The 283,159-nt window shown below is 50.8% G+C and overlaps 6 protein-coding genes and 2 long non-coding RNA genes across 18 annotated transcripts; 4 read left to right on the top strand and 4 right to left on the bottom strand.

Annotated features, from left to right (window-relative positions):
- Nucleotides 1-6,696: 6,696 nt before the first annotated feature.
- LOC115499798 lies at nt 6,697-9,554 on the top strand. Its single transcript, XR_003964298.1, has 2 exons — nt 6,697-6,928; nt 9,153-9,554. It is a non-coding gene; the product is annotated as an uncharacterized LOC115499798 (long non-coding RNA).
- Nucleotides 9,555-10,891: 1,337 nt separating this feature from the next.
- On the bottom strand, nt 10,892-13,456 carry LOC115499797. The gene is made up of 3 exons (XR_003964296.1): nt 13,131-13,456; nt 12,639-12,742; nt 10,892-11,601 (listed from the first exon to the last, which is right to left on the bottom strand). It is a non-coding gene; the product is annotated as an uncharacterized LOC115499797 (long non-coding RNA).
- Nucleotides 13,457-63,074: 49,618 nt separating this feature from the next.
- On the bottom strand, nt 63,075-185,429 carry RGS3 (regulator of G protein signaling 3). 9 transcript variants are annotated; one of them, XM_030293554.1, is made up of 23 exons: nt 185,308-185,403; nt 170,977-171,027; nt 168,817-168,875; nt 167,684-167,781; nt 166,614-166,682; nt 158,469-158,529; nt 157,196-157,286; nt 156,502-156,557; nt 149,071-149,152; nt 148,123-148,228; nt 147,035-147,386; nt 146,126-146,165; nt 140,626-140,822; nt 137,558-137,641; nt 132,094-132,205; nt 125,338-125,381; nt 118,822-118,944; nt 77,424-78,362; nt 69,884-69,948; nt 66,047-66,148; nt 65,593-65,654; nt 64,817-64,983; nt 63,075-64,016 (listed from the first exon to the last, which is right to left on the bottom strand). In XM_030293554.1, exons 1-23 carry the CDS (start codon nt 185,384-185,386, stop codon nt 63,831-63,833), a joined length of 3,225 nt encoding a protein of 1,074 aa, XP_030149414.1. In that variant the 5' UTR covers nt 185,387-185,403; the 3' UTR covers nt 63,075-63,830. The 9 variants fall into 9 exon arrangements, with proteins under 9 accessions (XP_030149414.1, XP_030149415.1, XP_030149422.1 ...); XM_030293556.1 differs by lacking the exons at nt 63,075-64,016; nt 64,817-64,983; nt 65,593-65,654; ... (1 more) ...; nt 69,884-69,948; nt 77,424-78,362 and adding an exon at nt 111,461-114,131 and having other exon boundaries at nt 185,308-185,429; XM_030293555.2 differs by lacking the exons at nt 156,502-156,557; nt 157,196-157,286; nt 158,469-158,529; ... (3 more) ...; nt 170,977-171,027; nt 185,308-185,403 and adding an exon at nt 153,687-153,806.
- Nucleotides 185,430-206,256: 20,827 nt separating this feature from the next.
- Nucleotides 206,257-223,475, bottom strand: CD4H9orf43 (chromosome D4 C9orf43 homolog; the record flags this gene model as incomplete). Its single annotated transcript, XM_032595522.1, has 11 exons — nt 206,257-206,728; nt 206,938-206,995; nt 207,893-207,972; nt 210,351-210,438; nt 210,641-210,717; nt 210,980-211,070; nt 213,666-213,816; nt 217,865-217,965; nt 218,846-218,903; nt 223,014-223,164; nt 223,265-223,475. Coding segments are annotated over 11 exons (1,251 nt in total), but the record flags the coding sequence as incomplete, so codon positions are not given.
- Nucleotides 223,476-227,746: 4,271 nt separating this feature from the next.
- POLE3 (DNA polymerase epsilon 3, accessory subunit) lies at nt 227,747-232,784 on the top strand. The gene is made up of 4 exons (XM_030293576.2): nt 227,747-227,929; nt 228,036-228,121; nt 228,485-228,603; nt 228,869-232,784. Exons 1-4 carry the CDS (start codon nt 227,864-227,866, stop codon nt 229,039-229,041), a joined length of 444 nt encoding a protein of 147 aa, XP_030149436.1. The 5' UTR covers nt 227,747-227,863; the 3' UTR covers nt 229,042-232,784.
- Nucleotides 232,785-234,570: 1,786 nt separating this feature from the next.
- On the top strand, nt 234,571-246,903 carry ALAD (aminolevulinate dehydratase). Its single transcript, XM_030293569.1, has 12 exons — nt 234,571-234,659; nt 240,226-240,421; nt 241,360-241,410; nt 241,883-241,979; nt 242,320-242,455; nt 242,559-242,642; nt 242,743-242,831; nt 243,358-243,413; nt 243,501-243,588; nt 243,677-243,763; nt 244,374-244,503; nt 245,156-246,903. Exons 2-12 carry the CDS (start codon nt 240,309-240,311, stop codon nt 245,215-245,217), a joined length of 993 nt encoding a protein of 330 aa, XP_030149429.1. The 5' UTR covers nt 234,571-234,659; nt 240,226-240,308; the 3' UTR covers nt 245,218-246,903.
- A 7,640-nt stretch (nt 246,904-254,543) lies between these two features.
- HDHD3 (haloacid dehalogenase like hydrolase domain containing 3) lies at nt 254,544-257,682 on the top strand. 3 transcript variants are annotated; one of them, XM_030293572.2, is made up of 2 exons: nt 254,544-254,806; nt 256,346-257,682. In XM_030293572.2, exon 2 carries the CDS (start codon nt 256,497-256,499, stop codon nt 257,244-257,246), a length of 750 nt encoding a protein of 249 aa, XP_030149432.1. In that variant the 5' UTR covers nt 254,544-254,806; nt 256,346-256,496; the 3' UTR covers nt 257,247-257,682. The 3 variants fall into 3 exon arrangements, with proteins under 3 accessions (XP_030149432.1, XP_030149430.1, XP_030149431.1); XM_030293570.1 differs by lacking the exon at nt 254,544-254,806 and adding an exon at nt 254,813-255,007 and having other exon boundaries at nt 256,346-257,568; XM_030293571.1 differs by lacking the exon at nt 254,544-254,806 and adding an exon at nt 254,813-255,007 and having other exon boundaries at nt 255,258-257,568.
- A 1,207-nt stretch (nt 257,683-258,889) lies between these two features.
- On the bottom strand, nt 258,890-278,943 carry BSPRY (B-box and SPRY domain containing). Its single transcript, XM_030292837.1, has 6 exons — nt 278,767-278,943; nt 274,591-274,689; nt 268,351-268,581; nt 267,200-267,225; nt 261,493-261,617; nt 258,890-260,251 (listed from the first exon to the last, which is right to left on the bottom strand). Exons 1-6 carry the CDS (start codon nt 278,941-278,943, stop codon nt 259,725-259,727), a joined length of 1,185 nt encoding a protein of 394 aa, XP_030148697.1. The 3' UTR covers nt 258,890-259,724.
- Nucleotides 278,944-283,159: the final 4,216 nt, after the last annotated feature.

Genomic DNA, 283,159 nt, shown 5'->3' with positions numbered 1-283,159 from the left:
TTTGCATATTCTGCATAACTTTGCATAAAACACTGACAAGTCTCCCAGCCTGTAAGATAAAACTAATTAGAGCAGCATCTTGCCCTGGTATCCAGACTTCACATCTAGGGGAAGAAGAGGGGGCATCTTTGTCCTCCTAAAAGCTCACTCAAGCATAGCTGCGGTGGCTGGTGTAGGATCCCGGAATGAGAAGCTGGGTTCAAATCCTAACTCTGCTCCTTTTACTCTCTGGGCAACCTTGGGCAAATCATCTCACCCTCCGAAATTTGGTAACCAGCGGCCACCAGTCCTAAACACACGAAGGAGTGGGCAGTCATATGCGTGTGTCCAACATGCCTGCCACAATGTCCAACACATACTCAACACTTAGCAGATATTCAAGCATGTGGGTCTGATCCGATGCCACAAAATTTTCCACTAATGTTCATTGCCAAAAAAAATGTTGATGGGGGGGGCCTGGGTGGCTCAGACGGTTAAACGTCTGACTCTTGGTTTTGGCTCAGGTCATGATCTCACGGTTCGTAAGCTCGAGCCCCAAGTTGGGCTCTGTGCTGTCAGTGCAATGGAGCCTGCTTGGGATTCTCTCTCTCCTTCTCTCTCTCCCTCCCCAATCACTTGTGCGTGCATGCTTTCTCTCTCTCTCTCTCTCTCTCTCTCTCTCTCTCTCTCTCTCTCAAAATAAATAAACCAAAAACAAAAAAAAAAAAGTTGGTCTCACTTCTGAACTGATTCCTTTATCCCTCCCAGAGCACAAAAACATATCCCTAGAACAGAAGGGAAATCCCAGATCCCCGGAAAATGATCCTCCACTCGACAAGGTCATGGCATCAGAACCTTTGTACTAAAAGTCAAATCTAACCTGGTGAGAAAACTGAAGTCCAGAACAGGGAAGTGAAATTCAGGGGCTGGAACCCAGGTTTGCTGGAGTTCCCACAACTGCCCCACGTGCACCTGCATATGGGACATTTTTTCCTCGTCTGACTGTCCTCAGGATTCCAGGCCCGGAGGGATAAACCTGGCTGGAGTTTCCAAAGATCAATGCTGCTTCCGATACTCTCTCCCTGCGGCAAGCTCACGACATATTTTTTCACAAGTAATAATTAGCGACAGAAATATCTGACCTACTTACAACTCCACAAATACACACATTTGGCGGCTTCCACATCAGCTCCGAGGCCGTCAGAGGGAGCCTGTTTGGGAATAGCTTTTTTTAACCTGGTTAAATGACAATTCTGCAGCGGGCAGTTGGGGATGCTAATTTCTGCCCACCTTCACTTGCGAGGCCGGCACTGCCCCCTGCACCCCACCTCCTTCCTGTTGAGGTAGCATTCAGACCTTAGAGCTGGTGATTATTTTTACATTCTGTTCCCACGAGCAAAGGAGGATTGAGTTTCTGTCTTTGGAAAGACAGATTATGCATAAATCTTTTCAGAATTCTAAAGCAATTTAGGCAACGTGGTTTTTTTTTTTTTTTAATGCTAAACAAAAAAAGATAGTTTAGTAAATGTCCAGTGATACGATGTTTATTCTGCCCTTGCATTCTCTAAACACAGACTTGGAGGCTTTGGGCTAAACCTTCTACCTGTTACCATTGTTCGCATTGAGCTCGACCAGGAGAAGTCACCTCTTTTTCCTTTGCCCTCAAATGCTTTCCTGGATTTTGAAATGTTCTTAATATAATTGAACGACATGGGATGTGTAGTCCTGGGACAGAGGGCCCTTCTGACCGCCCTTCCCAGAAGTCCAGCCCCCTCCCCCCACCGCAGCGGTCGGGATTGGGCCTCCAGGGGACATTTGTATAGTGCAGCCTTCCAGTGGAAGCTTGGCTCGGGTGTTGGGAGGGGGTGCGGACCCCTTGGTTCAGTCTCGCCAACACTGATCGAGTCCCTCCTACTGGACTCTGGAGACGGCGAATAAGACCTACTCCTCACAGTTCAGTATAAAAAGGGGCACCAGAGCGTCTGCAACGAAATCGGATTCAGGAGGCGTGGAGGGAACGAACGGATGCAAGAATACAACATGGGGCTGGAGCGGGGACCTCATCCAGCAGGGACATCAGACATGGGTTCCTGGAACAGAGGCACCTTAGTCTCCTCCAGGCAGGGAGGGGGTGAGAAGGGCAAGGCCATTGAGCCCAAGGGAGCAGTTTGTGTGAAGGTACGGAGGTCTGTGGAGAGCGAGGCACACTCTGGAAGACACATTAAGTCCAAGGGCACTGAGGCTTGACCAAGGGCATCAAGTCCTGGGGAACTAAGGCTGGAGGGGAGGCAGTGACAGGATCGGAGAGAACTTTGCGAAGCATATTAACCCTAACTTGAGGGTTAAGTGGGGAGTGGATAAATTGTTTTGAGAAGGGAGTCACATGATCCAGCGTGGGGTTTTAAAAGAACACTTCAGGGGCGCCTGGGTGGCGCAGTCGGTTAAGCGTCCGACATCAGCCAGGTCACGATCTCGCGGTCCGTGAGTTCGAGCCCCGCGTCAGGCTCTGGGCTGATGGCTCAGAGCCTGGAGCCTGTTTCCGATTCTGTGTCTCCCTCTCTCTCTGCCCCTCCCCCGTTCATGCTCTGTCTCTCTCTGTCCCAAAAATAAATAAACGTTGAAAAAATAAAAATTAAAAAAAAAAAAAAAAAAGAACACTTCATACGTTCCCAGTGTGAAGAGCCATCTAGATGAGAAAAAATGACGCTTCACATTTCCCCCCCACTCTGTCCCCTGCCCCAGGGAAATAAAAGTTGAAGAAGAGGAGAATGTCAGCAGGGAGGCTCTCCTGAGATATCGAGTCCTGTGTGGGAGAGAGTGCCCATGGCAGTGCCCTCGGGGGGACAGTTCTGCCATCCTACATCACTCAGAGTCACAGCCACGGACAAGCAGACGATGGAGGTGACAGGCAAGCCACAAAGAAACTACATGAAAATTTGCTAGAAATGGGAAACTGGACTGCCATCAGCTTGCCCTCCTGCGGAAGGACCGCAGGTGCAGATCTCCAGCCCAGCAAAGAGAGAGGAAATCTGTCGTCCAGCCTCACTCAAGGATGTGGAAGGAGGGAAAAAACAACGCAGAAATATACTACATGAGAAATGGGTCCATGTCCAGGAGGTGAGCAAACCTTCAGAAATGACCCACCAAAGGTCACTTCAGGCATCCTCACAGAGCCCAAGAAGGCAGGGAGCCCCGAAAAGCGACACGCAAGGATGGCAGGACCCAGGCCACCCTGGGGGCAGTAAACAGCAGCACTGACGCCACAGATAATCGAACTGGAGGTTTGGAGGAAGAACGCAGAAGAACAGACAAACAAATAAAAGTCACGATTGATAATATGATCGCTTCAGAAGAATGGGGAAGAAGGGACAGCCATGAATGATAAAACGATGCTCGTGAACGAGAACCCACTGATGAAACGCACTCTGTAGTTAAGAGGCAGCACAAAGCACACAAAACAACTGTGTGTGCAGATCAAAAGTACCCAGGGCGGGGGCGCCCGGGGGGGCTCGGTCGGTTGAGCATCTGACTCTTGATTTTGGCTCAGGTCATGATCTCACAGGTTGTGAGATCGAGCCCCGCGTCGGGCTCTGTGCTGACAGCTCGGAGCCTGGATCTTGCCTCGGATTCGGTGCGCGTGTGTGTCTCTCTCTGCCCCTTCCCCACTCGCACTCTGTCTCTCTCTCTCTCTCTCTCAAACATAAGTAAACATAAAAAATAGAATGAAATAAAATAAAAAGAAGTATTCAGGTGGAAAAGGCAGCTACATATGGGGGGCCGGGGGTAGGGAGACAGGGAACGAACAGATTTGTCTATGCAATTGTAAGTGCCAGAAAGATAGGATGTTTATACAGATGGTGCTCCACTGCAGACTTAACCCTGCTTTTGAGATCTGTTCCGGGGTGCTGGCAGTACATCTACACAGTAGCGGCCATTTGCCAAATGGCATCCATGACGGACGTCCTCCAGGCTACCGATTCACTTACTGTCCTCTGGGCTCTACCGATCTGCTGGCAGATACCCCGGGGTGCTTCCTATTTCCCATTTATCCCAAAGGGTGCTGCTCTGGACCCGAGTTTCCCCAGGTTGTAAGACGAGGAGTTGGGTTTGCTGGTTCCAGATTGTTCTCCAGAAGAGCCACACTATTTGTGTTCGTATCGACAGCTAGCTCCCCCACCAAAACCCTGGTGGTGCAGCGCACAATGGCTGTTTCCCACATTCACTCCTACGCTTAATACCATCCAACTTGCTACTTTGCTCATCTGCTAGGTGGTGGTGTTTTAATGTGCACTTCTCTTTTTTTTTTTAATGTTTTAAATGTTTATTTACTTTTGAGAGAGAGACAGAGGGAGAGACAGAGCGCGAGCAGGGGAGGGGCAGAGAGAGAGGGAGACACAGAATCCCAAGCAGGCTCCAGGCTCTGAGCCGTCAGCCCAGAGACCAATGGGGACCTCGAACTCATGAACCGTGAGATCATGACCTGAGCCGAGGTCGGAGGCTTAACCCACTGAGCTCCCCAGGCGCCCCTTAATGCGCACTTCTTGAATGTCACTTGAGCCTGAACACTTCTCATTACACTTATTTGCAAGCGATCCAGTTTCTCTATGGGGGAGTTGCCTGGTCATCTCTTTGGGTAAAGAGACGCAGCAACGTTTACAGCTGGCCGGGGCGTCTGCCGTTTCCTTCATGACCCCCTCTTGTGGAAAGGCCAGCACTCAACAGGAGGGACACACTCGGATCTCAAGGGGCCAGGCAACATGACCGTGGGAGACAGGAACACCCACGGTATGGTGGGCCTTTGGCTCAAAGCAGATAGTTCCAAATGCAGTAGTTCCAAAGTACGTTTCCCAAAGTCAAGGTGATTCAGTCTTCAATTACATCGAGTGTAGACAGACACCATGAGGAGCCCATACTCCACCCCGGCCATGTGTATACCGACAGCAAAATTGATTATGGGCACCTTTTTTGATTGCTTGTACTTTTGAAATAGTCTATACTAAATCTACATCACTTTTGTAACTTTTAAGAATTAAACGGGAGCGCCTGGGTGGCTCAGTTGGTTAAGCATCTGACTTCAGCTCAGGTCATGATCTCACGGCTCGTGAGTTCAAGCCCCGCGTCAGGCTCTGTCCTGACAGCTCGGAGCCTGGAGCCTGCTTCGGATTCTGTGTCTCCCTCTCTCTCTGCCCCACCCCTGCTCACACTCTGTCTCTCTCTTTCTCTCAAAAATAAACATTAAAAAATTAAAAAAAAAAAAAGAATTTAAAAGAATTAAACTAATTAGGGGTGCCTGACTAGCTCAGTGTGTAGAACATGCAACTTCTGATCTTGGGATTATAAACTCGAGCCCCATGTTGGGTGTAGAGATGACTTAAAATAGAATCTTAAAAAAAAAAAAAAAGAATTAAACCAATTAAAAGATCTTATTCAAGGTACAGATTATAGGGTCCTGCCTTCTTGTCCACTTGTTGTAGGGAGATTCACAAGCATCCCCTCCTCCGAGGGGGCCTTCTTGGCCATGCCACCTAATGCCGTGTCCTTATCCCTCTCTGTCCCCTCGCCCTGCTTCGTTTTTCTTCACACCCTCGTCACTACCGGCACGATTCTACACAGTTCTGTGAAGCTGCTTACTCTCCGCCTCCCGGTCTACAGCAGGGGCCCCTCAAAGGCAGCATTTCCGTCTGTTACCAATCGCGGCTCTACCTCAGCGCCTTGGTACCGTAACTGGCACACATGTTCAAATAACATCTTGAAAATTAATTCCCGGGGCGCCTGGGTGGCTCAGTCAGTTAAGTGTCCGACTTCCACTCAGGTCACCATCTCACGGTTGGTGAGTTCGAGCCCCGCCTCCAGCTCTGTGCTGACAGCTCAGAGCCTGGACCCTGCTTCGGATTCTGTCTCCCTCTCTCTCTGCCCCTCCCCCAGTGCTCTGTCTCTATCTCTGTCTCTCTCTGTCTCTCTCCCTCTCAAACATAAAATAAACATAACAAAATTTTTTTAATAAAAAATAAAAATTAATTCCTGCTTAGATATCAGAGAAGATGCTCGGCTCCTTGCCAGGTTTTTTAAAAGCCTAAATGCTTTTCTTTATAAAGCACTGAGAGAAAAATCCAGAACTCCAAGAGGTAGACACCAGTTGAAAGGGTTTTTTCACAAAGTGCCTTCTATAGTCCACTCAAAACAGTATCAAATCATCTGTCTTCCCAGGTTTTCAGTCCCCCCACTACTGAGGTTTCGCTCCTGCTTTTAAAAGTTTCAGCTGCGGAGCAGGCCCCTCCCCACATAGGGAAACGGGGGCTCAACCCTGGCCCAGCCCCCCACTTCCTGGGGAATAAGGGAACCTGCCTCTTCTTACATGGCGGTGACAACACACCCCCTCAACCTTCTTGCCTTTTGGGGGCATTTGGAAAGGAGGACTCCCTCTGTCTCCTAATAAAAATAGTAACAAGCAAGCTAATAGAGCTAGATTAAAAGATTGTGGGAAAATCTCATGCTTTTGTTCTCTCTCATGTTAAAACTTTGATCTCTTGGAATGGGCAGGGCCCGAGTCCCCCCGGGCGACAGTTTATCAAGCCATCTTTTCCGCCTGCTGCCTCCCTCCCCTCCCCTCCTTTCCCCTCCCTTTCCCTTCTCTCCTCTCCCCTCCTCTTCCCCTCCCCTCCTTTCCCCCCTCCCTTTTTCTCCCTTCCCCTCCTCCCCTCCTTTTCCCTCCCCCCCCTTCTAGTCCCCAGGCTCTCCGTCCTGTTTCGTCCTCCCTTCCTTCCTCCTCACTCCTCCACAAATTGAACACCTGTCTGTGCCAGAGGCCACATGAAGTCCCTAGATGCTGCGCTGAGCACGATAAAGTCGGCTCCGAAGGACTCACACAGAACACCCCCCCACCCCGTGTTGGCGGGGGCGGGGGGGGGGGTGCTCCCAGCAAAGGAAAGAGCACTGTGAAGGTCTGGAGGTGAGAGGGGACGGAAAGGATTAGGGGGTAGTCGAGAGAGTGGGACTCTTACCTGGTTCCAGGCCCCGATAATCACCCACAGTATTTGGCCCACTCCGGGGGGTGGGCAAGGCTCCAGGGGGCCCAAGAGTTTCCCGGAACTGGAACCAGAGAAAGATCTCAGGCTCCTACCTGCCATCTGGGAAGTGGCCACAAGGTGGCAGCAGAGGACCAGTGGGGGTCCTGCGTTCAGGCCCGCGGTCAGCAGAGGCAAGGGCCCTGGTGATCAAGTCGCGTTGCACCTGTGCCCGGCCCTGGGGCAATGCAGCCCCGGCTCCAGCAGGAAGAGGCGGTCTGAGTCAGGGTGTGAGAAGGGCGTGTGTGCACGCACACACGCATATATGTATGGACGTCTGTATGTACATCGTGTATGTGTGCACATGGGTATATGTATTGTATGCACACGTGTATGCATCTATACACATGCATGTATATATGTGCATGGGTGCGTGTGGGGGTGTCTATATGAGTTCGTGCGTATATGTAGGCGTGTGTGTGTCTATGTGTGCACATACACGCGTACCCACACAGGATCACGCACGTGTGCGTATGTTTTAGCAAGGAACTCTGCTCAGTTTAGCAAGAATCCCCCTACCCTTGATATCTACTAAGTTCTTGGCCTGCCTTTAGCAAGGATCCTGTGAGGCCAGTTTAGCAGGCACTTCCCTACCCTTTCTCCTCTTCGTCATTTCATCCTCTGAACCCCTCCCCCTGCTCCTTGCTGTAAATCCCCTGCTGTCTTTGCTGTATTCAGAGTTCAACTCAGTCTCTCTCCCCTATTAACAATAGTCTTAAATAAACCCTGTACTATTTTAGCAAGTGTCCGAAAAACTGTTCTTTAACACAGCAAGAGCAGAGTGCAGAGTGGAATGAGTGAGGGGATACTGGAGGAAGGGAAGTGGCAGGTGGAGGGGGGCAGACTACGTGATTCCAAAACTCGCCTTTAGCTTCGGCCTCCCGAGTCTCCCTCTCTGTCCCCTGGCTGTCCCTGCCTCTCTCACCTGGATTCCTGCAACAGCACCCATCTCAGCTCCCTCTTTCAGGTCTCACAGCCCCCCCCCCCACCCCCCACCGCTCCACTCTGCAGCCAGAGGCTCTGCCAAAGCCCTGACCTGACCATGTCCTTCCCCTGAAAGGCCCCCAGGCAGCCCAGCTCCTCAGCCTGGCTGGCCAGCCCTGAACCTCGGAATCCTTTACTTTTCCGCCCTCCAGTAGCAGCCCAGCCCGTTTCCTCTGCTTCTGCCCCTCCCACAGAATTGTGCATCTGAATCCCACTCATTTCTCTAAACCCAGCCCACCCCTCACCTCCTCTTAGAAGCCCTCCCTGACTGTCTGCACCCCGAGCCCCTCACCTCCCAGCTTAGCAGGGCTGGTTCCCTCCCATGGGTGGACCCCTCAGGTTCCCTGAGGGCAGGAGCCATGGGAAGTGCCCTCTCCTCCTCAGTCTCGCCAAGCTGTGGGACGGGATGCTACTCCGCCATCTTGGATGGTTTGGAGACAGACTGGGTTGGGATGGTTTGGGACTGAACAGGATGGATGGGCTCTTCTGATCCTTCTTGGCTAGGGAGGGAGAGGACGTGGCCCTGGATTTGTGGCCACCATCACTGAAACCTTGGATGTCAAAACCCCTAGGGTTCGTGTGGCACGGTGAGAGGAAGACAGGTTCTGGAGCCAAACCACCTGGGGTCAAGTCCTGGCTCCACCCTTTTGCAGCTAAGTGACCTTGGGCAAGTTAGCCAGCCTCTTGATGTTCTGTTTCCCCATCTGCAAAGTGGGATAACAATAGGTTGTTGTCAGGATAAAACAAGCGAACACACATGAAAGGAACACTGAGTTGAGCACCTGGCACGGAGCTGGGGCTCATATAGCTCTTCGCTGTGATCTTGACAACTGGACTCAAATCTAGCGGCATCTGTGTGACCTTGGACAAATCATTTACCATCCGGGCCATCTACATCCTGGCCACACACACATACACGTTCTGTGTGTCCATGCATTCACTGTCTTCCTCCTCCTGGCAGACCCAAACGACCCCTCCACTGGGGCAGAAAGTTCGCTAGTGAAGCACCAGCTCCGAGCAAAGTGCTTGGCAAATAATAGGGACTCGATAAATATTTTCCAAATAGATGAACAGAGGTGGGCTTTCTTCACTGAAAAAACGGCAATAATAACCGCTGTCTCACAGGGCTGCTGTCGGCAACGAACAAGACAACACGGAAAGCACCTACACGGTTTCCTCCTTGGAGCAGGAGAGCCCGGGACTGTTATCTTCGAAGTGGACACCAGGGGGCAGCATAGGACCAAGTCACGCAGGCCACACCTGTGTCTTGCCGAGGGGAGCGGGAAGAGGGACTTCTGGGAGAAGGTGGGGGGTGGGGCTGGGCGCCTTTCAACTCCACCCTCCAAGCCCAGGCTGTCAGGGGGCCCTTCCCAGGTCTGTTCACACGCATCACTCATTCCTTCACAGAAAGGTGGACAGATTGTTGCTTTCACGTTGCTCACAGCCTAGAGAAGAGACAGTCTCTGAACAAGCAGTAATTAATGCAATGACTTTAAGTAATTAAAGCAAATAGATGTGTTCTCTGAAGGCGACCTGCAGGATGCTTTGAACACAATGACGCTGTGTTTCGGGCCGAGATGTGATGGTGAATCAAGAGGTAAGTAGGTGAAGAGGGAAGATGGTGAGCGCTGCTTTTAGGCAGGGATAACCTGTGCAAAGGCCCTGAGGCAGGAAAAAGCAGAACTCTTTAAGCTTTGGCCCCGAGAAAGGAAGAGAGTCCCTGAAGTCGCACAGTGAGAAGCAGAGCCAGGGCTGGAGCCCAGGTTTTCTGACCTCCAGTCCAAGACTCCTGGTTTCATTTCCAGCAAGCATCGTCTCTGATGTAGCAGCAGTAGCAGCTGTACTGGAAGCAAAGGAATTTTGGCCCCGATGCTGTTTGACCCAACTTCCCAAGTATCTGAGCTGATAAGAGATTTTTAATTCTGATGTCTAGACTAAGACAACGACCAAACGTCCTGCAGCAGATTGGCTGATAAGAGCCTCTATTTGGGGCAAGGGGAGGCCCTCTCTGGGATCACGTGTCAGGGGCCCTCGGCCAGGGCAAGGGGACTACTGGAGGCTGGCAGAGCTGAGCTCAGAGGCTCCTGGCAGGGTGAGGGCATCAGCTGGGAGTCAGAGACGTTTGGGAGGTGACCGTTAAGACTGGCCTTCCTCTAGACGAGCATTCCAGGGAGCCTCGGCCCAGGACAGGGCAGCCCTGCGGTATAGATAAGGTTGTACTGGAAACAAAACAGTCTCTAAATCCAAGAGGCTTAAAGCCACAAACATGTACATCTCACTCATACAGAGTCCCCCCCACCTGCCCCGGGGGGCAAACAGGACCTCCTCTTGGCTCAGCGGGGCCCCTGCGTGTCAGCCTGGGAAGAGAGCTAGGGAAGCAGAACATCTGTCCTTAAATGCCTCCACCTGGTGGCCACAGCAAGGCACGTGGCAATGCCCAGCCCTGAAGCGGGGGTTCCGGGCGACTGTCCCACGTGCCGGAAGAGGAGACCGAGGACGAACAGTGCCGATGTCCGGCTGCCAGCAGTGAGATGGACAGTCAGAGACGCCGGGGAAGCCACAGTCGGGGCCAGCCCTCGCTCCAGCGAGCATTCCCGAAGGCTGGGGCTGGGGCCAGACAACCTGCCGTGGGCAGTCATGTCATTTATCAAGCGCTGACTGTCAGCCCAGTGCTCCAGGAGCGTTATATTTAATCCCCACGACAACACTGTAGGTAGGTACTAATATTCTCTCCCGTGTTGCAAATGAGGAAACGGACGCACAGAAGGATTTTTTTTTTTTTTAAGCAACTTGGCCAAGTATGTAGATACCAGAGTGAAACATCACACGCGGGCATCTAACCTTCAAAAAGAAGGATTCGAAAAGAGAGGCAGGGGGTATTTTATAGGAAACCGTTTCCATAATAAGTGAGACGCTGCAGAGAAGATGGGTGGAGAGGATATTTAAGACACGTATCTGTCACAGGAGAGAAGTCTTAAGTCTTGTCTGTAGTTCTCTCCAAGAGATTTCAGTCAGGATTTATGGCTTTTCGGTGCCTGTTTTGTTCTTTTCCAACGATTCCCGCGTTCTTATCTGGAGACGTGTCTAAACCCATTGAATGGTTGAGATGACCGACTGTGAACATCTCGCCACGGCCTCTCCACCTCTGTGTGTGTGCGTGGCCGGCTGGCTCTGGATGTCCCCCTCCCTCTCCCTCTCCACACACACACACACACACGCACACTCACTTCACTTTTGCCAACCATCCAAAAGGAAGGCGGGCATTCATGATAGCCCGTCCCCGAACACCGCAGGGTGTGTGTCCCCAGAGCAGGACATTCCCCTCCACAATCCCACACCAGCTCCACATCGGAGATAACCAGCATTAACTGGGCAACATCACCTAACACGAACAACACGAACACCTAACACCTAACATCACGTTTCCCTGGTGGCCTCCCAAACGTTCTTTGTGGCTTCTATTTTTTCCCAGTCCAGGATCCAATCAAACATGGCGTATGGCATCGGGCTGTGATGTCTCCCCTACTTTGTTCCTCATGGTCCTAGATCCTTTGGAGAACCCAGGCCAGATGTCCTGCGGAAGGTGCCACGAGATTCCCGTGTTAGCCTCAGGCCAAACATCTCTGGCAAGGGTGGTATCTCACCATGGCCAAGGTCCAGCCTGATGGCCCGTGAGGGTGGGGACTGCCAGGTCTCCCAGCACCAAAGCACACTCCCCTCTGTAGTTAACAAGTAATCTTTGGGGGGGGACACTTCAAGATACTGAGGGTATCCTGCCACCCGATGCCTCTTACCCTGTGGTTCTAGCACGCATTGATGATTCTTGCGTCACTGATCACACTGGAGGCTACAGTACGTTAGCCTCTTTTTACAGTCTTGTAACAAATCTTCTAATTGTTCAGACAGACAGAGAAGACCTGGCTTCTTTGGCTTGCAGCACCGCCTAAGCCTGCCCTCAGGCTCAGTGCTTTTCAGGTCACACCGCAGGCAGGTGCAAGGAGGGTGGGCAGGCACCAGCCCTGGCTCAGTCACTGAATGGCTGTGGGGCCCAAGGGTGGCCTTGAACCAGCAGCACTGACTCGCCCAGGGAAAGTACTGGAAATGCAGGTTTGCGGTCGGAACCTACATCCAGCAAGGTCCCAGGGGATCTGTGTGCCTGGGACTGTCTGAGGAATGACCTGGGGAACACCCCGAGCTTCTCTGAGCCCCAGCCTTCCCAGGTGAGACCAGGGTCAGACAGACTCATTGCTGAGGTCTGGCTTTTTCCGAAAAGCGGATTCTGATACCTGCCTGCACCAGAAGGTGATGATGGTGATGACAGCAACTATCATTTCTAAGGAAGGGAAATGAGCTCGGACATTTAGCCAAGACCTCTCAATGGCACGTCGGTAATGAACAAGAAGAGTGGCGTTGACAAAGGAGGGCCCTGGAGGGGTGTGTGTTAATCAGAAATTTGATTTTGTTGGGTTGACTGTGCGGTCCCGGGGCCACACAAACTTTCTGCCTGAAGGTCCCCCTCCTAAAGAAAGAAAATGGGACAGGCACCAGCGGGGGGGGATGGCAGTGGGGGCGGGGAGGGAGCAGGGCAGAGCCAGGCGGGGCAAAGCCTACCATTGTCTTGAAGGGTCTTCAGCCTCAGGTTTTAGCTTCCGTCTGTACACCACGTCCTCCTTCTGCTTCATGACGTATCCATAGTTGCTTCGATATGTTAAAAACTGTTTTGACTTGCCAACAGAAGGGAATAAGCTTCCTGCCCTATCGGCCCCATGTCCCTTGTCCCATGGCGCAGCCCCAGGACCCAGTGGTCTGTGAAGTTGGTGAAGCAGGCGTCCTAAGGTCACGGGTACACCTGCCTGAGGACCCGCCCACAGCCTCCGAAGGGGCTCAGATTTGTCCAGAGTCACACCTGGAGATGATTTCTCTCTGCACAATCCTCACCTGTGCCGAGTACTTGCATGTGCAAAGGTCTCACCTCCAACCACCCTTCCCATCAGGTTTTATACCAGCCCCATGGGCCCTGCTGGTCAGGGGTTATGAATGTCCCCCATTCTACAGATGAGAAAACGAAGGCCAGGAGAAGCAAAACAACTCATCCCAGATTACCTAGCAAGTTACTGGCAGATTCAGCGTTGCACAGACTCAGGTGTTCTCATTTCCAGACCAACGAGTCTTCTGCTGGCCCGTCCTACCAGTCTCGTCCCTTCCCCCGCGAGGTCCTGCCAAAGGGCTCCCAGGTTCCTCTCGTGCTGCCAGGGGCAGAGAGAGGCCGGCTCCCTCCTGCCTGCTGCAGGGCGGCCCCAGCCTCGGGGGAGGGGGCTCTCCAGCGGTGGGAGCCCGGTAAGGGGGCTGCTGGAGACTCGTCAGCTCTCGGAGCAAGGCAGCGGCAGACGGGCCCCTTTCCGGGAGAGGCCTTGACAAGGAGTCAGGTGGAGGGTGCTTTCTCACAACCCTAGCTAACCTGCCCCAGGAAGCGGTGAGCTTCCTGTCCGGAAGCGGTCCAAGCAGAGGCCAGCTGACCTCACTCTCCAACAGGGGTGCTGATGAGGGTAGAAGGCCAAGCACCGTGTTGAACCTCTGAAGCCGCTTTTATTAGGAAGGTGGAGCAATCCTCAGTGCTTTGACCCTTCCCGTCATTTTCAGCTCCCCCATGAGGGCTGGTGGAGGACCTCAGAGCTGAAGGCCATCCCTACTGTCCCCGTGTGATCTGGCAGGGAGAGCAGTGGTCTCCTGGAGAGCAGATGACCACAGAGCTAGAAATCAAGAAACCTCCATCCAGTCCCACAGCTTTGTGGATGCTGTGTGTCATTGAGCAAGTCACTTCACCTCTCTGAGCTGTCAGTTCCCTTCCAGAGAGTGGTTAATACTGCTCCTGCTATCTCAGAGGGTTGGCTTTGGAAGCTCTCAAGAAATGGACAAGGGACCAGATTTTCAAAATATACCCTCTGCTGTCTAGAAGACCTTAGTATACCATTACCCGATTTTTCAGATGAAAAAACTAAGGCCCAGAGAAAAGAAGCAGCTTGCCAAGGTCACACAGCATGTCAGAGACAGACTCAGGACTTGAACCCAGGGTTCCCGGTCACAGTGCAGAGCTGGTTAAGGAGTCCCTGTGGCCTTGGAGCAGGAGTTAACCTGACTAAACAGGGGGACACTGGCTATCTTCCCCCTTCCTAGAATGGCAGGTGTCTCTTCTGGAAAACCTCATGGCTCTGAGGCCCACGTTCAGGCCAGACAAGAAAGATGTTCATGAGTACCTTGCCAGAGGAAGGTCGGGGACCCTGATCATCGCCCTAATTTGTATCATGTGTCATAGTCCACAAGGTGTGGGGTGACCTTGGGCAAGTCCCTGCCATGGGCCCAGGCTCCCCCTCCGTAAGGTCAATCTCTAATTGGCCTTTGGCTCAGCACCGGCTCTGGTATAGACAACAAAAATGAAGATTTGATTTCTTTCTTTAACCAGACAGATGAAAATATTTGGCTCTGAGGCTGCTTTGTCCTGTGTGCAGCCCCCCTCGGCTCTAAAAACTGATCATCCTCCCAGCTCCGGAGCTCCGAGGGCTCCCCGGGCACCAGGCCAGACGTGGCCCCGGGCACATCTGCTTCCACTCAGCGTCCTCAGCCGGCTGCTCTGCCAGGGACTTGGCCCACAGCCTCGCCGGGTCTCAGGGGCCTGGAGAGACGGCTGGGTCCCAATTATGGGAGAGACAAAGGCCCCTGACAGGGCAGCGCTGGTAACGCTCACGCGGCTCTCCCCTCCCTGCGCCTCGGCTCAGACCCAGGCAGCCAGCCGGGGCAGTCGCTGAGTGACAGGGGGCGGCTCGTCGGGACCAGGGGATGTTAAGAGAAGCCTTGAGTGGTTTGCTCAGGCACTGACCCTGCGGGGCCAAGGGGCAGGGAAGGAGGACGGGACCCAGAGGTCTGGTCCAGGCCCCGGTGCCGGCGGGAGGACGGAGGGGCAGCCCGGGCCTGGTGGTGGGTGAGGGCATTGGCTTTAGTGTTCCACAGACCTGAGTTCAGATCTCCACTCAGACCGCAGGCACACCCCTCACCCGCTCCGGCTCCTGGTCTGTGAGCTGAGATGATACTGTTACCAAGTCATTCGGCCATTGTGAGAATAAGTCAAGTTACACAGAGTGTCTTACACACGGTGCACGTCAATTGTAGCGGCTGTTGTTATTGCTTGTACTATTATTGACGTTGATGCTGGAGAGAAAGAAGAGAGTCCCAGTTTGGTTTTTTTTTTTTAATTTTTTTTTTCAATGTTTATTTATTTCTGGGACAGAGAGAGACAGAGCATGAACGGGGGAGGGGCAGAGAGAGAGGGAGACACAGAATCGGAAACAGGCTCCAGGCTCCGAGCCATCAGCCCCGAGTCTGACGCGGGGCTCGAACTCACGGACCGCGAGATCGTGACCTGGCTGAAGTCGGACGCTTAACCGACTGCGCCACCCAGGCGCCCCCCAGTTTGGTTTTTTTAAATGTTTGTTTAATTACTTTCAGAGAGAGTGAGTGTGGGGGGAGGGGCAGAGAGAAAGGGAGAGAGAATTCGAAGCAGGCTCCACACCGTCAGTGCAGAACCCGACGCGGGGCTCGAACTCTGGAACCGTGAGATCATGACCTGAGCCCAAGTGGGATGCTCAACCAACTGAGCCACCCAGGCGCCCCCACGAAGTCCCAGCTTAACACCTCGCTCCGAATACATGGCCTCAAATGGTGAGCTGGGCGGGCTCACATTCTCACAAGACAGAGGGGTGGAGCAGGAGGTCCCATGGGGACACGGTGGCTAGAACCAGACCTGGGAGCCAGAGGCCTGCCTGTTCCGCTGATGCCCCACCAAGCGGCCTCAGCCCCCTTCGACCCCACAGGGATTCAGGACCCTCAGGCTCTGACCTTCCAGTTCTGAAACTGCAGCGGTCCTCCCCTGCAGGGTGGCCTTAAATCTATTTTAAGAGTGAAGGACAGTGGAATGAGGCCTGCACGTCCCCTGGGGCAGAATGGCCTGACCCTCTGTGCAGGGCAGTGTGACTTCCAGTGGGGGTGTGGCCACCAGGACCGCAAGCTTTCAGCCTGTCGTGTGAACCTCATTCCTAATGACAAGGGCAGCCTTGGGGATCCGGCTGAGTGTGGGAGCTGCTTTCTGTGAGACTCCCCCCCTTTGTGGGGTGTGGCAGTTCAGGGAAGGGGACTGACCCCCAGAGGCACAGCCTCGTTCTCTTTTTTCCAAGAACGCAGCCCTGATGGGTCATTAGTTGGTGCACAAATATTTCTTGAGCAGTTACTATGTGCCAAGCCCTGGGCTGAGCCTGGACACAAAGCCTGGTAGTCCCTTCCTCCCACCAAGCCATAGGAACACACACACACACACACACACACACACACACACACACAAGAGGATTACAGGTTGTGCTGGGGAGCTGTGAAGGAAGCGGACCAGGGCTGTCCTTGAAAAGAATGGGGGGAGGACCGTTGCCCCCAGGATGGTCAGGGGAGGGTATCCAAGGAGGATACAAAGGTACTAGGCAAAAAGAAGGGGCAGGGATGAACGTGCCCCCATTTTCTCCTTTCCCTGTGCCCATACTTTTCCCTGAGGCCTTGAAGCTCTTCTCACTGCAGAGACAGAGTCGATTTCCTCACCCCTGAATCCCGGCTTGGCCATGGAACTTGCCATTAGGAGTCTTGACCAGAGCAGAGGCTTGCAAACTTGTGTGCAGTAGTCTACCTTCCCTTGGGTTTCTGCCTTCACCCCCAGCAAGCCTGCTGGAGAGGTGGGAGAGACACACGGAGGACAGCCAAGAGGTCTCCGCCATCCCAGCCAAAGCCAGCCAGAGCCACCTGCAGACCCACAGCTCACCAGAGCCCCTGCTCACCCAAGATGCATGAGTGGGTCCCACCAAGACTGCCCGAGCCCCGCCCAGGCCAGCAGAACCACTTGGCAGACCCGCTGACTCCTAAGAAATCATGAATGGTTGTTGTTTTAAGACACTGGGTTTGGGCGTGGTTTGTTACCCAGCGATAGTTAACTGATACAGGGGAGAGCATTTCCAAAGGCTCAGAGAGACAAGAGAGAGCTTTGGGGGTTGAGAGATACAGAAAAGGTCAGCATGGCTGGAATGCAGTGAGAAGCCAGGAGGGAGAGAGAAAATGAGATCCTGGAGGTGGACAGCATCAGGTAGGGCTTTGAAGGCTGTGGTAGATGCTTGTGTGTGTTTCTAAGCAGAGTGGGAGCCAGTGGAAAGTTTTAAGAACATTTGGGAGCAAGTGCAAGGCAGTATGGTAAATACTGATGCATTTTCTATAAAATCTCCCTTTGGCCATCCTGGGGAAATGAATTGGAAGGAGCATTCATGGAAGTAGAGGGGCCATTTACATACACGTTTGTCAAAACATACATCTAAATGGATACATTCTATTGCCATGCAAGCTATATCTCAATAGTTTGCTTTTTTTTTTTTCAACGTTTATTTATTTTTGGGACAGAGAGAGACAGAGCATGAACGGGGGAGGGGCAGAGAGAGAGGGAGACACAGAATCGGAAACAGGCTCCAGGCTCTGAGCCATCAGCCCAGAGCCTGACGCTGGGCTCAAACCCACGGACCACGAGATCTTGACCTGGCTGAAGTCGGACGCTTAACCGACTGCGCCACCCAGGCGCCCCTCAATAGTTTGCTTTTTAAAAGCATTCCTTAAACAAAACATTTGCGAAAGGTAAGTAGAATGGAAGAAGCAGCAGCATTCGGTAATCACAACTACAGCGTTCACCGAGGACCTACAATGTGCCAAGGTCCTGTGGGAAGCACGTCGAGGATAAGGCAGACAGACCATGCTTTCGAGGAGCTTGCAAAATTATTGTGACTAGGGGGGTTGGTGTCATAGAGGTTACGTTGAATCGTGTCATATACAGAGGTTGGTTCTCCAGTCAACGTGTAAAAACACTGGGCATTGTTAAAATCATGCCTGAAAATGTTTTACAGAGGTACCATGTTGGAGAACAGCATTCTAGAATATTTCTCGGTACATCCAACATAGCCAGCTTCCCTCCAGCGTGGATTTGACTGCAGTTTCATTGATTGAGTGCAAGATGTGATAACGGGTTTGCTGGGGTTTTGTTGCACACACATTTTCATTTTTTTATGTGTATTTTTATTTATTTTGACAGAGACAAAGAGCAAACAGGAGAGGGACAGAGAGAGAGAGGGAGACAGAATCCCAAGCAGGCTCTGCATTATCAGCACAGAGTCTGACGCGGGGCTCGAACTCATGAACCGTGAGATCATGACCTGAGCCGAAATCAAGAGTCAGATGCTTAGCCGACTGAGCCACCCAGATGCCCCGCTGCACACACGTTTTTAAGCACTAGACTCACCCCCAGCCTGGAAAGATGCTCAAGCAGCGGCTTTATGGGAACTCATACCTTCAGGGAGACCTGAGGGTGGGGGTGGGGTGGGGGCAGACACATAAACATCTATAATCCAGTGCTATAAAGGATAGATGCAGAAGTTCAGGTGTGTGTGTGTGTGTGTGTGTGTGTGTGTGTGTGTCAGCAGAACTTGAAAGGTTCTTTCTAAAATGCATATGGAAATTCAAAGGAACAAAACACTCTTGCAGAAGAGTAACAAAATGGAAGCCTTGCTCTACGAGCTGTCAAGTCTTAGTATAAAGCTACACACAGTAAAGTACAGCTGCAGGAAGGTGTGATATTGGTACAAGAATGGTCCAATGGAGCAGAATCTAGAAACAGACCCAGGCACAGGTGGACACCTGATTTATGACAAAGGGGAGGTAGTCAGGAAAGGACATTGGTTAGGAAAGGACCTAAGGCCTTAAGAAAGGTCCTTTCCTAAGGACCAGGAAAGGACAAAGGATATTCATGTGGAAGAAAAAAATGAACTTTGACCTGAACCTGGCTGGCTCAGTCAGAAGAGCATGCAACTCTTGATCTCAGGGGTCGTGAGTCTGAGCCCCATGTTGGGTGTAGAGATTACTTAAATAAGTAAAACATTAAAAAAATTTTTTTGACATTTATTTATTTTTGAGAGAGAGAGAGAGTGTGTGTGTATGAGAGCCGAGAAGGGGCACAGAGAGAGGGAGACACAGAATCTGAAGCAGGCTCCAGGCTCTGAGCTGTCAGCACAGAGCCTGATGTGGAACTCGAACCCACGAACCGTGAGATCATGACCTGAGCCAAAGTCTGGCACTCAACCGACTGAGCCACCCAGGCGCCCTTGTAAAACACTTTTTTAAAGCATAAACATAAAAGTCTGATACATTTTATTACATTAAAAATTTAAATGCCTGGCCACCAAGGCATGCAATTAAGGGAGTGAAAAGACAAAACTCAGGATGGGAGAGGACGTTCACAACACATATCTGACAAAGAACCCATGTCCAGAATAAATGCCTATCATCAATAAGAAAAAGAAACGACAAAATCTTGGAAGGACGCTTCCCAAAAAAGGGAACTCCAAATGGCTAATAACAATATGAAATGATGCTCAAACTTACTGGTCATGAGGGAAGTGCAAGTTAAGATCGTGAGATGCAATAATGTGCCCACCAGATGGGCAAACATTTTTAAATCTGGCAATACCAAGTGTTGGCAAGGATGTGGAGAAATGGATTCACAGCTAAGGGAGTGTGAATTGCTACAAATACTTTTTTTTGTTTTGCTTTAAAGTTTATTTATTACTGAGAGACAGAGCATGAGCAGGGGAGGGGCAGAGAGAGGAGGAGATACAGAATCCGAAGCAGACTCCAGGCTCTGAGCCATCAGCACAGAGCCCGACGCGGGGCTCAAACTCACAAACCACAAGATCATGACCTGAGCTGAAGTCAGATGCTCAACCGACTGAGCCACCCAGGAGCCCCACTACAAACACTTTAGAGCATAGTTTAGCATTATTTAATGAAACTGATGCAGTGTGTATCCTAAGACCCAACATTTCTACTCCTAGGGATAGACCCTGAAATCTGAGGGCACATGTCCTTCAAGAGACAAAAGAGAAAGTTTATAGCAGCACAGTTAAACTCTACCAGCGGCAGAATGAACGCTACATAAATGATGTCACACAGAACACTCTATCTACAGCAAAGAAAGTGGATGAACTACAATTACACACCCCACATGCATGAGCCTCATAAACATAATATTGAGCCAAAGAAGCCAAAAACATATTTAAAAATATGTGCAGTATCATTCTGTGCGCATAAATCTCCAAAAATGGGCAACATTAAACTCTGTGGTTTAGGAATGCCTATGTAAATAGCAAAACTATAAAATAAAGCAAGAAAACCATCAAAAAGCAAGATCATAGCTAACTGCCGTGGGGAGGGAAAGGCACACTGGGGGTTCTAGTTGCTGATTACGCTCTTTATCTTGACCTGGGCCACAGTTAAGTGGTAGTTAAGTTAGTTTGCTCGAAAATTCTTTGTTAAACTATACACAGACTTTATGAGCTTTTCTATGTGTGTAAAATATTCCAGAATAAATGTTCACAAAGTCAGAGCAAGAAAGAAAGCAATGAGATGTGCAGATGAGAGAAACCTGAGAAAATCAGGGAGGCTTCATGGAAGAGGGTGTCCATTCAGCAGATGCAGACTGAGACCCTGAGATTTCAAAAGTAGTCAAACACACAGGCTCTCTGCCCTTGTAGAATTTACATTCCAGGGAGGGAGGCAGATAGGAATCAAACAAACAAATGCTTAAATTACACGCCAAGGTCGGGCACCTGAGTGGCTCAGTCAGTTAACCGTTGGACTTCGGCTCAGGTCACGATCTCGCAGTTTGTGAGTTCGAGCCCCGCATCAGGCTCTGTGCTGACAGCCAGAGCCTGGAAACTGCTTCAGCTTCTGTGTCTCCCTCTCTCTCTCTCTCTGCCCCTCTCTTGCTCACGCTCTGTCTCTCTCTCTCTCAAAAATAAATAAACATTAAAAAAAAATTACACACCAAGGTAATGACCTCGAGGGAGAAGCCCAGGGGCCCTTACTCTGTGTGAGGTGCCATCTGAGCTGAGATCTGAAGGGTGAGTATGGGTTGCTCAGGGATGACGGGTGAGAGAATTTGGAGGCGAGCAGCACTAGTAAAGGTTCTCAAGAGGCAAAGTGACCCTGAAAAGCTCATGCGGCCATGTGCAGAGAACCAGTGAGGAAGCCGCAGGAGGTGAGTAGCCCGGAGAGGATATTTGACCTGGGCTTTGCAGGTCGGATAGGAGTTCATCAGGCAGAAATTGTAAAATCCTTGCAGGCTGGGATTCTATGTCTTGCTCACCTATGCCTAGTCCATAGTTGCTCCTGTGTTAAATACACGATCTCTCTCTCGGAAAGTCAAAAGTCGGAGAGGAGAGGAAGAATTTAGAGGTCATAAAACTGGAGCCACAGAGAAACGGGGTGCAGCAGGCTCAGGGCTGGAGGCGGGGGTTTCCTTAGCACCTCCGGCTCTATCTTCTCTGTCGGCAGCTTTATGGGGCCGGTGAAGTCATCAACAGCGGGAGGAGGGAGCTGGAAAGGGAAACTCCAAGAGAAAAGCCATCTGCTCCTGGAAGCAGCTGATGGCCCAGCTGCAGCAGCCTCCAAACCGCTTGCACAGCCTCTTCCACACCCCCACCCCAAACCCCAGGGTCTCATGAGAGTGACAACAGCAGGGCCCTGGGACACTGGAGCCAGACGCACTCAGAGCGAGCAGCCGCGGCTGCGGTGGCCTTGGGAATCTGGTCGTTAGCGGGCAGCTGAGGGAGCCATGCTGTCTCCCCTGTGTTTACTTGGCTTCATTGAGGGGCTGGAAATTTGATCTCCATGGGGACTGTGGCTGGTCAGCCCCTGCCCAGAGTCGCTGGCGGAGCCCTGGCCTCTCAGAGCAGCTCGGAAGAAGATGTCCTGTTATCTGGAGAAAGTGAGACCGGAAAGCAAGCAGAGACGGGACTGGCCCGATCACAGACTGAGTGAAAGCAGCCCCCGTTTGTGGGGTTCTCACGATGCACCAAGCACTGGGCTAAATGCTCTACGTGTTACATCCCTGCGAGGAAAGTATTCTGGTTTATTCGTTGGGGGAAATGGAGTCTCAGAGAGGGCAAGTAACCTGCCCAGGGCCACACAGAGTTGGGGCTGGGTTGGAGCCCAGATAGGCCCAATTTCGAAGCCAGCGCTCCCTACGCACCCCGCCCTTTTGCGTCCAAGAGGCATTCACTACACAAGTGCCACACCGAAAACCCAGGCACTCCAGCCAGGGGCTCCGAGAAGATCTCCATCTATTGCGAACTTCTTGTCTGTGACTGATCCTGGAGCCGGGGACATCTGTCCTCACCTAGCCTGACCACCTTCCCGCCTCTCGGTGCCCTCTCTGATCCCACCTTTCTCAAGCACCTGCACCCCTAACTAGGCTTCCTGCTGCCTCGAATGCCCCTGGAATGGGTCGGCAGGTACTGAGTTTCCAACACCGAGTTTCGGGCATCCAGCACGAGCATATGTGGCACACTGGGGAAAGCCAGGTCTGCCCCCGACAGCTGCGTGGCCCTGAACATGGGACGCATCCTCTCTGAGCCCACCCCCCTCCACAAAATGGGCGCATTCAGTTCTATTTTCTTCCTGTGTTCCCTGGTCTCTGTAAATATTACATCCTGGATTTGAACTTTGATTTTTTAATTTGTTTTTATTTTTTTACTTTTGACTGGTGTTCAGGCTCTTTCTTCCAGTCATGTGCTACAAGTTTCTGAGAAACAGACCACGGACCTATTGCCAAGACACCCAGCACAGTCCCAGGAATATGGTGGACACTAAGAACTCCGTCGTCGGTTGGAAAGATTGTCTTCCCTGTTCCCCTCCATTTTTGCTCCGTTTCTGTGGATGTCTGTCAGCCATGCTGAGCCTGTTTACAGCTTCAGGCTGAATCCCATATGGAGTAAGAGATTCTAGTTCCTGCTTTACCGGTCGATCTGAGTATCTAACCTGAATCCCTCTTGCTGTAATCCCAGTCCGTTTTCTCACATTCCGCCCCGAGGTGATGGGAACAGCTGTCCTTCTTCCTCGGAGAGGTCACTTCCCTAAGCAGGAAGAAAGCGCCCCCGACTCCCACCCCCAGCCCAAGAATATTCCGGGTACCTTTCCTACCGGAAATTTCTGCACCGAATTGCTTTCCTCTTCTTTGATGCAATAATGTCTTTTGGGGCTAGTCATTCACCCGCCAGGCCTTTTAGGGGAATACTCCTGTGCTTTCCCAGCTTGGGGAATTCCAAGGAATTCCAGTCAGGCATCCAGGACCCTGTCCACCTCATGGGAGCCTAGCCTGGGTCCCGTCCGATGGAAAGGAAAGAAGGGACAGGAGAATGAGTTGGTGGGCCAGCAGGTTCCTGACTCACTGTCTCCTGCTCCCAGGCCACTGGACCCACCTGTGGGGCTCTCACTGCCCCTGTCTCCTGAGGCCGGGTACCCTCTGGCCAGCCCCAGACGACAGAACTCAGGCTTGCCGCATAAAGAATGTCAGGGTCGCCAAGCCTCCAGCCCTCCCCGGACAACTTCCTTAGAATTTTGTGCCCATATCCTGTGTCGGCACCTGTGACCTTGAGTGCAGACTATTCCTTGTGGGGTGACCTCACCAGTAAGGCTGGGGGTCTTGGGGAGGAAACTAAAGCAGTGCTGATTCAGCGTGCACAGACGCACACACGCACACGTGCACACGCGCTCCCCCTCTGTGTGTGTTAAGGGTCACGGTGGCCGCTTGGGTCTACAGGCTTTCTTAGCACACCCTGGCCCTGAAACCTCATGACCCGGGCCTGGAAGCTCCCCGGTAAATTCCCACAACCCTTCCCAAGGCCTGAAACGAGCCACAGAATTGGATCCTAGAGCCAGGAACCCCCTGTGTTCCTGCCCGGGGCATCCGTCCCCCACCAGTGTGCCTAAGGATTAGGGACAGGGAACTCACTACCTGGCAAGGCACCTCGCCCCACTGTCAGACTCCCCTGGAGGCTGCCTGCAGGAGTGGCTAGAGCTGGGCCATGGAGTCAGAGAGACCTGAGTCCAAACCCGGACTCCAGAGCTTGCTGGCTGTGTGGCCTCAGGTGGAGTTGCTTTACCTCTCTGAGCCTGCGCTGCTCATCTGTACAGCAGGGAGCTAAGTACATGCCTTCTGGAACCTGTGTGAGGATGAAATGAGAGAACATATGGAAACCCATTTGGCAGCTGCAGTCTCCCTGTCCCTGAAGATACTGGGCCTAGTGACTGTCATCGTGATAACCACTGATACCTACCAAGAAATGTACGTCGTGCGCTGTGCTCAAGGCCTTAGGTGGCTTATGCAAGCCCATCTTCACAGCAGCCTCTAGGGGGAGCACTGACATTGCCCCCATTTTACAGATGAGAAGCCGACGCTCAGAGGGTGCAACTTGCCAAGGCCACGCAGGTAGAAAGGGCAGGGCTGGGATTCAGACCGGCCGACCCGAACTGACAGCCCGGCCGGTTAACCCCTGTTACGCGCGGCTCCTCAAGTCCGCGGGGGGTTAGCAATAAACGCAGTCCTCCCTGAGATCAGCATGACCGGATCGCCACGAGCCCCTCCCTCCCAGTCTGAAGCCCTTCCCGAGATTTCGACACGAGGGGGTTGTTTCTCGTGGTTTCTCTGCTTCTCATCTCTGAGCCTCTCAGAGTTAACTCAGCGTGGGTGATTCAGTAGCCCCGGGAGCACCGCCTCAGTTCCTTGGTGCGTCTGCTCAGAAGCAACACTCAGCTCCTTCCTCCATTACCGGGAAGAACCCATCCCCCACGGCATCGGTGGGTGTGCTCCAGATTTAGCTGAAGAAGGAATGTGGAAACATGTTTACGCTGCCCGACACAACTTTATACTGAACATTTGACATCCCTGCGTCAAAGCATCCTTTCCTCCCCAACACCACGCCTCCAGGAGTTTTTCCCTGCCCCTGCCTCCCAAGGACCCAGCTTTCCACCCCGCCCCCCCCCCCCCCCCACTGCAGGGTCTCCACCCTCCTCACCCTCAGCCCACCCCTCCTCACCTGCCCCCAACTCCAACTTCTGCCGCCTCCAGCCCTTAATCCCCAAACTTCCCGCAGTGACACCCACCAAGTGGCCTTCCGTTAACTAGACACCCCCTCTTACAGGGCGGTGGGGGCCTTTGAGGGGCTTCTTCATTCCCTGGCACCGTTGCCTGATGTTTGGTGAGCTCAGTGATGATAACGATGAGGGCCCAAGAAAATTCTTCCTCGGCTTCAGCAGCAGCACACTTTTATTCTTCCCATTACTGATCCTAAAACATCAAAAGGCTCGAACCTTGAAAATGACCTTATCCGGAATTTCGCAATGAGGCGTGACCGGCCCTCACTGTGTGGGACCGTCCTGTGCATTGCAGGACGTTTAGAATCCCTGGCTTTGCCCCACGGTCTGCCAACAGCACCCCACCTCCACCCCTGTGACAACCAAAGTGCTCAGCCCCCATTTCCCAAGCCCCCATCTCCCCTTCACAGCTGCACACGCACGCGCACACACGCGCACACACACATGCACACACAGGCGGTGGAGAACTGTTGCTGCCATTTCACATGACGAGTAGCAGAAAGGCCACCCCACGGTATGCCACTCGGGTCAATCAATTATTTTGAGCTGTAGGCACTTTGAAAAGCAGCAAATGAAGGAAGAGGCTTTCTCTGAACCCCCCTATCTGCCTCAAGAAACTCAACTGCCACAGCCTCTCCCTGAGGGGGTTGACTCTAGACTCAGGAGAGGACCCTAGAAAGTGGATCCCCCACCCTGACACGTCACACGTGTCACGTCACAAACTGTCACACCGCCCATCTATTCTAAGAGCCCATTCATCTTTCCCCAAAACCACTTCCCTCTCCCTTAGAGGCCTCCAGCCCCCTCCCCCCCTTTCCCTAGCAAGATACTATTTAAGGGGTGCTTGGGTGGCTCAGTCTTGTAGGTCATGATCTCACGGTTCGTGAGATCGAGCCCCGCGTCAGGCTCTGTGCTGACAGAGTGGAGCCTGCTTGGGATTCTCTCTCTTCTTCTCTCTCTGCCCCGCCCTCTCTCTCTTTCAAAATAAATAAATAAACACGCACACACACATGCACACACACACAAAGATACTATTTAAACCTGAATTCTTTTTTTTTAATTTTTTTTTTTTTACATTTATTTATTTTTGAGAGACAGAGAGAGACAGAGCATAAGCAGGGAAGGGGCAGAGAGAGAATGAGACACAGAATCCGAAGTAGGTTCCAGGCTCTGGGCTGTCAGCACAGAGCCTGACGTGGGGCTCGAACTCACAAACCATGAGATCGTGACGTGAGCTGAAGTTGGACGCTTAACCAACCGAGCCACCCAGGCACCCAAACCTGAATTCTAAGATGGGGTTACTCTTCCGGGAAATCTCTCACGTATCCATACGTGTTAATAAACTGCTGTTTGGTTTTCTCTTGCTCATCTGTCTTTTATCACAAGAGCTCAGAAGGGTAGATGGAAAATTGTTTGTCCTTCCTACATCCACGTGGGCTCAGGAGGCCATGATAGCCAGCTGGCTCTGCCTGAGATCACAGGGCAAGTGAGGCAGGGACGCCAGACTCCTGGCCACAGTGGAGGGCCCGGCCCAGCAGAAGTGCCCCCTCGCTATCCCTCATTTCATCCTGCTCCAGGTCTCTGCAAACCTAATTCCTTGGCCCTCCCTGGAAGGGCCTGGAGGGTGCCAGGCGGACACCAGCAGAAAAAAAACCCCAGCTTCTCATATTTTGAGGACTCACAGATTCTGCCTGGTTCCCAGTAAACCAGAAACATCGACGTCAAGTGAGGTTAGCGTGGAGCTGTGCCTGAGAAAGGCTGAGCCGGCCAGACCTCACCCTGGCGTGCCTCCGGAGGACGGCAATCCTTTTTCCAGAGCCTGGCCCCCTCCGGCCTGGCACCGGGTTTCCCGCTGTCAGCTGCCCAGAGATGGAGGGTGGGGGACACAAGGGGGGATTTCCAGAATCCAAAAGCCAAACGTGCCAGCAAGCCATGCTTTCCAGACATGAGGACCCACCAGGCCAAACATACAGCTCCGGGCCCTGCCAGAGACAGTGCCTGGGCGGTGGGGGAAGGGCGGGCCAAGAAGATTGCGCCCTCCTAACTGGGCACCTCTAGTCACACTCTGAATGAATCGTTCTGGTGACCCCGCAAGGTAACCCACCACATCCCCATTCCCCAGAGGGGGAGACAGAGACACCGGGGGGCAGACCTGGCCATCGCGGAAGCCCTCAGATCTGCCACTTACTAGCTGTGTGACCAAGGATAGGCACTGATGGCTCCGGGCCTTTGTTTCTCCTCCTGGATCATCAGGAGGGTCACCTGCCTCTGGGAGCGGCGTCGTGAGGCCAACCGAGGCACACGTTTGTGGCACTAGGCCAAGGGCCAGCTCACAGTGGCTGCCGAAAATAAAGCTCTTAGAACCAGCTCTTGGAGCAGGCGGCACCGATCATGTCCTCAAAACCCCAACTTGAGTTTTTGTGTCTCACTATCTTTTTATTTTTTTTTATTTTTTTATTTTTAAAAAAAATTTTTTTTTTCAACGTTTATTTATTTTTGGGACAGAGAGAGACAGAGCATGAACGGGGGAGGGGCAGAGAGAGAGGGAGACACAGAATCGGAAACAGGCTCCAGGCTCCGAGCCATCAGCCCAGAGCCCGACGCGGGGCTCGAACTCACGGACCGCGAGATCGTGACCTGGCTGAAGTCTGACGCTCAACCGACTGCGCCACCCAGGCGCCCTGTGTCTCACTATCTTTAAAACGCCGTCGGTGAGGCGACTCTGGGGAAGGGCAACTTTTCTGCTTGGCCCCAAGTAAGGACCGTCCTTCTGAGACCATCACGACATCGAGAGTGCCCAGACCCACGTGGAATTTTCTGGTCCAGAAATAGAGGCCGTGGTCAGCGTCTTCTCTCCTCATTGCCACATCCCATAGCCCAGGCTGCAGTTTCAACCCAGCCAGGGTTTGAGCAGCAAAGGAAGAGAGCAAGAAAAAGGAACGGGGAACTTTGTACCCGGCTGGCTGCTTCCGTGTGAGGCTCTCCGAGCCCACAGCTGCTTTTCTTCTGGGCACTTTCATGCGGGTTTCTGAGGCTCCCGCTTGGGCCAGGGTTCTCCCTCTTCCTTCCCACTCAGAGACCCCCACCCCATGAAGGCTCTGCCCCATGAACACTGCCCCGTGAAGACTCCTCCCCTTTCCAGAAGATTCTCTCCAGAAGGTTTTGGAAGGGCTGCAGGTCAGCTCTCCTGGCCCCACATAGGCTTCAGGAAACACCTTCTGGGAGGAGGGTCACTCATGCTTGTCCTTGCCCCCCATCCTCCCTGACAGAGGCTACTTGCACTTTCTACAGTCCCCAGTGACCCTCAACTTCAGGAAATGCATGCCACGCTCTCTTTAGGTGGTTCATTAAGGTGCAGAAGGTGGCAGTCCCCTCACACCCCTGCCCCCTCGCACCCCTCCCCCCCCTCATGCCTCAGTCCCCACAACAAAGCTTTTCTTCAAAGAAATTTCTCACGAATCTTCTCTCCATTTCCCTTTTCTCCGGTGTTTTGTATTCGAGGGCCAGGGCACTCTCTTGCCATTTTCTGGCAAATTCTATATTGAGTGGCCTAGCCCAGCCCACCTGAGCGGAAAGAGGCACGAGAGGAATGCCATTGGAGTGCCATCCCCTCCCACTCCGAGTGGCACTGGCCAGGGAAGGGGCGGGGCTGAAGAGAGCCTGGCACTGCGGGCAGGAGAGTATTTCTTTTTCTTAGGTAGCAGGTGGTAGGATTTTTAAATCCTATTTTAAACCAATAAAGGAATATCCACTCATTGCAGAAAATTCAAACAAGCTTAAAAACAAATAATGAAAACCACCTAAAAGTCCACCTGCAGAGACCAATGCTAGAAAAATGTCAAGTGCTGTGCTAAGCGCCCCGGAGGGAGGAGGGTGGAGGGCTGGGGCTTTAAGACCAGAGAGAAAGGAAGAGAGGGAGGGGTGAGGAGGGCAAGGGGGGGCGTCCTAATCAGGGGTGGGGTCAGACACAGTGGGTGGCGGTGAGGAGGTCCAGGGAGTCTGAACCCCAGACACACTTGACTCCCCCAACCCCTGCAAGGAAGCACCAAAAGGCCAGATTGAAAGGCCCACCACTCCTGTCAGTGTGGAGGTGCGGATGGAGAGAAGAACGAGCCCCAGGATGAATGAGAATTTCCCACTGGTCCAGTGGACCAGGGTCTGAGTCAGATCTAAAGTAATTTTTAAAATTGAGACAGACATGACATTTCTTAACATGTCTGAGTTTGTGGTTGCATATCTGTGCCTCCTACTCTCTGTCTCTGTCTCTGTCTCTGTCTCTGTCTCTAATAATTTTTAGAAATTATGGTCTGTATAGATTACAGTACATGCTGTAGCTAGATTATGTATCCAGTGTTATCCCTTTAATAATTCACAAGTGCTCTCTTCTATCATTGAAGACGCTTTTAATTACTTTCCTTAGATATAATTTACATAACGTAAAATTCACCATTTAAAATATGCAAATCAAGGGACACCTGACAGGCTCAGTCGGTAGAGCTTATGACTCTTAATCTAGGGGTTGTGGGTTTGAGCGCCACACTGCGGGTAGAGATTACTTTAAAAATTTCTTTTTCGGGCGCCTGGGTGGCGCAGTCGGTTAAGCGTCCGACTTCAGCCAGGTCACGATCTCGCGGTCCGTGAGTTCGAGCCCCGCGTCAGGCTCTGGGCTGATGGCTCGGAGCCTGGAGCCTGTTTCCGATGCTGTGTCTCCCTCTCTCTCTGCCCCTCCCCCGTTCATGCTCTGTCTCTCTCTGTCCCAAAAATAAATTAAAAAAAAAAACGAAAAAAAAATTTCTTTTTCAATTTTTTTAATGTTTCTTTATTTTTGAGAGAGAGAGAGAGAGAGAGCACAAGCAGGGGAGGGGCAGAAGAGAGGGAGACACAGAATCCGAAGCAGGCTCCAGGCTCCGAGCTGTCAGCACAGAGCCCGGTGTGGGGCTTGAACCCACGAATAGTGAGATCATGACCTGAGCCAAAGCCGGACGCTTAGCCGACTGAACCACCCAGGCGCCCCTTAAAAAAAAATTTTTTTTTCAAATAACAAAATGTACAAGTCAGTGGCTTTTGGCATTCTCATCAGGTGGTACAGCTATCACCACTATCTCATTCCAGAACCTTTCTATCATGCCCAAAAGAAACTGGTACCTGTTAGCAACCAGTCCCCATTCTTCCCTCTCCCTACATCCAGACAACCACTAATCTGCTTTCTATCTACGGATACGCCACTCTGGATAGGTCACATAAATGGAGTTGTGCCTGGTTTCTTCCTCTTAGCATGTTTTCGTTTTCAAGGCTCATCCACGTTGTAGCATGGAACAGCACGTCTCTTCTGTGGCTGAGTATGATCGTCCTGTGTTTATCCCTTCATTAGCTGATGGCCATTTGGGATGCTTCCCCCTTTGGGATATTATGAAGGATGCTGCTATGAACATTCACATACAAGTTTTTGTGTGGGCAAATGTTTTCATTTCTCTTGGATATATACCTAGGAGTTGAAGGGCTGGGTCATCTGGTAATTCTATGTTTAGCCTTTTGAGAAGCTGCCAGACTGCTTTCCACAGTGGCCACACCATTTTACGTTCCCATCAGTGATGTTTGAGAATTCCAATTTCTCCACATCCTCACCACCACTGCTTATTTTGCCTCACCCCCCTTTTTTGTTTTAATTATAGCCATTCTAGTGAGCGTGAAGAAGTATCTCATTATGGTTTTGATTTGTATTTCCTCTAATGACTAATGATGTTGGGTATGCGTATGCGTTTAAATAGTGATTTTAGTGACCATGGAAATTCCATGGTAGACTACTAAATGTATTTTTAATAGGCTATTATTGAATATTCCAGTTGTTTCATTTTCCTAATTCACTCACACATATAAGCCTTTGTATATTGTAATTATCTCTGATTCAACCTCATTCATTCATTCATTCATTCACTCATTCATTCAATAGCTGTTACTAAGCCAGGCCTATTCTAGGTGTTAGAGCATGGTGCTGTATCATTTGAGAGCCTGAGGGATATTATTTTTTTTAATGTTTATTTATTTTTGAGTGAGACAGAGACAGAGCACGAGACGGGGAGGGGCAGAGAGAGAGGGAGACACAGAATCCGAAGCAGGCTCCAGGCTCTGAGTTGTCGGCACAGAGCCCGACGCGGGGCTCGAACTCAGGAACCGTGAGATCGTGACCTGAGCTGAAGTCGGACGCTCAACCGACTGAACCACCCAGGTGCCCCAGCCTGAGAAGTATTATTAAGGAGAAGCACAAGGGTGCACACACGAGGAATGTGTCACTCAGAGGCCACACAGGGCCTGAGGAGGGGGGAGTTCGCCAGCGGTAGGGTGGAGGCAGAGAAGAACATTCTAGATAGAATGATAGAACATTCTAGATAGAAAAGGCTTCGCTTATTTCAGGAATGAACAAAAGACCCGAATGACTGGGTGGATGTGAGGAAAGAGGGGACTGGGGGTGAGGTGGAGCTTGGAAGTGGAGGGAGAATGGGCACTGATCTGCAGGATGGCTAAATCTGTAGACAATTGTTTTCTTTCCAATGTGTCATTTAAAATAACAAAGGAGAGGGGCCTCTGGCTGGCGCAGTTGATACAGCATGTAACTCTTGATCTTGGGGTTATAAGTTCAAGTCCCACGCTGGGTGTAGAGGTTATTTAAAGATAAAAGCTTCTTTTTAAAGTTTATTTATTTTGAGAGAGAGAGAGAAAAACAGCGAGAGTGAGAGAGAGGGCGAGCATGAGCGCAAGAGCAGGAGAGGGGCAGAGAGAGAGAGGGAGAGAGAGAATCCCAAGCAGGATCTGGGGGCTCGATCTCAGGGTCGTGAGGTCATGACCTGAGCTGAAATCAAGAGTTGGAGACTTAACCAACTGAGCCAGCCAGGCACCCCCAAAATAAAATATTTTTTAAAATAAGATGAAATAGCAAGGGAGAGGTGACAAGAAGGGGGTGGGGGGGGAGAGAAGCCTTCTGAAGATGGCACACTGAAACGCAGAGATTCTTGCCCTCTGTGTCCTGTACGAGCCAGGCTGAGTAACTACCAGCTGCCCAGACACTTCCGTCACCTGCCGTGTCCGCGCCCAATCCGAGCAGTTTACACATGGCCACCAAACACTACGCTGCATGACCCTCCCAGCCTGACCAGAGCCGCCTGGACTTAAGCGGGTGTTTGACCTTAGAGCAGCAAGCCAATCTTGGAGTTGGCTGGTGGCCTGAGAAGTGGCCCAGTAGATTTAATAGGAAAATAAACATTTGGTCTTTGTTCCTGGTTCCTGGCACTGAGGTCCTAATCCCTTGGAGTTTATTGTCCTTTGTATGCTAATGAGATGGCTTGCAGTGGGGCCCTGGATAGGTTCAGGATGGGGGCTGGCTGTTCCCACGGCCTCCAACCCCCTAGGAGGGGAGAGAGCCTGGAGATGGAATTCAATCACCAATGGCCAAGGATTAAATGTATCATGACTATATAATGAAATTTCTAGAACAACCCCTAAACAGAGTTTGGAGAGTTTCTGGGCTGGTGAATATGGAGCTGCTGGGAGAGTGGCTTGCCTGGAAAGGGCAAGAAACTCTGTGCCGTCCCACCCACCAACCGCCATATTTCATCCTATGCGTCTCTTTGCCCTGGTTGCTTCTGACTTGGATCCTCTCTAATGAACCAGTGATAAGAAGTAAAGCATGTTCCTGAGTTTTGTGAGTTGTCCCAGCAAATTATGGAACCTGAAGAGGGGTTGTGGGGACCCCTGAATTCCTAGCCAGTTGGTCATGAAGTACAGGTGGTCCCTGGGGCTTGTGACTGGCATCTGAAGTGAGGAGAGTCTTGTGAGACAGAGCCCTAAACCCGTGGGGTCTGCAATGACTCCGGGAGTTAGCATCACAACCGAAGTGTTGGATTCCCCACTGGTGTCAAAGGATCAGAGACCGTGTATAGGAGTTCCTTTAATCCATGGCCTGTCCTGGTTGGGGACTTCCAAGCCAACCAAGTCCTCTCTGTGGGGACACTGCATGTAAGTTGGGAGTGAGAGCCGAAGCTGAGAGATACAGGAAGGCAGGCAAAGCGAAGCCACAGGACTGTAGAAGGCATGAGCTCACAGGCGCCATGGGCAGGAGCACCCAGGGGGAAGGAGAGCCCACAGGGGCAGGTGGAGGACACGGCAGAGAAGGACCGAGAAGGCTTAAAGGACGGGCACTAGAGAAGAATACTGGAGAAGACAAAGTACCGGGATCCGAATGGCTCTCTAGTTCTCCAACGAGCTTGCCAGACCCGGAGGGCCCTGGCCCAGCTGCAGTGAGCCTGTTTTCCTCAGCTCCCTGTGCATCCTGCTTGCTGGAAGTCACCTGTCAGTATCTCTGCTCCTTACATGCGTCTCACGTTCCAGGCACATGGGCCTGGGCCTGGCGCAAGAATCCTCAACCCCATTTTTGCAGAAGGGGAACTTGGAAGTGGGGCAAAGTTCTGTGGAAAGGCACGGAAAAGCCTCAGCCTGAGGGATGGAGCAGCTACTGCTGAGAACAGGGGTGCTGCGGCGGAGGTGGGGGGGAGGGGGGAGGCGTGGGTGCCGCTCAGATCCAGGAACCAGAAAGCCCAGATCTGACTCCAAATCACTGTAGGACCTTGAGCAAATCCCACGCCCTCTCTGTACGGTTTCTCCGTTTCTGAGAGTAACTGATTTCTAAGCCCCATCCCAGTTGTGAATATTTGGTGAATCCAAGACATGAGAGGCAAAAATCATCTTAAAAAAATAAAAATCTGGAATCTTAAAAATCCAATAAGCCAACAAATACTGTCATCAATTGTTTAAGAAACACAGCATCAAAAAATTTAAGATGATCTCTACAATTTTATTTTTGTTTTTATTTTTTGAGAGAGAGAGAGAACGCAAACAGGGGAGAGGGGCAGAGGGAGAGAGACAGAATCCTAAGCAGGCTTTGTGCTGAGTGTGGATCCCACAACCGTGAGATCATGACCAAAGCCGAAATCAAGAGTCAGACGCCTCACCGACTGAGCCACCCAGGCACGATTTTAGTTTTAATTTTATTTTCAAAATCTGAAATGAAAAACTGCCTAAGATCAGGATATTTGAAATACTGGCTCCAAGTGCTGGTGGGAGGAGAGGGGCCATGTGTGCTGGTGAGTGTCCATTTTTATATCAAAAGGACATCTTCCACTCTGAGATCGAAAGAGCCCTCAGTTTAAATCCTTCAACATCTCAGAATGTCAGAAGGGTCCAAGATTCCAAAAGTGTTCCAGATGTTAACATTCCAAAGGTTAGAAAATTTCCAAGCTTTCAAGACTTCTAAAGATCCCCAAAGCTCTAACATTTCCAAGATTCTCAAAGTTCCAAAGGCCTCAACTCCCCAAATCCTAAAAGCCTCCCAACACCTACTTTGGGCCCACTTGGGATCTAGCTTGAGCACTCTGAAAGGAGTAGGTCAGTCATCTTTATCTCCTGCCCTTTCTCCAACCTGGGGCTGCGGCCTCCCGGCATGCCTATCCCTTAGGATGGGGTGAGGGGGCAGTGTTTCCTGAGTTCAGAGTGGTCTCCATGACTCCTGAGCAGAGTAAGTTGGATCTTGGTCCTTCTCCACGTCCTTGTGAGCCCTCACTGTTCGTCATGCCCCTCAAGGCCCTTCATCCTTCTCTAGGAAAGGACAGTTTTGACTGGGGCCCCGGGGTCCCAAAGTTCCACTTCCTCATTTATTCCAAAGTGTTCTGCCCTCAGATGCTCAAGCAGTAAGGAACCCAGGGAGGTAAGATTTTAGCAGGGCAGTGACAGGGCCCGGTCTGACTCCCTTTTGGGGGTCTAAGGTCCCAGCGTCCTGCTGACTACCTCTCACCCTGCCAGCTGTGGCCAGGTCACATCTCAAGGATGTCAGTCCTTGGCTCCTGCCTCGGGAGGAAGAATCTTGGAGGGTCTGGTCAGCAGCAAGCTGGTGGGCACCCCAAGATCGTTTGCCCATTTGGGCTTCTGGCTGTTTCTCCATCCGTCCACCCCAAGCCCATCCTCCACCTCAACTTCAGCACTGGCTCTACTGCTCCCTGAGCTGGACCCTCGTTTCTGTCCCTGATCCTCATGACATGACCACACCTCAGGTCTCAGGAAGAGAGGAAAAGCTGTTCAGGCCAGCCCCTCGCCCCAGTCAGGCCCCCTCCCCAAGACGCTGTCGCGTGGCAACAGCAGGTGAAGGGAAGAGACTCGGGAAGCAGACCAGATCCAGAGCCCAAATTCGGTTGATATACCCCCTGTCTGTGAACTCTGGAAACTTCCATTTCCTCCACATAAAGGGAGATTTCCAATCTCCCCAGCAAAGTTCTAGGGGAATTGGGCTCCTTGCTTGTTAAAGGACCCATCAGTACACTCCACCCCTCCCCCCTTCATGGCGCACAATCCCCCCAACCCTGAGTGAGTCTCCCCTGAAGCAGCAGCACAGGAGGGGCGGTGCTGAGGCGCAGGGGTGGAGAGCCAGAGGCTCGGTTTTAACACAAACACTAATTGTGGGTCCCTGGATGGCCCTCCCTGGCTCCATTCATGAAAGTGGTATTTTTAGCCCAGAACTGGCCGCCTGCGGTCCCAGTGGGGGTGGCCGGGCCATGTGTCATGTCTGAGTGATCATGGACTCACTCTGCCCAGGAAACCAGCCCACGGGACCAGCTCCTGGATCCCAAGGCTGCCGCCACATCTGGGAAGAGGTAGATGGTCAGCAGGACTGGAAGCTGAAAACTCACCCCCAAAGGGTACCGCAGGGCGTGGAGGATAGTGGCAGTAACTGACAACGCTGAGTATTTATTTACGAGTGTCAGGCGCTGTTCTGACTTCACATGTATTAACTGATTTAACCCTTACAAGGGGACAGATGATATTATTATTATTATTATTATTATTATTATCATCCCCATTTTATAGAGGAGGAAATCAAGGCTGGAGCCATTAATGTACCATGCTTGAGCCCACAAGGTAGTAGCAGGTGGGGCAGGGGGACCTGAAGCCAGGCAATCAACTCCAGAGTCTATGCTCTTACTGTGTGGTCACTTGGAATCCGGACCACGGGTGGATGGTCCCTCCTGCTTCAGGCTCCGGAGCCTGGCCCCACTCTCAGCCCACACAGTTTTCTGGGATCGCAGTGAACTTCTTTTGGAAGTGCAGACATGGCGGCCCAGAAAAAAGTTCAAGGTTACGGAGCCAGTTGGCTACAACTCTCAGGCCGGGACTCCTTTCTGAATGATGCCGTGGGACGTGTTCATCTTGTGACCGCCAAACTCCTCCACCTATCCCTGGCTCCAGAACACAGGACTTGTGCTCTTTAGAGCAGAGAGTCTGGGCTCTGGAATCAGACTGGAGCCCTGTTCCTGACTTGCTCTGTGACTTTGGGGCAAGTCACCTCACCTCTCTGAGCCTCAGTTTCGTCCCATCGAAGAGGAATGATTGGGATATCTGCATACGACTGTGTGGTGAGTATAAATTGCCTGGGGAGTCTATAAAGGTGCACTTCCTTATCTTGGGCTTTTCAAACCATTAACTAATCTTTCCTACGAGCAAGACACATTGTGTTCACCTTCCCAGGGCTACTTCTAGAAATAGAAGATGGTGGAATTGTAGACACCAGGACCAGCTCTCGGGGAGACATTTGGAGCAAATCATGCCGTGCTGGCATCTGCCTAGTCCTCAGATTCCCAGCTGATGCGAATGCGGCAGAAGAGAGAGGAATCATGGCCTGCCAGCCTCTCAGCCAATTACCCATGTGGGAAGCAGAACAAGCATGGCAGAGTTCAGGTTCAGCTCAGCCACATCCCCTCCGGGTGACCTTGGGTCAGTCTCTGCCCCTCCCAGGGTCTCAGTCTCCCAAATGTAGAGAGAGGCCAGGGCTCTCTTTCAGGGCTTTCACTGCCCGATTTTCTGTGAATTGACAAGGGCACCCCCTCCTTCAGGGGCCTGGGACACTTGTGTCTTCCCCCAGCCCCACCATCACCACCACACCCCGCGCCCAGCATCTCTGCTCAACGGGCTCCAGGGCCTAGCTTCCGGGCTCCCTCCAGGCTTGCCCATGACCCAGGAGGGCAGCTCCCCCGTGGCGGTCTCGGCCCTTGAGTCACACGGCCTGCAAGTTCCGCTCCCCATGGGTGACTTTTTCCAGTTCTGAGTCCCAGGTGCAAATTTCCAATCAGAAACTGGCCCAAGTGAGATCAGGAGGCCAATGAGTTGGGTCCTGTGTCATGGGCTAGGGGTGGAGCATTGTCTCCAAGAACAGGGTGTGGATGCGGAAGAAATGAAAGCATCTCTAACTCAGAAGCAAAACGAATCCACCTGGTATGTAAATTAGTTACGTGGAAAATTTTATCTGTACTAATTTCTCATGTATACAGAAAACTATCAGAAGCCCTTGGAACTCGGCATAAAATTAAAAAGAAAAAATGCTGCCCTCTACTCCCAGCTGCCAAAATAAAAGTAAAAAGTCTATGCCCTTAACTCATCAGAGAATCTTCTCATTTGTTGTGTACGAACTCTTAGGATGCAAGTAATTCTAACACGCTGGTTTTCCACTAGGGGGCGTCATCACGATAATGATAAGAAGTAACCGGACGGGCTGTGAGGCAGAAATATTGCAAAGTATAATAATACAAGCAATACAAAACTTTTAAAAGCAAACACAAGGATTTAGCATCTTGGGGGACATTTAGTGCCCAGGCACAGTGACCACACAGCTTAGGAGTCCCTAAAAGCGTCGTGCATACAATAGTTGAAGCTCACAATGATAGCCCTTAAGCATCCAGAATGAGTAAAATTATGCTCCCTGATCCCCATTCAAGATGGATAAATAGGTAACACACAGTGAAAGGCTTCCATTTAATATAAAAAGAAAGTTGGGGTTTTTTTTTTTTTAAGTTTTTTACAGAAGGAATAGGCCTCCTCTGGAAAATGCATTCTTGTGGAATAATGTAGTTATAAATGATGTATGACTATAAGAGGGTTTACAAGCCAGTCCAACAAAAATACTAAATGGCACAATTTTGAAACTGAACTCCATAACGAGCAGCTAGAGTTCCATCGTCGTAGGAATAAAGTGCCTTAATAGTGACTTCAGTTGGATTGAGGACTTCGGGGACCCTGCCAAGAGCTTAAAAGCAGATAATTTTCAGGAGCCATGCCCAGTCCCGACCCACCACATAATTTTACCCCTCCCCTCAGCTGAGACCCTCACACTTGGTTACGAGGGGGGAAAGGAGACCCTGCGGAATTCTAGTGTGTTCAGACTCGAGACCTGGAGGGAAAAGGTAGGGTTCTTAAGGCAGCAGGTTCCAAAAGTTTAGCACATTAAAATCACTTGAAAGCTCATTCAAAACGTCAGGACATCTGGGGGAGGAATCAGGAATACGCATTTTAACCACACTCCTTAAGTGATTCTGATGCATGTGGTCCGTGGACCACATGTTGAGAAACACTACTCCTCCCACTTTGCAGATGGGGACACTGAGGCCCAGAAAGGATTAGAGCAATGGCTCGAAGTCACACAGCAAGTCAGAGGCTGAGCTGGCCTCTGGTCTGTCCAGGGCTTCTTTCCGCCAAATTCCTCCTGCCCACGGGCTGCCTCCCGGGGCTGCTAACATTCCAAGGAACCTTGTAACAGGAAAGGAAATGTCAGCTGTGCCTGTTCCGATGTTCAGGCGCCCATCGTGACTCTGGGTTCGGCCAGACACAGCCCTCAGAGCTCGGGCAGCCAAGCTCCGTGAGCCTGGTTTTTCCAGATGGGACTGGGGATGGGATTACAAAACCCAGCATTTACTTTTATTTCCCCAAGAAAATAAATCGGCAGTTTTGCTCCAAGAAAAGTGGTCAGAGGAAGCAGTGTTCCTAGCCAGGAGGAGGCCCTGGACTCTTGCCGGCCCCTCGCAGGCCCCTCCGGGGCCGCCTCGACATACTGAAGGTGTCTGACATGGAGTCGGGTCCTCAGACAAAGCTCCTTGGGGCTTCGGATCCGAGAACCCACCCTCTTCCGCCTACCGCAGTGGCTAAAGGGTTCGGGAGGTGGAGGGATACTTTCTTCCTGGGGACAAAAGGAATTTTTTCCAGCCTCTCCTACTGCCCCCACCCCAAAGAAACCCTAAAAATGGAGGGCGATAGGATACGCCATTGGTGCCAGGCTCCACAGCTACGGCACTGGTTCTCTGGGAGGAAGATCTGCCTCTCTCCTGGGGGTGCGAGGGGACATTTGACAAGAGCTGGATACGGTATCTGGCTGTCATAACTTGGGGGAGGTGCTACTGTCATCTAAAGGGTAGAGGCCAGAGATGCTCCTACACGTTCCGCGTTGCATAGGACAGTCCCCACAACAAAGCCCCCCTGACTCAAAGTGTCAGTAGTGCTGAGGCTGGGAGACTCTGAACGATGGGCTATGGGTCCAGCATGTCAGGAGCTGGGGTGTGAGTCCAAGTCTAAATACTGTGTGAGCTGAGGCAAGGCCCTGCCCTCTCTGGGCCTCAGACTCCCATCTGCCCAAGGAAGAGATGGAGAGGCTTCTCTCTCTCGGGGCGCTTGTGGTTTGGTCATTCATGGCTCCGGAAGCCCTGCCTTCTGCACCTTACGTGTGTCTGTCAGAGTGTTTGGGGGGGGGGAGTGTCTACCCAGCTCTCCACGCCTCAGGGGTGGACAATCATCGCTCGTGAGCCCCTCCTCCGCGGCGCAATATTTGGAACTCCTGCTCCGCCAGGAACGGAAAAACCATTATCTGCAGATGACATCACTTTGCAAAAATGCAAGCGGGTGGTTGCTGTGCAGGATTCCAGGGAAGGGGCGGGAAGAAAGGGCTCGGAGCGCACCAATGCCAGACAGAGCCGGCGCCAGCACCTGTGTGCATCTCGGGACAGCCCAGGAGAAGTCACTCAACTTCCCTGTGCTACAGCCGTGAGGCACTAGACCTGGGGATTGCTAGCTCTCCCCAGGGGGAGAGCCCAAGACCCTGTGACTCTTCCAGGCCGAGTCTTGGACGGCCTCTGGGCTGCAGGTGCACAAAGGGAGGCCCTCCAGGGACAGGGAGTGCAGGGCTGGGGGCTGGAGGGAGAGGAAAGTGGCCTCCCTGCCCAACTGGGGCCACACAGAGGCCACTGATGCCGTCAAAGTACTCGAAAACAGACTCTCCTCCCAAAGGGCTGTTCCCGCGTCTCACGGACCAACCCGGGTTTTTTCTTAGCCTGGAGTGTGGAAGAGCATCCTGAACCAGTACAGTGCTGGCAAATGGCAGCCCAGGGGGCCTGCTTTAATGGACGCTTGAGAGCGACCCACAACCCAGCATCTTTGGGCCTGTGGGCCCTGGGGAGGTGAGGGCACAGTATGACCGCCTCTGGTGAGCAGGCCTGACTACACCGGAGGAGCCCTAGGGTGACGGTCGGGAGGCCAGGGGGCTAGTCCCCGCTGAGAGACGGGCCTCCATTTCTCCTTCTGAACAAGCAGAAGCTTGGTCCAGAGAGTCTGTGAGTCTCTCTCGGCTCTCGGATGTGGTGGCCCCAGGAGCAGATAAGAATAAGCCAAGGTTGGAGCCCCGCGTGCGGGCAAAAGTCAACAGGGTTGGATGCCTTCAGTGGGTGACAGTTCCTTCCCCTGCCCCCAGCACCATCAAGAACAGAATCACCATTCAACCTGGCTGAATGGTGCAAGAGGAAGGAGGGAGAAGGAGGCAGATCAGCCTGGCCAAGTTCAAGGGAGGGGCTGGCACGGTGCCTGAAGGAGCCCCTTCCCGTGATCCAAGAGCACTGCCCATGGCCAGGAGACAGTAGAGCCCACAGCTAGAATATTCAGGCTGGCATCTCCTAGACCAGTGTTCAAATCTTGGTCTGATGACCTCCAAGGTCATGCCAAACTTGACTCAGTTTCCTCAACTATAAATGGAGTTAGTGGGGTGTCTGGGTGGCTCGTTCAGTTAATCCTCCAACTCTTGATTTCAGCCCAGGTCATGATCTCCTGGTTCACGAGTTCAAGCCCCACGTTGTGTTCTATCTACACTGACGACAAAGAGCCTGGTTGGGATTCTGGGCCTCCCTCTCTCTCTGCTTCTCTCTCTCTCCCTCTCTCAAAATAAATAAATAAACATTTAAAAAGTAAAATAGGGGTGCCTGGGTGGCTCAGTTGGTTGTGTCTGAATTAAATCACAATCTCGTGGTTGTTGAGTTTGAGCCCCGCGTCGGGCTCTGTGCCGACAGCCTGCTTCGGATTCTGTGTCTCCCACTCTCTCTGCTCCTCCCCTGCTTGAACTCTGTCTCTCTCTCTCTCTCTCTCAAAAATAAACATTGGAAAATAATAATAAAATTAATTAATTTAAAATAAAATAAAATGGAGTTAGTGACTCCGCTTTCAGGGATAATTCTGTTTGCCCTGCCTCTCGATCCACCTTGCCCTGCCCTGCTCCCCAGGAGACTGACCTCACCCAGGCTGGAGGTCAGAGGGTACCAGGCAGAGAGAGAGGTCAGAGAGTTTCCACAAGCCCTCTGCTGGGGCACAGTTCTGTCGGTGGCACTGCCCCTGTCCTGGGGTCACCACTCCTGTCAGGCGGCCCCTATTCCATGCCTCCTGACCTCTTGCCCCTTCAGGCCCCCTGCGGTCACTATCTCTGGGTCATCATAATCCCCTACTGGGTCCTTAACCCCTCTCCACACTTCAGTAAAAAAATCCTTTCATTAATCTCCTAAGATGATCCAGAAACGCCCAGCAAGCGCGCAGAAGGATGTTCCACAACACTCCTCATTTGAGAAATGCAAGCCAAAACCAGTCAGAAGGCACCTCACACCCACTAGGGATGGCCATCACCCAACACCCCCCACCCCCAGACATAACAAGGGCTGGGAAGGATGTGGAGAAACTGGGAGGCTTGTGCCCTGGTGGGGGGAATACAAAATGGTGCCGCCGCTATGGAAAACAGTGTGGAAGTTCCTCGAAAAAAAAAGAACAGAATGGCCATATGATCCAGCAATCCCACTTCCGGGTCCATGTCCAAAAGCCTGTGGGCAGGGCATCAAAGCGACGCTGGTACACCCGTGTTCACGACAACGTTATTCACAATAGCGAGAAACGGAAGCAGCCTAAGCAGCCCCCAACGGGTGAAGGAATAAGCACCGAGTGCCAGACACGTACAATGGGACGCTCTTCAGTCTTCGGAAGGAAGGAAATTCCGACCCGCGCTTACAACGTGGCTGCGCCTTGAGGACCCTCTGCCGAGTGAAATTAGCCAGCCCCAAGAAGACAAACCCTGTCCGATTCCACTTCTGTGAGGTACTGAGAGTAGCAGGGTCCCAGAGTCAGAAAGTAGAAGGCTGGTGGCTGAGGGTGGGGGAGGCGGAGGAGAGCAGTAGTTGCTTCCTGGGTACCCAGTGTCGGCTTTGCAAGATAAGGAGTTCCGGAGACCCGTTGCACAATAACGTGAATAGACTTAACCCCATTAAGATGGTGGGGGGAGAAAAAGCCTCATCAGATTACAGAGTTTAAGTCAGTGCCGTTTACCGTACGTTAACAATACCCCCAGAGAGCTCTTTTTAAAAATCCCTTCATTAAACTTTTCACAAAAACCTGTAGTTCCCCAACTCGTCAGCACCCTAGAATCTTCTGGGCCCTTTTAAGAATTCCAAAGCCCAGGGGCGCGTGGGTGGCTCAGTCGGTTAAGAGTCTGACTCCAGATTTCAGCTCAGGTCACGATCTCACCGTTTGGTGGGTTCGAGCCCTGCTCGGACAGCCGGGAGCCTGCTTGGGATCTTCTCTCCCCTTCGGTCTCTGCCCCTCCCCTGCTCTCTCATAAATAAATAAACTTAAAAAAAATTCCAAAGCCCAGGCCAACACCCCAGATCAATTAAATCACCACCCCCGGGGGCAGGACACAAGCACCAGCATTGTGATGCTCCCAGTGATTCTAAAGTGCTCTCAAGAGTGACACCCTCTGAATCAGTCCTTTGATGGGGCCATGTGTTTCTTGTCAGGACTCCACACAATTAACTACTTGTTAGGGTTATTGCAAGGATTGGAAGCAAGAATGAATGCAATGCATTTAGCACAGCTACCTGGTACAACTGCCTGATAAAATGCACCAAAAACATCACTGGCTTTATTATTAGTGTATCGTTATCATTATTTCCTTGTTGGGTTTTTTTTTTTAAGTTTATTTTGAGAGCGCACGCAAGCAGGGGAGGCGCGGAGAGGGGCAGAGAGAATTCCGAGCAGATTCCGTGCCGACAGCATGGGGCCTGACACGGGGATGGAACCCACAGGCCCAAACCATCATGACCTGAGCCGAAATCAAGAATCACAAGCTCCACCGGCTGAGCCACCCGGAGCCCCATCATCGTCGTTTCTCTGATTGCCGTGGATCTCTGAGAAGCTCCAGAGGAGGTGAGAGGGGGGTCAGGACAAGATCTAAAGACAGGAAAGCAGTCTTGGCAGGTAGGAGAGGTCCAGGCTGAGGCACAGAGAAGCGGGGAATCCAGGGCGGCCCAGAGGTTTGGGGGCAAGACCGAGGACCCCAGGGTCCGGAAGACCGGACTTGCCACGATGCCAGGAGGCACCTGCCTCGAAGGGCTGTTGCTGCCAGGCAACTGGCACCACTCCGAAGCTCCAGAAAACACCGATGGGCACCCAGGGCCAATTCGAGAGTGGGTGCAGGAAAACGGCATGACCTGCTGCGCGTGCACACACACACACACACACACACACACACACACACACCATAAGGACTTTTAGCTCATCTGCCACTGTGGGACCCCTTCTAATTTTTTAGGAGTCCTCGACCACTCTTGGCAACCCCAGCAGACTCCAGGTAGCTATTGACCGTCACCTGCATTTACCTAAACGTGCCCTGGTGTCCACTCACCTTGCTGGGCTGGACATGGTGGAGGACGGGGGAGCAGGCCTTCAGGCACCAGGCCTCCCTCGGTGGCTGCGTGGACACTGGCGGATGTCGAAGGGCCATCGCACTGGGGTGGCCTGAAGAGGGGGCATCTCCCCTGGCCAGGGAAGAACTTTGGCTGAGGAGACTCTGGCCCAGGCTGGGTTTTCTCCCCAGGCCATCCAGCCATCCTACAAATATTTCCTGGACCCCTGCTGTGTGGCCAGGAGGGCCTGAGATCCAACGGTGGTGGGAGGGAGCAAGAGGTGGCCGGAAGGAGAGGCTCCCAGGGCACAGCGGCCCCAAGCGGACAGACAAGGCTCAGATCCCAGCTCTCGTCTGTATCCACCGAAAGTCTTGGGGAGAGTCAATTCACCTCGGCAAGATGTGATTTAGAGTCGCAATTCACCTCTCGGGCCTCCGTTTTGTCTTCTGTGGAAGGGTGACAAGCCCACCCTCACAGGGTTCCATGGCGGAATGAGACAGGATGACATGAGTATCCCTGTTAGGTCTCACTTGAAGTTCCTTCGCCAGGAGAGAGGAACAGGCCTCACCTGCTTCTCACCTGCTTCTCACCTGCAGAGAGGCTGAGACAAAGTCATGGCCAGAGGCCAGCCCCAGGGGACTCTCCAACCCACAAATCCATACCAGGAAGCCCTCCTCCAGAACCTGGGTGCCCACCCTGGTGTACTGGGTGGCAGAATGTCCCTTCCCCTTCTCTGGGGTCTTTTTTCTTCCCCACGTGTCATCAGGGCATCATGGCCCAGGACTGATCTTCCAGAGAAAGGGCAAGACCTCATGATCCCATTTTGCAAGTGGGAAAGTAGAGGCCTAGGAAGGACAGTGATCTATTCAAGGACACAGGGTCCACAGCAGGATCAGAGCTAGAAGCCAGATCTTTGGACTCCAAATTCCTAGCTCCTCTCCGTGCTCCAGACGGGCTTGTGCCATGGGGATGGATGGGTCAGGATGCCAGGAGGTCCCAGTAGAAGATGCACTTCCTCTTTAAGGGCCTCTCCTATAAAACCTTGGCTCCAACTAGACAAGTAGATTTCCTCTCCAATAGCCTCCAAAGCCCACTTCTAGACAAGTCCCTCCTCCGCTCAAGCACCTTCCATGGTTCCCTATCACACAGAACATCTCACCCAGCATCCAGGATCCCAATCTACCTCCCCAAGCTCATCTCCCTGTGTTCCCCCACCTTTGCCTCACGTTCTGGTCATCACACGGTAACCACTGTCCCCATCCCCAGGCCACTGCTGAAGCTGGTCCCTCCTCCTAGAACCCCCTTCCCTGTCCCCTTCCTTCAAAGCCATCCAAATGTCACCTTTTCCAGGAAGCCTTCCTGTTCCCCATGTCAGACATGGCCTCTCCCTCCTCCAGGTCACCAAGGGACTCCTTTAGCTTGGTTCTGGGTACCTTGAGTGCCCATCTGTGTCCCCCCAGGAGATGAGGGGTAGGTTGAGGGCAGAATCCAAGTCCTGTCATCCACCTCCTGTCATCTTGTCATCCTCGCACCAAGAATTAAAAGAAGAAGGGCCAAGTGACCCCTGGTGCCCTGAGCCCACACAGGGGACTATTCCGTACCCATTTGGGATACAATTCCAGGGCGGAGGTAGCTGGAGGCTGGGCCCAGCGCCCAGACACAGGCACTGACCCCTCCTCCAACGGCTGTTTTTGTTTGCCTTCTCCCTGGGCAAAAGCTGCGGGGGCCATTCTAAGCCACAGCTGGTTTTTATTGCATCAAGGCTCAAAAAAGGCTTGAGCATATTTTTAGAGACAAGGGGGTAAAGAATATTTTCTTCCCTGACCCAAGAGGAGGGCTTGCTCCAATTTTCCATCCGCTCTCCCTTCTGGGTGGAGCTGACCGGGAAGTTTCTCTGCAGGAGGATCCTCAGGACAGCGGTTCATGAGCTCATAGATATGGCAGGGCGAGGGCTGCCCGGCGCGATGCCCGCCTCCCTCCCCTGACACACACCCACAAACACAAATACACCCCCACGCGTGCACACAACGTCGGGCCTGTGATTGGAGAGAGGGGAGCCACGCATGGGACGAGGAGCAAGAGACTTGGAGCCCAAAGTCCCCCTGGAAGGGGGAGACTGAGTGGTGTTCGAACCAGGGGTCTCCACTTTTGCACCCCTGAGCTCTGGGGCGTGCAGCATTCCCACCGGGGGGCCTGGATCCATCCATACGACCTAGGCTCTGTCTGGGACCAGAATAAAGAATGTGTTTGATGTCTCTTCAAACGGCCGGTTTTCAGCGGCCTGAAGACACTGTCAGGTTGAATGAAATACCAAATCATTTTTGGGCATCACCGAACCCACAGAGCTTTTGTTGAAATGTATTTTTTCGATCGAAAGATGCTAAATGTACCAGAGTTCTGCGGGCAGGCGTGTGTGTATAAATCTGCGTGTGATGCGTCTGAATACGGCCTGGGTTGTGTGACATGCACGGTGGAGTATGTGCATATACAGTGTGTTTGTGTGTGTTTGTATATTTATGTGTATTGCATGTTTTTGTGGCACGGTGTGTGTTGTGGACGTGTGATGTGTCTGATGCGTGCTCTGAATAAGGTGCAGCGTGCATAATGTGTGTGTTATGTGTGTCTGATACATTTTGTGTGTATCGTGTGTATTTGATGTATGCGGTCTGTGGATGTTGTAATCAGGCCAGAAGCACATCTGGAAGAGGGACTATGTTGGGGAAAGGTTCCCTGCTCCTCCCTTGGCACACGATCCCAAGTGGCACCTTTTCGAGACATTTCCAGGGCAGTTTGTTGGGGGGAAGTCACAGAAGGTAGAGAAGGCAGTTGAAGGGAAAGAGGCCATTTGATGTATTTGTACACCATGAGACCCCGCCCTTAGTGTCAAAACCAGACTTTGCCTCTGGTGACACGCCGTCCTAAGCTCCCCAGCCCAAAGGGCCACAGGCAACAAATCCGAAGTTCAGAGAAGCGTGTGGCCCAGTGTTCCCCGGGGAGCAGGAGCCAAAGCCCAGCCCCCCTGCCCCTTCCAACAACAACACACGCCTTCAGCGCCAAAGAGTCAGCAAGCAAAGACACGGCAATCCCAGCAACGGTGCCCCGAGCCGGTGCCCAGGCGCCTGGGCTCTCTACAAACATGGCCTCACTTGTCTCTCGTACCCACCCGGCAAGGGAGCATCATTGCCCCATTTTATCAGAGGAGAAAACAGGCTCATAGGGGAGACAGAGGTGAAGGCAGGCCCCCGGCAGCCACAAGGAGAGGAGAAGTCTCTGGAGCCGTGTAGGGTTTAGCTCCACGAGGGACACTGGCTCCCCCCTTTCCTGTCTTCGGAGACACAGGCCCCACCCAAATGGGAGCCGGGAGAGGGGGCAGTGGCTGGAGCTGGACACAGCAGGGGTGTGGGCCTCCTCCCCACCCACCTCTCCATTCATCCTGTCTGTCCAGGAGACTCAGCCAGGCCAGGTTGCTAGAGGCTCATCCCTATTTCTTGAACCTGAGGCAGCCCAGCTGGGGTCAAGGGGAGCTTCCCGGGAGATGGGAGTTTTGGACAGCAAGTCCCGGATTTATGGCCTTTTCTAGCCCGGGGGCCTTGGACAAATCCTCCTGCCTCCCTGAGCCCTGGTTTCCCCGTGTGTAAAATGGGAATAACGAGAGCTGCCTCCTGGGATGGCCGGGGGACCACGTGCAGGTGTATGAGGTACTCGGTGCAGGCCAGGCACAGGGGGAGGCGCTTGATTGACGCCTGTCCCGTTCCCGTCCGTCCTCGGCTGCCCTGGTCAGCATGAGTTCCAGGCGGGGTTTGACCGGCTCAAAGGCCCCTCCCCTCCTGGTCCCAGCAGAAGCTGCAGGGGAGAAAGAAACAGCCGTTCTTGGAAAGCCACCATCAAGCCCTCCTCGGAATAGGCAGGCCATTCATCAAGATGCCAGCCAGCAGCCACACCAACTGCCGAGCCCGGGGCGGCCCTCCGTGACCTCTCGGCTGCCTCACGCCGAGCTCCCGGGTCCTGTTCACCGCTCCACGTCCACCCGCACACCAGTCACCGGGGGCGAGTCAAAGGCCATCAGGCATTTCCCTCCCTGAGGTCGTGTCACTTGACCCCCACCTGCTCAAAGCCTCTCCTGCCTCCCCGCATGAGTCAAGTCCTTACTTAGTCACTTCTGGACATTCCAGGCCCCCTTTGGTCTGGCCAGCATCCCCTCTGTTCGCTCCTGTGCCTTTTCACCTTGAACCCCTCCCACCAGCCAGTCCCTCGTGACCACCTGCTTTTATTACCTATGGGAAGAGCTTAGTTTGGGGCCCCGCATGGGGGAAACTGCCCGGCAAGATGTGATTTAGAGTCGCAGACACCAGGCTTATGTCCTCACAGGGTCCTTTGCCTGGAACGCCTTTGCCCTCCTCTGGCAATCTCTCATGCACACTCAAAGACCCACCTCTGGGGCACCTGGGTGGCCCAGTAGGTTAAGCATCCGACTTCCGCTCAGGTCATGATCTCGCGGTTCATGGGTTCAAGCCCCGCATCAAGCTCTCTGTTGTCGACACAGGGCCTGCTTTGGATCCTCTGTTCCCCCTCTCTCTGCCCTTCTCCTGCTCCTGCTCTCTCTCTCTCAAAAATAAACATTCAAAAAATAAATAAATAAAACGCTCCTTAGTCTTCACCTCCTACAGGAAGGCTTCCTTGATGTCCACCTCTCCAGACCAGCGTAGGTGCCTTCTTCCCAGGTAGAACTGGGTAGTGTCCCCATATCCTCCTGTTAGCGCTATGCTATGTGATGAGATTTAGCTCCAGCCTGGCATGTTCACCCCAAGTTCATGTGGATTTCAGCAGGGCTGATGTCCTCATCAGTCCTCCTTGCTTTCTGCCCTTATGGCTGCCCTCTGCCCTAGCGGCCCACTGGGCTCCCCTCTGGAAACACCCCACTGCCCACCTTATCCCAAAGGCCTCACAGTGCAGAGTTAATCCGGAGAGCAGAGCTTGCTCACGGTGCGGGGCAGGCAGGGAGCTACCCCAGGGCACCAACAAGCCGCCATCAGAGGCGGCACAACTCCTGGGGACTTGTCAATCATCCCTGACCCTGGAGGATCTCCTGCCAGCGGGGATGGGGGAGGAGTGAGAACACTGAGAGTGTTCTGGAAACTCCTCCCTCTCTGAGCCCCTCCCCCTTCTCCCGTTATGAGGGAGAGCTTTGTCTGGCTACCTCCTGGGAGACCCCCAGAGGAGCCCCACCTGAGACACATTCACTCTGCGCCATTATGCAAAGCAGCTGCTGTCAGCCATTTTATTTATTTTTTAAATTTATTTATTTTTGAGAGAGAGCACAAGTGTGTAGGCGGGGGGTGGGGGGAGAGAGAGAGAGAGAGAGAAAAGAGAGAGAGAATCCCAAGCAGGCTCCGAGCCATCGGTGCAGAGCTCAACTCGGGGTTTGATCCCACGAACCGTGAGATAGTGACTGGAGCCAAAATCAAGAGTTGGACGCTCGACTGACTGAACCACCCAGGCGCCCCTGTCCGTTATTTTCAAGAGCCATTGTTCTGGGCTGAATCGTGTCCCCACTCCCAAATTCATATACTGAAGTCTTAACCCCCAGGTTCCCAGAATGTGACTGCGTTTGAGATAGGGCCTTTGCAGAGGTACGTTCAAATGAAGTCATTAGGGTGGGTCCTAATCCAGTGGGATTGGTGTCCTTATATGAAGGGGAGATGTAGACAGACATCCACGGAGGATGATGCGGAGACACAAGGAGAAGGTGGCCATCTGCAAGGCAAGGCGAGAGGGCTCAAGAGAAACAACCCGCTAACACCTAAGCTAGGGCTTGCAGCTTCTGGAGCGGTGAGGAAGTCATTTCTGTTGTCTGGGCCAGCGGGTCTGTGGAAGCCAGCACGGCCGTTTCCACGCATCTCTCTCGTGGCCCCACCATCACCGATTTATGGGCCCGCCTCCCCTTTCGGACTGACTTTCCCGAAGGCGCTGGACAGAGCTGACTTCCCGTCCTTCGGAGCCGCAAACCCACCACACCCCGGAGAGGTTCGGAGAGCATTTCCTGTGAACGGCTTCCAGGATGAGCAGAACTTCGGTTCAGGCTCTTTAAATCCTCAAATGCTGGAAAGGAAGGAGGCCTGACCACGCGCCACCCCTCCCCCCGATCGGCCTCTGGTTCCACCCTCAACAACTCCTCGCCCCTGCGTTGTACAGATGAGTAAACTGAGGCCCAGAGAGAGCAAGCGATGTGCCCCAGGTGGTTCATGAAGTCAGAGCCATTAGGAAGGAGAGACCAAAGTCCACAAGTCCCAGTGAGGGCCTGAGAGGGACAGGCCGGGGTAGGAAAACTCCGCAGTGTCCCGCCCGCTGGAAGGAGAGAGAGAGGACCTGGGTCTGAGTCCCGACTGCTCCTCTTGCTTGCTGCGTGAGCAAGTAACTGACGTGTCTGAGCTGGGCCTCAGTTTCCACATCTGTACAATGAGGCTGATAGACGGGAGACAGCCCGTGTGGCGCTTAACACGGTGTCTGGCTTAAGAAGTGTTCGTGAGGCGGCTGCTGAGAACGGCCTTCTGGAGGGGCTCAGCTGGCCCAGCACCTGGCCTCACAGGAAGTCTGACAAAGAGTTCTCAATAGAATCTCTTCCTGCCTGTCGGTTGGTCAGCACGGGGGTGAGGGTGGCGGGGGGTGGGGGGGGCCACTTCTGTGCTTCTGTTCCCCGCCCTCCCCCGGCCTCCAAGCACAGCCCCCAGTCCCCAGCCCATACACTGTCACTTGCCCTCCACCGGCCTCGCAGGGCACAGGGCTGGATAAGGTTCAATGGCCCATTGTTCTCCCTCCAGGCCCAAAGCAGGCCGGGAACGAGCCGCTGAAAATAGTCCCACTGGAGTGTTGGGGTCCAGCTGCTTATCTCACTCCAGGGGGCAGGAGCTGCCCACTCTTCCTGGCCACTACTCTGGGCCAAGTCCAGCTTGGCCAGCTCCCAGGTCACCCTCAGGGGAGAGTCCAAACTCACACCCGCAAAATATTTAGTGGAAAATTCGAGGCTGGTTAGAATTCCCTGAGGGCCGACCCTTGGTGCAAACTTTCAGCCTCAGCCCGCGGCTGCTTGGGAGGAAAGGCCTGGAAGAACAGGCCGTGATGGGCAAAGCGAAGAGAAACAGGGAAAGGTGGTTCCGGGTGGTGGGAACAACAGAAGCGGAGAGATGAGGAAGAAGGCCGAACAGGAAGAGGAGAGGCTGTGGGAAATCCGGTTGGGAACGAGTCTCTGAGGGAAGCTCGGGCTCCCTTGAGCAGGGTCCAGAATGCCAGGCTTTCCTGACCTTCGAGGCCATGCCTCGCTGAGGTAGGGTCTGAGGTCACCCTCACTTCCAGGCTGCCTCCGACCTCTCCTCCCTAAGGTGTAGTCTGCAGCCCTCAGGGAGGAGCTGAGGGCTGAGGACGGAAAACCGCCTTTAGCGCACCCCTCCAGGCCTGAGAAGGGCTGCTCCCCAGAGACACATCAGGTGGAGCCCAGAGTCTCTGTCTGTGGGCTGTGATCACCACGGTCAGCCTACAGACACTCAGGCCTTCGACTGTCAGCTGTCAAACTCCTGTGCTGCACTGGACCCTGGGCTGGGTGCCGGGGACCCAGACAGCCACTCGGTTCCAGCCTTTGAGGGTGTCACAGTCCAGAAGAGAAAAAGACAAGTGGCACCCCCGGGGCTGAGTCACCTGAGCATGCTGCTGGGACAGCTCAGAGAAATGTCCTCCTCCTGAGTCGGGGCATCAGCAAAGTGTCCCTGGACACTCTGAGCTGAGTCTTGACAGTTGAGAAGGAGATGCCAGGTAAGGAGGTGGCAGGAAAGATGTGAGAACAACATGTGCAAAGGTCCCGGGGTGCAAGTGTGTGTCGGGGGGGAGGGGGGTGCAGGCATAAGGCAGAGATGGGTGTGGGGGTAACAAGGCTTCAAAGATCTTTGGGGACCAGATTTCATTCTTCTCTGAACTCCCCGTGGGCACAAACACAGTAGCCATCGACAGAAAGGCTGGCGAATGAAACAATCGGAAAAATGGGAATAAACCACACTGAGTAGATTAAATCCTGTTCGGGGAACTCATTTACAGAGTCTTGTCATTTGATCACTGATTATTCTGTAAGGAAGGTCTTGGGGTGCCTGGGTGGCTCAGTCAGTTAATTGTCTGACTTCAGCTCAGGTCGTGAGCTCATGGTTTGTGGGTTCGAGCCCCACACAGGGCTCTGTGCTGACAGCTCAGAGCCTGGAGCCTGCTTCGGATTCTGTGTCTCCCTCTCTCTGTGCCCCTCCCTAGCTTGCACTATGTCTCTCTCTCTCTCTCTCTCAAAAATAAATAAAACATTATTCTGTAAGGAAGGTCTTTTGTCATTTCTACACTGGGGATTTGATTTATACACTGTGCTTAAATCCAGTGTACCTATATGCACAGACAGCATCCAAAAGCCCCTGCTGGGAGGGTCCAGTCAGGCAGACGCGGGTTCCAGGAAGGCCCAGCATGCACTGGCCGGTGGGTGCTTACAGCCTGGAGTAAAGAGCTTAGTGGGGTGAAATATACCCGGAAGTGAGCTCCCAAGGACTCTGTGATTGCCCGGCTGGTCCCAGGTCTTCTCCCTTCCCAGTACCCACTGCCTCTGTCCTGTGAGTTTGCCTCTCCACCCGCTGGAGGTAGACCGTCCCTCCTGTTCTCTCCATGGGCCACAGCCATGGGACTTGTTTTGGCCAATGGGACAATAGCAGACAAGTTGCAAACAGTGGCTTAAAATACACTTGAATTTGAAAGAAAAACACCAGTTCTATACAAGCTGTCCTAGAAAACAGAGGAGAAGGGAGCACTCCCCAATTCATTTTGGGAAGCCAGTATTACCTTGACCCCCAAACCAGAGACAGCACGGAAAAGGAAAACAGACCAGTCGTTCTCATGGATGCAAGGCACAAATCCTTAACAAAATATTAGCAAACAATTCAGCTACATATTAAAACATTATACACCACTACCAAATGAAGTTTATCTCAGGGATGCAAAACTGGCTCTGTACTTGGAAATCAGCCAGTGTAATCTCCCATATTCACAGGTAGACAAGAAATGTCAGATGATCATACCAATTGAATCAAAAAAAATGTTTGTGGGGCGCCTGGGTGGCTCAGTCGGTTAAGCATCTGACTTCAGCTCAGGTCATGTTCTCACAGCTCGTGGGTTTGAACCCGCATCGGGCTCTATGCTGACAGCTCAGAGCCTGGAGCCTGCTTCGGATTCTATGTCTCCCTCTCTCTCTGACCCTCCCCTGCTCGCGCTCTGTCTCTCTCTGTCTCTGTCTCGAAAATAAATAAACATTAAAAAATTAAAACAAAAAACAAAAAGTTTTTGTGTTTGTTAGATGCAAAAAAATTGTTTTGTTTTAAATGTTTATTTATTTTGAAAGAGAGACAAAGTGTGAGCAGGGGAGGAGCAGAGAGAGAGGGAAAGAGAATCCCAAGCAGGCTCCAAGCTATCATCAGGCTTGATGTGGGCTCAAGCACATGAACCATGAGATCATGACCTGAGGAGAAATCAAGAGTCAGACACTTAACCAACTGAGCCATCCAAGCACCCCGATGCAAAAAAATTTTTAACAAAACTCAATACCTACTCATGAAAAAAATTTTCAGCAGATTAGGGATAAAGAGCAATTCATATATAAATAAGTAAATTTCCTCTGTGAATATATGTAAATATAAGTATTTATAAACATGCTACATGAATAAAATAGCCTAGCAAATAGCATTTACAAAATACTGACAGCTCATATCACACTTACTGATGAAAGACCGAAACCCAATAAGACAAGATAGGTAAATAAATGACATAGAGATCAGAAAGGAAAAAATAAAACTGTCCCTATTTGCAGATGACGTGATTGTTTATGCAGAAAAGCCCAAGGCATCTACCAAAGACCTCCCAGAACTATTGAATTCAGCAAGGTCACAAGCTACAAGGTCAACATACAAAAATCCACTGTATTCCAATGTGCTGCTACTTAAAAAAAATTTTTTTAAGCTTATTTTGAGGAGAGAGAGAGAGAAAATGCACGCATGAGCATGAGCAGGGGAAGAGCAGAGAGAGAGGAAAGAATCCCAAGCGGGCTCCTCGTGCTGTCAGCAAAAAGCCCAATGTGGGGCTCAAACACACGACCCATGAGATCGTTACCTGAGTAGAAATCAAGAGTCGGACGCTCAGTTGACTGAGCCACCCAGGCACCCGGAAACTGCAACTTACAAGATCATTTACAACCACTAAAAAAAAGAATAAAATACTTAGGTTTAAATCTCACCAGATGGGACTCGTGTGCTGAAAACTACTGTGTGCTGACGAATGAAATCAAAGCAGATCTAAATAAATGGAGAGACATAGGAGGCTCAGGAATTGCAATATTCAACACAGGAAAGATGCCAGTTCTCCACAAACTGAAATGCAGGTTTAACACAATTACTATCAAGATCCCAGGAAGACTTCTGGTAGATGAGGCAAGATTATCATAAAATGTGTATAGAAACACAAAGGAACTAGAATAGGCAAAGTAGTTTTGGAAAGAAAAAAAAAACAAACGGGGGAGATCACTCTACATATTTCAAGACTTATTATATAGCTACAGTAATCAGGACTGTAGGCCATTGGTGGAGGGACAGAAACATAGATCAGCGGAACTGAACACAGAATTGAAAAATAGATCCGGACAAAGGCTAGCCAACTGATTTCTGACAAAAGTGCAAAAGCAATTCCATGATAACATGTTACACCCACTCGGATGCCTAAAATAAAAAAAAAATTTTTTTTAAAGTCACTGTAACAAGCATTCCGAAAAATTGTGAAGAGGTCGGAGCGCTCACGAACTGCTGGTGGGAAGGTAAAACGGTGCGGCTTGAAACACGGGTCCTCAAAAGGTGAAGCGTAGAGTTGGTGACTCAGCAATTAGTTTACGACTCTGCCCAGGTCTAGACCCAAGAGGACGGAGAACATACGTCCGCACAAAAACTTGCACACGCATGTTCACAGCAACACATTCATAATGGCCAAAGAGCAGAAACAACTCATGTGCCCATCAACTGACGAATGGATAAATAAATAGAATGTGATCTGTTACACGGTACGTGGGATCAACACAACGGAATATGACCAAGCAGTAGAAAGAAAGGAAGAGCTGATCCGTGCTACAACGTGATGAACCTCGAAAACGTTATGCAAAGTGAAAGAAACCAGACAGAAAAGACCACATATCGTATGATTTCATTTACATGCAATGTCCAGAAGAGGCAAATTGTAGAGGCAGAACGTAGATTAGTGGTTGCTCAAAGCCAGGAAGGTGGGGCTATAGAGATGGGAGTGACGGCTAATAGGCATAGAGATTTTCTAGGGGGTGACGAAAATGTTCTAAAATTGATTGTGGTGATGGTTGTACAACTCTGTGAAAATACCAAAAACCATTGAGTTATACACTTTTAATAGGTAGATTATAGGATTTGTGGTTACGTCTCAATAAAGCTTTTAAAAAGCTTTTTTTTTTAATTTTTAAAAACAATTCAATAGAAGGATAGTCTTTTCAACAAATGGTGCTAAAGCAAATGGACATCCTTATGCTAAAACACCACAAAACAAACACCAAGCACCTCAATCTAACCTCACATCTTCTGCAGGAATTAACGGGGACTATAAAGTATAAAACTATAAAACATGTAGAAGAAAATGTAGGAGAAAATCTTCAGCCCCAGGGATCAATCGGTGAAAAGTTCTGAGACATAACACCCAAAGCAGGATCTAAAAGAAAAAAAAAAGTGATAACTTGATCGACATTAAAAAGCTATTGCTTAGCAAAAGGTGCATTAGCAGCATGAAAAGGCAAGCTGCAGACTGAGAGAAATTATTTGCAAATCACACACACGACGAAGGATTCATCCACAGAATATGTAAAGCACTCTCTAACTCAAAACAGCAAAAAAGCAAACACTAACTAGGAAATGAGCAAAAGGCGTGAAGAGACAGTGCACCAAAGAGGAAATACAGAGAATAAATACAGGAGAAGATGCCCGATACCTTCACGTTCACTAGTCATCAGGGAAACATACATGAAAATCGGATGAGATGGCACCGTATGCCTATTGGAACAGCTACAATAAAAAAACACTGAGGCAACATTTAAATGCTGGCAAAGAGTCTGAGACACTGGATCTCTCACAGTACAGCTACTCGGGAAGACTGTGTGGCAACTTCTTACAAACCTATACTTACTGCGTGACCCAGCAATTGCACTTCTGGACATTTACCCCAGGGAAATGAAAACTTGTGTCCAAAACCCTCGACATGACTGCTGGTAGCAGCTTTATATGGAAACTGGAAAGAACCAAAATGTCCACCAATAAGTGAATGGGTAAACCGGCTGTGGTACATCCACACCACAGAACACCACTCAGCAATAAACAGGATCGAACTATTGGCACACGCAGCCACTGGGATGGATCTCAAGGCCATTATGATGAGTGAAGAAAGACCATCTCAAAAGGTCACATAGTGCACGATTCCATTTATATGACATTCTCAAAACGACAAAATTATAGAGATGGCGAGCAGATTAGCGGTTGCCAAGGGTTAGGGATGGAAGGTGGGGGATGGGTGTGACTATAAAAGAGTATCCAGGGATATCTTTGTGGGGACGTAGTTCTGTGTTGCCACTTCCACAGTGGTTCCAGAATCTACACATGTGACAAAATAACATAGAACTATACACACACACACGTTGTACCGATGTCAGATTCTGGTTTCCAGATTGTACCATAACTATGTAAGAGGTAGCTACTGGGGGAAACCGGGTGAAGGGTACATGGGACATTTCTCGGCAGTTTCCTGGGGATATATAATTATTTCAAAGTTAAACATTGAAAAGAAAACCCAAGGCGCCTGGGTGGCTCAGTCGGTTGAGCGTCCGACTTCGGCTCAGGTCATGATCTCACGTTCGTGGGTTCAAGCCCCGCGTCTGGCTCTGTGCTGACAGCTCAGAACCTGGAGCCTGCTTTGGATTCTGTCTCTGTCTCTCTCTCTCTCTCAAAAATAAATACACATTAAAAAAAAAATAAAAAAAGAAAAGAAAACCCAAACCACTTTCATTTCAGTGAGCCCCTGGGTAGACGCTGAGCCTTCTGCACAGAGCAGATCTGAGCCCAGGAAGGGAGGGTGGCGCCTTCGAGGACCTGAACACAGGCTGGAACGGCTGCATGCATACAGCTCACGGCCTGCTTTCATTCTTCACAAGAACCCCATTAGTGGGAACTATTAGTATCCCCTCTTTATAGATGAGGACACAGTGGCTCAGAAAGGTTAAGTGACTTGCCCACAGTCCCACAGTAAGTGAGCATCTGAGCCTGGACTCGGAGAGAAGAGAGAACTGTATCTGTATACCCACTATGTGCTTTACATATACTGATTTCATTAACCTTCACACAATCCCAATCAAGTGCACAGCAGCCCCATCTGACAGATGAAGAAGCTGAAATCTTGTGCCTTACGCAAAGCACAGAATTCTCCGGTTCTGTTTGTTTTCCAAATAGTTTTTACATTTTAATGTTCAAACTAAATAAAACCATGATGATTGTTAATGTGATTTATAAATAAATAAGATTGAAATTAAAACTGCCAGAAATTGTTTTTGACATGATAGGTAATTTCACGAAATATTTAATATTGCAAACAAACCACTTTTCGTGATATGACCTGTTTTACAATAACTTCCTTATATATCCGTTACCCAAATCATGTAATTACGCAATTTTTGGTTCATCTAACTGAAAGCATTCTTCGAGCCCAGGTCTGTTGGCCTCTGAAGCCCATGTTCCTCATCACCATCCTCTGCTGCCTTGCGATGGGACGGATTCCGGGGATCGGGCCAGTTCTTTGCTGCAAGAGCACCTCAGAGGGAGAGGCCAACACGACCTAAGGTGTCAGAGGCAGATGGCTCCTTGACGGAACTTGGAACGTCCCCCGCCCATTTTTCAGATGGGGGAGGTCGCGGCCCAGTGAAGGAAGGGACTTACCATAAACTGGTCGCAGAGGTAGACCCTGGGTTGCTGGTTTCCTTCCCGCAATTCCGGGGACTGTGAGCTTTGCCTTTGCAAACTGAGCTCGGCCCCTGGACGGGGCTGCTCTGGCCTGGGCTTGGGGTGCGTGTGTGAGACAGAGGTGGGGTAGGTGTGGACTTTACCTCAAGGGAACAAACGTGCGAATAGCCGGCACAGGCTTCCTCCGCTCAGCCCGGCTAGAGGTCATGAGCGGCCGCGTCCCGAGCGGCATGAACCCGTAGGGACTCCAGGGCAGGTGGCAAATAGACCGCTCCATCCCAGTCAGTCCTTCTAGTTCCCCTCTAGGGCGGAAGTGGCTAGACTCTGTATGTAGTCCTGACAACCCTCCCCACACCCCCCACCATACGCAGACACACCTGGCCTGGATTCTAGCCCCTCGCATCGCACAAAGCGCCATCTGCCCCTTCAGAAGGTCCTCAGGCAGGAGGAAAGTTGGTTCTCCTCGTTTCCCGGAAGAAACCAACAGGAGAGAGGAGGGGCCTCATACAAGGTCACACACGGGTTTGGGACAGGCCAGCTGCCCGCCTATATGGGTGCTACTCAGGTTGCTCCTCAAACGGCAAGCAGGACTCTGCTGAGCCCACTGACCCTGGGGCCCAATCCCACCCTTTTGTGGTCCTGCCCTTGTCTTTGAGTCACTGGTGGCCTTGTCTTAAAAACTGCCCGTCGAGGGGCGCCTGGGTGGCGCAGTCGGTTAAGCGTCCGACTTCAGCCAGGTCACGATCTCGCGGTCCGTGAGTTCGAGCCCCGCGTCAGGCTCTGGGCTGATGGCTCAGAGCCTGGAGCCTGTTTCCGATTCTGTGTCTCCCTCTCTCTCTGCCCCTCCCCCGTTCATGCTCTGTCTCTCTCTGTCCCAAAAATAAATAAACGTTGAAAAAAAAATTTAAAAAAAAAAAAAACTGCCCGTCGAGCCGATGGGGGGGCGGCTTCCTCCCGCACAGCTGCTTCCTTAGCCTGACCTCACCTCTTGATGCTCAGTGGCAGCCCCGGGCCCCCCTCCATCTGCCTACGTGAGGCACCCCCTCTGCGGCTGGCCCCCTGCTGAGGGTTTACACGTATTCCTTATCTCACTGAGTCCCCCTGAGACCCATTAGGTGGGATTACTATTCCCATTTTATAGATGAGATGACGGAGGCTCGGAGAGGTAAGGCAATTTATCAAAAGCTCTACTGAAGACTGGGATTCAGCTCAGGACCAGACATCCCCACACATTTAAGCTCCTGTCCTTCCTTAGGAAAGCTCCACCCTCAAGACCAGGAGAACCTGTGCTGTCCACGAATTCCCTCTGACCGGCCGGAGGCGAGGCTGCCCGCCATGAGGGACTGGGGTTCCAGTCTCTGCTCAGCCACAACATACCTTTCCACTTTCCCTGAACATTAACTTTCTCATCTGTGAAAGGAAAACAACACTCTGAACTCCTCCAGGCCTGCTGTGAGGACTGATGGAGATAAGGCATAGAATGCCCTTGGTGTGTGCCCCTGTGTGGCCAGCAGCTACTTTTTTTTTTTTAATTTTTTTCGTGTTTATTTATTTTTGAGAGAGAAAGAGAGACAGAATGTGAACGGGGGAGGGGCAGAGAGAGAGGGAGACACAGAATCCGAAGCAGCCTCCAGGCTCCGAGCTGTCGGCACAGAGCCCGACTCCGGGTTCGAATTCACGAACAGTGAGATCATGACCTGACCCAAAGTCAGAGGCGTAACCAGCTGAGCCACCCAGGCGCCCCAGTAGCTACTACTTTTTATCTGCAACTGGCATTGCCCTCTCCCCCAACCCTAGCTACCCTCACTCTCATCTGTGCTGAGCAGGCCCGGACCAGCCCTGAAGCTCTTCCTCACCACCCCCTCCCCCCCCACACATCTTTTCCTCCAACCCAAGGAACGGGCACCCTGGCGGCAGGGGGCCCAGGGCACCCCCTTTCCTCCTGTCGGGCCCTGCCAGGGAGAGGATAGGCAGAGTCAGATGTTTCACAGATGGTGCCGATTATAAGCCAAAGAACAGCTCAGAGAGCACTTGTCTGAGGCCCAGGGTCTGTTGCCTGAGGGCACGAGAGCACTGAGGGAGAGGAGGGGAGCAGAGGGGTGACTTGCGGAGACTTTCTAGAGTAGGATATCAGTGAAGGGGACCTAGGGAGGGGACGGGAGGAACTAGAGGACCAAGGCAGAGACATGGGGGTGGGGAGCGCAGAGGAGTTTAGTGAGGGTGTGGGGAGCAGAGAAAAATGAAGCCGGAGAATCGGGGAGCGAGTAGGGGGCTCCCGGGGCGGACGACCCACGGGGGCTACTACTGACTGACCTGCCCCCATCACCCCACCCAGCCCCAGGATCCTGGCTTCACAGAGAAAGAACTTTAGAACCTCCAGGGGCTCCCAGGCCCTCCTGAGCTGCTCTGGGAGATAATGAGCTCCCTGTCACAGGGGAGATGCAAGCAGAGACCCAAGAAGGGACTCAAGCATGAGTCAGCCGTTTAGACCAGATGGTCTCGTCCCAGCTGGAGAGCCGGGGAGGCCACATCTGCCCCAAGCGAGGCCAAGAGGCCAAGAGGCCAAGAGCTGGAGGGACCGGGCCATAGGCAGGCCAATGCTGAGTGTCGTCCCACCGGCATCCAGTGGAGAGCCACTGCCCTACCGTGCCCTCTCCCCTTTCCACCCTTCAAACCCCATCTGCAGGCTGACCCCAAGTGCTCCCAGCCAGGCCGGCTGGGCAGTGGTGTGAGGACAGGCTGTTTCTGACACTCCCTGGAACCGGCTGGCTTTGTCCTCTAGCTAAATGTTCCTGGAAGGACAGAGATCTGGGGCCTGAGGCTAAAGGCTCCCTGTCCGCACCCGATCAGGGTAGAGTCCCGCCCTGGACAACTTTAGCATGAGCGTTGCCACCCCCCTGGGACCCTGAATAATGATGTCACTAACAGCAGCTTGTGTTGAAGGAACACATCCCCGTGCTTGTGGGCTAAACTTGCTGCAGGCATGACCTCCCTTAGTCACCGAAGCTCTGGGAAAGGTGCCAATACGCACAATTTAGAGATGAGAAAACTGAGGCGAAGAGAGGCTGCGTGATTTTTTCCAAGATTTACATCTAGTAGTAAGCAATGGAGCCAGGGCCTGGGCCTTTCGCCTCTATGCAGCACTGCGCCTCCCTCTGCCTCAGTCTTCCCATCTGTAGAATGGGAAGAGACCTGGACAAAATGACCTCACAGCCTTCATGTCCCACATTGAGCAGCCTGGGACTGCCAGACAGAAAGCAAGGGGCCTGATCCTTCCTCGCATGTTAAAAAAAAAAAAGTGGGGGACAGCCCACTATATCGTGAGGGGACTGAGGCCTCAGTGGAGAGGGCTGTGCCCAAGGTCTCCAGGGAGCCCAGTCAGGGCCCAGGGCAGGGGGATCCAGGCACCTTTCCAGTGGGCTATCCAGCTGCTCAGCAGAGTCAAAGCCGCTCTGGGCCAAAGGACCCAGTGTGAGTAATGGAACCAGGCAATGGGGCCTTCCGAAATGAGAATTCCATCTGCCTGACTTTGCTCTCCGGGACTTCGGTTTCCATGGCAACTCGGGGGTGGGAAGGTGGAGGGCTTGGCCCAAGGCTAAACCCCTGGAACCCGAAGAAAGGGGAAGGTGAGGCTCTTCAGGGGCACAGGGTCTTCTCCAAGTGGAGGGCACCAGAGAAGTCGAGCCAGGCTGAGACTCAAGTCCGGGGCTCCGTCGGCTGCCAGCTCTGCCCGCTGGCCATCGTGGGAGGAACAGGAGCGGTATTGTGGTCCCCTCTGGGCCTGTTTTCCCAGCTGTCAGACCCCCAATCTCAGACCCGGATGCCATCTGCGAGGTGCCCTTGCTCTAAGTTAGGGGCACATCTCTGCCCCTCGCCGTCCCATCTTAGCCTCGAGGTGGCTCCGTGGTGGGAAAGCTCTTCACTGATTACGAGGCCAAACAGGGCTCAGGCCAGGTCCAATGCCAGGCCCTGGTGCCTGAAGAAGACCCAGCTCCACTCCTGGAAGAGCTCACACTCCAGTACTGGAAAAGAAGGCTGTACAACGTGTGCTGAGCACCTACTGTATGCCTGGCCCCAGGTTAGGCCTCCAGGGAAAAACAGCGAGGGGAGGCAGGGAGGAGACAGCCCTGTGTCCTCTGTGTCTCCAACTTACGGCGGGCAGATGTGAACCCAGGACCCAGGGCAGGGAACGGATCCAGGGAGATGGGGCCCAGCCCCTCCTGCACCAATTCCGTCCGGCTTCATCAAAGCCAGCCCAGCTGGGCCAGTCCCCACTCCAGGCCATGTCCAGGCCCCTGCGCCCCAGACCCTGGCAGGTGGCATGTGGGGGCGGCTTTGGCATCAGCTTGGCCTGGGTTCCAGGCTCCCTTCTACCTCCCCCAGGCAAGCGGTCCAGGGCCTCCGGTGAAGTGCAGCTTTGGACGGGGCCTTTCCTAAATTTGCATCTCCCATTAGGCACAGAGTGGGAAGCCTTCCCCAGGGACACAGAGGGACTCTCTGTAATCCCTGTTCATCGTCACCTGCCCAGCTCTGTCTTCTGTCCTAAAGGCATGCATGGGCCTGCCCACGCCCGGCCTCATCCACCTCCACCAACAAGCCCTGTGCCACCTGAAAGTCCCACTAGGATCTCAGGGTAAGGGGCGGGGGGCAGAAAAATGAAGGGCTTTCACCAGTTGGTGGCCAGGCTAGGACTCCACTCTGTGGCGAGTAGAGGACAGCAATCCAGAGCACAGGTTTTATAGCCAGCTGGGCCCACGCAGAACCGTCTGCCACTTGCCAGCTGTGTGACCTTGGACAAGTCACCCCACCTGCCTGTGCTTCAGTCTCCTCATCTGTGAAATGGGCATAACCCTCACCTCCCAGGCTTGCGGAGAAGATGAGATGGTAAACAGGACAAGCACGGCTGAGTGTCCGGCCCAGGGAGGCACCTTGTCAGGGACGGGCAATCACCGGTGTATGGTGTATATGGCTCTGGGATGGGAGGCGGGTGATGGCGAGACAGAAGCCGTTCTGACCCTCCCAGCCCCAGTGACCCTGGGAAAGCCCAAACCCGGGAACACCCAGAAAGGGTCAAGAACGAGAAATAACACAGGCCTTTTATTTGCTCCAGAACTTGGCTGCTGTGTGGTCTGAGGGTGCCACGCCTTCCCAGAGCCCCTGAGGGACACCTCACGCAGCAGGTGCTGGATTTCTGTGCGAGGTCACACGGCAGCACCCACCCCTCCAGGCCTCATCAGTCCGGAAGACCCAGCTGCCACCACCGGTGCCCGAAACTGGAAAGTGGGGTCCACCCTCTCTGCAAGGTGGCTTTTCACAAGGCATTGGTTAAAATATTGCACTTGTAAATTAGGAACACTGATGAGGCAAAAATCTCCTATTACAGGACAACGTGCCAAGCATCCGACTACTGTTTAAATAAATAAAACTCAAGGTGAGGGTCTGAGCTGCAGCCCCAGTGGCCCCTAAGGAGAGCGCTGGAGCCCACAGCCAGGCCCCCTGCCCCATCAGCCAGTTCTTTAAGGAACTTGGTCAATGCTGAGTCTTTGCAGCACAGAGCAGCAGCTCCGGATCTGGCTCAGCCAGGGCCCCTGACCTGCCAGGGCCCTTGGGCCCCCTCGTACCGGGGCAGTGAGGACCCAACGGGGCCGGTCCTCCTTCTCCTCCAGTGGCCTGGGCCTCTCTCGGTCCAGGCCTCTCGTCTGAATGTCCGTCTGTCCGTCCGGAGACACAGCCTCCGGGGGCTTGCTTGCCCCCTCCGTCGCAGGGGGAGAGAGGCAGGTGGGAAGGGGGCCCAGCCCGCCTGATGTGAACACCGAGCTCTACTCTGGCAGCCCCTAAAGTGGGGGACTCATCTTCTTCTGGTTAATGAGGTCCAGGTAGAGGTCGGAGCGGAGGAAGCGCGGATACGAGTCCTTTTCCATGAGCCCGAAGATCCGCTTCTGCGCCAGATCGAAGCAGCCCCGGGTCACGCTCTGGAGGTTGTCCTTGGTGTGCTCCCGTGTGTAGGAGTCCAGGTTTACCTGCGGAGGCGGAGGGCAGTGCGCTCAGGTCTACCTGCAGGGGGGCGATCCTGGGGGCGGAGGGCCAGGAACGTGACCTACCCAGCCTCTCACCTCCGAGCCCCTCTGCTCCATGTCTTGAGGCTCAGAGTGGAGGCCCTCAGGTCAGCGATTCAAGTCGTGGCTCGGTCGCTCATTGTAGGGCTGGTAGTGTATAAGGCCTGCGGACACCCCCTCTAAGGTCCGACTGCCTGGTTCGAATCCCGGCAGTGCCACACCTAGGTGTGTGACCCTGAGCGAGTCATCTAAGTGCTCTGAGTCCCGTTGACTCGTCTGCAGGCTAGGAAGAACAGTCTGTCCCTCAAAGAGCATTGAAGACTAAGCAAGGTCATCCATGCTGAATAGATGCGGATTAAATCGATAGATCGTCCACTGTGACTCTGTACGCAGCGTCTAGCACTCAGTCAGCACTCCGTAGGTGTGGGTTACTCTGACTAGGTTCTCTGAGACTGTCTCCTCATTTTTAAAATGAAGAGAATATTAAACCCATTTTACAGGTTGTCGTCAGGTTAAATAAAAGAGCACACACATAAAGGGCTTAGCAGGTGCCTGCCACACCGGTGCCTGGGCAGTGACCATTTCTGTTCTTCCCAAGGCCCCTGTCTGCTTCCTCTGCACCCTGGACACATGGTCCCCGAGGGTCACTCTGGCCTCTTCTCCTTCCTGAGCTCCTTGAGGCTGCCAGGTACCTACGATCACTGAGAGGCCACTGGGGATGGGGATGGGGATGGGGGGCCTGAGGGCCCGGCCTGAGGCCTTACCTCCTTGCACGCCTGGATCGCAATGTACTCAGCAAAGATCTTCTTGGCCTTGGCTGTCATCTTGGACTGTGACTTGACCTTCTTGAAGTCCTCACATGCCAGCCAGAATTCCAGGTTCTCCTCACTAAACTCGGTGCGAAGGAAGGCCTGGAACACTGCTAACCCATCTGTGAGGAGAAGCCCAGGCCCTTTGTGAGAGGCAGAACCAGCTACTTCCGCCCTCTGGCCGCCCAGCTTCCCCTCCAGGGGCCTGTAGGGTGCAGAGCTTAGTAAGATAACCGCTTCCAAGAGCCAGGGGCCCAGGGCCATGGACCCACCCCTGCCACTCTGCCTCTCTGGGAGCCTTGGCCAGGTGTCTCCCCTGTCTAGTGCCTCAGCTCCCTCATCTGTAGAGCGGGGGTCACGAGTCTATTTCCTGGAGCCCTGCGAGGATCAGAGGGGATCCTGCCCACGAGACGCGGGGCACATTTGGCCCAGCGTAAGCCCTGGGTACGTGGAAATGTTTATTGTAACTCTGGGACTCCGGGTCTGAGCACACAGGTCCCAGTGGCCTCTGGCAGGCAATGCCAGCTCCCGTGGCCAGGGCAGCGCTGGCAGAAGCCGGCGCCGAGGCCAGCCCAAGGGCCTCTCCCGACAGCAGAGGCCCCTGGGGGGACCCAGCAGAGAGGGAAAGGCGACCTCTCTGGGACCAGCCTCAGTCTCTGGGTCTGGGAGAGGAGCAAAGAGAAGAGGGAGGGAGGTAACACGGGGAGGGGAGCAGGCCGGCCGCCACTTACATTTGTGAAGCAGCAGCTTCTCCAAGGACTCACCCCACTTGAGGGCTTCCTCCGAGGTGGGCCTGAGGGGGGGAGGGAAGGGGCACAGTGAGGCACCGGGAGGTTTTGGGGAGGTGGGGTGGCTGGGGCTGGGGGCACTCTGTCGGCTGCCCTCGGGCCGGGCAGTGGCCAGCCCAGCTGAGGAGCCCAGAAGGGGGCCCACCCCGCTTCCCTGGGCGGGCACCACTCCCAGCTCCCACCTCTGTCCCTGCCTGGCTGTCCTTCCCAGAGCAGCTGCTCCGGGTGAGGGCTGCTGCTTGCCAGGTGCCAGGCTCTCTGAGAGAGCCTCCATCCACCCCAGAGCTGGGTCCAGCCAAAAAGAACCCTGTGCATTTAAGCCGGCCACCAGCCCTGCTTTCCCGGGGACCAGCGAGGGCCTGAGGGGTCACGGGGGGCGGGGGCGGGGGAGACCTACTTGAAGGACTTCACCATTTTGTCCGCCTTGCCCCCAGGTTGGGCCCCAGGGGACTCGTTCCTCCTCCGGAAGATGCCCAGCTTGTTCTTCATGTCCTTGGCTCTGGGGGCAGAAGCAGAGAAGGGGGTCGGTCAGCCTGGCACACTCAGCCCCGGCAAATGCAGGGCGGGAAGGGCGAGCGCTGGGGTGAGAGGCACCTACTCCTTCATCGTGTGCCGCCTCTGGAGGTTCCCGTTGCGCGTGAGGTACATGCCTCGGAGCATCTCCGCGGGGCCCCCCACCTTGGGGCCCGGGGTGGTCCGCGGGGAGCGCCCCCCAGGCTCCTGCCCCCAGGCCTGCGTCCCGGGCGCCGGGCAGCGACGGTGCCGCGGGCTTCCGCCAGCCGAGCGCTCGCTCGTTCGCCGCGATCTCGGCGGGAGGACTGGGCTCGGGGCGCAGGCCGGGCTGGGACTCAGACGGGAGGAGCCAGGAAATGGGAGGGCCCAGGACGGGGAGCGGAAAAAAAAATATCCCTCCCGGCCAACCCTGAGAGGGAGCCCGTGAAAGGGGCATGTGTCTGCAAGGGGCGGCCTCTGGGGCCCGCCCGGCGGAGAGCCAGACCCGGTTATTTGTGACCGGCCTCCCCGTTGCCATGGCAGCGCCAGGGGAAGGAGGAGAAAACAAGTCAGCAAATTGCTGGGAGGGAGGGACGGGAGGCTCTGCCCACCGGGGTGGCTGGACTGGCTATTTTTAGCCAGGAATCATTTTTAGTCTGGCCACTCCCCCAGGAGGCAGCTGGGCAAAGCTGCTGGCAAGAAAGGGGGTTAAATGTCCCATGCTCCAGTGTGCCCCCCTTGTCCCTAGACCCCCCCCCCCCCACATCGGGCACCTCCAGGAGAAGAGCTCCTGGCAGCTGGCCTCAGCCTCAGTCGTGGGCTTTGGATACAAGGGGCCACCAATATGCACGATGCCCCAAAAGTCTTAGTACAAACTTAAGCTCAAATAACTTCAGACGTACGAATCCTATAAACTTTCAAAAATGTCATTTGGGATTTTAATTAATGTAACTTGTTTAACACACATTCAGTTTTGTGAATTTTGAATGATAAACTTTAACATTTTTCATTTTTTGGTCTCTGTCCTTCTAAATATAAAAAATCCTGACTTGAAACCAAAAGTTAAAATGAAGAATGCATTGGCAAAATCACAATGCTACCTAAGCATAAAAGGAATTTAAATCATTCAACTCTTGTGGCTCAGTCGGTTAAGCGTCCGACTTGGGCTCAGGTCATGATCTCAGAGTCTGCGGTTCAAGCCCGGCATCGGGCTCTGTGCTGACAGCTCAGAGTCTGGAGCCTGCTTCACATGCTGTGTGTGTGTGTGTGTGTCTCCCTCTCTGACCCTTCCTCTCTTTCTCTCTCAAAAATAAGTAAACAGTAAAAAAAAAAATAATAATTCAACTTTCAGACGCGTGTTTGTAAGTTTGTAGTATTTACATTTCTGCAGTATTCCAGCTTAAAGTAGCATTAAGGCCTACGGGACACTCTGTGTTAAGGGAGGTGGTACCCTGTGGAGGTTAAGTGTGAGATTCTGGAGCCACACAGCCTCAGGTTCAAATCCCGGCTCCAGAGGTTACCAACCGTGTGCTCTTTGTCAAGTTGCCTGACCTCTCAGAATGTCGAATTTTCTCATCCATCAAAAAGGGATGATTATAGTACCTACCAGCTGCTTAGGGTTGTAACTGCACGTAGAGTTTTAAGCACATTGCCTAGGGCAAAAATGCTCAGACTAGAGCTGAGGCCCACAGTGTCCTGAGGGTCTGGGGCAGCTGCCCAGCGCTGGGGACCCTGCTCTGGCAGGTCTCAGCCGTGAGCTAAGGCCAAGGAGTCCAGGGATTGGCAGCCGGCTGGGTGAGGACTGGGGCCCTCAGAAAACCCGGGAGACTGGGTGCCAGCACGTGACTTCCTGGGGCATAGTGCTCTGTCTGACAGGATGGCAGGGCTCAGAGAGGCGCCACATGTCTCCACGTGGGTCCAGAAGGCAGAACAGGGACCCATAAGAGGAATCTAAAAGAACACTTTCCTCCAATCGGAGCCATGAAGACATGGAAGGGGTGGGCTCTGGGGCATGGGCTCTCATCTCTAGGGGCTCAAAGACTACCTCGCAGGGCTGCCGTGAACCTCCTTCGGAGCTTCAATAGAGGAGGTTCTGAAGAAAAAATACCGTATTTCTATTTCTATTGTTAGCCCCAGCACGCCAGGTTCCAGATCCCCGCTCTACCACTTACTTGCTGCGTGACCTAGGACAAATAACTTAGCTTCTTTCTGCTTCAATTTGCTCATTTGTAAGATAGGGTAAGAAAAAAAGGAAACGTAAAATAAAAACAGTGGTAAAGAGGGGAGCCTGGGTGGCTCAGTCAGGCTTCAGCTCAGGTCATTATCTTGCGGTTCACGAGTTCGAGCCCCGTGTCCGGGCTCTGTGCTAACAGGGTCAGAGCCTGGAGCCTGCTTCACAAGCTGTGTTTCCCTCTCTCTCTACCCCTCCTCTGCTTGCACTCTGTCTCTCTCTCTCTCTCTCTCTCTCTCTCAAAAATAAAATAAAACATTAAGAAATTTTTTTAAAATACTGGTAAAGATTAAATTAGATAATATATGGAATACACACAGAACAGTGCCTGGCACAATAAATATTACTTATTTTTGTTGCTATGTCAGATTCTAAGAGTCCTCGATTATGTGAGCTTCAGGCATTCAAAGGCAGAGAGCGCCCACCCCAAAGCAAGGCTATTGTTGGTGGACCAAGATGGCTCCAGCACCCCCAGATGGCCACCCCTACTGCCCCCTACTGCTCCCCCCCCCCGGGAGCAACACCCACAGTGGCTTTGGTGATACCTGGACCCAATGGTGGGTGCAAAGGGCTATTTTTTTGTGCATTTTGCCTTCCCGAGAAGGCGTGACTGTTCCTGGCTGCAGAGTGAGAGAAGCCTACAGTTGCATAGGAACCTGGAGAGGGCAAAGGAGCTGAAAAGAAAGAGTTTCTCGGGTCGTGGACACGAGCCAAAGTGGAGGCCAGGGAAGAGGCTGCCAGAGGCATCTGGGAACACTCCCGTCTCCTCCCCCAGGCCCCACTGGTAAATAACGGTGGGTACTACCAGACCCAGAGGGGAGGGGGGCTCCTTCTGGGGGCCTCCATGTGACCCACTGCCTTCTCTCCATCCCTCCCCGTAGTCTCCAGGGCTTTGGACCCAGGTGTACAAGGAGGCCCAAGGAGAACGCACATACACCCTGTTCATTTATTTGGCACCTCTAACAAACCTCCAAAACGGAAGTGTAAGGCGAGTGTGACCAGAAAGGCTGGGGAGTGTGGGCTTTTGCTACTTAGACCAGCAGCGCCACCTCCTGGTAATTCCCAAGACTGCTAGCATTCAAGGGCTTAGGAGGAAAAGGGGGGAATCCCAGTAAACTGTCCGTTCAGTGCTTTCTCAGAGGCAGCAAAGAACTTGTCAAGGGCACTCAGCCACCGCTTGACTCAGAGGCTGGGCCGGGGCCAGGACAACCTGGCTGGTTGCCTCTGCTTGGCTCCCTGGGGCTTCCAGGTACTGAATCAGCACACTGCATCACTCGCATGAATGCTGAGGGCAGTGCCTGATGCTCAGGACCCTCGTGACCCTACCCTGGGGCCACTGCTAAGTCCTAAGATCCTCTTGTTCACTGGTGTCTGTCTAGGGAAGGACTGGACACAGCCCCTTCTCCCCACCTGGACCCGTGGAGGAGAGGCAAGTTTGAGGATAGAGGAGGAAAAGGGGGTTGGGGAGCCTCCCTGATTGCAAGGTTGAGGATCATGACCTTTGCAACGTACAGGTTTTTGCTCTTTCTCTTCCGAGAGGCTTCATCGTCATCCCCAACTGCGTCAGCCCCACTCATCTGTGGAAGAAAGATAGACACGTTACAGTCTGGGCATCCGAAGGCTGCTGCCTGAGCAAAGACAGGCTCAGGGATCCAATAGCTCCTGCCAGCCATGCCACCCCTCTCCTGCAAAGCCCCCACCCCTCAGGTGAGGGACAGGGAGACCCATTACTGGGAACGGCCTGTCCATGAAGTGCGGTTGGCTTGGCAGATCCCCCAGCCAAAGGCGTCTCCCCCTGGTGCAACTAGGAACCCAGGCTGCAGGGGAGAAGCCAGAGACACAGCCCGAATGGCAGAGCCAGAGACGTGGCACTTAATCACGGCAGACAGTAGGGCAGACTGGAGAGCAGGGCTACAGCAGGCGTTCTGCAGTGTGACTCAGCCACTCGCTGTCCCTCTGTGAGCCTCTGCTTCTTAATTTCAAAATCGAGATCATAATGACTAACTCAGGATTCTGAGGTCCGACAGAGACCTGAGATTGGTTGGCAGTGTGTAAAATGAATTGTTGCACAAGCCTGAGAGAACCTCTTTTGCCTTAAAGTTTTCCATGACTCCCCGGTGCCCCCAGGGTAACATTCAAACTCCGTAACGTGATACACAGGGTCTGGGTAGAAAGTTGCATTTTAACATCAGTTACAATTCCTTCAGTTATCTCTCCAGCCTGACCCCTGCTCCGGCAACCTCCTTGACCCTGCCCTCCAGGCAAATGGAATGTCTTCACCTGATCTGCCCTGTCACCTCAGGTGTTGCACGTGCTATACCTTCCATGGGAGACATTTTTGTGACCCTCCCATCTCCCTTTACTCCTAAGACCCAGCCTCAGGAAAGACTTAGACCTTGGGTAGGCCCCTTACATGCCTCCTCACCCGGGGAGCACCCCTAGACCAAGGGTGTGCACCCTGCACACCTTTTGGGGTCCCCACCATATTTGAAATGGCTCTTTCTAAATCTGTCCCCTCTGCTTGACTGTGAGTTCTCAAAAGCAAGCCCTCTGTCCATCTGGATCACCTTCACAGGGCCTGGCACACATTTGAAGCGCAACAAATATTTGTCAGGTGAATGAATGAATCAAGAGAAGGAAAGCAGACTGAGAACAATGAGTCTTGAGGCCCTCACTGCCTAAATCACGGCTTGCAACTTTACCCCCCACTGCTCCACTGGGGCCCACACTTCGCACCCCCCACCCTTTCCCTCCCCTTTGCCTGTGCTGTGTCCCCGTCCTGGAATGCCCTCTCTCCTCTCCCTCCTGCCCCGCCAATTCTCGTCTCCTCCCGGTCTATCATTCCTCTTCTCCCGACCCCTCCAGATTTCCACCATCTCTACAAGGGCTGTCCTCTGTTCCCTTTGCCCTGCTGGTGCTTGTCCATCTTCCTCCAGGGGAAACCCAGGGCCCCAACAGTGCCACCCTAGGGCAGGAGCCCAGGAAATGTTCTGGGATGGGAGAGGCGCTAGAACTCAGAGAGGGCTGGGCATGGACACTATGTCCCAAGACAAGACAGCATGCTACCAGGTGTGGACTTCAGCTCTGACTCCTCAGGAGCCCCACCCTGGGCCTCAGTTCCCTCATTTGTAAAATAAAGACGGGCTAATTCTTAAAGTGCTCTTAATTCAAGTAAGAAAAGTGGCCTTATTCCAGATATGGCCAGCAGGGGGGGCTACTAGCCTCAGCAGAGTACCCACACATGGATGGATGGATGGATGGATGGATGGATGGATGGATGGATGGGATTATAGCTTCATTTATGGAACTCATACTGTATGGAACTCATACAAACCCCGGAATGCGCATTATCCAGATACCATCTCGTTAATACTCAAAGTAAGTCCACAAACGGAGGCTCAGAGAAGTTCAGTCACTTGCCCAAAGACACTCAGAGTGTAAATGACGACAGCTGGAATCTGGGCCTGTATGCATTTAAGACCCGTGTTTCTCCACCAGAGGATGCTGCTACTCAAATGTAAGGACAGGGCACATTTTGAATACTCTCAGTAAAAGACTCAGGGGAAATGCCACATCCTTCCTGAGGTGGCTGCCCAGCCAGGGTTGTAAACACGTGTGTGTACGTGCACACGCAGGCACACACCCACCTCTGGTGTGTGATCCCAGAGCTTGGGTTTACAGGAAGTAAGTATTGATCCTATTTCCACTGACTGTGGAGGAGTTTCTTAGCCTCTCAGCTCTGACTTCTTTAGCCATAGCCTAGGTGTGGTGACAGCCACAGCCCTGGCTGCTGGAGGATTCGCCAGGATAAAGTCTAGGCCCCTGTGGCCCAATCTTGGTGGCCTCTGTAACCAGGGCTGCCAGCGTTCACTGCTCAGTGAGTCTTACTTCTGTCGCCCCATTGCGCACACAGGCTATAGTCACGCCCGTGCGGCTAGCAGTGCCCGAAGCCCCCACCCGTGGGAAAGGGCCACGGGCGCTGGGCTTCCTGCCATTCTAACCTCAGCTTCCGTACTTTATCGAGCCCACACAATGGGCCTGGGGACCACTCCCGCCCCGCTGCACCCCCAGCCTCTGCACTGCTGGGAAATGGGCTCTTCCTTCCACTGCTGGGAGGGGGTCATCTTCGGCAGGGACCAGCCTACACCGATCGGCCTGGTAGCTCAGGCCCTGGGAGTCGGCCCCCAGAGCAGCTAGGGAAACCCAGGCGCTGAGGGGGACCTGCAGGCCAGACAGAGAAGAAACTGAGCCAGAAAGTCAGGGTTCGGATTTCTAGCCCCACAGTGGGCCCCAAGGCTCCCCCTTCAGGAGCTGCAGTAAGGCCTGCCCAGTACCCAGCACACAAGAGGCCTCTCCCTCCCATCTCCCCACTGCCTTGCCCCTCCAGAGGGCCCTCCCTGCTGAAGAAGTGGAGGAGAGTCCAGAATCACCAGCCCTCCCTTCACTCCAGGCAGGAATCTCTGGGGCCTGCCCAGCCCCCACCGGGCCTCTCCAGGGACTGGCGGCTCCCTGCCTCTTGGAATAAGAACTATAATTCTTAGTGTAATTATGACTATAATAACAGTTGTGGTTAAGAGTGTCAATTGTTCTAAACTGTGTGGATTTGAATCCTACCTCAGTGACTTATTAGCTAATTGACCTTAGCCAAGTGACAACCCCTCTGTGTGCCTCAGTTTCTTTATCTGTAAAATGGGGGATAATAGCTGGACCTACCTCCTAGGTATTGTGGGAATTAATTAAGTTAATACATATGAAGTGCTGAGCACAGTGCCTGGTGCTTGGTGACGATCAGCTATTGTGGTTATTGCTATTATTTATTGAACACTCACTATGCGCCAGGCACTGAGCTGAAGTGCTTTAACACACTTTATCTCACTCTTCTTTACAACAATTCTAAGAGCTGTTCGTTGCCCTTTGCCCCAGTTGACAGCTGAGGAACCTGAGGCCCAGGACTGCTCAGCAGCTTGCCCGGGGTCCACAAGCTGGCAAGTAGCAGAATTTCAGGTCTGGCTCCAGACCCCACCCATGATTGAGGGCTCTCATGAGCAGGACGTCGTCTGGTTTCTCTTACTGGTCCTGACCCAACTTCTGGGGCCACCTGGCCAGGCCTGGCTGCTCTCTCTCTGACCTGGCCCTGCCTGGCAGACCCCATAGAACCTTGTGGAAACACTGGATCTAAATGCTACACGTATTTGTTTAGACATAGGAAATAACTTCTTTAAGCTTTTTTAAAATAGGAGACTAGAAGGTGTAATCACATCTTGGATCTGGAAGGCATGTTAGGGGCCCTCTTGTCTGACCTCTGGCCTAGGCGAGAAGCTTGGCGTGACAAGGTTAGCACCCTCCGCTGACAGCCTCTGCCCAAGCCAGTCCCTGTAGGAGGAGCGGGGGAAGGAAGCATGGCCAGGGAGGGCCTGCAGCCTCTGTCTCCCAACTGTCAAAGAATGACATGACCCTGGGCCAAGCCAGGCCAGGCTGAGGCAGAATTCACTGGAAGCATCCTGGGCGCCGACACAGGTACACCCAGGGCTTCCCTGCCTCCCAGGAAAAGGGCAGGCGTGGGCCTGTGGGTCTGCCTGCAGGGTCACCAGGGAGCAGCCAGCAAGGCAGGAGGGGGCAGCAGAGGGCACTGTGAGGCAACTCAACTCAGCACAGGGAGCCAGGCCCGGGGAGAAGGCCCAAGGGATGACATTGGTGGGGAGGTCTCTTCTCGGAACCTTAGGCAGCCCACTTGTAAAATGGCCCCGGCGAATGGACCATCTCTCAGATCTATGTGGTTCGGATATTCCTACTCACAGCAGAAATCAGTGCACAAGGGTGACAGGTAGGGGGAGGAGTAACACAGGGACTGTCTCTCCTGTGACAGGCCACATGTGCTCCAGGCAGCCTCAGCTTAGCCACACGGCAGCACAATGACCAGCTGAGGGCCACACCAGCTCTGTCTGGCCCTCCTGGGTTTCACTTCATGACAGGATCACCGCCATGGACACAGCTTTCTACATAGAGCAACTCCTTAAATCTCTGGGACAACTCCATGAACGCTTAGCACTCCCATTTTCCAAGAGAAAATGAAAGCTCAAAGAAAGATATCACTTGGCCGAGGTCTCAGGACCAGGAAGAGGAGACAGAGCTGAGATTTGAACCTGGGGCTGTTTGGCTCCACAGCCTGAAGACTTCCCTCCTTCTTCAGCTCCTGCCTGCAGCAGCCTGGAAACAGTGGCCTGTAGGCATCAGCTGACCCTCCCAAAAAAGCCAGGCCCCAGCCAGGAGGACGGAAGTCATGGCGAAACCCACTGCCTTCTCCCCGCCGCCAGCCCCCACGCCCTGTCCCTCACCAGTCTAAGGTGTGCAGGGTCCGGGGTACAGCCAGGGAGGACTGGACAGGGTGAGGCCACTGTCCAGCTCCAGCACTATGTGCTCCGTGGCCTGGGACAGAACACCTCTCCCTCAACCTCAGCCTCCCCGCTGGAGGACAAGTACGGGGGTCCCACCTTACAGCAATGTTATGAAGGCCAGAAAAGGGAGCTGGAGGCACTTTGTGAATGTTGGCATAACTGTCACCACTCTCGCTCCTGCTCTCTCGTCCTCATCATCAGCAATGATTCCCATTTATGAGACATCCAGCAAGCGCTAAGTAGCAGGCAGTGCCCTAAACACTTTACCCAAGTCAGGCTATTTAATCTTGCCAACAACCCTACAAAGGAGGTATTATTGCCATACCCATTTCGCTGATGAAGAAACTGAGGTTCAGAGAAGGGCAGGGATTTGCCCAAGGCCAACTGCCAGTGAGGGATAGAGCGAGACCAGGGGCTTGCCCGGCTTAGACCCCAAGGGCAGCGTTCTTCCTGAGGCTGACTGGCTGGAGTAAGCAGGATGTACACGAAGACGGACCCGAAGCTGGGTAAGTGGAAGCCACAAAACGGCAGCCACCATAGGGCAGTCTCTGAGGCCCCCCCCCCAGCTCAGTCACTCAAGCCCAAGAAAGGAAACAAGAGGCCAAAAGCGGGTGGGAAAGAAAGGATGCTAGTGAAAACCTTGGGCTCCCAAAGGAGGATGCTGAAACAGGACACAGCTGGTCTGGGATGCTGGACACCCCACACAGAAGTCATCTGCCCCCAAATAGGAGCTGAGTTCAGCTGGTTTGGGGAACTAGAAGTGTGTGCATGAATGTGTATGAATTTGTCTGTATATAAATATTTGCATTTACATGCAGAACAGAACTTGGAAGGGTCTTGGAGAAAGGGTGTGGAGTCAGGAACAGGGGGCCCGGCAGGCAGTGAGGCCTGGGACCTCGGCGCCCTCAAGATGGGAGTGGCCAGGCCTGGTCCGAGTGAGCCTGAGGCCTCACCTGGGTAGGGCACAGTTCTGAACCCTCTCTTATAGTAGCTGCATCAAGAAATGGCCTAAGATGGTGATACTCAAACTATGGGGAACATCACAGTCTCTGGGGGAGCTTGTTTCAAATGCAGAGCCTGGGCACCACCTGCTGGAAATTCTGATTCCAGAAGTCTAGGGTTGGAGACTTCAAAATCTATGTATTATTAACCTCTTCCCGGTGATTACAGGGCACATCAAAGTGAGAATCACATATGTTTGCTGATGAGGAAACAGATCCAGCCCCCGTCCCTTTGGGATTTAGTTCTAATTCCTGGGCCCAAAGTTTAAGGCCCTTTTCTGGGGGTTCCAGCCTGCCTTTCCAGTCCAACTGCCTTGCAGAAGGTGTCCTCCTAAGTGCCAAGTTGGCCTTATTGCTAGTGGCTGAGGCTAAGAAGGCCTCTGGGGCCATGTCCCAGCTCGGTGGGGAAATGTGCTGGAATCCATTTGTCATGTCTGCCATGGGTGTGGAGGCAGGAATGGCAGTCCGAGTGCCATGTATCTGCCATCCCTGCACTTTAGGAATCCTCTGCTCTAGCCAAACTGGCTTCTACAGACAGTTTGTCCAGGCCACGTCCACTGACAGAGAATGCCCGTCTCATCTTCTCTTTATTCTACAGCTGCTCAACCATCAAGGCCGAGCCGAGGGGCATCTTTCTCTGGAAGCTTTCCGTGATGCCCCTAGACCCTGAGGTCTTTCCTCCTTGAACTCCCATGTCGCTGGGGGTCAGCTGCCCTCCGTGGGCCCTGCTTTTCACAGAACGACACTAAGGCTCAGAGGAGCCGAATGACTCACCCAAGGCCACACAGTAAATAAGAGACAGAGCCCAGGCTCAAGCTGGCTGGTGGGCTTCGAGGCCATGGTGCAATCTTTTCACTGCTGGGCCATCTTCCCAACCCACACAGACAACTCATTCCTCACAAGTTGAGATCAGCCTCGCAGATAACTGGGGCCCTGCAGTGGCACAGAGCACAGGGCCTGGCACACAGCAGGAAATCAATAAACACTTATTCATCTATTTATAAATATTTGCAAGAGGTGAATAGCATGGTGCTTAAGAGCTCCAGCCCCGGAGCCAGACTCTAATTCTGGTTCAGACAGTTATAAACCGTGTGGCCTGGTGCCAAGGGAGATAACCTCTCGGTGCCTCGGTTTCCCCATCTGTGGGGAACACCAATGGTATCTACTTCCTAGGCTGTTGTGAGCATTAGTGAGGTCACATAAAATCGCTTAGAACAATGCCAGCGCAGGGGGAATATGTGCTGTCGTTGTTGGCTGATGGATTTCCAGTAGGGCGAGGCCTGGACCTAGTCTAAATTATTCTACTACAGGAGACAGCTCTCCAGCTAACGTCTCAGACCTTTTTGATCCAAATGCACAATGTCCTGGGCGAGGCCACACCTGCTCTACTTTCGGCGAGGACCCCCAATCCAGAGGAGCTGTAAAAACACAGCATCTGGAGTCACAGAGTCACGGGCTTAAGTCTAGGTGCTGCCTTCTTGGTCTCTCCATGCCTCAGCTTTATTTTCCACCAAATGGGTAGAAGGCTCCCTGGAAGGCTTAGAGGGGCGCAGGGGTGGGACAGCGAATGCTCATACCCTGCAGCTCTGGGATCCACCTCCCTCCTCCCTACCGCCTCATTTATTACCCACTCCCACCCACCCGCGGCCTTCTCACCTTCCTGTGTCCTGTGAAAAAGAGGGAAAGGTGGTGCATGGAGCCACCGTTGCGGCCCAGTTCCTTCTTGAGGGTGCGGGGCGAGGGCATGGCCCAGGTGGACGCGGTGCCCTCCCCGTCCGAGCAGTGCAAGGTAGTGTCGGAGGCGAAGCAGGGCCCGCGGGCTTCCTGCAGCAGGCTGCCCTCGCTGTGTGTCCGGCGACGCAGGGAGTTCTGCACCCTCAGGGAGAGGCCCCCCTCGGCAGCCTGGCCCGCCTCGATCATGCTGCTGCGCTTGGCCTCATGGTGCTCTCCGTAGTTGTCATCACTTGTGTCCTCCTCTTCTTCCTCCTCGTCCCCCTCGTCCCCCTCCTCAGCCTCTTCTGCATCCTCCTCAAAGCCCAGGCCGCCCCCTTCCGCCCCGGCCTTCTGGCTGTAGGCGCTATCCAGCCGGACCTCGGGGATCACGAAGGCTGGCCTGGAGGCCACAGGCAGATCTCCAGGGGCTGCTGGCGGGTCCCCAGAGCTTGTGGTCTCCTCAGCTGGCAGGGGGACCTGATCTTGACAGGGCTCAAGCTCCTGAGCAGGGGGGTCCCGGATGACAGGGAGGTCTTGGCTGACTTGAGGGTCTTGGCTTGGAGGGGGTTCTTGACTAGTAGGAAGGTCCTGGCAGGGAGGGAGGGCAGGGGGTTCCTGGCATGGTGGGGAGTCCTTGCTTGGCCAGGGCTCCTGGCCTGGAGGAGGTTCCTTGCAGGAAGGTGAGTCTTTGCTGGACAGCGGTTCTTGGCCAGGAGAAGGTTCCTGGACAGAAGAGGACTCCTTATTGGGTGGAAAGTCTTGTCCTGAAGGAGGCTCCTGGCCAGAAGAGGGGTCCTTGTTGGGTGGGGGGTCCTCGGCACCCAGCTCCTTCCCTTCCTCCAAGGGCATCTCTCTCTTCTCATCCGCCTCTGGCTCAAACATCTGGGAAACAAGAAGCAAACAAGAAAAGCTCAGAATGAGAGGCTATGAGATGCCAGGCACCGTGCATGAGCCAGCATCACAGAGGCCGAAATATATCAGGCAAAGGCCTGAACCCCACACCTGACACCCCACAGTCTAAAAGCTAAAGTGCCAAATGGAAACCTGAAAGCCCCTTTGGCTTAGCTGTACACGGGTTCCCACCCTTCTCTCCTTGCTTGAATCTTCTGTCTGCTCTATCAAAAACGTGGTTGGTCATTTAGCGGGAGAAGGAGGAGAGGTAACCATGATTTTCTGGCTCCTATGGTGTGCCGGGGTCACGCCAGATTAAACACTCCTCTTGTATTGTCTTTCCAGCAGCCCCCTAAAGGAAGTGTCATGGTGTCCCTGTTAGTAAAGGAGGAGCCAGGCAGTCTCTGCCTTCATCTCGACCAACTCAAGTCCCAAGTCAGAGCAATCACAAAGTGATAGAAGCTTAGACCTGGCCAAAGGGTATCTTCTACCTGAGCTAAAGTTCTAAAAAATCCTATTCAAACCAGACTCGCTCTGAATATTGAGGTATCTCTCTCTCTCTCTTCTTTTTTAATGTTTATTTATTCTTGCGGGAGAGAGAGACAGAGTGTGAGTGGGGGAAGGGGCAGAGAGAGAGGGGGACACAGAATCTGAGGCAGGGTCCGGGCTCTGAGGTGGCAGCACAGAGCCCGACGCGGGGCTCGAACCTACAAGCCACGAGATCGTGACCTTAGTCGAAGTCGGACGCTTAACCGACTGAGCCACCCAGGCGCCCCTTTAAGTGTCTCTTTGAAACCAGTAAACTGGAATGAAATCAGAACTTCAAAATATTGCCCTATTTGGACTAAACAGATGTCCCAGGCACATGGGACCTCGCTGAGGGATCCTCCACCCAGTGATTTTCAAACTGTGTTTGGAGGAACCTCAGGAGTTCTGCACAGCAAAGAAAGCATTTCCTGTCTGACATACAACCCTCAGAACCCTTGAAGTTTTTGCTGGATTCCTACAGACTTCATTTGCAAAGGGAAAAATAGGGCCCTTGATGAAGTCCGAAAGGCAGCTTGCTCACAGGAACACTGGGGCTCGGAGAAGGCCAGGCGCGCTAAGGCCACACAGGGGAAGCAGGTCTCGAGGCCGGGCTGGGCCCCTCATCACACTGGAGGATTTGGAATGTTGGAATGAGAACTATCTGGAATCCAGGTTTCACCCATCAAGAGGCCACAGCTGTCTCATGAAGGAGAAAGTGGCCACACGTTCCTGGCCACACGTGCACGTGTGTGTGCCCACACACACACACAGGCGCGCGTGGACACTGGCTGAGAATCTGAGAGGTAAGTACTCCCAGAACATAGGTTAGGAGCTCTCATTGTAGAGACCGTTCATGTCCATTTGACGGATGACAATGCTGAGCGCAAACAGCAGTGACTTTCCCACTATGGCACAAGCTGCCCGGGACCGAAAGGTTATGCCCAAAGCAGAGAAATCTTTTAAGCCCTGGGGAGTGTGTGACAGTGAAGCCCCAGCCAGGCTCGTATCTGGGAGTCCGTGGCCCCAGTGATAGGGTGCTCCCCACATGTGTCAGGGGTCCCACTGACATCTGGGAGCACCAGGGTTGTGAGAGCACAGTGTGGGTAAGAGCCACTGCCTGAGAGCGGGAAAGTGAAAGGTGTCCCCCCACCACCGCACCCCCATGGAGAGGGAACTGAGCAAGGTAACAGGGAGGACCTCAGAGGACTCTGGGATGATCTGGTCAGGGTTTGGTTCTCAGGCACAGCCAAAGACCCTCTTGGGAGAGGATTGTACCCTCCACCCAGGGACCCCTCAGACCCCAAAACGGCAGTGATCCCAAGTCCGCAGCACACAGAGGGGGAGGCTGAGGCCCAGAGAGGGCGAATCACACAATGGGACTAGGGGAAGCCAGTCACTAAACCCTCCGGGTCTCAAGGTCTCCACCCATTAACTGAAATAACCAACATGCCCAAGTGACAAACCAGGAGAATATACCATAGAGAGTATAAAGTTCTTTTTTTTTTTTAAAGTAGGCTCCACGCCCAATGTGGGGCTTGAACTCAAAACCCCAAGGTCAAGAGCTGAATGTTCTACCCACTGAGCCAGCCAGGCTCCCCAAAAGTATAAAAGTCTTCAACAGGATACTGGTGGTGGTATCAGTGGTGACTAAACAGCGGATCTAAAGGGAAACGCTCAAGTCATGAACCTCAAATAGTGGCACATCTTGCCCATGGACCCCGGAAGCAAACTTGGCCAAATACCCAGAATCAAAGTTGGTGACTGTGATGACAGGCCTCTCAGTCCAGAAATCTCATCTGGAAACTAAGATCTGCGCTTTAGCTTCATCAGACTGTTCCCAGGGAGAGAGACAGCCCCCCTGCTGACTGACAGCCCAGCCCGGAACAGTGACCTAGAGACAAGTCCCCAAACACCCGCACCAGTCGGCTGCTCCTGCTAGGCTGGGGTTGGAGCAAGGCCTCTGGCTCCTTCTTTCCAGCTCCGTTTCTGATCTCATTCCAGAGCAGTCCAGTCCTCCGCCCCTCACCCCACCCGCAGGGAAGCATTCTCCTCCAGAAAAACAAACAGCCAGCCCCCCCATTCACCCACATTCAGTCCCCCTCCCCCTGGGCCAGACCCCGCCCCCCCTCCCCCCACCTGGAAGGACCCACAGAAGGAAGCAGCAGCCCGTGCTCCTCAGGGCCTGGCACAGAGTGGCCCTGACGGGGTGGGGGGTGGGGGGGAGCAGGGGGCATTTCCCCTTTCCTGGGGGTGGGGGTGGGGCCGGGTCCTTCCCAGCGGTGACAGAGCCTGAGCCCGCCTACCCCTCCTACCCCTCCTACCCCTCCGAAAGCGCAGCCACAGACCCAAAACCAGAAATGCAAGTCAGCCAGCCTCTGCCAATCCTGCCCCAAACGGAGGCCAAACCAAACAAAGCCAGAAGGGGAAGTGCCCCTGTCCCCATCCCCCCACCCTCGCCCCAGGCAGCAGAGAAACCACCCCACGAGCTCTCAGGGCTCCCAGGGTGCCCAGGGAGCCACGTTCACATGTCAGTGCTGTCACCCTCCGGCTGGGCACCTCTGGCAAGCCTCTTGCCCTCTTGGCCCCGTCTCCTCACCTGGAGCAGGGCCACGACATCACACTGGACTCAGAAGAGTCACACTGGCCCAGAAGAGGCATTTGATAACATGGCGGCTATCGTCAGTCCAGTCTTATTTTACAGATGGGGAAACTGAGGTCTCAGAAGCTAAGGGAATGACCTAAGAAATTGGAGGCTGATTTAGTATTAGCACTCATGTCTCCTGGCTTCGTTGGGCCCTTATACACAAGTATGGTGGACCCAGGAGTCAACACAAGTGAACACTACCTAAGCCCCCTCACCTGGGCCCTCCCCCCCCCCCACACACAGGGCAGATACTCGCAAAGAAGGGCCTGAGCTCTCTGGTTCCTTCCTGTGCTCCAGGACAAGGCTTGTGTGACTGCCCAGATAGGTTTGGTCAGGCCAGTGTTCCTGGGAGAGCTGGGGTTGGGAGTGCCTTGGGGAAGGCAGGTTCTGGAGCAAATATAGGAAATCTCAGAAATTTCGGCAGGGGGGAGGGGTGGCAAGTGAAGGAATTAGGACCGAAAAAGAGATAAAGGTGAGAGCATGTCACAATGGATGCCAGATGCGGGACTGTCCTATGAGGAACAGAGTGACACCTGCAGAGCCCTGCTACGTCAGAACTGCCCTGAGCAGTGTGAGCAGGGTATGGGGGTGGGGGAAGGGCTACAGGGACACGCATGCATACAAACACACAAGCGTTCGTTCATTCTCCAGGCACTGAGTAAGGCCCTGAGAGGACAGACGGGGACAAGTCAGACACAATCCCTGCCCTCAGTTGAGCAGAAAAAACAGAGGCTGGACAACTGGTCCTGGCGGGTCTGGTGAGTGCTCTGACGGGGGGAGGCAGCAGCAGCTGGCAAAACCCAGTTAGGCAGCTTTGCAACAGGTTGGGGTGATAAGAATCCGGCCACGGTGCTCCAGAGAGATCGGCCTGCTGGCCCAGGGCTTTGGGTCCACGGTGCCCTGTGCAGCTAGCTGTCCCCTTGCTGTGGGGAGTCTGTATCTCTCCCATCCATCACTTCTTTGGCTTGGCTGGACCAGTGTGAATTCTGTCCTTGTCTTGCCTGCTAGAAGCACACAGGAAATGAGCCAGGCCCTCCAAATGAAGCTGCTGTTTAGGATCTAATCAAACCCTGCCCCCAGTCCAATCCAGGACTCAGAACAGGCTGGGAAGGGTGGCAGGTAGGACTCCCAGAGCATCTCCTGGGCCCCAGAGCCCTCCCACCCCTATACCTGCTACTGGGGTAGGAGGGTGGCAGCGAGCTCCTGGAAGTGACTTGCCCAATGTCACACAGCTACTAAATGTGGAGCCAGGTCTGCTGACCCCAGAGTCAACCTGCAGCTCTCACTCTGAGATGACTCATCACATCCACCACAGATGCCGGGCTCTGTATCTGCCCTCAAAAACCACTTCCTGCACTGGCGCGGGAGGTGGGGGTTGAGAATTGGGGTTTGCCTTTGTCTCCGGGTCACGCTTACACAGCTAGGATTTTACAGATAGAGCGCTGGACATAAAGCCAGAAGACCTGGGCTGGAATCCTCCCTCCATCCTTTGCTAGCTGTGCGACCAGGCTATCGCGTCTGGTTTTCTCAGCCATGAAATGGGCCATGAAGTGAGGACACTTCCTGCCACACGCCCCATCCCCCTCCCAGAGGGCTGAGGGGACCAAGTCTCAGAAAGGACAGGAAAGTGCTCTGTCAACTGGAAAGTCGCCAGAGAAAGGGAGAGGTTACTCGAATTCCTGCCCAGCGCCTCAGACCTCCAGGCTTGACTTTTGAGACGGGGTTGCTCCTTCAAGTTTGGCATGTTCTGGGCTCCTGAGCAGCTCCCTGGCTTCTGGGTCCCTGGCATGGTGCTGGCTTCCAGGAACCTCAGCTGCCTGGCCAACGCTTAGCTCCCCCAGCCCAGCCTCGGTGCAGCTCCTCAGCCTGATTTCTTGACACGGAGAGGCTGGAGCCACCCCCGGCCCTGCCTCTGCCTGCCAGCTCAGGGCCTCCCGGCAGCTGTCCTCCTCCCCTGTCCCCAACCTGGCAGTTTTGGCACCGAACAAGGAGGAGACAGATGACACCGTACAGCGGAGAGAGCTCTGGAGACTGAGCCCCACCGCACTCACTGGCTGGGTGACCTCAGGTATAGCCTCTCTGAGCCTCAGTTTCCTCAGCTGTAACATGGGATTCATAACAGCTCCCCGGTGCTGCAGGAGGCATGCTGAGCTGGTGTGCACCCACAGCGTGGCACCGCGTGGCCACACGAAGCGCTGGAATGGCAGCCACGACCACCGCAGGACCGCCCATCATCGACATCTCTCTCCTTGGATTTGCTCCCACCCATCTGACAACCCCATGAGGTCATGAGCCTCTTGGCCTGTCCGTGGGAACCTGTCCCAGGCTCCTGCCCCTCTCAGTCCTGCCTACTCCCTTGTGCACCCATCCGCTCCCCTGGGGTTCAGTCACCATCCGTGCCATCTTGCCACCCCCGAGCCCACACTGCCGGCTCCGACCTGTCTCCTGAGTCTAGATTCCAGAGGTGAGTGTTCACCAAGTACTCATGAAGCAGCGCTGCTCCAGAACACTGTCCTAGGCGTTGTGGGCACAATGGGAAATGAGAGAGACACAGTCCCTGTCCTGGGGGAGCTTCCAGGCCAGAGAGGAAGGACTGACATGAGCCACATCGTCGGTCAGTCGCCCACAGAAACATGTAATAGATGCAAAGTGTGATCGCTGATGGGCAGGAAAACCATAGAGTGCCACAGGAGAGAATGCAGCGCCACGTGGGAAAGGCCACTCTGCAATGACACTGAGCCCCAGATCTGCTCGATGGGCAGGAGAGGGTTCACCAGGGACGCCTGCGCAGTGGGGGAACAGAGGAGGTCTGTGTGGCTAGGGCCCAGGCACAGAGATAGAGACCTCCCTCTGCACATCCCGCTGGTGCCCCCAGCTCAACATGCCTCACGCTGAATGCAAGTCCACTCGATCAATGATGCCACCGCCAGCTGCCGAAACCAGGGACCTGGGTTCCACCCTTTCTCCCTTTCCCTTCACTACCACCCCCACTACTCTGGCCAGCCACCAACACCTCCTGATTGTCCCTGGGAGTATCTTCAGAATCACTCCCCCGGGGTAGGTTATGCATGTTTGGGGTCAGGGAGTATATGGGAACTCTCTCTACTTTCTTCTCAATCCCTAAAACTGCTTTAAAAACAAGGTGTATTAGCTTAGAAAAAAATAATCTCTCCACTCCCTCCACCTTCACCACCACCACCTCCCCCCAGGACACTGTCATCTCCCACCAGAATGGAGGTGGACCTCCCAGCGGCAGCCCAGACCCCTTTAGTGGCCATGCCAGGGAGCCTTTTATGCAAATCTGACCCTGTCACTCCCCTGCTTAAAGCCCTGTCAAGGCTCCCCAGTGCCCTCCAGGTAAGTCCCAATCCTCTAGCCCTGAGAGAGCCTGGGGTCTGTCTTCCTCTGACTTCACCTCCTACCACTACCCATCTTAAGTGTTTGATGAGAATGAATGGATGGATGAATGGATGAAGGAAGGAAGGAATGGGCAATCCAGTGAATGTCACAGGACCATCTAGACTCTTAGGACCTGAAGTGTGGCCCCTGAACCAGCAGTAGCAACAGCAGCTGGAACCTCACATGAAATAGAGAATCTTAAGGCCTCAACCGACAGCTCCTGGTTCAGAATCTGCCTTTTACCAAGATTCCGAGAGATTAATTTGCACATTAAAAATAGCACTGATCCAGACTATTGGTTCTCAAAAGAGAGGTACACTTTAGAATCACCGGTGGAGCATTTTAAAAATATCTGTATCTGGGCTCAATTCCAGACTTACTGGATAAGATTCCCTGAGAGTAGAGCTGGTATCTTGACTTCTTTCTAACTCCACAGATAATTCTGGGGAGCAGCCCCAGTTAACAGATAAGGTGAGTGGGACCGAGAGAAGGGAGGTGATGTGCCCGAGGCCATACAACAGAATCAGGACGAGAATGCAGACCAGAACTTAGTGTAGGACCAGTCCCAACAAACACCGCTCCCGCCATAACGGAGGCCCACGCAGAAGAGGCATGACCTCAGCAGCCCCTCGTCCCCAGATAAGGAGCTGGCAAGCTCCCTCGCAAGCTACCCATTCATGTTTCCTATTAACAGAGGCCCAAATCCAGGAGAGAAAGGAAGGAGGAATTTGAATACAGATGGAAAATTCTCCATCCCTAAAGGATCCCACGACTACACTCATGGGTCTGTTGGGGACTCAGGACGGCAACACATCACAACAGGGAGCATACCTGTTGACTGAAAGCAATAGTGAGGCACAGAGGAGAAGCAGCTCTTCCAGTCCAGAAACTCGGGACGAAGCCAACACACAGGGAAGAAGAACCCTGAGGAATGAGAACTGAGGCGAACCCTCTTAGAAGCTTCCCTTAGAACCCAGAAGGGGCCTGGGTAAGCCTGAAGGACATGTCTTCAGGCCTGGCCTTTGGCGCTTTGATGGGATGCCTGGCACCATCCTGCACGCCCAGCTTCTCACTGGGCAGGGAAAGCAGTTCCCGAGATATGAGTTTCCAGGACAAAGCTCCCCTGTCCGCACCTTGCCAAGCTCCTTCCCTTGGATCCCAGATGCCACTGCTTCAGTGCGTGGGGGTGGCCTGGATTGGTGGCCCCCCACAGCCCAAAGACCCCTGCCACACACCTCGGCCCTCTTCTCTCCTGAAAGCTGTAAGAGTGGAGAGCAGGGCTGTCCCAGCTGCTTCCTGTCCCCACAGGGACCCATGCCTCCGTCAGAAGGAGAGCGCCAAGCCCCGGGGGCCTCTCCTGCCCCCGGGCTCTCTGCTCAGAACCAGCCCCCTGAGGGCCCTGCCACCATTCCCCTTCCCACCTGGCACCCCTTTCTCTGCCCGGTCCACATGTGTGTCCGCACGGACTCACTTTCCTATTGCGTCCCCCTCCTCAAGTTCATCTCCTTCCCATCCTCTGGAGCCCAGTGAAATGCTCCTTGGGATGCCCTGGCTAGGGGGCTCTCTGTATTCCTGCCAGTGCCCGGCCTGCCCTGCTCTCGGGGTCCTGGGCATGCCCTGTTTTGGCTCATCAAGATTATGTCCCCAGCTCACTCCCTCCCACCCCCACCCCCAGAGTTACTCAGCGAATACCTACAGATCTCCAGCCATGTGCCAGGGCCTGTGCGGGGCAAACAGTGACAAGACACCTTCCCTTCCCGGAAGGTGCTGATCTATGGGGCAGAGAGCCAGGTGAAGGACCCGCGTCAACCCCGCACATGCCCATTGCTCCCCCAGGGGGCTGTGGAAGCACAGAGGCAGCAGGAAAGATGGGGATGGCTCTTGGAGGAGGTAATGGGGACAGGGATGGGAGAGGATGTCCGGGCCAGAGACAGAGATAGCATGGAACATTCGAGGAAGTGCAGGTGGTTCCATGGAACAGAAGCATGGATATGGTAAAGAATTTGGACTTGGACTTGGACCCTGAGAGCAGTGTTTACGTGCTGCTGTAGAGATAGGGGAGGTGGAGCCAGAGATGATGGAAACAGAAAACAAAGAAAAGGATATGGGGGAGAGAGGAAGAAAGAAACCATAAATTGAGTGTCTACCAAATGCCGACACCGTGACGGTTGCTTTCCATACACTCTTGCACCCCAGCAACCCTGTGTGGTAGGGACCATTGGCCCGATTTGGCAAACGAGGAAAATGAGACTCAGAGAGGTTAAGGTAACGTGCAAGATCACAAAGCAAGTGAGCAGAGGAGTCGAACTGAAACCATGGTCAGCCTGGCTCCAAAGCCCTTTCTCTTTCTACTACCCCATGGCCTCCTCTCCTCCTTTCTTGCCCCTTCACCGCCCTTCCTCACCCCCTCCCTCCCAAGCACCCATCTGGGCCAGGCACTGTGCTAGGCACAGTGAGCGATACCAGACTCAGGGGCCCTGCTCATACCGCAAACTGCTGGAGACCGAGGGACAGGTGTCTGACTCGCCTGGCGGGGGGCAGGGTGGGGTAGAATTCCACACATCTGGTGACCTTCCCAAACCGTCTCCCTCCAGAGACCACTTCATGCGCGGGGTGAGCCAGAAGCGTGTGGCTTCTCTGTGATATTCTATGCTGGGCTGACCAAACAAAAAAGCTCCGCCAAGCTGGGAGGACCCCAGGGAAGGGCACAAATAGCACTGTGGTCGTGAGACCAGGATTGGGAATCAGGCAGGCCTGGGGTCCAATCTCACTTCCTAACCCTGTGGCTGAGTCAGGGGGCAGAGCAGTGCTCAGCCCACTGGGGGGCCCTCCCTCTCCACCGCTTGGCTCTCCCTCCTAGCAGGTACAGGGACCAACCCGAAATCTCAGGCTTCACTCCAAGCAACAGCTCTGAGAACAGAGGTGCCTTCAGAGCTGGGGGTCGTGGGTGGGGGAAGCCTAATGCTGGTGAAGAACCGAGGTCTGGAGACAGACAAACCCAGGTTCATGTCCTGCCTCTACCACTTCCTAGCTAGGTGCCTTTAACCTCTGGACAGGCTGCTTAACCGATTCAAGGTTCAGTTTCCTTATCTGTAAGTGGTGACGTAAGTCACGACTACCTACATCACGGCATTGTTGGGAGGTAATCCACATAGTAAGTGTTCAATGAACATTTCCAATTCCTGTAATCAGACTTATTACTGTCATCACAGAGATCACCAGTCTCCTTCCTTGCATCCCACTCTGGGAGAGGACACTTGGCACATTCTTCCCCCTAAGATGGGGGCACTGTTATCTGTGCATTCCAGGGGAGGAAACTGAGGCCGGTAACAAAGGCCCTGGAGGCTGGAGAGGTAGCTGAGCCTGTGCTCGGTTTCCCCTAGGCTGGGTCAGTCTGGCTCCCTGTGTGGCCGAAGCCAAATCCCTCTTCTCTCCAGGCCACATGTTCTGGAGGGGGTCTGTCCAGCTCTGAATCTCAGCCAGCCTGAAGGAATCAGGGCTCAAGGTATGGTCAGGTCTCCTTGTGGGCACATGGAGGGCAGGAGGAGCAGAAAGCACCCCCTCTTCAGAGACCCCAATGCTTGTCTGTCCGCCCCAGTTCCTAAAATGTTCTTCTTTCAGGGTCTTCAGTGCCGGGGGCACTGGGTGGGGGGAGTTGAGGGAGGAGGCTCTTCCATTCCAGGATGCCAGAATGGGTATCTGGCCACAAGCCATTGGTGGTTACCTCCAAGGCCCTCCCCAGCACGCTGTGACCTCCAACCCTGCCTCTCTGAAGCAGACACGCTTTCTGTTAAGGGGTGACGTTGACGCTGGGTTTATCTGGGGTTGCAGTTCCAAAACCATCCTTCTGGCCTCCTCCTGGCCTGGGACTCTCTCTCTCATCTCCCTCACACGGACCTGATTATATTCCTCTCCTGCTGCAAACCCTTCTATCCCCCTAGGATAGTCCCAGCTCCTTACCCTGTGTGTTCGGCCCCTGCCACCTGACCTCCCGCCACGCCATTTCTCTTCCCCCAGCCAGTCTAAACTAGTTGTAGTTCCCCAAACACACTCCACTCTCAGGCACCTCGAAACCTCTCCTCACTGTACTTCCTACCTAGAACACCCTGCCCTCCCTTGTCCACCGGGCAAACTCCTACTGATCCTTCAAAATTGAGCTCACCCACACGTGTATTATCCCCTCGATTGCCGACAAAGATGATGATGCCCTAGAGTGAGAGAGGATGGTGTTTTCATTAATTGGATAACCACCCTGAGAAAATGAGTCTTGACCTCACCATCCACCATACATAAGGATCTATTTCAAGTAGATTTTGGATCTAAATATGAAACATAGAACGACAGAATATCTGGAAGATAACATAGAACACACCCGCAACTTGGTAACAGGCAAAGAAACGGGATTCGATCGGCCCTCTCGGTAAAGAAAAAGACCGACAAGTTGGACTGCATTAAGAACTTCCGTACTTCAGAGGATACCCTCGTCAAAAGAATGAAAAGGTAAGACGCAGAGCAAAAGGAGATGTTTGCAGTGTCTATATCCCACAATGAAAATATACCCAGAATATTTTTTAAGCTTCCACAAACCAATAAGAAAAAGACAGACAGACAACCCAATAGAAAATGTGGCAGGGGAGGAGGGGGGGAGGGAGAGGAAGGTTACACGTGAACAGGTGCTTCACTAAGAGGTGGCCAATGAACATATGGAAAGGTCCCAAACCTCATTAGTCACCAAGGAAATGGAAATTAAAAAACCATATTTAGTTATCACAATATCTAATACTGGTTGGTGTGGTGGTGGTAAGGATGTGGAGTAACAGAAGCTCTCTCCTACACAGCTCAAAGAGGGCAATGGTGTCAAGCCTGGGAAATTATATGATAGTATCTACTAAAGCTAATTATATACCACTTTATGACTCAGCAGTTGTAAACCTTAGGTATTTACCCAGCAGAAAAGTAGATACAGCCTATCAAAAGACATCTATGAGATTCTCCAGAGCAGTACTCTTCATTTTAAACTCAAACTGGAAACAAGCCAAATGTTCATCACCAGGAGAAATGAATAAATTGCAACATCGTCACACAACGAAATATCCTACAACAGTGAGAAGGAACAAAATAAAACTTCATACAGTTACGTTGACAAGTCTCATCATCAAAATGCAGACCCAAAGAAGTCAGCATAAAAGAGCGCATGCTTGGGGCGCATGGGTGGCTCAGTTGGTTGAGTGTGTACAACTTCCGCTCAGGTCATGATCTTGTAGTTCGTGAGTTCAAGCCCCAAGTCGGGCTCTGTGCTGACAGCTCAGAGCCTGGAGCCTGCTTCGGATTCTGTGTCTCCGTCCCTCTCTCTGCCCCTCCCCCACTCACACTCTGTCTGTCTCTCTCTCTCTCTAAAAAAATAAATAAACATTTTTTAAAAAGTTTTAAAAAGAGTGCATGCTTGGTGATTCTAGGTATACAAAGTTCAAAATCAGGCAACACTAATCAATGAGAGAAGGTCAGGACAGAGGTTATGTTTGAGGTGGTAGTGACTGAAAGGGGAGGGTGCAGGGCTATTTCTTGGGTACTAGAATATTCTATTTCTTGACCTGGAGAGTTTGTTCACTTTGTGAAAATTCATCAGCTGTATAGTTCCAACCATTTTGAAACTATGTTGCATTTCAACGGAGAAATTTATTTAAAGACAAACAAAAGCCCTCATCCTGGTGTCCCCCTGTTCCCTCCTTCCTCCATGAGCCCCTCTCCTTGGTGCACATCTCTGATAGCACATTCGGACTCCCCCAAAAGCCGCTGCACCACCTCCTGTTTCCAGAACACCAACTCCATGTCAGACCCCACGCCAAGCGCCTCACTTCGCCCACATCATCTTGTTCAAGAACAGCCACCGTGAGGTGACATGCGAGTGGCACTCAGCCACTGCCACGACTCAGCGTTAGTGCACACGGAGCGCTTCATGCACACACATCATCTCATTCAACCAGTGAGGCCGGGCCATTGCCTGAAGAGACTCAGGCAAGGAGAGAGAGGTTCAGTGTCTTGCCCAAGGGCACACAGCTGTACCACGCGTGGGAGAGCCTGTTCTCTCTCCAGTCCAGAGCCCACGCACCTGCACGAAGCACACTACACAGCCTCCCCCTGGGATTAGAAGGAACAGTGCCTGGACACACACAGGTGATTTCTGTGGCTAGGCGGGAACCGCGTCTACACTGCAGAAGGGTGGAGAGACCGGGACAGAGACCTGCTCCTTCGATGGACAAGCACCCATGCATCCAGACTCAGCCTCACCTCCTGCAGGAAGTTTTGCTGTGGCTCCCAGGCTGGGTTGGAAGCTTCCTCAGGGTTCCCCCCTCCCCAAGTGTCCGCATCAGAGCTGTGTTGCTACCATCCATCACATGCCCATCGTTGGCACTGGATTGAAGATTGGGCCCTTTATGTCTATACCTCTAGTACCTGGCCGATGCATGGTACCTAGCAAGTATTTAACAAGTGTGGAAGGGAGGGAGGGAGGCAGAGCAGACAAGTTCAGAGCTGTTACTGAGTGAGATCAGCTGGGAACTCCATTAATCAAGGTCCGAGCAGTGATGGTTTCAGTGTCCTGGATGGGCATTGGTTGCAGCCCCTGACTTAAGGAGAAGCACGGCCACATGGCCTTCCATTCCATGGCCTTCCTCCCACCCCCGGCTGCCCCCACCTTATCTCCAAGGTTGTGGCCAGCCAGCTGGCTCCCAGAGGCTCTGCCCTGCTCTTTCTCCCCTCCCCCCATGTTCCCCCACCTTCTGCCCGGAGAGCCTGATTCCACTATTGGCCTGAGGCTAACCCCACCAGGAGGTAACTGAGGACACCACAGAGAGCCCTGGCCACGCGGAGAAAGGCATGCCCGGTTCCAAATAACTTACTACACCCCCTGCCTTTCTAAGTTGGGAGCCGCTGACAGTTCTCCAGCAGCAGCCTGATCTATGGTGCCAGGTGCAAGCAGGCTGGCCCATCGCAGGCAAGGGAAGGGGACAAGCCCCGGGCCATCTGGAACAGAGAGCACACCTGGCAGCTATCCATACATCTGGAGTGATGGTCAAGGCCCACCGCCAGAGAAAGAGGGTAAGAGGGTCTCCTGGGAGCCCCCACCCTCTCCTCTGTGCCTAGAGGCTCCGATCTGCCAAGCACCTCCTGGCCCCAGCACCCCTCTCCCCAGTCCTGCCCCACCCCCACCCCAATCCCAGACGCCTGGGTGCAGCTGGCTGTGCAGGAGAAGGTGGCAGCTCCCTGGGGCTGAGCCTGGCTGGCCTGCTGTGAGTGGCTCCAGCCTCTCTGGGCTTAGCGGGCTGAGCCATAAGCAGCCTTGTTTATCCCTGGGAGGAATGACGGTTTTCCCTGAGCAATGACATCTTGGAAACGGCCTGGCTCCACAAACAACAACAAACCTCCCAGCCCTGGCCTGGGCTCCAGCCTGCATGAGAAGGCCTCTGACCAAAACTGCCTGAATAACAGGTTAGGGGCTGCTTTCCTGCTAAGCCAGACCCTGGCCTTGACCAGTAACGCCCAGAAGAGAAGAGGGTCTACAGAGACTCAAAGAACTGGGTGGCTGCAAGGTCTAGCTCCTGGTTGCTCCAAAGGGGAAACTGAGCCGGTTGCAGGGGGGGGGGGGGGGTTGCGGAATTTTGCCTGAGATCATCCAGTGAGTAGGAGCTAGAATGTGCCTCAGTCTCTGGCCTGTTGGCCAAACAAGAGCTTTCTCTACTGCACATAGTTTTTCAGAGGAAAGCCAGGTTCTAGCTGGTAAGCCAGAGGGGTTCTAGAAAGGAATGTGTCACGGGGGAGTCTGAAAAAGGGGGGACATCAAGATGAAAGCCAGGTACTCTGAGTCATCCAGTTGGTGTGACACAGAGATTTGAGCTGGGGAACCGGAGACCTGGGTTCTCGTGCCCACTTGGCTGCTGAGTTTAATGTAACCTCAGGCAAGTCCTTCCTCCCCTGCCTCAGTCCCCTATCTGTCCAGAAAGCAAATGGACTCAGTCATCTCCAGGGCCTTGGGAAACTAAATGGGAAGAAGCTCTAAGAACCTCCAGGAACCCAGCTGGGCATGGGCACTCCCTCCTCAACTGTGCCTCTTCTGGGGAAGCCAGGCGGACCACTGGCTGAGAACCACCCTCACACAAAACCCCAGATCCACCTCCATGGTGGGGCCCCATCCCAAGGGGGCCCAAGCTCGGATCCAAACCGCTGCAGTCTGTGCAAAGGACCATGGACATTGCATTCAAAGCCGCTGGGGGGCGCCCCGGTGGCTCAGTCGGTTAGGCATCCGACTGCGGCTCTGGTCATGATCTCACGGTTCGTGAGTTCGGGGCCCACGTCCAGCTCTGTGCTGATAGCTCAGGGCCTGGAGCCTGCTTCTGATTCTGTGTCTCCCTCCCCTGCTCGCACTCTGTCTCTCTCTCAAAAATAAATAAAGATAAAAAAAAAATTAAAAAAAAAAAAAAAAAAGCAGCCGGGGCTTCCCCTTCCATCCTCCATGGCCCAGACCCAGACCACGTAAACACCACCCAGCCCAGTATGACTCCTGGGTGGGCTCTCGAGACGGCGACCTCAGCCTCAGATAGGCTGAAAACAAGATTCTCCCTGTCCCACCTCCTGTCAAATCCCACCTCCCAACCCCTTGGCCCTGTGGCATCAAAATAGCCCCTTGGCCTCACACAGAAGCTAGGTCTCCTCCTCCCAAGGGGCTCTGCACCAGGTCCTCAAGTTGATAGGGCCCACTATCCGCCACAAAGAGCGAGGAGGTGGGCAGAAGGAACTGACTCGGACGTCAGTGCTTGTCCTCAAGGAAAGCCCATCCTAACCCTTTCCTACCATGTCCTGGGCCCCAGGCCCAGGGACTCAGAGATGAAGAAGACCTAATAGGACACGAAAGCAATCGCCCTGGGTGCCACCGCCAATGGAGAGACAGGTTCCAACAGCAGTATCTGCTCTAGTTGTAGAAATCTGAGTTCTCCAGGATCAAGACCTAGACAGAAGAGATGGGCTTTCCAGGAGGCGGGGATACGCACAAAGGCAAGAAAGCTGGAGGGTAGGATGGTTTCACTGATACCAAGTACTATCATCGGAAGCCCCCGAAAGGATTTCTGGTTCGAGACCCCGAAGGCTTCCCAACAGGGGGTCACTCGCCTCAGCTGCCTCCGTCTTCACTGTCCCCCTGGCTATTTCAGATGCCAGGCTGGGCCTGAAGCAAGCCCTGCTGTGGAACTTGGCTCCCTGAAGGGCCCGCCCCGGGCTAAGCCATGCCACGTGCTAGGGCTGGGGAAGAAGGGAGGTGCCCCTTGGCTGGGTGCAGAGGACTCCAGGGGCCCTGGTGGAAAGTTTGACTATGGCCGCAGTGCCCCAGCTGGGATCCACAGGCACTGGTGGGCAGGCACTGAAGCTCCTTCCTTCCTTCCAAGAGATGTACCCACTCCAGCCATCTCAAGAGAGGAGCCAGATAGCCCCCCGCCATAGGCCTGAAGGCAGCAGGATGTGGAAATTTTTCCGTGAAGGGGCCGGTGGCCCTGTACTTAATTAGGCATCTCAAGCCAGGAATGCGACATTCAGAGGGGAGGTACGCAGCTCAGGTAGGGTAATGGCACCCATGTATCCTGTCCTCACTGTTCCAGGAGACAGAAGTCCTCTATCTTGGTCCCGGCCAAAGACCTGCAGCGTGGACATGGCCCCTTCCCAATCTGGACCATAGGCTCTTCCACAGCTCTAAGGTCCCGGGGCACAAAGGTTCTTCCTGGACACCTCAGGACAAGAGTAGAGATGGGGAGCTTCCAAGTTGATAAAAGAATTGGCCTCTGTCCCCTCATAGTGGCTAGCTCTGCGGGGTGAGCAGGTCTCTAACAATTACCCCCTCCCTACAGATCTCAACTGGAGCCAAGGGAGCAGGTGCAGGACCTTTCCCAAGAGGCTCAGGAGGCAGAGCATCCCCGCTTGTGTTTCCTGTGTACATTTCAGCAGAAGTCTATCGAATCGCAGCCAAGCCCCCCATTGAGATTGCCCTCCCCCAGGCCACCTCCTTCCCAGACACAGAAGTAGGCAAAAGCAGCCATCCCTGGTGCCTGGAGTACGGTCAGCATCCCTGACAGGATCACCAGCATGGCTGGCTGAACGCGCCCTCTCCAGGCAGTGTCCCAACTTGTGGTCACCAAACATTCCTTTCTCCCAGAAAGAAAAGCCGGCTGGCCAGCCTGGAAGTGGGGAGCAGCACACAGTGGTAGAATAGCCCTAACCCTGCAGGTCCTCGACCCTGAGAAAGACAGACACGCACACACAAACGTGCGTGTGCGCGCGCGCACACACACACACACACACACACACACACACACACACACAGCTATCTCAGAGCATAATACACACGATTTAGTTGCAACATGCCATCAATGGCTGCCCTGGGGAGGAAACAATAGAAACAGGGGCATGGGGTGGCCTGGACAAGAGCCCCCCGCACACCACACACACACCCTGTCACCAAGGCACCTACCCAATTCACTCCGGCAGGGACCCAGGAGGCTCCTAGCTGCCGCTCCTGCCGGCCAGCCCGCCAGCCCGGTCTCCACTGGGCTCCTCCCGCAGGCGGGCGGGCAGGCGGGCGGCCGTGGCTGTGGCAGCTCCTGGCCGCCCGGCCGCCCGTGTCAAGCGGCTGCCTTCCCCAGACAGAGCTCCTTTGTGTCAGCAGAGCTATTTATGGACTTACCCAAGTTCCCCAGGGGAGCGATACCTGCTGGGAAAAGCTGAACCAAATGACCAGGTTCCACCTCCCACATCTAGGTAGCGTTTTCAAAACCCTTGCATCACTCGCCCCTCCTCCTCTTCCTCCTCCTCCTGCTTGCCCTCCTCCTCTTCCTCCTCCTCCTCTTTCTCCTTTCCAGACACACACCCTGTCCAGCCGGCGGCTGCCGCTCTGGGTTTCTTTCCTCCATCAAGTAGAAAACTCTGATTTCCCAAGCCACTTTCATCCGAGGAGGAGAGCGGGATGTCTCAGGAAGCGTTCTAGTCCTCGGCCAGCCAGTCCTTGAGCCTGCGAGGGGCCCCGGCTCCCGGGTTACGTGCTCACACGCTCACGGGGCCCTGGCTCCCCTGCGCCCGTCCCCAGGGCCTGGGCTGGGCCCCCAAGTGCCTCCCTGGAGGGAGAGGCATCCATCACTCACGACGGCGGCGGCAGCCCCGGGCACTGGGATCCGGAGCCGGGTGCACCCCACACGCATGCTGACGGCTCCCCCGGCTGGGGCAGTGCAAAGCCAGCAGCTGCTGCTCTGGCAGGATGGAGCCAATCGCCGCGGCTTCCCGTCACACCCCCACCCCCACACTGCTCGGATCCCGGCACACCGCTGCAATTTAACTTGGGGGTCCTGCAGCCAACACTCCGCTGATTCCGAGAATGTCGCTGCCTTGGGATAGGGGAGCAACTGCTTCACTCAGCGCACAGCAGCACCCTCCAGTGTAGCTGGAGCTGAGCACTCTTGTATGTCAAATTCTGGGGAATCAGATGGACCGAGAGCGTGGGGCTTCCTCCCCCACGGTCCCATGGCTGGGAGGGGCACATTACAACAGTTCGGGAGTTAGGGCCACAAGTGAAGGAGAGACATCCCTTAACAGAGGGACCGTGGCAGGAGGGGGTGGGAGGCAGAAGAAAGAGCCTTGGACTAGGAGGCTGGGTATCACTGATCAAGTCCCTGTCCACCTCTGAGCCTTGCTTTCCGCATCTGTAAAATGGGGCTGACAACCCTTGACCTGCCCACCTGTGGGATTCAGAGAGCATTCAATGATCCCATGCCAGGCATTATTCCCAAAACGTGAACTCATTAATTCTCACAGCACCTTGTGAGGCAGGGGCTATTACTGCCCCACTCAATGGACAAAGAATCTAAGGTCCAGAATGACAGCAGACGGCGCCCAAATAGAGTCAGAGCAGCTAGCTGGCTGTCCAGCCAGGATTGAACACCAGTCGGGCCAAGTCCAGGCTACCCGCTCCTATGGCCCTTGCAGAGTTCACCACTGCAGGAGGCTGCTTTGCCAGCACTGAGCTGTCTGATGTCGTGGCAATGGCCACTGCAGTTGGTTGTCTGATGTCAGCGATCGCGCTCTGGGTTATGCGTGGGGCCAAGGCTGGGGGTGCCCATCCCACAGCAGCCCCAACCTGAAAATGCTTTACTGCCGGACAGGCAGGCACCCTGGGGCGTCACACGGAAAAACTGACAGGCAGAAGGAGCCCCTGTGTTTCTTTCTCACCTCACCCCGCCTTGGTGGCCCTGGGCTGAAGTGCTATCCTCTCCCTCTTACTCTTCCTGTGTTAGTCTCAATGGCTCTGAAAGTCTATCTATGCCCATCTCCCTGCCTCTGTCTCTGACTCCATTCCTGCTTTATCTCACACATACGAACATACGCATGCATGTGGGTGTAAGAAAACATCCTGTATCAGGACCCACTTGGAACAGCCCTCATCTGAACAGGTCACTTACAGACTCCAACCAATACTTTGTCTTGTCCCCGGGGGCAGAGCCAAGGCAGCCCTTGCAGGGCCCAAGAACCTTCCAGATTGGAAGACTATCATCCCGTAGGCTCCTGGGGAGCAGGGTCTACCTCATTCTAGGAAACTAAGAAGGTGAGTCCAAAAGAGTGCAGTTCCAGTGGGGCTGACTGGTGCCCAGGGTGGAATTTCTGGTGCCTGAGATAAGATTGCTTAGGGTGGAGAGCCTGAATACAGGGTTCTCTAACATGAGAGGAGTCCACAGGTCTCACCTGGGTCTTCACCTCTCAATCAACAAACTGTTCTGGAGCACCAACTACCCACCAGGCTCTGTGCTGGGCCCTCGGGATGCAGTAGAGAACGGACAGACCGGGGCCCTGTACTCACAAAGTTCCTGAGGGAGACAGACGTCAGCCACACAGCCAGACTAGTGAGTTTGTAATTAGACACTGTGCCATCATGGGCAGAACAGCTCTGCCAGCCGAGGAAGCGGGGTCCAGAACAGATCCAGAATGCGTTCATCGATGCTCTGGACCACAAGGATAATGAGGAAAAGACCCAGCAGTTCAGTGCCCTGAGACCCAGGGGCCTGCCAGAGCAGGGGAGGAGAGCGCTTCTTGCCTAGGGGAGCCCACACAGCCACTGCTCTCTGCCTCTCCAGAGCTCCAGACACAAATCAGAGAAGCAGGTGGGCCTCCCGGTGTAGAGTCTGGGGCAAGAGAAGGAGTCATGGACACTCAGGCTATCTAAGCCAGAAAGGCCCTCGCAGGTTTCTCACTGCTATTCCCCGTTTACAGACAGTGAAACTAAGGCCCAGAGAGGGAAAGTGACTTTTCCAAGGAAACAGAGAAACTGAGTGGCAGGGCTGGGACCAGGAATTAACTCTCAGTCCAGTGCTCCTTCCACTGCACCCCAATGCCTCTCAGATCTACATAAATGATGGTGCTGTTCAGCACAGGAGGAACTGGGGTCTAGGAAACGGCAAGATCTAGGTGGCCCACGGGCCACCAGGATCGGCATCTGGGCACTCAGGGCCTGGGCCCCATTTATGGATCTACATATTTTATTTAACAAACATTGATTTGACACTTACTATGTGTCAGCACTGTTCAAAGCACTTGCCAATTATTGACTCATTAAACCTTCACAGCCCTATCAGAGATGATGTCTAATGGCCCCATTTTACAATTGAGTAAACAGAGGCAGAGAGATTATGAAACATTCTCAAGGTCACATACTAGTAAGTGCAGAGCTAGGGGTCAAGCACAGTCCACTGCGCAGGGCAGCCCTTGCAACAGACAAGCCCTCCAGCTATCCTGAGGAGCTGGCCGGCCATACGGCCCAATCATGCAGGCAAACTTCTCACTGTTCGGACAAGTTGGCAGGAGCTTCCAAGGCTAGGACCAGGGAGGGTCAGCAGGAAACCTGTGTGTATGCACCTCCCATTTCAGGGGCGGGGAGCAGCAGCCCAGCCAAAGCCCAAGGCTCCAGAGAGGCCCCCAGGGAGATTCAGCAGCCCAGGCAACCCAGACAGGCCATTCCCCGGGAGCGCACCGCGGCCAGGTATCCACCGGTTTCCCTTATTGCCTCCACTGCAACGTGCGTGGGGTTGTGTCCCCAAGACCTCATCATGAGCCCTGCACAAATGGAAACCCACCCCCTTCCTTTCTCCTGCAGACTCTACTTAAGGGAGGCCAAGTGTTGGCAATGCCCTCCTCAAGGAAAGGAGGGTACCTGCCAAAGGCTATTTAATAAGCTTCCCTGTCCTGGCTTCTGATCCAAAGTCCACTGAGATTTTTGTTCCGGGTTGGGAAGAAGGGTGATGCGGCTATGGCAGAAACCAGGCACAAGCCAGGGAGAGGTGTGGTCCCAGGAATTCCAGAGCATATGACGGACTAAGACCACCCCAGCCTCCACCAGCAGCTGCTCGGGTGTTCATTCTTCCCAGAACAGGAAGGAGCCAGACCTGTGCTCGGGTGTCGGGGCAGTGAAAGCCTGGGCTGGGGTATGCTGGCCCCACCTTCTACAGAGCCCTGCCTCTGCCCCAACGTACTATAAAAGAGGATGATGAGCCTGAGCTGCCTTAGGAAACTGTAGAATTATCTGTACACACCCACCCCAGCCCAAGCTTTAAATCTGCTAACTCACTTAGGAATTTCTGGGCTCTTACTCATTGGGTCTCCCATCCCTAGTTTGTTTGTTTGTTTGTTTATTTATTTATTTATTATTATTTTTTAACGTTTATTTATTTTTGAGACAGAGAGAGGCAGAGCATGAATGGGGGAGGGTCAGAGAGAGAGGGAGACAGAGAATCCGAAACAGGCTCCAGGCTCTGAGCGGTCAGCACAGAGCCCGACGCGGGGCTTGAACTCACGGACCGCGAGATCATGACTTGAGCTGAAGTCGGAGGCCTAACCGACTGAGCCACCCAGGCGCCCCTTTTTTTATTTTTAATTTTTTTTAATTTTTTTTAACGTTTATTTATTTTTCAGACAGAGAGAGACAGAGCATGAATGGGAAGGGTCAGAGAGAGAGGGCCCCTCCCTAGTTTAGAGGTCTACAGATTCCATTTGGAATGGCCCTCCCCACAGAAGAGTCAGCTAAGACCCATTTATTTGTTATTTCAGTGACCACTGAATCCCTACGTGCGCTGGAGCCTGTTCTCAGAATGGTGGACGCAGGCAGACAGGGAAGCAGCCTGCTCCCGAGATCTGACCTGGAGGATGAACATCGCTGATGCTGGTGCTGACACTGTAGGCAGGGACTGTCCTGCCTTGTTCTGGTCTCTGTGACCCTAATGCCAGGGGGCACGCTCTCCTACCACTTGCTACATGCATGTACCTGGCTCTTCCTGGTGGCACTAGCCTTGTTCTCGGGGTCCGTACTGCCAGCGGTGAGGTGGGACAGGACAGAGCAGGCATCCTCAAGTTCAAATGCATGGGGTTTCTGGCCTGTAGTCTGCAGATCCTAGGTGAGACCCCTCCCCCTTACTGGCCTCAGCCTTCCATCTCTAAAATGAGGCTAGAGAGGGGTGTCCAGCGGGCCCAGCTCTGCTCCCCCACTTTCAGTGGCCAATCCCAGGTGCCTCCAGGCTCTCTCACTAAAGGAATGAGTTCAGTCAGTGGGTTTTAGAAAGAGCACAGGCTTTGGAGTCCAGAAAAAATGTCTGAGTGTGACTTATCTTGGGCAAGTCATTTTAATGTCTCTGAGTCTCTGTTTCCTCGTCTGTAAAATGGGGCTATTACAGTCTGCCTCACTGGGCCCTGTGGAGGACCAAATGAGCTGGTGCACGCAGAGTGGCCCGCACACGGTAAGTGTGTAACAACAAGGAAGTAACGACGTCATTGTTGTGTTGTCGTTGTGGCTATGCTCTGAAAATGACCGAGTTCACCTTGAGAGGGCCGATGTAAAGAGTAAAGTTAAATGGGGGCGCCTGGGTGGCTCAGTCGGTTAAGCATCCAACTTCAGCTCAGGTCACCATCTCATAGTTCGTGGGTTCGAGCCCCGTGTCGGGCTCTGTGCTGACAGCGCAAAGCCTGGAGCCTGTTTTGGATTCTGTCTCCCGCTCTCTCTGCCCCTCCCCTGCGCACACTCTGTCTCTCTCTCTCTCTCTCTCAAAAATAAATAAACACTAAAAAAAATTTTTTTAAGAGTAAAGTTAAATGTGAAAATATCTGCAGAGGGTCTAATGGACAAGAAAGCCCTGACATGGTGCCTGGCATGGACTAATAGGTGATAGTCATTACCATCTACTGAGCAACAGGTTCATCTTACGCATGAGGAAACTAAGGCACAGAAAGGTGACATGGCAAAAACAGTGGCAAAACAGGCCATATGGCCCCACGGCCTGGCCTCTGAACCTGTGCGCTCTGCTCCCAAGTCACGTTCCCCAGGCTCTTTCCTCCTCCTGCCATCCTCCTCTTCCTCAGCAACTTCAGACAGCAAGGCCAATTCCCAATCTGCTCACAGGAGCTAGATGCCCAACCACAAGGAGAAACCCACACGCAGTAAAAGCCAGGAGACCAAATGTCCACCCGCAGAGCCGTCCCCGAGACTGTCCCTGGCTGGCTTCTGCCTCCAACCTGGGCACACATCGCTGTCACCTCGGTAGTGTCAGCCTGACCTTAGGCAGCTGCAGGGACACAGGTGGCTGAGGGCCTAGGCCATCTCCCTTCCTGACTGCAGTCCAACCAGCCTCATGCTGGTGGGAGACTTCAGGCTTTGGGGAGCGATCCCTAACCCACTGCGCTGTGCGAGCTCCAGGGTCAGGCCGGGTCTGGACTACCAAATTCCTGGGAAGCCTTCAGCACAGAGCCACCAACTCAGATATGTGGAGGCCAGCCCCGTGACCTTGGCTGCTAGACACAGTGCCTCCTGAGTCTGCTCGCTGCTTGGACTGCTGGGCTTAGGCCCAGGCCACTGCAAAAGAGGGTCGGCAGAGGAAATACCAGACTGAAATGCTGACTTTGCTGCTGTCTTCTCTGAGCTCCAGGGCAAGACCGATCCCCTCTCTGGGCCTCAGCTTCCCTGTTCCTAAAATGAGCACTGGGGTTTGACTAGGTCAGTGCTACTCAGAGTGTGGTCCACAGAATGGGACTGATCTGCAACTTCTTGTTACTGGTTTGCTATTCGGTAATCAGCAAAATCAAGCGTTTGGAAACTTCTGTAGCAATTTCACACGGCCATGATACCCAAACGCAAGACCAGTGGACTGGGCCTACTGAATAGGCTACAAGGCTGGTCCAGGTGTTATCAAACCGGCATGAAGAATCACATGTGGTGTGAATTTTATAAAAGTATGAGGCTCGTCCCCACAGGTGGTTAAAGAAGCCTTGCTCTAAATGTTCTTGTTTCCACGAGAGCCCACGAACCAGGCCTCCATCACAGTACCTACACCTGCAGTCGGGATGCACGATCCTGTCACCCAAACTGTTCCCTCTCGACCGCTCCTGGTATGGAGAATGCCACCACCGTTCACCTGTTTGCCTGAACTAATACCAGCTGAAAGCCTTCCAGGAAAAACTACCAATAGACAGCAAACAGCTAGAAAAAAATCTGGTGACATTTCTAAATTCCCAAGATTGGAAAGAGAAATCCTGCTAGTTTCCATGAAGAAACCTTAGAGAATCAGCTGAGTGCTTGCGCTTCTTACAACACTAAAGGCTAGGATGACAGAGCATCACTCTCAGGTTTCTGGAGAAGAAGGACTCTAGTCGGATTCTCTCTACTTAGGAAAGGGATGACTCAAATGTGAAGGCAAATATTTTCAGACTTACAAAGACTAAGAAAGAATGCCACCCACAGACCCCTTCTGGAAAAATTACTTGGGAGAGCCCTCTAGAAAAAAAAAAAAAAGAATCAGAATCAAGGAGTCAACGAGACGGTGGGTACCTGAGAGATGGGGGAGGAACGAAACCGGAAACATTTATACACTTAACTGCTGATAACATAATTGAGGAGTTAAATGCAATTTAAAAAAAATTTTTTTTCAACATTTATTTATTTTTGGGACAGAGAGAGACAGAGCATGAACGGGGGAGGGGCAGAGAGAGAGGGAGACACAGAATCGGAAACAGGCTCCAGGCTCTGAGCCATCAGCCCAGAGCCTGACGCGGGGCTCGAACTCACGGACCGCGAGATCGTGACCTGGCTGAAGTCGGACGCTTAACCGACTGTGCCACCCAGGCGCCCCGTTAAATGCAATTTAAATAAATGACTCTTTTTTTATGTTTATTTATTTTTGAGAGAGAGAGAGAGACAAAATGTGAGTGGGGAAGGGGCAGAGAGAGAGGTAGACATAGACTCCAAAGCAGGCTCCAGGCTCCGAGCTGTCTGCACAGAGCCCGATGTGGGGCTCGAACTCACAAGCCTTAAGATGATGACCTGAGCCAAGGTCAGACGCTTAACTGACTGAGCCACCCAGGTGCCCCTAAATAAATGACTCTTAATAACAGGACTAATGTTTCAAAATGGTAAAAATCAGGAAAAAAAAAAAAAAAAGAGTAACAGAAACTAAAGTTCCAGACGATTTCAACAATCCCTAGGAGGCACAGAGGAAAGCAAAGAGAAGTATGTGCTATCTAACACATTCACTATGGGCAGTCGGAGGTGAGGACAAACTATTCTAGATCTGGTGTCATGGCTGATATTGACATACATTTATGGAAAAGGTAAGGGTAAAACCCCTGGCAGACTAGAGTTAGGGTGTAGAATTTCAGAGGAAATTCTGCAGAATAATGGGAGGGCAGTCTTGTAACACAAGTGACACTTATCATGAAGCTATAGTAATTAAGTCTCAACCTGCTATAGGAATAGACACATTAATGAGGGAATGAGGAGGGAGGTAAAACTTGAAAAATAAAACCATACCATTCAAGGGGGGGAAGGAGTGAAGATTATATAATCCTGTGGTGAAGACTACAGCATCAAAGGCAAATGTTTATATATATTTTTTTAATTTTTTAATGTTTATTTATTTTTGAGAGAGAGAGAGAGAGAGAGAGAGAGAGAGAGAGAGAGAGAGACAGAGCTTGAGAGGGGAAGGGCCAGAGAGAGAGGGAGACACAGAATCTGAAGCAGGCTCCAGGCTCTGAGGCATCAGCACAGAGCCCGATGCAGGGCTCGAACTCACAAACCGCGAAATCATGACCTGAGCCAAAGTCGGACGCTTAACCAACTGAGCCACCCAGGCGCCACCCCCCACCAAAAAAAAATATTTAAAAAAACTTATAGATATATTAGTCATCAGAAAAATGCAATTCAAAACCACAACGAGATACTACTTCAAACTCACCAGGATGGCTATAGTTTCTAAAATGGGAAAATAGCAAGTGTTGCTAGAGAGGCTATAGAGAAATTGGAACGCTCGCTCACACACTGGCAGTGGGGATACAAAATCATTCAGCCCCTTTGGAAAACAGTCTAACAAGTCCTCAAAAAGTTAAAGTTGCCATGTGATCCAGGGATCCCACTGCTAGGTATATATTCAAGAGAAATCAATACATGTGTCCACACAAAAACTTGCACACAAGCATTTATGGCAGCATTATTCATAATAGCAAAAAAGGTAGAAACAGCTCCAGTGTTCATCGATGGATGACCGGACACATAAAATGTGGTATATCCATGGCTCCATCCATCCATGAAATAGGCTTCAGTCATAGAAATGAAGCACTAGCACCTGCTCCAATATGGATGAACCCTGACAACATGATGCTAAATGAAAGAAGCTGGTCACAAAAGACCAAATATTATAGGATTCCATTTATGTGAACTGTCCACAATAGGCAAGCCCACAGAAAGTGTCTTAGTAGCTGCCTTGGGCTGGGGTAGATGAGGGATGACAGCTAAAGGGTATGATTTCTTTTGGAGATACTGAAAATATTCTCATATTGATTGTGGCGATCGTCGTACATGTCTGTGAATACACCGGGAAAAAAAAAAAAAAAACATTGAATTATACACTTTAAATGAATGAATTCTATGATACAGGGATAAGATCTCAAAAATCTGCTATGAAAACAATTTATAGACATGACTGACTACCTATCAATCCAAAACCATCTAAAACATTATTTTAAAGAATAAAAAAATAAAACACAAAAAATCCTTATTATATAAAGAGCTCTTGTCAACTAATAAACAGCCCAGTTAAAAAAAATGTGCAAAAATACTTGAACAAGCGACTCACAAAAGAGACAACATAAATGACTAAAAGGCATATAAATAAATATTCAACATCTCCAGTAATCAAGGAAATTATCCTCCTTAAAAATGTAACAATGCATTGTTGGTGAGGCTGTGGGGAAACGGGCATTCTCTCACCCAGACTCCCAGTTTCCTTGGGACTAAAGGGTTTCTCAGCAAGCAGGACTTTCTGTGCTAAAAAGGGAAAGTCTTGGGCAAAGCAGGATACACCAGCCAATGTAAAGTTCTGATCGAAAGGGAGCATGGGTGGCTCAGTCGGTTAAGTGACCAATTCTTGATTTCGGCTCAGGTCAGGATCTCACGGTTCCTGGGATCAAGCCCCTACCACTGCCCACCCCCGTCAGTTCTCTGCTGACAGAAAGAGCCTGCCTGGGATTCTCTCTCTCCCTCTCTCTGCCCCTCCCTTCCTCTCTCTCTCTCTCTCTCTCTCCCTCTCTCTCAAAATAAAATAAATTGTACTGATCACTAAAAAAAAAAAAAAGTTCTGATCATAGGGGCACCCGGGAGGCTCAGTCAGTTAAGCATCTGACTCTAGATTTCAACTCATGGTCTCATGGTCTTGAGATCAAGCCCTGCATCGGGCTTTGCACAGAGTGTGGAGCCTGCGTGGGATTCTGTCTCTGCCCCTTCCTTCCTAGTAAATAAATAAAGTTTAAAAAATAAAAATAAGATACTGATCATAAATCAGTACAACCATTCCAGGGAGTCTTTTGGCAATAAGTATCAAGAACCTTTTTTATATAAATACATACCCTTTGGCTTAGAAATTCTGCTACCTGGAATTTATTCGAACAAAATATTCATTCATTCAACAAATATTCGTGGAAGGTCAAACATGTACATACTAGATGATGCTGGGGATACCAAGAAGTACCTATAAGGATTTTTATCTCAGGTGTTTGTACCAATGAAAAATTGGAAACAACCTAAATGTTGAATGACTGGAGATTATTTAAACAAAAATATTTCACCTACTCAATAACATACTCCCCAGGCACTGAAGACGATGTTGTAGAAGAATATTTATTGACATGGAAACATGGATACACTACGTTGCCGAATGGAAAAAAAAAAAACAAGTTAGAAAGTTGCGTGCATCAGTAACCCCAGTTTGCAAAGTAGATATATGTGTGTAGAAACAAATGCCTGACAGGATACACCCCAAAATGTTAACAGTGATTATCTCTGGGTGTTGGAATTAAGAGTGAACTTCATTTCCTTCTCCTGGTTCGACTGTATTAAATGTTTTCTTCATAATAAACATGAATCAGTTTTGTAACAACACAAAAAAAGTCAACTGCATTTAAAAACAACAACAAAAATAACAACAACAAAAAAAAAAAACCCCAAAAAACCACCTGCCATGCCTCCATCGGAAGAAGCCCCAGGAAAGGAGGTTGCAGAAAGTCAAGCGTGTGTTCACACTTGATCTGGCAATGGCAGCTACCATTACTGAGTACCTACTACATGCCAGGCACTTTGCAGGGACCATCCCCTCTAATCCTCACAAGAATCCCATCAGCATCTCATCTGGCAGATGCGAGTTGATCCCCAGTAATTGCACAGCGAATGAGAAGCAGTGCTGGGGTTGGAATGCAGGTCCCTGCCTCTACCTTGGCTAGGTCTGCTTGCTCCTGAGGAAGGGCAGAGAAAGGTCCTGAGCTGGTAGGCCCTCTGCCCTATAGGCCCTTGTCCACCATCCCTGCAGACAGTCCAGGGCGCGACAGAAGAACAAGTTAGCAAGGGTGGGGACACCAGCAAAGGGAAGGCCAGCTGGCAGAGGTCAGGGCTTGGGGCAGACTAGCCGGTACTCCTCGCCTGCTGGGCGACTTTCAGGAAGCCCAACCACATCCGGCCCCAGGAGTTCCCAGGCCCTGTGCACGCCCAGAGGCAGTAAGAGAAAATCTCACAGGGCCTGCAGCTGCCCTGCTAAAGCAGCAGGAGGAAAAGAGTCTGCCAGCTGGGACCTTCTCCCTGGGCTCGACGATTCTGGCCAGTCCTTTCCCCTCTCTGGGCCTACAGGACGGGGTGTGAAGGCTGATGGCTCCAGGACCCTCCCAGATCTAAGTCCTCTGAATCTCTGGCCCTTCCTCACATAGGGCCCGGCAGGAAGAGGAAGGGGGTGAGGCACCCCACCCAGCTCCCAAAGGAGCCCCCTCCTCTTCCCCTCAGCTACATTCCCACCACTATTTTTAGAACAGACCACAGGGAGCATCTCCACCAGCGCTGCCATGCCCAGAGCTCCAGGTAAAACAGCGGCCCCATTCATTCCACTGCAGCAAGAACACACCCGGAATTTATAGACCAGCCAGCTGACTAGACAACCTCTTCCCCTGGACCATGAGCTGGACCATTTCTTTCTCACTATTTCCATTACAGCCCGAAGTGGTGACTTACTTTTCCTAGTGACAACACAGCTGAGTGAGACAAGGGGAGCATCTCTAGGACAATCTGTGCCCCTCCCTGCCATCAACCTGGCCGAGTCTTCAAAAGTCATTAAAGAGGAGCAAAGCTAGGGGTTTGCATCCTACTTAGAACTCTAGACCAACTGCTTGGCCCTTGGCCAAGTTCTTACCCCTCTCTTGGTCTTGATTTCTTTTTCTTCTTCTTTTTTTTTAAATGTTTATTTTTGAGAGAGAGAAACAGAGCATGAGTGGGGGATGGGCAGAGAGAGGGAAGCACAGAATCTGAAGCAGGCTCTAGGCTCTGAATGGTCAGCACAGAGCCCAATGCAGGGCTCGAACCCACAAACAGTGAGACCTGAACTGAATGAAGTCAGACGCTCAACAGACCGAGCCACCCAGGCGCCCCAACTTGGTCTTGGTTTCTATAAATCAGCTTATTAATCAGTTGATCTTGGTGTAAGAGGAGGGATGATTTTCAGTTCCATGTTCCCAGGGTCTATGGTTCTATCAAAATTCTAGTGGTTCATAAAATAAACGCTACGTTCATCTGCTTTGGGATATGTGCCGAGTCGTGTTCCCAAAGTCCATCTGAGAGTTGATTAGGGTCTCGGAATGCATTTTCCCCCTGATATCAGTGTTATAAATGGTGGTCAGCTTCCTAGGCTAGCCCACTGAACCCTGAATGTTCTTCCACAAGGACCAACAGAACACCGTAACAGAAAACCACGGACATTTCAAAGATACTGTCGTAGAAAGTTTACCTGCAGCAGGGTTTGAGTACAAGAAGATGCACAGTAAAGTCAACGAAACAAGTCAATGGTGACTTCTGGGGAAGAGTCCAAAGGAGAATCTGACCACATGAGAAATGAAAGGCACTGCATATTGATTACTGCAGATTTCACTTGAAAGTTAGCTTAGGCCATAAACTCAGTAGTTGGGAAAGTTAAACAACATACGTGCATACATATATATGTGAAGTTCAAACAAAAGAGTGCAGTGCATAGAAAGGAAGAAGGAAGAGGGGAAGACTCTGGGTTGGAGAGCTCCTTGTAACTGGCTTCCCAGGGGCCAGCCTGGAAGGAGGCATCTATGGGTGGGGAGGAGGCAGGGGTGTGTTTATAATGTGGGTACCGGTGATGAGGACCCTTCCCATATAAAATCCACAAGTATACCTATGTGTCACGAGTACGTGATGAATATCAGCCACGTACAGCATTTGTATATATCCACGCGCATACACCCTTGTTTCAATGTGAAGACCAAAATGTCTTTTCTTTCTTCTTTTAATGTGCTGTTAAAGTCCTGAGGCTTTGAAGATGACTCCTGAAGATCACCCACATTCAACTCCCTCATTTTTCTTGGTAAGGAAAACAGATGATCAGAGAGATAAAGCAATCTGCACAAAGCCACACAGTGAGTTACCAGCAAAATCAGGATTCGAACCAAGACCTTCAGAATCCTGCTCCAGTTTTCTCTGAGGGAAAGGGGCTCAGGGAGAAGGGAGCCCCACACACCGGGGGAAGAGAACTATGAGAGCAGTTCTGGTCAGTTCTCCTTCGCCTCCAAGCATGCCAGGAGTCAGCACGGAATACGGTAGTATCTATGACCCTGAAATGAACCTGGCCAGATTGCTTAATAAGCTAAGTGGGGATCCGGGCTATGGTCTCACAAATTGGAGGTACAACAGAGAAAGCTTTGAGACAAGAGAGTCAGGAGACCTGACTTCTAACTCTGACTTGGCCACTAACTTGTCCCATGACCGTGGCCAGGTCACTTCCTTTTTTTTTGAGCCTCAGTTTCCTCATTTAAATTCTAGAATATGAGAGGCTTGAATCATATGACCCAATTCAATTCTACAACATCTACTGAGCATGTAGTAAGGATGGGGCAGTCACAGAAGAAGAAATAAATAAGATTATGACCTCCACTGGCTCCCAAGGAGCTCAGTCTTGCAGATGAGACATATCTGCTTAACACACTGTGCTAAGGATGAACAAAATACCATGGGAGCACAGAGAAGGAAGCCATGACTTCTGATGCACGCCTGAGAAAGGTGTCTCAGGAGAGTGGCCAGACCTTAAAGGCTGAGGATTGTGTCTGACAGGGAGAGCAGAGCAGGGCAGGCAACCTTGGGTGGAAGAAACAGCCTAAATGTGAATGTGCACCAGGAGTTAGAAGGGGAAATAATGCAGCGTGGCTGGGCTGCAACCACAAAGCAGGAGTACAGTGCACCCAGGAAGAGACTTGAGGTCCACGCCGAGACCTAGGCTTTACTCTGACAACAGCTTCCCAAATGGTCTGGACACAGCTTGGATGGTCTGTGATTGCCCGGAAGCAATAGCACAGAGCAGTCAAAAGCAGGTGCTCTGGAGCTGGGCTGCCATGTACCAATCCTAGCCACCCTAGCTGTGTGTCCTTGGGCAAGTTTCTTAACTTCTCTAAGACTCGGCGTCTTTATCTACCAGTTGGGTGTAACGAGAGGCGATGTGTAACGGGGACGATGAACCTTGTGAGGCCGTAGTGAGGATTAGAGGGACAACACAGATCACCGTATAACTGCTCCCCGAATCACCTAGTGTTATTATTCTACCCTTAAACCAAGGATAAGGAAACAATTGCAGGATGGTGGCTCTGCTCAGAGAAAGGCTTAAGGGAAGATAAGGTCAAGAGAGGATGGAAGGTAAGGTCATGCTGTCTTCATTAAGAGCGAAAACAAGAATAGCGCCATAGCCGAGGCAAAAAGCAGGACGGTGAAGCAGGTGGTCTGTCCGTAGCCAAATGGGCCTCAAGCAGCAGAGAGAGGAAAGCTGGAGAGATGGGAAAACAGTTGAGCTTTTCAGGGAAAAGACTGTGCTTTCTGAGGGGATATCTGAAATCCAGTCCAATTGATTCCCAGGTACTTTTGGTTGAGACTTGGAACCAGTCAATTAGCAAAATCTGGGCCCACAACCCAGAGCAGACTCTTCCCACCCTCAGCGAGGGTGAGTCAAAGGCCTGCTTCCAAGACTCATGTTCAACCATACCAGGTCCTGAACCTGAAGCTGTCCCTTTCTGCCTTTGGCCACAGTTCCTTCGCTGCTGGGTACCCAATACTGTGTCTGCTGATCCTCTTAAACACCAGATTCCAAAGGGGAAGGGGCATCAGCCGACCGTGCCGGTGCCCCTGTGATCCCGTCTTAAGGAGCTCCACCCCGCTTTTCATATCAAATCTGGCATGAAGCTCCTGATCTTTTCTGGGCCACCCCTCAGACACACAAACTTTGGAAGCTTGTTCTCTGCGATATGGAGGAGACGTCTCATTCATTCATCCTAAAGCATCTCCTCCAGAGCTTAAAGGGCCATGGCTTCTACATGAAGGCTATCACCCTCCTGCCTCTTCCAGGAGATGATTGATTTCTCTACTTCCATCCCTAAAAAGTAGAACTTTGCATCTGGGAACAGCAATGGGTTAGGGCTGAAAGGCTTTGGTTTGAAGACTAGCTCAGCCTCTTACTAGCTGTGTGAGCTTGGATATATCATTTAACTTCTCCGAGTCTTAGTCCCTTTCATCTATACAGTGAGGCTGCTGGTGGCCTGGGGAGATAATGCCTGGGGACCCCAGTCGCTATCTCAGAAGCCCCTGCTGTCCCTGTACGGAACCCTCCCACAAATTCCCTCTGCCTTCACTAGGTGCCGTGTGTAAGAAATGAGGGCTTTGGTGGCAGAATTTATGAAAAATATTTTAAAGAAAGAATTTTTTTTACAAGACGTCCATAAATAAATGTCATCATGATTTCCGATAGGTTCCAGCTCCCAAAGGGTCAAAAGGCCAGGCCAGCAGAGACTGGGCATGGCTGTTTACAGGAGAGACAGAGTTTCAAAAGACCCAGTGCCTGAGACATAAGCAAACACAAAAAACGGGACCAGAGGGTGTGAAGGAAACTTAAGGGATCACTTTGTATTCAAATCTCACAGATGGCCTTTTCAACAATAAATGGTTGTGCTCCCATCCTCCCGGCTCCCAAGCCCCAGACACCAAACGAAGACAATTGGACCATCAGGAAAGAGGCCATTGTGTAGGCTTCTCAGCATGATTTATGTGGAGGGCGGGGCCCAGCCATGTTTCCCGTGATTATGACTCTCAGATGCACTTTCGATAGCATGTTCATCATCCTGGATGGCTGGGACGGACCGGGATGCCGAAGAGCAGTGGCCACCCGGTCATGTTTCATCTTCTCCAGCCCATGAAGCCAAATGAATTGTCTTATCGATTTGAGAGGCAGAGCAGCAGTGGCGCTGGGGCTCACCACAGTCACCGGGAAGACTGGCCCAGGCCCTCCAGGAGCTGACGTCTGCTCCCCCTGGAAGTGGCTAGGCCTAGGACCCCAAGTCAGCAGCTTGTCAGGACCGGATGGGAGGAAAGCCCTGTCCCCAGGGCTCGGTGTTATGTTCTCGTTCTCCATTTCAGAGAATGGCCAGGGTTCCTGTCCTCTGCACCTGTCTGGTGGACAGAGGTAAGTCACCAGGTCTGGCAGAGTCAAGGTCGCTGCCTTCCCAGACAGGCGATTCTCCTGGGCCTCACATTCCCCTTAATGTCATTTTATAAGGGAATCAAATGAAATCAAAGTGCAGCTTGCTGTCTGTGCAGACGCAGCCGCTCCGCCTCTCAGAATTAACCCTGCGGGCTGAGTCCTGGCTGACAGATGCTGTGTATCAGTTGCCCCACTGCAGCCCCAGCCTATTCCCCTGCGGGGTGGGGGCATCAGCCTGGTCGCTGGCAGATACATCCCATCCCCTGTTCAGGGGATGTCTGATCTTGCCTAAATGGAAGGTGGTGGACATAGTCTCTTCTGGGCCATGCTTCTTGGAGTTCAAGTGGCCACAGCAGCTGAGCAACCTCACCAGGCATAAGAGCCCTCTCTAAAGACACTGAGACGGCCTTCTAGGACACAATGCAGAGACCACCCAAGGTCCAGGGGCTTCTCTGGTCTGAGCCATCTCTCTAGCCTCTTTGACCCCCTTTTTCTATGCAAGTGACTATGGTCCTACACATACCTTTTGTGTACGAGCTATGTCACTCAGCCCCGTGACCTTGGGCTTCCCTCCCTCTAGGTCTTGACAGTTAGAGAATGGTATGAGAGCTGTCCAACCCTGGGCTCCAGGCAGTGAGCCGGAAGGGCTCTAATCACTGTCCCTTAGTAGGTCCTAGTAGGTCACTGAGAGAGCAAGACAAAGTAGAGGAGAACAAGGGGAGGTGGGGGGCAGGGAATTCTCTCTTCTTATCCCAGAGCCTCCACCATATCCAAGGGTCTGGAAACTCACATACCTACCTCCCCAACCACTACCTAGGAAAGGCAACCATTGCCCCTCAGAAGGGTCCTAGGTCCTACCTAGGATAGGCCACCAAGCCCCTGGAAGACTGAAGGGACCCCCTAACTCATCTATTCCTACCCACTTGGATGCCACCTTGGGCCCTCTGATCTTCTAGAAATGTCCCTGAGACTGACTCCCTTTCTCAAAGCCTTCAGTGGCTTCCCACTGTATCTAGAATGAAATCCGTAAAACATTAACCACCATGGCCCTACACGATCTGGCCCTCACTCATCTGGTCCGCCTCTTCACTCAGCTCTAGCCACACTGGCCTGGCTTCTGTTGGCCCCAGCACACCAACCTCCTTCCCATCTCTCCTCTCCACAGGCTTTTCCATTTGCTGGAACACTCTCTCCAAAGTCTGACTGGCTAACCCCTTTCTGGCCTGCAGGTCTCAACCTAAAAGTTATGATATATTCACTGCCCCCCACCAACAACCCCCCACACACAGCAACCTAAATAATATTTTCTCTTAAAGGAATCTTTTTCTTTGTAGATGATCAGTTTGTAATCACGTGTGTGCATGTGTGTATGTGTTGGTGTTGATCTATTTAATGCTCGCTCCCCTACCAGGACTGAAATCTTGACAGAAGCAGAGACTATGTCCACCTCATTCTCCACAGAACCCTCAGCTCCTAGCCCAGAGCCTGGCATAAAGTAGATGTCCCCAAAATATCCGCTGAATTAAGAAATGAATGAATGAGTACAGATGCAAAATAAGTGAATGAGTGGAGATATATTCTGGCAGTGGAGGACGATGAGATTGTTCTCCATCAGGGCTGACCTCTGCCAACCTCTCTCCTGTTGCCCCCAAGGCAGGCACTGGAACCGCAGGAAGCCCAGATGCTATTTCTTCTCCTTCTTCCTTGTAGGGAAAAGGTTTGAGTCTTCTCCTTTTGGGACCTTCTGATGCCAGTGTGCCTGTACCCACAGGGCCTCTCATACCACTGTGGTCCTTCTGGTGCCAGTCCACACACACCTGTGGGGCCACTCCCTTCAGATGACCCGAGGCCCACCATCTTGGTCCTCCGTTTTGGGTCCAGTTGAGGTGAGGTTACTGTGTGGTAGGGGATGCCCAAGAAAGGGTTAAGTTGCCAGAAGCAGAGTCCCGCCCTTGGGTTTGCTCAGCCAATCAGAGTCTGTCCTGATGAGGTAAAGCTTCTATCCTGGGTAGCATTGGTTGAGTTGGCAGGCCCCATCTCCTGCTGGAGAGAGCCATAAGGGTGGAGTTTCTGTGGAACCAGACAGAACTGGAATTAGCTCGCTGTCTACTCTGGCCAGGGCTGCCTGACTCCAGGACCTGCCCCTGTTCCTTTCTAAGGTGCCCAGACAGACCCTGGCATCTCCGGGGCCCCGCCTCTAGCTGACCAGTGGAAACGACAAGGTGGCATGCACTTCGGCGTCACATCTGGGAGAAGTCTCACAGCCAGAGCAGACCCAGGAGGCCTCAGTTTCCCTGCCTGGGCCCTGGAATACAGCAGGTGGTTACCAGGAAGTGGCACGGAGCGATCATCGCATGAGCGCAGAGCAGCAGCATTCAGCTTCAATAAGCAAGGCCACTAGATGAATCTTCCTATACAGACAGAGCTTTAAAATAATGATAATAGCAGCTAGTTCATAGAGTTCTTCTTGTGTGCACATTGCATGAGTTAATCCTCACGAGAACCCTGTTAATCCGTCCACTTTCCTGATGAAAAAACTGAGTCTCAGCAAGGCTCGGTGCCTCCCCTGAGGTCACAGAGTGGTAAGAGTTTACGTTTCCCATATCGCCTGCCATATTATTATTGAGCAATCTGTTGGCATATCTGTCTCCACCACCGGACTGCGATCTCACAGGGAAAGAGTGTGGCAGATCCGTCCGCGCATTCGCACCATCGAGTCAGGGAGCACCCTGAGAACAGAGCGGGTACTGCATCGCACTCCTCTCATACCTGATGGCTGTCAGGAGCCCACTCTCCTCGGAGGCTTCCCGTCGCCCGGGCCAGTGCTGTGCACGTGGTGGGGGCTCAGTGGAGGTTCACCGAGCAAACAATCGATGTGCAGCCGTGACCCCACCGGACCGCTCTTAGGTCCCATCGGGCACCGCCTTTAATAAGTGGACTGCCACTCCCAGTCACCTCTGCCCCATTAAAGGAGAGTTCCATAGGACAGGTCTCATCCATCTCTGTGACCCCAAAGGACCTGACCTAGCATCTGGCACAGAGCTGGCATTTATCATGTATATTTGATTGAATGACCAAAATAATATGCAGTGGTCTCTCCCTACTGGCTCAGAACCTCAGTGGCCACAGGCAGGACCACCTGTGAGTTATTCTAGATTAGAAGCATCATAGCACTCCCTGTGGCAGGGAGTCTAGTAAAAGGTATCCCAGGCAGAAGAAAGGTAGGTTCCCTCCAGAAACAGATAAAGAAGCAAGTGGGCGGGGTTCTGATAAGAAAGAAGGGTGTGGTAAGCAGAAGGAAGCTGGGTCATTCATTTCTACAGAGAGAGGGAGAGCTCATACAGGCCAACCCGACCCCGGAGCCTCCTCCCCACCACGGTCAGCTCAAAGTGAGCCGGAGAAAGGCAAGGGGGCCCCCAGAGAAGGGATGGAGGCTGGACACTGACTGCCTCATTGTGTCCACGCTGCCACAGCCGGATCCTCCCTTCCCCACCAGCTGCAACCCACAGGCACCTCAGACACAGCACAGAAAGCCTGTGACTGCCGCACCCCCAAGAGGGGAAAGAAAAGCTCTGGGCCCTAAAGGCAGCAGAGTTGACAGGCAGTCAAGTCATGTGGAAATCCGCAGGGTCTGGTTCCCTGATGGAGACTGGATGAACCCAGGCCCTCCAGGATCATCTTCCATGGTAAGCTTTCATGATAATCACAAAGCTCCAAGAGCTAGAAAGAGCCATCTGACCAATACATGAGGGACCACTGAGGAAGAAGCTGCCAAAGGTCACAGAGCAGGTGGCGGTACCTGCATCTATGTTGTCCTTTGCATCCACCTTCTTCCCGGTCCCTCTACCTTTCCCAACAAGCATTTCACATTCAGGGCATCCCATTTATGTTTCACAAATCTGGGAAGAACTTTGTGTTCCTTGAGATGTTTGAAGAGTCCCTCAATCCAAAGTGCCAGCAAACACTGTTGAACAGGGTTGAGAAGGGGCAGCATGAGACTTTGGGGAGCTGTCTTGCAAACCCCTCCTCCCCCGGAGAGGCATCTGAGTTAGGGCAGGGAGCAGCCTGGCCAGCAGTTTCCCTTGTACAGCAGAAGGTGGAGCATTCCCAGAAAGAACAAAGAAAAGGTGTTTTTTTTTTTTAAAAAAAAAAAAAAGGCATGCTACTCAGTCAGGACGAATTGATCAAGTGGGACTCTTTCTGCCTGAAAAGCAAGAAGCTGGGGCCTGAGCACTGCTTGCTTGGCCTTCCCTTTTCTGTCTCCCTGGAGGTCAGCAACCTTAGCAGAAAGGCTGTGGACCAGCCCTTGGCAAAGACATCCGTGGTCACCTCCGAGGCTGCCAGGACCTGGTAGAGCTGAGCACTGGTGGATAGCTGCTGGGCCAGCTGGACGGCCACCAGGCCACTCTACGGGATGAGAAAATCATATTTACCGGAACTTCTCTCAGGGAGCTTTTTGGAAGACACGAGAAGAAGTAAGTCGCTAAGGCTCTTTAAGTGTATATGCCGGGGGTGGGGGGTGAGGGAGCTTGCGCTTGAGACCCCAAGGGGCTCACCTAACAAAAGATGTTTACATAACTCCTTTCTAAGGAGTGAGCCAGTGGGATGTGCAAGGGCTGGGACAGGGCCCCATTTTCAGCAAGGAGGCAACTCTGAGGTTGTCTCAGTGGTTAAGCCCTCCTTTATGCTTCTCCACCCAACACACAGCTTCTCCATTAAATACACACTTCAAGAGTTTTGATTTGAAGAAGTGTCTAACTGTTGCCAGCCCAGGGTTCCTGTATGTCCTGGCATGGCCCTGAAGCCAGGCCCCAAACCCTGAGGCCCTTCCAGCATCAGCCAGCCAAATCCGCAGCCTACGGGGACCAGAGCCCGTCTCAGAAACTCAGACTAGGGTGCCTCGGTGGCTCAGTCGGTTAAGCGTCTGACTTCAGCTCAGGTCGTGCTCTCACGGTTCGCGGGTTCAGGCCTCTCATCGGGCCCTGCGCTGACAGTGATTGCGATTCTCTCTCTCCCTCTCTCTCTCTGCCTCTTCCCCTGCTTGGGCACTCTCTCTCTCTCTCAAAATAAATAAATAAACTTAAAAAAAAAAAAAAAAGGAAGGAAAGAAAAGAAACTCAGACTATCTTCAGTCGCTCAAACTTTCCTCCCAACCAAAGACAGAGAGACCTCCCAAGGCCCTGAGAAGATTATTGCCAATGTACTCCAGAGCCTGCAAACTCTGAAGTTAAAGCGGAAAGAACTCTTTCCCCCGGACCATAAAGAGCTAAGCGCCAAATATAAGAAAGCTGGGGGTGTGAGTTCAGCCATGGGACATCCCAGGGACCACCCCGGTGAAGAGAGTGGCCTGGTTTCTGACCGTGACCAAGCCGGCAGCCTACAGCCTCAGAGACAGGTCTCTGTTTAGTAGAAGAACCTGACAGCGGGACGGTAGCAGGAAGCAGCTGGGACAGAGGTGGGGGCAGTGCGCAACCCATCAACTATGATTGATTGAGCACCTACTGCATACCGGGCACTGTGCCACGGACTGCATATGCACCATCTCATTTCATCCTCCCAGCAACCCTTCGGAGGAGGAACTGTTGTCCCCAGACGGGGACGCCAAAGCACTGGGTAGTAGAGCGACTTGCCCAAGGTCACAGCACCAGCCAGCAGTAGAGTGTGACTCGAATCCCCCCCCCTCTTCCCACTATCCTCCCTCATCAGAGTTACTCCTGCCCCTGGCTAGCGTAAAACAAGATAACTTTCAAGTCTGGGATTACAGAATTCTCAGACTCTTACTCCCTTCCTTAGGGAAGAGCTGGGGAGCGGCCGTGCACCACTGCCATTCCAGACGAGGCTGCCCAGGAACCTTCTGCCCTCAGCAGGCCTGTCCCCACAGCCCCCGCCGTATGCTTGCTGGAAGCAGGGGGGAGAAGAAAGGAGATCAGCGAGTTTCCCGGCTAGCGCTCACTGTCATTCACCCTCTCCCCCTGAGCCAACAGACCAGCAACTCAGATCCTTTCACAGCCAGCTAAACCAAATCCCCAAATTTCCAACGCTTCCACCTAAGAGAAGCCACCCGTGGGCCTCAAATGGGAAATACAACCGTGCCTTGTGGCTGGCATCCGGCTGACAAAGGGGACGGCTATGGTCCGGGTCCCGTCCCATCCCCTCTAATAGGGGCACGGGACCAGCTGACGGGTGCCTATCTCAGGTCAGCCTCAGCTGGGAGGCTCTGACCTTCCGTGATGCTCCAGCTGGCCGGCCCCCAGTCCCCAGCAAACTCCACTTGGTTCCACTTGGCTGCGGCCTGCATCGAATTAGAACAGTTTCTGTCTCAGACATCTCCTCCCAACAATGCCTCCCCTCGGCCAGTGTTAGGCACCAGCTTGCTGCCCCTGGGCATGACCTATCCAATAGCAAAGGGGGGCCACATGCCAGGCAGCAGTCGCAGGCCAATCCAAATTAGACCGTGCCACAGGCAAACCATCGGACAGAGCCGAGAGGTGATGGCCATGCTCCATTAGGCTCTGTCACTCTACCTGAGCAGTGTGAAACCCACTCAACAGACCCAGTGAAATCGAAATCCACTCAACAGACCCAGTGAAACGCCAAAGGGGAGAGACCTTCAAGCACGGGCCTCCTTGCCAACAGCTTGTTGCTCAGATCCAAGTCCTAAGCTGGAGCTGGTCCCAAGCTCAATTCGGAGGCTTGAGGGTCCAGGCTGGCGGAGGGGAAGCCGGGCAGCCAGGGCTGTGGCCACTGGCAAGGCCCTTACCTTGCTCTCCGGGGGCGAGGCCGCCAGCTGTTGCTGCTTAGCGATGTTCTCCGACAGGCACCAGCACACTCGCTTCTTCTGCTCCTGTGAGTGCGCTTCCAAAGTGAATAAGCACTCTGCCTTCTGACGTCAGGGAAAATAGAGAAAAGGATGGTCAGGGCTGCTCCCTGGTTCAGGGGGCTCCCAGGCCCAAGCCCATCCCCGGGCCCCAGAGGGCGAGGCTGAAGCAGGGAGGGGAATGCCCGCTAAAAGCCACAAATGCACACCAATCCCCAGTGACATCGAGGCAGCCAGAGGAGCAGGGAAGCCGGTTTGGGGGCCAGCTGGCGAGCGAGCGGTGTGCCCGCGGGTTGGGGGGAGGGTGGGAGGCGCTGGTTCCCAACACAGTGGAGGCCTGTGGAGAGCCACAGGGCAGCAATGGTGAGGTCACCCCCGGGGACAGGCAGCACAAGGCAGCAGCTGGGGGAGCACGTGGGGAACCCAGAGGGCCAAGGTCTCCAGCCCTCTGATGCTCTGTGGAGCCAGGACCCCTCCTCCAGCTCGCAGAACCTCCCCTCCTCCCACCTCAGCACACTCTCTGATCACAAGGCCGAGATCAGATGGGCAGTTGGACAGACACACCAACAGAATGCAAACAGAAACTCGGGTCCCTTTAGAAAGTCTTTGCAGGCATGGTCATGTGGCCTCCTACAGCCCCACCAGCGCCTGACACATGAGCTGGGTGTGATCGATGACGACTCAGCTCTGCAGCACGCCAACAGACTTGGGCACCGGCACTGCTGTCGTTTACATCTCGCTTTGCTATCTGACCTTGTTAAGTGCAGGCTCGTCTCCCCAACTAGACCAGAAAGTCCTTCCGGGAGGGCCTTTTCCACCTTGGCCTGGCGCAGAACTTGGCAAGTAACGGCCTCGGTGAGCTCTGGCTCCTGGAGGCACTTCCGGGATGAGGTCAAACCCGGGCCAGCCTTGGCACCAGTGCCAGGGCGCTGCTAAGACCCAGGGAGTCGGCCCCTGGGGAGTCAGCACGTGGGGCGGTCCAGCAAGCCCAGGGCCATCATCCACTCTAGGACATGCTGGTCCGAGGACGGCAGGCTCTTTCTGACTCCACTGGAATTTGATTATAACCCCACAGCGCTGTGATTATATGAGCTCAGCCAGGGAGCTAAGAGCAGGAGCTGGATGGCTTGGAACAGAGGAAAACAACAGTGTTTCTAGGCGGTCCTCCCCCGTTTTGCAGTTGGACAGACCTGGTTGAATCCCAGCTTTGCCACTTCCTGACTCTCTGCCTCAGGAAAGTCTATAGAATGGGAGTGGTAACATCCCTCCCTCTCAGAGCTAGTGAGCGGGTAAGTAACGAGAGCAGTCCGAGACCTCAACAAACAGCAGCTACTGTTGTTATTACCCGTACTTCATTTATCTAATAAATATTTGTGGAGCACCTGCTGATTTTCAGGGACTATACTAGGTCCTGGGGGTGAAGAAACAAATAAGAGAGACCAAGCTTTGGCCCCCAGGTTGTGGCAGAGATAATAAGCCAATAAACAATTAAATAACATTATCAGTTGTGAAAAGGCCAAAAGGGAGAGATCCTGTTTGAGCCTGGTGGTCAGAGAAGGCCTCTCTGAAGGGCCAGCAAGGCAAGTGCTCGGGAGAAATCGTTCCAGAGAGAAGGAACAGCACATGCAAGGGCTCTGAGCTGGAGTGGTTACCAGCATCATCTAATAGCGCTGGGGGTTCTTCTCTGTTCTGCTACCCCACCCAACCCCCAGGGATGTCACCCTTCAGGGCGGGGGCTGGCTCCTGTGCTAAGTGTTCCCGGGGGAGCCAGCCCTGCCTCTCCTGCCCCAAAGTGCCCAGAAGCTGATCTTCCTAAAGGCATCAGAGGAGAAAGGGAACAAAGTGCCGCCCCTTGGCTTCGGGGAACCGGGAGGATGCGGTGAGGCAATCCTACCACTTAACAACAGATTCCTTCCACTTCTCAGAACCCCCAACCCACTGCAGGGGAAGGACACGCCCAGCAAAGAAAGACCCCAAGATTCCCCGCACGGAAGCCAGCTGGGGGCGGGAGCCGACCTGTCTCTTGAGGCTCCCCTGGCTCTTGAGGTGAGCGGCGAGGCAGGGACCATGGTCCTTTCCAGCTTGGAAACGCTGCATCTCCACAAAGCTGGCCCTGCCTCTACCTAGCTGTTTGGGCTTCAGCAAATCCCTTCATCTCCCCGAGCCAAACTTCCTCCTCGGTTTCTGTTCTGAACCTGGAATTCTGCCTAAATAACAATTCGTTTTACCTCATCATCAATTTTAAAGAGCACTTTCCCCATCCATGCTCTCATTTTGATCTTGACAATTCCATGAAGAGGGAGAGAGGGCTTGGACGGTTACTCCCGATTCAAGGAAGGGAAAAACAAAGGCTCGGGGTGGCTAAGGCCTTCGGGAGGTCTTATGGCCAGTGAGCAGCAGAAGAAAGACCCAAAGCCTTGGAGAACCACCTGTTGAGAGCTCCATCGCCAGCTAGGAGGCTGGCAGAAACGCTCCCCCTTGCAGACTGAGCCCAGAGGCAGCCAGCCTGCAAAGCTTTCAGAAGAGCTCTATCGGCCAACGAGTCTCACAGCAGCTGCAGAGCTCACTGGTAGCTTTTTGTATAACCTGCCCTGCCCTAAGCTCCAGGATGGCGGTCCCTTCCCACCAAAGTGCAGGAAAGCCCTCACAGTGACAGAGCTGTCAGCATCCTAAGCTTGAGACATCCCCGTCACACGCCATGCTTCACACAGTGTGAAGCACTTCACCAGTGGGGTCTTGGTCCTTCTTCCAACAACTTGCAAGGTAGAAGCTGTGACTCTCTCCATTTTCCTGACATCCACAAGAACCACTTCCTCTACCCTCCCCTGTGGATAATCTCCTTTTAGAAAGTCCTATTTCGCTACCTGGGATGGTGACCATATGACCTGTCCCAACAGTAGAGCTCAGGGAAGCTGGGTGTCTGGCTCTGAGAGCCTGAAGCTGAAAGCCCCATAATGCTAGAGAATCCAGAAGCCTTCTGAGGCACCGAAGACCTAAAGCCAGGCCTAGCCTGGGGCCAGGGGTTGGCTGTCTTAGATGGGCAAACATTTTGGGAAGGCCTTTCCTCCCAAGGTTCCTTTCAAGGAACTTTGGAGGCTGGTCTGGATGAGAGAGAGAGCACAGAACCAGCTCCCTCCAGGGAAGCTAAATTCCCAGCTGTGGAAATCCGTCCACATCAGGGACCTCATTGCCAGCCTGGCGGCCTGCATATGAACAGTCTCTCTTAATCCCCCATGTGATCACCTCATTGCTTTCGATGCTGTTGCACACTGTGCCCTGTAATACCAGGACCCATGGTCAAGGCTGTAAACAGCCCTGAAGGCATCCTCACATGACTCACTCAGAGGCAGGACCTCCTGATGGCACAGCACTGGGCCCGGACAACTGCATTCAAACATGAGCATCCTCAAATCCAACCAGAAACCCAGGTCCTCCTGGACTCTTTAAAACCCTCATCTTGGGGCACCTGGGTGGCTCTGTCAGTTAAGCCTCCGACTTTGGCTCACATCATGATCTCACAGCTCACGAGTTCAAGCCCTGCGTTGGGCTCTGTGCTGACAGCTCAGAGCCTGGAGTCTGCTTTGGATTCTGTGTCCCTCTCTCCCTGCCCCTCCCTTGCTCTCTCTCTCTCTCTCAAAAATAAATAAACATTATGGGGCTCAAACTCATGAGCTGCGAAATCATGACCTGAGCTGAAGTCGGACGCTCAACCGACTGAACCACCCAGGCACCCCAACATTAAAAAAAATTATCAAAAAAAAATCAACATCTTGCCTTACCTCCTTGTTCCTGAATTAATATAATCTTCGTATGAACTAAAACCTCTTCTGCTACTATTTGTTCATTTGCTTTGGCAAAAGTCCTCCCATTTAATTCTAATAACCTTATGACACAGGTAGGAAGGAAAGGCACAGCTGTTACCATTTTCCAGATGGGAACACTAAGGCTCAGAGAGGTTAAGTCAGATGCTGCAGGAGACCTCCAGAAAGGAGATTCAAATTCTGTCTTCGGCCTCCTCCAGAGCCTGCAACCTTACCACATTTGTATAACTCTAAATGCACATTACAAGCAACATGAGATATCCCTCTTAGCTTACTTTTTAAAAGGTCAATAAATCATTGGTGATGTCTCCAATGGAGAATAAATGAATATGAAAAGCTCTCCCCCTGTTATGAAGCTGACAATAATAATAACTACCATTTATGGAGTACTCACTGTGTGCCAGGCTCTGTGCTAAGTGCCTTGGACAGGGTATCTTATTGAATCTCATTTAATCATTACAACAACCCTGCCAGGTAGGCCCCATCAGCCTTTCTTCAGAGAGGACTATGTGACTTGCCCGGATCATTCAGTTAGGAAATGGCAGAGCCAAGATTCAAGTCTAGGTCTTCCTAACCACAAAGCATAGGCTCTTCGATTAATAGAGCCAAGATCAGATTTGAAGAGACTGGTCCTTGACCAACATGCCCTTTGACCCAATGCCCCCGGTGTTCTGAAGCCAGTAGGGAGGCTGCATCTGTCCCATGGATTTGCAGGGATTGAAGGATACCTGTCCGGGAGAATGGCGACTCCAGGACCAAGGACTACGTAGGACAATCCCACCAGGGACCTACTGCTGGGAAAACCCAGCATGCTGCCACCCAGGCAAGTGGGATTTTCTAATGAAGTGGGAAAATCTCTCCAAATCCTGACTCCCTTGCCCTGGTTTCTTTTTGGGTGCCCCCTGCATGTTAGACAATGAAGATAAACCGCTTGTCAGAAGTTCCAATTAAGATGTGAGTTTGGGGTTCCCCATGGGGACCCAAAACCACCATGTGGAGCCTGTTTGGGGCTACAGAGCAAGCAGGCATCTTGTCTTCCTGTTATAGACATGCCTCACGAGCAGCAGCCCTGTTATGAGAAAAGAGAGGCTTCTGGATGCCTGTGAGCTCCAATCTCCCAGCCCCTCTGGGTCAGAACTCCTGGTGCTTTACTGAAATAAAAGGCCCCTGGATCAATATCCCTTCATCAGCTTTGGAGAGCTAGGTCACAACTCCCTGGAAGCCAATAAGCAGAAGTGCTTTTCTCTACGAAAACAAACCAGACTGGCAGGAAGCTCTCTTGGCATTAAAGAACCCAGAGCTTGATTTCAGCCCCTACCAGAGAGAACTGGAATCCAGAGGGGTGAGGCTGAGGGGCCAGGGCTCTGGCATTTCTCAGCCTGGTCCACAGCTCCTAGGCTGTTTTCTGCCTTTGCCAGATACTTCCCATGCCTGGTGGAGATGTGCCAACCCAGGGGAGGACATCTAATGCCTTTCTGGCCCTCAGGTTGCCACTGTAGGCAATCGAGGTCCCCAGCTCAGCTCCAACAATGTCCACTGCCCTTTGGAACTCTCTGCTCTCCCCTGAAGCTAACTGGTCAACTCTGTCATCTCCCCCAGTCATCTGTTCACCCAAGGGGACACTCTTGAAGGCCTGCACCTCTTTTCATAGCCAGGAAACAAAGGAATGATTTTTCAATCACAAGCCACATACACATTCCTTCCCAAAAGGGTGTACTCCTCTTGGCCAGCATAGACCATGCCCTACCCCAGCATCTTGTCCCATAAGACTGGCCCGTTCCCCAGACTGTGAGGTGGGACCGACTCAAGCAGAAGCAGAGGACAGAAATGGGTCTAATGAATCCTTGCTTGGAACAGATACTGCCCCTGCTCATATTAGCAGACACCCAAGGTCGGGAACAGAAAATTTGCGGAAAATTTAAGTCATCGTATGGCTCAGTGGCTCTCAACTTTTTCACAGCCATGGACTTCTGTGATTAAACCCCTGGTCTGAAGATATTTTTGTCTTCCAAAGCAGTAAGTCATTTGCCTGATTTTGTTCAGCAAAGGGATAGCACTGCTCGTATGAGCTTCTGAGCAGACTGAAATAACCAAGAATACCAACCACATTATTCCAGCCCCAAACACGGACACTTAATATTTTCTTTAGCCTGCATTATCTGGCCCAGGTAAAGATGCAATTACCTTCAGGCCTTTTAAAACACTGACAAGATTCTGTAGGAGGGGTCATGGGTGGTACTTCCGGGAAAGAGAGGAAGAAAGAGGCAGGCACAAGAATTGGGGAAATCTCCAGAAGGAGGGCTACCAACTAGGTAAATAAGGTGATGCACAGCTGTCCGGCCACACCCTCTCTGGGAACCCCGCAGACGCTGGTGACCAGAGGTTCCTCAGCAGGGGATCACAACGTCCTTCTGTCCCCTCTAGGCACTTCTGTGCCCACTGCTCTTCCACGCAGAGGTGAGAGGCACTGAGGTAGGGACTGTTGTCCCCATCGTACAGGGGGAGAAACCTGACAAGGACTACTGTACAAGATGATGTGGAGCCTGGCACCAGAACCCTGGACTAGACCCAGACCAATGTCGTCTCACTAGCACCAGGCCACAGAGCCCTCTCCTCTGATCCAGGGGCAAGGACTCACCTCTGCTAGATACAGCACACAGAATTTCAGGTCTTCTGAAGAACCTTGGAGGAAACAAAAAGTAAGGCTTGCATTAGAGTTGGCTGCAGAGTCTAAGCAGCTTGCTCCAGTAATGCCAGCTGCCTTGCCCAGAAGCCTGTATGCAGTACTTCCTGGAAAAAGAGGAGGAAAGAGGCAAGCACAGGGGACGGGGGAATCTCTGGAGGAAAGCCCACTTAATGGCCAAGCAGACTGAGGCACAGCAGTAAGGCCTCTGTCCACAAGTGGGCCTCACTCAAGGAATGCTGAGGTCCCACCCTCATGAGAGGCAGCCAGGAGCACCCTCTGGGCATCAAACAGCCACATGCGGGGACCCGTCGTCCACCTTAGGAGGCCTCCGTCTTTCCCCGCTCCCTGTGATGAGAGACACAGAGGCAGCACACATTTGGGTTTTCCTTCAAATGCTCCCAACTGCCTTCACCATTTTGAAATTCAACAAGGAGCCACACATTTGCTGGATGGACCTAGGAATGTGTGGGCTGTGCAGTGAGCTCCCCAATCATGGGCTGGCTGTCACCCACAGATGGTTTCCCAGCCCAGGACCAGCCCCCTGGTGTTTTCCTGGAGTCCTAATCTCAAATCCCAGATTCAACCATCCTCCACCTCTCCACCTGGGAGGCAGCTGGGAAGGACCATCAGGCTCTCTGCTCCTGCAGCAGAAGAGTGAAGGAAGAGCACCTACAGAAGATGTATTTAGGCAGGGTGCTTCAGAAATGCAAAGATCAAGAGAGGCCCCCAGCCTGTTGGGGACGGCTTCTTGGAAGAGGATCCTCTGGAACTCGAATGCAAGATGGGAAGAAAGGACACTCCGGGAGGTGGGAACAGCATGAACAAAGGCACGTAGGTACAGAAGCACACGGTGTGGTTCGAGATATAGCAAGTGTGAAGAAGGCCTGCTCCTCCCTGACCGTTGTGGGCTGCTCCCCGGACCCTGGCATTACTCCCCACCAGGGCATTCTTCTGGGCACAGGCCCGGCATGGTTGATTTCCTGAATGTCAAGCAATTGGCCTCACTGGGCAGGGTGTCATTTTGAGAGAAAGAACAGTACAACACGTGTAACGACACACACGTACGGTGCCATGCACCACCCACGGTGCCAAACGCTGTCCGCATATAAGCTCAACCCTTGTAAACACCCCTCCGGGGCAGGGGTGATTGTCACCCATGATTCATGTGAGGAAACTGAGGCTCAACATATATTTGAATCAAAGAAATTGCCCAGTGAACCAAAACGTGCTGCAAAGTTAAGGTGACAAGGTAACAGAGACAGTCAGTCAAGCCAATTCCTAAGAAAAGGCCCTTGTGTGGGTGAAGGCCGGTCCCCTCCGGAAGCACGTACATGGGTGGTTCCCTGGGCAAAACTATCCCTAGGGCCAGGGGTGCCAGCAAGAGCCAGATAAAAATAGTTCATAAGTGAGGTGCCTGGCTCGCTCAATCAGTAGAGCGTGCAACTCTTAGTCTCAAGAGTCATGAGTTCAAACCCCACGTTGGGCGTGGAGCCTACTTAAAAAAAAAAAAAAAAAAAGTCCGTAAGTAAGTAGGGGGTTCACTTTGGACTTAGAAGAAATCCTTCTACTTCTCCACATTTAAAGGAGGGTTTAGAGGGGTACCAGGCAGCTCAGTGGGTTAAGCCTCTACTGAAACTCTTGGTTTCAGCTCAGGTCACGATCTCATGATCTCAGGGTTCATGTGTTTGAGCCCTACATCAAAGCCCCAAGCTCTGCTTGGGATTCATTCTCTTTCTCTCAAAATAAATAAGCATTTAATAAAAAATAAATAAAAGAGAGTTGGGAGAGAGAGGGCCCCACCTAAAGGGCCCCATCATGTTTCAGAAACCTCTCATTTGAGGGGCACCTGGGTGGTTCAGTTGGGCTAAGTGTCAGACTCTTGGTTTTGGCTCAGGTCAAGATCTCATGGTTTCATGAGTTGGAGCCCCGCGTCGGGCTCTGGGCTGACAGTGTGGAGCCTGCTTGCGATTCTTTCTCTCTCTCTGCCCCTCCTCCACTCATGCTGTCTCTGTCTCTCTCAAAATAAATAAACTTAAAAGAAACCTCCCATTTGAAAGCTTCTGCCAACTCCTTGCCTTGTTGAGGATGGAGACAAGGGAAGGTGGTTTCTTTTGTTTAAGAAAACATACTTGGATGTCTCCTTGACTTTCCAGAAGCAGATCTGAGTGCCAAGGGGGAAACAAAAAGCTCTATGTAAGAAAATAACAGAAATTTGGGTTTTAGATGCTGGCAGTGAGAGGAAAGAAGGCTCTAGAAGGGAGGGGAAAGCCAAGGAAATGGGAGTCTCAGGGAGACAGTAGGCCGAGGTTGGGGGAAACTCAGCCTACTACATACCCCTAATGGCTAGGGGGTGGTTGATGATTGCTTGACAACTTTTCCTGTGCTGTGACACGCCCTACCACCACCCTCCTACATTACCCCAAACCTTCACTGAAATCCACTGCACATCACGGCCTTGTGCTGGCAGCGCTCTGAGAGAAGGACGGAATGGGGTCAGTGCTCAGCATGTTTCACAGCCTCACAAAGGGACAACAAGACTCGGGAGCCCAGGGTGCCAGGAAGGAGCCCCAGCTGCAGAAAAGCAGGCTGCGAGCTGGAGGACCCAGGAGAGCAAACTCGGCCATCAGAAACCCTTCTGCAACATCAGACTGGGCTCTGGGCTCTCCAGAGTATGGAAACGGGGTGAGTGTAAAGGACAAGGGACACAGAGGCACACAGGTGGGTTTTCCACCCAACGTTCCAACTGCCTTTACCATTTGGAAATTCCACAAGAAGTCATCGGCTCCTGGGTGAACCCTGCTTCCCGCCCCCCCTCCCCCAAGGATCGTGGGCCATGCAGAAAGGGTCCCAGAGGCACACAGATGGCTTCCCCACCCAGGTCTGACCCCTCTGTCATGTTTCCAGAGCCCTCTCAAGCCTGGTCTGAGATCCCAGACTCAGCCATTCTCCAAGCCCTCTCCACCCTGCGTGACAAGCCTGGAGGCATGTTGTTTCCATTTTCCAGTTGCAGAAACTGAGACCCAGGGAGAGAAAACAACGTGCACAGGCATGCAGTAAGTAAGGGGCAGAGCTGAGATTTGAACCCAGGACTGCTGCCTCCGAAGCCTATGTTCTGACCACCGCATCACACTTCTGCTCCCCACACTGGCGCCACCCCAGAGATGGGGGTGCATCTCTTCCCCTGTCGTCGCCCTGGCAGCCAGCACTGAGGTGAGCTCTGAGGATGTGCTCGGCAATTGTCAACTGACTAAATTTAACCCCAAGGCAGTCCAGCAGCTGGGACCTACGCAGCTGAGTTCCCAAGACTGGGCTCCTGGCCCCCCGGGGTAGATGGAGAGCCCAAGAATCAGCTGGACATTTCCAGGCCATCCTGAAAGACCAGAGCAGGCCAGGAAGACACCCAGTGGGTGGGATGCTGGCCGCCTGGAAGGTAGAAACACAAAGACCAGCAAAGCCAGTGGGCGGCAGAGACAGGAAGAGGCCACAATGGGCCCCGGATGACCGGAGATGTCCCGATTGTTAGCGCCAGCTCTCCGCCTGTTCCCATTACACTGCCGTTCGGACCTGCTGAAGCTTGGGGGATGCTGGGCAGGAGGAGGGCAGGTCTAAGTGGCCACCACCAGCTGGGAGCCCTGGAGGAGAAGGTGCTGCTCCCCAGCCCCCAAGCTGGGCAGCACTTCTAGTCTCCTTCTAGTCATTCGTGCATTCCTTCACCTAATAACCATTCACTGGGCACCCACAATGTCTGTGCCTTGTGCTAGACCCTGGGAGGATGCTTGGCCAGCAGAGCTAAGCTCCATTCAGGCAAGTCACACACGGGAGTCATTGGTCCCTGGGTGGGATAGATTCTCCCCCGCCCCCAGGAAAAGCCCTCGCCAGCCCCAGCCTGCAGGAAAGGCCAGTGTGCTCCTTGTTACCATCTTTGCCCCCAAGTGAACTTGCCACACATGTTGACTTGAAAGGGACACACCTGCGAGGCACAAGCAACATTAATCAGAAACCATTCTGCCACCAGAAGCTCCAGCTGAGGTCCTAAATGGATCTCTTAAGGGCCTCACTCAGGCACTTGCTACAGCAGCAGGTCTCTTTGGGCACCAGGGAGATGGCAGGGAGTTAGGCGCCAGGACCCCGGACCCCACAGCTCCAACTCCGACTGCAGGAGAAGGGGACACTGAACTTCTGCAGACCCCAGGACCCACAGCCTGTCTCCGGGGCATGGGGGCAGGGGAAGAGGCAGGGGGGTCCACCAATGCCTGGAGAGAAATGTAAGCGATGGAATATGCACCCGGGTGCTCAGTGTCACTGAGCCATGTCCCCGGAGAGCCGCATTTGCTGTTAGCTGGCTGGCACCTGCTGCAGAAGGGCGAGACAACGTGTCTGCACCAAACCATCTGCCCCGCAAGCCCAGGACAGGCACACACGTGCACATGCCCCACACCCAGGCCAACCCGATAGGCTCTGATGACCGCGGTCATCTCTCCTGAGGAGTCCTGGCCTTGGCCACCTTCAGCCCACCGTTTTCAGGGAGAGGATGTGGTCTCCGGCTCCAGGAAGCCATGCCTGCACAAGGCTGCTGTTCACATGAGCTCAGCATCTGGAAGGTTTCTCTGCGGCGCCTCAGGCCCCACCCCACCCACTCTGACCAGCTGCCACCCGGTGGAAGATGGGGCTCACCCTGGTCTGAGGGCTCCAGGAGGGGAAGATCCCACCAATTCCCAGCTGAGGCGACCCACCCAAGGATGGAGGTAGGACATATGGGCACCGTCCAGCATCTCACGGCAACCTCAGGGTCCGTGTGGGGATGTCAGGGCTGGGGAAGAACATAAAGGGCTGGCCCAACCCTTCTTTCACAGAGACGCCGGAGCCCAGAAGAGGCAAAGGGCCAACTGAAGCACGTTAGCAGCAAAGCCGAGCCCAGACTCCAAACACCCAGCTACTACCCTCGGCTCTTCCACTGCCCTCTTCTCTCTCCCACCCACCCCCCACCCAAAGCACAGCCAGTTTGAGCCCCTCTTCTTTCCCCTCCCTCCTTCAGGAAGCTGAGCAGACAGACGCAGGGGCCCAGACCCGAGCGAGGAGCAGGATGAGCACAACTGAGTGAAGGCTCAGTTCTTACAACCAGTCAGCCCATATTACCGAGCAGCCCACCCCTGACCGGGCCCTGATGGTCTGAGCCCACAGAGGAAGGGCCTGCCCAGCGAGTGCCTGTGTGAGTCCAAGCGCAGGGGGGTGGCAGGGAGAACGGTGTGAGGGGGGGAAGCCGGGTATGAGGGAAACAGGGAGGGGCAGGGAAGCTAAGGGCAGAGTCCACTGTAGCTCTCACCTGCCCCCTCCCGTGGGCACCGGGGAGTCAGGGTCCCAGCAGAACTTGCTCAGAGGGTCGCTCCTCACCTCCTTGGTCAGGCCCAGCCGCCCCAAGGAAAGGGCTGCCCCGGGAGAGGCGACTTGCTTTTTGTCCCCCCTCAGGGACTGCCCTGGGCAGTGGGCAGCAGAAAGCTCGAGACAGAGAAGGAGAAGTTGTGAGCGACTTCCTGAGCGGGGCAGCCCGAGTGGAGGTTCTCACACCCCCTGGGTTTCTAAGGAGGAAGAACAGTGGGGGCGCCGAACACACAGGAACACAGGACAGGTCTGCAAACGGGCAGGAAGTTTTCCTGGAGCAAAACCCGTCAAAACAGAATTCTTTCGCTGGGTAATATTTTCCTCCCTGCCCCTGTCGCCCATACTCAAACAGGTCTGTTGTTGTTTTCATAATCTGCGAGAGGAAATCGAGCCCCTTTCGGCAGAGACTTCAGGCACCAAACCAAATCGCTCAACAGATACTCCCAGCTGGCTTCCCCTTCCCCTCTTCCTCCGAGTGGAAAGTTTGCGGGAGACGTTCGCGTCATGCTCCCACGCGCTCCCTGCTCCTGGGGCTCTGGCCTGGGCGACGCAGCTGGGTGGCGACGGAGTGGGGCACGCCCATTGGGGTTCTGTGTGGGGAATGGGGGCGGCAGCTAGCACGGCCTGGGCACCTGGCGTGGGCCGGGCATTCTGCATATGACCTAATGTAATCTTTTTTTTTTTAAGTTTTATTTATTTTTGAGAGAGAGAGAGAGAGAGAGAGCGCATGTGCATGAGCAGGGGAGGGGCAGAGAGAGGGAGACACGGAATCTGAAGCAGGCTCCAGGCTCTGAGCTGTCAGCACAGAGCCCGACATGGGGCTCAAACCCACAAACCATGAGATCGTGACCTGAGCCGAAGTCAGATGCTTAATCCACTGAGCCACCCAGACGCCCCTGACCTAACTTAATCTTCACAGCAACCTACTGGTGGCCCCACTTGCATGTGAGGCAACAGGCTCAAAGAGGTTGAGTAAAACTTGCCGAAGGTCAAAGGTGGTGAGGGGCAGGACCCAGGTTTAAACACAGGTCTGTCTGAGTCCAAAGCTCTTCCCACTCCACTCCACGGCCTCCCTGAAACGTGCCCGGGACAGAAACCTCCCAGCAAAGCTCCGGGGGTACGGTACAGCCTAGAATGGAAGGCAGGTGTCGGAGAGCCTGGCGGCTCGGGGGCAGGGCCTGACCCGACTACACATGCTCAGATGCCCCATGGCTGGCTGGCAGCCCCACTGTCGGAGGCACTGATCCGAGCTGGGCATCCGTGCCACCCAGAGTAGTGGAGCTCGGGGCAAGTGGGAGGGAGTCCGGGGCATCTCGGGTCCACACCTACCTTCCTGCAGCTTCACACTCTGGAGGTAGAGGGGGTTCCTCAGGACGTTGCAGCGGCCCGGCTCATCTTCCTTGGTGAAGAGTAGCAGATCCGAGTAGGCAAATAGCGTCACCTGCATCGTGAAGGAGCAAACACAAGCGGCTGTTCTGCTGTCCCAGAGGCCAGGAGCCACAGCCTCCCCAGGACGTCTGGGCAAGGGGTCCTTGTCATCTCGGGCAGAAGTAGACTATATCAGACTCTCAGTGTGGCGTCGGCCAAAGGCAGACACCTGATCCACAATCAGACTTCCCCTTCTCTCTACGGTGTTCTACACCCCCACTCCTTATAGTGGGGAAAACAGCATAACACAAGACCCTCACCTTTGGTGGCAGATGGCCCCTGCAGGTGTCTCCACAGCCCAACACCCCCCCACCCCCAGGCCATCTTTCTGCCTAACTGCCCCTGGAATCTCCAGCCCAGTGCCACTGGCTCACTGCTGGCTTGGAGCCACCCGTGAGCTGAGGGATGTTTGCACATTTGCTCGGATTCTCCTCTAAACGTCTGGCTGAAAGAGCACAGTGCACTTGGAATCAGAAGTCCTGAGGCTCCTACCCGACTCAGGAGCCGTGAAAATTTGGTTAGGGTGTCTGAACCCTCAGCTTCGGTTTGGTCATCCATATAGACACGGGACAGCCCCTGCCCAGGTCCCTCACAGGCTTCTTTCACGAGCCCTGTGTAGACTGTGAATCGAAGCATCATGCAATGTGAGTCCTTGCTGTCACATTCCTCGCGGATAATTTTAACTGCATTAATGCATAATCGGTTCAAGAAAAAGCCAGTTACTTACGCGCCAGTACAGACATGTATGGAACTTTTATCTCTTTTTTTATGCACTAGCTGCTCCAAAAATAAAGGAGGAAGCTATTTTTAGACATTATAGGTAAACCAACAGGCATGCTCAGCATAGTTTCATGCTAAAAAAAACCCACTTGATCCCCAAATGCCACTGAAGATTACACTGCTCTCTGTTTCGTAAATCCTGCAGTGGCCTTTAGTTAAAAGCAATAAAGATCCAATTTTACATTCTCCGAAGAGGACAAAATATTACTAGTTATGTGAACTTCCCTTGGAGGTGTCACAACCTGACATGTCACTTCTCGTGGGGTAAGAAGAGTCAGCCAGAGGGCTTCGCATGCATCCCCGAAGGCCACAGCCAGCGTGTACTGGACGGTTGCTGGAGTTTAAACAGTCAACATGTTGACATTTAGCTCTCAGACTGTTAACAGACCTAACAGCTCCACCTCTGATGCCCTCTCCTACAGAAATACTTACGAGGATATATTAATGTGAAACCAGAAGGATGTTCTCAGCAGCATCTTTGTAATAAAAAAGTAAAGAACACAGATGCCCATCAAGAGAGGGTGGATAAAATAAATTATTCCCCCCTTCCCATGGTAGAATTGTATGCAACTGTGAAAAGAATAAAGGAAAGCTGTCCGGGCAGAAATTGCGTGGGCAGAGTGCCCACCCTGCACTATGTAAGTCAAATAGTGCAATGTGCAAGAATGCCTCCAGTTTAGTCCAACCTTGTAAAATGGAACTGTCAATTTGTACTTTTGTCTAAAATACTCACCACCACACTCTTCACTCTGGGGAGTAGAATTTCATACATTTCTGTTTAATTTGCACTGTATTGCAAGAGAGTCTATTACTTTCGAGATTTAAAAATATATAGGGGCGCCTGGGTGGCTCAGTCGGTTGGGCATCCGACTTCGGCTCAGGTCATGATCTCACAGTCTGGGAGTTCGAGCCCCGCATCGGGCTCTGTGCTGACAGCTCAGAGCCCGGAGCCTGTTTCAGATTCTGTGTCTCCCTCTCTCTATGTCCCTCCCCCACTCGCGCTCTGTCTCCCTCTGTCTCAAAAATAAATAAACATTAAAAATATATAAATATTTTTCAAAGGACCTCTTGGCTTCTTGAGCACAGTGCAAACAGACATTTGAAGGCATCTGGGTCACAGAGACAATAGGGGTGTCCTTGAACAGGAGGCTCCCAGTGGCTCCAGCTTCTCCAATGGGGACCAAATCCAAGAGCTCAGGAGCCCTGGGCTGGGAGGGATCCTGGAAGTGACTCTTTCCAGCCCCCTTCCAGACCATAGTCCTGACCCACCACAGCCCAAAAGAAGCTCCCATCTGTTCAGTTCTTTCTTTCTGCTCAGTGCGTTTTCACTTGTAAATAACATGACTGCCTTTATTTATAGATGAGGACCCTGCAGCTCAGAGAGGTTAAGTGACCTGTCCAAGGCCACACAGCTAGGGCCATTGCCGAGGTCTAGCTGACCCCAAAGCTTTCACTATACGGAGAGGTAGCAATAGGCCTACAGCTGTCCTGCCCCTGAATGTGAAAGAATCCAAACAGAGACCAAAACAGAAAAGCAAAGGAGACCAAAACTGAAGTCAAGGGAGGGGAAGAAGATGATCTAAGAGCTGAGAAGGATCTGAGGTGCTGATTCTCTGAGCAAACCTAGAGGCTTTCCCACTACAAAGAAACCTGGCAGTCACCTCCAGACCCATGGGGAAGCTGGTCGGGGAAGGGTCGGAGGAGGTGGTCTGTCAGGAACCTAATAAGTCAAAAAATGTCCCAGGCTCTGAGAGAGCTGGGTGGACGGCAACGGGAGAAGAACCACAGGCAAGGTGAGAAAGCTCCAGGCCACTACTCTGGCCCCGATTCCCAGAGCTGAGAATGTGGTCTAGACAGGAAGTGATTAAGGCATGAATGAAGAATTTCCCCAAAGGTCGGGTCAGGGAAAGGACAGAGCTGGCACACAGCAGGAGGCAGGGCAGAGGGGCAAGCGTGCCAGGGGAGGGCGGGTGGGCCTCTCTCCCAGGTCACCAGCACCGTGCTGGCCTTCCTCCAACAGAACCCACGGTGGAGTGATGCCCATCTCCACGGCCCAATTACCCCACTGCCTTCCACAAAAGGCCAGGGGGGCTGCCAGGCGTCTTCCCCACACAGGTTCCAAGGGCACATCTGTTTTCCCAAAGGGTCAAGGGTTGAGAGATTGCTCGGTTAGGAAATCCTTGCGACTTGGAGGGTCACTTCTCCCAAGCAGCCCTAATCAAGTTTTCTCTGGAGATCTTGCCTAAAGGCAGGGTTTGCCGAAAAGACCTCGGTGCCTTAGTTAATGGTAAACTCAGTGAGTCAGTGCATAAAGTGAGGGTGTGTCAATCCTGTGCCCCTGTGACCTCTAGCACAGGGCCTGACCACACAGTAGATGCTCAACAGCTCTTGTTTGAATGTGTAAGCGAGGCTACTCCAGAAGGCTGATTTGATCTCAGGGCCCATTAATCAAGTGTGTGACTTCTGGGAGGAGGTATGATGGGGGCCGCTCAGTGCGATACTGCATCAGCTCACAGACATTAGCACACAGGAGGACGCTTGGAGAAGAGATGGGAAGAACAAGGAGGAACATGCCAGGAATAAACGTGAGGGCAAGGGAGAACTCTCTACAATCTAGCACTTTCCAGGAACATAACCCATGCCTGGAGAGGCTGCCTCTACAGATCCAAAACTGGCTGGAAAGCCATCAGCTGGAAAGTTACAGGGAAGCCATCAGAATGGGCAACTTCTGAGGGCACAATCAATGCTGCAATTATACAAACTTATCCAAGCCCCTCTTGAATTGGTTTAGACTTTTGACCTGAAGATACCAAGATCCATGTATTTGCTTCCTAGCATATTTCATGAAAAAGACATATATTTATTTTACTTGTCTTTGTATCGCTTCTTTCAATCTTCAAAAGGGATCTCTGATCTCTAAGTCACCAAAGATTCAGTAGACAAAGATTTTCTGGACAAACTGTGACTATAATCAGACTGTGGCTCCAACCATGTGCTTGCCAGTCTGTTTTTAAACAAACGTGCCGGAGGCAGCACGGGATCATGAAAGTGCTGCTGAGCCAGAGAGCAGAGACCCTTGAGTTCCAGTAAATCTCCCTAGAGCCTCAGCTTCCTCATCTGTAGAATGGGGACAACTGCGCCTCTCAAAAGGATACTGCAAGAGCTAATTTAAGATCTACTATGTAAAATGCGTGCACAGTGAGAATACACAGTAAGTGCTCGGTGTTTGAGCACCTAATGGCAAGAGGACAAACAAGAGAGCAAATCCAGACATACGTGTGTATTTCAGGATGACTGTCATTTCTGCCTTCCTCTGGGTCTTGTGGATTTACAGCCACACCTTACTTTCTGACCGTTGGCCACCTGACTTAGCTCCACCACACTTACTCACCAAGCACAGTTCCAAGTGACTTCTTGTTCCTAAAACTCAAATCCCCCCTCACCAAGACAGAGTTTTACTCTCTCACACGCAATTCAGAAGATATGCAAAGGTTCCTAAGAAAGGTCCCCATGAGGAAGCTCAAAGCCCGTGTGGGAGAAATAAGCATGCAGTCTCCCCAGGGAGTTCCCGTGAAAAAGAAAACGCTCATTTGGAACATATGAGTTCTGGTCCCCTTGTTGAACACATACACACACACACACACACACACACACACACACACACACACACACAAGCAGCCTCCTGCTTAGCCACAATTACACATAATGTCCCAGAATGCCAGAATGCTGAGGTTGAACGGGCCCTTAGAGACCAGCCAACCACAGCTGCCTCTAATACACACACCCTCACTGTTCAGATGAGGGCACGGAGGGAGGACGGAGAAGTCACGAGCCAGCCAGCAGCAGAACAGGAGCTGGCTATATGCTTCCTGCCTCCTCCAAGTTTCCTGATCATTCTACCACCCCAAGCTGTCACTCAGCTCAGCCAAGCCCCACTGCCGGCCTGATGAACAGCAAGCCCCAGGTAGTCCAGTCAGATTCCAGGGCTCCAACTTCTGTGCCACACAGACTTCACAGGACTGAGCCGGCTCTGGGGATTGTGTCGGGGAGGGAGATTCCCCCAGTTAGAGATCAGCAGAGGCCAGCTCCCAGGAAGAATGGCATGATCTCCACACCCAGGCCTCGGCTGGCAGAGCTGGAGCCCAGAGGATTTGGGATGTGGGTTAGTACGGACCCAGAAAACCTGAGTAAGTGATGCTCCTTCAAAAATCCTCTTTGACTAACAGCTCTAATTTTCTTACCTACAAAGTCAGTCATCACAGCTGGGGTGAACTGCCATCTCTCCTGCTCCTTGGGGGAAGTTGGCATAAACAATGGGATGTCTTGAGGGGTTGGAAAACTTTCTAATCATCAAAGATGAACCAGACAGCTTTGAGAGGTAGTGAGTTCCCCATCGCTGGAGATGTACAAGCAAAAGCTGGGTAGCCATTCGGTAAGGAGGCGGATGGAAGGGGAGGAGGGTGGGAGACTTCAGGATTTTTCTATCCTGAGACTGTACAATTCTAAGACCACCAGGAAGAGAAAAGTTAGGGGCCTGGAGGATGCCAGTGAAACCCCACCCGGGAAACACGTGTGTGAGGCTTACCTCGACAGCCTTGTTCCTCCCCTCATACAGCAGCAGCTCCTCAGACAACAGGAGTGTCCGGGCAGGGTTACAGAGATCTAAAGGCTGAAAACAATGTGGGCAGTTCAGAGAAGTCCAACGGAGATGGGGTGTGGGGAGAGGCAGCTTGCCAGAGCCAGCCACAGAGAACCCTCTCAACTGACAACGAGAAGCCTCCAGCCTCCCCCCACCCTGGGAGCCCAGACGCCCCCTCACACACAGGTGGAAACAGAAAGACAGATGCTCTTGTCCTGAGCGGAACTGGTGCTGCCACCCTCCCCACCAAGCCTCACTGTAAGAGCCACACTGTGGCAGGAAGTCCGACCACATGTTTAAGCCCTCGCAATCCTTCCCCCAGCTCCCTGACTACACTGGGCTCCAGGGCCCTGCCAGGCCCCACTCTCCTCCATCTGTCCCGTTCAGGCCTCATGGGAAAGTCCCTGCTGCCAGGCCCAGGCTCTCAGGACACCTTCCCGAGAGCCTCATGCCAGATTTGGTCACTTAAGTCCCTTCAGAGACAGGCCAGTCCCTGCTTGAGTTAACGGACTCCTTTGCAGCCATCAGTCCTCAGGGACAAATTCCCACCCAAAATTCCTACCCACCCCAGCATCCTGCCTCATACCCACTGAGGAGCCCTTTGCCCAGCCCAGAGAAAGCTCCCTAAGATCTGGATTACCCAGCAGGACTTATTCTCTGCGAATGTATATTTATAACATGGCTTCCGGGTTACCTGAACCAAGCAAGGTGATGGAAGAAAGATAATGGGACAAATGTCATCTATACACAACAACCTGGATGGATCTCACAAGGAACGTGAGGCAAAAGAAGCAAGGCCCCAGAAGAGGCCAAACAAAACATGTGACCTGGGAAAGCACACGTAGATGGTAAAAGGAAGGGAGAGCCAGGAAATGACTAGTGTGGAGTCAGGCACTACGATCGGGAAGAGACATGTGCAGCCTCTGCAGTGGCAGCAACGGCCTGTAGCTGTCCCTTCGTGGACACCTGCTTTGCAATTATTCGTTACTATACTGGTTCACGCGTTGGCTTGTATACTTTACAATTTAAAAGTTGTTGGGGCGCCTGGGTGGCACAGTCGGTTAAGCGTCCGACTTCAGCCAGGTCACGATCTCGCGGTCCGTGAGTTCGAGCCCCGTGTCAGGCTCTGGGCTGATGGCTCGGAGCCTGGAGCCTGTTTCCGATCCTGTGTCTCCCTCTCTCTCTGCCCCTCCCCCGTTCATGCTCTGTCTCTCGCTGTCCCAAAAATAAATAAACGTTGAAAAAAAAAAATAAAATTTAAAAAAAAGTTGTTATAATGTTTTGAAAACGAATTTTAAATTTTTTTAACAAAGATCTTAAAATGAAAGTGAAAAAGAATCCCTGTGGATGCCAAGACCTTGGTGGTTCCATCCTGAGAAAGAGAAAAAACGAAAAGAAAAGGCAGGAGTCATCTGGGGAGAGGTAGGTCACCTGCCAGCGATGTGGTGCATCCTGACAAAGTGTGAGTTCTAACATCCACTGGACAGCGACAGTCCCGGAATGGGATGCCAGGGAGACCAGAGAAGGAAGGCATGGTCAGAAATGAGGCCCTTGGGGTAGGAGGGTTGGGGCTCCTGGGTGGTTCAGTCAGTTGGGCATCCGATTCTTGATTTCAGCTCAGGTCATGATCCCACGGTCATGGGATCGAACCCGCATTGGGGTCCGTGCTGAGCCTGGAGCCTGCTTGAGATTGTATTTCCCTCTACCGCTCCCCTGCTCTCACTCTCTCTCTCTCTCCCTCTCCAAAAAAACAAAAACAAAAATGAAAAAGAAGCCCTTGGGTCTATGTCATCTCTATGATGCCGATGAAGAGGACCAACTAACACAATCTTTCTAGAAAGCAATTTGTCAATATATATAGAGTCTTTAAAATGTTTATGACCCATGACCCTGTCATTTCACTTCTAAAGATCTCTTCCACGGAAAATAATCCGAGGGGCAGGTCACAGGCAAGGACTTTCATCACAGAGTTGTTTACAATAGCAAAGGAAGTAAACGGAAGAATATCCAAGTAGAGAACCAGTTAAAGAAAGATGGTATGGCCAGAGAATAGAATAGTGTGCAATCACCTCAAAAGAAAGGCTCAGAGAGAATTTAGTGATGTGGGAAATGTCTGTGCTACGATTTTCATTTAAAAAAGGCAGAAGGAGGGGCGCCTGGGTGGCGCAGTCGGTTGAGCGTCCGACTTCAGCCAGGTCACGATCTCGCGGCCCGTGAGTTCGAGCCCCGCGTCGGGCTCTGGGCTGATGGCTCAGAGCCTGGAGCCTGTTTCTGATTCTGTGTCTCCCTCTCTCTCTGCCCCTCGCCCGTTCATGCTCTGTCTCTCTCTGTCCCAAAAATAAATAAACGTTGAAAAAAAAAAATTAAAAAAAAAAAAAAGGCAGAAGGATAGAAAAATGTGCAATGAGATCGGTTTAGCTTTCTTTCTGAAACGTGTATATGCACACACAGAAGACACCTACATGTTCACACTGCTGGTGTCTGGGTGGTGGAAGACACGAAGGTTTGGAAATGGGGAGGAAGAGAAGGAAGAAGCAGAGGGAGAAGCAGGAGAGGGGAGATGTAAATGAATCTTGGGCCACCAGCGAATCCTGGAATCCTGGCCAGGCACGTTTGTGAAGACCAAGGAGGCCAGACAAGATGCCAGACCTCAAGGCTCTCCCTTGGCCATTTCCAAACAACGAACCACTGGATGAGCCAGAAAGCAGAAGCCTCAGCAAACAGGCCCCGTGACAATGCAACAAATAGCTGGAGTGTGCCTGCCCTGGCCCCAGAGAAAGGGAAAGTCAGGAAAGGGAGCAGGGAGAAAATCCTCCTGGTGCTCAGCTTCCCCACCCCCACCCTCCTGGAGACCTCTGCCCCCTCAGTATAACCCCTAGAATCCTGAGCACCTGCACTCATCTTTCCCCAAAGGGGACCCTCCTGGAACGAGGCACCATCCCCGAACCCTGGGGCGAAGGACCCTCCTCTTTCTCATCTCCTGAGAGAGCCCATGGGGCCAGCTACTAGCTCACCTGAACAAAGACCGGGAACACCAGGACCTTGGGGGCCAGGGTGACATAGGTGCCATAGCTTGAGTGTGGGGTGTGCGGCCTCATGACCGGGCAGTTCTGGTAATTCCCATGGCCCTTCATGGTCTGCACTGTCTTCATCAGCCGGGACTTCTTCCCCAGGCCTGTGTAGGACTTCCCTTTACTGGGACCACCTGATTCTGGGGAACAGAAATGGGGGACCATGAGCCATTTCCACACAAAGGCATCCCTGCATCACCTGCAAAGATATCCTTTCCGCAGAAACGGGGAACACAGACTCAGCCAGTCCATCAGCATTTACTGAGCATATGCTACATGCAGGGCCCTATGCAAGGTACTGGGAACAGAGCGGGGCCTCAGAAGGGCCTCAGGCCTCAAGGAGTTCCCTCACACTCTAATGGGAGTTACACATAAACAAGCGACTCCAGGACTCAGATGGAGCTGGCAACCACCAGCTTGGCTAGGGGCACCGTCCAGTGTCCAGAATCCGAATCAGACTTACCAGTTTGGCCTCATACTTTTCAAAATTGGGAAACCTCTCCTATTTGAAAAATCAGGTGAGCTGACCTCACCAGGCCCACGGTCCCACGTAGAAGCATCCGTCAGTTGGACTGCCCTGTGTGTCAGATGCGCGCTCTCCCTGCCGCCACCATTCCCACAGCTCCCTAGACATGCCCAGCACAGCTCACCTGTTACATCGCCCCCCAGGTCCCATGGACAAAGGGACTGGAGGTCCAGTGGTAACCTGGGCTTCCCCAGGCTGTATGGGAGCCTTCTCTCTATTAGCCATGGGGGCGGGGACAGCCTGGCTCACGTCAGTCAGTCTACAATGAGCAGTGCACCTGCTGCCCCAGGTCTCGGGAAAGAGCGCCAGCTCTGAAGCCACATGGCTGTGCCCAGACCCCTTTCCTCTCTGCTTACTAGCTTGGTGACCTTTAGCCACTCGCTTCCCCCACCCTTAGAGACTTGCTTTCCTCCGCTGCAATAATATTACCAAGTTCAATGGGTTGCTGTAAGCATTCAATGAGATGCTCCAAGTAAAGCCCCACAATGATGCCTGGAACCCGGTAAGTGCACCAGAAAAGTTAGCTGCTAACTTATTGTGGCTCTCGCTGTTGTGGTTCCTCCACTTGGAAAAGCAAGTCAACCAGGTGCCCCACAGGCTGAAAATCCTAGGCTTCACTGCAGCCAGAAGATGCTCTGGCTGGCCACCAACTCACCATTATTCTAATCAGGAAAAGGAGAGAGAGAAGGAAGCACCTTCAGGGAAGAGAGCAGAAGGCTGCCCAGCAGGGGACACCGCTGGACATACACCCCCAACGGAGCAAGCGGTAGCAAGCAGGTCTTTCTCGTGCCCTGTCCACCAGGCAGAGGCGCAAAGCACAGAGTAGCTAAAAAGTCAGGGATTCTTAGGTGTGAGCAGGTAGGAAGCCAACTTCAGATCCTCCTGCTCTGCATACACCTGGGCCCCCTCCGAGGGGCTCCTGCTGCCTGGTGGGCAACTGACCTGGATGCCTGGCCCATGTCCCAGGACCCAGGTCCGTTTCCACCACTCCCCTGTCCTGGCAGCCAGGGGGCGAACAGGTGGTCTGACCCCAGCTACCTCTGGGGGAAGTTCCCCACCAACGCGAGGTCCACGGCCTCAAAGGAAAAAACTCAGTTCGGAAGATTTCACACTTATTTCCTCCGCCCACCGCATGCCCCTTCTCCCCGAGCAGGGTGAGAAAAACAAGTCAGCTCCCCCATCACAAGTGACCACCTATCACAGCCATAACTTGGGGGCAGGACTCAAACCATAATAACTTAAACCACTTCCTGCCTCTTTGAGGAGTGGCTTAGAGAAGAGTAGAAAGGGTGGGGGAGGGGGACAGATGCATGGAACTAGTTAGCTAGCTCCTACTCTGGTCTGGCCATGGACCTCAGCCCCAGGGTGGTCTGTGTCCTTTGCTGAAAGAGCCCATCCTGGGTCTCAAGAACTGCACTGGATTTGAGCTGGTCAAGAAACTTGAACTTGAGCCCTGGCTCCCCCAGACTCTGGCTGTGCAACCCTGAACAGTTTCCTTCCTCCTCTGAGCTAGAGTTTTCTCCTCTGTTAAGGGGGGCTGGTGGGGGGCTCTCACAACAGACCTGAAGAGAAAGGGCTTCATGAACGGTACCAGAGTGGGGAGCACAGGGGATTATCACAAACCCAAGCCAACAGATAATAAACGCATCGGGGCTGGCGTTAGGACAGGGCTGCTGAGCCTCAAACCATACTGTGAATGAGGTCACAGGGTCAATCTGAAACTAGACAGTCTATCTGAACATGACCAAGCCTAGACCAGAGGAGGCAAAACCACACAGGGCTGACAAGTGAGGGACTGGGGCAAAACAGACCAAAATTAAAGGGTACCATTTGCTGATGCCAAAATCTGGGCCCTGAAGGTCCAGTCTCAGGCTTGTACAAGAATCTATGTCTTCCCTTCCCTAGCCTAGCTGCACACACAGGGTCGTCACAGCACCTTCGCCTTGGGCCTACAGAGCCAAAAATAAGCCGTGTGACATGCCTCTGCCTTCAGGTAGGAAAAGTCTGCTTAGCCCCATTTTATAGACCAGGCAACTGAGCCCTGGAGTGGTTGGGTGACTTTCCAGGGACATCTGGCCTGTATATGGTACAAAGCAAGATCAATCCAACCTATGCAACAGTCATGCCTGGGAGCCCCATCTCCACACACCTTGGATCACCTGTGATAAATGGGCATGGCTCTCCAAAAAGGATTTTCTAAACTATCTTTTTAAAAAAAACAGTCCAGTTTGCGACTGAGCTGCTGAGCTCTGCAAAGTCAACCCCCTTGACTTCCCACCTGCTACCTCTTAACATCCTCTGGTCCAACCCCCGACATCGCCCCTTTTTGCTAGGACACCTGCTTCACTGACCAAACACAGTAATTACTCGGCTTTGCTCTGGCTTCTGAGGCGAGCCCTGGCAGCCATCCCACTCTGGCAGTGGAGAATCTGAGGCTGGGCCCCTTTGAAGGGCAGGGGACAATGCTGAGGGCCCCAGCGGCCCGGGGGAACATGCCAGCTACAAGCAGCAAGTGCCCTGGGCCTCGGAAGGGTACCATATCCCGTTCAACTCTGGACGGCTCCATCCTGCCCCGTGAAAGGAGCCTGGGCAGCCCAACCAGAGGAGGAAGCACAAGTCGGCACCGCGGTGACAGCCCGAGCCTCTGGAGAACCCCAAGTGTGTTTAAGGAAAGGTTCAGTTTCACCCCTTCCTCTGAACTCCAGGACTTGGGGCCATGAAGACTTGATGGTTGACAAAGAGAAAAGATGTTCTTGTATACCAAAAAAAACTATCGTCATGGAGAATAAACGAAGGAAGGTCAATTCTTAATACAACGCATTCAAAAAGCCACCGTTGTTATTAACACCGTCATCATGTCCTTACTTGTCCCTCTCTCTCTCCACAGCTTTGATGACCGGGCCCTTCTTGGTTCACTAAATCTGTGGATACAGGTTGGGAGGACACCAAGAGGCATCTCTGAGGCCAAGAAGGAATCAATCCCACACCACCAGCCCACTGCTGGCAATACACCCCTCCAGCCCCCTTCCTCTGTGACCAGCCTTCCAGCCCTAGAAGCCAGCGTCATTCTCCTTTACTCAGTCACTCAGCAGAAACTGTACCGAGTACCTGCTGTCTGCCACACCCTGGGTCCGGCACTGGAGACTCAGAGATGGGGCGGCCCAGGCCCTGCCCTTAATGAAGTCACCATTTAGCAGTGACATCTCCATTCTAACCTAATGCGCTGACTAAAAGCTTTTTAAGAACTCAGTGTTGAATAACTATCAGACTCCTCTCCAGAAGGAACGCAGATTCATTTCCAAAAGACCAGGCCTACCCACCCGAATGGCCTACCCTGGAGAGAATGAAGATGCCTTCCATCAGCAGCTCTGGGCCTGATGGGAGCCCTTTTCCCTCCCAAAAGGCACGGGTACTTTTCCAAGAACCTGCTACAAGCCAGCATCAACTTCACGCCGCTGTTGGGGAGGGAGGCAAGGAAGCGAGTTTGCAAGCGGCTGGGAAAAGGCCCCTCTCAAGGAAGGAAGTCAACAGGTATTCCGTAGGTGCTAAAGGGCTCAAGCATAGGACCACCAGGCAAGGCTGGTCACAGCTTTCCAGATACCAGCTGGACTCCAGTCAGTTGGACCCTGGCAGGCACGTAGGCACATTCCCTATAGGAACGCCCGGTCAGCTGCAGCACCAAGACTGGTATCTCAGGCTTCCTGGGAGAAGCACCTGGGTTTTTTGTGTTTTTTTAAGTTTATTTATTTATTTTGAGAGGTGGGGGAGGGGCTGTGATGGGGGAGACAGAATCCCAAGCAGGCTCCTCACAGTCAGCGCAGAGCCCAATGCAGGGCTCGAACTCACAAACTGTGAGATCGTGACCTGAGCCAAAATCAAGAGTCGGTCACTTATCCAACAGAGCCAACCAGGCACCCTGAGAAGACCCTGGTTTTGAGCTCAGCTTCTTTCCCTGGATCTTAAAAAATAGGGACGGGGGTGGGACGGCGCCTGGGTGGCTCAGTCAGTTGAGCATCCGACTTCGACTCAGATCATGATCTCGTGGTTTGTGGGTTCGAGTCCCACGTCGAGCTTTGTGCTGACAGTGCGGAGCCTGCTTGGGATTCTCTCCCTCTCTCTCCACCTCTCCCCCAATCATGCTTTCTCTCCCTCTCTCAAAATAAATAAACTTTAAAAAAAGATAGGGTCAGGGGCGCCTGGGTGGCTCAGTGGGTTAAGCGTCAGAGTTCGGCTCAGGCCATGATCTCACGGCTTAAGAGTTCAAGCCCCGCGTCGGGCTCTGTGCTGACAGCTCAGAGCCTGGAGCCTCTTCAGATTCTGTGTCTTTCTCTCTCTCTCTCTGCCCCTCCCCTGCTCACACTCTGTCTCTCTCTGTCTCTCAAAAATAAATAAAAACATTGAAAAAAAAAATTTTTTTAAGATAGGGTCAGATTCAAAGGCCAAAAGAGAAGAACCTATCGAGTTCAAAGACAGCCATCTTCTGCATAGCCTCTCTCAGTGGGCAGACAACTGCCCCTCCCGACAACCCTCTGAGGTGGAAATCATCAGCTCCATTTTATAGATGAAGAAACCGAGGCTCATTGAGGGAATATGAATTGCTCACAGCCACACAGCTCTGATTTGAGCCCTCCCTGCCCCACTTCTGTGCAGGCCCGACCACGGTGCCCGTAGCACCTAACATATATTGGTTGCTCAGTAAAAGTGAGTGAATCCCACTTGAATGCACTATCTCCTGGGCTGCTGTGGGAAGATCCCTTCTTCGTTCTCAGCTGAGGCTCCAAGGATGAAAGACACTGGTTCAGTGAGGGAGAGCGGGTATGGGAGGAAAGACGGTCTGTGTCAGTATGCTGGGGATCTTACAACTGGCCTCACATCTCCCTGGGGCTGGGAGGGCACAGCAGCAGAGGACAGACCCACCTTCGGGGATGGCATCCTCCTGGTACAGAGGCCGCAGCAGCTGCAAAGGAAGACAGAAGAATCGCATCAGCTCGGCTCCAGGAACGGGGAGGGCCAACCAGGCGGGCTGCTCACCCACCACCCGGGGATAGGAAAGGAGGAAAAACAGCGGCCAGGCTAAGGAGCAGAGGGAGGTGCTTGGAGGGATCAGAGATTCCAGAATCTTCTAGAATGTTGGGGTTGAACAAGGTTTTAGCTTTCATCCAGTATAACCCCTAGGCTGAGTCCCCAACTTTCTGGATGGCGGCTGGTTCCGAAGTGCCTTCCGGGGAACACCGGCACTGCGGGACCCTAAGAGGCCTGCCGTACGGCTGTACCAGCAGGGGAGTTCCGAAAATGCTGGGTTAAACCGTCCTCTACTGCAGGATACCCTCAGAGCCTCGAGTAACCTACTCCATCCACATGGGGAATCTTGTCCAGAAGAGGAGGAGAGTTTGGGTTAGTCCTCAAACTTATTTGACCTCAGACACTTCTTTCCCAGAGTATCTCACGGGATTAACGTTTTGGGGCATGAACTCCGACACCCCATCATGCCATCGGGCAGTGTCTGCTTTCACACCTCCCCTGACAGGGGGCTCACCCCTATCACAGCGGCCCATCCCCCTGTAGAAAAAGCCCAGACTGGCAGAAAGCTCTTCCTTCTTTTGAGGTGAAATCTTCCACCCTATGACATCCCCTGGCCCTGGATCTGCGCCCGGAGGCCACAAAGACCCATCGCTCTCTTTCCCCCAGAACAGCCCTGGGGCAGCCAGAGTTAACACACACCCTGCCTCCTCACTGGCACTCCCAGACCCTTGCAGGCTCCTCCCTGCATGCTCTTGTGCGAGGCCAGCGCACGCCCATCACCTTCTCCGAACCCGCTGTCCATACCTGGCTCCCAGGGTTCAGTGGGGCCAGGATGATGTAGTTGGGGTCAGTGGAGGCGGTGGCACGGGACAGCGCAGGCAGGGTGTGCTGGCCCCCGCGCTTGGCCACCTCTGTGTAGCGTTCCCAGCCACCGAGTAGTAGCCCGTCTGAACTGTCACACACCAGGTGACAGCTGTGGCGCTGCTCAGGCCGTGCCTGGGCCCCGTGGGTGCAGTTCTTCTCCCGCTTATTGGGGGGCGACTGGAGGTCGTGCGTCGACTTGCAGGAGGCCCGCCGCAGGACCCCGCCGTCTGGCCCCGGCTTGACCTGGGGGACCATACGCCACACAAGCAGGATGATCTCACTGGGGCAGCTCCTAGAGTTGGGGGGGGGGGGTCACACAGAGAAGTTGAGTTGAGGGTAGGGTCTAAAGGGCAGAGAAGAAGGGTGGGGGAGGGGGAGAGAAGCCCCGGCCGTCAGGCAGGAAGGGAGGTAAGAGGCCACCTCAAGCCGAGACAGCGAAGGGGTCCCTTAGGTCAACTCTAGTTGACCGGCAGTGGCTGAGAAGGACCCTGAGGCCACGGCCAGGTGAAACGAGAGTACCAAACTCAACCAGTGACGTGGGTCATGGGCAAAGTATAAGCAAGGGAGGAGCCAGCAAGCCACCTACATGCCACCCCGTCTCCAGTCATTCTAGAAACAAACGCAAAATGGGTCATGAGAGTTTTACCCCAGCGGGTCCAAATGTAGGGGACCCGAACACTCCAAAGAATAATTTCTCAAGTGCGCGAGTGAAACATTCCCCACATCTACACATCCTTTAGAAACAACGGGAAAATAACGAGCTGAAGTAGAAAGTGACGCCCTGGAGCCGCGCCGTGAGCCACAGGGTCAGTTTGAGAGCTTCTTCCCCGCTATTTGCTCCGGGATCCAAAACTGCTCCGAGCCTGAACCTTCCATTTTCGGGCCAAGAAACCCATCCCCTGAGGAGCAAAGTGAATTGCTCACAGCTGCGAGGAGGAGGGGGCGAGAGCCGCCTTGTGCCCAGGGCAGGGGGTTTGGGGAGGTGTGCCATCAGCCCGAGGCCCAGAGCTGCCCACCGCCCCTGTCACCGGATCTCATGCGCCAGCTCCACGCATTTCCAGTGCTCCACAGGCCTCTCGTTCAGCTGTAGCACGGTGTCCAGCTGCTGCAGCCCTGCCCGCTCTGCCGGACCCCCTGCACGGACAAAGAAAAGCCGCCTGAGGGCTCCCGAAGCCCTGACAGGCCAATGACACGACCCATGACATGACCTAGAGTCATGGCCCCCGCGGCGGCCTCAACAAGTCTGGCCCTCTCTGTTTCCTCATCTGCGAAATGCAGGGCCGACCTCAGTGGCTCGCGGGGGCCTCGGAGGGAGGCACCCGTTCGCCCTCACGTCTTCTCTGCCTGCTCACTCCCCGGCCCGTCCACCCTTCCAGCCAGGCCCCCACCTCGCTCTCGCTCTCGCTCTCGCTCTCGCTCTCACTCCCCAAGCATTCCCCCCCTCCTCCCCCGAGAACCCTTCCTTGTTGCCAGGCTCAGACACTTCATTCATTCTTTAGCACCATTCCCTGAGTGCCCGCCTTGTGCCGGTCCCCATGCAGGCACAGGGGGGACACACCCCGATCCCCAAGCCCTGGCTTCCCCTCCGTGAAAAATAGGGAGAGCGTGCCTATTTTTAAGTGCTAATCAGGCTCGGAATAGGATAAAGTACCGATTCCAAATAAAGTCCATAAATGACTCTCATTTTCCCATGCAGCCCTTACTGAAAATGTAGGTTTAGTTCCTGTTTAACATGACTGGGAAACAAAATATAAAAAACCTATTTTCATTTTGATAAAAACAAAAAAAAAAATTGTGAATCTATTTTCATAGACCTCAGTTTCATGTGTGGACATTTAAAAATAGTATTCTTTGGTTTTGAAAAACGAGGACACTGCTCCAGGTTGGGGCTCCCCTTTCAGCTCCCGCATCTTGTTTGAGAAGCCAGGCGCGTGGTGAGGGGAGCGGGACTGGCATCACCCGAGACGCTCACTTACCAGAATCCACAGCCTGGACTCGAACCGGAGAGTCACAGCAGATGGTGAAGCCAAAGCCGTCCTTCCCCCTCGGGATGGTGATCTAGGACACAGCCCCGCCCAGTTACTCCCAGAAGCCACAAGGCTGCTGCCTCTGCTCCAGGGTGGAGAAGCCCACAGGCCCTACCCCAGAGCCACCCTCCTCTCCAAGGGAGCTGGAGCCAAGAAGGAGGCTGGCCAGCTCTTGCCGTTCCTATCTTGGCCCAGGCGGCTTGAGCACTGGTTTGTGGGCCAAGCAGGAAGGCTGGGAACTCAGGAGGTAAAGCCAGGCTGACCCAGCAGGGCCTAGGATGGACAGAGCCTTGGAAGAGCAAACCTCACCTTCCTCAGACCCCATAGACACACGGTCCAGTCCTTTACCAAAGAGCCCACTGGACCTGCACATCTCCACCTCGGTCCCTTCCTTCTTCCTCCCCACCACCCGTCCCCCCTCCCCCCGGGGATTCACAGAGCATCTGTCCAGGGCTGGCCCTGTGCGGAAGGCCCAGAAACAAAGCCCACCTGGTTGCTACCCTCCCACGGCACAGGGGAGGGAAGAGAGGGACACGTGTACTCACAACCTCCGGCCAAGGGTCAGGGGACAAGTGCAAGGGTTCTCAGGGCAGTCCACTGCTGGGACCTCAAGGCATCCAGTGAGGGCTCCCAGGTGAGGGGGCAGGCAAGGGCACAGACAGGCCTCCTGAGTGAACCTGAACTAGCCACTGACCTCACTGTGCCTGCTGCATGGCAGATCCACAACCCTACTTTCAGAAGTCCCAGGAAGGGGCCCAACCACCTGGATCTTTTATTTTATTTTTTTCAAGTTTATTTATTTAGAGAGAGACAGAGAACACTAGTTGGGGAGAGGGGCAGAGAGACAGGGACAGAGAATCCCAAGCAGCCTCCACGTTGTCAGCACAGAGCCTGACGCAGGGCTCAAACCCACAGACCATGAGATCACGACCTGAGCCGAAACCAAGAGTCGGACATTTAACCAATGGAGTGACCCAGGCTCCCCAACCCCCTTTTTTAAAACTAGGCTCCACACCGAATATGGGGCGTGAACTCACGACCCTGAGACCAAGGGTCAGACGTTCTGCTGCCAACCAGGCAGCCCTCGGATCTCTTTCCAAAGCAACACAAAATTATCAAGCTCCTGATGCATGCCGGGTTCTGCTGAGGTATCAAGGCATGGGGGGGCCGGTCTTTGGGTCCTAGAGGGTGACAAGAATATGCAGATCTCTCCAAAACGAAGGATACAACATGCACCGGAGCCGAGTATGAGGACAGAGCTGGGAACAGTTCTTTGTGCTTGACTTTGGACGGCAGGCTCGGTGCAAGGCAGGCTCGGTGCACGGTAGGAACTCAGCAAGTGCTTAGTGAGGACAGCCCAGCACTGTCCCACCGGCAGCAGGAAACTGTCGGGGTGCAGTGCTGTCTGCTAGCCGGTTCAATTCAGCCTTCTGCATACTGCCAGTTAGACTTTGGGTGGGGTACGGACAACCCAGACCTTGCCTCCCCAAAGAGCGACTCCAGGCTGCTCCGAGCAGGTTTATGAAAGTTACAGACCTAAGAGGGTCAAAGTCAGAAAGGGGTTGAGCGGGGCCCCAAGAGACTCCCTGGGAGAAGTGGACATGGAGGGGGCCCTGGTGAGGCACAAGGAGGGCAGGTCGAGAAAGAAGCCAGCTCAGCAAGCTGGAAAAGGTCGAGGGCCAGTGGCCTTGTCAGGACACTCGTGTCTCCTTCCTTTAGGGGTTGTCTCTTCAAGGCTGGGCACCTGGCATTCACCTGCCAGCTGTCCCAAAGGCCAGGCATGAGGAAGGGGAGGGCCGGGGGACCCAGGGTGACCAAGGCCCTTGGAGGCTGTCGGGGAGGCCCCTGAGGCTCTGCTTCCCACCAGCCCTGGGCCTGGATTCAAAGCGAGTTTGTAAAACAGGAAATCTGACAGACAAGGGGAAGGGGGAGGGGGCAGGAAAATACCCTGTTCCCATAAGAATTCTGGGAAAACACGCAGCTAAGACAGGAAGGGAAAAAAAATGGAAAGAAAGAAAGAAAAACAAACCGTAGAGTGAGCGTGAAAAGCCCAGGCTGGGCTGAGGGAAGATGTCAGGAGCCTGATCCACTCCATGTGACTCACAAGGACTTCAGGGGGTCTCTCAATCCATCCTCAGCCCAAGCAGACTGGGATTACAAAGTCTTTCTAGACCTTTCCCAGTCCTACCCCAGCAAGGACCACAGTCCTCTTGCCTGGGATGACAGCTCTGCAAACAGGTCCTAACACCCATGGGCTCAATGCGAACAGTTTGGGAACTGGCCCCAGAGCTGAATCTGGAGAGAAGGCGTGTGCTCCCACAAAACAGCCTCCCCTCCCACACCCTGGGCCCCTCCAGGCAGGACTATGGGCTGAGCCCCCTGGGCCTTCCTAGCCACCAGCCTAAGAAGAACCAGCCCAGGAAAGTCTAAGCCAGCTGGGGGCTGGGAAGGAAAGGGAAAGGGAAAGGGTGCCGGGAAGCAAGCTCCCCTCCGGGCTCAGTGTGACAAGGGGGACCGCACAAAGGAGGCAGAATTATGCTCTGTCCATCATGAGCCCTGGGGACAGTGCCCAGGGAACCTGATCATCACTGCAGCCCCGAGGGGTACTCGGGGCTGGTTTTAGCATGCCCATGGCACAGAGAAGGAAGCTGAAGCTGCAAGTAGCCCTGCTCTCAGTCCTCCTCTGTGACCTGGGGCCTAAGGATCAGGAGGTGAGGGGAGGAGTTCCTGGCAGAGGCCATCCTTCCTGGAGGGGGTTCTTGCTCTTTCCTGTCCAAGGCAGGGACCGTCACTGCTCCCAGCCCTCACCCAGGCTGGCACCTCACCTCTGCCCTCCTGCCTGCTTTCTGATCCCCTGTCACGCCCAGACTTCCACCCGAGTCCCTGACTGCCACTGCTGACTGAACACTTCCTAGATGTCCATCCCAGGCGCTGCACAGGCACTCTGTACACAGCCTTCCATTCGCCTCACAGCACCATCACTGGATATTACCATCCCACCTCCACTGATGAGGAAACTGAGGCTCAAGAGCTACAGCCAAGGGCACTGTAGAGAGCTGGGGTGCCTGGGTGGCTCAGTCCATTAGGCATCTGACTCTCCATTTCAGCTCAGGTCATGAGCTCACAGTTTGTGAGTCTGAGTCCCGCATCAGGCTCTGTGCTATTGGTGCAGAGCCTGCTTGGGATTCTCTCCCCCTCTCTCTCTGTGCACGCGCTCTCTCTCTCTCTCTTTCTCTCTCTCTCTCTCTCTCTCAAAATAAATAAATAAATAAGCTTTTTAAAAACTTAAAAAAAAAAAAAAAAAGAAAAAAGAGGACAGGGCTGAGTTTGAGCCAGGTCTAGCAAAAAGCTGGTGCCCAAATACTGTGCTGGCTCCTAGTATAGGATGTGTCTCGAACTTCAGTCCCAGAGCCCCAGGCCCCACCCATACCCATGCCTGGCCCTACTCTGACAGCCAGCGGACTTCAGTCTTCTGGGCCATATCCCAAGGTGACCAAAAACTTCTCAACCTTCCATCCAGCGCCCTCTGCCCTACCACCCTGCACCCAGCTGCTGGTGTCCTAGGGGCTGTTCTGCCGGACTCTGGGAGGGCAGGCCAGGCCCTGATGCCTGGAGAGCACAGCAGGAAGAACAGGTGGGTCCCAGGGTCCAAGCCGAGGTGCAGGAGGCCCCTCTGGGCATCTCCCTAGGACCTGAGGCTGCCTGTCTGCAGGACTCAGGACCCACATTGCAGTCTGGTCATTACAATACACAGAGGGATTTTTCTATACCTTTAAAATCAGAACCATTCCTCAACTCCCCTCAGTTTGGACATTCCCAAAATCTGGACATCCTTTGCCTTCACCCTCCCTGTCCCCATTCCTTGTTTATAAGAAAAAGGGCCCCACACAGCTCCAGAAGAGCCTTGAAGCTAAGGGATCGTCACTCCCACTCTGCCCCGCATCCAAGACAGGAGGCTGAGAGGCCAAACCTTCTCAGTAAGGATGGGCTGGAGTCTGAGGACTCCGGAACCACCCCAAGGCATCACACCTACCAGGGAGGAAATCATGTGTGCACACATATACACGGAAACGTCCCATCTCACATAAAAGTGCACAGCAACACATGTGAAAACACATAGTCACACACAGACAATGCAGGACAGGCACTCTTGTCCCATCAGAAGTAGGGAAAGTTGGTGAAAGTGTAAAGTTAGTAAAAACACAAAACCCAACTGCTCAGCCATTTCCAATCTCAAGCTTGGGAGGCCTTTTTTTTTTTTTTTTAACCCACACTGCCCCCAGATAAAAATAACAGAAAATCAACTCGATAATCTCACCAAGGACACCACACATCTGTGGTTAGGACAATATAGAGCTGGCCCTGGTCTGCCCCTAGAGAGGGGATAAAGGGTGGATCTTGGAGCCAGCTCCTACCTCTATCCTCTCCCTAGACTGAAATTAACCTGCCATGAGCAGAAAGAAACAAGGAAGGACTTGCAGGGAGAGAAGTCCTGCTCAGGTGAGGAGCCCCCATCCTCGACCCCCAATGACACCCTATGCGCCCCCAAGGGGCTAAGAACCCACCTGGCGGTAGCGACGCTCCGAGCACACCTTGCAGAGCCCATTGAACCGGTTCATGGCTGCTGGTCCTGTCTCAGCTGCCGCCCCATGAAATCCCAGCTCTCCCCCCAGCAGTGGGAGTCCACACTGCGCCCAGTCAGCCTGGCATGACCGCCCTGGGAAGCCCGCCCCGCAGAAGAATGGCAGGAAATCACCTCTCACCTCCCCAAGCCCTGTCTGTGCTGTGTGCCTCTGCACGATAAGCCCGAAGGCTTCCTGAAACCTCAGAATGACAAGGAAGAGGGAGAGTTTTATATTAAAATTCCTGTCAACTAGTTAGTATTCCCCCCGGCCCCCGGCGGGGAGAGGGCGCCTTTGTTCTGGCTGCATTCTCCGCCATGGGCCACTTTGTGATTCCAATGTTCTCACAAACACCCCTGGCTGGACAAGAACCCAGGCAGAAAACACGGCCCGCTCTATAACAACGCCACCTCCCCCTGCAAATCCCAGGGTCCCGGGCAGCAAATCCAGAGGATTAACACAATCTAAAGAATCCAAGGACGCTTTAGGGGGTTGCACTCACAGACATCCCATCTCAAAACAGAGAACACGAAACATGTGGAGTCTGAGGAACAGCCTGCCATTCAGAAGCTGCTTAAAAGTCAGTTTCCTCAGCTTTAAGGATCTGACGACATGTAGACCATAAAGGCAAATCAGGAAGGGAGTTCCAATCACTAGATGATCTGGCTTCCTCGTTTTGCCCATCAAGAAGCTGAGGACTGCGGTGGTTAAGGTCACGCAGCAGGGTAGGGTGGAGCTGGCCCCCAGTCTTGTTCCCTGCCTTGGAGAGCAGTACCTGGTGAGCCCCGCGCCCCTTATACCACCTCACCGTCTCTGGGGAAACCCACCCCGCCACTCATGTCCTTGACGCCAGAGAGTGTCCATTGGTACAGCCCAGCTTTGGCTGTCGTGACAGTGGGCAGATCACCCAGGTTTCTGGACCTCTATCTCCTCCCCATGTGTACAAAGGGAGAGTTGAGCAGATGACCTCTGGGGGGCTCTCCCTCAGCCCAACCAAGCTTCTGACGACCACCCCCACTGTGCTGAGTCCTGTGGACATCTCTCAGTGTACAAGCCCGGGAAAATCAAATGGGCCTCAGAACAACGTCCCCACAGGTCAGGGCCTAGGTGCAGATCCAGAATGAAGCCACCTAGAAACGTGCAGTGTTGATGCCTGTGTCCGTGTCATTCCTACAAACCACCAGGAAGGCTCTCTAGTCACTGCCTTCTCTGTGCTGGGCAGGTACAGAGAAAGGGAGAGAGGTCTTTGCAGCTCCTACACTGAAGCTAGAAGGTTTAAACTCCTAGTGAAGCCACAGAATACAGTAACCAGCAAATGGTTTTAATACCGTGCTGTCCGATGTGGTAGTGACAGGACACATGTGCCAGGTAAATCTGAATTAAAGTTAAATAAAATGAAAAATTCAGGTCCTCGGTCACCTTAGCCACTCTTCAAGACACTAGTGGCTACCATGTTGGACCGTGCCGTTCTAGATTATATGCTCCATGAGGGCAGGCACCTTTGACTTGCTCACAGCTGTACCCCAGCACCCGGCGCAGGGTCTAGCCCGTGAGAATGTTCAATAGACAATGAATGAAAGAACGAATGGGGGAATGAATTGAGCAAATGAAAGGGAAGATGTTTTGTAGAATATCATGCACCTACATGTAGGATGTTATCAGGGAAAACAGCACCATCATATCTTCCCAGTAGGCCACGTGAAGCAGCAGTGTGGCACAGTGTATTTAGAGGCAGCCAGGCCTTGCTTCAGGTGCTGCCTCCATCACTAGCTGGCTGTGTGGCCGTGGAGAGGGACCTAACATCTCTGAGCCTTCCATCTGTGAGATGGGGAGGCAACGACCATCACAGAGGCGGCAGTGAGGATTAAATTAGATAACAACAGCATCTGGCACAGAGCGGCTTCTCAGTCACTGGGAGTTTGTTTCTCCCTCTCTCGGCTGTTACAGAAAACCATGGTCCCCTGCCATGTTCTGCAAGAGACGGAATGAATTTGGAGGAATTCACCAAAATTCCTATGTGAAGGTTTCTCTCTAGATTCACAGCCTTATGGAGTAAGGACCCACTGGTCTCAGGTTCAGCCTCATGGCTGCTCGCTGACATCAAGCAGGCCTAAGCGGAGGGTGATTTGGCCACGGTGCCAGGGGAACCGAGCTGTCTGAGGGTTCTGGGGGGAAAGGGGACGCTCAGATTTAAGAGACTGAAAGCTGGTAAGATCCAGACTCTGCCATCTCCAGGGGCCCGGGCCTGGCTCTCCCCCCACCACTGCCCCAAGCAAGAGTAACCTGAGAAAAGCACAAGAAATAATCACTTAAAAATGCATGCCTTGGGGCACCTGGGTGGCTCAGTCGGTTAAGCGGCCGACTTCGGCTCAGGTCATGATCTAGCGGTCCGAGAGTTCGAGCCCCGCGTCGGGCTCTGTGCTGACAGCTCAGAGCCTGGAGCCTGTTTCATATTCTGTGTCTCCCTCTCTCTGACCCTCCCCCGTTCATGCTCTCTCTCTGTCTCATAAATAAATAAATGTTAAAATAAAATAAAATAAAATAAAATAAAATAAAATAAAATAAAATAAAATAATAAAAATAAATAAATAAAAATGCATGCCTTGTGAATTTCCAAGCTCCAAGTGAACCTGAGTGTCAGGCACCAAAGGCGGTCTTAATAGGGGGTCTCCTGGGCCAAGGGACAGACCAGGAGCAAGTTAGAGCCCAGGGTGATGCCCAGGCCCTGTCAGTCCTACCCAGGCATGTCCCCACCTACCTTGAGTTTCTCCCCGCTCTCAGTGTCCCCATATCCTGGAATTCTCTGCAGCGGGCCTGGAAGATGACAGAGAAGAGTTGGAAAGTTCCTCCTGGCACATAAGGGCCCATTCCACAGACCACCCAGAGGACAAGCCAGAGTGTCAGGCCCACAGGGCTATCCGAGTCACTGCTGGCCTCCAGGATGTGGGGGTGCCCGAGCTCAGGCTAACCAGGGAATCAAGAGCCAGGACTACATGTGAGAAGGAAAGAAGAGAAGGGAACATGAAATCCCGGTCCTGAGCCTCAGGACTCGTGGCAGGGCCCACTTGCCCTGCCTATCAAGGTAGACACACTGAGGCCAGCAAGGCAGCCCATGGGAGAATCCTGAGAAGGAGTCATGCAGAAAGTTCCTGAAACACAGCCCTCCATAAGCTAGAATGGAGGTTGCTGAACCGCATGGCGTCAGGCCTATAATCCTCTCCCAGGAAGGTCCAACCATATAAATAAAGGTGTTGGAGGCAAGAGGCTGCCTGCAGCCTGCATCATAGCAGGTGTTTGTGAGACCTGGACCCCTGACTTGACTGCAGCCAGGGGTGACAGATGCCACAAAACACCGGGGCGATGCTACTATGCAGGAAGGGAGGGAAGGGAGAAGCCAAGGGGGTGAGTGGAGCAGCGTGTCTGGGCAGAAGCCAAAGGTGGTGTCCATGCACCTCTCAGGGGCCGCAGTCGCCGCCTGGCCACCTTCAGGTGCTTGGTCCGGCCCAGGTGTTCCCCCAGAAGGTAGTACCAGCCGTTGATCTCCTGTCGTGAGAGAAGGCATGACATGCTCAGACAAAGGAGGCAGAAGGCACAGGTCAGGCAGCCACCAACCCCCCTCAAAAAGCAGCAGCTGGAGAGCCTCCCTCAGGAGCAGCGTCTCTGTAGAGACAGACGGTCCGGCGGCCCTGCCCCAAAGGGAGCTGCCATGCCTGCACCTCCAGGAAGCCTTCCCTGATGCTCCAGGCAGAGTTGGTCTCTCCTCTGCTGAATTCCCACAGCCTGTCAGCCCTGGAGAACAGTGGTCTATTTGGATGTCTGTCTTCCCACTAGGCTGTGCACAGGCTTTTTGATGTGCCTTGCACTGTGCCTGGTATACAGTAGGAGCCCAATGGATGTTGACAGAACAGAAGGGAGGGAGTGGGGGAGGGACAGAGAGGCCAGAGAGTAGGTGTCCTGAGGCCCCTGAACAGTCCCATGGAGGGAACATCTTCCCCCAGGAGGGAAGGAAGCCACAGCTGCATCAAGAGAAGATACTTGGCGCCCACGTGCACCCACGTGCAGGATAAAGGTTCCTCAGTCACCTACCCCCAGACTTCACTTCCAGGACACCAAGTGGCAGGGCCACCTGGCAACTCCATGCAGAGGCCACCAGGACATCTCTGGGCATGTGCAAAAGGAGCATGTCTCTCGCCTCCTCAAAAGCCTCCAGTTTGGCGGTAGGGGGAGGCGGTACGGTGCAGAGGCGGATAAGGGACCCGCTACCCAGAGGGAGGGTCTCAGGATTCCAGAGAGTCTTCACTCAGCCTAAAGGAAAGCTCCACAGGGGATGTCGCTGCTCACTCCATCCCTGAGCACTTGCTAGACTCAAAAACATGAGACCTGGTAGATCACGTCAGAGGGGGAGAACCACCCGGCCCTCCTCCTCCAGGGCGAGCCCAGCAGTGCTGAACTCCGAGGGAGGGACCTGCCAGCATCCTTCATGGCAGACAACAGACCCAGAGCCCCCTGGAAAGCCTTGGAGCTGCATGGACAACTGATTTCTGACAAGAAGGAACCAAGAAGGGGACCTAAACCCTTGGTCACTCAGATGATAAAGTGTTGTTATTCAGGTCATGAAGCACACAAGACAGAAGCCCCACCCGAGGGCTTCCAGACCAAGGCCTCTGCCCGTACTAGTCCTGGCCTCCATGGGACGACCTTGCCAGAGGCTTCTCTGGGACCCACCTTGTCCGGAGTCAGGAGCGACTTCACCCCAAAGCTCATGCAGCCGATGAATCCACTCTGTCTGGGAGAACAACAGAGGCTTGAGTCAGCACCTTCTCAAGGGCTCTGTCGGGAGGCCAATTATCAAGTGCAACGTAGGTTTGCCTGATACACTGTGGTTTACAAAGCACTTTTACCTGCATCACCCAATTTGTGCTTTCCAACTTTGTGAGTGAAGCTGGAGAGGGTTTATTCTCTCCATTTCACTGAGGAAAAGGCTGAGGCTCAGAGCCAGTCCTCTTCCCAAGGTCACAGAACTAGTTAGTAGTAAAGTCCCGTGGGAAAGCCAGGCATCCTGGATCAGAGAACAGCACTCCCTCCACCAACCACAGAAGCTCAGAGCTACCCATAGGCTTTGGGTCTGGTTTTTTTTTTTTCTCCTTTTTAAAAAATATAATTAACATACATATATTAGTTTCAGGTGTACAGTATAATGATTCAACAACTCTATACATTTCTCACTGCTCATCAATATAGGGTACTCTTGGGGCACCTGAGTGGCTCAGTCCGTTAAGCATCCGACTTCGGCTCAGGTCATGATCTTACAGTTCATGAGTTTGAGCCCTGCAATGGGCTCTGTGCTGACAGCTCAGAGCCTGGAGCCTGCTTCGGATTTTGTGCCTCCCTCTCTCTCTCTCTGCGCGCCCCCCCCCCCCGACTAATGCTCTGTTTCTCCATCTCTCAAAAATGAATAAACATTAAAAACAAAGAAAAAGAAAAAAAGCTGGGGCGCCTGGGTGGCTCAGTTGGTTGAGTGTCCAACTTTGGCCTAGGTCATGATCTCACCGTTCCCAAGTTCAAGCCCTGCGTCAGGCTCTGTGCTGACAGCTCAGAGCCTGGAGCCTGTTTTAGATTCTGTGTCTTCCTCTCTCTCTCGCTCTCTGCCCCTCCCCCACTCACACTGTCTCTTTCTCTCAAAAATAAATAAACATTAAAGAAAAATTAAAAAAAAAAAAAAAAAGCCGTCCTGGGAATCCTGCAGGGCACCCGCCTGTGCCTGCCCCAGTCAAGGACCAGTGGACTAGGTCTCTATAAATACATATTGTTTGCATTCTCCGGAAAGGGTGGCAGCTTACCATCTGACAGTCCTAAGCAAAACAAAACTGGCTTCTTGCAGACAGCCAAGTAAAGTGAGGGGCTGGGGCTGCAGACTGCTAGGGACTGATCCTCGTAACTGTCACACCTGCCCTGCCGATGCACACTCCACACCTGGCCGTGCCTCACCAGCTCCTGTCACTCTGCTACTCCCCCTGCTCTCTCCCCCTGGCCCCATTTCCTGTGGCCTGGGCTCCACCTGCTTCCCCTCTTCCTTGCCCCCTCCCATCAGACAAGCCCATATTAATAATCTACCCAAAGAGGCCAGTGTGCTCACCCCGGGTCAAGCAACCCTTCCACACCCATCTCGCCAGCCCCCACCATGGGAAACAAACGTGCCTCCCTCCTGGGAAGCGGCCAAGTCAGCACTACGTGGCGGTGACCGTGGCAGACACTGATCAGAGCTGCCATTCCAGAAAAGCCTTGTCCAGACTTTACCAACGTCCTCACCGCCAATTTAATTTTGTTTGTCAACACATTCAAGAGCAACCCAGCTGGTATCGAGGTGCTCACACTGCCTTGCTACACACTTTCCTTTCACACTGGCTATGGCTGTAACTGTCTGAATCTCCAGGCACAATGCTTTAGCTGTAATACAGGCTGCCTCTCCTCTTGCTCTTCAATAAGTGGAATTTTTATTCCCTGGTGCTTAGAGAATGCTAAATGGTTAATAGCCTCCCATGAGCTTTGCTTCCTGCTAAGGGGCCTCCAATGATTTCATGCTAATTCAGGCCAAGTAAATTGTCACAATTAATGTCCATAAGCAGGAAACTCTCTCTAAGTGTTCTTCAATTAGCTACTCCTTTAAGCCTGAAATCTTTGGAGGAAGAAAGACTTCTTTTACATGTAATCTGAGTACACAGCAATATACCAGTCAGCTTATAAACTTGGGAACTAGGGCTCACCCTGGAGACTGCCTGAAAATTTCACCAGCACAAAGTCTCAGGGGCCAAGCCTTGGTTACTTCTGAATGCTAAACCCTGAGCTCAGGGCTGGGTGCACTCAGTGAAGGCCTGACAAATGGATGAATCCATCATGCCCACGGTTGGTTGGCAGGCACTGGGCAAGGAGCCGCAACATTAAGGAAAGAAGACAAACATGCAGGAATTTAAATAGCAACCCAAGACAGCAATACAAAGGCTATAACTAGACAGGGCGAGACGGACAGATGAACAGCGCAGGCAACAAATGCTGAAAGCTTGGGGAGGCAAGAGCTGGCTTAGGGCTGAAATGCAGGAAGAAGGCCTGAAAAGTTAAGCCAAAGAGAGTAAGAAGAAAAGCACCTCAGGCAGAGGGAACAGCCAGCACAAAGGCTCAGAGATAAAGCTTCATGGAACACTCATGGGGAATGGTATTTGGCTCAGTCGCCTTTTGAGCAGAGGATTAGAGACCCACTACAAGATGAAATGCAGGGACACCTGGGTGGCTAGGTCAGTTAAGCATCTGACTCTTGATTTTAGCTCAGATCATGATCTCACAGTTCATGAGTTCAAGCCTCACATCGGGCTCTGTGCTGACAGTGCGGAACCTGCTTGGGATCGTGTCTGTCTCGCGCTCTCTCTCTGCCCCTCCCCCCACCTCTCAAAAAATAAACTTAAAAAAAACAACAAAATGAAAATGCATTATTTTCAGGGAATGCATTTTAATTCGCTTTCTCAGGGGCCTTAAACTATTTCTGTTACAGGGTTACACCATTTAATATCAATTTTATTTTTAATTGGACGGCTTAAATTGAACACATACTTTTCCAACCATTTTTTTCTTTCCTTTTCTTTCCCTATGTCTGGTCACAAGCTCTCTAACATTATGGCACTGTACTTGGCATGAGAGTCCTGTTTGGAAAGTAGATTAAAGGACAGAGAACACTTAGAGTACCCAGGACAGGGCATGACACACAGCAGGCAGACTCCCCATAAATGTACATACTCTTCGCATAAAAGATGATGTGTTTCAAACACGTGTGTGTGTTTTGTTCTTTTTTTAACTTGGTGCGTGACATTACAACCCTAACACTGTTCTCTGGCCACAGATTCTGAAAGCACTATGATTGATACTAGAAGCTTCAGTCTGTTCTGCGCCATATCACCAAACAAAACTTTTAGTTTTTTTTAAAGGACACTTTTTAAAATATTTTTTTTTATTTTGAGCGAGAGTGTGCATGCACGCGTGTATGCACAAGCAGAACAGGGGAAGAGACAGAGGGAGACAGAGAATCCCAAGCAGGCTCTGCGCTGCCAGCGAGGAGCCCCATGCAGGGCTCAAACCCATGAACCGTGAGGTCACGAACTGAGCCGAAACCAAGAGTTGGACGCTTAACCGACTCAGCTACCCAGGTGCCCCCAAACAAAACTTTTAAATAGCCAAGTTCCATAGTCGGTGATATTAAGGAGTTACTGTTAATTGTCAAGCATGATAGTGGCATTGTGGTTGTCTTTTTAAGCCATCTTTTAGAGAGAGATATATAGATGAGATGATGTCTAGGATATGCTTTAAAATAATCCACTGGAGGAGGGGAGAATGCGTAAGATTGGCCATACATTGATAATTGCTAACGCTGGACTATGAACATATGAGGGTTCATTATATGATATTTTTTATTTTTGCTTATGTTTGAAAATGTCTATAATTTCTTGAAAACTCACAAAGCCTGAAAGCTGAATATCTTAGCATTTTTCACTGCATTTCACAGTTGAGGAAACTGAGGCCAGGAGCGGGGAAGGAACTTACCCGAGATCTCATAGTGAGTTGGAGCCAAAATCTCCGCTCTAAGGCCTGGTTCCCCTCCCCTGGTTCCCACTGTGTCCCCATGACATCAACCAGCCCTTCCCCAGAACGTCTCTGTAGACCATTTTGCTCCCCATACACAAGTTTATGGCCATCACTGAAAGGATCGTGAGAATTCGTGAAACAGATGCTTCCCTTCTATCTCCCGTTTCGAAACATAACTGCCACATGTTCAGCTGGATGACTTACGTACAACCGCGTTATAAATGCCACGGGAAGCAGCCCAGCCTCCGAGGAACAAGTGTCCTGACACCGACAGGGTACAGCTTCGGAGTCATTTATCGCCTGTGTGACACAGTCAAGTGTGCTATAATGTGGTTACAACCACACAGGTTTGGCGCCAGGCTGTCTGGACTTGAATCCTGTTTCCACCACATCCTAGCTGCATTAGCTTGGGCAAGTTACTTAACCTCTCTGTGCCTCTGTGTCCTCACGTGTAAGAGAGAGACAACAGGAATACCTATTTATACCGTGTTGTGAGGACTAAGTTGGACAACGCCTAGAATACAGTATGTAATGCCCACACACAGTGCACATTAAGAGCTTAATTGATAACCTCAGGGAAGTTCCTTAACCTTTGTAAGCCTCAGTTTCCTCTTCTATGAAGAGAGGGACAATAATAATTCCTACCTCTCAGGGTTGTTACAAGGATTAAATGAGATAATGCATGTAAAGTGCTTGGCCACAGAGTTCAATAGATGTTTGTTTCCTTTCTTCTGTAATTGTCTTTCGCGTTGGTAAGTTGCGTGTCCGTCCTTTGGGGAAGCACAATGTGATCTGAGAGCGTTCCGCAGGGCAGAAGCTTCCTGCCATTGCTCTGCCTGCCTCCCCCAGCTCAGAGGTCTTTCTCGCTCAGAGACGGGTCAACACTGCGCCTCCCTGCGGCTGAGCGGGCCTCCGTGGGGCTGGCGATCTGTTCCGTGGCAGGCCTGTCGGAGCCTGCCCTGCCCCTCTTGAGCTTTGGGTTGGGATGGTGACCACGAGTTCAACTGTGTTTGGTTTAATAAGGAATCTCACTTTCCCAAAATAGGCAACAAGTGGAGACACTGCCTCTGTCACACTGCCCCGCTGGGCGCTGACTCACTTTCCCCGGCCTCGCTTTCTTTTCCAAAAACCGTGAGCTGCACTCTGCCTGGCTCGCTCTGGTCTCCCAGGAGGGCAGACCTCAGTGGCAGATCCCAGGGTGGTGCCTGCCTCCCGCACCTGCTCCCCTCTTTGCCTCCATCTGGTGGGCTCCCCAGGCATGCTCCGTCCCGCCGACACTCCTCCTCTGTCTTCTTCAGGCTTTCCTGTCAACATGGGCTTCTGACCCTTGAGCCTTGGCACTCACAGTCATCCTAGGCGGTCCCACCTACTCAGCCCTTCACCTTGGTAGCCATGGCTCCCACACCTGTACCCGGCACAGACCTCTCTATCCCCTGAGCTCTGTGTCAGCAAGGCTGCCCCCCTACACAGCTCCTATCTGGCTGCTCTCCAGCCCCTACATCTCTGTGTATCCGAAGCTGGTTCCCTCCCCCTCCAGGGCACACTGGTTTGGTTGGGGACACCACCCAATACCCAAGAATGATCCCTGACTTCCCCTGCTGATGTCACAGCCAAACCACCGCTAAGTACCGTTCACCTAATCTCCTAAATCTGTCCTGGGTCTGTCTCCTTCCTCTCCATCCCTAAAGCATCTCTCTCACAGATTACTGCAAGGATCAGCTAGCTCCTCCCCAGCCTTCCAAAGCCCTACCAGGATGACAGATCTAGAACACACAACTGTCATTCCCCCTGCTCAACACCCCTCAGTATCTCTCCACCACCAGCTTCCCAAACACCAAGCTGGCGGCATGAGGTTCCTTCAAGAACTTGTGTAAATGCACATCCCTCATCCTGCCCATGAAGATTTGGACTGAGTCCATCTGATGTGGCACTTGGGAACCTGGGTTCCTTGCAAGCATCCCAGGAGATGCTGACGCAAACCTGGGATTAAGAACCACCGGCCCTTAGGAGGAAGCCCATGCACCAAAGAACACCTACAGAATCATGTGATTTGGCTGACATCAACCCTTCATCTTATCTCTAGCTGGTCCCTGCTTTGTACTTGACCCTCCTACAACACCAGTGAGTTTGGCGATCCCTCCCCACTCTTGCCCTGCCCTGCCCTCTCTACTCTGCTGGTTTTCTTCTGTCCTTTTGCTCGTATGCCAGGAGGCAGTATAGTGTTAAGAGTGGGGACTCTGGGGTCTAACTGCCTGGGTCCCCATCCTGGCTCTACTCCTCACTGGCTGTCTGACCTTGGGCAAGAGACTCCCTTTTTTCCCTTCAGTTTCCTCTTCTGAAGATGTAGGGCAAAAACATACTCTTCTTAAGAGTTAAGAATTAAATGAGATGACGCACTGTCATCTCCTGGCTTGTGGTCGACACCCAGTAACTGGTTGCTCTGGTGAACCAACGTGATGCCTTCCTCCTTACCCACACCTCCAAGTCTCTACCAGTGATCCTCTCAAGAGCAGGACAGTCTCTGACAGACCCTCTGTGTCCCCGGCATCTAGAAAAACGCTGCCACATTGGTACCCAGGAAATGGCAGCTGAAGGAATGAGTCCTACAGCACCATAAGCCCCATTCCATGAGAAAAAGTAAATGCTCTATTAAAAGAAATATCCTTCATTATGAAGGTTGAATAAGGCTCAATTTTGAAAAGCATACCAGCTATAAAATAGGAGATGCTAAAAAGCATTCAGCCCCAGGGGTGCTTGGGCGGCTCAGTTGGTTGAGCGTCCAACTCTTGATTTCAGCCTGGGTCCTGATCTCACAGTTCATGGGATCGAGCCCCACATCAGGCTCTGTGCTGACAGCATGGAGCCTGCTTGGGACTGGGATTCTCTCTCTCCCTCTCTCTCTGCCCCTTCCTCTCTCTCGCTCTCTCAGAATGGAGAAGCTTAAAAAAAAAAAAAAAAAAAAAAAAGGCATTCAGGGCACCTGGGTGGCTCAGTTGGTTAAGCATCCGACTTCAGCTCAGGTCATGATCTTATAGTTCATGAGTTCAAGCCCTGCCTCGGGCTCTGTGCTGTCAGCTTGGAGCCTGGAGCCTGCTTTGGAATTTGTGTTTCCCTCTCTCTCTGCCCCTCTCCCCACTCACTCTGTCTCTCTCTCTCTCTCTCTCAAAAATCAATAAACATTAAAAAAAATTTTTTTTTAAAGCATGCAACCCCAAAATAATTTTCTAGTCTAAGCTGGTGAGTGGAGCTGATTTTTATTCACCAAGCTACTTTTTTGGTCACCAGTTGGTTCTATGATTACTCAACAAATGCTCTAGTCATAGGGTCCCCCAGATTCCTTGGACTGCACCAGGTGGATGAACCCCTACTGCTCACAATGGGCCATGGCACTCAGTCCACGTGCTCTCACCGCCTTTGTCTGGAAGCTGACTCTCCCCGTCACCCAGCTCTCCTCTGCTGTGCTGTATGAAACCCCATGCTGATGACAACATCCGGCCTCCTGTACCCTGGGCAGCAAGACCAGCCTGCTTGGACTCTCCTACATAAAACCTCTGCACCTCCTACGCTGCCTCCTCGTGGCAGCCTGAGCCCAGCATGCATATCCCTGCCTCCTCACCTTTGCTCATGCAAAACCTTCTCTCCTCGTCTTATTGATCTCTGCCCCAAGTTCCAAATCCCATGTTTTCCATGAAGCTTTCCTTGATCACCTCAGCCCACGATGAACTTCCCTCTTCCTCTTCCCATGCTTACTGTCCTTATTACTTATTCATTCTTTTATTCGTTCAAACAATATTTACATAACATCTGCGTGCTAGGCACTGGGTACAGCGATGACTAAGAAAGAAATGGGCCTGTTTTCCTAGGAGCTTTGCTCCTGTGGAGCTGAGCCTGTGTCTATTGTTACTGTAATTTGTATCTGTGAATCACCTGTCGTCCCTTCCTGAAAGTGGGCACCTGGAGAGCAGAATCCACATGGAGGCTGGCTGGCGTCCCTGGTGGCCAACCCAGTGTCTTGTCGACGCCAAGGGCACAGCAAATGCTTTCGGACAACGCGATCCTTAGCGTCGCCTGGAGAGACAGGGACCCAGGGGCCGGCAGCCTCTCAGATTTAGCGTTGCCACTACTACTTATTCATCCAACAGCTATTAACCGAGTCCCTGCCGTCTGCTGGCCGCCCGGCCACCGGCAGCCACCCGCGGGCTCACAATGGGCTCTCCCTTCCGGCTCAGCACCTCCCCTCACCTGGAGTCACCTGCCCTGTTCCACACAGTGACCAGAAGGCGCTTCTGTTCATCTTCCTCTTGGACAAGACTGCAAAGCAAACCACACGGCCAGGGTGTTAGTAGGGCCAAGCTCCAGGCTAGACCCCTGGAGCCTGTCAAATTGCAAAATTTACCAATAACCTAAACGCAACCATAAGGAGCTGGTTAAGGAGGCTCAAATGCCAGTAGCGTGGGAGGTAGGCATTCACATGCACAGAAGAGTTTACATTATATGGTTTGGGACAAAAGGGAGGTCACCGTGTAATACTATAGAACAATTCCATTTTTTCGTAAACACCTACACAAGCCCAGACATACACACCCACACAGACTCAAAGATCTGAAAAGAAAGAAGCCGAGGCGTGTCATGAGTCGTAGGGCTTGGGGCGTCTTCTCGTTTCTTTGTTTATGCTGGCCTATTCTTCTACCATAAGCAAAATTACCTCGTGTAATTTGCAAAAAAAAAAAAAACAGAATAATCTTAACTTTCACCAACAAAATACGAAACGTCCATTTCCTTCCCAGGGCCCCAGAGTTCATGGATGGGGGAAGAAATAATAATAACAGTAGTAGTAGTAATAATATTAAACAGCAAGAGCGGACACTCTGTTACACTGTCGCATTTACACCTGAGCTCTCTGAGGAGGGTAGTGTCATAAGCCCATTTTACAAACACGGAAGCTGAGGCTCAAGGAAGTTAGCAAATTTCAAAAGGGGGAGGGGTCCCTCAGCTTGGAAAATTTCTTCTACTGAAAGAGAAGGCTTGGCCCGAGGCACGCTGGGAAAATGCATCCTCTCCAGGGGCTGCCAGCCTCAGGCTGGGCACTCTGGCTGTGAGAACCAGCCAAGTGACACCTTATCACCGTGGACCTCGCTGCTGGGCCGGGTGCCAGGGATGCAAGGACATACGTGAACAAGAAAACAAAGGCATCCTTTAGAAGTCCCTGTTTTTCTGCTTAGATAGACTTCTAGATTTGGCAAAGAGAGCTGTTTCCAGATAAACACTCCTTCCCTCTCCTCTCGAGGGCCTGGCTTGCCCCAGACTCTTACAAGAAGAAGTGCTCGTGGAAGACCGGCTCTCTGCAGCCTAGAATGGTCTGCGTCTTCTGGCGACGGAGTCGATGATTATCTTCAGGGATCAAAGAAATCTTGAATTGGGGAAAAGTAAGCGTGAGATGATTACTTGTGGGACACAGAATCACAAAAGTCCCGCAGTGGACTCTGCACATCTCCCAAGTGAAAGGCTGCCCAGGTGTCCTTCAAACCAGCCTCTGCAGAGGACAGAGGGGAGTCCTCAGTCAGATGCTGGGGAACAAAGAGAAACCCCAGCCGAGGCACTGGAGTCAGATGCGGGGACAGGGCCCCGCAGCCGGCAGCCACAGGCCCAGCCATAGATGGGGTATACCTCAACCGGCTCTACTCTCCCTCTAAGTGTGGGCCTCTCTTATAAGTTCCCAGCAGCTGCTAGGTGCTCCCTCACCAGAGGCTCCAGGTCGGCCTCCGCTAAGACCCCAAATCCATACTCTCGCCCTCTGGCTGCCCTTGCCCTGCCCCTGCTCCTGCCCTGCTCCTGACCAAGTCCTTGCCCACAGAGGCCCTGACCAGGCTTTGGGGAGAATATGGAAGGGTGCATCAGGGCCGGCACCTGGCATCCCAGCTGCACACTCTGGGAGGCGCCTGGCCTTTGGTTCTGGCTGGAAGTAGGCCCTCCACCCTTCGGGGCCTCTGTCTTCACTACAAGGGCCCCACTCGGATGGATCTTCTAGGCCTCAGAGACACTCCCTCCCCTCCACCACCCAAACCTGCTGCCTTGCCTCCGGTTTTGCCAGGGAGAAGTGTGAAAACATTGCTTTTCATGAGAGGGCTTGGGATTTTCTGTGGATTTCCATCACCCACACATTCACGGTGCTCACCCACGTGGATGACCAAGATCACCTATAAGATTCCAGCTCTGGCAGGAAGGCTCAGGCACCATGCTGGGTGAAGGGAAGGGCCTATCCTAGCTCAGGGCCTCATCACTGGACCTAATAAATGCCTACTGACCAAAGAGTGAGGCGGTCGCTGCCACTTCGAATGGCACCGGGCCCACAGATGTGCTGAGACCTTGGGACTCAGACTAGTGACATAGCCCCTTACCGTCCCCCATGCCACCCACCCCCACCCCCACCTCCAGCTCAGCATACCTTCACGTAGGGATCACAGATGCCAGGCTCTTTGCTCATCAGGCCTTTGCCTTCTATAACTAAACAGAGAATGAAAATATTGGGGTGAGTGGGTAGGAAGGATTATTACTAGCCCCTACCATGTATAACAACCACTGGCTATTAACCCCTCTCTGGTCTAGTCCATTCCCACCATTTCCCACACGCAGCCCGCACCCTCAGGGTGCACTCAATTCCTTGAATCTTACAGTTGAAAGAGAACATAAAATTTATTGAGTTTAACCCCTCATTCAATGGGAAAGATGAGACTACCCGGGGACCCAGAGACTGTAAGAAACTTGCCCAAAGTCACAGAGTAATCAGAGCAATAGGAATCACACAGCTGGGTTTAGATCCATATCTCCTGACTCCCAGTCTGGTGCTCCTTCCTCCACATGAGACTGCCTCCCGGGATGGAGGGGCCAGGCTGGAGATCTCAGTCTGCCCCGTCAGCTGCGCTGTGGCTGGTGGACAGTGTAACACAGCAGGCAAAAGCCTGGGTCCAGAGACAGCCTGTGGTCCTGGGTCCACAGACCAACGCAAATGCCAACTCACCACTTATGAGACAGGAGAGCTTGAGCAAGTTGCTTTGTCTCTCTGCAACTGAATTTGCGATTTAAAAAAAAAATTTTTTTTTTAAAGTTTACTTCCTTATTTTGAGACAGAAAGAGCAAGGGAGCAGAGGAGGGGCAGAGGGAAAGGGGGAGAGAGAAAATCCCAAGAGGGTTCTGCGCTGTCAGCACAGAGCCCGATGTGGGGCTCACGCTCACGAATCGTGAGATCCTGACTTGAGCCGAAACCAAGAGTCAGACGCTTAACCGACTGAGCCACCCAGGTGTCCCTGAATTTGCTATTTTTTAATGGTGGAGTGATAATAAGACAATGGTTAGTGATTATAACATCTGCTTCATGTGGTAGTGGTGCTGGTTACATGAGAGAATGTATCTAAAGTGCTTAGCAGAGTGTCTGGCAAGCAAGGAACTGCTCAAGGAAGGTTTGCCAAAGGAAAAAATTGCACTAAATAAAAGCCAGGGGCAGGTGGGAGGTGAGGAGCAAGACTGATCTCGAAAGCGAGCACAGCCCATTTGCCTGAGGTCTGCAGAAATCAGGCAGCAGGTCCGACAGAAGCAGAGCCTCTTTGCTGTTTTCTTCTCTGTTCCGTTTGGGCTGGGCCCTGGGGTTTGGTTCCAACGGGGCTCCCAGAGTCTGAGGCATGAAACACATGAAGTCAAAGGAGAGAGAGGAACAGGCTGGAAGGGATGAAGAACTCTAAGACTGGGGTGAAGCCAAAGCAAACGGCGCAGGACAAATGAAGTGGCGGAGGCCAAGATGCATTTTGCAAAATCTGTTTGCACAGCTGTTGTCAGGCTCTGGTTGGCAAAGAACCCCCTTCTGCCGGTCGTTGGGAACTTCACCTTGGGCCCTCCCCAAGGCCAGGACCGGAGGACCCCAGGCGCCTGCTGGTCTACTCTGCCTGGTGTCCCAGCTACTGTTCCTGTGTGCACCCTGCCCCTCGAGGGCGTGGGCCTGGGGGGCAGGCTCCCCACCTGAGGAACCCTTGGGTCTCCCTGGCCCCCAGAGCAGGTGGGGCAGACATGGCTGCTGCCCCACTGCACTTCTCGGACAGACCAGAGTGACACAGCGTAGTCAGAGCTGCGATAAGGACACAGAGGGGGAAACAACATACTCAGGTAGGTCAGGGGGTGATTCCCGGAGGGAAAAAAATGAAGCAAAATGAGCCTTCCTTCCTGAGTCTTAATGATGATGAAGGCAGGCATGTATCTTGCAAAATCAGAGGGAGGGAGAGCTGTTTTTCAAAAGACATTCAAAAAAGAAGGCAGCCTATTTCAGACACAAGAAGTAGCGGGTACAAAGGCACAGAGGCATGAGCAAGCTTGATGCCCTCAAGGGGGACACAACAGGAGGTGGAGGGAGATTTTAACAGCAAGAGCCACGAAGCCTGGAGAGACAGCCAGGGCTTGCTGGGCTAAACAGAAGAGTCCAGGCAGCAAAGGCCATGGCAGAAGCTCGGTGAGAACTTGAGTGCTGGATGGAAGGACGAACAAGTGGATAAATGGACAGGTACAGTGTAAAGTCCTCTGCGTGGCATTTAGGACCTTCATGGCCTGGCCCCATACTCACTGTGGAGCAGCAGAACCCGGTCCTGAGCATCGATCGACAGCTTCAGCTGACCTAAGGAAACCACAACAGAAACAACTTCACCTCGTCTCCTCGCTGGGTGAGAAATGGGGTACAGAGATGGGAATGTTCTTTTGTTCATGTGAAGCAATTCGAAGATCCATTCAGTCTCTGGGTTGGAAGGGAGCTCAGAAGCCTCTTAGTTCAGCCTCCTCAGAACATCAGAAGTCCCTTCTGCAATACACCCAGCAGTGGTTCTCCAGCCCAGGCTTACACCCCTCTGGTGATGGGGAGCTCACTACTTTACAAGGAAGTCCAGGCCAGTGCTGGAGAGCTCTCGCCACTGGGACAGTTGGAAAAGTTATTGCATCCACATCATCACAAGCCTAGATTGGAGAGTTAAGGAGCCTGGGCCTTGGTCAAGAGTCCATGGGGGGGGGGGGGGGAAGAGGTGAAGGGGGAGGTCAGGGAAAGCCCTGCACCGTGACAGACAGTTAGCTGTGTTCTGGAAGGGCAAAAACAACACAAGGACAAGGAAGAAATGATTTGGGGGGAAAGCAAAAGAAATGAGATCAAGTGTGGGCAGAGAATTCCTTCAAAGTTGATGCTATCACCTTCAGTCATTCCGCAGAACCCTGATCTCCCTAAAGAAAAAATAAGGAGGCTTTCTGTGGCATTGACATAGAGCTATGCTACTCAAAGTGTGGTCTGAGAACCACCAGCATCAAAAGCATCTGGATGAGAGTTAGAAATGCAGACTCTCAGGGCACCTGGGTAGCTCGGTCGGTTAAGTGTCTGACTCTTGACTTGGGCTCAGGTCATGATCTCAGGGTTCATGGGACTGAGTCCCGTGTCGGGCTCTGTAGTGATAGAGTGGAGCCTGCTTGAGAATCTCTCTCTCCCTCTCTCTTTCACTCTGCCCCTTCTGCCCAAAAAATAAATAAACATTTTTTTAAAATGCAGAATCTTAGGCCCTACCCCAGGCATACTGAATCAGGATCTGCAATTTAACTAGATCCCCAGGGAGGCACAGGTACATTAAAGGCTGAGGAACCCTGGACTAGAGCTCACCAAAGAGCCTCTGAACATGTCTATAAGCCTGGAAAAGACCCTCTTAAGCAAGAGACAAAATGCAGAGGCAACAGGGAAAGAGAGAACTCTTAACTCCATAAAAATTGTCAATGTCCATTACAATTAAAGATATCATAAACAAGGTTATGAGAAAATACCATAGAAAAATAGACAAAGGTCATGATCTGGAAATTCAGAGAAGACAAAACAGCCAATAAACATACAAGAAGATGCTCAACCTCACAGAGATCTGGGATACGCAAATTAACAAAATACCATTTCCCATCAATCTGCTCGGCAGGTCATTTAAAAGACAGATAATGTTGGGGCGCCCGGCTGGCTCAGCTGGTGGAGCATGCGACTCTTGATCTTGGGGTTGTGAGTTCAAACCCTATCTTGGGTGTAGAGATTATTTAAAAATAAAATCTTTTTTTTTTAATTAAAAAAACATTTTTGAATCTTTTTTTTTTTTTAGAGACTGAGAGAGCATGCACAAGAGGGGGACAGGGCAGAAGATGAGAGAGAGACAGAGAGAGAGAGAGAGAGAGAGAGAGAGAGAGAGAGAGAGAGAATCTTAAGCAGGCTTCACACTCAGCGCAGAGCCTGACACAGAGCTCAATCCCACGGTCCTGGGATCATGACCTGAGTGAAACCAAGAGTCCAGATGCTCAACAAACTGAGCCATCCAGGCACTCCAAAAATACAATCTTTTTTAAAAATTAAATTAAAAATAAAAGACAGATAATGTCAAACGTTGGTTAAAAATGTAAGAAAACAGGTACTATCACACCCTGTTGGAAATGTAAATGGAGGATAATTTCTGGCAGCATTTGCTAGAATTTAATTGTAAATGTCCTTCGGCCTAGGAATTCTACTTCCGGGTAACTATCATAGACAAAAACGCACACACAAGCACAAGGCTGGCTGTCCAACACTGTTTAAAATAAGGAATAACTGGAAACACCTGAAATGTCCATCAATATGAAAATGGTTAAAAAAGCTATGTCTAGCTGTGCTATAGAATAAGGGGGCTGTTATAAAAAATGGGGGGCTCTGTATTTCCCAGCATGGGAACATTGTTGTGATAAGTGTTTAAGAAAAATAAGCAAATTGCAGAACAGTACAGATGGCACAGGGGTGTGTGTGTGTGTGTGTGTGTGTGTGAAATGAAAAACAGGGATCCCCTCTAGGGAAGGGACAGAATTAGAGGGAGGGAAGTCAAGAGGAACTTAAATCTATCACTATTGCTGCTTCAACAATGCAAATTATATGAACTATCGCACTTCTATAATTTAAAATAAGAAGAGGGAACACGGAGAGAAGGGAAGGAGGGAAGAGGAGAGGGAGGGAGGGGGAAATGTAAACATAACAGAAGGCCCAGGGCTGGAAAGCAGAGGAAGAATCAGGAGCTGGTTTTTCCCCCAGCTTTTCTAAATTTTTTTAAAGACAATATAAAAACAAAACATTAAGTCATCCTCACAGATGCCCAGTGGCCCTTCAGCATGGACTGAGGAGAGGAGGACCATACTCCTCTTCCCCAATGACGTGCTGAAAAATTTCCCCAGTCCAGTAGACTCTTCTTAGAACCTCAAAAAGCCACTGAGCTCAATCCACCCAGTGGACACCACTGGGGAGGCAAGGAGGATACGGCAGGGCCTCCCAGCCTGCAGCAATCCCACACATCAACCAGGAAGCCCTTGCATCCATGACAACCCTGTCGCACATCCATCAGCCTCTGCTTGATCACCTCTGGTGATAGGGAGCTCACTTCCTGCAATGGGAGCCCTTTTTCTTTTGCGATAACTCTGATGGTTCAACGTTCCATCTTATGTTGAGCCAGAAGTGGCCTCTCAGTAACTTTCATTGCCCAGCTGTGGTTCTGCTGTCAGTCTCTGGGCTCTCTCCTCTAGATCTAAAGCCTAAAGTCCTTTCACTGCTCCTCAGTGACGTCCACAGTGACGCCCCCTCAACATCCCAACCGTTCATCTCCGGACACGCCCCGTGAAACTGGGACTGTGGCTGGGGCTTGTGCTTTGCTGCCGGCTGGAGGAAGGCCAGGCAGGGTTTGGAAAACAGAAAGAAGGGAAATTGTGCAGCAGTCCCCTGACCACTGTGACCTGGAAACCTCTTGCTCCTCGTACTTTGGGGTGCTGAAACTGCAAGCCCAAGCAATCCAGGCTCCAGGAAACCCCTGATCAGCTCTTCGCCCATCAGAAATTCCCGCTGCTCTCCTGCCCAGGACACGGATCTCAGAAGCCCGGAGGCCTGCTCCAGTTCCAGCCCCGACTTAGCCTCCTCTCTCTGAGAGCCACATTGTCCCCAGTTGTGAGGTGGAGCTAATAACAGGGGTTACTGCACTCGCCAAGCTGTGTGCGGATCAGATAATGCTGAAGGGTGAGGAGGTGAAAGGCGCCAAGAGAACCCATGGTGTTATTAGCTCAAGATCTGAGCAATTATCACTTTGGGGCTCTCTGGGGCTGAGAAATCTCCTACAGAAACTGGGCCGGATCCAGTGTGGGGTGGAAGGTTTAGAAACAGACAAAAATGGCCAGCGGTCACAGATCGGATTTCGTTAACCCAAAGGCAACTCTGTTTAACACCAAACATTTTTTCTGAAATGATTACCAGTGCAAAGCCGGCTTTGGCCCACACACATTTGGCTTTCCGAAGTTGTAAGAATCCCTGAGCTGCACAACACCATCACCTATCAACAACCCTCTCGCAGAAATCAGGATGGAGAAGCCTCCCAACACAAGTGCTCGCTAAGTCCATTTGACAAACATTTGCCAGGCACCTGCATGGGGACCTGAGTGAGTCAGGAAGATCTGAATGGCCCAGTGCCCGCCCTCAGGGAACTCACAGCCCAGTGGCTAGGGCAGGGGCAGGGGCAAGGCCAAAAGTGGAGCTGGAGCACAGGACAGGCCTGGAGCAAAGTCTGACTCGGACATCAGAGGAGTCTATGCAGCTGCCCTTCCAGATCTTGCCGTGCAGGTCTCCTCGGGGAGGATCAGCATGCTCTGTACCCTGTTACAGCACAGAAACCAAGCCCAGCAGACCAGGCTCAGACCCCCAGCATAGGACACACCCTCCCCCAACCTATCCTTGGGCTCACAGAGAAGGGCAAAATCAAGAACGAGACGCCCCCCCCCCCCCCCCCCCGCTACATGGCCATGCCTGTCCCCTCTGCTTCTCCCATTCCATCAAATGGTTGTGCCTCAAGGGCCCTGAAGTCATCTTACCCAGCCTCCTCAATTGGAAGCCAGAACAGTCATGCCTACTACATATGGAAGGTGACTTTGCCCTGGGCCGAGAGTAACCAGAGTAAGGCAGGCCGGAACGGGAGACCAGAATCCTGCCCCAACTCTAGTACTCTTGCCTGTATACCAAGTGGGTCTTCTGGAGCCGCCAGTGTGCCCCACTGCATCTGTGCAGTGCAACCCTGGGATTCAGGAGCAGAGAGAGACATCAGGCACAGGACAAGGTGCCACAGCTTTGCTGGAGAGGCCAAGAGGAAGCCAAAAAGGAGGGCAGGCTCAAAGAAACATCCCCAAGTCTAAAGAAATAAACCACTGAGGGCGGGTGGGGGGTGGGGTGCCTGGGTGGCTCAGTCAGTTAAGCGTCCAACTAGATCTCATGGTTCATGGGTTTGAGCCCCGCGTCAGGCTCTGTGCTGACAGCTCAGAGCCTGGAGCCTGCTTTGGATTCTGTGTCTCCCTCTCTCTCTGCCCCTCCCCCATTCGTGCCCTGTATCTCTCTCCCTCTCTCTCTCTCTCAAAAATAAACGTTAAAAAAATTTAAAAAGAGGGGAAAAATAAATAAACCACTGGGTAAAGGGGAATTCAAGGGGCTCCTGGGTGGCTCAGTTAGTTAACTAAAGTTGGCCCAACTCTTAGTTTCGGCTTGGGGCATGATCTCACAGTTTGTGGGTTTGAGCCCCGTGTCCAGTTCTGCGCTGACAGCATGGAGCCTTCTTGGGATTCTCTTTCTACCCCTTCCCTGCTCACATTTTCTCACTCTCTCTCTCAAAATAAATAAATAAACATTTTTATAAAGGGCGAGGGAAGGGGGGAAGCCAGGCTGAATCCCTGGGTATCTGCCTATCTAGGTAACCAAGCCTTTCACCGGCCCCTCAAATCTCTGATCTTATCAATATCCCCACTTTCCCCCCCCGGATCAGGGAGTGGCCTGTGACAGTGCCCGGGAATGTTCAGGCTGAAGGGCCTGAAACCATCCTTATTGGGGTGTTCAGAGGCCCTGGAGACGGCACGCCCCCAATTTCCATGGGCTGGTGTTGGGGACCAACTCTGCAAAGGGTGGGGCTGAGAGGCTGCAGCAAAGCACGGAGCCAGGGCCCAGAGACAAAGGAAGAGCAGACAAGGCCACACGTGACATGAAAAACACTAGGTAACAGTGAGCATCAGAAGGCACAGAGAAGGTACAGGTTCTGCTGGCCCAGGACCCGGGGAGTTCGGACTCACCGGGCCCCGGGGAAAAGGGGGTATGGAAGCCAGCTACCGAAATTCAATCTGGCAAACCTCACTCTGTCGAGGACCACCGGAAGATGAACTCTGACTCTCAGAACACAGTCAGGGGAGAGACATACTCAAAACACAAAGCAAGAAGACGGGGCGGCACACCACTGCTGGACTCAGGGAGAAGCAGGAACGTGTGCTAGAGGGAGCTCATGGCACCCTGGCGTCTGCAGAGAACATCGATGAGGGGCTTGGCCGGCTAGCGTGGAGCAGCGGTCATCCAAACCCCAGTTCACCTCCAAAGCAATTCCCCATTTATGAGCTGTCATGTGTCGAAAGCCACAGTAAAGGAGATGACATCAGGGAAAAAAACGCACAAAGAAGGTTGGGTCTACATGGAGCCTAGCCAGCCGCCAACACTCCATTTGTGGGGACAAGGCTGCACCCCAAGCTGTGTGTACAGGAGAGCGGGAGGCAGCCAACCCTCTCTCTGTGATCCTGGGCTGTGTGACCCACACGGCAGCCTGACGGAGGCTCAGAGAGGGTTACACACGTTTACGCATTTCACTTTCTGCCCCCTAAAGGAGAAATGATAGGCTGCAGGGGTGACGGGGAAATGGGAGCCATCCAGTCTGGGCATGCAGCCCTGTGGAGCATTTCAAGTGTCTGTTCTTTTGAAGAGGGAGAATCTTGAGTTCCATTCAGAGAAATGGTCTGGTGCCTGCTGGCAGAAGGAGGCCTGCAGGGCAAAGGGGGTAGGGGGCGGCGGTGGCATAAAGATGATGATGGGCCAATCCAACCCCTCTCCTCTGACTCTCCACTTCCTGTGAGACCCGACATTAACCTGGTTTCCCCAGCTGTTTTTCCTTCCAGGAATAAATGGCTCTGGCCAGCACACGTCGGCTAACATCTTCACAGCAACGCCTCTGAGCGGCCCCTGAGCAAAAACCACCCAGCAAAGCCATTCCCAAAGTCTTGACTCACAGAAACGGGAGATAATAAATATTTGGGTTTTTTAAGCAATAGATATTGGGGTACTTTGTTGTGAAGCAATAGGCAATTAATATATACCCAGATTGCCTCCAGTTAGGTAACAAACCTGATCTCAATTCTGAGGCCATTTTTCAATTTTAAAAATTGTTAAGAGGGGCATCTGGGTGGCCCGGTCAGTTGCGCATCTGATTTCGGCTCAGGGCATGATCTTACGTGATCCGTGAGTTCGAGCCCTGTGTCACGCTCACTGCTGTCAGCACAGAGCCCACTTCAGAGCCTCTGTTCTCCTCACTCTCTGCCCATCCCCAGCTGTCACTCTCTCTCTCTCAAAAACAAATAAACATTAAAACAAATTTAAAAAATTAAAATTGTTAAGAAACTACAGTTCTAAGATAAATCAGCGTGTTATGACTGAGGAAACAAAAGTCCTTCCATTTCTGAGGTCCTTGGTTTTCTCAGTAAACAATTTTGATAGATTCAAGCCATACTTATGACCCATTAAACTGCAAAATCTGGAATTGTCCCATGTTAACCCAAGCCCAGCCTATTCATGAAAATGATTCACCTGCAGAGCAAATGATTTTCTTTTATATACATTCGTGTACAATATCATACATAATATATAGAAAATTCACATTATTCTGCCTTTCACGATTTTCCTTTAGATTTTATTATAATGATTTTAATTCCAAAATTTCCAGTGTCACCACATTTTATGAATTACTCCCCACCCTTATCTATTTCATATTACAGACTTTTTCTCTATAGTTAAATATGTTATTTTGTAATGACGAGCATCTGTTACATCCTTGCTGATGGCATTAAGCCACACGATGAAGTCAATAACTTATTTTCATTCTGTTTTACAGTTGTGTTCTTTTCTTTAATTAATTAATTTATTTTGAGGGGGGAGGGGCAGAGAGAGGGAGAGAGAGAATCCTAAGCAGGCTCCACACTGTCAGAGCAGAGCCCAATGTAGAGTTTGATCTCACGAACTATGAGATCATGACCTGAGCCAAAATCAAGAGTCGGACACTCAATTGACTGTGCCACTCAGACGCCCCACAGTTGTATTCTTTTTTTTCACTATCAAAGTTTTCCAGCAGAACAAGCCTCATTTGGAAAACACAAGAGAGGAAGCCCAGAAGGAACCATGAGCAAAGCGCGGGTTTTGGAGTCAGTAAGACCCGGCTTGGATCCTGGTTCCACCACTGATGATCCTGAATCACTATATCTTCTGTTTCCTCATCTGTACAATGGAAAGAATAATAATAATTCAGCTCTGAGAGGGCTATTGTAAAACTGAGAACTAATGTATGAGAAGCACCTGGCAAACAGAAAGCACTCTCACTGATATGACAAAAGGAAAGATGGAGGGAAGGAAAAAAGGAAGGGAGGAAGGGAGGAAGGAGGGAGGGATGAAAGAAGGAAGGAAACAAGGAATAGAGGAAGGGAAGAAGGGAGGGAGGGAGGGAGGGAGGAAGAAAGGAAGGAAGGAAGGAAGGAAGGAAGGAAGGAAGGAAGGAAGGAAGGAGAGAAGAAAGGGAGAGAGGAAGGAAGAAAATGAGGGAGGGAGGGGGAGGAGATGAAAAGAGTAAAAACGACTCAGAAAAATTAGAAAATACATGCAGGGGACTTCTATTTCTGGAATGACACACCCACTGAGGAAAAATCTAGAAAAGCTGGAGAAAATATTTAAAAGCAGCTTCTTGGAGATACAACAAGACAGAGAGGAACTACAGAGCAGACTCAGGGAGCATGGAGGTCCATGGAATGAAGTTTAATATTTGCCTGGACTAATTCTCTCCTTGGGGTGTTTTCAAATTCCAGAGAGATGACGGAAAGGCCAAGAGGCTGAGCAGAGTTTCTGTCTGCCTCACAGGGCAAGAGGAACAGGAGTTGGAGACTAGGGCCTGTTGAGAGTGGGGTCCTTCTGAGCCCTGACCTTTTGGGTCAGAACCCTAAAGGGTGGCTCCCCAGGAACAAATGAACCATGATGAGACAGTTCCTCAGGGCACTGAAGCTCAACTTCAAATAATCCCAACCCCTAACATTACGACTATCCCAGATTTCTAGTCACCTCAAGCACCTGGCAGAAGCAAATAGAGATCTTTTTGCAGGAAGTTATCACCCTAGGTCTGCACTAAAAAGCAAAAAGCAACTCTGTGCCTGCTATTTACAAGGGACATAGCACACTTAGAATGTAAAGAAACAGAAAGACCAGCGCCCTTGGGTGACTCAGTCAGTTGAGCGTCTGACTTCGGCTCTCATGGTTGGTGAGTTCAAGCCCTACATCTGGCTTGCTGCTGTCAGCATAGAGCCTGCCTTGGATCCTCTGTCTCACTCTGTCTCTGCCCCTCCCCGACTCGTGCTCTCAAAAATAAATACACATTTAAAAAAAAGAAACATAAAGACCAACAGAAATAAGGTGGAAAAAGATACACCAGGCAAATCACTGTTCAGCAGAAGAAAGCTGGATAGTGATGTTAATGTCTGGAAAAGTAGACTTTATCTCCACTAGAAATAAAGAGTAGGCTTCTTAATAATTAAAGTTTCAGTTCATTACTAAGATAATAATTCTAAATGTGTATGCTCTTAATATTGTTTCAAAATATATAAAGAAAAAACTGACAGCTATAATGACAGACAAATGTATAACCATAGCAGGAATTTTAACACACCTCTCTTGGTAACTGATAGAACAAACTGGGGGAAAAGATTAGCAAGGATGTTGAACATTTGAACAACAGGGCACCTGGGTGGCTGAGTCAGTTAAGCGTCCGACTTCAGCTTGGGTCATGATCTCACGGTTCGTGGGTTCGAGCCCCACATTGGGCTCTGTGCTGACAGCTAGGAGCCTGGAGCCTGCTTCAGAATCTGTGTCTCCCTCTCTCTCTTCCCCTCCCGCACTTTTGCTCTCTTTCCATCTCTCAAAAATAAATAAATGTTGAAAAAAATTAAAGAAGAATATTTGAAGAATATAATTAGCAAACCTGACCTAAACCCGACACATACAAAACTACTATGCCTAACCACTGCAGAGCTTTTCTTTTTCTTTTTTGATATTTATTTATTTTTGAGACAGAGATAGAGCATGAGCAGGGGAGGGGCAGAGAGAGAGGGAGACAGAATCCGAAGCAGGTTCCAAGCACAGAACCTGATGTGGGGCTCAAACTCACAAATCACAAGATCATGACCTGAGCTGAAGTCGGACGCTTAACTGACTGAGCCACCCAGGTGCTGCACAAGTACACACAGAACATTTATAAAAACTGACTATATCCTGATCCATCAAAGAACTAAAAAGACGCAGAGTATATTCTCGGACCAAAATGTAGAATAAAGAACAAGAGAGGCGCCTGAGTGGCTCAGTTGGCTAAGCGTCTAACTCTTGCTTTCAGCTCAGTTCATGATCCCAGGGTCATGGGATCAAGCCCTGCATTGGGCTCTGCACTGAGCATGGAGCCTGCTTGAGATTCTCTCTCTCTCTGTCCTTCTGCCCCTCTCCCCCACTTACTATCTCTCTCTCAAATAAATAAATAAATAAATAAATAAATAAATAAATAATAAAACAAAAAAGAATAAAAATATTACCAGAAAATCCCCTGTATTTGTAAATTTAAAAAATATGCTTCCAAATAATCTAAAGACTTGAGAAAGTAGGACTATGAAAATTGGAAACTATTTTGAACTGAGTGACAAAGAAAAAAACTACATGTCAAACTGGATATCGGCAATCTTGACCCTCATGAAAGTTACACAGGTATTTGCTTTGTGATAATTCACTGAACTACACATTATTTGGAGGAATGTTTTTCTGTGTGTGTGTTATATTTCATAATACAATTTAAAAAAAAAATAGGAGCACCTGGGTGGCTCAGTCGGTTAAGCCTCCGACTTCGGCTCAGGTCATGATCTCATGGTTTGCAAGTCTGAGGTCCCCGTCAAGATCTGTGCTGACAGCCTGGAACCTGGAGCCTGCTTCCGATTCTGTGTCTCCCTCTCTCTCTGCCCCTCCCCCCTCGTGCTCTCCCTCTCTCTCTCTCTCTCTCTCTCTCTCTCAAAAATAAATACATATTTTAAAAAACTAAAAAATTAAATTAAATTACAAAATACAGCAGAGGGGTGCCTGGGTGGCTCAGTTGGTTGACAGTTGGACTCTTGATTTCAGCTCAGGTCATGATCCCAGGGTCATGGGATCAAGCCCCATGTCAGGCTCAGTGCTGAGCATGGAGCCTGCTTGGGATTCTCAATCTCTCTCTCTCTCTCTTTCTCTCTCAAATAAATTCTTAATTTAAAAAATAGAACAGAATTGGAAAAGAGGAGGGGCCAGAAACTGAGAATTTCTGAACACTCCCAAGCAAAAGGACCCCAGACGACAGAACAGCCAGTAAATGCTGAGGACCCCGACCAGCAAAGGATGGGGTCCTGAGAAGTAGTTGGAGGAGCTTCCCAGCCAAGTCCAGGAACTGTGTGTGTCCCCGGCTCAGAGCAGCATGGGAAGCCAGGGGCAGCTGGCAGGGCCAGGTTGCAGCCTCCAGTTCAGGGCCTCACGCACACTGCCCAACACGCTGAGCAGCTAGCTGGCCTCTGTTCTACAGAAAATGCATTTGTCATCTCTGGAGGAGTTGGGTTCTAGGCCCAGTTTACATACACACTCCCCTCTCCTGAAGCCAGAACACCTCCTTAGAAGACAGTGTATGGTCAACTAATGTTACTCAAATATGCCTCTTTTTTTTTTTTTAATTTTTTTTTCAATGTTTATTTATTTTTGGGACAGAGAGAGACAGAGCATGAACGGGGGAGGGGCAGAGTGAGAGGGAGACACAGAATCGGAAACAGGCTCCAGGCTCCGAGCCGTCAGCCCGGAGCCTGACGCGGGGCTCGAACTCACGGACCGCGAGATCGTGACCTGGCTGAAGTCGGACGCTTAACCGACTGCGCCACCCAGGCGCCCCTTAAATATGCCTCTTATCGAGGGACAAGGCGCTGTACCCATGCGCATGTGCAGGCACACACACACACACACACACACACACACACACACACACAAATACATAAACTTCGCCATGTACAATACAGTACTCTCCCTGGAAGGAATTTTGGTGAAACCAATTTATCTGTTTATAACTCCAGAGATCCCAGGGGGCGCCTGGGTGGCTCAGTCGGTTAAGCATCTGAATCTTGGTTTCAGCTGAGGTCATGGTCTCGTAGTTCGTGAGGTTGAGCCCCACGTCTGGCTCTGCAATGGCAGTGCAGAGCCTGCTTGGGATTTCTCTCTCCCTCTCTCTCCACCCCTCCCCAGCCTGTTCTCGTTCTCTCTCTCTCTCTCTCTCTCTCAAAATAAATCAATAAACATTTAAAAATTATAATTCCAGAGATCCTGGAAAATTAGCTCCCTTTGAATATTTGTGCTCAGCCAGCCATCGGGTAGGCAGAACCTTCATGTGGTTCTACCAGGGCAAAGCCCGCTGATGAAGACCAGGACTACCTGCCATGCTGGGAAAAGGCCAGTGAACCAAGGAAAACTTAGCAAAGACCTTCACGTTAAGAGAGTTCATGCTGGCTACCAAAACTGACTAAATCCACAGCTTGCAAACCTGGCTGATCATTAAAATACTTGTGTGCCTTCTTAAAATTACAGATTTTCAGGCTCCACCCTAGACCTATGAAGATCCTAGGAATCTGTGTTTTTAACAGACTCGCCAGGTGCTTCTGATAAGTGACCAGGTCTGGGAATCACTGATATGAATCTTCATTCATGAGCAGACAAGCACAGATCACACCGTGCATGAAGAAAATCAGCCGCCTGAAAGAGGGGCAGTGTTTGTCAAGGAAACAGAATTTAAGCAGGAAACGGGAAAGAACTTTCCAGTGTCAACCTGTGTCCTCGGGGAGATGGGAGAGGAGACTGCATACATTAAGAGCAGGAGGCTCTCCACCCCACAAGGTTCCTGCCTGCTGCTGTACACTCAGGTCACAGTCACTGGTTCCAGTAGAAACCTTCCCAGATAACCATCCGGCCCAGCCCTGAGGCCACGGCTGGGCGGGGAGAGGAGGGGATCCACTCCCTGCTGGTCTGGACACTCCCCGACTTCCCAGATCTCTGTCAGGATGATTAATTCAATAGAAGACTATAGACTGATGGTAGGGAATAGTCACGCTGTACCAGTAAGGAAGAGAAATGGATTCTAAGACTGTACATACAATATGGTCTCAATTCTTTTAAAATTAAACACACCCCTACACACACTCACACACAAGTCTGGAAGGATATAAAACAAATTGGTAACCCACAAAGGTCTTTTCTAAGGAATCAGAGTACAGGGGATTTTTCACTTTGTTCTTTTCACTAAGTTTTCAGCAATGAAGCCATCTTACAGCAATAATAATGAGGGGGGAAAAGCAATGAAATATATATTTACTTTTAAATCAGCACACAGCTAAGATAATAGGGCCTCACGGCTCCGTGACACTTTCCTGACGACCCCACCTCCACGAATTCAGGTCATCCCAGACACCTCTTTTGTCTGGTAGACTCCCACATCCCAGCAGGGTTCATGGGAATTGAGGGGATTAAATGAGATAAAGCCCTTGACACAAGGCTCGGCACATGGTAAGTGCTGGACAGATGGTGGCTATTTCATTACCCGCATTGTTCCTTCCACCCACCAGACCCGTAAATTCCAGGATGCCAGACCACAGGCCAGTTCTAGGGGTGAAGCCACTGCTTTTTTATCACTCCCTCTGCTCCTAGAGAAAAGGACAGTTTGTAAGGAACCCAGTGTGCTGGAGAGGTAAGCCTGAGAATAGGAGAGCCCCAGGAAGGGCCTGACTCCCAGAGTGTTCTGTCTATGAAACCTGGGCAAAGTCCAGTATGTTGCAGTAACTGCCCCAACCTTTATGAAAAAAACTGAAAAAATGCTGGACAAGCTGTCTCAGAAGGCTTGAACTCAGGTACCAACCAGTCTGGCTCACTGGGAGACCTTCCTCTCTCTGGATCTCAAGTCTCCACAGAGGAAATATCACCCAAATATCACCCACTCTCCACAGGGAGCTGCAGACCCAGTGAGGAAATGCAGAGCTGTGAAGGGCTGTGTTCCTGGGACAGGGCTGTTTTCTCTATTATGGCTACCTGAAAGGCTGGGTTTGCCCAGGCTGTTGGGGCACTGCTGCCCCGCTGTTATTTGGGGGAACCCAATCCTGCTATCTAGGGGTTTGGGGGCAGGGGCCCACTGCCCATTGCTCTCTACCTCAAGCCCCCAGGGCAGCCCCATGATCCTCCTGAGAGCCTGGTCACTCCTGAAGAAGAGAATTCTCCCCTACGTGCTGTGAGTCCGACATCCACTGGAGCTTCCAACGCGAGCCCACAAGGAGCCAAGGCCACCCGGGGCTGACCTGGCACCTGTCCTGTCCCTGAGCCAAAGGAAAGAGGATGGAGGAGGCCTTGAGATATAGTAACAAGACCCTGATTTAACCCTGAACTGTTGGCTAGAGGGAATCTCCAGTGGAGCAAACCGGGTCTGAAAGATGAACTGAGGCGTGATGATTCCAGCCAAGTGAGGCACAGCCAGCCACACTTAACACCACTGGCCAGGCAGCAGGTGCTGCGCCCCGTGGCTCGCTCAGCCTGGGTCCGTGTGCCCTGAGCTCCTCCTGGGCACCCAAAGGAGGAAGGGGCCAGAGGAGGTACCCGCTGCTGCCAGCCTCACCTATCACGGGGCCGGGGGTGGGGACCTTTCCGGGCGCTGAGCGCAGGGAGAAGCAGCCCAGGCAGCCAGCCATCCCGGGCACTTACCAAAGGTGGTGAGGTAGAAGGACAAGTCCGGGTGGGCACGCCGGCTCCCGAGGGAGACGCGGTGCAGGGAGCGCTCCATGGCGTCCTGCTTCCGCCTGCCAGGAGCGCCCGTAACCCGAGGCGTCTGTGTTGCTCCCCAGTTACCGAGGCAGCAGGTTCACCCGCCCCCGCCCCGCGCCAGTGTCCCGGAGGCGGGAGCGGGAGGCCGGCTGCAGCGCGCGTTTGAATGGGCCGGCGCGCCGGGCCCTGATTGGCCCGCGCAGGTTTGAATGGGGAGGTTTCCACCTGACCGATCAGACGCCGGCCCCAGGAGAGGAGGCGCTGGCGCCCCAACAGATAGGGCAGCGGCCACAGCGGCAGCCGGGTGGCCGTCCTCCCAGCTCCCCACCGCAGCCCTCCCCGAGGAGCCAACAGGACTGGGCGGCCACACCGGGGCTCCTGGCTCCAGGACCGCTCCAGGCTGGAAGTGCCAGCCCCATGTGAGGCCCGCGGCCGCTGGCGTGTCCACGCAGGCGGGCTTGGCCTGCTCACCCAGCTCCCCTAGGCCAGCAATTAGCCAGGTTTGTAACCTGCTTTGAAGCTCAGACCTGTAATCACCGGACCCAAGCAAGGGCAAAAGGAGCATCCTCCCGGCCCAGTGCAGTGGGGTTTGGAAAAGTGTTCATGCTTCAAGCCGCCCCTTCCCAAACTCTGCCCTATCTGCCCCTTGACCCTCCTCTTGGATGAGAGCGGCCTGGCACAGGTCCAGACCAAAGCAGCTTGCTCCAGCCAGCCTCACAGCCACCACCCCCCCCCCATCCCCATCCCCCATCTGCAGCCTGGTGCCCTGGAACTGGAACACAGGCCCTCAGTAGCTAAGGGGACAGAAACACACAGTATGCACAGAGGGTAGGCGCTTTCAATATCCAGAGCCAGGTACCAGGAGGCAGAGGGGGAAGGAAGGTCAGTCCCTGCCCTGCTTTGTCAGCAAACATTCATGGAACACCTCCTGGGAATAGTTTCACACCAAGACATCTGCTCTGCAAATCTCTGACTGTTGCTGCTGTAGGAGGGAAAGCTGCTGGTGGTCTAAAAATGGGAGGTGTTGGAAGTTGCCAGATGGATATCTGTGGCTAGGGGATCTACTCAAGACAAGGTTGGAGGATGCAGGAGAGAAAGTGGGGAGAAGAGTTATATGTACTGAGTAACAGGCACGAGGGGCTGAGCTGGGCAATTTACACGCATCATCTCATTTCATCTTCACAGTGATCCTAGAAAGAAGCAGCTCCACTCTGCCAGGGATACATCTGAACCTCAGGCAGAGAGGGTAGGTCTCTTGGACTTGTCCAAGGTTGGTGGAGCTGAAATTTGAACCCAGGCCTGCCTGCCCAAAAGGCCATCCTCTTATCTGTTCTTTGGCCTCCATGCCTGCCCCATGGCCAACAGCAAGTGTAGGCTGGAGACTTGCCTTCTTGAGGCAGGTAAGGAAACTTGAGGCCACAGGGCCAGCTGGCTACCAGCAGGGAGCAGAAACTAGAGAAGGAGCCCTGAAATCAGCAAACTCGTGGTCAAGTGCAAATGAGCCACGTAAAGGCCAGTGGATTGTTTGAAACCTGGCATTTTGTGAAGCCCTGCTCTGCCCTTGACCCAACCCCCACGCCACGAGCACTGCCGGTAGCAGGGGCGAGCCTACTCCCCTGGCCCCAGCCAGTGGCAGATGGACTTACCTGCACCCTGGATTTGAGCATGCCTGATTCTCCTCCTGGCTGGGGTAGTCTGAGTCCAGGCATCCTTTCTGTGCAGAGTGGTATGCTGGCCCTGCCATTCCTTCCAGCCAGGGAACATGGGCAACCTCGGGCTCAAGCCACAGGACGAAGAAAGGACACCAAGGCTACAGGTGTTATAGACCTGCAGGAACAAGATGGGAGCATGAGTTAGGCATAACCTGAGATGCCGCCTGAGAGGGATGCTCTTTCCCAGTAGGAATTAGAAAGCATGGCGTTCTAGAGCCAGGGCAAAGGAAGGTCCACAGGGAAGGGGAGAGTGATGTGCCCAAGGTGACAGTGGCCCTTTCGCAGCTCTACCAGGGACCACTGAGCAAAGCGCAGATGCACCCTCAGGAGGGGGGGACCCAGAAGAGCAGGAAAGAGTTGCACTATCTGAATGTGGCCTGGGGGTAAAGACTGAAGCCCACACTGGCGCTTCACCCCCACTCCGGATAAAGGCGCACTCAGCAGCTAGCCTGTTCAGTTGGGAAAACCTAATGCCATTCTGATCCTGATCTGACCCCTCGAGTGGCACCATCTCCACCACCTTAACCATCAACAGTAAGGCCCCTTAGTAGAACACTGGACGCGTCCTTCTCTTAAAGGGGGAGGTCACTCTTTTCTCAGGAGAGGGAGAACAGAAGTGAGTGGGAGACTGGCCGGTGGCACCACAGGAGAAACTGGGCCTATCTACCCACACTACTGTCCAAAGGGGACATCAAGGGGGCGCCTGGGTGGCTCAGTCAGCTGAGCGTCCGACTTCGGCTCAGGTCATGATCTCACAGTCCATGGGTTTGGGCCCCATGTCAGGCTCTGTGCTGACAGCTCAGAGCCTGGAGCCTGCTTCAGAGTCTGTGTCTCTCTCTGCCTGCCCCTCTCCCACTCATATTCTCTCTCTCTCTCTCTCTCTCTCTCTTTCAAAAATAAGCAAACAATAAAAAAGGAGCATGGGACATACATATAAAGGGTTGTGGTTGTAGCCCTGCTCTCCCCAGGAAGGCAGGGGAAGTTTTCAGACCAAGCTTGTCTTTCTGGCATGCCCTGGGCCCTCTAGCACCCCAGGCTGTGGGCCTCAGTATCTCTCTTACACCTCACACACCCCACACGTACACAAGCATACTACAGACACTGTATACACATTGCACATACTCTACACACATACATATACATACCATAACACTTCCCATGTACACACATACAAAAATACACCACACACAAATGCACGTACACATACACACCACACACAAATACACACACTACATGCATACCTCACACATAGATACAACGCACCCTACACACTACAGATGCATCCTTAGCACATACACAAACACAAACACACAGTATGTGCACACACACACACACACACACACACCATACTTAAATACGCCATATTCACAAACTTAGATTGATTATAGGCATTTTTAAAGAGTGATTTTGTATCAAGAAGAATAAAGATCACTTGGGTTAGAGGGAAGGGACCAAAAGGATTTATTTGGGTACATTTTTACATTAGCTATCAAAGAATTGTGGTGCATTTGAGATATCATGTAGCCCAATATCCAAAACATTTTGAAAATAATAATAAAGGGGACTAGAACTACCAGATGTTAAATGAAATTATAATAATGTAGTACCAGACAGAAGACAAGCAGGTCAATAGAAAAGAATAAAAAGTTCAATGATTTTATTTAGAAAACAAGAAAGATTTTTTAAATTAAAAAAAAATTGTTTTATTGTTTCTTTTTGAGAGAGAGAGAGAGAAGGAGCATGAGTGGGGGAGGGGTAGAAAGAGAGGAAGACACAGAATCCAACGCAGGCCCCAGACTCTGAGCTGTCAGCACAGAGCCCGACACAGGGCTTAAGCCCACGAACACTGAGATCATGACTTGAGCTTAAGTCAACGCTCAACTGAATGAGCCACCCAGGCGCCCCAAACAAGAAAGATTTCTTTTTTTTTAACTGGAGATTCATTTCAAAAAGTTAAAAGAGGAAGAAACTAATTTGGGTGAAAAAAAATTAATGTTTATTTATTTTGAGAAAGAGAGAAAGAGTATGTGTGAGAGTGGGGGAGGAGAAGGGAGAGGGAGAGAGAGAATCCCAAGCAGGATCCGCATTCTCAACACAGAGCCCTACTCAGGGCTCAAACCCACAAACTGTGAGATCATGACCTGAGCTGAAATCAATAATCAGACACTGAACCTACTGAACCAACTAAGCCACTGAGGAACCCCTCAGATGGAAAATTTTTAAAGGAGCAATTAAGTTAAAGTTGAAATTTATTTTTTAAAAAAATAGAATTCAACAAGGGAACCAGAGCCTGATTCTTTGAAAAGACCAATAAATTAGAACTCAGGCAAAACAGGAAAAAACTACAAATCAACAAGTGTAGGAAAGAGAGAGACAGCCATGATACAAGATAAAGGATCAAGGTAATCCTTTAAATTATAAGAGAAAACCAATGCAACCTCATTCCATAATTTGAAAATCTAGGGGGAAAATGGGTGATTTTCTAGAAATTGTTAATTACTGAAATTGATATAAGAACTTGAAATTTTTAGTAGATAACTAACCATATATAAAATACAAAAGGAAATCAAAACTCTACCTGAAAAAATTATAGAAGACCCAGAGAGTTTTAGAGGTCAATTCTATAAGACCTTTGAAAAACAGTACCTATGTAATTTAACCTGTTTCAGAACTAGAAAAAAAACTGGAAGATTTGTCAGTGCCAGCTACAAAGTTAGACAAAGACAAAAACCAGCTAAATTTAGCAACAGAAAACTACAGACCAAAGGTCAAAGAGAAAAATAAGAGTAGGGGCACCTGGCTGATTCAGTCAGTGGAGCGTGCGATTCTTGATCTCAGGGTTGTGAGTTCGAGCCCCACATTGAGTGTAGAGATTACTTAAAAATAAAATATTTTTTAAAAATAAGAGTAGAGGGGCGCCTGGGTGACTCAGTCAGTTAAGCGTCCGACTTCAGCTCAGGTCACGATCTCGCGGTCCGTGAGTTCGAGCCCCGCGTCGGGCTCTGGGCTGATGGCTCGGAGCCTGGAGCCTGCTTCTGATTCTGTGTCTCCCTGTCTCTCTGCCCCTCCCCCGTTCATGCTCTGCCTCACTCTGTCTCAAAAATAAATAAAAATGTTTAAAAAAAAATAAAATAAGAGTAGAAATTGGTGAAATACAAAACATACATAGAGGCGCTCTATTAAAAATGTGACAAAACTGAGCCCATATTCTCCCAGTTTTGCCACATTCTGTTTTTTAAAGAAAAGCGAGAAATCTCAAATTTTTAATTTAGTATCTACCAATTTTTTAACATGGGCAATTCATTCAAAAAACTGTAAAATATGGGGTGCCTGGGTGGCTCAGTAGATTAATTGACCTACTCTTGATTTCAGCTCAGGTGATGATCTCACAGTTTGTGAGCTTGAGTCCCGCATTGGGCTCTGAGCTGACAGGGAGGAGCCTACTTGGGATTCTCTCTCTCCCTCCCTCTCTCTCTCTCTCTGCCTCTTACCCTGCCTCATGGGCGTGTGTGCACTTTCTCATTCTCTTTCAAAATAAATAAATATTTTTTAAAAAGAAAAATTGTAAAATATTTTGTAGGCCAAATACAATATGTCTCTGTCCTATAACTAGTTTGAAATCTCTACTAGACCAATCTGATTTATGAATATAGACACAAAATTCCTAACTAAAATGTTAGCAAATCAAAGCTGCCAGTATATTCATGATCAAATGGTATTTATTCTAGGAATGCAAAGATCGTTCAAATTTAATGAGCATGTTAGTTCAGAGGTTGGCAAACTATGCCTATAAGTGGACTAAGAATGGATTTTACACTTTAAAATGGTTGGAAAAAATTAGAAGCTTGTCTGTGGCCATAAACAATTTAAAAATTTTTAGTTAAAAAATGAATTTAGGGGCGCCTGGGTGGCTTGGTCGGTTAAGCGTCCGACTTCGGCTCAGGTCATGATCTCACGGTCCGTGGGTTCGAGCCCCGCGTCAGGCTCTGTGCTGACAGCTCAGAGCCTGGAGCCTGTTTCAGATTCTGTGTCTCCCTCTCTCTCTGCCCCTCCCCTGTTCATGCTCTGTCTCTCTCTATCTCAAAAATAAATAAACATTAAAAAAAATTTTTTTAATGAATTTAAAATATTTATAAAATATATGGCAAATATGTATATATGAATCAAGAAGTCTTACAAATCAGTAAGAAAAATATATAAATGTACCAAGAAACATGAATAATCATTGCACCAGAGAGGCAGTGTAATTGACTAATGCATAAAATACTGGTAACCAGAGACAGAAAAATATCATCCGCCTCCAGGAAGTCCAAGCATTTCTACTGATGAGGCAACTAAGGTTCAGCGTTGTTAACTGTATCAGGTTGCCAAAGCAGTAAATAAACAGTGGAGAAATCCGAATCCAGCCAAAGAATCACTATAGAATGTCATCTTTCATACCAGTCGTCCTGCTCAGAAAGGCTAGGTTACAAACAAGGGGGCCAAGACTCCTATGGCTACTGACACATTAAAATTCAGTTCAACCAGGCGCCTGGATGGCTCAGGCATTAAGCATCCGACTTCAGCTCAAGTCATGATCTCACTGTTCATGAGTTTGAGTCCCACATCGGGTGAGCTCGAGCCCCGCTTTGGGTGAACACAAGCCCCACTTCTCTCTCTCTCTCTCCCCCTTGCTCACTTACACCTTTTCTCGAAATTAAGGAAGAAAGAAAGAAAAAGAAAGAAAGAAAGAAAGAAAGAAAGAAAGAAAGAAAGAAAGAAAGAAAGACGTTTAAAAATATATTAACTAATTAAACTTAAAAAATAATTTAAAAATTCAATTCAGTAGCTAAGCACTACTTCATGCTGAGCCTTACACTGAGCGCTGGGGTTCTAGAAGTGAACGAGGTGGATGGAGCATATGATCTAGTGGGAGGTTGGATGGGTGTGACAATAGAGGAACTGTCCTGTCAACCTGTGGCAAACAGACTAACGGCTCATTCAGTCTGGGGAGCTGGGCGGACTGAGATGGTACAGGAAGTCAGAGAGGACTTTTCAAAGAAAGCCATCTGAAGGATGATTTAGTCAAGCAAAAGAAGTGAAGGTAGGGTTACAGGCAGAAGGAACAAAACAAGCAAAGGCCTGAAAAGGAGAGCAAATCATCGTTCTTTGAGGAGCACAAGGATGGGAAGCGTGGAGGAGAAAGTCAGAGTGTGGGCATAGGAGTAATATGCAAGAAGGTAAACACACAGGGCTTCGTGTGTTATTAAAAAGGATCTTCATAGGTGGTTCCCCAGATGAAAATCAGAGCCTGATCCCCCACCCCAAGAAAAGCAGAAAGAGTGCTGGGTGAGCAGAAACTCTACATAGACACCACCCAGAGGAACTATCAAAAATGTACCTCCTGAAAGTTTTAGCATTTGTATTCCTGTAGAAAGGAAATGGGTTTGTTCCCTGTAAGAGCAGGCAGCTTCATCCCTGGAGATTGTGAAGACTGAGTTAAACCCAGCCTGAAAAAATTATAGGTCTCTAGATAGTTTTCATCTTTTTCTTTTAAACTTCAACCCATATTAGGAAATGCATATTTATAATGTGAATCCAATGACGTGCTGGAGCCAATTCATACAGGCCTGTGAGGGAAGATTCAATTTTCAGGATTTTGCAAGCTGATTGTTAAACAGAGCCATTACTAAAATTACATTATGTACGGGCACCTGGGTGGCTCAGTCGGTTAGGCATCCGACTCTTGATTTCAGCTGAGATCATGATCTCACAGCTCATGAGTTCAGGCCCCGCACAGGTTCAATGCTGTCAGCACAGAGCCCCCTTCGGAACCCTTCCTCCACTCGTGCTTTCTTTCTCTCAAAAATAAACATTAAAGAAAATTCTCAAAACTCATTCCTAGTTATTTTACCATATTTTATTGTTATCTATATGCTACTGTGCAACTCTCCCCAACTCTATGTGCAGTGACATCACACTGGTACCTTGAACCCAAACACGGTGGGAGTATTTGCACTAAAGAGATTAACAAGTGTTACAAATAAGGGTTTTTTTTTAATTTTTAATTTAAAAAAAATTGTTTTAAATGTTTATTTATTTTTGAGAGAGACACACAGAGCGTGATCAGAGTAGGAGCAGAGAGAGAGAGGGAGACACAGAATCCGAAGCGGACTCCAGGCTCTGAGCTGTCAGCACAGAGCCCAACACGGGGCTCAAACTCACAAACCGCGAGATCATGACTTGAGCGGAAGTCGGACACTCAGCTGAGCCACCTAAGCGCCCCAATTTTTAAATACATAGTTTATTGTCAAGTTAGCTAACATACAATGTATACAGTGTACTCTTGGTTTCAGGGATAGATTCCCATGATTCATCATTGCATACAGCTCCCAGTGCTCATCCCAACAAGTGCCCTCCTCAATGCCCATCACCCATTTTCCCCTCTCCCCCGCACCCCCCACCCCGCCCCGCCATCAACCCTCAGTTTGTTCTGAGTATTTAAGAGTCTCTTATGGATTGCCTCCCTCTCTGTTTGTAACTAATTTTTTTCCTTCCCTTCCCCCGTGGTCTTCTGCTAAGTTTCTCAAATTCCACATGAGTGAAAACATACGATGTCTGTCTTTCTCTGACTGACTTATTTCACTCAGTATAATCAGCTCCAGTTCCATCCACATTGTTACAAATGGCAAGATTTGATTCTTTTTCATCTTCGAGTAGTATTCCTTGTATATACAAACCACATCTTCTTTATCCATTCATCAGTTGATGGACATTTAGGCTCTTTCCATAATTTGGCTATTGTTGATAGTGCTGCTATAAACATTGGGGTACATGTGCCCCTATAAATCAACACTCCTGTATCCTTCAGATAAATTCCTAGCAGTGCTATTGCTGGGTCGTAGGGTAATTCTATTTTTAATTTTATGAGGAACCTCCACACTGCTTTCCAGGGTGGCTGCACCAGTTTGCATTCCCACCAACAGTGCAAGAGGGTTCCCGTTTCTCCACATCCTCTCCAGCATCTATAGTTTCCTGATTTGTTCATTTTAGCCACTCTGACTCGTGTGAGGTGGTATCTCAGTGTGGTTCTGATTTGTATTTCAATAAGGGCTTTAAAAAAATTGTTTTAATTCTTTTAAGTTTATTTATTTTAAGAGAGAGAGTGAGTGGGGGAGGAGCAGAAAAAGATAGAGAGACAGAGAATCCCAAGCACTGGCAGTGCAGAGCCCAATGCAGGGCTTGAACTCACAAACGATGAGATCATGACCTGAGCCAAAGTTGGATGCTTAACCCACTGAGCCACCCAGGTGCCCCACAAATAAGGGCTTTATTTGGTTTATTGATTATGCAGATTAGGATGTAACTCTATTTGTCAAAACACCATTTAATTGAAACTGTAGGTTGACTATGGATATAAGAGTTAGGAAAAAATCAATGGACACATCCTGTGAGAATCAATTCACTATATGGGATTCACAATAAAGAATCTTTGTATATGTTAACCAAAAAAAAAGAAAAAAAGAAAAAAATGGAGCTGGGGCTTTGTCCTAAGAGCACAGGCCAGTCATCAAAAGATTTTAAGCAAAATTAAAAAAAAAAAAAGACTTTAGTTCTTATTTTAAAAAAATCACTCTGGCCAGAGTTGGAAAAAAAAATGGATGGGGGAGAGGACTGGCACGAGGGTTGGGAACAGAAAGTAGTGTTAGGTGAAGTCTTTTCTAGGAGCCCAGACAGAAGATGATAGTGGCTAGAAGGGATGGAAACAAGTAGAATCAATAGGACTTGGTGATTGATTGGAAGATAAAATGCAAAAAAAGAATCCTGACATAGGCAATTTGATGTTTAGACGTGCCCTTTACAGGGGCGCCTGGCTGGCTCAGTCAGTAGAGCATGCGACTCTTGATCTTGAACTCGTGAGTTCAGGCCCCATGTTGGGTGTAGAGATTACTAAAAATAAATAAATAAATAAATAAACTTTAAAAAGAAGAATAAGGGCCCTTTACAGAGATGGAGAACATGAGAGGAAGGGCCGAACTGAGACTGAGTAACCCATGTGCTATCCAAGTGGAGATGTCAAGTGAACAGCTGAAGATACCGGACAATAAGCTCAGGAAAAATATTTAGGCCAGAAATACAGACGTAGAAATTCCCAGTAAAGCCATGGACATGGATAAGAGATCCCAAGGAGCATGTTAAATGTGAGAGGAAGGCTCAGGAAAGAACCAAGGAGAGTAGCAACTGAAAAGACAGGCAGAGGAAGAAAGGCAAGAGAGAGAGAAGGAAAGCCAGGAAGCATATTAAGAAGGAAATACTTGTGAACAATGTCAAATACTGCTGAGAAGTCAAGTAGGTTAATAACTGAGAAGTGTCCATTGGATTTAGCAACAAGGCAGTCATTGTTGACCTTCCATCCCAGAATAAAATGCCGGGAGGCAACAGCTCCACATGAATGAAAACGTACCAAGTTCACTCTAAAAGGAAAAATACCCTGGGCTCGAAGCCAGAGAATATTCTTGGGTCAGGTTTTTTTCTTGTCATAAATTTAACCAGATGGAATTCTTTGTAAACTGGTATTTTATTCACCCTTGAAATACAGGATTTGCTTTTTTAAAGTATGTCTGTAATTCTTCTTCAAGGTAGAACCCAGTATCTTTGGGTTAGTGGTTCCCTACAGGAGCAGATGCTGGTGGCTGGAAGTACCACCAAGAAACTTAAACTTGCCTCGGATGGAGAAGCCTTTGGTGATCTAAATACACAAACAGGGTCTAACTGGGAACCAAGTAAAAAACACAAGATTCCAAGTGAGCCAAGAGGTATTGTTCCAAAGTAGAAGAGACCAGGATATGAAAGCAATCTGGCTGTGGCATCTGTCACCCCACTGATGACCAGCGTTGATTCAGTTGATCTGTCTGGCTAGGTGAGTATCCTCCTCCTCCCTAACTGCTCCATGTGCCATGTGCATTCCTCCCAAAGTTGCAGGCTTGGTCAAAGTGGATGACCTTCCCCAATAGAGGAGGACTGTTATTCGGTCAAGGGTATATGAGTGCTCCCCTGCTAGAACCTCCGAACAAGCTTTGAAAATACAAGAGACCAAAGCCCTCACCACCAGAGGATTGTGAAATAGCAGACTAAGTCCAAAAGCCAGAGACTTGACAAAAGCCAGAGGGGAAAAGCAGAGTCCCCAGTCTCTCCTAGAATGGCGCAGTGTCCTTATAGTTATGTTGGAAGCCCTTTTCCTAGCCTGACAATGAGCAACTTGGCGTGGCACAGTCAAGGGTTCCAGAAGCCCTCAAAAAGTCTTCTGCACTTAAATAATATAAGCTTCTGCCTCCAGCGAAGGTGGAGGGATTGGAGAACATCTTGGGACTGAAACAAATAAAAGACTGGACAAAAAAAAAATATAACAATGATGTTCAACATATTAGTGGGGATCCTGGGTGGCTCAGTCGGTTGAGTGTCCAACTCTTCATTTCAGTTCAGGTCATGATCTCATGATTTGTGAGATCGAGCCCCGCATCCAGCTCTACATTGTCAGCGCAGGGCCAGCTTGTGATTCTGTCTCCCTGTCTCTCTGCCTCTCCCTACCCCGCCCAAAATAAATAAATAAACATTTTAAAAAAATTCTCTCTCTCCCTCTGTCCCTCTCCCCACTCATACTTTCTCCCTCTGTGCAAAATAAAAAAAAAATAAAATAAAAAAGATATTAGACCTCAAGCAACAAGGACAGTGATCTCTGAGAAACAGAAAACCAACAAGATGAGCCCTACAATTGCCCCAGCTTATTGCCCAGAAAGATTTTCTAAAAGGGACAGGGAATATAGGCCAATTCCATATCCATGAGTTGAAGAATTCAGGAGGCCAGGGCAGCTAGAGTTCATTGGACAGAGTGTCAGAGAGGGAAGAGCTGCACAGGAGATACCCCTAGGGATCTGTACAGCATCTCTCTCAAAACCTTCATATAAGCACCTATAAGCTCACAGGTATGAGGAAAGTACCCAAAGCTAAGGGAAAAGGGTAAAGTACCCCAAGGGAAAGAACCACTCAAAAGATTAGAGAAAACAATTTTGAATCTTATACAGGGCCAGGAATAGTTCTTATTCTCATCAGCCAGACTGGTAGGGAAGACCTCCTAATTCCTGGGGGCACTGGGGTAAGGGGTAGGGACTCAGAAGGGTTTGCCTCAGTTGTGGGGAGTGATCAGCCCTGGACTAAATGACACTCTGGTCCTATCCAAAAGTCAGACCCCAAAGGATTGAAAGCTTGAGCAACTTAACAAGCTCAAGAATATTTAGAGGAATGCAAAAAATACACAACAATCAACAAGGTAAAATTCACAATGTCTGGCATCCAATAAAAAGTTACAAGGAGTGCAAAGAAGCAGGAAAATGTGACCCATAATAAGGAGAAAAATCAAGCAACAGAAACCAATCCAGGAATGACACAGATGTAGGCAAGCACATTATAATGGTTATTACAGCTGTATTCTTATGTTCAAGGAGCACTTTAAAAGCATGTTGATATGTGGAAAAAATAAAAAAGACCAAACTGAACATCTAAAGGTGAAAAATATGTCTGAGATGCAAAAATACACAGGATGGGGTTAACAGCAGATTAGACACTGTAAGAAGAAGAAAGATTAGTGAACCTGAAGATAGAAACCATTCAAAATAAAACATACAGAGAAAAAGGACCCCTCCAAAAAACAAAAAGAGCATCAGTGAGCAGGACGACTACATATATAGTTGGATCCCTGAAGGAGGTAGGATCCAGAAATATATTTGAGGAAATCATGGGTGAAATTCTCCCAATGTTGATGAAAACTATAAACCCACAAATCCACGAAGCTCAATGAATCCCAAGTGAAAGAAATATGAAGAAACCTGTACCAACGCACATCATGACCAGATTGCCTAAAACCAGAAATAAAGTAAACATCTTAAAAGCAGCCAGAAAAGGGGCGCCTGGGTGGCGCAGTCGGTTAAGCGTCCGACTTCAGCCAGGTCACAATCTCGCGGTCCGTGAGTTCGAGCCCCGCGTCAGGCTCTGGGCTGATGGCTCAGAGCCTGGAGCCTGTTTCCGATTCTGTGTCTCCCTCTCTCTCTGCCCCTCCCCCGTTCATGCTCTGTCTCTCTCTGTCCCAAAAATAAATAAACGTTGAAAAAAAAAATTAAAAAACAAAAAGCAGCCAGAAAAAAACCGGATTCCATACAGAAGAACAAAGATGACATTAGCCTTCTCATCAGAAACATGTACCATAAGACAGTGAAACATCTTCATCGAAGAAAAAAAAAATTGCCAACCTAAAATTCTTTATCCAGCAAAAATACCTTCCCAAAAGGAAGGTGAAAATAGAGATCTTTTTGGACTTCCAAAAGCTGAATGAATTCATCGTGGACACCACCTGCACCACAAGACATGTTCAAATCTCTGGGCAGCAGGAAAATGATACTCTCAAAGTCTTGATCCACACAAAGGAATAGAGGGAACACTAGACACGGTAAACTACGTGGGTATATACGTTTCTTACTATTTTAATCTCTTTAATAGAACAACAACGTGGCTCAGTCGGTTAAGCATCTGACTTCGGCTCAGGTCATGATCTCATGGTTCACGAGTTTGAGCCCCGCATTGGGCCCTGTGCTGACAGCTCGGAGCCTGGAGCCTGCTTCAGATTCTGTATCTCCCTCTCTCTCTGCCCCTTCCCCACTTGTGCTCGCTCTCTCTCTCAAAAAATAATAAACATTTAAAAAAATTTTTAATAAAATAAAAAAGAAAAGAACAATATAACTAGGATAAGGAACCATTGACTTAAAAACATCATCCTGGAATAAATTGTTATATCTTGCCTTGTCTAGATTCTGACAAAGTAATTGCAAGAAGCAAACTCCAGGAAAGCAATTAGCAAGTTAGCGCTGGCAGTCCTGTGGGAGTGTGGATCCTACTTATGGAAGAGGATAATTTAGATGTGTTTAGTATAAAGTACAGCAGGCACAGCTGAGAGATGTGGCTTGGCTCACCTGCACTCAAGCCGGACCATGAGGCTTATGGAGGACAAAGCCTACCTCTGGATCAGCGTATTGTCAGGGGAAGAAATATAGGGACAGGGGTCATGGCATCCAGAGCTCCCAAAGGTCCTCCAGGGAAATTTCACTGGGAGCTAGGGAATACATCTAGGTTGGTTTGACTGGAGCTGTAACTGAGAGAGGTGGCGTGTATTCCCGTTGCTTCCAGACCCTCACCAATCACTCCTGGGCCCCTTTGACTGCCCCCACTGCTCTAGTGAAACTGTTAACTCAGAGGTCACCACTGACTTCCTAATTATGAAAATCAGGTGCCCATTCTCAGCCCTCATCCACCTTGCCATAGTTTTCCTCTTGTTTCTCTGATAATTCCTCTATTTTGTGGCTCTTCCTGTCTTCTCGTAAGGTATGTTCCCCAGCCATGCCCTTCTGTCCCCTTCCTGCCCCAATACCCTGTCCCTCCAAGATCTCCACTCTGGCTGCTGCTCTGTGTTGTTCTGATGAAGGCCCAGATCTCTCTGCAACCCCGGGCTCAGGGCCACCTCTGCTTTGACACACTTACCAACAATCTTTCTCTCTGCACTGGCTCTCTCCCTGGCTGCTCACCTAGACCAGCCCTAACTGTCTGCTTCCATATCTTTCTACCAAACTAGACTGTGAGCACCTCCAATGCAGTGACAGAGGTGTGTCTTCTCAGTAGCTGCCTACTTCTCACCTTAGCATCTGGCACACATTTGAAAAGGTCAAGTCTTGCCAGGAAATTCAGATCTAAAATCAGCATACAAGGCATAAATTGTGAATAGCCAAATTACCTTCAAATAAGCCCTTAGTCACCCAGAAAATACCCATGGCATTGTAAATTAAAAGGGGAACAGCAAATTTGCTTCTCCCATCTTGCACTCCCTCTGAGCTGTATTTTCATGGAGTGACAGAGCTGGAACAGCCCCCGCCAGCTGCATTGTACTCCCCTGTCACTCCTGCCCACTTGTGCTCCATTTTTTGGCTCTGTACATTGATTGAACTTCCATAAGTGAGAAGCCACACAAAACCTAACTCCACTGTAAAGGCTTGAGGGACGAATCTCTTTCTCTCTCCTTCAACTGGTTTCTCCTTCTGGCCTCCCAGTTTCCGATCATGACAGCATCTCACTGAATCGGGCTGAAAACTCTTTGGCTCCTGCCTCTCCCCTTACTCTTTCTTTCCAATTTCCAGTTCTTGTTAATTTTTCCTTTGCACCATGCCCCTCTGTCTCCATTCTGTTGCCGCCCACATAATCCAGGCCCTGATCACCTCCCATCTTGACTCCTATGACAGCCTCCTAACTGATCTTTCTGGGCTTGCTGGTCTCCCTCCAATTCATGTTCTCCTGCCATCAGATTAACAATTTCTAAAGCACTTCCTTAGTCCTATCTCTCCCTTAGTCAAAAGCCACCGATGGCTCCCCATTGGCTATCAAATAGAACCCACTGCCTCCAGCCCGCCATCCAAGGCCCTGAACAATGGGGACACAAGCTGTCTCTGACCCCACCTTCCACCCTTTCCAGATGGGAATATGGCAGTACTTGCTTATGTCCCAAACTTCTTTCACCTGCATCGCTTCCCTCCACCAAAAGGCCACCTCCACAAACATCTCCACCTGCCAAAACCTAATAGCTTCAGATAGGAGCATCCAAAGGGCCCCTCTTTCTTCACACTCTGTACCACTCAGCTCACACTGCTACATTACATGTACCCTAAAGAAAAGGAGATATGTCATATCTGCTTCTTATTCATTCGCCCATTCAGCATATATTACTGAGCAGTTATGATGTGCCAGGCACTCATCTAGGTACTGATGCTATGCAGTGAAGACAGATACGACTCGCAGAACTCATAGTCTGGCTGTGGACGGTGGCAAGAGACAAGCCACGAACTCCACAGAGGCCGGGAGAGGGAAAGTGAAAGAGGAGAACGTCACCCCGACAGCGGTCAGAAAAAGCTTCCCAAAATAATAACATGCAAGCTGAGATCTAAAGGATGAGTAGAAACTAGGCAGAGAAGAGAAGAAAAGAATTGTCCAGGTTAAAGGAAAAGTACAGAAAAAAACAAATTTTTTTAAAGCCTGAAGGCAAAAGAAGACAAGACTCACTACAACCAAAAGGAAAAAATCATAGAGCTTCGGGGGGAGAAGGAGGGAACTGGGCCTGAGGAGACAAGCAGGGAGCACCCGGGCCATAAGCCTACCTACCTTGTAAGGTTTGTAAGACCAGCAAAAGGGGTTGGGTTTGATCCCGAGGCCAAGGGAGAGTTTTAATTATTTTTGGAGATCACTTCCAAAACAGGGCCATCCTTAGAAGTAATATAGGCTCAAAAACAAACAAACAAACAAAACTGAATTTATTGGTTTCACCTTCTCTGAAGGCAAAATCTGGTCAAGAAAATTTTAGAAGAGCCTCACATAATTTGTGGTATTTCTACTTATCAAATGCTGCCTCCCTGAGTCTTTGCCCAACTGAGAACTGTCAGGATCCTCAATAGCTCCCCCATTTCCCCCAAATCCTCGGCCTCTGGGCATGTTCCAGAATTTGTCACACTCTTGAAATAGTTCTAACAATGACATTCTAAATTGTTCAAAGACAAATTCATTCGTGAGGGCATTTAAATTGGATCATATATTTCATTGGTAAATGTGGGTTTTTTCTCCATTTACTCACAAGGAAATGTCATTGACTGTGTAGACCCTGGCTTCAGAAAGAACCAGAGGCCTCCAGTCTTGGAAGAATATCGTTTCCATAATGTAATATCACCACCTAGTGGTTCCAAACAACTTCACCAAGTAATCCAGGAAAATTTCTAGCTACACACCTGGAAATAACTTCATCTCTCCAGAATTTTTTGTTTCTCTATCAAGATAATCTGTGGTCAGGGCACATGGGTGGCTCAGTAGGTTAAGCATCTGACTTCAGCTCAGGTCATGATCTCATGGTTCATGAGTTCGAGCCCCATGGGCTCTCTCCCGTCAGCACAGAGCCTGCTTTGAATCCTGTCTCCCTCTCCCTGTCCCTCCCCTGCTCATGCTCATGCGCTACCTCACTCTCTTTCTCTCTCTGTCAAAAATAATTTTTTTTTTGAGAGGGAGAGAGAGAGAGAGCACGCGTGTGCATAAGCAGGGAAGGGGTAGAGAGAGAAGGGGACAGAGGATCTAAAGTGGGCTCTGTGTGCACAGCAGAGAGCCCGATGTGGGGCTCAAACTCACAAACCATGAGATCGTGACCTGAGCCAAAGCAGACACTTAACTGAGCCACCCAGGTGCCCCAAAAATAAACAAAAAAAAAATTTTTTTAACGTTTATTTATTTTTTGATAGAGACAGAGCATGAGTAGGAGAGGGGCAGAGAGAGAGGGAGACCCAGAATCTGAAGCAGGCTCCAGGCTCTGAACTGACAGCACAGAGCCTGACGTGGGGCTCGAACTCACGGACCGTGAGATCATGACCTGAGCCGAAGTTGGATGCTTTAACCAACTGAGCCACCCAGGTGCCCCTAAACAAACATATTTTTAAAAAGAAAAAAAAAAAGATACTCTGTGGTCGATTGTCTAACATACAGTAGGTATTCAATAGTTGTTAAATAAATGTATAAACAGAAGGGCAAAATAATTTCCTACCCTGGTACCTTATGGCAACTGAAAAGAGACAATTTAAGTCTTTCCCAGATTCCTCTGGATTCCAAAGGGCCTCTAATCATACTTATCTAACAGCCAGAGGTATTTCTGTCTTTAATTTAGCAAACAATTCCTTTAGGCACATTTGAATAAACAGATTTTTTTAAAGGGTCACTGCTACCATGGATGAAACCTTGACCCGCTCCCATCAAAGGGAGCTTACTGTAATCCAAAAACAACGAAGAACAGAGTCTGTTACCCCAGAAACCAGGACCAACACCAAAACAAAAGAATAGCTGGTGCTATAAGGAGGGGAGTGTGAACACAGACCGTCTGAAGACTGTTTCATTGACTCTTCTTCTATGCACAGGTCAAACCGGGCCAGGTGTCATTGGAAAGTGTGCTCAGAAAACATGGTGACCCAAACAAAGTGGCTTACTGCTAGTAGGGATCATAAAAAAGAAGAAAAGAGGCCAGAGACTACTTCCTTAGGAATTTAAGGGTACCAGGACAATATTCCAACTAGCTAAGTCTTTAAGACCTCTTGTCTGTTTAAGTGCATAAAGCAATTCTAGCTAGAGCCTCCTGGCTGTTAGGTCGTAATTCTCCTGATTCTTAAGGCCCAGATGGTGGGGAAATGGCAGTTGGCAACAGTTACCTGGATCCTCTTCCCTCAGAACATTGAGAGGTTGATGCAAAGCGTTGATGAGAGCTTCTTCCCCTCAGTCAATTCTTTTATACATGGTCTCATTCTTCCTTTCTGATTAAAGACGGCTTCTGATCAAAGCCCCAGGCTCTGCTGTGTGTTAAAGAGAGGGAATCAGAGACGCATCAGAGTCCAGCGGATGAGAGGAGCGAGGACCCAGGTTCTAAGCCCAGCCCCCATCACCTGGTGGCCTTTGATTTCTGGCAAATTACTTACCCTCTCCTGCAAGGCCCCCAGGTACTGTGACGAGGGTTGTGGACCAACTCTCGGGGTGCCGATCATACTGTAATCATTGTAGATTTGTACACTCGTTGAGATAACTTTTCGACAGATGGTAGTAAAGTGTCATAAAGGGTGCATTTTTTTTTTTTCCTAATTCACTAAGGCCCCAAATGGGTTATCATCAGCCCTGGATTCTGAGCCTGTTTTCTAGGTCTGTAGAATGGACACAATCCACATCTATCTATAGAGTTGGCCAGAGAACCAACCAAAACGGTGGGTATACACTGCGTTGAAAAGCCCTAAATTCTGTTTGTGATTTGAGGGATAGGTAGAACAAAGGAGAAAGTTTTCAGCCTGCAAATGGTTTTCTTCCCTTTGAAAATAGAAGCAAAAGCCGGTGTTCAAATAGCAAACATTTTCTCACTCAAAATGTCATGATTCGAGAGGGAACTCTGTACCCATCAACAAATCTGAAAAGAATGTGCCAATTGCAGTGAGTTGCTTTACTAAGTAGTTGAACTGGTAATAAAGTAATTAGAATTTCTCTTCTGAGTCTTCAGATAAAATCAGCAAATGAGAGCAAAGCCCTGCCCCATCCTCAGCCACACTACTGGCCACTGGGAGTCAGGTTTGCTTGTGTGGACAGGTCTGAGGGGAGACTAAGGAATTGAAAAAATGTGTACATTTTTAAGTTAGCCCACAGAAGTCATTCTGCAATGTAACGTATGTTTGGGAAATAATTATCTTCAGAAAACAGCCCACATAACGCCTCTTGGATTCCTCTCACTATGAAGATTCAGCTAAGTATAGATCAGTCTAGTAACACAAATGGTGTCATATAATTTTGATTTGGCTTAGAAGAGAGGAATGGGTAGGCAGCAGTTTTAGCTGTCTAATTTGGTCTGTTTTGAGACAAATGTTAAAAAAGAGTTGAACATTTAATCTGCCTTTCTTTGTACAAACTGTACTTAGGGGAACCAAATAATTGATGAGGGATAAGTTTCTCTTACAGAAAGATGTCAGACCCAGTCCTGAATTCCCCCTTCTGGCATAACAGCGTGAGATGCTCCGCAGACTGCTGTCCAGTGAAACTGGTGAAAATAATTTTTTTAAAAAAATGATTATGTCGGGGCGCCTGGGTGGCTCAGTTGGTTGAGTGTCCGACTTCAGCTCAGGTCATGATCTCACGGTCCGTGAGTTCGAGCCCCCCGTCCGTGCTCTGTGCTGACCGCTCAGAGCGTGGAGCCTGTTTCGGATTCTGTGTCTCCCTCTCTCTCTGACCCTCCCCCATTCATGCTCTGTCTCTCTCTGTCTCAAAAATAAATAAAGGTTAAAAAAAATTTTTTTTTTTAATGATTATGTCTCTGAAAATGTCCTTAGCAGCATACAGCACATGAAGAAACATTTGTTCAAGAAAATCCACAAAATCTCAATAAGAACAGAGTCTATGCTGTGTGACCCTAGAGCCATGCCCCACCCCAACTTCGGTGAGACAGAAACCACTCCAGACTGCTGCAGCCCATGGACACAGGCCTCCCTCCCCCGGCCCCAAGACAGAGGGCTCTCTCCCCAGGAGGAACAAGATGTCATTGTTTCTCATCCTGCCCCCAGCTACTGGTGGCTGAAGTTAAGTGCTAGCGAGTACCAACAATAGTGGGGGCTCTCTTCTTCCACCTAGCTCCCCCTTATGGGAAGGAGACTTGACCCTGGGTGCAGAGCTGGTGAGAATAATGGATTCCAGCTACCCTTGCCCCAGCTCATGGCCCAGGGTAAAGGCCTTCACTGCCCATATCTAACACAATGGGTACATGAGAGTTCCATTATATCATTCTCTTGGCTTCTAGGTAATCTTGAAATTTTCCTATATTAAAAACTTGAGGGGCACCTGGGTGGCTCAGTCGGTTAAGCGTCCGACTTCGGCTCAGGTCTTGATCTCACAGTCCGTGAGTTCGAGTCCCACGTCGGGCTCTGTGCTGACAGCTCAGAGTCTGGAGCCTGTTTCAGATTCTGTGTCTCCCTTTCTCTGACCCTCCCCCATTCATGCTCTCTCTCTCTCTGTCTCAAAAATAAATAAACGTTAAAAAAAAATTAAAAAAAAAAAACTTGAAGGACAAAAACATGAAAAAAAAAAAAATCCTTCCAAAGACCAAATTCAAGGTCCCCTGAGACTCTGAAATTCTGAGTCTTTACAAGTATCACTGAAACATTCCTACAGACTCAATAATTTAGAAACTAGACCTTTATAGACTCTTTCAGGTTAATATAAAAATGATTATTGGGTGCCATCTCTAAAAGAAACCATTTCCAGAGAATGAGAGGAAAAGCTGGGAACACAGTAGGGTGTCTCACGGGCCAAATTCATCTTCCCTTTTTTCCTTTTTTTAAAGTAATCTCTATGCCCAACGTGAGGCTCAAACTCACGATCCCAAGATCAAGAGTCACACACTCTGCCGACTGAGCTAGCCAGGAGTCCCAAAATTCATCTTCCTTTAACTGGAAACCTTTCAGAGCTTCAGAGGGGAGATAAAAGTGACCCAGAAAACAGATGAGCAGAAACATGTCTCCCCTCCTCCCAGAAACAGAATGAGTCTTTTGCTTAAGCAGCAGTTGTGTTTAATCACTAAAATTATTCTGTTCCTAATGAAAGAGAAACAATCTAAGTTTAAAAAGGATGAGGCTTTTTCTACTCAATTATTTTAGAGGCAAGGAGAAGTGAACGAAAAAAGCAGAATCTCTATGGTCAGGCCCTGGTAAAGCCTCCAGGGAGCAGAAGTCCCCTCCGCTTTCTGCCCTTATGTCCAAGGTCACCGTCCTCAGGATTCCAAGCATTCTGCTCTGGAGTAAGACTGCCCTGCAGAGTCTTGAAATACTCTCCACTCTCTGACCTGGAGAGCTAGTTCTCCTCATCCTCGTCGTCAGTGGCCTGAAGAATCCTCAGTAGTTTGAGCTCAGGGTTCCACCTTGTTCTAGATGTACCATCTGAAAGGTCCTCTGGGCTCCTCTCTTGGGATTCCAGCACAGCGTCCTCTTGAGTGCTGATGTCCTTGTTAGAGGGTTTGGTCTTAGATAATTCAGGATCTGAAAGAAGACCCAGCCATTAGCTGCACCCGCAGCCCTCTCCCAACTGTGCCAAATGCAGGACAGAAAAGGAAGGGCTGCGTGTCATTAGGACCCTTCTGAGGGATGAGGACTATGGCTTCCAGGGAGGTGAACCATCCTTGTCAACAGGAGTTCAGCTCTCCCGGGCCTAAATGACTTACTAAGCTTCCTCCACCCTAAGAACTTACCGTCCTTACTGGGGGAGGAATCCAGATAATTCTTCATCTGTGGTCTCTCTATGGAATCCTGAAATTCATTAGAGTAAGTGTAAAGAAACCTGAATCAAGACTTTAGGAAAGTAAGGGTTTTTCTAAAAGATGCTTTTCTTGGAAAAATTAGCATCTAAGACAGGACAAAATGCCACCTCCTGAGACTAAAGAGAGAAGCGTGTATCACACACTCTTTGCCCACTAGACTGACCAGACGAAGCCAGAACCCACTTTTCTCCATTCCCACCTGTCAGCTTAGGGTGCACTGCCTCCAAAGGTGGCTCCCAACAATTCCTCCAATTCCTCCATGCACATGCTGCCCCTCCCACCAAGAGACGGAGTACATTTTCTCTCCCCTTGAATCTGGGCTGGGCTTGTGATTTTGTGACTAATAAAATATGGAAGAAGTGACATTGCTCCAGTTTCAGCCCCATCTCTTAAGAACGTGCTTTCATGAGGGGCGCCTGGGTGGCTCAGTCGGTTAAGCATCTGAGCTCAGGTCATGATCTCACGGTTTGTAGGTTTGAGACTCACATCGGGCTCTGTGCTATTAGCTTGGAGCCTGGAGTTTGCTTTGGATTCCGTGTCTCCTGCTTTCTCTGCCCCTTTCCCCGCTCACACTCTGTCTCTTCCTCTCTCTCTCTCTTTCTCTCAAAAATAAACATTAAGAAAAAAATTTTTAAAAGAAGCCCAAACAAGCCACGGAGAGGCCTCATAGAAGAGAACCAAGGCAATTTGGCCAACAGCCCCACCCCAGCCACTGGCTGAAAGCAACTGTGTTGAATGACATCAAGCAACACCAGAAAAATCATCCAGTCAACCCTCAAAATCACGAGAAATGATCAACCACTGCAGTTCCGGCTTTGAGGTGGTCTGTTCTACAATAATAGATAACAGAAACAGGGCCCTGGCAGAATGGCTCCCATACTCTTACCTGCTTCAAGGTGAGTCCTTCTAACTTCATCCACTGTGGCTGCTTTTGGTCACTTTTCCAACCCAACAGAGTTCTGTGACCTAGTGATCACAAAGCCAATTCAGTTCTCTGCTTACTGGTATTTCATATCCCATTGTTGGGCTTCTAGGTGACCCCTAGTCTATAAGTCCCTACCCCGTCTAGGGTAAGACAGGTTAGAGGAGGTGGAAGGGAGTTCAGCCTCCGAGTTCTACCTGTGAATCTGTTCACCTGGGACTGTGACCACATCTACTACAGAATTAGAGATCGGGGCGCCTGGGTGGCTCAATCGGTTAAGCGTCTGACTCCAGCTCAGGTCATGATGTCACGGTTCGGTCTGTGAGTTTGAGGCCCACGCCAGGCTCTGTGTTGATGGCACAGAGCCTGGAGCCTGCTTCAGATTCTGTGTCTCCCTATCTCTCTTTGCCCATCCCCCAATCACACTCTGTCTGTCTCTCAAAAATAAATGAATGTTAAAAGAAAAAAATTTTTAAAAAGAATTAGAGATTAAGTTCGAGTGTATGCTCAATGACTTAGAGTTCCTCCAAGAAACCTAAGGGGCAGGTATCTGCACATCTTAGCAGCGAAAGAAGCCCTAACCCTAGGTTTTCAGTTTACAAATACTCCTCTTACCTTGTGGTACCAACCCTAATGTCTCCATATTCACTTCCAAAAATGGAACCCCTCCCTTCCAAAAGCTCTAGTTCTAGGATTCTTCTGCATCAGTCGTTTCCCCATCTAGTCCCTGAATGCATCCGCCCTTTCCTTTCTCAATTCCCTTCCTCTAAATGAACATCTTCCAAGCTGCCACCAGAGATGTTATGCTAAAAGGCAAAGCCAAACAAGAGACTCCCTTGCTTAACACTTCTGTTGGCTCCCTACCAGCACTGGTTCTCACCCTAGCTGCACACTGGGAGTACTGGGGGTTCCATTTACTGCGGCCCAGGTTCCAACACCAGAACTTCTGATTTAATAGGTCTGTGGTGCATCCTGGGTATTTGAGATTTAAAAGCCCCTCAGTTGATTTCAGTGAGCAGTCAAGGGGGAGCACCACGACCTGGACCAAAGGTCAAACACCTCAGCAGGCTACACAAGCTCCCACCTACCTCTTCAGCCCAACATTTCATCACTCTCTCTCAAATAACCGACAGCTACAATGGACTGCTGTGTTCCCTGAGTAGCCACACTCCTCCAAGATGCCTCTGCTAAAGCTATTCCCACTTCTGGGAATTCTCTTTCATGTCAGTAAAATGCTCACACATTCAAGATCCAACGCAAAAATCAACTCGTCCATAAATCTTTCTCAACCCGGTGAGGACAGGCCACTGCTCTAAAAACAGGAGCACCTGGGTGGCTCAGGTCTTGCTTTGAGGGTTGTGAGTTCAAGCCCCACACTGGGCTCCATGCTGGGTGTGAAGCCTACTTTAAAAAAAAAAAAAAAAAAAAGGGCACCCAATCACCTATTGGAGGCATCAGGAAGAGGAACAAAAAGCACTTAAATGAATTCAGGGCAGTGCTGATCACCCCAGATGAGGAGCTAACCTTGGACCAGTCAGCCCCACCCTGGGCAACAGCCCTAGCTCTGTCTACATCCCACGTGAAGGTCAGGAAGCTTCCTAGATCTTCAGGTCACAGGCTACTGCTGGCATCTGAGAGCTCAATGGGATGGGAAATAAACTGAGAGAGAGAAGCATTCTTCTCAGGAAACAGCTCTCCTGACCCTCCCACTGCCCCAGGGCTGGAGAGCAAATTCTGATGCTGAAATGATCAGCAATGTCCAGTCTTAATAGGGCACAAGAATCTTCTAAGGTTTCAGGGCATTCTTTCTCCCTTCTGTTCTTTCTTTCTTTTTTCTGCACTCAAACTGAGCAACGTCAGAGGGACGGGGTAAGTATATCCTTCAGCTCAGACACGTGATAAGGACTCCAAAAAGGGGAGAAATATCTCTTCTCGCATCCAGCAGGAACACCAGAGGGAAAAAATCTCCTATCAAGATCAGCTACTTGCCTCCTACAGGGGACTAGATAGTATGATCTCAACCCGAGCCTCCAGGAACTAACGTGTAGCTGGGAAGTGGCCCTGGATTCTGCCTCTTTAGAACTCTCTGGGGGCTAATCAGGGGCCCTGGCTCTTTCCTGCCTCCTTGCTTGCTCTTCATCCTGAAATCACTCTGCCTTTGCTAAAGACATGAGGAAAGATGCCTCTGACTCATGCTCATGGTCATCTCTCAAATGCCCACATGAAAAAGACACCTGGCCCAGCTTGCTTCCTTAGTAAACGTTTGATGGAAGGATGATGTATGGTAGCCCAGCCAAAACGTTCCAAGAAGAATTCCGAATGCCCGACAAAGGCAGGTCCCAAGATGACGGACAAGTTCAGTTCTTCCTGCCCTCGGCTACGTCCTGAGATTCTGTCCCTCCCAAACCCACATTCTCCTTACCATGGCGTGGGCCATAAACCATGGCACCTGAACGTTTATGCAAAGTGTTCGGGCTCCCTGGATCGCTCTTGGGTTTCTTTTTAGCCTCCTGAAACCCACATGAGGAGGAACTGAATTAGGACCTTCGGAAGTGAAGAAAACGTTTCAGAAAGAGTCTAAAAGAAGGAAGTCAATATCTGCAACCAGACAGAGAACAGGGAGGCGGACACCTCATACATCCCTTCCTGTTCCAGGCTGCGCCCCTGCCCCAGACCCAGCCAGTCCTAGGGCGCCCCTCACTGCCCCTCTACCTGTCTCTTAGGTGGTGTTTTCACCAGCCTCTGCTGCTGCTGCTGCTTCTGCTGCTGCTGCTGCTGCTGCTTGTGACCTGGTGACCAGAGCACCTGCTCAGTCCTCTTCTCCCTGACAGCTCCCACCCGCCCCTGGGCTGCTTGCTCTGCCCTGCTCCACAATGGCGACAACCCCTTTGTCAGAACCAAGCCATTGGGGGGGGGGGGGGGAAGAGGGCTGCTTTCTGAAACTGCAGTTTCCTGAGTTCTACATGTGATCCTGTATGACTCTGGCCACAAACATAACAAAATTGGGACCAAGATCAAGTATAAGCACTGTGGGCTGAGGGGGAACAGTACCTGAGGATCTGACAGCACCAGAAAATCTACCTTCTGTGTTCAGGTTAGAACACAATTTCTTCAAATGTTCAGGATATCTCAGTGCTGGTCTCTGGAGACAGAAAGAAGGAAAAGACGAAAAAGAAGAAAAGGAAGAGAGGAGGAGAAGGAGGAGGAGGAAGTAGAGGAGGAGGAGGAGAAGAAGGAGAAGGAGGAGAAAGAGAAGGAAGAGGAGGAGAAGAAGAAGGAGTCATAGGAGAAGGAGAAGGGGGAGGAGGAGAGGGAGAGAGGGGAGGAAGAGAAGGAGAAGGAGGAAAAGGAGAAGGAGGAGGAGAAGGAGGAGAGGGAGGAGGAGAAGGGGGAGGAGGAGAAGGAGGAGGAGGAGGAGAAAGAGGAGGGGAAGGAGGAGGGGGAGGAGGGGAGGAGGAGGCGGAGGAAGAGAAGGAGAAGAGGAGGAGAAAGAGGAGGGGAAGGAGGAGGGGGAGGAGGGGGAGGAGGAGAAAGAAGGGGGAGGAAGAGAAGGAGAAGAGGAAGGAGAAGAGGAGGGGAAGGAGAAGGGGGAGGAGGGGGAGAAGGAAGAGAAGGAGAAGAAGGGGGAGGAAGAGAAGGAGAAGAAGGAGAAGGAGGAGGAGGAGGAGGGGGAGGAGGAAGTAGAAGAGGAAGAGAAGAAGAAGGAGTCGTAGGAGAAGGAGAAGGGGGGAGGAGGAGAGGGAGAGAGGGGAGGAAGAGAAGGAGAAGGAGGAAAAGAAGAAGCAGGACGAGAAGGAGGAGAGGGAGAAGGAGAGGAAAGAGGAGGGGAAGGAGGAGGGGGAGGAGGAGGAGGAAGGGGGGAAGAGAAGGAGAAGAGGAGGGGAAGGAGAAGGGGGAGGAGGGGGAGGAAGAGAAGGAGAAGAAGGAGAAGGAGGAGAAGGAGGAGGAAGAAGAGAAGGAGGAGAAGGGGGAGGAGGAGGAGGAAGAGAAGAAGGAGAAGGGGGGAGGAGGAGGAGGAGAAGGAAGAGGAGGAGGAGAAGGAGGAGAAAGGGGAGGAGGAGGAAGAGGAGAAGGAGAAGAAGGAGTCATAGGAGAAGGAGAAGGAGAAGGGGGAGGAGGATAGGGAAAAAGAGGAGGAAGAGAAGGAGAAGGAGAAAAAGGAGAAGGAGGAAAAGGAGAAGAAGGAGGAGGAGGAGGAGGAAAAGGAGGATGGGGAGGAGGGGGAGGAGGGAGAGGAGGAGGAGGAGGAGGAGAAGGAAAAGGGTAAGGAGGAGAAGGAGGAGAAGGAGAAGAAGGGGGAGGAAGAGAAGGAGAAGAAGGAGGAGGAGGAGGAGAAGGGGGAGGAGGAGGAGAAGGGGGAGGAGGAGGAGAAGGGGGAGGAGGAGGAGAAGGGGGAGGAGGAGGAGGAGAAGGGGGAGGAGGAGAAGGGGAGGAGGAGAAGGGGAGGAGGAGAAGGGGGAGGAGGAGAAGGGGAGGAGGAGGAGGGGGAAAAGGGGGAGATGGAGAAGGGGGAGAAGGAGGAGGAGGAGAAGGATGGGAAGGAGGAGGAGGAGAAGAAGGGGGAGGAAGAGAAGGAGAAGAAGGAGAAGGAGGAAAAGGAGAAGGAGGAGAAGGAGGAGGAGAAGGAGGAGGAGAAGGGGGAGAAGAAAGAGAAGGGGGAAGGAGGAGGGGAGGAGGAGGAGGAGAAGGAAAAGGGTAAGGAGGAGAAGGAGGAGAAGGAGAAGAAGGGGGAGGAAGAGAAGGAGAAGAAGGAGGAGGAGGAGAAGGGGGAGGAGGAGGAGAAGGGGGAGGAGGAGGAGGAGAAGGGGGAGGAGGAGAAGGGGAGGAGGAGAAGGGGAGGAGGAGGAGGAGGGGGAAAAGGGGGAGATGGAGAAGGGGGAGAAGGAGGAGGAGGGGGAGGAGGAGAAGGATGGGAAGGAGGAGGAGGGGGAGGAGGGAGAGGAGGAGAAGGGGGAGGAGGAGGAGGAGAAGGGGGAGGAGGAGGAGGAGAAGGAGGAGGAGGAGAAGGAGGAGGAGGAGAAGAAGGGGGAGGAAGAGAAGGAGAAGAAGGAGAAGGAGGAAAAGGAGAAGAAGGAGGAGAAGGAGGAGGAGAAGGGGGAGGAGAAGGGGGAGAAGAAAGAGAAGGGGGAAGGAGGAGGGGAGGAGGAGGAGGAGGAGAAGAAGGGGGAGGAGGAGAAGGGGGAGAAGGAGAAGGAGAAGAGGGGGGAGGAGAAAGAGGAGGAAAAGGGGAGAAGGAGAAGGAGAAGAGGGAGGAGGAGAAAGAGGAGGAGAAGGGGGAGAAGAAGGAGAAGGGGGAAGGAGGAGGGGAAAGAGGAGGGGAAGGAGGAGGGGGAGATGGAGACGGAGGAGGGGCGGGAGGAGAGGAAGGGGAAGGGGAAAAGGAAGAAGAAGAGAAGCTCTACTGAAGTTCTTTCCTTTTCCCAAAATGTATCCCTCAAATGCGGGTACCCATCTAGCCAACGAGCACTTTTTGAGAACCCAGTGCGGGCAACATCATACCAGGAGCTATGGAGAGAGGAAACGGTGCGGAAGTGCAGAAGACACAGAGAATGTTGCTGTCCTCAAGCCCCTCCCCATGCATTTGCTTTCACTACATACAGCCCAGCCCTTCTATGGGGCTTGAGTCCAGCATGGAAGGATAGAGAGAAAGAATAGAAAGTCGCCTCCTCCAGCCTTGGAAAGTAATGAGTTGGGATTTGCATCTAGACATCCCTCTCCGAGGCCCCCTGGCTCTTACCTGTAGGGCGAGGCGGTGCACAGATAAGAACATCTTTGCAGAAATGGCACTGTCAGGTCGGCTCTTCTCCAGGGCAAGTTTCTTCTTCATCATGGCCAATTGCGTCTTCATCTCCAGAGAAGGCCTGGTTTTCCCTTCATCAGGCAAAAGGCTGAAGGGGACAGAGACAGCCAGACAGTCAGCGACAGTTGTTCCTGGAGAGTGTGGCTGAGGAAAAAGAGATGAAAAGGGCTACAAATCTGAATACATTTTCCACTTTGGGCCTGAAAAGACCTGTACCAACAGGTGTTTTCAGCTCCCTGAGGACAGGCATTCTTACCCCCATTTCGCAAATAAGGGAATGAAATGTAAGATGCTAGTTAAATTACCACAATGCACAAAACCAGGAAGTTTCAAGGCAAAATCCAAAGGTTGTCTCACTCCAAACCACATTTCCCTTCTGCCTCCCACTTACCCATAACTCATCTACAGAAAGAAGAGAGTGGGGGGCGACTAGCTGGCTCAGTCCACGGAGCAGGCAACTCTTGATCTACGGGTCATGAGTTCAAGCCCCACATTGGGCATAGAGCTTACTTTAAACACAAAAAGGGGGGGGCGCCTGGGGGGCTCAATCGGTTAAGCGTCCGACTTCAGCTCAGGTCACGATCTCACGGTTTGTGAGTTCAAGGCCCACATCGGGCTCTGTGCTGACAGCTCAGGGCCTGGAGCTTGATTCAGATTTTGTGTCTCCCTCTTTCTCTGCCCCTCCCCCACTCACACTCTGTCTCTCTCAAAAGTAAATAAACATTAAAAAAAGTTTTTTTAAGTTAGAAGAGAGTAACAGTTCTCGTGGAGGTTCAAGTGAGAGAATATACATAATGTGCTTATTTATTTAGCACAGGGCCTGGCAAGTGTAAGTACTTGGTAAATGGTGGCACACTGGTAAGTCTAAGAACTCACTGCACAAGTAAGGGGACAGTTTTGTCCCTACTCAGAATAAGAAGGCTACTAGCCCCTTCTCTGCTTCAGAGAAGAGCAGGTGCTCTGGCTCTACCACAGGCTCACAGGACACTCACTTCTTCAACAGATCCTGAGGTAATGGTTCCAAGTCAAATTGGTTCCAGAAAGGTATGGACTCTGAAGTTAGTTGCTCAAAAATGTGTACTGGCAAGGGGGGAGGCACATTCATCCTTGGAGGTCCCAGCTGTGTTTCTGTTTTCTGCTTTCTATAGAGAAAATGGTCTTTCTAGAAAAGCAACAGCGAAGACAAAGCACTCCTTTCAGAGCCACTCCTTCCCATGAACATCCCAGCCTCCCAGACACAACCCTGGCAAGCCAAACCCCTGGTCTCCAGACCCACTCCAGCAGCACCCTCCTCTGCACTGTGAGGGCCACCACATTTTCGCTCCCTGGCTCCCCATCCTATTGCTGAATTCAGATCATACAGGGACTAGTTGTTTCGTTTTCCCAAAAGGTTATCAATTCATTCACTGAGAAAACTGAACAAGTATTTGTTGGCCAGTGATGTGCCAGGCACAGGGCTGGGGCTGGGGATTCAGCAGTGAACAACATGGAGGAATCTTCCCGCTCTGTGACTTACTCAGGGTTACATTTACTCATAAGGGGTGGCATGAGAATGAGAAACTCAAGTCCATTATAACCCCTAGTCCACTGAAGTTCTCTTTTTGTCACACTGGGAATTTGCCTTTAATTGGCCAAAAATTCCCCCTGAATACCCAACACTTCCTCCTAACTTCTCTTCAAGATACTCTTCACCCTCCTACAGGGAGGAGGTAGAGAAGAGAGTCTCAGAATAGAAAATGCTTTGGTAATTATTCCTTAAGAGGGGTTTTCTTTTACAGATTTTGTTCATTTAAAAAGAACGGAGACAGGGGGAATGTAGATGAAAGGAAAAATGAAATAAAATAACCAAAACTCTGTACAGAGTAATATCATAAAGGTTTGACCAAAACCTCAAACTTATAGCTACACAGTTCATTCTGCCATCCTGGCTGGAGACAATGCGCTTCTTCTCAGCTGGTCTTGAAACAAGAAAAACCACAACTTATTCCCAGCCATCTTAAACAGAAGCACCACGGGTATTTGTGAATGGTGACCATGAAGATTTCCATCCTCTATTCAGTACTCAAAGATGGCTGGCTAGAAGTCCAAAGGGACCAACTACCCAGAAGCTGCTAAAATCAAGACCTAACCTTACATCTAAATTAGGTTCCCTACCATTCTCTCTTATGGTCCCGTTATTTGATTTCATAGCATTAATCTAAATGAGTAATTATATACTTAGGTGTGGTGATGTGTGTAAGGTCTGAATCCCCCACCACCACCCTAAGACTGTAGGAGGTCAAGGACCAAAGTCAATTTGGTTTTTCACTGAATTCTCACTGCTCACCATAGAGGAGATACTCAAGTATTTTTTTGTACTGTCATCTTCCTCCTCCTTGCCTGGAACATGGATATGATGGCTGGAGCTCTAGCAGTCAACTTAGACCTTAAAAGCCCCCATGAAACACCTTGAGAAAATGAAACCCATGGGCTAAGGATGATGACCAGAGAGCCAAAAGGAGCTCTGGTTTCTGATTACCTCACGGAGTTGACATACCAGCCCTGGCCCACCCACATCTGGGCTTTTTTTTTTTTTTTTTTTTTTTTTTACATAAAAGGAAATAAACCCTTAGGGGCTTTTTGTTTACATCATACACACACACACACACACACACACACACACACACACACACACAAATGCATGTATGCAGAATCACTGACAAGAACTTTTTTCTAAATTTTTTTTCAATGTTTTTATTTATTTTTGAGACAGACAGAGCATGAGCAGGGGAGGGGCAGAGAGAGAGGGAGACACAGAATCGGAAGCAGGCTCCAGGCTCCGAGCTGTCAGCACAGAGCCTGACGCGGGGCTCTAACTCACAGACTGTGAGATCATGACCTGAGCTGAAGTCAGACGCTTAACTGACTGAGCCACCCAAGCGCCCCTCTGATAGGATCATTTAAAAAAACAAACAAACAAACAAACAATGAAGGGCTCTTGGGTAGCTCAGTTGATTAAGCATCTGACTCTTGATTTCAGCTCAGTCATGATCTCACAGTTCATGAATTCCAGCCTCGCGTCAGTCTGTCAGTTCCAGCCCTGCGTCTGCACTGTGAGTACAGAGCCTACTTAGGATTCTCTCTCTCTCTCTCTTACTCTCTCTGCCCCTCCCATGTGCTCTCGCTCTCTCTAAATAAATACATAAATAAATAGGGGCATCTGGGTGGCTCAGTTGGTTTAAGCGTCCAACTTCAGCTCAGGTCATGATCTCACTGTTCCCAAGTTCAAGCCCCGCGTCAGGTTTCAGATTCTGTGTCTCCCTCTTGCTCTCTGCCCCTCCCCGTTCACGCTCTGTCTCTCTCTCTCTCTCTCTCTCTCTCTCTCTCTCTCAAAGATAATAAACATTAAAAAAAATTAATAAATAAACTTTAAAAAAAAGGAAAGAGAATAAGATCCTTTTGTGGTTCAGGTGCTTCCCTCAAAGTTTGTTACAACCTCAGCATAGTACCCATCTGATGTTAAAAAAAAAAAAGAAAAGTAATAAAATGAAATAAGATTCTTAAGTCACACCACATCTAAACAGTCACTTAACAAGAATCTGAAAGCCTCAGCACTCATGAAAGAAAACCCAAACGCTGCCTTTCAATGTTATCGGCATTGCCAAGCCTTTGGGCCTTCACCAAATGATCCTTCTGCTTTGCACATAGGTTCTACCCACTATCCACTTTGTGCCACGGAGCCGGGCCTTGGGGCTGAGACCAAACATTCACATGCTTCACTGAAAACGTTTCCACTAGCTGGGGACGACTAATAAGAAAAACTGATAGGAAGCATCTGTTTCTTAGACCCCACAAACACACTGGGCTCTATGTTGCATGCTATTTACGGCTATGATTTGATGTAGAGAAGCCCCCCCCCCCCACATGAAGCACAAAGTGCATTAAATAGAACCCCAGTGGAGCAAGAAGCAAATACAAGAGACCATGACCTTCTTCTCTACATGGCCTCCTGATACTTGCACTGAGGTGGCTAAAAAGGAGATCACATAAATGAGGCCCGCACAGGGCAGTGAGGGGTGGCGGGGGGAGGGGGGGCGGGGGGGGGACTTGCAGAACACAAGAGTTGAAGGCCCCCACGTTCTAGACACAACACTCACCTCGCACGCTTCTCTGGTTGTTCTGGGATCCAGACGACAACCATATTTCTAACATCTTGAGAGCTGGGAAGTCGTGTCTCATTCAGATTCAGCACTGAAAGCTAAGAGAAACACGTGAAGCCTACATACGGCTTGAAGGTAGCAGCTCCTGATGCATTCAGAACTGGCTTAAGAACCGAATTATCAGGCTAGCCTAAAGGGGATGGTGGTGCAAATGACAAAAAGACATTTCTCACCCCTAAATCATCTTTATAACGCTGCCTCACGAAACCAGACACTGGAATCGGTACTCTACACGAGTGAGCATGTTTAAGCGAAGAGTCCCCCCTGCCTCCCTGTGACATTAGGGTAGCATTCCCTGAGCACTGACAGCGCAGAACCTGCTTGGGATTCTCTCTCTCCCTCTCTCTCTGCCTCGCCTCTCCTCACACTCAGGTGCATGTGCTTGTGCTCTCCCTCTCTCTCAAAATAAATAAATTTTAAAAAGAGAATAAAATAGAATAGGACAGAAACTATCAAAGAACATCACTCATACTTAGGGTAAGGGTCGTTTTATGCTATTCTGTTGCAAAACGTATTTCTTACTGGAGGTCATAGTTAAAAAAGTTTGACAGTTATCAGAGTAGATGACCTAAAGGCCATTTTGGGTGTGACATTCCAGCATTTTAATTTCCCCGCACTATGAGATGCCAGGGTTTACTTTGTAGCTGAACATGCTCTGTGTAGGACACAGACAGGAAAGTTTCACCTACGCCAAACGGCCACAGATCAATCCCACTTGTGTCTGGGATTTCTGGAAACAGTATAGTATGTAAAGAAAGGCATTAGCACAGAGCCTAGCATATACTAAGGGCCCAATATTAGTTATCACTGTCATCATTCAGATTCTAGTCATCCTCAATGTTAAATAATGACAAGTATTTTATCCCCACTAGTAAACAGAAAATGCTAAGGGAGTACCTTTTTAATTCTATGATTTACCTTAGGAGACCTGTCAGTATAGTGGGTGAAATCTTTGTCAGGTAGATCCTTCCGAGGCCTAAAAAATAAGTTTCCAAACATGACACAGAGACACGAACAACTTACTGGGACGACAGTGGGTGCTATGAGGAAAAGCCTTGTGCTCATCCACAGAACATCTCGGGGCTTAGTACTCACTGAGTGAATGTATGGTCTCCCCATTCCCTTAAGTTGTGCTTGCTTCTTTGTTCTGGAACAGCTCCCAGACACTGCACACCGCAAACACTTCACAACTGTTTGTTGCATCAAACTGAATTCAGAGCCTATGCCTCCCTCTTTCCAGCCACAGAGAGCTATGTCGCCATCAATAAAAGTTGACTGAGTACCTTTGATGTAAACGTTCAAAGCATATTAAATAAGCAAAATGTGGTATTTCTGTACGATGGAATGTTTTTCAGCCTCAATAAGGAATGCAATTCTGACACACACTCCAACACAGATGAATCTTGAAGCCATTATGCTAAGTGAAATAAATTAGATGCAAAAGGACAAATATCGTATGATTCCACTTATATAAGGTAGCTAGAGTAGGCAAATTCATACAGACAGAAAGTAGAATAGACATTAACAGGAGCTAGAGGGAGGAGGGAGTGGGGAGTTGCTGTTTAATGGGTATGGAGTTCACGTTTGAGATGATAAAAAAATTTCTACACATCATCAGGGAAATACAAATCAAAACCACAATGAGATACCACCTTACACCTGTCAGAATGCCTAACATTAACAATTCAGGCAACAACAGATGTTGGCGAGGATGTGGAGAAAGAGGATCTCTTTTGCATTGTTGGTGGGAATGCAAGCTGGTGCAGCCACTCTGGAAAACAGTATGGAGGTTCCTCAAAAACCTAAAAACAGAACTACCCTACGACCCAGCAATTGCACTACTAGTCATTTATCCACGGGATAGAGGTGTGCTGTTTCGAAGGGACACATGCACCCCCATGTTTATAGCAGCACTAGCAACAATAGCCAGAGTACGGAAAGAGCCCAAATGTCCATCGATGGATGAATGGATAAAGAAGATGTGGTATATACATATATAATAGAGTATTCTGGCAATCAAAAAGAATGAAATCTTGTCATTTGCAACTACGTGGACAGAACTGGAGGGTATTATGCTAAGTGAAATTAGTCAGTCAGAGAAAGACAAAAATCATATGACTTCACTCATGTGAGGACTTTAAGAGACAGCACAGGGGCGCCTGGGTGGCTTAGTCGGTTGAGTGTCCGACTTCGGCTCAGGTCATGATCTCGCGGTCCGTGAGTTCAAGCCCCGCGTTGGGCTCTGTGCTGACAGCTCAGAGTCTGGAGCCTGTTTTGGATTCTGTGTCTCTCTCTCTCTCTGACCCTCCCCCGTTCATGCTCTGTCTCTCTCTGTCTCAAAAATAAATAAACATTAAAAAAAATTTTTTTAAAAAGACTAAAAAAAAGAGACAAAACAGATGAACATAAGGGAAGGGAAACAAAAATAATATAGAAACAGGGAGCGGGACAAAATATGAGACTCTTAAATATGGAGAATAAACTGAGGGTTCCTGGAGGGGTTGTGGAAGGGGGGATGGGCTAAATGGGTAAGGGGCACTAAGGAATCTACTCCTGAAATCATTGTTGCACTATATGCTAATTTGGATGTAAATTAAAAAAAAAAAAAAGTTCTAGAAATGGATCGTGGTGATGGTTGCACAACACTGTGAATGAACTTAATGCTGCTGAACTGTACACTTAAAAACAATTAAAATGGTAAATTTAATGTAACACATATTTACCACAAAAAAATACTGTCCCCTTACGTTTTCATATCACTTGCATTATATTTATTTGTTAAAACACATTAAGTGTACGAACGAATAAATATTCCAAGGAAGTATAAGATAAAGACCCAACTTCTGAGCCTGATCTATGTGATGTTGGCCGCTGTTCTCCAGCTCCCTAGCCTCACCTCTGCCCACCCTCCCATTCCTGCTCTATGTTGCATACACGATGGACCCTTTTCCTCATACCTAAAGAACTTCCTCTTGCCTCCTGGCCTTTGGATATGCTATTTCTGTAGTCCAGAACCCTCTTCACGTCCACCTCCCACCTGCAATACCCCATTTCACCAGACTGTCCAAATTTCAGGGGTAGGCACAGGTACCACCTGCACAGAAGATGGTGCCCTGAGGAACCCTTCCTGTGTGCTTCCACGCAACCAGGGGTGCTGCTCTCGGCACTCTCGGCACACGGAACGGTTCTCCACCTCCCTGGCTGGGCTGAAAGCCCTTTGGGGGTAAAGACTGTATCTTGCTGGGGGGCCTGGGTGGCTCCGTCAGTTGAGCGTCCAGCTTCGGCTCAGGTCACAATCTCGCGGTTCATGAATTCCAGCCCTGCATCAGCTCACTGGTGTCAGCACAGAGCCTGCTTCAGATCCTCTGTCCCTCTCTCTCTGTCCCTCCCCCCCCCTTTCAAAAATAAAAGACTTAAAAAAATACTGAATCTTGTTTACCACTGAATCCCCAGAGCCCAGCAAAGTGGCCCCCACTAAGATACATTTGTGAATTCAATGAGTGATGACATGAGTGACGTCATGGCCTTTGCCTCCATAGGCCCTGGCTGGGAGAAGCCATCTTCTTCCCGAGGTTCAAGTCCTAGAGAACCAGAAAGTAGTCCTACCCTTTCCCATACGGCATTTAGCCTACCAGAAGCCACCAAAGGCTGCTTACATCAAACAGGAGAAAAGGAACCAGTACAAGGACTGCCGGGAGTGCCTTGACTCCAGGCCATAAGATTTCGAATTTTACAAGTCTTAAGTTCTCCACAGACATCTGTCCCTTCGCTTCCCCTATCAGCAAGCACTAACTGGGTGCCTAGATTCTGTGGGCGATTCAAAAGGAAACCATTGTTTCTGCCTTCAAGAGCTTACAAATAGTTTCATACCTAAAAATAAAAGACAAGAGAGAGAGCATGTGTGGACACAGTTTTCTGATGACCTGCAAAGGCTGAAGAGGTGCTCCCCGTGGTGGCCTGAATTGTGCCCACAAATTCTTACGTTGAATCCTGATCCTCAGTACCCCGGAATTTGAGTCCCTCAGTATTTGGAGAGAGGGTCTTTAAGGAAGTAATTAAGGCAAAGTGAGGTCATATAGACAGGCCCTAATCCAATGAATGGTGCTTATTAAGAAAAGGAGGTAGGGGATTAAGAGTACACTTATCATGATGAGCACTGAGTAACACACAGAATTGTTGAATCAGTATACTGTACACCTGAAACTAACATAATACTAATACTAACTATATTGGAGTTAAAATTAAGCACTTAATTAACAAAGAAGAAAAAGATATTGGGACAAAGACACACAGAAGAAAGATCATGTTAAGACACAGGCCACCTAGGGGGCACCTGGGTGGCTCAGCCGGTTAGGTGTCTGACTTCAGCTCAGGTCATGGTCTCGCAGTTTGTGAGTTTGAGCCCTGCGTCGGGCTCTGTGCTGACAGCTCAGAGCCTGAAGCCTGCTTCAGATTCTCTGTCTCCCTCTCTCTCTCTTCCCCTCTCCCCCTCATGCTCTGTCTCTCTCTCAAAAATAAATATTAAAAAAAATTTTTTTAATAAAAAAAAAAAAAGACATAGGCCACCTACAAGCCAAGGAGAAAGGGTTCAGAAGAAAACAACTCTACCAACACCTTATTCTCGGACTTCTAGCCTCTCGACTGTGAAAAAATATATTTGTGTTGTTTAAGCCGCATAGCCTAGGGTATTTTGTTACAGTGACCCTAGCAAACGAATACAACCCTATTTTAACCAAGTCCTACAATAAAAAAAAAAGCTTTCCTTTTGTTTCCCACTGCCTATTCACCATTTCTCTAACTGAACTAGTGGCCTTTTTATTTTTAAGTTAATTTATTTATTTTTGAGAGAGAGAGAGAGAGAGAGAGAGAGAGAGACCACCCGAGCTGGAGAGGGGCAGAGAGAGAGAGAGAGGGAGACACAGAATACGCAGCAAGCTCCAGGCTATGAGCCTGGAGCCACCCAGGCGCCCTGAACTGGTGTTTTATTTTTAATTTAGCTTTCTCAGAGTCTACTACATGGGTCAAGGAAGTCAACTCAGAATTTTGAGATAGGGGGCTCATAAGGGAAGACTCCATGATAATTTACCTGCCTTGAAATTTGGAGTCAAACTTTGAACCTTGACACAATAAAGAGGGAGCTTTGGTGAAGGTAAATCCTGATAAATGACCGTGAGCAAGTCTCTTGGCCCGGAAGCAGGAATCTGAGATGTTTACAATGGTGAGCACTGGGGATTTGTCTAAGAAAAAAGACAGGAAAACATATAAAATGTCAAAAGGGAGCCAAGCGAAAATAGTTCAAAGATCTTACAAGGAAGAAGCAGGGCTGACTAAATTCACCTTCATTATTCAGAGCTGTTTTGCAGGGAGGGCCCAGGATTCGAGGGTGGCCCCTCTCAACCCGGCGGATCGTTGCCCAGCACTGTGGATGCTGACAAACAGCCAACTTGCAGGTGGTTTCATCCCACTGGCTCTCATCTGGCAAGTCCACAGCTACAACTGGTTTAGGACAAAAGCCAATCGCACAGCTTTCCAGCCCTCTAGAGTAACAACAACCACATAATTAGAGCATATTATACATTAGCCATGACATCCAGATCTTAATTTGGACTCAAAGCATAAAATATTTCTATTGAACCCATATACATAAGTGATGGTCATAGGATAATTAAGAATTGGGTAACAAGTGGGGCATCTGTGTGGCTCAGTTGGTCAAGCATCCAACTTGGGCTCAGGTCATGATCTCACAGCTTATGAGTTTGAGCCCCACATCAGGCTCTGTGCTGACAGCTCAAAGCCTGGAGCCTGCTTTAGATTCTGTGTCTCCCTCTCTCTCTGCCCCTCCCCTGCTTGCACTCTGTCTCTCTCTCTCTCTCTCTCTCTCAAAAATGAATAAATATTTTAAAAAATTAGGTAACAAGCAACTCAGCCATTAAAAAGAATAAGACTGAGCACCTGGGTGGCTCAGTCAGTTACACATCGGATTCTTGATTTCAGCTCAGGTCATGATCTCACGGTTCCTGAGTTCGAGCCCTGCATCAGGCTCTGCACTGACAGCACAAAGCCTGCTTAGGATTCTCTTGCTCCTCCTCTCTCTGCCCTTCCCCCACTTGCTCCCCACATTTTTTAAAAATGAATGAAATCTTGCCATTTGTAACAACATGGATGGATCTAGAGACTATAATGATAAGAGAGCTGAAAAAGTCAAAGATAAATACCATATAATTTCACTTATATATGCAATTTAAGAAACAAAACAAACGGACAAAGAAAAAAAAAGACACAAACCAAAAAAGAGACTCTTCACTGTAGACAACAAACTGATGGTTATCAGAGGGGAGGTGGGGGCTGGGGGAAGGGTGAGATAGGTAAAAGGGACTAAGAGTATATTGTGATGAGCACTGAGAAATGTATACAATTGTTGAATCACCATATTGTACACCTGAAACTAATATAACTCTGCATGTTAAGTATTTTAGAATTAACATTTTTTAGGGGCGCCTGGGTGGCGCAGTCGGTTAAGCGTCCGACTTCAGCCAGGTCACGATCTCGCGGTCCGTGAGTTCGAGCCCCGCGTCGGGCTCTGGGCTGATGGCTCGGAGCCTGAAGCCTGTTTCCGATTCTGTGTCTCCCTCTCTCTCTGCCCCTCCCCCGTTCATGCTCTGTCTCTCTGTCCCAAAAATAAATAAACGTTGAAAAAAAAAAATTAAAAAAAAAAAATAGAATTAACATTTTTTAAAAAGAAGCCTGGCTAACAAGTAAGTATGAAAACGGCTCAGCATGAAACGGAGGGGGCTAGAGTTTTTGGAGCCAACTGACTTCACGTCTCCTACTTGGCCATTTAGTAGCTGAGTGACTTGGCACTTAAGCAATCTGAGCTTCAGGTTCTTTATCTGTAAAATGAGGATAAGCCTATTTCACAGAGTCATTATAAAAATTTCATACCACAGTTAATGGGTATGAAAAGATCTGGTGGGGCACCTGGGTAGCTCAGTAGGTTTAGCATCCAGCTTGAGGTCAGGTCATGATCTCACGGTTTGTGAGTTCGAGCCCCACATCGGGCTCTCTGCTGTCAGCAAAGAGCCTGCTTCGGATCCTCTCTCTCTCTCTCTCTCTCTGCCCCCATGCTGCTCACTCTTTCTCTCAAAAATAAAAATAAGGGGCGCCTGGGTGGCACAGTCGGTTAAGCGTCCGACTTCAGCCAGGTCACGATCTCGCGGTCCCCGCGTCGGGCTCTGGGCTGATGGCTCAGAGCCTGGAGCCTGTTTCCGACTCTGTGTCTCCCTCTCTCTCTGCCCCTCCCCCGTTCATGCTCTGTCTCTCTCTGTCTCAAAAATAAATAAACGTTGAAAAAAAAAATTAAAAAAAAAATAAATAAAAATAAAATATTAAAAAATAAAAAAATAAAAGGTCTTATAAGGAAGAAGTGAGGCTGACTAAACTCACCTTCATTATTTAGAGCTGTTTTGTATTTAAGAAAAATAAATTTGAAAAAAGGATAGAGTTCAAAATTAAGTATTAGCATCCTTTCCTTTTCCCCTTCATTAATCATTAGGGAGAAGACACCACCATCTCCAAAAAGCCTTATCAAATTAGAACTAAGGCAGTCACAGAAGTGCTTGACATGCCTTTAGATGGCTTGAACCTTTGGAAAACGTGCTTCATTTTTCAAGATGCTCCAATTCTCAAACAGGCAACGAAAATACCCACCAGAAATGAGTGGGTTTACTCAAACATCAAGACAGTAGACTTGCAGTCACATCAGAGGCCTCTGGCTTTTCATTTACTGGCTGTATGGTCCTAGGCAAGTGACTTCACCTCCCTCAGCTTTCTTCCTCATATAAAGAGGGAATGGGAAATCTCGAAGTAGAATTGAAGAGCATTAAAGGAAATGTACTTTAATGTATCATATACAATAGGGGCTCGATGAGTAGTAGCATCTTTCTCTCTCTGGAAATATTTTAGGCAATCACTACCATGTGATCCCTGATAACTTTTTAAATTTTTTTTTTAACGTTTATTTATTTTTGAGACAGAGAGAGACAGAGCATGAACAGGGGAGGGTCAGAGAGAGGGAGACACAGAATCTGAAACAGGCTCCAGGCTCTGAGCGGTCAGCACAGAGCCCGACGCGGGGCTTGAACTCACTGACCGTGAGATCATGACCTGAGCCGAAGTTGGCCACTTAACCTACTGAGCCACCCAGGCGCCCCCCTGATAACTTTTTAAAGACAGTATCAATTTCTTCTTCTTTTTATTCAACGCATTTATTGACTGTCAAATATGTGATGGGACCTGTTACAGGCATAGAGAACAGTAATGAACAAAATAAGTCCCTGTTCTGAAGAGCCTATAAATTAGACCAAAGATAGTGACCTATTGGCATGGGATCACACCTGTCCCATGCCTTGTTTTGTCTGGTCTGCACTTTGAGACATTTTTTTTTAAATGGAAACAGTCCACAATGTTCAGATTTCTGGTTCCTCTTAAAGATCAAAATACTTGACAACACGGTGGTCCCAATTCTGACTAGATAGCAATTGGATGGAGCTCAGCGTCTCCTGGTAGCTTTAAACCAGACCTATTGTTCTATCCAGACGGAGAGGTCAGCCACCAAACCCTATAATCTCTAACCAATGCTACTTCCGTTGCCCTTTATCATTGCAGTTGCTCTTGTTTTTCTCATGATAAGGAAGTAGATCTCCACGCTCATGTCTCTGTCAAAAGCTGGAAAATTGGGATGCCTGGCTGGCTCAGTCGGTAGAACATGAGACTCTCGATCTCCCATCCTGAGCCTGAGCCCTAGGTTGCCTGTAGCGATTACTCAAAATAAATATATATATATATTTTAAAGCAGGAACATTAAGGGTGACGTGAGAGCATGTTTCAAGGGAAAAAAACCATTGGTGCTCAGTGGGAACGAGGACAGTTTCTACGTACATGAAAATGATACAACTTAGAAACCACTGCAAAACCATGGTAATGTGTTTGGGAAAGATGTATGATCCTCAATTCAATGAACTAAAAAATAAATACAATTTTAACAGGGTTTGGTTTTGAATGGAAGGCACTGTCGCGTTATTCTTACACCGGCTGCTTACTGCCCTTTCGTTACCTGACAAACCCGAACTGAGGCCCGAGGTCTAGTCATGCCCATTTCTATGTCGCCAGCGTTAGGGCTGTACTGGCAAAGAAGTCTGCGTTCAACAATTCTAGGCGATAAACATCCTTAATGCGATTACAAAGTTGGGAGGGGTGAAAAGATTAAAGATGGACATCAGGTCCCGTAGAATCGAAAAAAGATACCCGCTTCGTTCCGCAAAAGGGAAGTGGGAAAGTCTGGCCTCGGAAGGCCGCGCTACCAAAAGCCACGCCAAACTGCCGGGACGCCGTAGCGCACTCCGAAAACCGGTCCCCTCCAGAGACCGGGTGGAAGAGGCGGGGCCCCGCCCTCCAGGCCCCGCCTTCCGTTGGAAGAGGAGCCCCGCCCCGTCCGCTCGGTCCTAGCCTCGGTCCCACTCTAGCCGCCAGGCAGCGCCGTTGCCAGGCAGCGGCACAGAGCACTGTGGGAAAGGGACGGAAGCTCCAGTGAGCCATACTTGATCCGATGAGAAGGCTCCAGACGTGGTGGCGGTGTGAAGCAGAGAAACGAGCATGGGAAGGGACCCTGAGTCCCCGTGGGGTCGGACGGAAGCCCGGGCGGGCCAAAACCGTAGCGGCGTGGAAAGTTCGGATCCTTGGACGACTCGAGGCGGAGGCGGAGGCGGGGCTGGGTGAGGAGGGAGGCTATGGCGCGCGGGGCACTGTGGGACACCGTGTGGGCAACGTGGGGCGGGACGGAAGCCTCTTTGGGTCAGACTGCGGGGACGCGGGAAGTCCGGACGCCGTAGCGGCCTGAAGAAGACGCTTGGGACGGAGGTGCGGGCGCCGGTGGCGGCAATGGCGGAGAGGCCCGAGGACCTAAACCTGCCCAATGCCGTCATCACCAGGATCATCAAGGAGGCGGTGAGAAGCTTCGGCGGGCGGATGGGCCAGGGCCGGACGAGCGGGCAGCAGAGGAAGCAGGTCCTGGGCCGGCCGGCAGCTTTATTTACCCACGTTCTTTTTCCAGCTCCCGGACGGTGTCAACATCTCCAAGGAGGCCCGCAGCGCCATCTCCCGCGCCGCCAGCGTCTTCGTGCTGTACGCCACTTCCTGGTGAGGCAAGCTGAGCTAGCCAGAACCTAGCTGGGCTGAGGCGTAAGGGGGTCGCAGAGACCTGCCCCCGGAGTCCGCGGCCTGGGGCCCAGACCCCAGTAATCGTGTCCTACCCCCGTGCGGGGAAGTTCACCCCTCATCCAGTTGTTGCAAGGTCTGAAGCAAACTAAAGCAACAAAATTGCTTTGCTTTAACCCTTTTGTACGGGGAAGGGAGGGACTTAACCACGTCACAAAAAAATCCCTGCATCTGAGATCTAGGCTTTTCCGTACCACCTCTGGTGCCTCTTTTCCACCCACCCCATAGGCGGCAAGAGGGGGTCTGACGGCCCCTGAAACCCTTTTGTCTTTTTTTTTTTTTCAGCGCCAACAACTTTGCGATGAAAGGGAAACGCAAGACACTGAATGCCAGTGACGTGCTCTCAGCCATGGAAGAGATGGAGTTCCAGCGGTTCGTTACCCCATTGAAAGAAGCTCTGGAAGGTAATGACCCTCTTCTTTGTTCAGCCAAGTAGATGTTCATCCTGTCTTACCTGCTCACCTGGCCCTGAGTCTTCTCCGCTTGGGTCCCTGTAAGAACAGGAGACAAGTATTGGACGTGACTCAGAATCCATTCCGTTGGCACCGCCTCAGATCTGATTTGTATTTTTCCTTCTCTGCCCCAGCTTTTCCAGTTATACAGTGGAGTTAGCTGCTGCAGTCTGCTTGATTCAGCCCTGCCTCCTAACCCCCACCTTCCTCCTTACAGCCTACAGGCGGGAGCAGAAAGGCAAGAAGGAAGCTTCAGAGCAAAAGAAGAAGGACAAAGACAAAAAAACAGATTCGGAAGAGCAAGACAAGAGCAGGGATGAGGACAACGATGAAGACGAGGACAGGCTGGAAGAAGAAGAGCCGAATGAGGAGGAGGAAGTGGACAACTAACGGGATGGGAAGACTGTGGCACGCTGGAAAGTACCACCCTGACATGTGGTACATTTGTGAGAAGCAGCTTTTCCCTGCTGGGCAGAGTAGTCTTAGCCAGAAAAGCCTGAGAAGATCAAAATAAAAACTGACGACTGAATCATCATCAAAACCAGCACTTCCGTCAGAGCATCTGAGTAGCAGGGTCCTGTGTTGCTAAATCAGTCTGAAGGTAATGACTTTTAGGCGAGAGGGATTCTGGGCGGCTAATGTAATTAGTCGATCTGATCTCTCCTGTTTCCTTACATACGTGGTTAGGCAGTTTTTGATCCCCAGTTCCCTTCTGACCCCACCCCCAAAAAAGTAATAATAACTTCCATGCTGCCTGCTGTGTTCCAGATCACAGAGGCAGTCAAAGCTCAGGAAAAATTGGGGCTTTGAGCATGGTCAGCCGGTTGTGACTGTACAGGATATGGCAATACTAGCTTATTATTACAAGTGGTTAGAATGGTTTAGCTTTAGGAAAGTACTAAAAGACTATAGGAGAATAATGAAATCTGTTGTCTCTTCACTTTAAGGTAACATTGAATTTTGATTTCCACAGACCCCACTGGCTTGCAGCCCCTCTATATTGCCTGGTAGGCATTTGGCCTGCTGGGGTGGCTGCTCTCTGGCCTCATAAGCTTTTAAAGCAGCAGTGTAGAGTGGAGTTAGTCAAGCAAGTGTGCTAATATCTTACTCTTACCAAAACAAACAGAAAAACCCCACAAAAACAAAATGGGAAAAAAACACAGATGGTTTAGTCTTAGTTGCACCTCGCTGCCTGCCACTGTATCGCTTTATCGTCACCTCCTGGAAGGTATAAAATTCCAGGCTTTCTCTTCTTGTAGTCCATTTCCCAAGCTTGTGGCTTTAATTTTTTCATCCTTCCAATTCCTGACGAGTTCCAAACTTTCTTCTATGCACATTTGGTCCCTCTGTGCTTCTCCCTTCCTGTCTCTCTTCTGCCTCTCTTCTGTTCCCCATTCCACTTTCTCTCTTCCTCCTTTTCTCACATCTGCCAACCCAGAAACTTTGATAACCTGCTTAAAGGGCAGAAATTTGATGGTGCTCAGGAATCTAATCCCCACCCCCAAAAGCCAACCCCTTTAACTGCTTCTAAAGTAACTCTGTTAATCTTATTTTTTTTTCCCTTGACATGTGGTGCCCCAAGCACTTTTTTGTTTGTCTCTAAGTTGAGCGCTTGGAGGTTGACAGGTAGTGAGGTGTATGTAGTTTGACACTGTTAATTTGTTAAACGAATACAGCCAAAAGTTTGTTGACAACTGAGTGAAGACTATTGAGGAAAATTATAATGCTTTGTATAAATAAAGAACATTCTTGTTAAAAGTGGTGACTCCCTTTCATCCTGCTTGTTTATAGTATGCTTTTGGGGAGGACCCACTGATCCTGCCTCAAAGAGTTCTTGACATGTGGACCCGCCCAGATCTTTGTAAACACGGGATCCTGCGTTACCTTGGATGGCCAGCAGATGCTGCTCTTCGACCACAACAAGAGGTTTTCATGGCTCTGCTGGGCAACCTATGCGTACTAGTTGCTCAATGACTCAACATTTATGGAGTCCCTACTATGAGGCTGGCACCGTTCTAAATGCTTTCAAGTATAAACTCTGAAACTCTATCAAGGAGAGCTATTACCTTTGTGATCTCAGCCACAACGCTATATTCTCTAATGTACAGAACTTTTTAAATCATGAATTTATAAATAACATTTCATAAAGGTACAACCCCGGTAGTCACTAGATCTGGTGGTTTTTCCTTTTCCACAAAAGAAACATCCTTTCTTAACTCCCATGAGCACCACTCAGCTAAACTCTCAAGTCCCATCTGGACTCCTGTGGCTTCCTTTGAGCTCAGTTTTTTGCCTCATCTCTGCTTGCCCTAGCTTCTGTGTACTGCTTGCCAAGTGGATCTTCCTGGAACATAGCTGTATTCCAGCCCCTCACTGCGTCCCGTTAAATCCATACTTAAACCTGGTACACAAAACCTGCTTAAGGAGGGATTGCCTTACCATCTATTCCAATCCATTTCTACTTTATTGTGTAAGTCTCCGGTCATTGAATCCCCAAAAGAACTCTCCTTGCACATGGTTTTAGTTAGCACATTTTGACTACCTAAGCCATGTTTCCTGAGAGCGGGAACTATGACTTAAAACTACAGAAGTGGGGCCTAGCGGACTCGGTTGGTAGAATATGTGAGTCTTGACCTCAGGATAGTGAGTTCAAGCCCCGTGCTGGGTGTAGAGATTACTTAAAAGAACTGGGAAGAATCTGAGGTTATCAACCAGTTTTTTCCAAGCACACCCTAATCATTCCTGTAGGGGTATCCGAATTTTGAAGGTTGCTTACTAGGTTAAGGCAAAAATCTCATCTTTTGTAAGCCACCTCCCTTCATGCCTAGAGATTCTGATCTGGATTTGGAGGGTGAAAGGTTTTCATCCTTACCCAGGTAAAATCGCATTTGCAGGGACATCTAGCGGGCTCAGTCAGTGGCACGTGCGACTCTTGATCTTGGGGTTGTAAGTTCAAGCCCATATTGGGTGTAGAGATTACTTAAAAAATAAAATCAAATCAGGGTACCTGTGTGACTGGGTCAGTTAAGCCTTTGACTCTTGATATTGACTCAGGTTCCTATCTAGCCCCAGGTGGAGCACCTGCTGAGTGTGGAGACTGCTTGGGATCCTCTCTCTTCCTCTCTGTCCCCATCCCCAGCTCGTTCTCACTCTCTCTCAAAAATAAACTTAAAAATCGTTTAAAAATTACTTTTGCAGCCTAATTCTATTTTTGCTGATGGGAAATGGAGGCTCATCAGAGAGAAGTGACTTGCTTAAGATCTTATCACTAATTTATGAAAGCTAGGATCCTGTTCTAGTGGTCCATGGCCTTCTATTTCTCTTTTTTTCTTTAATTAACTTTTTATTTTAGAACAATTTTAGTTTTCAGAAAAGTTGCAGAGTGCAGAGTTCCCATATAATCACCCAACTTTGCCTCATGTTGACATCTTACATAACCATGGTACCTTTGTCAAAACAGAAAAATACCAAATACCAAACTATTCGTATTTCACCACTTTTTCCACTAAAGGCCTTTTTTGATCCAGGATCCATTCCAGAATACTACATTGCATTCAATGAACCAATTTTATCTTTCAGTTGAGATGAGACTCACAGAACATAACGTTAATCATTTTTAAATGACCAATTCACTGGCATTTAGCACACTCACTGTGTTGTGCAACCACCACTTCTGTCTAGCTCCAAAACGTTTTCATCACCCCAAAATAAAACCCTGCACCTATTAAGCAGTTATTTGCTCATGCTTCCCTCCCTCCAGTCCCCAGCAACCACTAATCTCTTGCTAGCACTTGACAGCATTTAGCACCATGCCTTGTACCTCCCTGGGAAGTACTCACAATAGTAGGTTTTGAGGGGTTTGTGGGATTTTTTTTATTATTTTTTATTGAAGTATAATATGCCTACTAAATGGTGCAGATAAATGTAAATGTAAAGTTGGATGAACTTGCACAAACACATCCATGTAACTTGCACTCAGATCAGTAAACAACATGACCGGCACCCTAATAAACCCCTTTGGTCTCCCTTCCAGTCGCTCTCCTCCTCAATTGTAATCATTATCCTAACTTCTAACAGCACAAGTGAATTTTGCCTGGTTTGTATTTTATATAAATGAAATCATACAATATGTATTCTTGCGCCTGACTTCTTTTGCTCAACATTATGTTTAAGAGCTAGTCACATTGTTGCATTCACAATACTTTTTATGGATAAGATGGAAAGATTAAAAGTATTTTCAAATTTTGGGGGTAGGGTAGAGAATGGGAACTCAGGTTTTCTCGCCAAGAACAAAATGTGAGAAATAGATCACACCAAACAGCAGCATTCTTAAATTTTCCACTCCTACTGAGCTCTTTGAGGTAAATAGTCCTAATTATACCTAGTTATCAATAAACTCTGAGATGGAACTGGTGTCATGAAAGAAATGAGCAGGGGATCTACACGGGAGGGGGGGGGGCACTAATTACCCATATGAGTTGAAGGAGCATGACTAGTAGGCATTGCAGAGAAAACCCAGTGTGACGCAGGGCAAATTATTTAATCTCCCCAGAGATTGTCTTCCCAGTCTGTAAAACAAGGATAGTAACATAATTGTCATCAAAACTAGGTAAGTGAATGCATGATACTGTCCCTCTTTTTTATTTTTTTTTAACGTTTATTTTTGAGACAGAGAGAGACAGAGCATGAATGGGGGAGGGGCAGAGAGAGGGAGACACAGAATCTGAAACAGGCTCCAGGCTCTGAGCTGTCAGCACAGAGCCCGACGCGGGGCTCGAACTCACAGACCGTGAAATCATGCCCTGAGCCGAAGCCGGCCGCTCAACCGACTGAGCCGCCCAGGCGCCCCGTGTCCCTGACTCTTAAATGCACAAAAAATATGACCTCATTGTCCCACCTCCCTTATTTGACCACAGATCAGAACTCTAGTAGCTGAAAGCTACACAGGTCTCATATTTCCCTAGCATTAAGCCTCTCTGCCTATTTAACTTGGAATGTAAAGAGGTATAAAACAGGTTCCGGGTACCAATTTTGAGAAATAAAATCTGAGAGTGAGAGTAAGTGTAATACAACCAACTCACTGGCCTCCTCTACAAGTCAAAGGCAGCTTTTCTATAATCCCTAGTGCACCTTGATAAGGGCATTCCTTTGCTAGAGTATTGATCTCCACCCCCTACTTCATTCACCCAAATCCTACCAGTTCACCCAAGCCCCATAAGCCTCATTGGTTCCCTCCTGCCCCTGCACATATTCTGCCCAAACCGCGCACAGACCTTTGGTCAAATGTCGCATTGTACCCATCCTAGACTGGCCCGGTGCCCCTATCAGACTTAGAGCTTTTCCAGAATGCCCATGTCTTTTCACATCACCTCTCTCAATCCATGGCACAGAGCAGGCTCTGAGTAATTACACTGGAATAAATTTTCCTCTGAAAACCTGGAAGGCCGCCTGGTGCTGAACTCAACAGCTTTAAAACACTCAGTCTGCAAAAATGGACGTAGCTATTGTTTTCGGTATTAAGGTGTTGTTTTAATGTCCTTGACATCCAATTATTCTTTCAACGATTAACCAGCGCCAAGTATGCACTAGACTGGGAAAAGGAAAACTGTAAAGAGAACCTCAGGGCTGTAATCGCATCGGAGCCCGACTCTCAGGGACCCCTACTGCACCTCCTCTGCGCCCCCACATAGGACCCCACTGTCCTTCCGCTACCCAAGCTCCGGCCCCAAGTAAGGAGCAAGGAGGAGGGGGGAGGGAAACCAGGGCCCTCCTGCCCTTTCGCACACCTGATTGGCCAGGCCTCGATGAGTGTGGGCGGGGCCGAAGCCGGAGCTGACCAGCCCGCCAGCTCAGTGCCCGTAGGGGGCGTGGCCTTAACGCTGATTGGGGCGGGCTGCAAGGGGGGAGATGCTTCCGGGTGAGCTGTCCCGCCCCCACGTGGGCCCCGGGAGACTAAAACGAGCTACGGCGGTGGCGGGAGCGACAGCTCTGAGCCCTTGAGGAGCCAGGTGAGTGGGGGCCGGACTCGGGGAGACGGCGGACTTGGAGGTGGAGGCTGTGGCACCAAGAGTCCCTTGTCCCCAGACCCAAATGTGCCGTGCGCCTAAAGCGCTGGCGGTGCAGCCGGGGGCAGAGTCCTTGTGGGGCCCTTGTTTAGATCGCTTTGCTGCACCCAGGATTGGGGTCTCCGCGGGGATGTAGCCCTTGGGGGCCCGGCTCCGGGCTCTGCATCTCCTCTCTGGGGTCCACTCCCTTGGAGACCCTTGGTGCGTTCTCTATCAGTGCAGAGCCTGAGGTGCCTTGAAGGATTTGGGGGAGAGGGGGAGGAGGAGGAGGAGAAGGGAAGTGGAGACAGTAACAGTCGCTTTGTGCTAGATTTATACATAAGTCACATCCATTAGCCCATTAAGGCTACAAAAGCCCGTTGAGGTCGGTTCAAGTTCCCATTTGCCAGATATGAAACTGAGATCGCACAGCTGAAAAGTGACAGAACCAGGATTTGAACCCATGTCTACCGTCTCCAAATCCCACACGCTTAACCATCAGGCTGTCAGCTGTAGCCAAGTCCAGAGTCAACGTTCTGCCTCCTTCCTCATACCCCCCTATTTCATTCAGAGTTCCACAAGCCCAACTCTGCTGGTAAGCAGCTTTGAAATCTATACTTAAAGTAGCAAGGGCTAATGGTGGGCACTGAGAACTGGGCTGCTGGAGACCTGGATTCTAGGCCCAGATCTGCCACTGACCCCTTGCGAGATCTTGAGCCAGTGTCTGCCTTTCTCTGAGCCCAGTTCACCATTATTTCGATGATGTAATCAACAAGCTTTAAGGAGCCTCTTAGCCAAGATATTCTAGGAGTCTGTGGAACTGGCCGATTCTCGTTGTAGCTCCAAATGGCTAAGCCCAGAAGAGGCTGGGCTCTTCAAAGCCCTAGGTCAAGGCCTCGGTCTCCTGCTTCTCTTTAATCCCTGTATCCAGCACTGGGATGGCTCAGGGTAGATATTCAGGAAATGCTGGTTAGTTGGTCCCTTTTCAGAACTGCCTGACAGCTGCTGTCCTGGGCCCTTCTGGGGCTTTGGATTTCTCAGCCCTGGCCACCTTCTACTTAGTTGGCCCTCCTGACTGCCCCCTCCCCAACTAGTGGCAGAGCCTGCCAGAGCTGGCAGCAGTTCCCCACCCTCTGCGCCAAGAGCACAGCCTCTGAAATCCTCAGCAGAGCATAACATGGGAAGTTCAGGCCTTGCAGCTCCTTCTGACCCACCCCCTCACCCCCATTCTGGCAGCTCTCAGGTCCCAACTTAGTTACTTAAGGAAGGAAGTACCTTCATAATCAGTCTGCAGAACTACCTCTTGCACGAAGCCATCCTTGGCTCCTGGAGACACAGGCGCCTCCCATAGATTAACATCTAGTCCACCCTCTACGGTAGCGTCTGTGTGGTATCTCAGAAGACCCTGCAGCCACACAGGTTTGAGTGCAAGTTCTCCCTTCTGGGTGTGGTGGGGAAGGCACTGCTGGGCTCACTCCAGATCTCCTTCCAGTTCAGTTCTGCTCCGAATGATGATAAAAGTAGCTACACGTTTACTGTGCTGCTACCTGGTGCCAGGCACGTACCTCCTAACTATCTCTAATCTAATTTCCGCAGCTTTGCAGGTTTGGTAGTATCATTCCCATTTTATAGATTATGAAATGAAGGCCCTGAAAGGCCAGCAACCTTCCCTGAAGTCACCCACACAGCACAGATCAGACCTGGGCCTCTATGACCCTGAAACAAGGTTCTCTCTACACCACCCTGTGCTGCTGCCTTCCAGCTAAGCTAACCTGCTCTAATGTGGGTGAGCATAGGTGGTCCCGTGGTGAGTCCCACGGTGACTTGCCATTGTCTTTGAGGTGTCACAGGATTTAAGCTGTGGCTTGCAGGTCCCTTGATTTGGAAGAAGTGCCCTCCCAAATGTGTGGAAATCTCCCAGTCTTGAGGGACTTTTTGCAAAGCAAAACCTTGGCATGGATTTGGCTCTGCAAAAAGGCAACTCTGGCTTAGAGGCTGTTTTTCTATTCCACAAATATTTAGTTATTAAGTGCCTGTTGTAACAGAATGACAGTGTGTGGTGTAGGTGACAGGGCACTGGACTAGAAGGCTGGAGACTCATGGTCAAGCCCGGCTCTGTACCTGACTCACTGTGTGATGTCAAACAAGGCCTGTCACCTCTCTGCACCTCATTTTCCACATCAGAATGTAAGAAATGGACAGGATTGGTGATTCTCAACTTTCTAATTTTCTCAGCACTGACACCCGTTTCTCAAATCAAATCTCTCCCTAATCCTAAAATTAAAGAAACAGATGCAGGGGTGCCTTGGTGGCTCAGATGGTTAAGCGGCCGACTCCTGATTTTGGCTCAGGTCGTGATCTCACAGTTCGTGAGATCGAGCCCCGTGTTGGGCTCTGTGCTGTCAGCATGGAGCCTGCGTAGGATTCTCTCTCTCTGCCCCTCTCCAGCTCACGCTCGTGTGCACTCTCGCTCTCTCTCGCTCTCTCTCTCAAAATGAATAAACATTTAAAAAAAAGGAAGAAGAAACAGACACAAATGGTTGTGCCCTAGTGAGGACTCCCCCTCAACCCTCTCACCCTTGCCCCCGCCCCCAACCTCCCAGCCTCCTTGTGGTAAAATTTGGGCTGCAAAGCACCTTGGCTGGCCTGCTGTGCTGCTTCTGATAAGCAGAAGGCATTTGCTGGCCCAGCCTTCTAAAGTAGATGGGGAGTTGAGGTCAGTGGAATGCAGCTTTGGATTCCAGAAGACAGGGTCCTGCTACAAAGGTTGTTCTCTAGGAGGTGAATCAGAGGCATGTTCAAAATCTGACTGGGCTCCAAACAAGTCACTTAACCTCTCCGAGCCTCCGTTTCCTTATCACTAAAAGTTGGAAGGACCACTGCGGTTAGATGAGATACATGTAAAGGTACCTGGTCCAGTGCCCAGCACATAACGTACACTCAGTATCTTTTCTCTTGCCTAGCCATCTCTCCCACCCACAAGGCAAAGGTAGTACAGGCAGAGAGATGCCTGTTGAATCAAGTGTTTATCAAGTGTTTATGGGTATGGTAGATAAAACCCTATACTCACTGTCTAAAACAGATTCAAATTCTGGCCCATTACTAACCAGCTGCGTGGTCTTAGGCAGAGGACTCAACCTTTCTGAGCTGAGCTAACCTCTAGCAGACCTGACAGCAAAGTCTTGCACAAAATGGGCACTTAGGACTTTGCATCTGCTGAATGACTGATTGCTCATTTAGGGGCTAGGACATCACTGGGGAGACCTGACTCGCCTCTGTGTCCAATGATGTGGTTGGCCGAAGGGTGTGGTAGTAGGGTGGGTCCTTGTGTGGCTCCTGATAACCCCAGCCCTGCCAAGGAGGAGAATTGGATAAAATGGGCCCCTGAGCTGGTTGGGAGGGGGGCTAAAAGGACCTGAGAGAAAGGCATTATCAGCATACTCAAGGACCCCCATCCCCCATTCTCCGCCTAGGAATTGACACCAGATTTCTAGCCCTACTGTTTTAGCCTCTTAACTTGCTAAGTGTAACCTTGGGTAAGTCCTTGCCCTTCCCTGGGCCTTGAGGTCCCATTCATACAAGGAGAGACTGGTGGCTCTTCCCCCCCCCCTACTTGGCTACTGAGTATTGTCCCAGGCACCTCCAAAAACTCAGCTCCCCACCACCCTCTTCCTGCCTTGTCCCTGTCTCCATTGCCGTCTGGGTCACGGAAGCTCAGAGCATCCGTCCCAAGAGACTGACTCTTGGCTGCCTTATGGTGGCCCTTCCTTTTCCTCCCATCTACCCCCACAGTCCCTGTGCTCCTCTTCTCAGTCTGCAAGAGTTATCTTCCTAAAGCCAGGCTCTGACTAGGCTACTCCCACCTCCCCACCTCCACCTCCCTCCCCTCCCCCATCTTCCCTGTCCTCAGTCTGGCCTCCCTTTGTCCCCTCCCTAGGACATACATCTTCAATTGTCTTCTCAGCCCTCAGAACAGCCTTTCCTCCTTCCCCACCTTTGCCCCTCACTTCCCTTCCTGAGGGAACATTCGCCCCTTTCCCTCTGCCAAGCTGAACCCACTCATCCCGAAACATCCAAATTTAAGCCCCTGTCTTCCTCCAACGAGCTTCTTCCAACCTCCAAACTCACATTGGAACTCCTGGTACGCTTGTGGTGGTTCCTCTCTGAGAGGTACTCCATCTACCCTACCGCCTGGACTATAGTGCCACCTTGATGAGAAATCATGTGTACAAGTGCCCAGCGTGGCCTGGCATGTCGTAGGTGCTCAAGAAATGAATGGTAATGCCCCAGCTTCCTTCTGTCTTACACCACTTACTTGGCATTAGGGCATATTGTCTTATACTTCATGTAGTTAAACATTTACTGTGTGGCAGAGTGCTGGGGGGTGGGGAGGAGGGCAGAAGTGAACTCACTGTGGACCATGCCCTGCAGAAGCACTGTCTACTGGAATGACATAAGTTAGATCCACAAAGAGCTGTTACATAAGAGAGATTAGGATCCGGGCAAGAGAGGCTTAGTGGGAGAGGGAAGAAGGGGCACCTGGTAGGATTTGGGGGCGAGGAGGTTGTGGAGAGAGCACAAACTTTCTAGGTAAAGGGGACAGAAACCTTCCAGAAAGTGGCCAAGGCCAAGTGTGGCTTGTGCTTGGGGAGCAGCAGGAGGCTGTGAGGCTGGAAGAGACAGCTTCCATGGCCACTCCACAGGAGTTCTGTCTGCCAGTCTGTCTGTCTGTCAGGTGCTATTTAATCCTCTTAGTGTGTGTTGCCCCTGGCCAGAAGTCGCCTGGCCAGAAGTCTCCGTACCGAGGAGTTAATGGTGCTTTTCTCTAGAGGTAGAATTACAGGAGATTTTTCTCTTTTTGCTTATCTAAAATTTCTGCCAAGCACATGAACATTTTTCATGGAATAAACAAAGTTTAAATGTTGGCTATATCAGTGCTTCTCATCCTAATTTCTTTTTTTTTTTTTTTAATTTTTTTTAACGTTTATTTATTTTTGACACAGAGAGAGACAGAGCATGAACGGGGGAGGGTCAGAGAGAGGGAGACACAGAATCTGAAACGGGCTCCAGGCTCTGAGCTGTCAGCACAGAGCCCGACGCGGGGCTCGAACTCACAGACCGCGAGATCATGACCTGAGCCGAAGTCGGCCGCTTAACCGACTGAGCCACCCAGGCGCCCCTTCTCATCCTAATTTCTAACCCATCACAGATTGATTTCCTTGGATAACATACAATAAAATAAAATTGAATTGCTGGAGAAATGTTATTTGAGAAAAAGAGAGAGACCCTATAAAACACAAGTCCAAATCTTATGTTATTAGGTTCCAGTAGCCAGGAGAGTGTCCGAAGGACCTAGTTCTCTTTCTCTACTTACCTCGTCGTAGACCGGCAGGCCTTGGTGAACCAAGGTGCACTGGCCAGAAAGCAGCGGAGGCAGGAATCTGGAAGAGCTTGGGCGGGGGGAAGGTGGGGGGGGGGCCATCTCCTAGAGACAGGGACCATGTCTCATGTGCCTCCTCTTGTCCCCCAGAGCTGTACACAGAGCTGAGGGCACAGCAGACACCTCGGGAGCCCTCGGTTTCAACCAGCTGGCTGCCTGTTGCTCTGCCCACCATGCAGCCCCAGTCGGTTCTGCACAGCGGCTACTTCCACCCGCTGCTTCGCGCCTGGCAGACGGCCACCGCCACCCTCAGCGCCTCCAACCTCATCTACCCCATCTTTGTCACGTGAGTCCCAGGAATGGTCCAGGTCTCTGATCTGTGTGTGTGTGTGTGTGTGTGTGTGTGTGTGTGTGTGTGTGAAAAAGAGAGAGAAATTGAGAGTGGGTTAAGGACAAGTTTTAGGAACCAAACAAACCTTGAAAGAACTCAGTCTTCCCCATTTGAAAATAAGAATAATAACCCCGGCCTGCCATCCTGAATAATAACATCTGGCCTTGTTGCATCCTTTTGCAACAAGACAGAAGCTGAGAAGGCATTCTGTAGGTTTGTAAAGAGCTATGTACATGGAAGAGGTGGCAGCCGTGATTCTTAGTAATAGCAATGGCTGACATTTATTGAGTGCTTACTGTGTACCGGGTACTATGCTAAGCACCTACATGTATTCTCTCATTCAGTCCTGACAGTATTTGTGTGAGGAAGGTATGGCTATTATTCCCTAGAGTGTCATCTCCACGAGGGCAGGGATTTGTGTCTGTTTTGTTCAGTTTGTATCTCCAGAGAGTAAACAGTACCTGGCACATAATAAGTGCTCGATATTTGTTGAATGAATGAATGAATCCACCCAAATACAGATGAAGGGCCTGGCCTCAAAGAGACATGGTACAAGTTGGCCAAGGTCACCCAGCCAGTAAGTGGCTGGGAGGGCAGGCGAGGGCCTGCTGACTTTAGAGTCTGAGTTCTTAGCTATTTGACTCCTTCCTGTGATTACTGTTCTTTTAGTCCAGTCGCTTCTGTTGTCACTGTCACTCTTTTGTCATTCCTGTTACTGTTTCAGGCCCTGGGCTTGGCCAGGCAGGGAACCAGACACTGGACCCCAGCCTCCTCCCACCGTCCCCGCTTCTCTACTCCTTCCCATCTCCCCAGCCATCCCTCCCGGTCACTCCCTCGCCACTGGCCCTTCCCACAGCCACCAGTCCATAGCCCACCCCTCTCCGCTCTTGCAGGGACGTTCCTGATGACGTACAGCCCATCGACAGCCTCCCGGGAGTGGCCAGGTAGGGGACGTGGTGGGGAGGGCCAGGGGAGGATGGAGGGAGAGATTTCCCAGGTGGAGGTGCCAGGAAGCAGACCCAAGAGATAGATCTGGAGAAGCTCCCCAGCCCAGTAGAGAGAAGGGTTTTCTCAGGGACAGAGTTGCTCCACAACACAAGAGGCAGCCTCATAAAGGGACGAGCGATCCATTCATCACCAGAGATGTCATAGCAGAGTCTATTGCAGGGGGAGCTGGACTGCAAATGGGAGTTCAGCGAGAACCTTGGAGGGGCCTTCCAGAGCTAAAATCCATAGCTCTGCTTCTGCAGGCCTCTGTTTTCCCATCTGTTTGGTGGGTGCATTCCTACCCCTCCCTGTATTGTGGGGCTTGACCCATCCTGGTGCCGTGTGCAACTTGGCTCGTAACAGACAGGTGAGGGGACCCCTTGCCTGGGACCCACCTCATTTCAGGCCCTCCGCCCCACCCCCATGCAGATATGGTGTGAACCGGCTGGAAGAGATGCTGAAGCCCCTGGTGGAAGAGGGCCTGCGCTGCGTCCTGGTCTTTGGAGTCCCCAGCAGAGTCCCTAAGGTGGGGAACCAGAAGCAGAGTTGGAGGGGAGGAGAAGGGAGGGAGGCGTGAGGGTGAGCTGAGGTTCCACGCTGACCACACTCTCATTACCGCCACGTGCTGGCCCTGGGACCTGGGTGAGTGGACACTGCCCCTGTCTAATGACCGCACCCATGGAGGGACAGGAAGCCTAGTAGGGCTGTGACACCCTGACCGGGTAGGTCAAGTGCCCTGTGCAAAATGGAGACAGTCCTTACTGCGTCCCCACGCAGGGAGCCGGGTGGTCCGTGAGGTCTGGCCGTCCTGCCTCCGGAGGGCTTCAGGTCACAGACTTACCGCTTTGTCCTTCCCCGGCCACTAGGACGAACGGGGCTCTGCAGCCGACTCTGAGGACTCCCCAGCCGTCGAGGCGATCCGTTTGTTGCGCAAGACGTTCCCCAGCCTCCTGGTGGCCTGTGATGTCTGCTTGTGTCCCTACACCTCTCACGGTCACTGTGGTGAGCTTCCCCGCCTCCCCAAGTCCTGCTGCCCGAGACCTCCTGCAGGTGGGATAGGCCGGGGACCTAGACGCTCCCCCAAACCCGGCCGTCTGTCCTGCAGGGCTCCTGGGCAAGAACGGCACATTCCAGGCCGAGGAGAGCCGCCAGCGGCTGGCAGAAGTAGCACTCGCCTATGCCAAGGCAGGTGAGTGAGCCTCCAGCAGAGATGAGCAGCTCCGGGTCAGGGAGGTGGCAGAGTGGATACGGGGGTCCCGGAGTTCTCAAGGCCACCCTCTGCCCCTCAGGATGTCAGGTGGTAGCCCCATCGGACATGATGGACGGACGTGTGGAAGCCATCAAGGAGGCCCTGATGGCACATGGACTTGGCAACAGGGTAGGGTGGGGAGTGTGGCAACGGGTGTGGGGAGGGCAAGGAGACAGCCTGGACCAGCCCTGTCCCCACATGTGCTAAGAATCACAGAAGTGAGAGGCACCTGGGTGGCTCAGTCAGGCGTCCGACTCTTGATTTCGGCTCAGGTCATGATCTCACAGTTTGTGGGTTCAAGCCCCATGTCAGGCCTTGTGCTGACACCGTGGAGCCTGCTTGGAATTCTCTCTCTCTCTCTCTCTCTCTCTGCCCCTCCCGCACACACACACTCACTCTCTCTTTCTCTCAAAAATAAAATAAATTAAAAAACCTAAAAAAAAAGAATCACAGAAGTGAAAACAGCACTGGACGAGGCCTTTGGGATCCATCTCAACCTCTGCACCTCACATGGGGAAACCAAGGCCCAGAGCTTTAATGGGACTAGACCATGGGCACTCTGCTTCCCAGCCTACATCCTTTCTCTCCCTGTCACTTCACCCTGACACATCTGGAAAGAGCTGCCTGAACCCTGACCCCGACTTTCTCCCTGTAGGTATCAGTGATGAGCTATAGCGCCAAATTTGCATCCTGTTTCTATGGACCTTTCCGGTAAGTGGGGATTGGCAGGGGCCCGTTCTCAAACCCCTGACCCATCAGCCTAGAGCTGGCGCCCACCCTGATGCCTCTGCTTCCCAGGGACGCGGCCCAGTCAAGCCCAGCTTTTGGAGATCGCCGCTGCTACCAGCTGCCGCCAGGAGCACGGGGCCTGGCCCTCCGAGCCGTGGTGAGTGACCAGACCTCGAGCCCCACCTGGCCCGTCCCCCTCCCAGCTCGCCTCCCGGGCACTACCCACACAGTACTTCATCCCTCAGGCGCGGGATGTGCGGGAAGGAGCCGACATGCTCATGGTAAAGCCAGGAATGCCCTACCTGGACATCGTGCGAGAGGTGAAGGACAAGGTGAGCAGACGGAGCAGAGACCAGCAGAGAGAGGCTCAGGGAAATGAGCGAGTTTGTCCACAGACTCTGGGACCTCAGACTGGGAGACTGCAGACTCTGAGTTCAGAGCAGTCGGCCCCTGAATAGGAATCTTTCCACCACATCCATGCCTCGGAACCCCCACGGGCATCGGCCCCGGGGCTCACAGGGGCCTTTGAGCAGCTATGCTTTCACAGTTTGAGAAGGGGCCAGGCTAGGGGCACCTGGGTGGCTCAGTTGGTTAAACGTCTGACTATTGATTTGGGCTCAGGTCGTGATCTCGCGGTCATGGGATCGAGCCCCTTGTCGGGCTCTGCCCTGAGCACGGAGCCTTCTTGGGATTCTCTCCCTCTCTCTCTGCCCCTCCCTCCTTCCCTCTTCCTCACTCTCTCTCAAACAAAAATATAAACATTATTTAAAAAAAAAAAAAAGAAGAAGAAGAAGAAGAAGAAGAATGGGCCAGGCTGCCAGCAGCAGTGACACAGGGGATGGGGCTCCAGATGCTCACAGGTCGAGCAGGGAGGAAGGGACATTCCTGGAGGCACGCCACCATTCCACTTCAATTCATGTACCCACCGCTGCTTTTCTTCAGCACCCTGAGCTCCCGCTTGCTGTGTACCACGTTTCTGGAGAGTTCGCCATGCTGTGGCACGGAGCCCGGGCCGGGGCATTTGATCTCAAGGCTGCTGTGCTGGAGGCCATGACCGCCTTTCGCCGCGCAGGTAAACAGGCCGGGCTGGGGGTTTTTGACCTGTGCCATGGGGCTGATGGGCACTTTGCCTAGAAAGGGAAATAAAGTCACGAGACAGCCTAGAGCCTTATGCCTGGAAATACCAGTGATGTGAAGAAACACAGAGTGAGGAGGGGATATGGAATTGCAGAACAGAACATGGAACAGTGAAGACAGCAGAGCTGGCTATTACATTTCGGTTTTGAGACCTCAGCCAAGCCACTTCTGTGAACCTCAGTGTCCTTGTCTATAAACTGGGGATAAAAAGTACCTGATGCATGGCTGTCAGGAGGATTAAATGAGATGATATGTATAATCAGCAAATGCTCACCACTCTGTAAACGGGAACTGGTTTTGTTGGTGTGCACAGCATCAGAAGGGCACTTACAACTTACTTATTTCTCCCATTGTGCATTTTATCCGTTGGCAAACTGAGGCCCAGTAAGAGAAAATGACTTGCCCAGGGTTACACAGTGTGCAGAGCCTTAACTGACCGGAGCTGGGCTCAGTCTCCTGTTGTGACACCCACGGGCTGTGCCTCTTCATGGTAGTTGCCTCCCCCACCCTTGGCCCTCATCTCCCGGAAGGTGTGCCCAGAGCTGATGCCTGGCCTCTCCCCGCTTCCTGCCTCTGTCCCCCGACAGGTGCCGACATCATCATCACCTACTACACGCCTCAGCTATTGCAGTGGCTGAAGGAGGAGTGATGGAGACGGCGTACAAGACCCCATAACTAGAACTTCTAAAAGGTCCCGGGGCCTTGGAGAAGTGAAAACCAAAGTAAATGCTGCTTTAGAACTGTGCCCGCGCGCTCTTCCTATTCACATGCTGGTAGGTGCTTTCTGCCAGCATGCTTTCTGCCAGCATGCCAGATCCCGCCACTCGAGTCTCACCGGCCATCCCGGGCTTCCCTGCCCCTCCCCTGGGTCATCCCTGAGGCCCTCCTCCACCACCCCAGCTCCTTCTTCTGGCGTGGCTTCATCTTGAAAGCTACTGGGAGCCAAGGGCACAGGCTTGGCAGGGCCCGGGAGAGGGGCTTGGAGCATTAGGGAAAGAGGAGGGCGGTTGCATCTTGAATCATGAGAAGCTCTGGAAAGCCCGAGGCCTCTGGCAGCATAGATGGGCCCTGGGACAGAGGCCTAGATTGACATCTTCGGGTTTAGACTTGAGATTTGCCACGATTCCTCCAGAAGGTGCTTCCCACCTGGGTCCATGTTGCCAGGCTGCCTGAAATCGTCTGCTTTGAGCCATATACCCAGAGAAGAGTTACTTGTTCATGAGCAGAAACGCTGCCTTCTGAAGATCAAAGTTCAGAAGCAAAGAGAGAGTCCCTGGCTGTTCAAGATGCCACCACCAAAAAGGCTTTTCTGTCGAGAAAATTTTTGAGAACATCGGCTCGGTGCCCAGACACAGTGCCGGGTACTGGGGATATAGCAGGACAGACCTCAGCCTGTCTCTGTGTATGAAATCTATGCAGGGATAATAGGGAGACAGACAACAATGAGAAAACAAAGCAGTTACAAGTTGTAATAAGCGCTTTGAAGGAAAGAAAGGGTCTGACACCAAAAATAACAGACCATGGGTGTGTCTCAAGAGGGTGGTCGAGAAGCCCTCCCTGAGGCCAAGGGACAAGAAGGGATCCTCCCAGAGAACAGAGGCAAGTGCACCAGAAGCTGCAAGAATGACACAAAGTGTGCAAAGGTCCTGCAGTGGGAGGAGCTTGGCAGGGCTCCTGGGAGCAGGGTGAGGAAGAGGAGGGTGATTGACCGGACCGGAAGTTGGAAAGGTAGGCCCTGCACCTTGTAAGAAGCTTGGTCTTATTTTGCATTTGATAGAAAGCCATCTGAAGGATCTTAACCAGGAGTTATGTGTGTTCCACTTTCCCACATTCTGTTGCCATGAAAAAAAGGAAGCGTGAGAAAGAGGCTGATTGGGAGGCTCTCGTAGACCCCAGAGAGCACTGACACTGGCCTGGACCAGGGTGGTGGCAGTGGAGGCAGGAAGGAGTAGAAGTATTCAGGATACATTAATTCAGGCAGAATTAGCAAATTTTGCCTGAGTTTTTAAGTCTAGGGAACGAGAGGAAACAAGGGTGCCCTCACGGGTTTCTGGCTTGGGTGCCTGGATACGTGCTTTCATTCTTCCGAGACTCACGGCATAATGTTCCTCTTAGGAAAGGTTAAGGCCTGGCTATAGAAGGGCCATTTTGCGAGTCTCCCTGCCCATCTGCAAAGTGACAAGAAATCCCAAATCTCGGGCCAAAGCAGGTTCAATTCAGACCTTAAAGCAGTACAATCCATTTTAAGTAGTACAATTACGAACTCCCGGCAGCTCCTGTAGACAGACCAGTCTCCTCTGACTCCTGGTGGAGTCAGAGCTGCGGCTGACCTAAATAAGGACCCGATCTCACCCTGTCCTTTGGGGAGGTGGCCAGCCAAAACGAGGTGAATTTAAAGCTTCACCTTTCAAGGAGCCAGAGCCTGGAGCTCTAATTAGAGATGAGCCACTGATGGGTCTCAGGGTTCTGACCAGACCAGAACCTTTGGCTGTGTTAGCCTCTTAGCTTCTTATCTCCTGGCCCCTTGGCCCCTGGCCCCTGAGCTCATTTCTGATTAGTATGAAAGGGAACGTTCTTCACCATCCCAGACTCATCATTGCCAAGCCAATATGAGGCCTGGTTCTTGTCAGCATAGAGAGACAGGAGACAGACCTTGCTCTTTAGGTACAAACTCCACAGGAGGCAAACCACTCTGCATATGTCCCAGACCCCCCCCCCCCCCGCCCCAGAAGTAAACGTTAAGTGGAATGACGGTGAGTCTCCGTGAGGAGAACCAGGAGGTCGATGTGTCACCGGTGATGTGACGGGCGCTGCGAAGGTCACCAGGACCTGACTGGGTTTGAAGGGTCAGAAAATGCTTCCCTGAGAGGCTGACATTTAACCCTCGACCTGAAGGATAAGCAGCCAAGCTAAGAGCACTCCGGGCAGAAGGAACTCCATGTCTAGAATGAGCTAGAACACAAAGCAGGTGTGGCTGGAGCACAGTGAAGGACAAAAAGACCAGGGCCAAGCCATGCGGGGGTCAAAAGCCATGTGTAAGGAAGATGGAAGCCTTTCCAGACTCTATTCCAAGAGAAAGGAAAGCCATCTGAAGGATTTTAAGCAGGCGAATGACGCACTCTGATTTTGCATTTGATGAAAACATTTGACAGCACTGGCAAAGCGCAGAGGAGAGATTTTGTAGCCTGGACTGGAGTGGTGACAGAGGGGGTGAAGAGGGGAATGGATTTAGGAGGTCGATTTTATGGGAAGGATAAACTTGGTTTGAGCTCCTGGCGGCTGATGGGCCATTTACTAAGATGGGAAAGCTTGGGGGAGAGGGTAGAGGGGGAGTCCTAAATTTAGCTTGGGTTTGCAGTGAGGGAGCTATACCTAGAGAGTTGATGACTCACCCAGGGCCACTCAAGTTGTAGCAGAACTGGATCTAGAACCCCATCACTGAAAACACTTCTGGTTAGAACTAGAATTTGAACCCACATAGCTCAACTGCAAGGCCTCTACCTTTAACCACTGTGCACACCATCTCCTAGTGAACAGCCAAATTAGGGATCTAACATGATGCTATTCAGGGGGGTACACCAAGGGCTGAGTTGCCTTCAGGCATCACGGTCTATGTGCAGTGGTGCCCTCTGAAGTCAGGATTTGTCATCAGAAGCCACCTAGTATCTGCTCCAGCCCCACTGTTTTGTTTCCAGAGGCAATGGCCAGGCAGGCAAGCTGAAGGGGTTTAGGTGGTCCTGAAGGATCTAGTTCCTCCACAGTCCCAGTCTCCTGCTATGTGCCCTGCTCTTGCTAGTCGTAACTTTATCCTTGTGCAGAGAGAACTCAGCTTTCACAATTGGCGAGGCATATTCTCAGACTTCCAAGCATCACAGGCAGTTGGTGAGCATTCAGGGCCTCTTGATGAGACTTGCCTTTATTTCCCTCTGATGTGCCTGCTTAGATGGTAGCTTGTCTGTTTCTTGTAGGTCCTTCCTAAAGGCCACAACAAATAGCCAATACATTCCACCAATCTCACTTCTTTTTTTTGTTTGTTTATTATTGAGAGACAGAGCATGAGCATGGGAGGGGCAGAGAGTGGAGGAGACACAGAATCTAAAGCAGGCTCCAGGCTCTGAGCTGTCAGCACAGAGCCCGACACGAGGCTCAAACTCACAAACCATGAGATCATGACCTGAGCTGAAGTCGGACGCTCAACTGACTGAGCCACCCAAGGTGCTCCCCAATCTCACTTTTCTACTATGATCCCTAAAACTACACCTTCAGTGGGCAAATGGTTGAGGGTCCCAAAAAACAACAGGTATTTCAACCAACCACTTTACTAACGATTCCCCAGCTAGGAAAGGAGGACTCCTGACCTGCCCCATACCCCATAGCCTACATGGACTGTGCCAATTCCACATTTAAGGGCCTGTGACTTCCAGCGTCCCATATTCCAGATACTTATGGTTGCAAGTGACACGATCCAATTCAGTAGCAAAAAAGTAAATGATTGGTTTTTATAACTGGATTTCAATAAGGTCAGGTGTGCTTGGGTCTAGGGTTAAAGGCTGTCATAGAGGCTATGTCTCTTCATAGTTCTTATATGGTTGCCTCAGCTTGGCTTTATTCTAAGATGGGTTTTTGCCACTTGACAGCCACAGGATCCTTAAATGGTCCTTATGACTTACAATCCCAAAGAAAGACCCTCTCCCGTCATTCACGACAAATCTCTGGAGCTCTCTGACTGGCCCCACTCAGGTCATATGAACCAGCCTCTTCATTCAGTCACCACAAACAATGGCATGGGAGATGTGGCACCATGACTGACCAGGTCTGCCTCATTACACAGAAGTCTAGTGGAGTCTCAGAGCTTTGCAGCAGTGGTCGCCCATGCCTGGAATGCTTTTCCCCAGAATCTGTGTGGCTGTCTCCTTTTTATTGTTAAGATCTTGGCTGACACGTCACTTCCTCAGAAACCCTGCCCTGACACCCAATTTAAAGTCATTCCCGAGTTACTCTGTATTAGTCAGGATTCAAGTTCAGTGGTCATAACAAAAGCCAAGGTAATGATAGCTAAGAAGAAAATATTTCTCTCTGAGCAGTCCAGACCACGTCAGCTACATGGTGTGGTGGGTCCAGGCGCCCTCCTTGTTCCGTCCTCCTAAACACATCTCAGCTTCCATCTCATGGTCAAAGATGGCGAGTTCAGTTCCCACCATTAGCTCCTCTCCAGTCAGCAGAAAGAGGAGAAAGATGAGTGGAGGGCAAGATGCTTCTTTATAAGGGCACACCCCAAAAGTTGCACCTATCACTTCTGTCCGTATGCTCTTGTCTGAACTTAGTCACGGTCGCAGCTAGTTGTGTAAGGTAGGCTGGAAAACAGTCTAGTGGGGCAGCCAGGTGGCTCAGCTGAAACTTGGATTAAGTTACTAAGGAAAAAGGAGAGAATGGATATAGGGGCAAATGGCCATCCCCATCATATGAAGTGTCTTGTAATCACTCAAACAGTGGTCAGGACAGCAAAGAGGTCTTTAGAGACCATCTAGTTACACACTCTAATTGTATAGATGGGAGACAAACCCAGAAAGGGAAATTGTTCAAATCCACACAAGCCATTGGCAGACCAGGGCTGGGCTTCAGGTCTCCAGACTCTAAGTCCAGTGCTCAAAACTGGAGAAGGGATTGGTTTCAGGGGAACTTTAGCTTTTTAGGTGTTATCCTAGCTTCAGATGCATTTTTATATTCATGTGTTTTATCTAAGAAAGTTATATTTGTGTGTTATTTGTGTAAATAAAAATAAATGAAAACATGGCCAATGCATATATGAAAAGGTTTTATCTCCATTAGTCAACATAGAAATTCAAATTCAAACCACAATGATGGGGCGCCTGGGTGGCTCAGTCGGTTAAGTGTCCGACTTCGGCTCAGGTCATGATCTCACGGTCTGTGGGTTCGAGTCCCACATCAGGCTCTGTGCTGACAGCTCAGAGCCTGGAGCCTGCTTCCGATTCTGTGTCTCCCTGTCTCTCTCTGCCCCTCCAGCACTCATGCTCTGTCTCTGTCTCTGTCTCTCTCTCTCTCTCTGTCAAAAATAAATAAACATTAAAAAAAAATTTTTTTTAAACACAATGAGATACCACCATACTTCCATCAAAGTGCCTAGTTTTAAAAAGAGATAAGCCAATGGTTGAGAATGTGCAGCTATTGGAACTCTGAGACATTACTGGTACAACCACTTCAGAAAACTGGCCCTATCCACTAAAGCTGAACACACAGTTAGTTTCTGACTCCATGATTCCACATCTAGGTATTTACCTAACAGAAATGTGTGCATATATTCACCCAAAGACCTACATATTCAAGAATGTTCATATCAACATTTTCTAATGTTTGTAATAACCAAAAACTGGAGATAACCCAAGTGCCCATCAACAGTACATTGTGGTGGGGTGCCTGGCTGGCTCAGTTGGTACAGCACGTGACCCTTTGATTTCAGGGTCGTGAGTTCAAGCCCCAAGTACTTTTTAAAAAGTTCACTTAAAAAAAAAAAAAACTGAGACTAAACTGAGGGTTGATGGAGGGTGGGAGGGAGGGGAAAGTGGGTGATGGGCATTGAGGAGGGCACCTGTTGGGACGAGCACTGGGTGTTGTATGGAAACCAATTTGACAATAAATTTCGTATTAAAAAAGAAAAAAAAACAGGTGCCTGGCTGGCTCAGTTGGTAGAACACACAACTCTTGATCTCAGGATTGTGAGTCTGAGCCCCACATTGGGTGTAGAGACTACTTAAAAATAAAATCTTGAAAAATAATAACATTTTTAAAAAAACAATAAAATGTGGCATATTCCTATCATGGAATATTACAGGTAGGAGAATGAATGACCTGCAAGAACACAGCAACATGGATAAATCTTACAAACAAAACTTGAGCAAAAGAGGCAAGACAAAAGAGTGTATGCTGTATTATCCCATTTATATTACAGATCAAAAGCCAGTTGAACCAGGCGGGGGTAAGCAAGCGGAAGTGGACTAGGTCTCTAGAGTTCTGGAAATGTTTTTTCTTGGTCTGAGTACTGGCTGCATGGGAGTGTTTACTTTGTAAAAATTCAAGGACATGGACATTTGTTTGCACTTTCCTCTATGATATATTTTAATATAAGTTATATAAGTACATGAAAATGTTTAGGTAAAGGGAGAGCTGTCTGGCGGCCCCAGGCTGGGTTTACTTATGTATGAGAACATGAGATTCTCAAGGGCAAAAGCCTCATATAAAAAACTTGGCTTCCTCCACGAGCAGTGGATCTATGGCAGTGTTTGGTCTAATCACACCCCAGGTGTCTCCAGGGGCAATCGTGAGGCCACAGCCCACACAGGATAGGTCAAGGGATGAAACCCTCCAAGGAGGATTTCTGCCATCTGACTTAGGAAACTATAACCACTAAGCTCTACACCCAATGTGGGGCTTGAACTCATGACCCTGAGATCAAGAGTCGCCCACTCTACCAACTGAGCCAGCCGGGTGCCCCAAGTGTACCCATTTTTGAACTGGCAAACCAGAAAGAAGCTTGTTTCTGGGGAGCCTGGGTGGCACAGGGTTAAGTGTGTTTCTTTGGCTCAGGTCATGATCTCGCTGTTCACAGGTTTGAGCCCCACGTCAGGATCTGTGCTGGCAGCTCAGAGCCTGGAGCTTGCTTTGGATTCTGTGTCTCCCTCCCTCTTTGCACCTCCCCTGCTCATGCTCTCTCTCTCTCTCTTACTCTCTCTCTCAAAAATGAATAAACATTAAGAAAATATTTTTAAAGCTTGTTTCTTGTTTCAGAACAGCAGGGACCTGCCCTTGGCTTTTCTGTGACACTCAAGTCTCCTTTATCTCTGTTGAAATGTTACTCAGAGAAAGAAAAAGGCAGAATGTAAAGGACAGACGGTAAAATGAGGGCCACGTTCACATGGATTACAAGGGACACACCTGCCTTGTGCAACAGGTGCCCCGGGTTGAAATAGTTACATGACCGAACAAAATCCTGAACCTCTCAGGAGACTCAATTATCTGAAAAGAATCATCTTCTAGGGGGTGGACAGACGGACAAAACAGGTGAAGCAGAGTGGGAGAGACAGGCTTCCAGTTATGGAATGAATAAGTTATGGGAATAAAAAGTACAGCATAGGGAATAGAGTCAGTGATGTTGTAATAGTGTTGTATGGTGACAGGTGGTAGTTACACTTGTGAGCACAGCTTATGCTGTGTAAAAAGAAGTTGAATCACTATGTTGTGCACCTGAAACTATGTAACATTGTGTGTCAACTATACTCAGATTTTTTTTTAATTTTGTTGTATTGTTATATTTTAAGGAATCTCTAAAGTAAGCCCCAACGTGGGGCTTGAATTCACAACCATGAGATCAAGAGTCGCATGCCCTACCTACTCAGTCAGCCCGAGGCCCCTAAAAAATTGAAAGAAAAAAAAAATCATCTTCTCAAAGAGCTTTTTTCATGTGATCTCATTTAATCCTGACGTATGGAAAAACTGAGGTTCCGTGGACAAAGTTAATTACCTTGGAAATTAACTTAGAAGCTGGCCTGGACTTCAGTTGGAAGTTATTTTGTCCAATCTCCCAATTTTGCATATTGGGGACTGGGGCCCAGAGAGGAAAAGAATTCAGTGAAGGGCTCACCAAGAATCAGGTGGCAGAGTTGGGACCAGAACCTAAGGAAATGCGCTTTAGGTGACCCTGGAACCTGAACTCCCTTCTGTGAAATGCAGATGGGCCTCTGGCCTCCCACTCACCCTTTCTACCTCCACTCGTAGGAATCACGCTTGTAACACATAATGAACTTGGAAGTCAAGCTCCCCCTTGCTGTCTGTGACAGCACTAGGGTCCGTGACTCTGCACTTTGTATTTCCTCCCAGGCCTGAGCCCAGTGAGGGTCAGGTGGTTCTGAATGAAGCGAACAGACCAGCCTTAGAATATAGGAGGAAGTTTTGTTTTAAAAAGAGGGGGTGGGGTGCGGAGAAGAAGGAAGAAAAAATATATGCAGGTTTGTGTGCTCCTAGAAAAATGATAGCATAATAACCAAATCTGCTACTTCAGCAACCCCTGGGGAATAAGGGGGTGGGGGGTGGGGTGGCAGAGGCCCTCCTTTTCTCCCTGCCCCCATGAGCCACTGCCCTAGCTCAGTAAACAGGCTGGGGCCCCAGCACCTTTGCTCTCCCAGTTTTCTCACCTGCAGTACTTGTCCCTTAATCTTCACCAGGCAGCCATTCAGATCTTTGCCCCTCCCCTAACCATCTCACCCAGAGAGGCCCCCACACTGTTCTGACGCCATTCTCTTTTATTGCCTGTATAGCACTCATCACTATCTGAAATCTTATTTACTTGATCTGTGTCTGCCCCTCTCATGTTCCATGAAGGCAGGAATCCCGTCTTTTCTCCCCTACCGCATCCTCAGTGAAGGACAGAGTCAGAGCAGAGAAATGCTCAATGAGTCGTTAGTGAGCGAGATTGGGCTTTTTAGTTTAAACAGTTTATACTTTTAAACATTTTTGAGGATGATTATTTTATATCAAATGAAAAAAAAAAGCAGCTAGATTACTGCAGAGGACCCTAACCTCAGCAAACTGCCTTGGGTTAGACAAGTTTCCACGTGAAAGCAATTCCTTCCTAGTACCGACTGGAGACTCAAACCAGAGAGGGACAGCGCCCTGTCCAAGTCCACACAGCACTCAGCAATCCAGAAGGGGACCCAAATCCCCCTCTTCCCAAGTCAGCCTGGGAACCTCCCGGGGGCGTCCGGGTCCGAGAAAGGCGGAGGGGTGTGGGGAGGAGGAGAAGGGAGAAATCGCACAAAGGGGGATAAGGGACAGACGACGAAGGCGGGGCAGGGAAAGAGGAAGGAGAGTGTGCAAGGTGACCGGGAGAGGCGGGGTGGGGCGGGGCGGACCGGGAATGAGAGGGTGTGGGGTCTCACGCAAGGGTAGAGAGGGAGACGGAAAGGAGAAGGAAGGCAGAGAAGTGCAGTGTGGGCGGGTGACCGAGGGCGCCGCACTGAGGCAGGTGAAGGTGCGGCGGGAGGCGGAGAGGACGGGAGCCGGGAGAGGCTGTAAGGAAGCGGCCGGAGGAGGAGCGGTGAAGGCCCAGGGCCAGGGGCGGGGCGAGGAGGGGGCGGGCCTCTGGCTCCGCCACGCGGTCGGCGCCTGCGCGCCTCTTCCGAGCCGCTGGGCTGCTGCGGCTTTCCCTGCACAGGCTTCACTGCGGAGTAAGTGGGTCCTGAGCCCCGGGGCCGGGAGCCGGGGGCCGGGGGCGGGCGCCGAGGCTTCGGGGCGCGCTGGAGCTGAGAAGGGGCCCCAGGAGCGCGGCCGCAGCCACGTCACGCCCCGGGTCACGCTGCAAACGGCAGCTGTAGAGATTTCGCTCTAACAGCGGGTTACCTGGACTTTGTCGCCATCAAGCCCTGGAGGTGAGAAGGAAGGCCGAGCAATTCAGGCTTGTAGGCCAGAGCCCTCAGCCCCGGCTTCCAGAAATGGGAAATGCTGTGGGTCGGGAGCCAGAGCTCGTTCTAGTCTTCGCTGTGCCACTGACTTCCTGCGTGGCTTTGGGCGAGTTCCCGCCCCTCGCCGGGCCTCCGTCTACCCACCAGTAAAGTGAGAGAGGGTCTTTGGATGGGTCTCCATAATTTCCAGATTCATTTAAATTCATTTCCTTGACAGACTTCCCCTAAGGCTTGTCCCCAGATTCACCAGCCACTTCCCTTCCTCAGCGGCAACTTTTGGCTGTGCTCTGAACTCTGGCCCCTCAGTTTGTGACTAGACAACCTCGGACTGTCTGGAATTCAGTGTCTGGGGCAAGAAGCTCCACCCAGCCTCTGGACCACAGGCTGAGGAATTCGTTTCTTGTGCATGGAGTCCGTGATCCTTTCGTTGGCTCTGCACCCAGGCAGGCCGACCTTGTTACCTCCAGTGAAGATGAAGCTGGGGCTCCGGCATAGAGTCAGGACTGGGCTTCTCTGTCCGCCTTTTGTGCAGATTCACCAAAACCAGATTGTTTTAAAATCCACATTTGTCTAAGCATGATGCAGTGGAAGGGTGCACTGGCCAGAGTCTGGAAGTTTAGGTTCTGGTGTTGGCTGTGTCACAGACTCACCTTAAGCAAGTATCTGCCCCTCTCTGGCTCATTCTTCCCAAAACAAGGGGTTGGTCACATGGTCTGCGTCTGTGTCTTTGGCATTGTTAACAATAGTAATAGCAATCATAACTGTTTCCTTACCTTGACCTACAAGGCCCTGCCTCAGCAGCCCCCATCTACCCAAAGCAGCCGACTTGCTGTTGACCTGCCTCGGGGCCTTTGCACTTGCAGTTTCCAGTGCCAGGAACACTTAACTACCTCTTTTTCCTGCATAGTCATTCTTCAGATCTCCACTGAAAGTTGACTTTCTTACGAAGCTCAACAAACTAGATGGGATCCCTGGGTTTACATCCTTGTGGCACATGCTGACTTCATTATGCTTAAGTGTTTGTATAGTTCTTTGTCTAAATGCCATAAGGGCTGGAAATCTATCCTGTTCCCTAGTATCTAGTGCACAGTAGGTGCCCAGAAATTTGTCGTGGAATGAGCGGACGATCTCATTTAATGCAACAATCTGGTGAGGCTGGGACATGGTGCTCCTCTTCCATTAGGAGACAGATTCAGAGAGTGACACTCCAAGGGCCACACAGTCAGTTGGCAGCATCAGAATTTGAACCCAATCTGTCTCTGACTCCAAGGCCTGAACTTCCACATCACTGCCGTCTCATTCCAGGATCTTCTGCTGTGAGGAAGTGCCAGCAACTTTGACACACAAGGCCTGGAAAGAGAAGACCTTTAGGTTGTGGAGGGGGTCTTGTCCGGCTCAGGTTCCCTTTAACCCCTGGCAGACCTGGGGTGGACGTGCCCCCCGCTCCTGCAGACGCATGGCGCATCGGCTACAGATACGACTGCTGACATGGGACGTGAAGGATACGCTGCTCAGGCTCCGCCACCCCGTGGGAGAGGAATATGCCTCCAAGGCCCGGGCCCACGGGCTGGAGGTGGAGGCCGCCTCCCTGGGACAAGCCTTCAGGCAGGCGTACAGGGCTCAGAGCCTCAGCTTCCCCAACTATGGCCTGAGCCAAGGCCTCACCTCCCGCCGGTGGTGGGTGGATGTGGTCTTACAGACCTTCTACCTAGCAGGTGTTCGAGATGCCCAGGCTGTGACCCCCATCGCTGACCAGCTGTACGAGGACTTCAGCAAGCCCTTCACCTGGCAGGTGTTGGAGGGGGCTGAGGCCACCCTGAGGGAGTGCCGAAAACGAGGTCTGAGGCTGGCAGTGGTCTCCAACTTTGACCGGCGTCTAGAGGACATCCTGATGGGTCTTGGCCTGAGGGAATACTTTGACTTTGTGCTGACCTCTGAGGCTTCCGGCTGGCCCAAGCCCGACCCCCGAATTTTCCGTGAGGCTTTGCGGCTTGCTCAGGTGGAACCGGCAGTGGCAGCCCATATTGGGGACAGTTATCCCTGTGATTATAAGGGGGCGCGGGCTGTAGGTATGCACAGCTTCCTGGTGGTCGGCCCAGAGCCTTTGGATGCTGCCATCAAAGACTCTGTATCTCAAGAATGCCTCCTCCCCTCACTGTCCCATCTCCTGCCTGCCCTTGACCACCTGGAAGTCTCACCCCCGTAACTTTGAATCTGATGAGGGAAGTGGCTGGGGCCAGCAAACGCTGCAGAGAGCCCCTTCTTTCCTGAGATCTGGCCTTTGCCCCTCTCCCTGCAGCGTCCAAAGGCACTGTGACTATAAAGCAGTGAAAACAGGGCTTTTAGCCCTGCTCCAACCTGCTTCTGGTTGCTGAAGTTGTTCACACCTGTGTCTCTTTCCCACCCCCTCACCTACAAGATTCACCGAGAGCCCAACTAGCTTCAAAACCAGGCACTGTCGGGGCGCCTGGGTGGCTCGTTTGGTTAAGGACCAGCACTTGATTTTGGCTCAAGTCATGATCTCACAGTCGGTGAGTTAGAGCCCCACCTTGGGCTCTGCACTGTCACTGCGGAGCCTGCTTCGGATTCTCTCTGCCCCTCCTGTGCTCGTTCTCTCTCAAAATAAGTAAAATAAACTTTTTAAAAAATTATAAAAAAAAACCAAAACCAGGCACTGTCAAACTTTGTATTAGCAGCAGGGCCCTTTTGTTATGGGAGATCTTACTGGAACCCCAATATGCAAAACAGGAAAAGTGAGAAACTGCTAGGGCTGAAGCAGGTCCTAGAGCCCCTCAGTCGGGCCCTTGAAGCCTCAACTCCCTAGAAGTAGAAGTTCAGAGGAGCTTAGTTTGGAAATTGGGGTGCTAAGCTCTGCTGTAGGGACATGCCCTCTAGGACATGCCTCTAGTGTTTGCAGGATTGTAGACAAGGAGCACCATAATTAGTCATGAGAAGAAACTTCATTTCCGCTTGCCACGTGTTAGTCCTTTATATGCATATAGAACCCTCAGTAAATAAAACACCCTCAAAGCTACCTGATGGGCAGAGATAGTGTGACCTCCACTTTACAAATGAGAAACCGATTTAGAAGGAGCCTGCCTGAGGTCACAGGTAGTATGTGAGAGAGCCAGGGTTCTGATTTAGGCATGCCTGACTCCAAAGCCCTTGGCTTGACCACCAAGTTGCAAGCAGAGAGCTGTGTTCCATGGGACATGGTGCAGTGGAGATCCTGGTAGAATAGGGAAGATTTTCTAGAGGTCAGTTTTGAAGGGCACTCCAGTCGTAGGTGTTCGCACTGGGGGCGGGGGGAGGACAGCACAGGGAACAGGGACTGGAGCTTGAGGTGACAGGACTGTAGGAAACAGGGGGAGTCGTTGGAGACTGAAGGACGGACGTAAGCTAGCTAGGTTTTAAAGATTCCATGTCTTAGGGGCGCGTGGGTAGCTCAGGTCAGTTAAGTGTCTTTGGCTCAGGTCATGATCTCGCAGTTTGTGAGTTAGAGCCCTGCATCAGGCTCTACAAACTTAAGAGTGGAGAGGGCTCTGGCCCCCATCTTTGAGCCCAGGGGCCTGAAGTTGTAGGTAAGATTGCCTTTGAACCGTGTTCCCAGATAAAACCACTGTGAGGACCACTGGTCTAATATGACCTCAGAGAACAGGAAGGGACTTGCCCTCGGTGCCAGCCATGCAGGGCACGAAACCGTCTCAGGGCTCTTTTGGCTGTGTGTGCTGAGCTGGGAATGCGGACGCGGGTGAGGAAGACCTTGATTTCCTAGCAAGTGCACCTCTTAAGACGTGAGCTGGCACTTGGGAGATTTGCCCAATTACCAGCAAAGAACATGGAAGAAACTTCAATCTTGCAAAACCTTTAATAACATACGTGTTCGGTAAGGCTGGCCCTCTTACTCCCTCAGCTCTCTCTAGGACTTGAAGCCCTTACCCCAGGTCTCCACATTATGTTGGGCAGGGAGGGGGGGGTTTGGTGGGGGAAAAGTTCGTCCCTGTGACCACAGGTGGGCACAGCCGAGCTCAGCTGCCAAGTCTGAGGCAGAGCTGCCAATGGATGTGCTGCGGTCGAGTTACCTGTAGGTAGGATCCCTTCAGTCTTCTGAACCATCAGGCTGGACCTGGTGGGACACAGCGCCCCCCTGTGGCCAAGAGCAGCCTAGCAGGAGTTTGGGATCCCTTTCAGGTTGTCCTCGTGTGCTAGAAAAAGATGTTCTCTCTGTGCCTTGTCAGGAAAAGGACTGAGAAGCACCAAACTGAGGGATGAAAGAGTTTCAGCCACAGGACATGCTCCAAGCTGGGGGCAGAGGGCTGGAAGGCTGTGCTTTCCCAGAAGAGTCTACCACATACACCCAGGCACCTTTCCATCCGTCCATACATTCGCCAAATATTTATTGCACAATCACTAGGCACCAGCCACCATGCCGGATGCCAGAGATAAAGTGGTGAACGAGACACCCTCGGAGGAGCTGATGTATGGTGGATTTGGGAGACTAAGGCCAGGGAGTAGCAGGCCTACTGTAGATACCTCGCACTTAACAGCTGTACCCAGATCTGAAATGGATCCCTACCCCTCCTAAAGCTGTCCCTTCAGGGCAACATTTGGGAAAAGGACACTGGGCAGGAACATGGCCTGGAGGCGTAGTAGGGAGGAGGCCTGGGCTCCCCGTGGCCAAAGGTCAGCGGATGATGGAAATGGTCTGGTCGGCCACGGCAAAGACCGGGAAGAGGGGCCCAGAAAAGGGTGTGTGGTGGGTGTGGAGCACCGTACCCGAGGCCGGCTCGTAGAACAGCAGTTCCTGTGCCTGCAAGTCCAATAGCACGCCCAGCTGGGCGGGGCAACGCAGCAGTGCCAGGGACTCGTGCTGCCCAGCGTGCGAGAAACGAAACTCCTGGTCATAGCGGGAGAAGACCCAGGAGAAGGCGTTGTGGCCCAGCCGGGAGTCATTGCCAGAGCCCTTTCGGGGCAGCTGGCCTAAGGCCACACCCACCTTATAGGCACAACTGTTCTGGACGTTCACCATCCAGGTGTGCAGCCCAGCCTGGAAGGAGGTGGTGGCCAGGGCATTGGGCCAGTGGTCAAAGCGCTCCGGGCCATCTGCACAGGCCTTGGACTTCTTGGCATTGAAGGTCAGGGTCCTTCGATCGTCTGACAATTGCAGGAAGGGGCTGACGGTCCTCTCATCAATACGCACGTCCTCTGTGCCTGCCAGAAACAATTCTCAGAGTTGCCCAAGGCCAACCTCAGCCCTAACCTGGTCCTGCCAGGCAGCAAAGGGCTCCCTCACCACCCAGTGGCAGTGTTACCTCAGGCAAGCCATTTACTCTCTCTGAGCCTCAGTTCCCTCATCTGTAAAATGGGGATAAATAGGACTTACCACAGGGTGGACATGAGGACTAAATGAGATGATACCTACAAAGTGCCCAGTATTAATAGGTGCTCAATAAATTGTGGCCATGATAACAGTAGTTACTATTAGTCCAGGATCCTCATCTGTAAACTAGAAATAAGGCCCAGAGAGGAGAGGAGAAGCAAGTTGCCCAAAGTCACACACCTAGTTGGGAGCAGGGCAAAATGAAGATTTTGTTCCTACATCTAGCATCAACATCGACTGCAGTGATTCCAGCTGGGCCTATCTGTGGCCTCCAGATCAGACCTGTCCTGGGGGAATGACCCCTGGGAGCCAGGAAGCATCAGATACGCACTTTTCCAACAACTAACTAAATGGGACTGCTGGCAAATTGGGCACTCTCTGATACCAGCATCTACAGAAGACAAGCTATAGCTTGTACTAAAAATTTTAGGCTAACCCTTGGGGGAGGAGGGCTAAAATTGAGGAAAAATTCAATCCGTTAACCAAACCTCTCTGTGAATCGTGCAAACACGACAACTAGGAACACAGAAGCTTCCATCTAGCTTGGGGGATTCTGCTTTGAGAACTTTGGCACTAGGAGGGAATTCCTGCAGGGAAAGACCGTGTGGCATTCACATCTGAGGCCTTAGCATACGGCACAAGGCCAGGCCACGGTCTGCCTGAGTCAGCAGCGTTTAAGTGAACAAGTGAGGTGAATCCAGGCAGTGCCGTTCTCGCTCCAGATGCTTTCCAGTTGGCCATCAGTGATCTCTTTTTAAAGAGAAACTAAGGTTCCAATTAAGAATACTGAGCTGTCCCACTAGGGCAGGACATAGATGTGATTTCTGGGAACAAGATATCACTTAGGCCCAACAGAGCAGTTTAGTCTGGAAACGGAAAGGACCTGGCCCAGCTGCCCCAAGCCCGTCCAGAACCTTGGCTCCACCAACAAGGCTGCATCCAGCGTCACTCGGTGCTTAGCTACCGAGCCAGATGCTCTGGTCCCCAGCCTGACCCAGCAGCAACCCCCCAGCCAGTCAGCCAGCCAGCCAGCCAGGTGTTCAGCTGATGCTGGGCCCTAACAGCTCCTAACCTGAGAGGGACCCGAGAACCGCGGTCACCCAGAGTTGGGTAAGTAGTGAGCTCCGAATGCACTTCTCATTAAAGTTTAACTTGTCCGACTCCTGGGGATCCAAAATGCCTTCTGCTTCCTCAGTCCTTGTGGAGGAAAACAAACAAACAAACAAACAAAAAACTAGACAGAAATAAATAAAATCCTCTTCCCATGAGGGTGACCCCCAGATTGGCAGCCAGCCCCACACAGGAGCCCCCAAAGGAAGTTTGAGCCAAACAGAAAAACGGGTTTTCCCCGTATGCCCCCCCCCCCCAAAACGGAACATTAATTCCAGCCAGGCAGATGATTTCCAGGGAAGTAAATATTTGGTGCCAGTGGTAGAACTTGGGAGTTTGTCTGCTCTGCAGGGGAAGCAACCTGCTATGTCTCTAAGTTAGCAGCAGAGCAGGGATGCGACCTGAGCCTCTTACACCCGTCTTTCCACTCCCCCATCCTGTGCAGAGAAAATCTCACCTCCTTCCAAAACCTACTGCAGAAAAACCTATTGGTTTGGTCAGAAGGTACAGCCGCTCCTCTGCTCTTAAAATGCAAACACCTTTGAGAGATCCCACAAGAAGGGACTATCAGTTATCACCCGAACCATAAATAAGTTCTGGTGCTTTGCTCCCAATAGCTACCTCTCCTTGGCTCAGAAGGGCACTGGGTTTGGCTGGAGGGAATATGGGAACAGAAGATGCCTAGGAGGGCAGAATTACCATTTATTAAGCATCCAGGTTTTCTCTGTAGAATCTCACGTAATCTTTGCTATAACCTGGAAGGTAGTTGTTATCCCATTTGACAGGAAAGAACAGAGATTCAGAGAACGCACTCCGCTTAAAAAGGGGAGCTGGGTTCAAGTGCTGCCTCCATGCAGAAATAGAACAAACCCAGTCTGGAGTCCAGGCACCCCTCAACATAATTTCCCCCTCGATCTAAAATGAAAGTGATTAAGGGGTGTAGGACAAAGTGAGGGTCCATCACTGAGCTTTGCAGACACCTGAACTGGGTGCTGAGAAAGAGCTCTGCCACCGCCCCCAACCCTGAGATCAGGCAGCAGTTCTGAGGGCACGCACTCTTCCCCAAATCTCCTGGCCCTGCCCACAGTGAAGGAGCAGGGAGAGAGGGTGGGGCATGTCTCCTTAGGGATGCAAGCTCTTTGCGAGACTGTCACTGACTGTCCTGGCTTGGGAGGAGCAAGATGGACAGAGCCCTAGGAAAGCTGAGAGCAGGCTGTGGTAACAAAGGCCCTTTGTGGTCAGGACAAGAGAGGGTCTGTTGCCATCTTCTCAAAGCGCTGAAGTTGGGGCTGGAGAAGCCCCAGCCATCAGGCGGGGAGGAAAGAGGAGCGCCTGTGTTGGCAGCGCTGAGCTAACCCAAGGCAAAGCTGGGGCCAGTGGCAGACACTAGCGTCTAGACAACCAGCTGGTCCGGCACCCCATGGTTCAGAAGGGGAATCTGTGACCCCAAAGGAGTGGGAGTGCGGTGGGGCTGGGATCCGAATGCCTGTCTGTGCGGCCGGACCTGTTGCTGTGGCAGCCAGGGCCGAGCCCAGACGTGGATGTGGCACCAGCAGATAAATCAAAACTGAGGGATATTCTATAAAACTGTTCTAGGCTCTTTAAAAGTATTTTGTTGTTGTTGTTGTTTTAAAAGGCTAAGGAACAGGGGCGCCTGGCCAGCTTAGTCAGAGGAACATGCAACTCTTGATCTCAGGGTTGTGAGTTCGAGCCCCATGTTGGGTATAGAGATTACTTAAATAAATAAAACTTAAAAAAAAAAAAACAAAAAACCAAAGGCTAAGGAACAATTCCAGATTAAAAGAGACCAGATTGGGGGGGGGCGCTTGGGGGGGCTCAGTCGGTTTAGCGTCTGACTTCGGCTCAGGTCATGATTTCACGGTTCATGAGTTCGAGCCCAGTGTCGGGCTCTGTGCTGACAGCTGGGAGCCTGGAGCCTGCTTTGGATTCTGTGTCTCCCTCTCTCTCTGCCCCTCCCCCACTTGCACTCTGTCTCTCTCTCTCTCTCTCTCTCTCTCTCTCTCAAAAATAAATAAAACATTAAAAAAAAGACAGAGAGAGACCAGATGGTTCAGGAAACAAAAACCATACCAAACACTTAAGAACTTTTGTGGCACAACTGGCAACATTTATTTTTTTTTTTTGTTAAATTTTTTTTTTTTTCAACGTTTATTTATTTTTGGGACAGAGAGAGACAGAGCATGAACGGGGGAGGGGCAGAGAGAGAGAGGGAGACACAGAATCGGAAACAGGCTCCAGGCTCTGAGCCATCAGCCCAGAGCCCGACGCGGGGCTCGAACTCACGGACCGCGAGATCGTGACCCGGCTGAAGTCGGACGCTTAACCGACTGCGCCACCCAGGCGCCCCACAACTGGCAACATTTAAATACGGACTGTATGTCAGATATAATAGTATTATGTCGACATTAAATTTTCTGAAGGTTCCTGTAGTTGTGTAAGAGATTGTCTTTGTTCTTTTTTTTTTTTTTTTTAATTTTTTTTTTCAACGTTTATTTATTTTTGGGACAGAGAGAGACAGAGCATGAACGGGGGAGAGGCAGAGAGAGAGGGAGACACAGAATCGGAAACAGGCTCCAGGCTCTGAGCCATCAGCCCAGAGCCCGATGCGGGGCTCGAACTCCCGGACCGCGAGATCGTGACCTGGCTGAAGTCGGACGCTTAACCGACTGTGCCACCCAGGCGCCCCGAGATTGTCTTTGTTCTTGAGAGAGGATGCTGAAAAAGGTCTCACTTTCTACAACTTACTCTCGGATAGGTCAGAAGAAAAAGTGTTAAGTATTCACTCATTAAATAGATAGGAAGCGAATGACCAACAGACCAAGAAAGAGAGCAGATGTGGCAAAATGTTAACAATAGAGCTTTCTAGGGATAGTTTGTTGTACTATTTTTGCAACTCTTCTCTATGTTTGAAATATTTCAAAACAAAAAAATCAAAGATCAGTTTTTTTTTTCAAAAACACAGAGCAACTTGAAATTAAAGACAGGACAGTTTTAGAGGAAGATGAAGAAGGTAAAGGAGAAAGGAAAGACTAGCAGACGTGTGGAATGATTCTAAGAGGGAAAAAGCAGGAACAAGCTAAGCCTTTAAAGGAGACAATAAAATTGGGGGCATCGCTTCACAGACTTTCCAAAGAGTGACATACATCTATACATACTGATATGGAGAGATTCCAAAAGAACCTGGTAAGTTCAAGAACAGCAAGTATAAAACAAACCAAACTGGTAAAAAAAAAAAAATTTTTTAGGGGTGTCTGGGTGGCTCAGTCGGTTAAGTGTCTGACACTTGATCTCGGCTCAGGTCATGATCTCACAGTTCGTGAGTTCGAGCCCCGTGTCGGGCTCTGTGCTGAGGGCACGGAGCCCGCTTGGGATTCTGTCTCTCCCTCTCTCTGCCTCTCCCCCCACTTCCTTTCACAAAATAAATAAACTTAAAAAATTTTTTTTGAGTGGTAACCACCCCTAGGATTCTATCTACATAGGAAAGTCCACAAGACACACACATCTGGCTGTTAAAACTGATCACCTCCAGGGAACAGGATTGGGAAGGGGTGATGGAGACACTTACAATGTTTCAACTTTTTTAAGTAATCTCTATGACCAACATGAGGCTCAAACTCATGACCCTGAGATAAAGAGTCACATACTCTACCATCTCAACCAGCCAGGTGCCCTGAGACATTTGAAATTTTACATGTTTTTATATTGGTGGCATGTTTTGTCTTTCTCTCATGCACATGTATTACTGCTGAAATTTAAATATAAAAATAGGGGCACCTGGGTGGCTCAGTCGGTTAAGTGTCCAACTTCGGCTCAGGTCATGATCTTGTGGTTCGTGAGTTCAAGCTCTCTGCTAACAGCTCAAAGCCTGGAGCCTGCTTCGGATTTTGTCTCCCTCTCTCTCTGCCCCTCCCCACTCACACTCTGTCTCTCTTTCTCTCTCTCTAAATAATAAATAAACATTAAAAATTTTTGTAAATATAAAAATGTATAAGAATGGGGGCACCTAGGTGGCTCGGTCAGTTAAGCATCCAACTTTGGCTCAAGTCGTGATCTCACAGTTCATGAGTTTGAGCCCTGCATCGGGCTCTCTGCTGTCAGCAGTCTGCTTCAAACCCTCTGCACGCCCCCCTGCCCTCCCCTGCTATGCTCCTCAAGTACAGCTCTGCAATCTCTCACCGAAGACGTAAGAATTTTTTTTTTCTTTTTAAAAAATCTGCTCTCTTTCTTGGTCTGTTGCTCATTCTCTTCCTATCTATTTAATGAGTGAATATATGACACTTATTTTTTTTCTGACCTATTTGAGAATAAGTTGCAGAAAGTGAGACCGTTCATGTCTCAATACTTCAGCATCTTTTTCTCAAGAACAAAGACAGTCTCTTACACAACTACAGAAACCCTATTAAGTTCAGAAATTTAACGTTGACATACTACTATTATATCTGACATCCAGTGCATAGAAACGTGGCCACTTGTGCCACAGAAGTTCTTAAAAGTGTTTGGTGTGGGTTTTTGTTTGTTTCTTGATCCATCTGGTCTCTTTTAATCTGGAATTGTTCCTTAGCCTTTTTTTTTTTTTTTAAAGTTTTATTTAAGTAATCCCTACACCCCATGTGGGGCTCAAACTCACAACCCCGAGACTGAATCACATGCTCCTCCCACTGAGCCAGTTAGGCGCCCCAAGAATTTAATTTCTTTGCCTGGAAAATTACATCTTCTTGGCTACTTCCTCAGGCTCTTGGCTCTCAGCTTTTCAGGACCTAGGAAGAACTCGGTGAAATGCTTTTATAACTGCTTAATTAAAATGCAAATTTTGAGTGGTAATACAGACTTAAGTTTCAAAGATTCTTTTTTTTTAAAGTTTATTTATTTGAGAGAAAGAGAGAGAGGAAAGGAGGGGGGGGGGAGAGAGAGAGAAGATGCAGGGAAGGAGCAGAAAGAGACGGAAAGAGAGAGAATCCTAAGTAGGCTCCACGCTGTCAGCGCAGAGCCCAACGAGGGGCTCAAACTCAAGAACCGTGAGATCATGACCTGAGCCGAAATCAGGAGTCAGATGCTTAACTGGCTGAGCCACCCAGATGCCCCTCAAAGATTCTTTTGTCAGAGAAGGGGAGAGTGAGGCAGGGAAGACAGCGGTGGGACAGGTGTCGGATATCGGTCCATGCCCCAACTCTGGGGCTTAGGCAAGTCCCTGCCCATCTTGGAACATCAGTATTTTCATCTGTAGATGGGGGATGTAAAACACTCCAACAGGGTAACTGGATTTTTTTTTTTTTTAACGTAGGCTTCACACCCCACATGGAGCCCAACATAGGGCTTGAACTCACAACCCTGAGCACAAGACCTGAGCTGAGATCAGGAGTCGGATGATTAATCGACTGAGCCACGCAGGCACCCCTGGGTATTTTTTTTCATAGGATAACATTTAAGAAAGCCCATGGCCAACCTCTGATTAATAAGTATTTATTTCACTACCCTTCCACATGGATCTAAAGCAGTTCTCCAAGTTAGGGGCAGGAAGACTCCTATCCGCGGAGCATGACTCCAGGGAAGCCACTCAGCTGCACGCCTTGGGCTTTCTCCCAAGAGCAGCAGGGCCTGAATGCAACGGTTTCCGTGACTGCCCAAGCAAATTACGGGGCCATACTCACCTTTCAAAAATCTCCTGTTCCTTCTGCTGTGAGAAAAGAAAACAGAGTCAGGCTTGGAACCAGGATGTCAGCAGGTAGTCAAGACTTGAACGTACTCAACTGGCATATGGAGGACATGTGCCATGTGGACAGACCCTAGGACAAGAATGCTATTCCTGCTTGAAGACCCAAAACAAAGCTATCTGGGTTCTTCTCTGCGCACCTTCCCATCGTGCACTCAGAATGAATCACTGTCTGCTGTGCCCCATGGCATCCCCAGTTTCCCTAAGTAACACTTGAGGACACTCACATATTTACTAACATTTCACCCCCACCAAGACTGTCAGCTCCTAGATGGCTGGCACTCTTACTGAATCCTCTAATGTGACTGTCCCTGTGTTTGGGACAGAATGTACTGTGTCCCTGAAAGCTGTGTGGCTAAATGAATGCACAATCTAGGGCATTCCACAAACTGCCCTACTTGAACCGCAATGAAGAACAGCTCAGTTGTTCCACACCCTCATTTCTCTTTGTGGCATGTTTACTCCGATGTCAAACCAGCCCATTAAAACAGCAAGTATCTGCATATCTATATAAAGTATTTTGCAAGGATATGTACCAAAATATTAACCATAGTAGTTTCTGGGTGGTCAGATTAAGGACGTCTTGTCAGTTCCCTCCCCCTACACATTTGTGAACCCTCTCTTCCTCTCCATTTCCTTTAACGTAGCTGCTCCTCTTATCTCTCAGGCTCCGGCTTCTGAGTTACTCCATCCAGGAAGCCCACCCTGACCACTGCCACCCCCAAGCCTGGACTGTGAGGTCCTCTATTATGGGCCATAACCCTCCATTATCCTAGTTGTCAGTTTGTGTATTTCTTAAAGCTGTGGGGTGGTACTAACAGCTGTATCCTATAACTCCACCCTGTGGCACAATGGCACATAGCAGATACTCAGTAAATACTTGCTCACTATTGAAAGAATAGCTGTCAGGTACAAAAAAAAAAAAAAAAAAAAAAAAAAAAAAAAAATCCATATAATTTTATTCCCTTGCTTCATCCCTGCTCCAAAGTATCCTTATCTACCCAGCTCCTACCTCATAAACATTCTCGATGTTTTAAACTTTGGGGGTATTTGATTCACTGGTTGTGTCCTCACCCCTGCCTGACTTACAATCAACTGGAGGTCATCCAGGTGGGTGAGCATGTCCACCAGGCTGGTCCGGATGGTGTCGAGCTTCTGCAGTGCCTCAGTCCAGTGTACTCGCTGTGTCAGGATACTCTGGTGGGCCCGCTCCTCTTCGCCGTGTACCCGTTCCAGCAACCGCTGCTCCTCACTCTCGCACAGACTCCTCACCAGACCCAGCCTCTGGATGACCAGTTCCCGTGCCGCGCTGGCCGTGCTCTGATGAGGGATAAGACAAGGAATCGGGTCCTGGCAAAGCCCAGTCAAGATGAAGAGGACTTGGGCTCAGTGTTTAGGAATGCTGGGATTGATTTGCAATGTCCGCCACGGGCACGGTAATGGAAGAAACTGTGTTTAAGCCATCTCAGCCTTAAGAGTTCCCAAATCTGGTTTAGGGTAAAGAAATGTGAGATCCAGACATCCAGGTCACATCTCACAGAGGCAGGATCGCAGAATCGAAGAGCTGGGCATGGTCTAGAGGTCAACTAGAACCCATTATCTCCCAGCTGACAATACCAAGGCCAAGGGACCAAGGTCAGAGAACTGTAGAACTGCCAGCAGAAGGCCTACAAAGTCATCCCCATCAACAGGATCCATACCAACAGAAGTCCAGTTGATATTCTGACTCTGTCTGAGTGAAAAAAGCTCATTACTTCCTAAATCTGTCCACTCCCATGGCTTCCTTGGTAGAATTCTTATCTGTCACACAGGAGGCACGAAATCAATTCTCCAGTGACGTTGACGTGACTCCTAGTAATTAGCACAGTGTCTGGCACACAGTAAGTACTCAAATATTTACTGAATGACTGAGGGGAAAGTTTTCCTGACTAAGTCAAACATATCTTCGTAGCACTCACAGGCCAAGTGCAGGAGATAATGGTCCTTGCTTTACAGAAGAAACGGAGACCCACAGTTTGCCCAATGAAGAGGAAGAGAATGAATGGCCTAAGTGAACCCAGGAGTTTGGACTCCAATTTCAGTGTTCCCTGAGACTACATAACACAAGTACTTAGGAAATCAGGCTTTAGACACCGTGCCTAGATTTAAATCTTAGCCCATCCACTTACCACCTGTGGAATAGTTGAGCATGTTAGTTACCTGTCTTCCCTGTGCCTCAGCTTTCTAATCTGTTAAACGAGTAGAATAATAGTACCTACCTCATAAGGTTATTGTGAGGATTAAATGAGTTACTACATACAAAGTTAATAGAACAAAGCCTGGCACATAAGTGATAACATGAGCTGTTGTTCTCTCTATCCCACCTTGCTGCCTTGCCCACAGCGGTGGGTGTCTGTACTCAGTGTTTGTTCTATGTATGCGATCAGGTTCAAGAACAGACCCTCGCCCGAGATGCATCAGATATTCTCCGACTAGAAGACCGTAATCAATTTCGATACATTTCTTCACTCTTTCCCAGAAAAGGATAGCAGAGAAAAAAAACTTCCCTTTCCAAAGATATGCCAGAATAAACTAAACACCGTCCTAAAACCAAACACAGAAATGCTGGGAAAATAGTCCAAAGCATCCTTTTAAAAGTGAAGGTGCTCTGGCAGCTAAATAAAGGAAATCCCCTGGGGTCCAAAAGTAGAAAGGAAACTGAAAAGCAGAGTAATTGAGAGCAGAGACTCAACTGCCCTGAATGCAGCTTGTGATTTATTTTAAAATTTTACACTCCTTTCAACTTAACATGTCCCGATAAAGACATCTCTAATCAGAAATGGAATATTTCTTATGAATGGGAGAATTTATTAAAAGATGTACTTTAACTAAAATATTGGACAACATGTAAGACCAGAGGGGTTACTAGGTTAAAGCATTCTTATGGTACTTGTATTACTCAGGTTGAGTCATTTGAAACATTAAATATTTGTGTTAAAATCTTAATGGTACCAAAAATAGACCATAAGTAGAATGTATAACTTTTTTTATACGTTTATTTTTGAGAGAGAGAGAGAAAGAGAGAGAGAGAGAGAGAGAGAGAGAGAGAGAGAGAGAGAGAGGCAGACAGAACACACGGGGGAGGGGGAGAAAGAAAAGGGAGACAGAGGATCCAAAGCAGGCTCCAGGTTGTCAACGCAGATCCCAATGTGGGGCTCAAACTCATAAACAGTGAGCTCATGAGATCATGACCTGAGCAGACGCTCAACCAACTGATTCACCCAGGCACCCCAAGAATATAGGGACAAAGACAGAGGAGGGGTTGATTAACCCAAAAGACAAGAAAGGAAGAAAAAGCATAGAAACTCCTATATGTTTCTACTATACAGAAAACATAAAATGATAGCTATAAATCCAAGTGTATCAGCAACCACAATAGTGATAGACTGTTTAAACTCCCTAGGTAAAAGGCAGAGATTATCAGATTGAATTTTTTTTTTCAGATTGGATTTTTTAAAAAAGGAAACAAAACCCAGTTATAAGACACACCTAAGGGGCATCTGGGTGGCTCAGTCGGTTAAGCGTCCGACTTTGGCTCAGGTCATGATCTCGCGGTCAGTGAGTTAAAATCCCACGTCGGGCTCTGTGCTGACAGCTGAGTCTGGAGCCCGTTTCGGATTCTGGGTCTCCCTCTCTCCCTGCCCCTCCCCCACTCACACTCTGTGTCTATCTCAAAAGTAAACAAACATTAAAAAATTTTTTTCTTTAAATAAAATAATAAGATACGCCTAAAATGTAAGTACATAGAGAAGTTGAAATAAAAGGAAAGAAAACCAAAATATGGACAGAATTATTAGGAAAAATAGACAAGTCCACAGCATGATGTGAAACTATAAATGCCCCTGTCAGCAGTCAGTAAACCTAGCAGAAAAAAATATTGTTAAGTACAGAGAAACATTTACCTAAAGTGACCATGTTTTAGGGTATAAAGCAAGTCTCAACAAATTTCAAACAACTGATATGCAGACTATAATGCAGTTAAGTTAGAAATTAGTGGGAAAGGGGCACCTGGTGGCTCAGTGGGTTAAGCATCTGACTTCAGCTCCGGTCCTGATCTCACAGTTCATGGGATGGAGCACAGCATCCAGCTCTGTGCTGACCGTGCGGAGCCTACTTGGGTTCTCTCTCTCCCCCTCTGTCTACCCCTCTCCTGCTCATGCTATCTCTCTAAGTAAATAAATAAACTGTAAAAAGAAAAAAAACCCAACAACTTATAACTGAATGAAAATTTGCATCAAATTTGTGAGAGGTACCTCTAGCAATACTTAGAAGGAAATATTTGGCCTAAATGCTGACCTTGAGAAAGAAGTCAGACTAAAATGTATAGACTGTGTTCAGCTAAGGGAGTTATAAAACAATGGAATATATTTTTAAAAAATTAGAAAGAAAAAAATTTGAAAGATAAGAGGAAAGGGGCGCCTGGGTGGCTCAGTCAGTTAAGCGTCAGACTTCGGCTCAGGTCATGATCTCACGGTTTGTGGGTCCAAGCCCCACGTCGGGCTCTGTGCTGACAGGTCGGAGCCTGGAGCCTGCTTTGGATTCTGCATCTCCCTCTCTCTCTGCCCCTCTCCTGCTCACACTCTGTCTCTCTCTCAAAAATAAATAAACAAAAAAACAACAACAAAAAAGAATTCATTAAAAAAAACCAAAAAACCTACCTACAAAAATAACACCAAGCCCGGATAGTTTTACAGGGGGTGTCACCAAATATTCAAAGCACAATGATTCCAATCTTAACACAAATTCCTCCAGTGAAAATAGAGTTCTGTTTCCCAACTCATCGGATAGAGTTTATATAACCTTGACACCAAAATATGGAAAGGACTGTAAGAAATGAAATTCATAAATTAATCTCATTCCTGAGTATAGATACAAAAATCCTTTTTAAAAACCCAAACTAAGATTAGCAATCCAAACTCAGAATTTTGTACAACAATGATACAGGGGATGGAGGGGAGGGGGTTTGGTGATAAAAGGGTAACACAGGGGATCCTTATGATGGAACCATTCTGTATCTTGGTTGTGGGAAAGGTCACATGAATCTATACATGTGATAAAACTGCATAGAACTAAATACACACAAACAAGAATTTAAATGAAAACTTTAAGGAGGTGCCTGGGTGACTCAGTCGGCTGAGTGTCCAACTCTTGATCTTGGCTCAGGTCATGATCTCAAGGTTCGTGGGATCGAGCCCTGGGTCAGGCTACCCATCTACCTGCACCTGTGTCCATATACTCTGCCTTCCATTTCTATGGATGAATGCCCATGCTCTTACCTCTGGGTAACTCTCCCCCATGGTAAATGGCTGCCCCATCCTCCCAGCTCTCAAGTAAAAAAATTTAAGGAAAAAAAAAAGTTAAGAGTTATCCTGCCCCTCCTCTCCCTTTCTTGCCTGCATCCACTCCATCAGCAAATCTCGCTGTTTCCCCCTTGAGAATACACATAGAATCCAGACACTCCTCACCATCACTCATGTCCACACGACTCTTGACTTTCACCTGGATTCCTGTACCAGCTTCCTGCTCAGTCTCCCTGCTTTTACCTTTGCTGCCTATGGTCCCTTCTCAACACAGCAGCCAGAGTGCTCCTTTTTAATCTTAAGTCATGTCATCCTACTGTGCTCAGAAATTTCTAGTGACTTCCCACCTTACCCAAACAAAAGGGCAAAGCCCCTCTGGATGCTATCCACCTCCCCCCCCCCCACTCCCTGCCTCTCTGACTTCACCTCCTATTGCCTTCTCCCCTGTTTACTCTGCTTCAACCTCTCAGGCCTCCTTGCTACTCCTCCAATGTGCCAGATACGCTCCCACCTTAGGGCTTTTGCACTTGCCATTCCCTCTTTCTAGAACTCTTCCCCCAGATATATGGTCCATTCTGTAAACTTTGTATCAATACAATATCAATACTTAATTGGGTCATTCCTGATCACAGCATCTATAACTGCAACCCCCGTTCTCAACAAGGAACATCCTTCCTCCCATATTATATTTCTCCGTAGCCCCTTTCAACTTTTGACATAGCATGTATTTATTGTTATTATCCTTCCCCCCTGACTAAAATGTAAGTTTCACAGAAACAGGATTTTTCACATGTTTTTATTGTTCACTGTGGAATCTCTAGCACACAGAACAACAGCCCTTGGCATGTGGTGGGTACTCAATAGATTTGTTAAATAAATACATAGATGATGAAATGTGATGAGTATACCCCTTGAAGTCAGCATCTGCTACACTGTACTCAGGTCCTAGCCAGTGCAGTTAAGGCAAGAAATTAAGGGGCTCCTGGATGGCTCAGTTGGTTGAGCATCTGACTCGGCTCACATCATGATCCCAGGGTCCTGGGATGGAGTCCCACATCGGGCTCCATGCTGAGGTGGAGCCTGCTTAAGGTTCGTTCTCTCTCTCTCTCTCTTTCTGCCCCTCTCCCTGGCCTGCACTCCCTCCCTCTCCCTCTCTCTCTCTCTCACTAAAGTAAAAAAAAACATTTTTAATGTTAAAAAAGAAAACGAGAAAAAAAAAGGATCGAGAAAAAGAAAGAAACCATCATGCTAAGAGAAGCAAAAATGGACACAGAATAGTTTTGCTCATACTAGTTCAACTGGGTTTCCTTCTACACAATCAAAAGAACCTTGACTAAGACAGTGTCAAGCCTGCTCCATGTACATGTTGGGGAGGGGAGGGGATGTGCAAAAGAATTCATAGCCCCTACCTGTGGGGGACATACTTGAGAGTGAAGATGCAGCAGTGGCAATGGGGCAACGGAATAAAGGATCCGCAGTGGGGGTAGCAGAAGGAGCACTGGCCTGGGAGTCCGAAGATCCAGACCCTGGAACTGACTCTGGCAGGAGGCTGTGGATCTTGGGCAAGTCACTTAACCTCTATGTGGCCCATTTCCCCATCTGTAAACAGGGATGTTACTGCCACCTACTGCGTAAGGCCGTCATCAAGAATACTCAGTGTAAAAGTCCTGAAGTTATTTTGTAAATCAGGGGCTGACCACGAAATACTTAGATGGTGGAAGAATGCTACCCTTCCTGATCCTTTACCCCAAGAAAGTCATTTTCCAGCAGTATTTGCCCCAGTGTGGTACTGGGAATAGTCCTCTCTGCCCAGATGGCAAAAACCAAGGCTCAGAGAGATGGGAAACCGTCCTTCCTGGGCATCCAGTTTTGCTAGTCGCACAGTTTGAGTCTGTGAGGTTGGGAAGGGATCCTAGGCTAGTCCATGCCCCTAAGGCTGGAGTCTTATCCTAGGAGGGGTCCAGAGTAGAGGGGAAAGATAACTACCTACCACTGCTCCCTGGTTCTTTCCTGGCAGGACCTCAGCCACATACTTGGTGATGCTGGCACTCTGAAACTGCAGCCTCTCACACTGGTCCACAATCTTGTTCTGCAATACAAATGACACCCATGGCATCTTGATCCTCGTGGATCCATTCACTCTCTCCCAGTGATTTTCCCCTTTTACCCCACCTCAGCCACTCACACCCACCGTCATATCCCAGACCTCATTAGTACTAAAAAATATAGCACCTGCAAAATCTTCATTTCAATAGTTCCACCCTCTGGGGCACCTGGGTGGCTCAGTTGGTTAAGGGTCTGACTCTCGATTTTGGATTTCAGCTCAGGTCATGATCTCGTGGTTCATGAGTTCAAGCCCCACATAGGGCTCTGTGATGACAGTGCGGAGCCTGCTTGGGATTCTCTCTCTGCCCCTGCCCTGCTTACCTGCTATCTCTCTCTCTCAAAATAAATAAACTTAAAAAAAAAAAAGGCCCACACCCTTTCCACCACTTCCATCACTAACTCTAGATTCTCCAGTCCAACAATTCTTTCTTCAGCTTAGCGGGAGCCGCCAGTATATCAGTCTTACCACTTTCAGTGTTCATCACCCACTTTTTTGGTGATTCTCTCCTTATTCTGAAACCGTGGTTCAACATTACAGTCACTTTCCTGCATACACTCAATGCTCCTTTTTTTTCTTAATGTTGATTTATTTTGAGAGAGAGAGAGAGAGAGAGAGCGAGCAGGGGAGGGGCAGAGAGAGAGGGAGGCGCCGAATCTGAAGCAGGCTCCAGGCTCTGAGCTGTCAGCACGGAGCCCAACATGGGACTCGACATCACAAACTGTGAGATCATGACCTGAGCCAAAGTCGGAGGCTTAACCGACTGAGCCACCCAGGCGCCCCTCACTCAATGCTCCTTCTAACCGAGCTCCCCAATTCTCCACAACTGAGTGGAAGAACATGGCTTCTCAAACGGCCTTTCCCTAAATTATCCCCGTTGGTGAAACAACAAAACCTCATTACCCTAACCAAACCCCAGGAGTTACTCTCCAACCCTGCATGTATTCAATCCCTCAGCGAATCCTATCAGCCCCGGCTCCAAAGTGTCTGTCTGTCTGTCTGTCTGTCTGTCTCTCTCTCCCCTCTGGCCACTTCTGGTCACCTCCACTCTTGCTATTCTACCCAGATCATCATTATCTGTCATAAAAGCTGCTATCAGAGCTTCCTTACTGGGCTTGGCCCCCACAGTTAGCCACTGCCATCTTGTGTGAGGAAATTAGGTCAGGTCATGTCCCTGTTCAAAACCCTCCAATGGCTTTCCAGCATCCTCACAGTGAGATCAAGCTTCTCACTTTAGCCAACAAGGCCCTGTCTGATGTGACTCTGCCTGTTGTTCCAGTGTCACCTCCTGGCACTCTCCACGCCGGCCTTCTTCCTGTTCCATAAACACACCAAAACTTGTCCTGACAACAGTGTCTTTGCACCTGTGGCTCCTCCTGCGTCCAGTAGTCACTGTACCCTATATACACCTATCTACAAGTCCCCTCCCCCACTCCATTCAGGGTCACCCCTTCTCAAGCCCTCTCCGGCCACCCCCACACACCATTCCCTTACTCTGCTTATATATCTCCCTTGGATTTATCACTCTCTGCCTGCATATTATGTGTTTGTTTACTTTTTTGTATTTTTCCCCCCACCACTGGAACATGAGCACCATGACATTGACTTGTTGTCTATGGCCCACTACCTAGAAGAAAGTTCCTCCTACACATAAGAGGCCCCGAATAAATATTTGTTGAATGAATGAACATCCACTTCTTTGACCCCACCAAGTTCAGCGGCTCCCATCCCCCAAAGCTGGGAGCATCCCCCAGGAGAGCAGGGGAGAGTTGTTAGAAATGAGGAAGCTGAAGCCCATAGAAGTGACTTGTCCAAGAAGATACGGCCAGGCCCTGCTTTTCCACTCCATTTCTCCAGGAACTTGAACTCCTTCCTAGCCAACAGCTCCTCCACTACTTCCCGATGGAGCTTTGCCCCAGTTCCATCTGTCAAAAGGCAACTCAGCTCCTCTTCTAGGCAGCCCTTGCAAGGCCTTCCCCCAGCCCCACAATCAGGAATTAGTCTTATACTTTGCTGGTCCAAATACTAAGTGAAAACAAACAAACAAACGAACAAACAAACGAAACACACACACACACACACACACACACACACACACACACAAATACTGGGCTGGCTGGGAGGAAGCTGTGATCACTGCACACCACAGGGCCAAAGAAATTGAGACTAGCTTCCAAAAAGCTGCAGGACAAGAATCCAGAAGGGAGGAGAGAAGTTGAGCAGGTGCCCAGTTCAGTGACCATCTTGCCCTGAGGCAAAATGTCTTTGCTGGCTAGAAGGACAGCAGAAAGAGCGTGCAAACGCCATAATATGCTCAAAACTGGAGAAAGGGCAAGAAACACCTCCCTCCAGGCAGAGGAGAAGAATGTGCTTAGGGCTTCAGGGGGGTTCAGAGAAGGCTGACTTCATTTCGAAACAAGCACCAGGCCTGCCACCCTTGCTCAGCCTTCATCCCCTTCTACCACTCAGATTCAGCTCTGATGGCAACTTTTTAAAAAGGGTTTTATTAAAATCTCACACCCATTAGCATCACTTCCTGTCTCAACAGAAGCAAAGAGGTAATTTTCTCTGGCCTAGTCAATGACTCCCTTGGTCCAGCTCCTGAATATGAGGAACCTTGGAGGAGTTACTGCCCTGTTCTGGGCCTCAGTTTCCTCATCTGTAAAATGTAGATAGGATACCACTTCAAAAGCTTGGTCTGGATGGAGTGAGATGATGGATATTTAAGTGCTTTGGTACTCATAAAGTTTCTATCCATTATGCAAGTTTATTATACCACATTACCCAAGTTGATTTTCATCACCACTTATTGAGGATGGATAGTGGTGACAGGTAGGACCAACCAGGAGCTTTCAGGGGTCACTGAATAAGTGAATCCCTCTAGGCCAGTTGGGTGTGTTTATTACACCCCAGTCTGAGTCCCCAGGGAGAGCCCTCAGGGCCTCACAGATGGGCAGAACCTGGGTGAGGGTGGGGAAATCAAGCCACTTAATGGAACGGCAAGGAAATCCCCAGGGGTGACAGCTAGGGCGGAAGGAGGGAGGAAAACCCAGGGTGACTTGGGCTCCTGATTCTCAGCAGATGGGTGGGGAAGGGGGGGTGGTGATGAAGGTGACCAGCCTGGGGGGTAAACTGGAGTGAAGGTCGGGAGAAACTCTAGATTAAGAGGTCCAACAGGAACCTTTTAATTTTTTATTTTTTTTATTTTTTAGCGTTTATTTATTTTTGAGAGAAAGAGACAGAGCGTGAGTGGGAGTGGGGCAGAGAGAAAGGGAGACACAGAATCTGAAGCAGGATCCAGGCTCCGAGCTGTCAGCACAGAGCCCGATGCAGGGCTCCAACTCACGAGCTGTGAGAGATCATGACCTGAGCTGAAGTCGAACGCCCAACCGACTGAGCCACCCAGGCGCCCCAACAGGAACCTTCTAAGATCCAACCCGCCCACCTCCGTTTTACCCAGGTGAAAGCAGCTTGGAGTGCAGTCAAGGCCAACCCCGAAAGGGACAAGAAATCACCTCACCAGGAAGCCTGAAGAGTGGACGAGGGGAGGGGCTTTGAGCCCAGGGGCTGAGGGGATAGGACAGCCGGGTTTTATCTCAGGTCAGCTTCCACCAGGGCGGGGGATGGGTCACACGCTGTCCCGGGCAACTGGAGCAGTGGAACCGCATACTGCCCAACGCCAGGCCCGGCTCTCCCCCCCCAAAACAGCAACGGAGGAGGAGGGGGCAGCTGGACCTACCACTCTGTAGTAGGCTAAAGAGCATTTCACCCATTACTTTAGGTCTATCACACAACAACCCCCAAAACTGCGCCCTCAGACTACACGTGAGGACACTGAGGCTCAGAGACGAGATTCCAAGGGAGGGCGGGAGGCGGGATTCGAACTCACGTCTCCCGTGACTCCAGAGGCCACACCCTTACCGCCTCGTTCCACAGCAGTGACACGGCCGAGCCTGGACTCCTGGACCGGCAGCCGGGTCTCCGCCAAACCCCTCACGGCGCGCCATCCGGGCGCCCCTCCCCTCCGGCGCCCCCCGCCTTCCGGCGCCCCCGCCCGCTCACCCGCAGCTCTTCCGCGCGCTCCTCGGCCCGGCGGACGCGGTGCCCCCGGCAGCGGCCGCCCAGCCCGGTGCAGGCGGCGCACACGGGCCGTCGCTCGGAGCAGCAGAACCAGCTCAGAGCCTGGCCGTGCTCGGGGCACAGCGGCCCCGGCTCCGGCCCCGAGCTCTCCGCAGACATGGCCGAGCGCCTGGCGCCGCGCGCTCCACCTGTCGCAGGTGGCTGCTGGGCGGGGCCTCCCTGACCCCGCCCCCGGCCCCCGACGGGTGTCCCCGAGCGCCGGCCGCCCAGCTTCCTGCCGGCCTACCCTGGCGGCCGGTGGACTGCCGCCAGGCGTCCGCGCCCCAGCCCCGACCCCCGCCCAGGGTCCAACCGCTTCGGCTGTCTTCGTGATTTTTTTGCTGAATTAAATCGCGTTTGTATACGTGTTAGTTTTGTAACAAACATAAAACACCAAACATTAATGTGACCGTAGGAAACTTAATTGAGCATTTAAGTGCCAGACTTTTGCTAAGCGCTTCATAAGCGTTTTATCATGTAATACAGCAGCCCTTTTTGAGAGGCAACTTGAGACAAGTAGCTAGAAGCTAGGTTCTGGTGGTAGGCTACCTGGGCTCAAATCCCATTTATCTGCTCCCAGACAGCGCCTCGATGGCCTCGGCTGTAACATGGGGAGAGCGTCCGCACCTGCCTCACAGATTTGTGCTGAGCATTTAATGATTAAATAAGATCTGGAGCACAGACTGCGGCTGCAATTGCTAAGCGTCTGTTAATAGTACAAGGAAAGTATTACGATGGTCCCCGTTTTTAGGGAGGTTAAGTAACTTACAAGGAGTCACAGTTACTAATTGGTAGCAATGAGATTGGAATTCAGGCAGTTTGATTTGTGGCTAATAGGATTAATGATTTTTTAACTGCATATTAAGGTCCAATGAGAAACATCTGTATTAGGCTGATTCCCCCAAAGTATTTACAACCAAATCTTTTTTTTATTTTAAAATTTTTAATGTTTTTGTATTTGAGAGAGAGAGAGAGAGAGAGAGGAGCAGAGTGCAAGCAGGGGAGGGGCACAGAGAGTGGGGACACAGAATCCCAAGCAGGCCCAGGATCCGAGCTGTCAGCACAAAACCCAAGGAGGGCGGGCTCAAACTCTCAAACCAGAGCCCAAGTCAGACGCTTAAGGGACTGAGCCACCCAGATGCCCCAAACATTTTTTAAAGGGGAGTGATAATAGTAACTATCTCTGAGGGCTGCTTCCAGAATTAAATGAGATCTTGTATGCAAAGTGCCGAGCTTGGGTGTTGGGAGTATGCTATACACTAGAGGCTAAAAAATGTTTTATTGTGTATGTGAGGATCTGTAAATACAGTTGTAGCAGGCCTTCAGAATGTAAATTGTGTGAGGTACTTTGCAAGGGGAAAGCAGCACTCCTGGCATCAAAAGTCATGTCTAGGGGCCCCGGGTGGCTCAGTCGGTTGAGCTCCAGCTTCAGCTCAGGTCATGATCTCGGGGTTGCCTGGCTCTGTGCTGACAGCCGGGACCCTGGAGCCAGCTTTGGATTCTGTGTCTCCCTCTTTCTTTGCCCCTCCCCCGCTCGTGCTTTGTCTCTCAAAACTAAATAAATGTTAAAAAAAAATTTTTTTTAAGTCGTTTCTAGTGGGAGGGTGAAGCCTTCATCATAGCATTTACCCTCTTCCAGGGGTGGGGCTGGAAATGGGCCCCATAACTAGAGATTGGGGTTAGAATTTTTTTGTTCTAAGGGGTGGGGGTGGAGAGGGCTATTAAACTTTACAATGAAACAAAGAAAACAGAAGTGATTTTGTGTGAAGGAAAGGAGACTGTGGATGCCAGAGGCAGTAGGGGTTAAGGTCCTTGGGAAAAGTAAGGCCTGTTCACTGGGTGTGGTCCTGGGGAGCAGTCGGTGGCCCTGGGAGGGCCGGAGTCAGGGAAGCAGCAGCAACATTGCCAGAACTACTTCAGGCAGAGGACTAGGAATTGCAAGGGGCTTGGGTGGGAATGGATTTACTTTTATAGAGTTGGGATCAACTCAGGGGCTGAGTTGGACTGGAACTGAAGAATCAGCCCCTTCCCTTCCTGTGCTGGTGCTTGACCCAAGTCCCCACACAAGGCCTCAGGATACTCGTAAATTCCCAAGTGTGGCTCTCAAGCTTTATTCTTCGGAATTACCTGAGGTGGTTGGGGGAGAGGGTGGTTAAGCATTCACACTTTCCCATAAAATTCTGGTTCACTAGATCTGGGGTGGAGCCAGGAATCTGCAACTGTAGCAGTTGCCCTGAAACTAAAATACAAATGATCTCTGACCACGGATATAAACACTGCCCCAGGGCAATGGTGACCTTTCGGAGACCAGCATCTCCAAAAGAAAGAGAAAGAAAGAAAGAAAGGTAGGGAGGAAGGAATGAAGGAAGGAAGGAAGGAGGAAAGGAAGAGAGGAAGAAAAAAGAAAGAAAGGAAGAAAAGGAAGAAAAAAGAAATTATTGCTCCTACAGGGCGCCTGGGTGGCTCAGTTGGTTGAGCGTTCAACTTTGGCTCAGGTCATGATCTTGTGGTCTGTGAGCTGGAGCCCCTCCTCGGGTTCTGCACTAACAGTGCAGAGCCTGCTTGGGATTCTCTGCCTCTCCCCCAGTTGCACTCTGTCTCTCTCTCCTCAAATAAATTAACTTAAGAAAAATTGCTCCTAGTACAGGTTCTTTATTTCAGTTACGTATTCATGTACATGTGTGAGCACTGGGGACTGAATGTATTTGATTTTTTTTAAGATTTTATCTTTGAGTAATCCTTGTGCCTAACATGGGGCTCAAACTCATGACCCTGAGATCAAAAGCCACACCCTCTCCTGACTGAGCCAGCCAGGCACTCCCGAATGTATTTCTTATTGAGAATCAGGGTCAAAAAGTTTGGCACTGCTGCTCTCAAATGACCTCTGGAGCTTTGGTGGGAGTGAGGAGGGCTGTACTTGAACTTTAGGGCTTGCTTAGGCAGAACACCCTGAGCTGGGGACAGAGAAGAATGGACACTTTTGTTACATTTTAGTCATTCAGCAGATTTATTGAGCACCTACCTATATGCTGGGCCGTATTTAAGACGCTGAGAATACAACCTTAAAGAAGAACAAAGTCTACTCTCCTGAACAAACAAAATAAAAGGACATGTAAATAATGTTGGTAAGTGAGAAGAGCTATATGAAATGTACTCAAGCACATAGAAACAGGGCTTGAGGGAGGGCTGATCTAGAAAAGGATGATGGAGGAGGTCTTTTGGAGCAGAAGCACGGTGACTGGAAAAAGACAGCAAGCAAACCGTGAGAAAATCTGGGGAAGGAGCTTTCCAGGCAGAGGAACCAGCAAGAGCAAAATTTCTTTTTATGCCAGGAACTCTGCTCCCCCCTCACCAAAGAACCACACACAATTTACATTCTGAAAAGGTGCTGTATATTTACATCCTCACATACGATAGAATATCCTTTAGCCCCTACCATATGACATAGGTGGGAACATGGAGAGGCCGCTTTTAGGCAACAGCCTTGAGCAATAAAAACCTGACTAAGGTGAAAGGGCCCCAGTGATCCCCAGGCTGAATGCAAACAGGTTCACTAAGCGACCCACCTCATAATATCATCCACAGGCCCAAACTTACCAATAGGCTACTTAGAACCAGGTACACTTACCATAAAAGGAAAATTCCATGCATTCCTGTACCTCATTCAGCGCTTAACTGTAGCCCCCCACCGCTGCCTCCTGGTAGACAGTCTCTCTTTTGCTGTCCTCCCTGCTTGCTCTCTTGTGGTGTATTCAATAAACTTCTATCTCCTTTGTTTTGCTTTAGGTGAATTCTTTCACCACCCAAGCCGCCAGCCTCCACCCAATCTGGTTGCCGCACAGAGCATATTTATTTTTATAAAATTGGGATTATCTGGGGTTGCCTGGGTGGCTAGTTGGTTAAGCATCCAAACTCTCGACTTTGGCTCAGGTCATGATCCCATGGTTCTTGGAATAGAGCCCCACATCAGGCTTTGCACTGACAGTAGAGAGGCTGCTTGGGATTCTCTCTCCTTCTCTCTCTCTCTCTCTCTCTCTCTCTGCCCCTCCACTCATGCTTGCCCACATACTCACTCTTTCTGTCTCTCTCTCTCAAAATAAACTTAAAAAATGTATATATACTCTTATATATATACATACATACACATATATATACATACATATATATATATATGTATACATACATACATATATATAGGCACCTGGGTGGCTCAGTCGGTTGAGAATCCGACTTTCGCTCAGGTAATGATCTCAGTCTGTGGGTTCGAGCCCTGCATCGGGTTCTGTGCTGACAGCACAGAGCCTGCTTGGGATTCTCTCTCTCCCTCTCTCTCTTC

Source organism: Lynx canadensis, chromosome D4 (assembly GCF_007474595.2).
Source record: "Lynx canadensis isolate LIC74 chromosome D4, mLynCan4.pri.v2, whole genome shotgun sequence".
Classification (NCBI taxonomy): Eukaryota; Metazoa; Chordata; class Mammalia; order Carnivora; family Felidae; genus Lynx; species Lynx canadensis.
This window is presented reverse-complemented; position numbering and strand designations above follow the sequence as displayed.

Excerpts from the sequence above, each read along its gene's own strand:
- HDHD3 (XM_030293572.2), top strand. The coding sequence starts at position 256,497 with ATGGCGCATCGGCTACAGATACGACTGCTGACATGGGACGTGAAGGAT.
- RGS3 (XM_030293554.1), bottom strand. The coding sequence starts at position 185,386 with ATGGAGCGCTCCCTGCACCGCGTCTCCCTCGGGAGCCGGCGTGCCCAC. Across the intron at positions 132,206-137,557 it reads GGAGGAACAAGGCTGTCGAG|GTGACGCTATTTGCCTACTC; the intron begins GTAAGCCTCACA and ends TTCACGATGCAG. Across the intron at positions 125,382-132,093 it reads GAGTGTGAAGCTGCAGGAAG|GTTCTTCAGAAGACCTGAAA; the intron begins GTAGGTGTGGAC and ends GTTTCCTCCAAG.
- ALAD (XM_030293569.1), top strand. The coding sequence starts at position 240,309 with ATGCAGCCCCAGTCGGTTCTGCACAGCGGCTACTTCCACCCGCTGCTT. Across the intron at positions 241,411-241,882 it reads AGCCTCCCGGGAGTGGCCAG|ATATGGTGTGAACCGGCTGG; the intron begins GTAGGGGACGTG and ends ACCCCCATGCAG. Across the intron at positions 244,504-245,155 it reads GACCGCCTTTCGCCGCGCAG|GTGCCGACATCATCATCACC; the intron begins GTAAACAGGCCG and ends GTCCCCCGACAG.
- POLE3 (XM_030293576.2), top strand. The coding sequence starts at position 227,864 with ATGGCGGAGAGGCCCGAGGACCTAAACCTGCCCAATGCCGTCATCACC. Across the intron at positions 227,930-228,035 it reads CCAGGATCATCAAGGAGGCG|CTCCCGGACGGTGTCAACAT; the intron begins GTGAGAAGCTTC and ends TTCTTTTTCCAG. Across the intron at positions 228,122-228,484 it reads GTGCTGTACGCCACTTCCTG|CGCCAACAACTTTGCGATGA; the intron begins GTGAGGCAAGCT and ends TTTTTTTTTCAG.
- BSPRY (XM_030292837.1), bottom strand. The coding sequence starts at position 278,943 with ATGTCTGCGGAGAGCTCGGGGCCGGAGCCGGGGCCGCTGTGCCCCGAG. Across the intron at positions 274,690-278,766 it reads AGCGCGCGGAAGAGCTGCGG|AACAAGATTGTGGACCAGTG; the intron begins GTGAGCGGGCGG and ends TTTGTATTGCAG. Across the intron at positions 268,582-274,590 it reads GAAAGAACCAGGGAGCAGTG|AGCACGGCCAGCGCGGCACG; the intron begins GTAGGTAGTTAT and ends ATCCCTCATCAG.